This window comes from Dipodomys spectabilis, unplaced genomic scaffold (assembly GCF_019054845.1).
Source record: "Dipodomys spectabilis isolate Male_0828 unplaced genomic scaffold, ASM1905484v1 ptg000138l, whole genome shotgun sequence".
NCBI classification, from domain to species: Eukaryota; Metazoa; Chordata; class Mammalia; order Rodentia; family Heteromyidae; genus Dipodomys; species Dipodomys spectabilis.
This window is the reverse complement of record NW_024870815.1, coordinates 9,080,381-9,368,738: the sequence shown is the minus strand read 5'-3', so window position 1 is coordinate 9,368,738 and position 288,358 is coordinate 9,080,381. Positions and strand designations below refer to the sequence as shown.

At 37.1% G+C, this 288,358-nt stretch overlaps 1 protein-coding gene and 1 long non-coding RNA gene across 2 annotated transcripts; one reads left to right on the top strand and one right to left on the bottom strand.

The window, feature by feature from the left end:
- The first annotated feature begins 126,705 nt into the window (after window positions 1-126,705).
- Plcxd3 (phosphatidylinositol specific phospholipase C X domain containing 3) lies at window positions 126,706-268,898 on the top strand. Its single transcript, XM_042690614.1, has 3 exons — window positions 126,706-126,808; window positions 215,270-215,978; window positions 268,655-268,898. The coding sequence occupies exons 1-3, from the start codon at window positions 126,706-126,708 to the stop codon at window positions 268,806-268,808; spliced, it is 966 nt and encodes a 321-aa protein (XP_042546548.1). The 3' UTR covers window positions 268,809-268,898.
- On the bottom strand, window positions 150,733-156,684 carry LOC122117007. Its single transcript, XR_006149053.1, has 3 exons — window positions 156,533-156,684; window positions 153,412-153,417; window positions 150,733-150,746 (listed from the first exon to the last, which is right to left on the bottom strand). It is a non-coding gene; the product is annotated as an uncharacterized LOC122117007 (long non-coding RNA).
- Window positions 268,899-288,358: the final 19,460 nt, after the last annotated feature.

The window sequence follows — 288,358 nt, the reverse complement described above, 5'->3', positions numbered from 1 at the left end:
CACAGTGCCACTTCCAGCTTTATTTCCTTTTGAGTATTTTTTTGGAGGTAAGAGTCTCATGGACTTTCCTGCCTGGGCTGATTCCAAACCCCAGTCTTCAGATCTCACCCCTGAATAGCTAGCCACCAATAGCACGAGCCACCAATGCCCAGCTCTCTTTTCTTCTTGAGATATTTTCCTTTTTTGTTTTCTCTCATTCTATCTTATCCTGATTCTCTCCTTTCCTAATTGATGTACCTTCTCAGTTTATTTTATGAGATTCTTCTTTTCTTTCCAGTCATAATGAAGTGGAGAGGTTTATGGCTCAAACCTAGCTCTTCTTTTCTCTCTTCACATCTGTACCCGTATATTCCACAAAATAGTTCAATTTACCAAAGATCATCAATTCATCATTGATGCTCAGTTTAGAATCAGAGAGTCATCTTGACTTGTTTCTTTCCTCAATCCTCACATATATTCCATTAGCCTATTCTAATGATACTGCTTCCAAAAAGTTATCATAAGCATCTTTGCTTTCAGGGAAATCAAACCCCATACTAGCATAAGAAACTTTCAGATAGTCTTATCTTCTTTTTGTCAGATCTTACCAATAGTTGTCAACCCAACTTGAGATATGTAGGCCGGCCATAGCTCTAAGTTGTGATTCACTTGCTTTGGAATGGAGTTCATGTGGAAGATCCTCCAAGGGATTCAAATATGTCCAGCATGAAAAACCACTGCTCTCATTCAGTTTGTCAAACTATAATGTGCATATACTCATGTGGTAATTGCTTCTAATGTGATATGCTTGGCTTGAAGCCTATGATTCTACATTTCTAAAAAGCTCCTGAGTGGTGATCATGCTGTTAGTCCAAGTCTAGGTTCTTCTTTCTCTGTGCCCTGTGGTCAGAATGATCTTCTAATAAAGCAAATTGTGTCATGCCGCTGTCCTTAAAACATTTTGGTGCTTCTCATAGCACATTAATTTGTCATAGACCTTCATTCCTTTACCTATCTCACCAACATCACCTCTTTCCATTATCCCAAAGCCTTATATATCAGCCAGACTGCTATGTTCCAGTTCTGCAAACACTCCAAACATCCTGGTTATAAGTATGAGCATGACAGTCAGACTTCAGGAAATCAACCTCACCTCCACCATTTACTATATGGTCATGATGGAGGAACTCCTTTGCTTCTATTTCTCCTTCTGTAACATGGGATTAGTAGTGTCCTCTCCCTAGAGGGAAATTGTATAAGTATAAAAGAGATAATGCTGGCAAACACTTAGAATGGACTATGTGGGAAGTGTCTAGTATACACACTGTTATCATCTCTTATTCCTTTTTTATTATACTATTCTTATTTCAGTCTTTAATAGTGCTGTTCTTCCTGCCAAGAAAGCTCTTTCCGTTGTTATTTTTTGGCTTTGTTTTAACCTCTTAGATTTGATGCTACCTTCTCAAGAAGATGTATTGTTTTGTTTTTGTGCTGGTTCTGAGTCTTGAACTTTGCCAAGCTTTTGTGCTCAAAGCTAGCTCTAGCACTTGAGCCACAGCTCCACTTCCAGCTTTTTGATGGTTAATTGGAGATAAGAGTCTCAGAGATGTTCCTGCCTGGGTTGGCTTCCAATTGTAATCCTCAGAACTCAGCCTCTGCGTAGTGAGATTACAGACATCAGCATTCAGCTGAAAAGACATTTTGTTACTGCTTGTAGCAATTGTACATGCCTCCTTGCTTTATTTATTACACATACCATATTTTCTTTCAAGATTTTGTCTCCTATTTATTTTTGTATCACCTCCTATTATGAAGGCTTATTTACACTATAATGGTTGCATAAGAAAATCAGTAATACATGGCATTAGGCCAAAAGAATGGTTTCATCCTAAGATCATCCATCCTACTAGACTCCAAACAGTCATTTTAGCTTCATTTTGTTTCCCATCCATATCTTAGCATACAGTATTCTTAGTAGGCACTAGGTGCTCAATAATGTTATATTGATTGATTAAATTGGGTAAATGTAAATAAGCTCTTTCTTGCTGTAGAAGTGGAGCTTAGTAAAGGTAGGACCATGTTTTTTGCATCTGTGGTAGGAACCACATACATAATCAAAGGACTAGTTTATGGCCTTTCCGGTCATGTTTCTAAAATAAGATGATTGTCTGTGATCTGTCACAGCTCTCTTTAAAATTTCAACTTGTTTCTGATTTATAGAAACATTGGATGACAGTAGCTCAGGGCCTGATAATAAAATAGATAAGATTTGGTTGAATAGATGGTGATATAACAGCTAAGGGACAGCTGGGATATGGTTTACATGGTCCTTCAATCTTTTGAAATTTGTCAACTCACCACAGGTTAAAAAACTTGTTTTAAGGCTTAAAAAATATAAAGAGAATGTACTATATTACAAGACTTTTGACTAGAGTCTTTACCAGTGCTGGAGCTGAAACAAAATAGTAGCTACATATTTTTTCTTTCTCTCTCTCCTCTTCCTTCTTTCCTTCCTTCCTTCCTTCCTTCCTTCCTTCCCTCCTTCCTTCCTTCCTTCCTTCCTTCCTTCTTTCCTTCCTTCCTTCCTTCCTTCCTTCCTTTCCTTTTTTGGCTGATCCAGGTCCTGGCCACTCTCCCTGAGCTTTTCTTGCTCAAGGTGAGCACTCTACGATCTGAGCCACAGCATCACTTCTGGCATTTTTGAATAGGTTATTGGAGGTAAGAGCCTCAAGGGTGTTACTGACTAGGCTGGCTTTGAACTGTGATCCTCAGATCTCAACCTCCAGAGTAGCTACGATTAAAGGTGTGAGTCACTGGCACCCAGTCTTTTCCTTCTTCTAGATCTTTTTTGTTATATAGAAAGACAAGTTGGGGAACTAAACCAAGATGTTTCTTTTCAGTATTGGGTTCTATAAAGTTGCCCAGCTATACTCAGCTGCTCCAATTTCCAGTTACCTGTGATATCAGATGTTTCTTTGGAAGAAAAGACAAAATCTGTTTTTAGAGACATCTATTTGACAAGGAATTCAGGAAACCTATCCAGAAAGACTTAAAATCAGCTGTTTCTGACCAATTTCTAGGAGAATTTCTATCTGTTCAAGGTGACCTTAGGTATGACAATCCTACCAGATTCTCAACATCAGCTCAGAGTCTAGAGTCTCTTCTTCCTGCTGCTGCAGAGCATATGGCCATTCACCAAGGTTATGAAGACCAGAGAACTCGATATGTTTAAAACCATTCTCTTTGTTGGAAATTAGTGCCAACTGCAAGATCCATGACATTGACAAGAACTCTTGTGTTGAAGCTAAAAAATGACCAAATTTATATGATAATAGTTTAATGATGAGTCAACAATAATTCAATGATCAATGACAAATGACCTTGTATATTGATGAGCTAATAATGTTAAGGCTATTGCTTTTTTTTTTTGGTCCGGTCGTGGGGCCTGAACTCTGGGCCTGGGCGCTGTCCCTCAGCTCTTCAGCTCAAGGCTAGCGCTTTACCACTTGAGCCACAGCGCCACTTCTGGCTTTTTTCTTTTTGCTTATGTTGTGCTGAGGAATCGAACCCAGGGCCTCAGGCATGCAAGGTGAGCACTCTACCACTGAGCCACCTTCCCAGCCTGTTAAGGCTATTTCTAATGCAGAATCCTTTTCTAAGATTTTTCTTACTTTTAATCACAATCTGTCTGGTGAAACACATATATACATATATATATTTAAATTAATTAATGGATTTATTTTTGCTGGTCTTGGGGCTTGAACTCCAAACCTGGACACTATCTCTGAACTTCTTTTGTTCAAGGCTAGTGCTCTACCACTTTGAGCTACAGCATCACTTCCAGCATTTTCTGAGTAGTTTATGTGAGGTAAAAGTCTTATGGACTTTTCTGCCTGGGCTGGCTTTGAACTATGGTCATCAAATCTCAACCTCCTGAATAGCTAGGATTACAGGCATGCACCCAGCTTGAACTGTATTTTGTCAGAAACTATGCCATAAACAAATATGAATTAAAGACATTTCACCTGCCAAAATATTAGTACCCTTCCCTATTCTCTTGGTCATTTTAGTTTATGTAGAATTCACTGTGAAATAGGCAAAATATAACAGTTTTTTAAAGCCTGTCACCACCATCCAATGGACTTCTCAGTATCTATATATTCAGTTGGAGAGATTTATTTATATAGTCCATTTGACATACATTTTGAACTGTTTTATAAAAAATTCTATAAACTTTAGAGTATAGTTTTCCAGCTCATAGAATATTATTGGCAAGAGCAAGCCCATCATATGCTTCAAGAAGTCAGAGCTGATAGACATGCTGAGATATAAGATGCCATGAAATGAATAAAGGCAGACATTGCATCAAGTACTCTGTGGTCGTTTTGTATATGGACAAGTGACCTGGGCAAAAGCCTGCTCCATTCACATTAGAAGGAATTTCTGTATTACAATGTTACCAAGTAGTAAATAAGATGCTCATAGTGTTGACTCTGAATTGTTGTACAATATAAAGAGGCAATATCATGGCTGGTAACCTCTGTTTAAGAGTCATAGAAGGCTTCAGTGGGCTTTAGAAATATTTTCAAATAAAACATTTTAAGGCTCTCACGGACAAATTATGGTTACTCAAAAATTTACTTATTTGAAATACCTTATTTTGTGATAATGCCAAATAAATGAGATGTGTTGTATAATGGGCATTGAAGAGCACAAATAATACAACCAGGATTTCATCAACATTCCAAACTATTCATGAGACAGTTCCTCAAATAAAAAGTTATATTTTATAGTTTTTTAAACACCACTAGGATTAGAGATAGAGAGAGGGAGAAAGCACACACACAGGCTATCTATAAGACACTTTCTCCTCCTGTGCTATTGGATTTGTCTGCCATCTAAAGCTCTGTGGAGTCAAGTGGAATTACCCAGACAGCAGATATTATTTTGTTTCCAAAATACCTTAGTAAAAGATTTGAAATGATTATTTATGAGGTTGTCCATATTTAATGAAGCTTGGCAAACTGAGTATTCCCTTCAGATACACTGAATTAATACCATGGACCCAAAGACCCTGATAGTTTCTACCCATGAATGGTGAGAGATTATAGTTAAACATTGCAAATGGTAAAAGCAGTTAAGTGTTTTTTTTTAAAGACATCACAGTTTTCAAAGCACTTTTTTGTATTTGACCTGTTGTAAACTATAAGAGAATCTTGTGTCAGAATCAATAGTTTAAGGATGTTTTATCATCCTTATTTTAGAGATGAAGAAATAGACTTACCTGAAGACGTATATACAGAGATTGGCAGGAAGAAAATGGGTTGAGGCCTTCAGTGTTCAACTTTGGACTGCTGCCTCCCGTACTTATCTCAAAACATAACCTGTTGCTGTGGTATAACCATCACAACAACAAATCAATATGGACTCTGGTATGTGACGGTGGGATACTTACTATTAAAGGCTGGCATAAAGCCATCAATATTCTGGTCCATCATGTGACAAGGAAGAGCTTCCTTATCATTCGTGTAAGGTAGGTCTGTTTTGGGCTCCTGGGGAAGAATCAATTCTTAGAAGGAGATAAGAGTATCTGGTCTTCATGGCAATGAATCTTTGACCTGAGTAACATCAGATTTTATCTAATGAAGGGGAAAAATCATGTATATTGAATAAGTGAAGCTACTTTCATGAAAAGAGAAATTGCAAAAATGAGCTATACCACCATAAAAATGTGTTCATGTATCCTTCTTTACTTTAAATCTGATAACCTGAAGTTTTCCTCTAAAGCAGAAATTATAGCTTGAAACTTACCAGGGCAAGGTGCAGATGACTGAGGCTCTTGCCTCCCAGCTATCTACATGTTACAAGAACATTTCAAAGGAACCATAACTTCCGCACTCCTGTGGTCCTGCTAGCTCAATTAGAGGGGCCAGCCTGGTCTTTTTCATCATGCCCTGTAGGACTACCCTTTGATACTGGCGGGGATCCTGGAGCTGAATGAGAGAACAGAATGGAAAGCTGGCTCTAGAGGAGTATTTGATCTCTGAGTTAGGTCAGGGAGAGAGCAGATACCTGTCTGTGAGGATCATCTCATGCTAACTGAGACCATCAGTCTCCACCAAGCAAACTGCAGCCAAAATGCAAGCTAAATAAATCCTGAATGACTGGCTATATAACAGCAATAAACATATTCAGTGAGCCTGGGAGTCCAGCCAATCATAATGCTAGATCTGCTTTCAGAAAGAGGTTTTATTCAGGTTATATATTCAATTGGAAAGTGTTGTAGAAAACAAGATAACTTTTCTAACAGACTGCAGAATCTGAATCGGTGTGCAAAACAAACAGGCAGATGTCAACCTCAGCCATCTTTTCCCCTACTTCATCTTTAATCTTACTTAAATCCTGGGGGCACTGCCCCTGTGTCTTCCTGTGTCTTTTAACTTGGATGAGAAATAGAGAGGAAAATAAAGAAATAGGTATAAACTATGGTGCAGGTTGCAGAAGGAAGGATGGAAAATGAGGCAAGTTTCTGAGTGGCTTGTGTCCCTACAGCATAAAACAAAAGCAAAAGCAACCACTACTACCACCATCAAAAACAGAAAACAAAGCCAAACAAACAACAAAAAACCCACCCAAATTAAGACAAGGCCCTACGCAAAACTCTTATTTACTTTATACTTTCAAGCCCAAGCAAGCTTCCTTCAGTCCGGCTCTTGATTATAGTTTAGCATGTAAGCAATGCACAGTCTCATCGGTGTGCTACTCTGAGAAGTGTGATGGTAAAGCTTACTATATGGAGATTCTTTCTGTGTTTTCTGGTGGATTTGTTTTCTCTGCTTTATTTCTGTAAAGAAATCTATAGTTGGTTTTCTAGGTCAGCTCTGGGGAGTGCACCCACACTGAGACTCCACCTGTGGTTAGTGCTGGATTCTCCATTTGGAATCTGAGATTAAGAGTAAAGAAAACACACATCGTTAACCTCAAATTAACAAAAAAGACTCACACAGAAACATTTCTGTAACAATAAAAGATGCTTACCAAACTAAAGACAAAATAAAGGTAATCTTTGACAATGTAGAATGCCTTTTGACAGCAAAGATCAGATTGGAAACAGAAAAAAATCTCTTTTCTTTCAAGCTGGTTCTAGCTGAACGGTATTTGGTTATCTGTTGTATCATTTTATATAATGAAGTCATGATTCATAGCTGCTAGTCTATTATGGGAACTCTGCCAGAAATGTGGAAGAATTTATTTGAAGATTCTAATAATTAATAGCTTTTGACTTCAGCATCGTGTTTTACTCTAGCATATATATTATTTGTATAGATTTCTGGCAGAGTTTCATAGAGTGTCACTCTTGTACTTGAAAACAGTAGTTTTCAGCTTATGAGAGTTACTTATGAGAATTTTTCTTTGGTTAACACTTTAGGATCTTTTTTTATTGTAGGCTCATATCATCTGCAAACAGGGATAACTCAACTTCTGTGAATCCTTTTTACTTTTCTCTTGTCTTATTATTCTAAGAATTCAAGTGTAATAAAGATTGAGTGGGAGAGTAAAAGTAAAATAATGAAATCCATTAAAATTATAGAAAACAAAAAGGTAGGGGAGGCAGATAAGAAAGTAGAATGGAGAAGATTTTGATCTAGCACCTTATGCATATGAATGGACATATCACAGTGAAAATTCTTGTGCGATTAATAGATACTAGCAAAAAAGAGACTGCAGGGAAAAAAAATCACAGACTGAAGTCTATTTCATCATAAATTTGAAAAAGTATAGTGTTTAGTCTCTAAAAATGACAACTTTGGAATAATTTTTGGTTTGGGGACTTAGAGTTTTCCTCTAACCAGATGGCATTTGTAGTGGTCATCTTACAACGTTGGAAGCCCCTGTCAGGAGTGCAGGAAGGCCACCTGCACATGTGGCCTGCTTTCGTAGCAGCACATGCTCCTCTGTATGATCCGCATGGATTGCCTTAGTTTTCAAATGTGCTCTGCTGGGACAGCATTGAAGGAATACATTACTTCCCTTAGCTAATGCCTCAGGTAAGACACCTTCCTGAATTCAGCACTGGTTGCTGACAGGATTACTTAAAAGTATAGTGTATGACTCAGGAACACATATGGTGATGATATTTAAAATAAGCCTTGGGTGAGGAGCTCCATTTTTACCTCTTATGCCATTGGCACTAGTGAAGCCTTTATAAAATCATTAATTTAGTCTTGGAGGTTCTAGTCACACCAAAGGGAAGAACAAGACATCTATGAACAAGAAGTTATATTAGCTTTTCTTTACAAACATAGAAAAACTATGATATTCGCTTATTTTCAAATAGAGAAAAAAATCAGCTTTCTGTTGCCTACTGACCTGAATTCCTTTAGTCATTCTCTGCAAGATACCAGAAATCTTGGGGGATGTTATATAATGGGATCTGAATACAGCCTAGATTCAGAGGGGACCCTAAGTGCTGCGATCCAGACTCAAAAGGCCATGGGAATACATCCATTTTGGGAGAAAATGAAAAAGGATGCTCCATCGGAAGAGAAGGACAATTGCATGGAAATTCTTGAGGTTCTGCTTAAATACCCATAGAACAAATGTACTTCAATTTGGCTCCACAAATGGGACCATGAGCAGGAAGGACTCTTATTCTCTGAGGGAGTCCATTAACAAGATTATGAAGGGTCTTAGAGCCCCCCCCTTTCTCTCTCTCTTTCTTTTTTCTCTTCTCTGTGCCTCTCTTCTCTGTCTCTCCTCTCTCTTCTCTCTCTTTCCTCTCTTCTCTCGTCTCTGTCCTTTCTCTCTTTCTCTTTCTCTCTCTCTTTCTCTGTCTCTCTGGGTTTATTTTGTAACTATTCCATCCCATAAGAACAGGCACAATTCAATCTGAGATGGATGAGTCCTTCCAGTCTGAGGTGATATCATCTTAAGTGAAGAGTGCTGTACAAGTTGTGGGATTAGATTGTGGTTTTTCCTGTAAAGTTTTAGCCTTGTCTCCACCATGGATTTAGGTGAGTGCCTTACTCATCTCACCCAAGAATATGATTTTAACAGCAATAGCCCAAGTTTGTGTCATGGAGTGGTCATGAGATTTCAGAAGTCATGAGGACATCTGGTGAGGATAAACATTTCTTTCTGTCCCAGTCCCTGGAAGAGATGATCAAAGATCATCAAGCGTTCATAGGTTTGGTTTGTGGTGAGCATTGGCTATCTATCCATCCCCTCATGGGTATTTTTATACATACAGTTTAGGTAATGTAAGTATAACTTCTTTAAAAGAAACCAAGCACATTTATATTTCAGTTTAATACTGAAAATAAGTAAGAATCCATTGCTCTTGGGCTCAAAGGAATCCAGTTATTTTTTTTTATCATCCTCCACTGGTTTGGCAATGATAGTCTTTTTGAAACATAAACATGTAAGTGGCTCAAAATTAAGAATTATGGAATGAGTTTGTACCTAATAAGAGAAGTAAAATGGCAGCAAAGGATAGTCTTCTGTAAGGAAATCTACCCTGCAGGGAGGAAGTACACAAGATTTTTTTTTTTCTGTGAAGCTTATGTTCAGTCCCCTGTGGTCAACAGTCATCAGGTTTTTAAAGGGGTTTGTTGGGCCTAAGGACAAGGGGAACATAGCCAAGACTTTGGCAGTAATAATCCACCTTATCCATTTTACATATCTCTCCCTATAGAACTGTATCCTCAGTACCCAATCAACTCCAGCCAGCCAACTGGATTCCATGGGCTTTTCTTTTTTTTCATTTTTTAATTGTCAAGTTGGTGTACAGAGGGGTTTCAGTTACATAAGTAAGGTAATGAGTGCATTTCTTTTCAACCTTGTTACCCCTTCCCTTAATTTTCTCCTACTCTCTCTCTCACTCCCAGCTCCCCACTCCCAAGTTTTACAGATCGTTTCTAACATATTGTCTTGTGAATATAGTCATATGTAAATAGCTATTGAGCTATTCTGCTCATCTGCTAAGATTAGTCTAGATTATTCTATACTAATTATTGCAAATAAGAGAAAGCATGAGACCTATGTTTCTTTGGGTTTGGCTTATTTCATTTAATATGATTTTTTTCCAAGTCCTTCCATTTCCTTACAAATGGGGCAACACCATTCTTTCTGATGGGAGCCTAGGATCCATGGTGGGTATTTTTTCTTTACTCTCTTTTTCCTTTATCTTTCTGGGTTTCATATGGCTCTAGATAATGAACCCTTGATGGCATTGGCTCAGTGAAATATGAGTTTATTTTCTCATATTCAGAGTCAGGTATCCCAGGGCTTGTGCAAATTATTTTAATTTGGGCCCATTATTACTCTGAACAAAATTTATATTTGGAAGAGACTAATACATTTTTATTTAAAAGTTGTATGCCTTTTTGAATGCCCTATTAAAACTGGGAAGAAGGAAGGAAGAGAACACTGGGTAGAAGTTTGGAAGCTAAGCATAGATTCTAACATTGAAGGACTATACTGGATAGTCTTGAAGCCTGGTTAACTTCAGGCTTGCTATTCATTCTCCACATTGTATTTCTCTCTCTTTCTCCAAATGTTATTGGTTCTGCTTCTATGAAGAACTCTGAACATCCTGACTACTAATAAACTATGTTAATTCTTGAAGCTGTGTAATGCTTGAGACTATGTAATCCTCATAAGGCATGGTGAATTCTCCATTTACCAAAGCAATGATAACTATGCTGTAAGGTGAACAGGAACTTCACTAAGAAGCCTCCCATACTGCCACAGTAGGAGATGCCAATTAATTCCTTGATTTTACAATAGCAATAAACATGTTAAATTGCCAGATTCTGGGTGCAATGATTTTGATGAATTGTAACATGGAGGGATACGTAGAGGGACTGTGTTTTCAATGAGGAATAGAGACTGTTAATGGCAGTTCCCTTAGAGAAAAATATGTATGCATGTAACAAACATAATATATTTTTCTATTGAGCTCAAATCAAAGACAGATCAAGAAGTTGATGAAAGCTGCCGAAACACAAAGTCATGATTCCTTGCCTCGATTTTGATCCTGAGGCAGAAGACAATGTCTGAAGAAAACTCAAATCCCATCGACTAGCCAGGTACTATGGAATAGTCCTAGTACTTAAAAGGCAAATGTATCAGAATTACCTCAGCTCCAGGAGTTCAAGTCCAGCCTGGACAACTTAGCAAGACCCCTGTCAAAACCAAAACCAACAAAAGCAGAGACCTAAGGGGAAACAGGATTCTCTGGAGAGCAAACATTTCACTACTGTATTACATACATACAGGAATGAATTCTCTAGTTCTTGACCAAAGGGAACTACAGTAAATTTTAAAGATAACTGTATGTTGAGGAAAATGGAATACTCAATTTTTTAAGGCTGATTGGATATACATTATAAACAATTGACAATGATGCATTGGAAAAATGTGGTCTATTGGTACCCCATTAGATGAAGACAATAATGGGCAGATAATAAACATTATACTCAGGCATCTATCCGAGGTCTGGCTCATAATTTGCTGGGTGAATGGATCCATGTTCTCCAAAGGATTGATGATAATTTGTATCACCAATATTATATTGATGATTTTATATCTTCGATATTATATTATATTTGATCCTCGAGTGGTTCCTTGGCCTAGATGGTAAGAGCTATTGGAATGAGAAAGGTTTAGTTGACTTTCTGAAACTATCATTCCCTATAAAAGAATACATGTAAGTATCATTTCCAAGAAGTAAGGATAGAAACTTGTAGTATTCCTAAAATTTAAAGGATATGGGGATGGCTATCAATCATACATCTACCTCATTAGTTTTGTCCCTTTAAAGGCCAGATAGATTCTGTTGATAGTCCATTACTATACAATGGACTGGTCTTCAGCGGCTGTTTTCCAGTAAAGATACTGAAATCTCTTTGCTAGATGGCCTCAGGTTCATCCCATTTGGCCATTGGTGTGGTAACTACATTCTTTCCATATCTATCACAAAGGAGACTTGGAAACAGTTTGCATTCACTTGTATTGAGACAATAGTATTCATTTATAGTCTTACCATGATGGCCATATGACAATTTATGTTCTTGTTTTCAGATAATGTAGTTTCATCTTTTCTTTGGATTCTCTAGGTAGCCAAGTCTAGCCTTGAACTTGTGATTCTCCTGCCTCTGTATTCCAAGTCCTAGAATTATAGGTGTGTGTCACTATGCTTACATGGTAATTTTTTTAATGGACCAATTTCACTGTTATACTACTGTCCTTGCTAATGGAATCAATGACATTGATTTTTGTTGTGCAACTAGAGTCAGTTTCATTTGGTTGATTTGAACAACTGATCTCATTGGCAGCTTTTTCACTAAAGTATTTTATCAGAAGTACTTAAATATCAATCTTTATTCTTTTAATCTTTTTTCTCTACTTCCTAGCCATGGTGTTATCATAGTTGTTTCCCCCAGTGCACTTGTTTTTCTCTGTTTTAGTTTTCAGTTTCTTTTCCTTCCTTATCTTATACCCTCTATTCTATCCCTATCATAACCCACCAGACAAAACCCAGACAAAATCCAGCTAGCTGGCTATTTTCATTGGTTGGCCCTTTGACATGTCCTCCAATCTTACAATATACACCCACTTCACGTGCAACCTCAAGCCACTATCTTCAAATTACTTGCACAACTCCATGCCTTCCTTTTACTCTTGTTTGATGCTAAATAATTCAAGTCTTAAAAGCATATTGGCTTTTAAACCTTAACTTTTTAAATTTAAAGATAAGTTATATCATATATAATATTAAAAATAAATTTAAAGGGAAACAAAGAAGGAGGCTACAATGCTTGATAAGAAATGTATTCATTTTGATAAGAAATGTACTCATTATCTTCCCCATATAATTGTAACCTCTCTGTACAGTATTTTCACAATAAAAAATAAATTTAAGATATACACAGACCATATATATCATATATATGATGTGCATGATACATCAAAATGTATATTAATATATATCATATATATTCATATATATCATATATATTTATCTCTATATCATATTCCCAAGGATGTCTCCTTAAGGAATTGAAAACAGCTCTCTAAGCAGTAAGCCCTGGCCTTGCTCTAAAATACCAAAGACTTGAATATCTTTATGGATGTTGATGATTCTGAGTGGAATCTTATCGACTGATTATTTGGAAGAAAGCTTCTCATATCTTCCAAAAGTAGTTTAAGTGTATGTGGGCCAGAATCTGGGCATATTGTTATTACATTAGACGGCAGATGGCATGGCTTTTCTGATGATATAAAGAGACCACAACATGTCCCTCTAAAAGGAATTTATTGCCATTCTTCAGGTTAATGTTTTTAATATCTGAATATTTGTTATTGCCAGTGAGGTAATGTTTGCATAAATCAAACGTGTCATTTTATTATACTGTTGTAATAAAGTTGAGGCTTTCACATGTCCCTTGAGTTTAAGCTCCATTCTCTGAGGTGGCTTTGAACAATTTCACTGCTGTGCTCCTTTTCCAGATTGACTGGAGTAAATAGTCTTTGGTAGGAATGGCTGTCCTGGGATTTGCTTGCTTGTGTAATTATGCCCTCTTTACCACTGCTGGCTGGTCTTCCATATGCTTCTCAATATAATAACATCCCCAGTGTACTAGTCTCCTCAATACTTGCTTACAGAACATTGTTTAAGTAATCAAGACCTCCCAGCCAGATCAGGTTGAGAAGGACTTGAATGGCTCTCTTTTTTCCTCTTCCTTGGATATTGAAATCAACAAATACATTCCAGACATTCAAAGTGTGCTCCATTTGTCTGAAATTTTACATGAAGGCTAGAGAGTGTTTTCCAGGGTTGACCTGTATTAATCCTGCTGGGAGCGTGACAAAGGGCGAGAGGGATTTACATGGACAGAAGACACTGTGGGAAAGGAAATGCACTCATTACCTAACACATGTGAATTGTAATCCCTCTGTACATCGCCTCTATAATAACAATAAAGTAAATTAATTAAAAAGTTATAGATTAAAATTAAATCTAAGGATGTTTCGTGTATGAAGAGACAAGTAGTGTTCCCATGAAAACCAATATTCTATTTAAAAAACAATTAATCCACCTGCAAATCATTCTGAGCAAGCAGTCATAACCCTGAACTGAGGTGTAGTCACAGTTTAACGTATCTATTTCGAAACCATGGAATATAAGAATTAAAGGGAGAGACTGGACCCCTAGCACCATTTATTAGCTTTGGAATCTGCTGGGTACACTGGAGGTTAGAAAGATAGTGAAATAGAAATTTCCCCTCAATTCTGAGTACATTTAGGAAGAAATTTAGGAATAAATAGGCCTATCACTCCTGTTTCTGTGATAGTTGAAACCATCATAATTTCACCACTAATCCTTGTGTCAGTTAGCTTTTCTTGTTGCTGTGATAGAATATCTAACAAACACAGCTTACGGGAAGGATTCTAGTCCATCATCCAGAAAGGAGAAGGGCATGGTAGAACAAAGGTATTGGACTTATGGTTGCTAGGAAAAAGAGGGTGAGGGAAAAGGAGAAGGTGTGGAAAAGGAAGAGAAAGAGGAAGAGGAAGAGGAAAAAAGATAAGAAGAAGGAGAAGGGGAAGGAGAAGGGAAGAGAGAGGGTGAGGGAGCAGGGAAGGAGGAGGGGAAGGAGAAGGAGAAGGGGAGGGGAGGGAGAAGGAGAGGGGAGGAGATCAGACACCAGGTATAACCTTCAAAAACATACTCCTAGGGACAACATACTTTTTCTACCTAGGACCAACTTTCTGAAGTTGGTCACCTCCCCAAACAACACTTTTGATATGCATCTGAATTCCAGTGGGAAAGGCCTTAATTTTTGGAGCCTCTGCACAGCCCCTCCCATGTGTCATCCATGATCACTTCACAGGATCAGGTAGGATTGGGTTTGCTCTTCCTCCCCTGGCATCTCAAGGCCAGCACTTCCAGAACAAGTTAATGTCTATTAGCTTCCCACACAGAGTACACACCAATCAAAAACAGGCTCCGTCTTCTTGTTTTTAGTGTGCCTGTTTTGTATCTTCACTCAAACAGAAAAAGGAAAAATGAGTTACAAGGGAATTTGCATGTATCCATTTCTGGAAATCGTTGTCCACAGGGGCAGCTGCTTCAGCCTTGCCGGATAATTCACCAACTGTTGAAGATGCGAAGAGGAAAAGAGGCCTCAGTTTGGTATGGCCTGGGGCACTGAACAGCTCAAGAGGAACAAGGGAGCTCCTTTAAATTCTGGAGATGAGTAAACACTTGTCAGCTGCTAAAATAACAAACAAACAAATAGCGGGATGTCCAGCAGGGAGAACCTTCTGGTCTTTATGTCTATCTGTCCTTCTCCTATGTAAAGTTTCTCTCTATTGTCACATTAATAGACACAAACAAAGGATCAGCCATAAATAAGTAAAAATCAGCCAGCCTTTGTAGGGCACCTGAGCCTGCTCATCTGTTGTCTAAGGTGTTTCTAGCAATTGTCCATCCAGAATTACTCTTGAATGGCTTTCCATCCGTTTCCAGGAGAGCTGTTATCTCCCTCTCCTTCCCATTCCGTATGTAAGCTCTGGACACAAAGGCTTCCTGTGTTTACTTTATGAGGTTGTCCATCTCCCCATTCTGTGTCCTGCACTTACAGACATCATGATTACTTACAGTAAACATCATGTCGTTGCTGGGCAGTGAGGTAACAGCAGTGAGAACTATTCTTCTGTAGGCTCTGGGCATTTCTAAGAAAAACAACCTGATCACTCCTTTAAAATAGGCTCAGTATAACATCTTCCTAGATTATGGAAATGGGTTCTTCACATGGATTCATCCTAATTTCTTTCTTTCTTTCTTTTTTTTTTTTAACTAGAAATAGGGCTATGTTTCTCAATCATTTATTTTTACCTTTACTACCTACCACCTGGCCTCCCATCCACTTTATAGCCCAGGTGTTACCATAATTTCTAGCATGAAACATCATTTGGGATGCTTGATCAAACATCTGAAATCTCAGGACCTACCATTTCAATGTATGGAATAAGTCCAAGAATTCAGCATTTTAAAAAGAACTCATAGAATTTTGCTGTTTGCTGCTGGCATCCTCAATCCGTATTCTAAAAGCCCTATTTTCAATCTCTGCTACTTAAATGTAATGAGTTAAGGCTGGCTGTACCATAATATTTGAATCTATTCTCTATTCTGTTTCATTGCATGTATGCAATATATGTAATTTCAGAATTAAAAAAAAAACAAAGGCAAACTTGAGGAATATCAGAAAATCTTTTACTATCTACTTTGTATACTTCTGTTCCTCTGCATTTGCTCTTCTATTTTAATTGAGGAGAGGAAAAATTATTTGCTGTCATTGATTTTCAGATTATTATTATTATCAGTTTTTCATCATTCAAGGCATAAATGAGTCTCACCAAAGGACATTTCAGGGATATTTTGAAAATCGAGTTATTAGTTGCCAATATGTGAGAGGCGAAATTTACTTTTGAAAAATATTATCCTGGGTGAGAAACTGAGAGTATTCTAGAGAGTTAGATGTTGATTAGCCTTAACAATCAGACATGAAAATGCCAGTGTACCAGTCAGTGCATTTTAAACACTCAAGATTTTAGATATCTTGGGAGAATTTGTAACCAATCTACTGGTAAAATGAGCACCGATATGGTAACAAATAATTATTTCCTAGTTTAACTGATACATAAATTTGATCATCTGTATATTGTGCATTATTAAACTCAGGTGCATGTTCCCTATGTGGCTTATAATGGTCATAAGCAAATGAGACAAAAACAAGTATAGTTTGCCTGGAGATTAGGAAGGATGAACCTTCCTGGAATGGATAGGGAAGGAAAAGGACAAAAACATGTTGAATACTAAGTGTCTGCTATCGTCATTGATTATCAAAATCCTACCAGGCAAGTATTACTATCCCTGATTTAAGGGGGAAAATTGGGGGATCAAATTAACTTATCTAAAGTCACAGAGACAATAAGTAGCAGAGCTGGTATTTGGGTATAGACATGTTGCAGACCCCTGCTGTTTTCTTGCTGCTCATCCTATATGATAGATAAGATGTGATACGTTTCAAAGAAGTAGATCAAGTACTGTCATCTTGTCATGTGTTCAGGTTCGATGACTTTCTAATTAGAATAATGTGTAGCTGTGTTTCAACAACACTTCTCAGCAGATCTTCTCACTTCTGTCCAACAAATTATTTAGGCACTGGGTCATCTGGGCAAGAGAGACTTTGTGTGTTGACAAAGTTCCATGTAGTTCTCTGCCTTAAATCAGGTCTCTTAAAAATACTCATGGCATTAATGCAAATCACATACAGTCTATATTTATTTATAATGGTTTTTAAGGTACAAATGGTATCTAAGATACTTCATATATTTAATTTATGCAATATGAGTGTGAAGACACACAACACACCTACTTATTAATTTTCCTCATCATCAAGATAAATACCTCTATGTATCTTGTAACCAAGCATGGAGCTGTTTCCTGTTGGCATGATATTTTCTTCTGGAGCGAATTATGTACAAGGGAATCACATTACAAGTGGCCTATTTTATTTTATTTATTTATTTATTTTTTTGGTCCGGTTGTGGGGCCTGAACTCTGGGCCTGGGCACTGTTCCTCAGCTCTTCAGCTCAAGACTAGCGCTCTACCACTTGAGCCATAGCGCCACTTCCGGCTTTTTTCTTTTTGCTTATGTGGTGCTGAGGAATTGAACCCAGGGCCTCAGGCATACAAGGCAAGTGCTCTACCACTGAGCCACCTTCCCAGCCCCATGGCCTATTTTATTTGGAGTAAGTTTTTCATTTTCCTGCAAAGGACTGGTATATGTGCTCACACATACCATGCATTGTCCAGCTCCAGTGGGTGCCTTTCCTATTGTGGATACAAACTTTAAGAAAGGGGCATCTTTTTGTTTTGTTCAAAGGTATCATGTTTTGTGACTGTGCTGCAGAACCTGACCCTCCAGGGCTGGAGCACAGCAGCCCTTTTAGAGGTCAGCAATCAAATGCAAAAAGGAGGCCTTCTAATTATGCTTCTTTCATGTCTGTAGTGAAGTTCTACCATGCAGAATACAGATGTGATTATGGATAATAGCTCCCTAGGAGAGAGAAATACAGTCCAACCTGGATATTTTTTGGTACTAATGCTTTGGTAATTTTAGTTCTCTCTCTTTTTTTTTTAAGTTTCTCAAATCACCTGTTTTCTTTTCTCTCAAAAACTACAATAAAAGTTGATAGGATTTTAGGAAAGTAGGTGCAAGAAAGAATTCAAAACTGAATCTTTCTTTGTGTGGTGGCATGGTGCTGGATTAGAATTCAGTATGTTGGGCTGAATCTTGCTTGCTAGGCAGATGCGATACCATTTAAACCACACTCTTCTTCCTTTAGTTTACTTTTTAGATGCACTCTCACTTTTACTAGTGACTGGCCTCAGACTTTGATCTTACCTAGCCCTCCCATGTAGCTGGGATTACAAGTGTGTTCGAATATACTCAGTTTATTTGGGATCTCACTTTTTAGCTGGGATGGCTTCAAATTGATTCCTCCCCATTCTCTTAAGTGGCTGGTATTACAGTCATAAGCTTCTACAAAACCACATCTTCTTGAGAATATAATTTGGAACAGTTTAGCTTTGCATGAGAGTTTTTGTGAGATTTTGTTATAAGGTTACCAGGTTATCAAGGTAATATTTTTTTAATTTTTTCTTAGTTGTACCACAGCAGAAAATATGAGGACTTAAATGATTCCCCAAACAGAGGTTTAAAACAGCACAACTTGAGACCTGCCAATATTGCTCTAGGTGAATATAGGTTTATGAGGTTGTAGGAAATCTCTATGCCTGCTTCTCACTTCCGCCTAAGTCCTGGCCAAGCATAGAACAATTTTATCATATTAACAATTTTGAAGATAGTGATATATATATATATATATATATATATATATATATATTTAGTGTAACACATGCATTTATTTTTTACCCCACTACATCATACCAGAAAAAAAAACCCAAACATTTGTTCTGATAATTTAGCTCTGTCCTCATTTTCCTCCACTCCCTCCAAGGCTCTCAGTGTTCCATTTCATTTTGAAGGCAAAGTTTTGTTAAAGCCACACACACACACACACACACACAAAGCTGCAACCAAAAATGTGGCCCATTCTTGATTCCTATTTTCAGGGAAAAAAGTCGGTTCCTCTACTTCCTGCCTGACCTTGGCAAAGGTGGTGAGAGGTATTTTAAATATTAACACGTTTGAGGTTTTTATTAACATTTCCTATGTCTACATAATAGCCTTCTCCCAGAACCTCAAAAGCAATTCATAGCCATTATTAGTTAATATGCTCAATGTCCTCATGAGACAGGCATAGGGCAGGTGGTGTTATCTGCCTGTTCAAGTGAAAGAACTGGAAGTTAGTGTTATGTCTCCAGGCTGTTCTGAGGAGGACTGGGTGATTTGAGAGCAAATCTCAGTTGTTGACTTAAAGGCAGTTCTTCCACCTGTGCTATATATATATATTTTTTTTTTGTTTCAGGTTTATAAGATTTTTAAATATATTTTTATTATCTTTAAGTAGTTGTACAAAGGAGGTGCTTTTCAACAAAGCGATTTATGAATGCAATGTGTCTTGATGAATGTCACCACTTTTATCATTCTCACCCATCCCTCTCAACTCACCCCTTCTCTTGCTTTTTTTAAATTTTGTAGTATGCACATTGAACTTGCATTCTCCCCTGCTTCTTTTCTTCATGCATCCATCCCCATCTCCGCAACCTTACCCCTTTCAAGCACAGGTTTACCAGAAAGCTTCTATTCCAGAAGTATGAGTCCTCCAAGTTTATTCTTTTAAAAGAAATAACTGTTTATTGTGAAAATACTGTACGGAGGGGTTACAGTTACAGGAGCAAGGTAATGAGTACATTTCTTTTTTTTTTAATTTAATTTTATTTTATTTGAGAACATACTGTACGGAGGGGTTACAATTACATGGGCAGATAATGCATACATTTCTTACCAAGCATTGCAGCCTCCTCCTTTGTTGCTATATATATTTTTTAAGCTGGAAAAAATGATCTAGGCTTAGTTACAGAAGTGGCAGACTTACGTTGCAAAAATCCAAACAGATGATTTCTATTTGGGACTAATTCTTCCTTTTATCCAAACCAAGGCATTATCGATTTTAACCATTGTTTTACCAATGCATGCATACATCCAGTTATACATTTTCAACAAAGCATTTATAGGCACCATCTTAAATCCTAAAGCTACAAAGATGAGAAATATTTAATCCTTGCTCATGAGGTTCTTTCATTCTATTGGAAGATAAATATTAATTGGTAAGTTTAAAAAAATAAAGAAGATTCTGTGGCAGTTGAATGTACAATAACAATGAAAATGGGGAAGAAGCATTAGATCTTGTCTGGTGTCTGCTTGAGAGAGAAGATAAGTTGTATCTTGGAAATATAGCAATTCTATGAAGCTTAAGCCTCATTTGTTAGGAAATGGAAAGACTTGGAAAAAAATTATACTAAGTGAAGTAAGCCAGGCCCAAAGAAACATAGGTATCAGGCTTTCCCTTATTTGCAATAACTAGTATATGTCTGAGTCAAGCAGAAAAGGTCAGATAACTTGATGTTAGCTGAAATAAACATCAATATAACTATTCAAATGTTTTTTTTCTTTCATGCAATTGTTTCTAACATATTTATAAGATGATTTCTTTGTTGCTTTGTATGTCCCACCCCCATGGTATAACCACTGTTTTCACTGTATTTGATGTTGGTATAATTTATGGAGGGGAAGGAAAAAAACAAATTGTTTAAATAGGGATACAGGTGGACCCTTAGCAATAATGAGATGTACAAGATGTTATGTCGAAAAATGAACTTTATAACTTTGGCCGGGGGGCAGAGAGGGAAGGGTGGAGAAGGGGATGCTTGGGAGGGGGAGATGGGAAGGGATGGGAAGGGGAAACAAAGGAGGAGGCAACAATGCTTGATAAGAAATGTATTCATGGGCTGGGAAGGTGGCTCAGTGATAGAGCGCTTGCCTTGCATGCCTGAGGCCCTAGGTTCGATTCCTCAGCACCACATAAGCAAAAAGAAAAAAGCCAGAGTAGCGCTGTGGCTCCAGTGGTAGAGCGCTAGCCTTGAGCTGAAGAACTGAGGGACAGCACCCAGGTCTAGAGTTCAGGCCTCACAACCAGACACACACACACACACACACACACACACACACACACACACACACACAAAAGAAATGTATTCATTACCTTGCCCATGTAATTGTAACCCCTATGTGCAGTATTTTCACAATAAAAAAATGGAAAAAAGAAAAAAGAAGAAAAAAAACCCAAGCTGGTGTGAATGGATCAAGAAAATGTGATAATATATAATATATTATACATTTAATATATAAATTTAATATATTATATATAAGATAATTTATATAATATATAATATATATAATATGTAATATATTATTAATCTGCACAGGATAAATTCAGACCAAGGAAAAGATCCTTAAAGCTGTCAAGGAGAAAAGATCAATCACCTATAAAGGAAAACCAATTAGAATCACCTCAGATTTCTCAGCAGAGACAAAGCAAGAAGAGCCTGGAATGATGTATGCCATGCCCTAAAGACAAACAACTATCAACAAAGAATACTGTGCCCAGCTAAACTCTCCTTCATAACCGAAGGTCAAATAAAAACCTTCCATAGAAAGAAAAACAAATAATATATCTTCACTAAACCAGCCCTACAAAAGATACTTAAGGATGTCCTACACATAGAAAACCAACAAGACCACAATAAAGGCCAAGAAAACACACCCCAACTGAGAATCCAAGAACCTTAGGAAGAACCCAGTTGCCGCAGCCCCCAGGAAGGTGGATACAATCTCAGGAACTCCCAAATTCCTCTCAGTCCTATCTCTCAACATTAACGGACTTAACTCTCCAATTAAGGGACATAGACTGTCTAGTTGGATTAAAAACCAAGATCCTTCTATCTGCTGCCTTCAGGAGTCACACCTTGCCCATAAAAACAAACACATTTTGAAAGGGAAAGGCTGGAACAAAATCTACCAGGCAAATGGCCCCCATAAACAGGCAGGAGTTGCAATTCTAACATCAGATAAAATAGGCTTCAAATTAAAATTCGTGAGAAGAGATAAAGAAGGTCACTACATACTATTAAGGGATCTCTTCTTCAGGAGGATATTACAATTCTAACTATTCAGGAGGATATTACAATTCTATCTATTAGATATCTAACTACCTATTCTAATAGAGCACCCAAATTTATCCAAGAAACACAACTTTCCCTCAAATCTCACATAGCTCCAAAGACATTAATTGTTGGGGACTTTAACACACCACACTCCCCACTAGATAGATCAACTCGGCAAAAACTCAACAGAGAAACCGCAGATCTAAACAGCTGCATAGATCAACTAGATTTAACAGACATCTATCGAATATTTCACCCAGCAGCATCAGAATACACGTTCTTCTTAGCAGCACATGGAACATTTTCCAAAATAGACCACATTTTAGGTCACAAAGCCAACTTGTTCAAATTCAGAAATATTGAACTTATACCTTGCATTCTCTCAGACCACAAGGGAATAAACTTAGAACTCAACACCAAAAACCACCAAAGAAAGTCCTGTAACACATGGAGGCTGAACAACACAGTGTTGAATCACCAGTGGGTCATGGAAGAGATTAGAAAGGAAATTCAAATGTTCATGATATTCAACAAAAATGAACAAATTACCAGCTCCTCTGGGACACAGCAAAGGCAGTACTCAGAGGCAAGTTTATAGCTCTGAGTTCCTACATCAACAAATTGGAGAGATCTAAAAACAACAATTTGATGAGACATCTGAGCCTCCTTGAAAAACAGCAGCAAGATAAACCCCAATCCAGTAGACGGAAAGAAATAATTAAAATTAAATCAGAATTAAATGAAGTAGAATCCAAAAAAACCATAGAAAGAATCAACAAAACAAAGAGTTGGTTCTTTGAAAAAATTAACAGACCCTTAGCAAATCTTATCAGAAAAAGAAGAGAACACACCCAAATAAATAAACTCAGAGATGAGAATGGAAACATCGCCACAAAAACAACCAAGATTCAGAATATTATAAGGGAATACTTCTCAAAACTTTATGCTAATAAGTTTGAGAACTTGGCAAAAATGGACCTTTTCCTAGCAAATATCGACATGCCAAAACTAAACCAAGATGAATTAAACCATCTTAACAGGCCCATATCAAGCATTGAAATAGAAACAGCAATAAGAGACCTTCCATCTAAGAAAAGCCCAAGACCAGATGGTTTTACAGCGGAATTCTACAAGGCCTTCAAAGCAGAGCTCACACGAATACTCCTCCAACTCTTCAATGAAATTGAAAGAGAAAGTTCACTACCAAACTCTTTCTATGAAGCCATCATAACCCTCATCCCAAAACCAGGCAGGGACTCATCAAAGAAAGAGAACTATAGACCCATTTCTTTGATGAACATCGATGCAAAACTTCTCAACAAAATTTTGGCCAATTGACTTCAAAAATTCACCAAAAAATCATACACCACAATCAAACAGGATTAATTTCAGGGATGCAAAGCTGGTTCAATATATGCAAATCAATTAATATAATTCATCACATCAACAAGAGCAAGGATAAGAACCACATGGTTATCCAATAGATGCAGAAAAAGCATTTGACAAGATCCAACACCCCTTTATGATGAAGGTTCTGGAAAAATTAGGAATAAAGGCTGTATATATAGGTAAAGGCTCAATACAATAAAGGCTGTATATATAGGTAAACCTACAGCCAGCATTATACTTAATGGTGAAAAACTAAAGCCATTTCCTCTTAACTCAGGAACGAGACAAGGATGCCCACTCTCTCTACTTCTCTTCAATCTAGTATTAGAATGCCTAGCTACAGCAATAAGAACAGATGCAAACATAAAGGGGATCCAAATAGGGAAAGATGAGGTAAAACTCTCCCTCTTTGCAGATGACATGATCTTGTATTTAAAGAATCCCACGGACTCTACTCCCAAATTACTCAAGCTGATTCAAAACTTTGGCAAAGTAACAGGTTATAAAATTAACCCTCAAAAATCAATGGCTTTTCTGTATGCCAACAATGAGAAAAGCATGGCTGAAATTAGGAAAGCAACTCCATAATAGCCCCACAAAAAATAAAATACCTAGGAATTAACTTAACCAGAGAAGTGAAGGACCTCTATGATGAAAACTTTAAAAACTTGAAAAAGGAAATCAAAACAGAACTTAGAAAGTGGCAAAACCTCCCATGCTCCTGGATTGGAAGGATCAACATGGTGAAAATGGCAATACTTCCCAAGGCTATCTACAAATTCAATGTGATACCTATCAATATTCCAACCTCATTCTTCAAGGAAATAGAAGAAGCAATCCAAAAATTCATATGGAACAATAAAAGATCCCAAATAGCAAAAATGATCATTAACAGAAAGAACACTGCTGGAGGAATATCAATACCAAATTTCAAACTCTACTACAAAGCCATAGTAATCAAAACAGCATGGTACTGGCACAAGAACTGACCTCAGAACCAATGGAATAGAATTGAAAACCCAGAAATGAACCTACAGACCTATAGCCATCTAATCTTCGATAAGGGAGCTGAAAAAAATAGAATGGAAGAAAGACAGCCTCTTCAGTAAATGGTGCTGGCAAAACTGGTTAATCACTTGTAGAAAACTAAAGCTAGATCACCAGAATCAACAGCACCAGAATCAACTCTGAATGGATCAAAGACCTCGGAGTCAAAGCAGACACTCTGAAAACATTACAGGATGAAATAGGAGAAACCCTAGGTCTTGTTGGCACAGGCCCAAATTTTCTTAATAGAGACCCAGAAACACAACAAATCAAAGAAAGGTTGGACAAATGGGATTGCATAAGGTTGCAGAGCTTCTGCAGGGCAAATGACATAGCTAGCAAGATCAATAGAAAGCCCACGGATAGGGAGAAGATCTTCACTAGCCATACAACAGACAAGGGTCTCATATCTAAAATATACCTGGAACTCAAAAAATTAAATCCCCCAACAACAAATCCTCAAAGAAACAACTGCCCAATAAATAAGTGGGCTAAAGACTTGAAGAGAAACTTCTCTGAAGAAGAAAGAAGGATGGCCAATAGACACATGAAGAAATGCTCAACCTCCCTAGCCATAAAAGAAATGCAAATCAAAACAACATTGAGATTTCACCTCACCCCAGTTAGAATCGCTAAAATCAAGAACTCTAATAACAACGGATGCTGGAGGGGATGTGGACAGAAGGGAACCTTACTGCATTGTTGGCGGGAATGTAAACTTGTTCAACCACTTTAGAAAGCAGTATGGAGGTTCCTCAAAGGACTCCACATAGAGCTTCCCTATGACCCAGCAATGCCACTTTTGGGCATTTATCCAAATGATCACAAACAAGACCACACTAAAGCTACCAGCAGAACTATATTTATTGCAGCATTATTTACCATAGCTAAGATATGGAACCAACCTAGATGCCCTTCAGTAGATGAATGGATGAAAAAAATGTGGTATTCTATGCCTCTATCAGAAAGAATGACATTGCTCCTTTTGTTACAAAATGGAAAGACTTGGACAAAATTATATTAAGTGAAGTAAGGCAGGCGCAAAGAAACATAGGTCCCATGGTTTCCCTTATTTGCAAAAACTAGTATGTGTCTGAGACAAGCAGAAAAGGTCAGATAAGTTGATGTTAAGCGAAATGAACTCCAAGATAAGTATTCCAATGTTTTTTTCTTTCATGCATTTGTTTCTAACTCATTTATAAGATTATTTCTTTGTAGCTTTGTATGTCCCTCCCCCACGGTATAACCCCTGCTTTCACTGTATTTGATGTTGGTATAATTTGTGGAGGGGAAGGGAAAAAACAAATTGTTTAAATAGGGATACAGGTGGTACCATTGCAACAAAGAGATGTACAAGTTGTTATGTTGGAAAATGAACTTTACAACTTTGGCAGGGGGGAGACAGGGGGAGGAACGAAGGAAGACGGCAACAATGCTTGATAAGAAATGTACTCATTATCTTGCCCATGTAATTGTAACTTCTCTGTACAGTATTTTCACAATAAAAAAATTTAAAAAAGTAAATAAAACATATAATATATAATATAATATATAATGTATATATTATATACATAATGTAATATTATATATTATATATAATATTAAAAAAAGAGGTCCCAAGGTTTCCCTCATTTCTAATAATTAGTACGATAACCCTAGCATATGAGCAGAATAGCTCAATAGCTATGTACATATGACCATATAATATATAACATAATAAACCCGGAGACATGGACATAAGCAGTTTTTCTTTGTTGCTGTTATTTTTCATGCACTACATGATTTCTTTTTTTGTGTGTCTTTTTTCCCTATGATTTTTTTCCCTGTTGTCACTGAATTTGATTTTGGTGCCCTGGGTATTATGCATTTATCTGAATTAGGGAAGGGAAGGGGAACAACAAAATGGTGAGACAAAGGACAAAGGGAAACCCATGCAACAGCGATACTCACACAAAAAGATGTTGGAAATGACCTGTACACTGGGAGGCTGGGGAGGGGAGGGAAAGAGGGAGAAAAATGAGGGAGGGGCTAACATGTTGGACCAGAAATGTACTCACTACCTTACTTATGTAACTGTAATCCCTCTGTACATTACCTTGACAATAAATTTTTTGCAAAAAGAAAAAGAAAATAAACAAAGCTGGTATTTAAATTGCCATCAGCTTTTAGAGCTGTGTTCTCAGTTATCAAGATGTAAGAGAACCACCTGGGCAGCTTGTTGAACCATGGCTTCCTTGGTTCATGTTTCCAGGAACTTTGATTCCTAATTCTGGATGAGTAAATGTCTACAGTTCTCAGATGATGCTGTTGCCTGGACCATACTTTGAGAACCAATGCTTCAGAAGTGTACAGGACCTTTGAAATCACCATTTCAACCAGGCAATCCAATGGGTAATTTTTTCCAGGTCTTCATATACAGTCTAGGAACAGCATGGATCAATGATTAGAAACTCTACAAGAAGCAAGAATGATCCAGACATGTTTAGTGATCTGTTCTTGAAACAATGGTTTACAATAAATGTACTGCAGCCAGCAAGCTGCAAGCTCTTCTCAATCTTTAGTCACTGATTTTGGTTACCTTTACGAGCACTAAAGTGCTGAAAGAAAATAGCTTGTGAGGGGCTGTGGATGTCTTTGCATAGTTCAATGGAATAAAACACCAAGACAAAGACCAGGGGATACTCCTACAGCAACAACTTGCAGGGGTCCAGTTACCTCCAGTGTAGTGGCTTCACAAACAGTGCTACTCTGGCTTCTATTCCAGAAAATGATTACTGCTCATAATCCTTTATACTTACTAAGAAATTGATAGCTGGATGCAGGTGGCTCATGTTTGTAAATCTAGCTAGGCAGGAGACTGAGATCTGAGGGTTGTGGTTTGAAGCCAGCCTGAGCAGAAAAGTCTGTGAGATTCTTATGTGCAATTAACCACTACAAAGTCCAGAAGTGGAGCAGTAGTTCCAGTGGTAAAACACTAGCCATGCAATAAAAAGCTCAGGGACAGGGCCCAGGCTCTCAGTTCAAACCCCAATACTGGCACACAGAAAAAAGTTTATAGATGTAGTCACTGTTGTTCATATGCCCATCGGGATTGTCAGAGTGGGAAAGGCATCAGAGTAAGATGGAATGAACAGATTTCTGGGCATCTATCACCTTGGCATTAAGGCACTAATTTTGTTTGGCCCATCAGGCCAATTGTACAGGCAAACAACTTATCTTTGCTGGGAATGTAGCTCACACAATCCTCAGGCAATTTCTGATCTGAGGATTCTGTGAAGGCTGAGCCTTGCTCTATTTTTTAATTCCTGTGGCCTGCAATTGGGCTCTATAGTAGCACCTCAGGAAATGTTTGCTGAGTGAATGATTGAACTGTAAAAGTATGATGACTATCCTGCCGAACCCCAATATTTGGCTTCTTCACAAAGCAGCAAACCAAGCTTATGGCCTGAGATAAAACCATGAAATTGGTAGATTCTTCAGTATTTACAAACAACAGATCACTGAGAGACACTGCAGGCCTCCTTAACCCTTCTTGACCCTTCTAAACCCCTTCCCCGTAGCTCTGCTGCCCCTGCCCTGTCCACAAGGCATCTCTGGATGGAATGGAGCATGTCAACCACACTCTCTCAGAGTGCACATCTCTTATTACTTGTTTGTTAGTTTGCTTAATTGTAGTTAAAATGCATACCATAGAATTGGTCATCTTAGCTTTTTTTTTTTTTTGGTGTATAGTCCCATTGCATTGAATGTGTTTACTCTGTAGAGAAACAGATTTCCTCAACTTTTTGTCTCGCAAACCCATCTGGATCTCGGTACTCATTAAACAACAATTCTTCTTTTGCCTCTGTTCCCAGTCCTTTGCAACTCCATCCATCTCTTTTGCTTTATATTTCTGTGAACTTGACTGCTTTAAGAACCTCATAGAAATAGGATCGCATGGCATTTGTCCTCTGTGACTGTCTTACTTCACGTAATGTATGACTGTTGTGGTTCATCCGTGCTTCCTTTGTAAGCCTGTATATGTGCATTACATGCTTTCCCATTCAGATGTCAATTGTCAATTGGGTTACTTCCACCTTTTGGAATTGTGAATAGAGATACAATGAACAGGAATGTTCAAATCTCTCTCTTAAGGCTCTACTTTTATCTTTTTGAATATATACCTAGATGTGAGCTTCCCTCATCCTTTGGTTGTTCTACTTTTATTTTTTTTTCAAGGAGCCTCCATATTATTTTCCATAGAAATTTTTGCCATATTATGAATTACCTCCTCCCTCCAAGTACAGAAGTGATTCATTTCTTCATTGATTATCCAACACTCATTGCTTTCTTTATATGATAATAATCTTTCTGGTGGGTTTGAAGTGATATCTTGTGGGTTTGCTTTGAGTTTCTTCAATTGTTTGTGATGTAGAGTATTTTCATATGTTTGTTACTATTTTCAGATGATTTTTAGAGAAATATACACTCAAGTCCTTTGCTCAGTTAAAAGAAAATCAGATGGTTAGCTTTCTTTGGTTCTCAAGTTACAGTAGTTGTTCATTTAATCTGAATGTATGTATCTTCCAGATGTATTATTTTCTCCTACTCCACAAAATAAATTTTGTTGATAGTGTCCTCTAATACACAGAAGTTTTAAAGTTTGGTGCAGTGCCATTTATCTATTTTGTTGCATATTCTTTTGGTATTATATTTTTGTGTTAAATTATACCTCATATTATGCTTGCATATACTCACATATATTTGTAAACTAATGAAATCTGAACATCCAGCTTATGTATGGTTTTGTGGGCATGGTAAATATACAGTTTCTCCAAAGGGCTGTTCTAAGATCGTAAGTGGCATACAGTCTAATCATATAGTCAGTATTCACTGGTAGCAGCTCCTGAAGCTAGAAGGTCACAGGATAGGTACCTGTGGGCCAAATCACCTTTGATCATGGCAACACTCACTGGAAAAGATAAATATGATTTCCTAATGGATAGTAATATGTAATATTTGAAGATGGAAATACATTTGTCCTCCTTCATTGGGATTTTTTATTGTGTAGTTTCTATTAAGTTTCAGTTTATGAATTCTTATTCTAGCATTTCTACTATCATTTCTCATTCCCAAGTTTTACAAAATTACAGTTTCTTTTCTGTAGCTTGACCCATCCAGCATTTAATATAACTGATTTGCTTCACTCTCCTAGCTCCTAATGACTTGGAATATTCTAACCTTGTCTATTTCTTGTCCTATTTCTATGGTCTTGATGGCTGCCTTTAGACATTTTGAGCAAATTGGTGTTGTGGAAGCTTCACAGATTAATGCCGGTTTGTGAAGTAAGTATGGCAGCCCTGCTCTACCTCTCTGGTGTTTTTCATCTTGTCCTAACAGGCAGCTACAAATGTCTTCAAATGTGAGAAGATTTATTCCAAAACAACTCTACCCCAACTCCATCCCCAGTCATTCTGGTTAAATGAATCCAGTCTACCAGCAAGGTGGTGTTATCCACACCAATTTATGTTCCAGCTTCTAATTTCATGTAAGCATTTTCAAGACATGAATTTCCTGTTACAGGATAGGGAGTGAAACAGAACAGATTCAGTAAATGGTCCTGACTCATGAGAGATAGTCATAAATATTAGCTTGAAGTCTGCCGTTATAGGATAATTTGAATCACAGAAGAAGGCAAGCAGCGTAAGTTAGGGCATTTTATTCTCTCCTGAGGAGATGATTTTGGCAGTCTGTCCACTAAGTCCTGGACATGATAACTTGAGTTTATGTGTACTAGTCAGTCTGAGTGAGGGACAAGGGAAGAAAATTGGAGGGATGTATGATCTCTAATTTCCCAGAGGAGAAATCTTAAAAATAAGCCTTTCTAAGCTCACTACCGAACACATTCTATGAAGCCATCATCACCCTCATCCCAAAACCAGGCAGGGACTCATCAAAGAAAGAGAACTATAGACCCATTTCTTTGATGAACATTGATGCAAAACTTCTCAACAAAATTTTGGCAAATCGACTTCAACAATTCATCCAAAAAATCATACACCACGATCAAACAGGATTCATTTCAGGGATGCAAAGCTGGTTCAATATACGCAAATCAATTAATATTATTCATCACATCAACAGGAGCAAGAATAAGAACCACATGGTTATCTCAATAGATGCAGAAAAAGCATTCGACAAGATCCAACACCCCTTTATGATGAAGGTTTTGGAAAAACTAGGAATCCATGGAACATTCCTCAATACGATAAAGGCTGTATATGACAAACCTACAGCCAGCATTATACTCAATGGTGAAAAACTAAAGCCATTTCCTCTTAACTCAGGAACAAGACAAGGATGCCCACTCTCTCCACTTCTCTTCAATCTAGTATTAGAATGCCTAGCTACAGCAATAAGACAAGATGCAGGCATAAAGGGGATCCAAATAGGGAAAGAAGAAATAAAACTCTCCCTCTTTGCAGATGACATGATCTTGTATTTAAAGAATCCCATAGACTCCACTCCCAAATTACTCAAGCTGATTCAAAACTTCGGCAAAGTAGCAGGTTATAAAATTAACCCCCAAAAATCAATGGCTTTTCTGTATGCCAACAATGAGAAAAGTGTGGCTGAAATTAGGAAAGCAACTCCATTTGTAATAGCCCCACAAAAAATAAAATACCTAGGAATTAACTTAACTAAAGAAGTGAAGGACCTCTATGATGAAAACTTTAAAATCTTGAAAAAGGAAATCAACACAGAACTTAAAAAATGGCAAAACCTCCCATGCTCCTGGATTGGAAAGATTAACATCGTGAAAATGGCAATACTTCCCAAGGCTATCTACAAATTCAACGCAATACCTATCAAAATTCCACCCTCATTCTTCAAGGAAATAGAAGAGGCAATCCAAAAATTCATATGGAACAATAAAAGACCCCGAATAGCAAAAACGCTCCTGAATGGAAAGAACACTGCTGGAGGAATATCAATACCAAACTTCAAACTCTACTATAAAGCCATAGTAATCAAAACAGCTTGGTATTGGCATAAGAACAGACCTCAGGACCAATGGAATAGAATTGAAAACCCAGAAATGAACCCACAGACCTATAGCCATCTAATCTTCGATAAGGGAGCTAAAACAATAGAATGGAAGAAAGACAACCTCTTCAGTAAATGGTGCTGGCAAAATTGGTTAACTACATGTAGAAAACTTAAGCTAGATCCTTATATATCACCCTGCACCAGAATCAACTCCAAATGGATCAAAGACCTTGAACTCAAAGCAGACACTCTGAAAACATTACAGGATGGAATAGGAGAAACCCTAGGTCTCCTTGGCTCAGGCCGAAATTTTCTGAATAGAGACCTGGAAACACAACAAATCAAAGAAAGATTGGACAAATGGGATTGCATAAAGTTGCAGAGCTTCTGCAGGGCAAATGACATAGCTAGCAAGATCAATAGAAAGCCCACGGATTGGGAGAAGATCTTTACTAGCCATACAACGGACAAGGGTCTCATATCTAAAATATACTTGGAACTCAAAAAATTAAACCCCCCAACAACAAATCCTCAAAGAAACAACTGCCCAATAAATAAGTGGGCGAAAGACTTAAAGAGAAACTTCTCTGAAGAAGAAAGAAGGATGGCCAATAGACACATGAAGAAATGTTCAACATCCCTAGCCATAAAAGAAATGCAAATCAAAACAACATTGAGATATCACCTCACTCCAGTGAGAACGGCAAAAATCAAGAACTCTAACAACAACAGATGCTGGAGGGGATGTGGACAGAAAGGAACCTTAATTCATTGTTGGTGGGAATGTAAACTTGTTCAACCACTTTGGAAAGCAGTATGGAGGTTCCTCAAAAGACTCCACATAGAGCTCCCCTATGACCCAGCAATCCCACTTTTGGGCATTTACCCTAATGTTTACAAACAAGACCACACTAAAGCTACCAGCACAACTATGTTTATTGCAGCATTATTTACCATAGCTAAGATATGGAACCAACCCAGATGCCCCTCAGTAGATGAATGGATCAAGAAAATGTGGTATATATACACAATGGAATTCTATGCCTCCATCAGAAAGAATGACATTGCCCCATTTGTTAGGAAATGGAAAAACTTGGAAAAAATTATATTAAGTGAAGTAAGCCAGGCCCAAAGAAACGTAGGTCCCATGGTTTCCCTTATTTGTAATATCTAGTATATGTATGAGTCAAGCGGAAAAGGTCAGATAATGTGATGTCAGGAAAATGAACCCTTAGATGTGTATTTTAATGTTTTTTTCTTTCATGCATGTGTTTCTAACACATTTATAAGATTATCTCTTTGTTGCTTTGTATGTCCCTCCCCCACAGTATAACCCTTGCTTTCACTATATTTGATGTCAGTATAACTTGTGGAGGAGATGGGGAAAAACCAGTTGTTTAAGGATACAGGTGAACCTGTTGCAACAATGAGAAGTACAAGTTGTCATGTCCAAAACGAACTTTACAATGTTGGTGGGGGGGGGGGGGGCTGGGGGGAGGGAGGAAGGAGAAGGATTGGGATTAGGGGGGGAGGGGGGAGGCTGGGAAGGGATGTGAAGGATAAACAAAGGAGGAGGCTGCAATGCTTGGTAAGAAATGTACACATTATCCTGCCCATGTAACTGTAACTCCTCTGTACAGTATGTTCACAAATAAAATTAAATTAAATTAAAAAAAAAAAAAAATAAGCCTTTCTAAAGTGCCAAAGAATCAGTAATGCACATACTGAAACACTAGTCACAGATCAATTGAATCTTATAAAGTATACAAATGGAAAATCTTTAAGCAATGAAAATTAAAAATGCAACCGCTATCTTCTAGTGACCTGTTTTCTTATTTTTTTTTGAGGGGGGGGTCTGGTCATGGGGCCTGAACTCTGGGCCTGGGCGCTGTCCCTCAGCTCTTCAGCTCAAGGCTAGCGCTCCACCCCTTGAGCCACAGCGCCACTTCCAGCTTTTTTTTCTTTTTTCTTATGTGGTGCTGGGGAATCGAACCCAGGGCCTCATGCATGCAAGGCAAGTGCTCTACCACCGAGCCACCTTTCCAGCTCCCTGTTTTCTTATGTTTTTCCCCAAGACATAACAGACAAAACACGGAAGACTTTGAACTTGGTAAATAGGGCAGCTATTGGTGGGCTGAAAATATGTTCTGAAAACTAAATGGCTGTAATGCAAATCTGCAATAAGAGTACCCAGAAGATAGTCCAACTTTCCCTTACACAGTTATGGACCTCATTGAGTTGTAAGGTTTTATTGCACAAAATCAGGAGTGGATGGGAACTTCTCTTGACATCGATGAAATATTAATACTAATACTTCTCAGCTCAAAAAATTCATTCTCCAAAGTATTTCTCAAGGTTGCAGTCCCAGTGGTTTAACTTAAGTGTTGATATTTTTAAGTCTGTTGTGATATGAACTTCAACCTTTCTATTGCTTTGCCATCTCAGCAAAGTTGCCTTTCAATTATATTCCTCCCTGTGGCTTTTAGTATGTACAGCCTCTCTAGAGATTTTTGCTCTTATGCCTACAGACTTGGAAACTGAGATATCCTCAGTAAAAGACACCAAAAGATGAGCTTATTCATTTAAGCACAGCCTGATGCAAAAGTACTGCAAATAATAATTCACTAGATGCTTTAATGTCTAATACCCAACATGCTACCCTTCAAAACTACAAAACTATCTGGCCAGACTATTAAGAACAAAAGTAAAAGTAAATGTAATAGTTATAAATGTAAATCTCAAGCTACCAGCTCAAAATGTGCTCACAATTTAAAATTTAACATAAGCAAAAAAGGTAAATGTAAATAGAAGCTGAATCTCCATTGAAGTCCTGAATTTGTGCTTTCTCCTTACCTTACCACTTAAAAAATTAGGTTACCTACAATATTATCTTTTTTAAAGAACTAGAATTTGAATTTATTGTTAGGTTTGTAATTTTCTAACTACTTCATTAACTAATAATACTACATTTTTTCCTTTTTCTTCTAGTCAAGGTTGTTTTGTTGTGAGATATATGTTTTACCAATTATAGTCTTTTTTCATAAGCTTAAAGATTTCTGGAAATGTGTATTCATTTATGGATTGGTATTCTTTAACTTTTATTGATATTATTACTTTTAGGTATTCTGCTATTTTAGTTTTGATTTTCTTTGTCCTGAAAATAGCTTTACAATAACAAATGCCCCAATTTCCAGGTTGAACTTGAAAAGATAATTATAGATGATGTACAGTCAATGTTTCCTGCAGGTCAGACAATATGCTTAGTGCTTTGTATGCATTATTTCATGTAGCTTACACACCAACACTTTGAAATATGTGCCAATAAATACTTTCTTATACATTTATCTGTTCTCTAGAATTAAAAGTAGAGATTGAGGCTTAGAAAAGTCAAAGGCCTTGATCAAGATCACAAACCACATAAGTAGCAGAGCCAAGATTAAAACCATTACCGTGAGCGGAGAGCTGGGTTCTTGACCTTGCTGCAAGATGAGAGTGTCTGTTGCCTGATTCATCACATACAGAAATGGCTGTCTCCTTGATTGGGCCGACTCAACACTGCTGCTTGGGCTCAGCATCTGTGCTATGCTTCTTTCAGAAGTAAGCCACGTTCCAAATCAGTAGGAAGAAGGGAAGCTCCTTAATTCTTTTCACTCACATGATTTCCCACTTGGCTATATTAATCACCATCAGCCTGTGATTAGAAGATGCTCTGGCAAGTGTTATACAAAACTGTTAAGAAAGAAAGCATTGGTTTGGACAGCCTAGTTATCTGTATTTTTACCTAGTGGTACATTGATTACAATACTACTCAGCTTGAGAGAAAAGTATTACAAAGTATTGTGTAAACATCATCTTCTGCCAAAGATGATGTTTACACCGACCTTTGATTGCACCTTAAAATCATCTGTGGAACTTTGAAAAATAAGATCCAAACCTATTTCAGACCAATTAATGCGAGATCTCTAGAGGTAGGACTTAGGTGTCAGTTGATGTTTTAAAATTGTGATGTCTTTGATAATGATAGTGTCAACACTTTTGTTTTTGCATACAAATACTGACATTTGGCTTTTCAATCAATAAGTGTTTATTTATAAGCTAATTTCCCTCCTTTAGTCACAATGTACAAGTATGTCTCCTTACTGTATTGACTTTTGAAAAACAGCAGAAAGCCATAGTCTATCAAAATGTCAACTAGAAAGGTAATGATTAAGTGAAGTATAGGGATAGTTATTTTCTCAAGGTCTTCTTTATTAGGCCAATATTGACCACATAATTGCATCCACTTACAGTCCTTTACTGTGAAAAGAGCCCAAAAGGAAAACATTGAGAATTATTAGACTGTATAGCAGAAGAACCTTTCCATTTGGCATTCATGGTAATTTTCTCTAAAAACAAAAACAAAAGAAAACCATTTGATAGAAAAACTGAGATTCACCAGATGAAGACAGAGTAGGATTAAATTATCCACTGGCCTGGCCAGTGGGTAGCGAGGACAAAACTCTACCACTAAGGACCAGAGCATGGGCTATGGCAGAGACCAACTGCATGAACTACAAGGCATGCTAAATATTGGTCTTTGTTGAAAACACCCTTTGTACAACTACTTAAACATAATAAAAATTGTGTAATAAGAAAATGATAAAACCAAACTGGTCTTTGACTAGGAGCAATGGAGGTCATTGAAGGATTTTAGGCAGACAAAGGAATGAGGAATTCATACTTTGAGATCTTTGAATTTTCTATATGGTAAATACCTGGGAAAAAGAAAAAGAAAAAATGGTAAAATCAACTAGTACAGAGAGACTGAGATGTAGCAATGAATTGGAGTGAAAAGACAGAGCAGAAGAACACACATTAGATATGTAAGAAGTAGAATTGACAGTTACCCAAGTAGAATTGATCAGTTACCCAAGAGAATTCACAAAGGGAATGATATTCATAAAAACTACCTATTTTCTCAGAAAAGGAAGGGGTAAAAATGCCCAAGAAGTACTGTACTCATAACCTGACTTATAAAATTGTAACCCCTTTGCACAACTCCTTAAACAATAACTTTGAAAAAAAAAACCCTTAGGAAAAGTCATTGTGGTGAAAGAATAGATATAAAATTGGGTTAGAAAGGGGAAACAAAGGAGGAGGCTACAATGCTTGATAAGAAAGATACTCATTATCTTGCCCATGTAATTGTAACCCCTCTGTACAGTTTTTTCACAATAAAAAAAATTGGATTAGAGTGGTCCAAGGAGGAGTGGGTAGAAAGAGAGGAGAGAGACAGCAACAAGGAAGGAAAACTTTTTAAACGTTTAAAAAATTGAGCAGTGAAAGGGAAGACTGGTTGTGGGGTTCTATGGCCAAAGGCAGTATTTTCAGGTGGGATGGACTGGAGGACCTTTGAAAAGGACAAGTCATTAGTTGGAGAAAAGGTGGGAGGAAATGAGGGACTAGCGAAATGAAAAGGGGTTAGATTAGAGAGGAGGAGGTATATGCTATTGCATATAATTAGAAAAGTAATGAGAAAATGATGACAAGTAGAGTATGACTATCCATGCAGAAAGAAATGCAGACTTTTATAAAATGGTGTAGAAGACCTTCTTGTTTGTGAGTGTCATTGTTTTGATTTTGGTTTTAGTTTTGCAAAGTAGCAAACCGGGTGGTTGCTGTGGGGAGATAGTTGTGGGTTGTAAGGTGAATATGTAAAAATAGATTTGTGTTGTTGAGCGAATCAGAGCATTAAAGAGAACAGAGTTTTTAAACAGTCATCACTGGAGGGTGAGAGATTGAATTGATCAGATAAAAATGGTGGAAATGCCAGGTAATAGGAAGTGACAACAATTTATAACAGTACAAAGTATACTTGTATACTCATCATATTTACCTATTTGTTCAAGACATATTTGTCGAACTGTATCACTGTTCTAGGTATTGAGGATACAGAAGCAAATCAACAAATTCCATGTCATTGTGAAACTTATACTCCTACACTTGAGGATACACAAGGATCAGGTACATAAAATCGCCCAGGCTTGGACAGCTCAATATCCCAGAAGCCAGGTCTAGCAATCATATGTATTATTTTAGGTATCAATAGGTACTATAAGAAAAATAAATCATTGATCCATAGCAAGGTATCTATTGCTAGGGCAATCAGGGAATGCGACTAAAATGAGAGCCAGCTGGGAGGTGAGCATTCCAGGTCATGGAAACAAGAAACGTGAGCATCCTAATGCAAGAACATGTTACCATAGGCCAACTCACAGCATTATGCACAGAAAGCAATGTGCATTTTGACTACCATTGGGAGACAAGCCATGAGAGGACTTTGTCCGGGGGGCGGGGGGGGGGGGGGGCGGGGAGGGTGGCAGGGAGTGACATGAAAGTTTTTTTTTTCATATTGAACTTTGTCTCAAGCAAAACTGTACTCCTTGAGTTCAACCTTGAAGGAGTGAAGCCTTAAAATGAAAGCATAAAGAAAAGCCAAGGAGATGTTAAGCTTACTGACAATTCTGATTTGGCTAAAAGATGTACATGCAAGTTGAAACCAGTGGCTAGAGATGCCATAGAATTTTCAATGACTTTGAAGGGCAAAGAGTGGTCAAACCAAATAGTGAAAGGAAAAGGAGAGTATAGAGTGGAGATACATGCTCAACTTTCTTTAAATACAGTACACTTTCCTGATATGTGGGGATTCAAGCTATTGGAAAACATTGTTAAGCAGGTAGGTCAAAGAAAGAAGCAGCAGTGGTCACTGAATTGGATGTATTGTATTTTAATACGTATTTAAGCTGAAAATTTCCATTCGTTGTATGCTTTAAAAACGAATTCTAAAGAACACTGTTGACCTTGGCAAGCACATTATCGTAAGTAGGATAGAACTCTGAGTCCTCGTTAGAATTTTTTAAAAAGAGGATTCTCTTGAGTAGTACTCTTTTCAAACTGCATCAATGAGAGAGGCGCATCTGGTATAGGCAAAGTGTGTGTGGGCAAGTAGGTAGGTGGGCTCTAGGGTTTTTGGCATTGTGCAAATGTATCACATCTGGAAAAGTTTAAGAATTGCTAAATTATTGAAGCACACTCATCTAATAACTGAGTTCATTGAGACTGCTTAGTGAGTAAGATCTGGTGATGGATGAATTATCTATAGAGCCTTTTCAAAACACAAGCCTCTCTCTTGTTCTTATCCTGAATCTAGTGTTTCACAATGTTCAAGAGATATAGCCCAGATTCTCCAGGTATTTATATAAAGCCTCTGGGCTACAGTAGAGTTAGAACTGAAAAACTCCTGGAAAAATATCTAGTGAGCAGTTATTTTTCTCTGCCTACATATATACATACATACATACATATATATATATATATATATATATATATATATATCCTATTTTTGTGACCTAATTCTGGGGACTATCTCTAACCTACTCTAGGACTAGATGCCTTCAATAAAACTAATGCTAAACCTGACTTCTGGATTACTGAGTTGTCCAAGACTGGGTGATTTTAGAATCACATCTCTCTTCCTATAGTTATTGATTTAGAGATGACACAAGACCTAAGTTAAGGTGGTTTTTTTTTCATAAGCAGAGTTAATTCTAGGAATTTTGCTTCATGCTTTTGTGTGATTTTTTTTTCTGGGTTTTAGCTTCTAGAGGAGATCTCACCAAGGTGAGGAAAATCTTCTAGAAAGGGAACAACAGAGAGGAACACAGAAGCAATGTGAGCACTGTCTGTCCTGCTTAGTTCTTGCTCCTCTGGATTTAGCAGCTCTTAATTACTGACTACATGACCTTCTACTTGATTGGTAGAAGTCATTTGAGTTGGATTTCCTGTCATTTGTAACTGAAGAGTTGATACCTACAGGTTGGGTCCTGACTAGAGTGGTATTAAGCTGCTTCCCTTTCTAGTACTCCAGAATATATGGTTTCATCCTCATCCACCTTGCTAAAATGACTCTGGAGATTTACATTTTTTTAGAATCTAGGTTCCTCGACAGGAAGTCAAAGAAATCACATAAATAAAGATGAGCAAAGAATTAGTTACCTAAGTGATTATGGTCTCTAGTTATCATGCCTTGACTGCTAACTTTTATTTGTGCCTGATTAAATGTTCTAAAGATCAAGGAACACATGGCTTTAGTTTTTTAAAAAAGCTATTTGGGGTTGAGAAGGCTAGAAAGTCATTGAGTGGATCATTATGTTCTGTTTTAATTTTATTTTATTTTATTTTTTCCAGTTGTGGGGCCTGAACTCTGGGCCTGAGCGCTGTCCCTCAGCTCTTCAGCTCAAGGCTAATGCTCTACCACTTGAGCCACAGTGCCACTTCTGGCTAGATCATTATGTTCTGAATTTAAGTTTAAAATATGACAGACTCCAAGCATTTTTCTGTGTTTTCATGCTTCTCCTACCTTTCCCCAATAGATGGCCAGCTGCAGAAGGCTATTATTGTTTCTAAAATAAAATGCTAAGTACTCATTGTGGCTACAAGATGAAGAATCACTCTATTTCCTAGAGTAATTTTGAAGAAATCAAGTTTTCATTGCAAGGAATATTGAGCACCATTATAGTCTTAGCTACCACATTGAGCACCTGCTTTTAGTCTTTTCTTGAGTGCTTACCTTTGAAAATACCATCAGGATCTGATTAGAAGACAAGTTCTGCTTTAAGTTAGTCTCACATTATGTGTCCCCAGGGTAATTTAGTACAAGAGTGGTATTAGATTCTCTCATTCATCTACTACTTTGCTATTTATCAGGCAAATAGCTTTGCTTTTCCTTTCCTTAGACTGACACCCATGCTAACAGAAATTGTTAGCAGAAGAAATAGTGCTAACAATCTCTGTACTTGGGCACATAACTAGCTAACATTTCATAGCATACAATCTCTGTCTCAGAGATGGAAATTCTGGTTAATGGGTGAAATTTGGAAAATGTAAGGAAGTTTTGGTGTAATTAATGTCCTTTGAATTCTCTAGAAAATTGTATAATCGTATCACTTCTGATGAAAGTCTGTTTAACCGCTTTCCTCAAATGTCACAATTATTTCAGAATACTGCATAAATACCATTTTGGCATCATTTTTCTTCTACAAAAACTTCCCCTGATAACCTGAAACTCCCTCTGATGCCACCCTGTCAAGCTTTCTTTAATATTAACATCAAACTCAATTTTAGTGGAAAGAAATAGCATCATAAAGTTGACATTCATGTCTAATGCATTGTTCTTTTTCTTTCTCTTTTTTTTTGTCGGTCTTTTTTTGGGCCCGGGGTGGGGATGTGGGGTCAAGGGCTGTCCCTGAGGTCTTTTGCTTAAGTCTAGCATTTTACCTCTTGGAGCCATAGAACCACTTCTGATTCTGATGATTAATTGGAGATAAGAGTCTCACGGACTTTCTTGTCTGGGCTGGCTTTGAACCAAATTCCTCAGATGTCAGCTTCCTGACCAGCTAGGATTACAGGCATGAGCCACCAGGGCTCAGCTTTTCTCCTAGCCTAAAAGTACAACTGAAAACAATAACAAAAATCATTAAACATTTTGCTAATGGAAAAAGAAGTTCCTTTATTTCCTCACTCGGTGCTCCATGTGCTCCAGTAAAGATAGCCGGACAATCCACTGGTGTGGAGACCACTTTCATTTGTCGTTGTTAATGGAGACACATAGAATTGCAAGGAATTCTAAGAGTTTCTCTCAGCATGATTAAAACCATCCTGATTTATCCCTTGTCTGTGAGCAATGAAGCACTCCCGTCTGAAGGCTCAAGGTTATTTCTTGCATTTAAAACACGAGTTCAGGGAAAGAACGAAGGTATACGACAACATTTGAAATTCAAAATTCTGTTTAGCAAGTAACATTTCAAATTCAGTCCTTTCATCGCTTAGTGTGTTAGTCTTTTGGTCACTATGATAAGAGAAAAGGGTTTTTCTTTCTTTCTTTCTTTTCAATCAGGGCTTTAGAGGTTTCCATCTGTGTTTAGCTGGTTCCATTGTTTGTGGGTCTGTTGGGAGTCAGAACCATGGCAGAGGAGGCTTGAACAGCAAAGCTGCTCACCTAATGGTAGACACTAGGAAGCACAGAGTGAATTAGGAGGGAGTCAGGGATCAGAGATACCTTCCCAGGGCCTCAGTTTCCCATTTCCTCTAGCCCAGTCTTCTAACTTCTACCTCCTCTCAATAAGACTATTAGGTGATCCATCTGTCAACAGATTAATCCATTGATTATTGAACACTTATGACCCAATTACTTTTCAATGATTGTTTAAACAAAAACATTCAGCATAATTTCTCTCATACCTGAGGCTCCAACTGGAGCCTACAGAGTGTCTCTCTGGCCTTTTGTGTAGGTGACCTAACCTGGAACTCTGTGGGGGGATGGGTTGACAGATACCCATCTGTGCAAGGGACACAGGGAGCTCTTGGGCAAGTATCCATCCTGAGAAAATGGAGACTCAAACGATTATTTAAAACAAAACAAAACAAAATCTAAGTATTGAAGGGAAAAGGGTGACTTGAGTACAATTCAGGGTATCTCATCAAAATTCTTCTCCTCTTCCTCCTGCCCCAGCATAACTCATTCCGTGGTTTGGAATCATAGTCTTAAAATAGAGGGGACTTTGAGTTAAAGTTTTTCAAGCAGTTTGAATCATTTCAATAAACTGTCAAAAGATCACAAAGCTAAATCAGTATTATTTGGTAGCTTGTGTTACCAATGGGCCAAGCCTCCACGTAGACTGAAGAGGACAAGGCCTCTTCCTTCAGTGTCAGTGCAATGTCAGTAAGAGGAGAGAGGAAAACATGCAGAGGTCATCAGTGTATCCATAGATAGTGGGGAAATTTCATTGGTACAACTAGGGGAGGAAGAGTGATGGTTTCGTAACTACACCTGCTTTTCTTCCATGACTGAAGACACTTGGGAAAGTTGTCTAGCTCTTTATTTCAAAAGAATTCTCAGCTTTAATTAAAACAATGTTTATCTCCGAGTTATCTAGGACAGTGAAAGCACAATTGTCTTTTCCAAAAAGTTTGAATAAGAGACGTTCTTTTCTTCCTAGAACATATCTCCTTTGAAGAATAATGACCATCCATGGAAACAGAGATTAGAAACTAGTCAATGTTACTTGAAGAGCACTAAATGAAGTTGAAAATAACTTTTTTTTTTTTAATTTAATTTTATTTTATTTGAGAACATACTGTACAGAGGGGTTACAATTACATGGGCAGGATAATGCATACATTTCTTACCGAGCATTGCAGCCTCCTCCTTTGTTTACCCTTCACCTCCCTTCCCAGCCTCCCCCCTCCCTCCCACCCAATCATACCCCCCCCCCCCCACCGACATTGTAATGCTGATTTTGACATGACATTTTGTACTTCTCATTGTTGCAACAGGTCCACCTGAATCCTTAAAAGACTTGTTTGTCCCCATCTCCTCCACATGTTATACTGACATCAAATATAGTGAAAGCGGGGGTTACACTGTGGGGGAGGGACATACAAAGCAACAAAGAAATAATCTTATAAATGCGTTAGAAACACATGCATGAAAGAAACAAAAACATTAAAATACATACTTGAGGTTTCGTTTTCCTAACATCACATTATCTGACTTTTTCCGCTTGACTCATACCTATACTAGATATTGCAAATAAGGGAAACCATGGGACCTATGTTTCTTTGGGCCTGGCTTACTTCACTTAATATAATTTTTTCCAAGCCTTTCCGTTTCCTAACAAATGGGGAAATGTCATTCTTTCTGATGGAGGCATAGAATTCCATTGTGTATATATACCACATCTTCTTGATCCATTCATCTACTGAGGGGCATCTGGGTTGGTTCCATGTCTTAGCTATGGTAAATAATGCTGCAATAAACATAGTTGTGCTGGTAGCTTTAGTGTGGCCTTGTTTGTGATCATTTGGGTAAATGCCCAAAAGTGGGATTGCTGGGTCATTGGGGAGCTCTATGTGGAGTCTTTTGAGGAACCTCCATACTGCTTTCCAAAGTGGTTGAACAAGTTTACATTCCCACCAACAATGAAGTAAGGTTCCTTTCTGTCCACATCCCCTCCAGCATCTGTTGTTGTTAGAGTTCTTGATTTTTGCTGTTCTAACTGGAGTGAGGTGATATCTCAATGTTGTTTTGATTTGCATTTCTTTTATGGCTAGGGATGTTGAACATTTCTTCATGTGTCTATTGGCCATCCTTCTTTCTTCTTCAGAGAAGCTTCTCTTTAAGTCTTTTGCCCACTTACTTATTGGGCAGTTGTTTCTTTGAGGATTTGTTGTTGGGTGGTTTAGTTTTTTGAGTTCCAAGTATATTTTAGATATGAGACCCTTGTCCGTTGTATGGCTAGTAAAGATCTTCTCCCAGTCCGTGGGCTTTCTATTGATCTTGCTAGCTATGTCATTTGCCCTGCAGAAGCTCTGCAACCTTATACAATCCCATTTGTCCAGCCTTTCTTTGATTTGTTGTGTTTCCGGGTCTCTATTCAGAAAATTTCAGCCTGAGCCAAGGAGACCCAGGGTTTCTCCTATTCCATCCTGTAATGTTTTCAGAGTGTCTGCTTTGACTTCAAGGTCTTTGATCCATTTGGAGTTGATTCTGGTGCAGGGTGATATATAAGGATCTAGCTTTAGTTTTCTACATGTAGTTAACCAGTTTTGCCAGCACCATTTACTGAAGAGGCTGTCTGTCTTCCATTCTATTGTTTTAGCTCCCTTATCGAAGATTAGATGGCTATAGGTCTGTAGGTTCATTTCTGGGTTTTCAATTCTATTCCATTGGTCCTGAGGTCTGTTCTTATGCCAATACCAAGCTGTTTTGATTACTATGGCTTTATAGTAGAGTTTGAAATTTGGTATTGATATTCCTCCAGCAGTGTTCTTTCCGTTGAGGAGCGTTTTTGCTATTCGGGGTCTTTTATTGTTCCATATGAATTTTTGGATTGCCTCTTCTATTTCCTTGAAGAATGAGGGTGGAATTTTGATAGGTATTGCGTTGAATTTGTAGATAGCCTTGGGAAGTATTGCCATTTTCACGATGTTAATCTTTCCAATCCAGGAGCATGGGAGGTTTTGCCATTTTTTAAGTTCTGTGTTGATTTCCTTTTTCAAGATTTTAAAGTTTTCATCATAGAGGTCCTTCACTTCTTTAGTTAAGTTAATTCCGAGGTTTTTTATTTTTTGTTGGGCTATTACAAATGGAGTTGCTTTCCTAATTTCAGCCACAGTTTTCTCATTGTTGGCATACAGAAAAGCCATTGATTTTTGGGGGTTAATTTTATAACCTGCTACTTTGCCAAAGTTTTGAATCAGCTTGAGTAATTTGGGAGTGGAGTCTATGGGATTCTTTAAATACAAGATCATGTCATCTGCAAAGAGGGAGAGTTTTATTTCTTCTTTCCCTATTTGGATCCCCTTTATGTCTGCATCTTGTCTTATTGCTGTAGCTAGGCATTCTAATACTAGATTGAAGAGGAGTGGAGAGAGTGGGCATCCTTGTCTTGTTCCTGAGTTAAGAGGAAATGGCTTTAGTTTTTCACCATTGAGTATAATGCTGGCTGTAGGTTTGTCATATACAGACTTTATTGTATTGAGGAATGTTCCATGGATTCCTAATTTTTCCAAAACCTTCATCATAAAGGGGTGTTGGATCTTGTCGAATGCTTTTTCTGCGTCTATTGAGATAACCATGTGGTTCTTATTCTTGCTCCCGTTGATGTGATGAATAATATTAATTGATTTGCGTATATTGAACCAGCTTTGCATCCCTGAAATGAATCCTGTTTGATCGTGGTGTATGATTTTTTGGATGAATTGTTGAAGTCGGTTGGCCAAAATTTTGTTGAGAAGTTTTGCATCAATGTTCATCAAAGAAATGGGTCTATAGTTCTCTTTCTTTGATGAGTCCCTGCCTGGTTTTGGGATGAGGGTTATGATGGCTTCATAGAATGTGTTCGGTAGTGAGCTTTCTCTTTCAATTTCATTGAAGAATTGGAGGAGAATTGGTGTGAGCTCTGCTTTGAAGGCCTTGTAAAATTCCGCTGTGAAACCATCTGGTCCTGGACTTTTCTTAGCTGGGAGGTCTCTTATTGCTGTTTCTATTTCAATGCTTGATATGGGCCTGTTAAGATAGTTTGCCTCATCTTGGTTTAGTTTTGGCATGTCAATATTTGCTAGGAAGAGGTCTATTTCTGTCAAGTTCTCAAACTTATTAGCATAAAGTTTTGAGAAGTATTCCCTTATAATGTTCTGAATCTTGCTTGTTTCCGTGGTGATGTTTCCATTCTCATCTCTGAGTTTATTAATTTGGGTGTGTTCTCTTCTTTTTCTGATAAGATTTGCTAAGGGTCTGTCAATTTTGTTAAGTTTTTCGAAGAACCAACTCTTTGTTTTGTTGATTCTTTCTATAGTTTTTTTGGATTCTAATTCATTTAATTCTGATTTAATTTTGATTATTTCTTTCCGTCTACTGGATTGGGGTTTATCTTGCAGCTCTTTTTCAAGGAGGTTTAGATGTGTCATTAAATTGTTAGTTTCAGATCTCTCCAATTTGTTGATGTAGGAGCTCAGAGCTATAAACTTGCCTCTGAGTACTGCCTTTGCTGTGTCCCAGAGGAGCTGGTAATTTGTTTGTTCATTTTTGTTGAATAGCATGAACATTTGAATTTCTTTTCTAATCTCTTCCATGACCCACTCATGATTCAGAAGTGTGTTGTTCAGCCTCCATGTGATACCGGACTTTCTTTGGTGGCTTTTGGTGTTGAGTTCTAATTTTATTCCCTTGTGGTCAGAGAGAATGCAAGGTATAACTTCAATGTTTCTGAATTTAGACAAGTTTGCTTTGTGGCCTAAAATGTGGTCTATTTTAGAAAACGTTCCATGTGCTGCTGAGAAAAACGTGTATTCTGATGCTGCTGGGTGAAATGTTCGGTAAATGTCTGTTAAGTCTAGTTGATCTATGCAGCTGTTTAGATCTGCGGTTTCTCTGTTGAGTTTTTGCCGAGTTGATCTATCTAGTGGGGAGAGTGGTGTGTTAAAATCCCCAACAATTAATGTCTTTGGATCTATATGGGATTTGAGGGAAAGTAGTGTTTCTTTGATAAATTTGGGTGCTCCATTGTTTGGCGAATAGATATTTAGAATTGTAATATCCTCCTGAAGGAGAGATCCTTTAATTAGTATGTAGCGACCTTCTTTATCTCTTTTCACGAATTTTAATTTGAAGTCTATTTTATCTGATATTAGGATTGCAACTCCCGCCTGTTTATGGGGGCCGTTTGCTTGGTAGATTTTGTTCCAGCCTTTAACATTGAAAATGTGTTTGTTTTTACGGGCAAGATGTGACTCCTGCAGGCAGCAGATAGAAGGGTCTTGTTTTTTAATCCAACTAGACAGTCTATGTCGCTTAATTGGAGAGTTCAGTCCGTTAACATTAAGAGATAGGACTGAGAGGTATTTGGGAGTTCCTGCCATGTTATCTACCTTCTTGGGGGCTGCGAAAACTGGGTTCTTCCTATGGTTCTTGGATTCTCAGTTTGGGTGCAGTTTCTTGGCCTTTATTGCGGTCTTGTTGGTTTTCTATGTGTAGGACATCTTTAAGAATCTTTTGTAGGGCTGGTTTGGTGGAGATGTATTGTTTCAATTTTTCTTTGCTATGGAAGGTTTTTATTTGGCCTTCAGTTATGAAGGAGAGTTTAGCTGGGTACAGTATTCTTGGTTGATAGTTGTTTGTTTTTAGGGCATGGCATACATCATTCCAGGCTCTTCTTGCTTTGATTGTCTCTGCTGAGAAATCTGAGGTGATTCTAATTGGTTTCCCTTTATAAGTGATTACCCTTTTCTCTCTGACAGCTTTAAGGATCTTTTCCTTGTTCTGAGTTGATCCTGTGTGGATTATAATGTGGCGGTGGGATGTCCTATTCTGGTCTGGTCTATTTGGGGTTCTAAAGGCTTCTTGTATCTGGACAGGCCTATCTTTTTGCATGTTTGGGAAGTTCTCTGCTAGGATCCTGTTAAACAGATTTCCTAGACCATTAACTTCTGTTTCTAGGTGCTCCTCTACACCCATTATCCTTAGATTAGGCCTTCTGATGGTGTCTTCCAGGTGTTGGATAGATCTATCATATTTCTTGGACTTGTCTTGGATGGTTGTATGTTCTTTCTCTATAATATCTAGGCTGTCTTCAATCCCTGAGATTCGATCTTCTGCATGGTCTAACCTGCTGTCAAGACTCTCTACTTTGTTTTTTATCTCTTTTCCTTCTAGCTGGTCAGCTTTGATGGCTTCAAGTTCTTTGTTGAAGCTCTGTTTTAGGTCTTGTATGAATTTCTTTACTTCCTTAATTTGGTGTTCAGTGTTTGTCCTCAAATCACTTAGTTGATTGGTTATGGTTTCTTTGGGCTCCCATTCCTTCTGTTGGGTTCCATTCAGCATTCCCTTTGTGGTCTCCCTGACTTCCTTCAGCTCTTTGTTAATGGATTCCATGAATGCCTTTACTGATCTTTGTGTGTTCTCTACCTGGTCTCTCAATTCCTGTATTACTCTTTGATTAGTCCTCCCGTTCGTGGGATTCCTGCAGATCTCTTTGAGTGTTCTCAGCCTGCTCACGCCATTCCTCTCTTTCTCTTTGAGTATTCTCAAGTTGTTCACGCAAATCCTGTATCAGTTTTTGAGTAGCTTCCTCACCCTTATGATATTCCTGTATAAACTTCTGGGATGCCTCCTCTCTCTCCCTATCACGCTCATACAGAGTCCTTTGTACGTTGTCAAACTTTTCATTTATCATGTTTGCCAGCAGTGTTTGTAGAGCTGTTTGGGAACTCTCCTCTGGATTATTCATTATCTGTTCTAACCCCTGATTATCAGGATTGGGAATTGAGATACCCGAATTTGCCATTTTTCTTGTGTTTTTCCGGCTTACTCTGCCCATTTGAGATGAAGATAGCACCAGTTTTGTGCTAGAACACTATCTTAAGGCAACCATCAACCAAAGTTTGCATTTGTACAGTCAATAGTCTACAGATACAATCTAGTTCAACAGATACAATCTAGTTCAACAGATACATCTATTCGACATCAAACAACTATATGTTAAAGGACTTCAAACCGCAGAGAAGAATTTGGAAAACCAGAAATTATTAGGGTTAGGGAGAGATGTGGGTAAAAAATAGGAATAGATTGGTGTGGGGAGGCACAGGGAGAGTTAACTATGTCCTAATCACAATGCAGGAAATAGGTTGGGTAGGATGTAAGTAGAGAGAGAGAGAGAAAAAGAAGAAAGGGAAAGGGGAATGAAAAGAGACCAGAAAATAAAATAGAAACGTAAAAATTAATGTTATTTTAGAGATTAAAAGACCATCTATTTATAGAGGAATATGAACATGTTGAGAGAAAGGGAGGGACATAGAGGAGATGAGAAAAACTTTAAAAAAATGCTTAAAATATTATATAGGTATAAAGAGGTAGTACTGCTATTAATGAATTTAAGTCTCAGAGGTTTTGAATTGAGTAATAAGTTTGTGGATTAAGTGTGTACACAATGGGGGATAGGGTCTACTGGTTAACTACGGGTTTATCTGAGGATGTGCAGGACAAGAGTTAAGTCACATAAAGATGAACAAAGAGGAAAAGATGGAAAGGATAGGAAAGTGAGAAGAAAAGATCAGAAGTTCAGTAGAGCTAGAAAAAAAAACAAAAAGATAATTAAGAATGAAAGAAAAAGAGAAAGAAGACAAGAAAAGAAAAGAAAACACACATTCACGTATTCCTAAAATAAAAATTATAAGAGGAGAAAAAAAAAAGTTAATGGAAAACAATTATTTTTTCAGAAGAGGCAAAAATTAAAGATTAATAAAAGTTTTAGAAAAGCAAAAAAAAAATTTTATATATATATGGTAACAAAAAATGAAAAAAAACAAAACAAGAAAAAGAAAAAAAAGAAAAGAAGAAGAAGAAAAAAAAAGTTCTTTGATTTTTTTTTTGTTTGGGAGGGGTGGGAAGAGTCCTGTATCTCCCTTTTGTCTGTAATCAGAGTCTGGTTGGAGTCTCTGGTCAGCTTGAGGTCCTGTGGCTTGATTGGTTTCTTAAGTCAGTTTGTTGGAACAGGCAGAAAAATGCTCTGCTTTACCCAAGATTTTGAGATCCCCCTCCCAGGTTAGTTTACTGGGAGGGTGATCTGCTTTGAGAATCACAAAAGAGGGGGATGCAGTGATGAGGCTAGGTTCTGGGTAGAGTTGAGGCCTTTCAACGAACAGTAGCTTTTCCCTGGGGCTATTTTGTGAAAAAAAACTCACAGCACCCAGCCTGGAGCCATTCTCAGGGTTTCTGTTTTTCAATTGATTGTGGTGGCTGCTAGAGGGCAGGGCAGCCTCTGGCTCTGGTTACCCGGTGAGGAGAGCCACTCCAATGGCTGGTGCCTGAGCTGGGTGACTTTTCCCTGGATGGAACTGAGTCTGTGAGGTCACTTCGCCGTTAAGTTCTTGTGACCTGCTAAATGACTCGTTTTATTCCAAGGCCTGAGCTGGAGCTAGCAGCTCCTCCGAGCTTTGTCGGTATCCAAGATGGAGATCACCGGTGCTGGGGGGGGAGGGGTGGCCTTCCCTCCTCTGCTCCCAGAGAAGGAGTGAGGAAGCGGGGCTTCTACTCACGCGGAGTCTTGGATCCCGGGTCGTCTCTGGTCTGCAAAGTGCAGGATGAAGTTGTCCGCTCCTTGTCGGTTCTTGCTGGTGTTGAGTAGAATCCGCTCGTCCGCTGCGTCTGGCTCCTTCGTCCCGGACTGTGTCTCAGGTATGCCTCCGCGGCTGTGGTCGCCGCTGCGACCCTGCTGCCGCAGCGGCAGCTGCTCAGATGTGTCTGCTTGGCTTCCTCTCTCTTGACTAACTCTCTGTCCTGTGATGGCACACTTGGTGTGATTCTCTGGCTTGGGACTGTTCACTGGAACTCTGAAACTGTTTTCTATGCGAGAGCTTGTTCAGATTCCAGCTTCTCCTCCACCATCTTCCCGGAACTCCCGAAAATAACTTTTTTTGAAGACACACACACACACACACACACACACACACCTCTTCTCATATCTCAGAGTGCGCAGGAGGACCAACCCAAGTACCAGAACATGACTGGAACATGATTTCAAAATTTATATATTCAAACTTTTTATAGATTAAAAAAATCAATAAAACTCATGCATTGTTAAAAATAGCCTCACAATGTTTATAAAGTCATGAATACAGTGCATTAGACATTTCTTTATATATGGATTTTTGTTGACAGAGATTCAATTTATGTTTGATATCATTTGATAACTTTCTCATTATAAATTGAAGAGATTTTAGTAGTTTTTATTAAGTCATCTGGTCAGAGTTGCTTAAAGTAACAGCATATTATTTTTGTTCTTGAAAGGTACCTTTGTAATCCTGTTTAGTGCTATCAACTTTATGAAATTTAAAAAAAGTCAAATGGTTTAAAAGAGTGAGAAGATCCTGGCATGGTGGCTCATACCTATAAACCTAGCTACTTATGTGATTGATACCTGAAGCTAGTCTGGGCAGAGAGTTTGTGAGATATCCCTCCTCTTCCCCCATTTCAATGAATAGCTAAAGGATAGTGGTACATACCTGTCTCTCTAGCTGTATGGGAGGCTGAGGGAAGGAGAATTGCGTTTCCAGGACAACTTAGCCCCAGGTCCCCTCAAACATCAACAGAAAATCTGGACCTTATCTCAAATCTTTTCTTAATGGATAAATTGCAGATATGATGGGAATGTAAACAGAATTCTGGTCCTGGTCATCTGAGACAAAAAGAGACATTTTTATCTCAAAAACAATCAGAACTAAAAGAGCTGGAGGTGTGAAATGAGGGATAGAGTACTTAATAAGCAAGTGTGAAGTAGCGAGTTCAAAACAAAGTGCTGACACATTTTTTTAAAAATAAAGAAGTCCATCACTACATTGAGACTGAAGATTCTGATGTTGCCGTTTATCTTTCAGTTCTCCAACTCTGTCCCATCCTCATTTCCTGTCTTCTCTTGAATTGATTTTTTAAAAATAAAAATACTAGTTTTTAAATTCTGCTTCTTTGAGTGCCCTTTAGAAAGCCCCCAAAGATGACAATACACATCCTTAGTTTATAATAGTCTACATCGCATTATAATTCCACCAAGAGAACAGCATAATTCAATTATCTTCCTTCTAGCCTTTTGTGTTATAACTGTCATATATATATATATATATATATATATCTACAAATGTTAAAAACTACAAAATTCAGTTACTTTCTTCTAAATATTTAGTAGTCTTTTAAAAGAAAATTATATATTCATATGCATTTATGTATGTAAAAGCTATATGCATTTATATATGTTCCCAAACATTTAACTTTTCCTATGGCTAATGCTAATTATTTGGGGAGTATCAGAGGACCAATTTAATTCAGCAGTCAGTGGGAGAAGTTGCAATACTTTTTAAAAGTATGCTCCTTTTTACCTCTTTTTCTTAACAAAAGATATCTCAGAGTTACTTAGGACAATGAAAATATGATTGTCCACTAAAAGTTCAAATTAGAGACTTTCTTTAAACTTTTGGTTTTGCAGTAGTTTAAGATGCTCCCATGTGTATTTCCCTTATTGATCAGTAGGTTGATATTTTACCAGTTCTTAAAAATTCATTAAGGTGATCTATTTGAATATTTCACATGCCCCATTCCTTCTCTATTTGTATGTATATACCAAATGTGTGTAAAATGTATGTTTGTATGTAAATACATATAATAATTTTTATTTATTTCTCTTTGAGTTTACTGTCTTTCCTTCTGCTGATCTATCTGCTGTTGACTCCATCGAATAACTTATTTCTGGTGCATAATGGGTTTTTCAGTCTTAGGAATTTGCATTTGTTTCCTTAGGTTTGCTTTTTATTTCTCTGCTGAGATACTTCAACCTTCTCATGCATTATATCTCTATCATCATATCTATCTTTTTATCTTATTCCTGAAGAATATTTATAACAGTTGTGTGATTTGGATTCTTGTATTTTAATGTCTATATCTTGATTCCCTAGAAGCCTCCTTCAGTGAACAGTGTTTCTCCATTTTTTGAGAGTAATTTTCATTTTTCTGTTTTTGACTACAGGATACTTTTTATGATATGTCAGATACTGAGTCTCCATAAAGAGCAGAGACTTTAGTTCTAAGAACTAAGCATGGTTTTCTCTTTAGAAACTGATTTTTTTCTATTCATTAATTAATCTTCATCAGGACTGGGCTGCACTTATATTCAGTTTTAAAATGCCCTCAGGGCAAATCTAGGTCTTGTGTTTTTTTTTTTTACTTCTAGAAGGACTTGGGTTTTAAGCACTTTGGAACAATTTTTACTCAGCTTTTCTGCACAGATTGAGATATTTTGTTTCACAGAATGCAGCTGGTGGTGTCTGGCAAATGCTTACCAGATTATACTAAAGAGAAAAGTCTTCTTTAGAGTACTTGATGCTTTCCATAGAATAAATACTCCACCATGGGCAATTTTGAGCCAATGGCAGAGTTATTGAAGTCCAGCTCCAGTGAACTCATGTGGCACTTTGCTCTCTCTTCTACTGGTTCCTAAAAGCAGCCGTCCATGGAGTAAATCTCTTGGGGAGACAATCATTAAGAACTGTTTCTGCCAGAGCTCTCTAGATTCTAACGTTCAATATTGTCCCACAGGGTCCATGTTTTCTCCAGCTTCCAGTGAATTGTCTATGTGTTTAGAAGGCTCACCCCTGAGTCACTTCTCACTTCTGAACTGAAAGAAATCTTTCAAAATGTACCCACCTAGGAAGGAACTATATCTTTCTGGAGTTTGTAGATTCCTGTGTCTCTGGGCCAATATCTTTGTGATGGTTTCTAAAAACATGATCTGTAATTTATCCATCTTTCTTCAGTTAAACTTGTACAATTTAACAAGATCTTTTATATGTATATATGTGTGTTAGTTCAGGGGCTCGAACTCAGGGCTTGGGTGCTCTCCCTGAACATTTTTTTTTTTTTTTTTTTTTGCTTAAGGCTAGCATTCTACCACTTGAGCCACAGCTCTCTACTTCTGGCTTTTTGGTCATTTATTGGAGATAAGAGTTTCACAGACTTTCCTGCCTAGGCTGGCTTTGAACTATGATCCTTAGATCTCAGCCTCTTGAGTAGCTAGGATTACAGGCATGGGCCATGAGTACTGCACAGATCATTTCTTTTTGATGATGATAAGCCATAGATTTGACAGAAATTTTCAGCAAGCAGGCCAGATGTTTTTTAAATCAACTTGTGGTAATGAAGTGACCTTATGAAAGGATTTTATACTCAATGCTCAAAGAACATATTAACTTTCTTTATTACTTTATCTATTTTTTCTATAGATACTGAACTCCTGAACAGACATATACTCAAAAGATATGCAGACTTCAGAGTTATTAACACTTCTTTATTTTTCACAAGAGGTTAACTTACACATGCACACTGAAATGAAACAAAAGAGACTATGTGGAAGGTATCATAGGTTTGGTCAGAATCAAAGCACCTACCTTTAAAAACAAATTTAAAATGAAACTTATATTTGTAGAGAGTTTAAATATGAAAACGGTAGTTTTGTCACTCAAAGTTTCATATTAAAAATGGTAAATTTCATTGTTATCCTGACTTCTTGCTCCCTCCAGACAATTACTTTGAATTTCTTTATGTTTTCCCTTTACTTCCTTATTTCCATTCTCACAAGAACACACTTATATTAGTACTTTGTGGTTTTTTTGTTTGTTTTTTGTTTGTTTTGTCGGTTGTGGGGCCTGAACTCTGGGCCTGGGTGCTCTTCAGCTCAAGGCTAGCACTCTACCACTTGAGCCACAGCACCACTCTGGCTTTTTCTGTTTATGTAGTGCTGAGGAATTGAACCCAAGGTCTCATGCATGCAAGGCAAGCACTCTACCACTGAGCCACCTTCCCAGACCCTGTCATTTTTTTTTTTTTTTCATTCAGAAAATTATTATCTTTCCAATTGGAGAAAGACTTGTTCTTTCCAGACCGATGCTCACCGCATACATACAATAGGTCTTAGGATTTTTGTGTATCTTAAAATAAATCGACTTTGTTTTTATCTCTTGTATGTGTATATTTCTTTGTGTTTCAATGAGCAATGAACACACTTATATTTAGTGTGATCACATTCATCTGGCTTATGTCCTCTGCTTCATTTTGTTTTTCTATTCTATGTTTTGTTTTTGGGGGCGTATTGTACTGTCCCTCATTCTTTGTATTGAATTGGTTTTGTTTATTTGTTTTTTGTTTTGTTTGTTTGTTGCTTGCCTTATGCCAGGTCTCCGTCTTTTGTCTATGGAAGTATACACATATGATGTAGGCAATGCTTTGGTCAAGATTCGAGTTACGCTCCTTTTTTTCTGGCTACACAGTGATACCCTATTTCCCCATCTCTTTTTGAGTGCTACTGGGGAATTTTAGGCCCATAAATAAAATCTGTGTCTACTTCTTAGGAGTTACTGTCAATAATTTGAAGAAATACTCAAATTAAGATTCAATTTAATATATATATAAGCCTCCACAAAAATAGTTCAAGGAAATTTTCCTCTGCTCACCTTCTTTATTGATCACTTATTTCAGATGGTACTGCAACCTGCTGTTTTTAGTTTTAGCTTCTGGTTTGCCAACTGGAAAATTATTTTCTGCAAGTATTTCCTTATGTACTGGATATTTGTTTATATCCTCATCTGTTTACTGATAATCTTTCTTCCCCTCCCCACGAATGGTTACTTTTATGTGTCAACTTGACCATGCTAAATAATGCCCAGACATTTGGTCAAATATTCTGTGTGTTATTGTAAAGGTGTTTTTGGTTGATATTAACATTTCAACTGATAAACTGAAGAAATTAGATGACATTCCCTAATGAAGGAAGGTCTGATCATTGCCAGTCGAAGGTTTAAAGAATATGAAGAGATTGATACTCACCTCCCCCTCCAAAAAAAGCAAGAGGGGATTTCTCCTGTTAGAATCCTTGAGTAGAAACATTTTTATTTTTAGTTTATGTTTTTTAGCACCTATGAACTTTAACTGAAATTCCAGTTCTTTCTGGGTCTTGAGCCTGAAGGCTTTTGGACTGAAACTATACTGTAAACAGTCCAGAATCCATAATTGCACAATAACATGAACAGATCACTGTTCATTCACTTTTTTATTCTGTTTCTCTTTACCCTCTCAGTCTTCTTTCTCTTTCTCTTTTTCTTTGTCTGTCTGTCTGTCTGTGTTTCTACTGTGTCTCTAGATATCTCTTGAGTAACATACCTCTGTCACTCTGACTGTGATAAAACACATTTTGACTTTCCTTTTAAGATTGACTATTTGTAGTAAATTATTAGTTTACTTGAATATAGCTTTTGTAGTCTACTTTTTGAAAGATAGCATCACACTAATTCATGAAAGAGAGAATCCTGGGAAAGATTGTATCAACACAGACTTCTAGGTGGCTGAAATTTTAAGCTCCCGAGACATTATTTTAATGTCTTCTGGCTTTCTTTTTGCTTGTAAAATCAACTAATTACACTAATTGCCATTTAGCTTTCAGATAGTCTCTCTGGGGCTGCTCTTAAGATCTCTGGTTGTGGTGATTTTTATTTTCTTTGTAATATTTCTAGGTTTGAGGTTTTTTTTTTTAATTTGCTTCGAATTATTTGATTTACATTTTTTAAAGCAATTTGGAAAATTCTACCATGCTAACCCTTCTGATACTACCTTCATTGTTGTTGTTTTTTCTCAATAATTTTCTCCTGATGATATAGTCAAGATGTTAGACCTTGTTACTACAGTTTCTGTGTTTTCTTAGTGTCTTCTTATTTTATATGTGCTGCTTTCTTCAGATCTTCCTTTTGGTTCAATAGCTTTTCTTTAGCTATTGCCAATCTATATCCCAACAAATAATACTTCTATTCAAGTTATTGTATTATTTGCCTCCTAAAGTTCTTCGACTTTGTATTGTCCTTGTGTAGCCACTTCCTCATAGTTTCAAATCTCTTATTGTCTGTCCTGAGACTATTGTATGTGTGTGTGTGCACAGCATGCTTGCGCACATACATGTTACACATGGTATTTGATCATTTCAATAATTGATTCATTTTCTGGATAAACTTTGTTGTCTGTTATTTGTACCTTTAGATTATAAAGTATAATCTGTGAAAAATAATTTTGGGGAACTCTTTGAGAACTGAGTTGTAATTTCATTTTTAGTGAGACTTTTCATTTCTTCTTCTAGATGTCTTTGACTACGTTAAACTCCTTATTTAAATATATTATTACCTCCACCAGTTAAGATCCATACAGGACAAACGTGGCATAGAATCTTGTGGGCAAAACCTGTGTTCAGAAATTTTCAGAGTATATAATCCCTTTCTACTAGCCATCAGGATAAAGCTAGCTAAATTTCATTGCTGTCTTTTTCTGTATGAAGATGGGGTAACCCTTTAGCATCTCAGCAGGAGGTGTGCATGACTTACTAAAACAACTACCCTGAGTGGACCAGAGGATTCATTTCCTTTTCTCAGAATTCTTCTATTTGAAACAGAAGTTCAAGACTTCCTTTTACCAACAGATGCTATCAGAAAGCTGACTTTTCATGTACAGAGTTCTGTTTTCAGTTACCTTTTCTTTGTTAGTTCAATAACTTCAAAAAGTACTTTTGTCAGATTACAGTTCTTTTTTCATTTTCATTATTTAATCTCTGCCAGATATCTAGTAAATGGCAATGTGGTAAAATTTTTCACTGAAGCTAGTCAAGGGCTCTTAATTTGCCACAACCGGTTATGGTTTTTTTCAGCGTATTTTCTGCAAAATAAAATTGAAAAAAATATTTTCTTAAGCTAAAAAATGAACAACTTTTATCGTCCAGCAGAATTGCTTAGAGAAAGACTGGTAATCTGTAACAGATAAATATGCTATGTAGGTGTTTAATCTGACAAGAAAAGGACATGTTTCTGTTTTTGTTGTGGCTGTTTATTAACTGAAAGATTTAGTCTTTATGACCCTACTAAATTAAATGGATAGTCATTTTGTAAAGATGATGGTTGTGATACTATTATTGATGTTAACTAACTTTATTTATACCTTTTAATATTTTGAAACCTTTTGACTATATGTTTTTTCTTTGTAATTAGCTGAAGATCCAGATTGTATAAAGCAACTGAACATATATTTTAAAAGATGCATCTGGGGGAAAGTGAAGGAAGGAGTGACATTGTCTAAAAGAGAAATGTATGAACCACCTGAATTGCGGAATGATAACCCCTCTGCACAACACTGTAGTCACAACAATAAAATTATATTTAAAAAAGATGAATCTAGTAAACTTAGTATGAACCACCTGAATTGCGGAATGATAACCGCTCTGCACAACACTGTAGTCACAACAATAAAATTATATTTAAAAAAGATGAATCTGGTAAACTTAGTATCCTTTAACTGGCAAGACTGAATTTAAGTGGCACTAAAGTGAATCCCAGAGGATCTGATCTCTGATCTTTTATGGAAGTAAATGACTAAGCCTTTCCCATTCCTCCTAGCTGAAAACATCAACATTGTATTGTAAGGCATTTTTTACCATAGAAAAACAATAACAGTTATATTGATTTTATGTTATTCAGATGTTTTCTTGAATGAAAAGAGTAAAGAAAAACAAAAACTACCCATAGATGAAATTTTTCATCACTTTACTTGAATTTATTTGTAAGGCTTTTGATCAAAATAAATATTCTGTTGCAAGCTAGTCTATTTGATAACTCATATTTGATGTTAAAGACAACACAAAGTGTAATGTCTTCAAGTAAGACAGTTTATAGTAATGTTATTAATCCATATGATAGAATTCTATGATATTCTGTCAATCTTTAGGGAAGGGAAAATGGGTAGGAATGAAGAGCATAATTTTCAAGTGGATAGAAACACAAAGCTAAGGAGTTTGTTTGATGTCTTTCTCAATTTATCCTTGACTTTAAAAATATCTTGCTCTTCGACTAGAGAGGAGCTACTTGAAAGGAGAGTAACTGTAAATTACTAAACTTAGATTCAAGAATTCAAATTAAAAGAACCCAACCCACAATGACAAAAAGATGAAGAGATGGAATTTAAGGATCCAAGTGATTTGTTTTCTAAAGACACTAATGAAACATGATCTGCTGCTCTAATAAAAGCCTAAAATTCTGATGCTGGAATGTACTGATCTATCTTTCCTCTGCCCAGTTTATACCATGGCTGACTTGCTTTAGGTGTTTGCTTTTTTAAAAAATAGAAATCTTTATATTATGTTGTAATAGATTGATTTATTAATTAGATTTTGGTCAGTTGTAGGGCTTGAGCTCTGGGCTTGGGCGCTGTCCCTGCACTCTTCAGCTCAAGGCAAGCTCTCTACCACTTGAGCCACAGCACCACTTCTGGATTTTTGGTGATTAATTGGAGATAAGAGTCTCACAGACTTTCCTGCCTGGGCTGGCTTTGAACTGGGATCCTCAGATCTCAACCTCCTGAGTAGCTAGGATTATAGGCATGAGCCACTGGTGCCTGGCTTGTGAGAGATTTATTTACTTCACTTAGAGGAAGTGAGACATGGTCCTGAGATTGGGCAAATGTGTCTCATTGACATGAGGAGATAAGCAAGGATCATTTAAGCCAAAGAAACAAATGTTATACACAATGATTACACTAATTGCTCATTCCTTCTAATTTGCCATATACTTTATTATTGCTGACTTGTCATATAATTCTGTCTTTTGTCTTTGCTCAGTTTTTTTGGCTTCAAATACCACCCATATATAGGTAACTTTCTCTCTCTCTCTCTCTTTCTCTCTCTCTCTCTCTCTCTCTCTCTCTCTCTCTCTCTCTCTCTCTCACACACACACACACACACATCCACATCCACACAACATCATCATCACCACCACCACCAATTTTTGATATTTTCCAGGACTTTATAGAGAGATTGATACTAAACTATTTACCTGACATTTCTATAGTGGGCCTCCCAAATGTAATAACAAAATATTCCTTTTCTGACAGTCCTCAACACCTTTCCTTAAAACCTTTCTCTTTCCCCCATCTATGTTCATGACAACTCCATCCTTCATTTGCTTCAATCAAGACTAATGGAGTCCTACCTGACTCCACTGCTCCAAACTGGTCATTACAGAGGAGCCATGGTGCCTGAGAGAAAGGAAAGTGGAGGACATTCAGAGACACCGGAGGAGTCATTACCATCTCAGCATAGACTAGGAAGACAATTGGCAGTGAGGATTTATCCGTCCCTAGGTGTGCCTTTCATGAAGAGTGCCTGTAGTTCTGGACACCTGCTGCTCTTGTCAAGTTATCAGATGAGGGAGAGAAAAGCTTGATGAAAGTTGCATTTCTAAAATGAGTAGTCTCCTCCAGGAGAGGCTGTTCTAAGATGTTTGAGAGAGTCTGACAGCTATGAATACACTCAAGTGCTGGCAACTGTGCAGCATACAGTGATGCCTGTTTGGGGTGACACTGAGAACAAAGCTTTTTAATGATGGTGTCACCCACAGTCTGCAATGCAAAACTCAGCACCTGTGACTGTTCAGTTTTCTGTTATTGTGGAAGTAATTATAACTATTCATAGAATACAATCGTATGAAATATCTCTCAGAGGGAAAAGAACAAATTCTACCTCTCTTGGTTCAATTTTCAGAGCAAAATTCAACACCTTTACAGTTCTATAGAAAAATAAAACCTAAAGCAAAAGCACACGGACTTCAAAAATGAGCAGCTGATGGGCATAAATCTCACTGAATATGTTCATTTTTATTTCTCCCAAATTTATCTTTTGTATAGATGAAGTATATTATGAAAGCTGGTATTAACTTACAATAATTATTCAATGTTCCAGGCATAAAATATTAATTTTCCATCTATTAATGGTGTCTTTCTATTAGATATATTATAATACGTGGAACCAAACTGAGGTTTTCATTTTCCCTAAGATACAGAATTTAGAAATACAAGTTGTACCGAAGTTTGCTTAGCAAAAGAATATAAGTGATCCAAAAGTAGTGGTTCATGTTTGCAATCCTAGCTTCTTGGGAGGCAGAGATTGGGAGTATCATGGTCTGAGCCAGGTAGAAAGTAAGACTCTAATATATATATATATATATATATATATATACATATATATACATATATGTACATATATACATATATGTATATATAATATGTGTATTCAGAAACCCAAATATTTTTGTATTATTAGTTGTGAAAATTAACATTTCCAAATGGTACCCCATGCTGACTGTCTGGACCAGAAAGGTCCAAGAAGAACTTGTTTATTATCTACCTTTTCTAATCGAGTGGTTAGTAGCCATAGATAACTAGGGAGCACTTTAGATATAGCTAGTATAACTGAAAATTGACTTTGAAATAATTTAATTATATGAATTTAAACTTGAATATCCACCTGTGGCTAGTGTGTATCATATTGGACAATGGAGTTTTAGAGTCCAGTAAAACACCTTGATACGCTGTCTGTATTTCACATGCAACTCCATGCCTTGAAATCTAGGTCCAAGCTTCGATGAAGGAGCAGGGTAGCATTGTGAAGAGTATAGGAGGCTAGAGAATTTCTCCAAGAGTCAAACAGGGACTGGAGACTGAAGAATAAGTGAGAGCTGATAAACAAGCGAAAATGACATAGTCCAGGTTTCAGTGAAAAATGTGTTTTGATGAAGATAAGCTTCTTGAAAAATGTCTCATTTCCTATCTCGTATTACCTTTTTAGGAAATGCTTGCCTATTTAAATTATGATCCTTTCTTAATGGCATTTTGCTTTTTTTCTTTTGGTCAATTTCCTTTTTGCCCTTATAGGCATTCTTGGTGGAGAAGTCAGGATTTCCTATTCATCTCTTTGAGGACAGACAGGAATCCAACCTGATCTCATCAGAGACTTTGGGAGGTGATCAAGTCACTCTTATGTAGAGGCCGGAAGAAGCTCACCTACCTTTGTATCACATCCAACAGTACACTTCTATGAGGAACAGGCTCTTTGCAGACACAGTCTATCTGCTCACATTTTAACCTTGTGCTTCCCAGCCTCTAGAAAGATGAGAAATAAGTGTTTGCTATCTGCAGGCCATCCAATTTATAATATTTTTCTTACAGAACCCATGCAAACTAAATTGTAAGGGTAGACAGCTTTAGTCTTTTCTCTCAAATTCTGCCATTGTAATATGAAAGTCCTTGTAGACTATAATGAGCATAGCTGTTTCATAAAAAATATTCATAAAAATGTTTTACTCTATCTTGACCTGTAATCTTTTGGATAAATGTCCAAGATAAAATTGATAAGATTGATGACTGGTAATTTGTTGGCAGATTTTTTTTGGGGGGGGGGGTCCAGTTGTAGGGCCTGAACTCAGCCTGGGCGCTGTCCCTCAGCTCTTCAGCTCAAGGCTAGCGCTCTGCCACTTGAGCCACAGAGCAACTTGCAGCTTTTTTCTTTTTACTTATGTGGTGCTGAGGAATCAAACCCAGGGCCTCATGCATTCAAGGCAAGCACTCCACCACTGAGCCTTCCCAGCCCTTGTTGGCAGATTTCTTAGGCTGTTTTTGATATATATGAGGAAGAAAGTAAATATTCATTGACTAGATGAATGGAAAAGAAGTCAACTTGTAAATTTGGCACAGGCCTTTCCGATGGCTTTTACTTATTTCATTTATTAGTATAAGGTCAGCTATTGATAATGTAAAGAGTTTGAGATCAGTGGTGAAGTTCTGAAGTAATTGCTAGTTGGAAACCATGCTTGAATTCAATATCCAATTCTTATTCTCCATTTGTATGAATTTACTGGAAAGAAAAGAAAAGGAGATGAAGCATCCAGCACACTGTTTTTCAAGCTTTGAGGCTTTTTGGAACACTTAAATCATAATTGTCTGAGATGTTTGTTAAGATGTGTGGGTTTTTAGTCCCAGAACTTATGAATCAGAATCTTTGAATGCTTGGCAAGTTTTGTTGCTGTTATTTGTTTTTTGTTTTAGATCAAACCCCCTTTTAATTTTTTTATTATCTTTAAGTATTTGTACAAAGTGGTTACAATTCAACATGTCAGTTTGTGACTACAATGCACCTCAATCAATGTCAAGATAAAAGATCATTCTACCCCATCTCTCTCAACCTCACCCATCCCTTCAATTTACCTAATTTCATTTCATATATGTACATTGAGTATCATGACTGCATTCCCCCTGTCCTCTCTCCAGTTGTCTATTTCCCTCCCTATACCAATGCATATGCTAGTTTCCTGGTATTTATTTTGTTACACTGTAAGTTAGGTTAAAGGCGATACACCATTGGAATCCTCTTCTGTATATGCTATACTTTAGTAAATATGTTTGCATATATATGGATATGACCCTCTATATATTTATAATTTAGATCTAACTTCTCTATATGAGAGAAAACATCTATCCTCTGAGCCTGACTTACTTCACCTAATATAATTCTTTTCAGGTCCATCTATCTCTTTGCTAGTGATATAATATCATTCTTTCTGATGGGTGTGTAGAATTTCATTTTCTTGATCCATTTGTTCATTGAAGTGTATTTGTACTGTTTCCATAACTGAGCTATAGTGAATAGTGCAGCAATAAACATGAGTGTGCAAATGTTTGATTGTATCTTGACCTATAATCTTTTGGATAAATGCCCAAGAATGGTATTGCTAGATCCTAGAGCACTTCTATGTTTAATTTTTTTTTTTTTAGTATTCTCCAAACTGCCTTCCAAAGTGTTTACACCAGGTTACATTTCCACAACAGTATAATAGGATAACTTTCTCACAACATTTCTGCCAGCAACTGTTGCTGTTAGTGCTCTTAATGGGGGCCATTCTTAACTGGAGTGAGATGGAATCTCAGTGTTGTTTTGATTCGCGTACCCTTTTTGGACAGAGATGTTGAGCATCTCTGTCTTTTGACCATTTTTACTGCTTCTGCGAAGTCTCTATTTACCTCCTTTACCTATTTATTCTTCGTGTTGCTAATACTCTGAGAGATTAGTTTCTTGAGCTCTTTGTATATTCTGGATATTAAGCTTGACATAGATCTTCTTCCATTCTGTAGACTGTCCTTTTAGCTTAATAAGTATGTTCTTCACTGTGCAGAAAGTCTTTAGCTTGATGTAGTCCAATTTGTTAATTTTTTTCTCCAAGTTGCTAAATCTCTGAAACTCTACTCAGAAAGTTCCTACAATTCTTATGCTGATTAACATTCAGATCCACTAGCCCAGTCAGAATAAGAAACTTAAGCTTTATTAAATGGTCTTCATAACATATGAAATATACATTGACCCTGTTTTGCAGTTGGAGATACTTGAGTTTAGAGAAGTAAGAAGAATTGCCTAAAGAGAATTACCAATAGAATATATGAAAGTTTATTATTTCACAGCCATATTTGTCTGCATTAAAAGTCATACTTTCCCATGGTGTTATTCAACCTCATGAAGTACTAGAAGGAAAAAAAGGTGTGAATTAAATTCTAGAAGATTATCAAATTAACAACCACCTATAGAAAGCTGAAATACTATGGAAATGAAAATTCATAAGATAGACTATTTGGGACTGAGACTTCAGGAATTAAGGAAAAGGAATCACAGACTAATTTTGAAATCACTAGCACTGTGGATTTGGAATGAGAAAAATAACTTCTCTACAATCTGTATTATTTTTTTCTTTTCAACGACTTTCTACAATGGGAAGATGCTAGTAATACTTTTTGGAACTTTTGCTAGAAGCCATTTGATGTAATCTTAGATTTGTAAGTACATGCACTTAAATTCACTTGAGATCTGTGTTGGTGTCTTTTGGAGCATAACTTATGTTCACTTTCCAGGCTATTCCATTATTTCATTAATTGTGTGCAGTATATAGAGTGTTTTCAGTCCAAACAAGGTCACTTAACTGTTAGTTTTTCAACTATGGGTACCATTACTTTGAACTGAAACCTCTGCACCAGCCCCTCATTACAGGCAGCTGGAAACAACAAAGGCGTTACTGTGATTATTCCTCCATCCTTAACCTGAGTCCTGAAGGCAAAAGTAATGACTGTGCTTCTTTTGGAAATGAGACATATTTGGAGTCCTTCTGCTCTCTTACTGACTCATCAGTTTATAGACATTCTTGAGTTTTGCAAGTTTGCTGCCAGACCAATTTTATTCTAATATTTAAAAGACTACTGTTTGTTTTCAATACACAGAAATGCAAGTTACAGAATTCACACGTTCGGACATGCCTGGGAGCATCAGCAGAGCAATGTGATCATCACTAACTTCAAGAAAAACATGTTTATTTGAGTTGACTAAAAGTACATTAATATCCAAAGTATTAACTTGGTTGTCAAAAGTTAAGAAGGTTAAAGAGCAATTCTCACTGTGTGCAATTTGGGGGATGTGGGATAGTGTTTTGAAACTACCTTTCTGTAGGATGTGACTCTTCTGAAATATTTGATATGCACTGAAATGCGCTTTAATTAAGTTACCTTTGTTTCTGCATCTGAAACACATTCAGCTCTTTATCAACTACCTATTAGTTTCCTACCACCAAGCTGAAAGCCTGAGTCTGGTTTTTATACAATACCTCCTTGTTCCTCATAAAACTCACACAAGTATCTGTGTGCTCATTTACTACCAGCCTAGGAAAAACAGATGTTAAAAAATTCACATTATAATATTACCATCTAAATAGTTTATTGGGCACTGTGTACACCAAAGATAGGCTTCTTTTTGCTTAGAAAATTGAGAAAGGACTAGACAGCCCAAATTACAGTGTTTATAAAGACAACTTTATGAGCCAGAAAGAAAGTGTCCTAAATTTCTGCCAATGGCAAGAAAGAATATCTTCCTCCAAAGCCATAAGGCTCCATCTGCCAGGTGATATTGCAGTACCAAGAAGCAGATGACTCTACTGTCTGCCCTGATTCCCTCACTCTGCAGGTGTCTAATGTATAGGATGTAACAAGCGCTCAAGTTCTGGATAAAACCTGCCTGTCCGAAAATACTGCAGGGCCAATATCCTGCTGATAAGTGTCCTCCGAAAGAAGTAAGATACCTCAAAGTGACATAAGGGAACACCTAAAAGTGCTTCCGGATTTAGAGGGAAGAAAAAAACAACCCTGGTGACAGAAAGTAAGAATTGAAATTCCTCCTGAGCTTTTACCTCAATGAATATAGTTCCTATCTATAAACATCCAAGTAAGAACCATTCCACATGCAAGAGCAGGTGACTCATGCTAATAGGCAGGGAGTAAAGGGAATTCTCTGTAGTCAATTAGAAACACCATGAGCCAGATCAGAAGAGAGCCTGGAAACCACAGACTCCAATCAAGTAAAGAAAGGAATATCCACAATTTTCAGTGATGAGAAGTCAAGGACCTCAACAATGATGTTTTATATGAAGAGACAAGAGTTTACATGATCGGGTACCATACCGTAATCACTCAGTTTCATGGCAGGTCAGGAGTTCAGATTCCAGAGAACTGTGTGAAGAAAGATACAAAGCCCATTCCTAAGGGGGCAGGTGTACAGATTAGGCACAGGGAAATGAAACAGTAGCTTCCCAAGGGAAGAAATAACATCTTAATCACTTGGAGTACGGCTTCCTGCCCAGCATTTGGCATATAGGGAATATGATTACATTTCCAATTTCTTCTTCTTGAGCATTGGCTCTGTTTGGTTTCTTCTTCTTTTCAATTTTTTTTCTTTAACTCCTTTGGCAGTCTCTTTCTTAGCTCTCTGAAGGATCTTCTGAGCACATACAGAATATCCTCATGTGGATGTCTAGTTGGTTTCTCAAGCTGATTGTGTTCATAATACATCTGTATCTGGGCCTTCCCCAGTGTGGCTGGTTTCAATGGATGGGACCATCATCTTCCCAAATCTTAAACCACAGGCTTGCTGTGATCTTCCTTTCCATTCACACCAGTCCCCAAGTCAGATTGATTTGCTCTTCTAAATTATTTTTTAGCCATTTGTTTTTATACTATTATTACCAGAATTAGGCCATCACTATTTTTCACTTATATCATGAAACAATGTATTAAATATTCTCTTTGCTTCTGGCCTTGCTAACCATCCTAAGTCTTCTTATCACAGCTATAAAGATCTCTTAAAAACATACATATACCCTTGTATCTTTTATAAAAAATATTTTATTGTAAAGATGCTTTACAGAGGGCAGTTACATGAGTAAGGTGATGAGTATATTACTTGTCTAGCATTTTTACCTCTTCCCTTGTTGTTCTCCCACTATCCCTTCCCTCCTTCACCTCCCTCACTCCTCCCTCTCCGCCCAAAGTTCTAACGTTCATTTCCAATATACTGTCTGGTGGGTATTATTGCTGCATTGGGTCATCCTGTGTCCTTGTTTCAGAGTTTTGTTATTCCCCTTCAGCTCCCCAGATTAGACAAATGTATATACAAGATGCAGGGTACCAAACTCAAGTAGAGGGACAATAGAGGATATAGTATATAACCTTGTTCTTATCTGCTTTGCTTAAATCCTTGAGTTTTACATTATTCTTGCATTTCTACATTAAGAATAAAAGCTGATTCTTAAAATGATTATAAGACTCTTGTTTTGTTTCCTGATTAGATCTTCAGCCTCTTCCCTTGATTACATCTATTTTCATTTTCCATCTACCCATTTTCAAATTTATTTTATAACCAGATCCATACCATGCTGGTAAATCACCTTTTTAAAAAATTATAATTCACTCTTTATATGTTAGCTTTTATGGAACACATTACTACTCCTGAAACCCAAGCTTCCCTTTTCTTTCTTGTCCTTCCCTTCCCTTTATCCTCTCTTCCTTTACTTTCTTTCTTTTTCCTTTCCTCTTTTTCTTTCTTTCTTCATTTCTTCCTTTTTCTTTCCTTCCTTCCTGCTTTTCTTCTTTTCTTTCCCTCCTTCCCTCCCTCCCTCCCTTCCTTCCTTCCTTCCTTCCTTCCTTCCTTCCTTCCTTCCTTCCTTCCTTCCTTCCTTCCTTCCTTCCTTCCTTCCTTCCTTCCTTCCTTCCTTCCTTCTTTCCTTTTCTCTATATCTCTATTTCTTTATGTGTTTCTCTCTTGTTTTCTCTCTGTCTCTCTTCCCTTGGTGATATTGGGATTAGAACTCAGGGTTTGCACTAACTTGGTTTGCTTCCTCAGAAGGCCTGATACCACTTGATCATGCCTCCAGCCCCGATTTTTGCTGACATTTAGAGAGTTTAATAAACATTTCTGCCTTTGAACAACAATTCTCCAGATATCAGGCTACTGAGTATCTAAAATTATAGACATGAGCTACCAGTGCCTGCTCCTTCTTACCTTCTTATATTATCTATCTATATAATATGCCTTGGGCAAAAAGAATTCATCTGCTTTGCTCACCATTATATTCCCATAATGTGACACTATTTTTATCTATACATATATATCATATATATAACTGATATATATAGAGAGCTAGATACTGATATATATATATAGTGAGAGATAGATAAATAGATATATCTACATATATGTATTAGTGAATAGTAAATTAATAAGGGTATGTTGAACTCATGTGGAGAAATTTGTAAAACTAGAGTTTGAAAATAGAGTTTTACTATAAAAACAAGACAAGGTGACTCAGTGGTAGTGTGCTTGCCTTGCATGTGTGAGGCCCTGGGTTCGATTCCTTGGCACCACATAAGCAGAAAAAAACAGAAGTGGTATTGTGGCTCAAGATAGAGTGCTAGCCTGGAACTGAAGAGCTGAGAAACAGCACCCAGGCCCAGAGTTCTGGCCCCATGACTGGCAAAAACAAACAAACAAACAAATAAATAAGACAAGGTGCTTTATTTTTATAAATTTTAAAAATTTTATAAAAATAAGGCAAGGTGGCCCTTTGGAAAGTTCTGAAGTACTTGTGATAGAATAAGACTGGCTGCAGACTCTTGACACATTTCCATGAGATGGTAAGGGTCCATTTCCTCTCTCTTTGTGTCTGGCAACAGAATGTGATTCTGCCAGTCTGGGCCTAGCATTTGAAGAGACCAACATCTTCTACATTATCATCTTGGAATTTTGAGATTCGATGAAAAGAGCCTGCCTTCCTCTAGAGATTATATGGAGAGATGCTGAGATTTAATGGAAAAGAAGGGCCAGCTGAGCCCAGCCTTACAACCATTCTTTCCAAAAGCATATGAGAGCAGCTCTCCTATATCCTCTGTGGGTGTAGAACCAGGTTACCAATGACAAGGGACTCCAGGAGACTCCACATGAACAGAAGAGTTAGTTGTTCAACAAGCCCACCTAAAATTTCTTGACTCTCATAGTCATTAGAGAGAGCATGTTTTTTAAAATTAAGTTCCAAAAATTTAGGATGGTTTGTTACACAGTTATAGATAACCAGAACATTTGCTACTAGCTTTTCACTTGCTGTTAGAAATGCAAAGTAGGAAGTGATTTTCTCCATCCTCCCATGTTCTTTCTGAAGTTTCTATGTCTTCATCCATGAAGCCATGCATGATCAGAGTTCAGAGTCTCAAATCATAACACAGTTTCCTATGGCAACAATTTCCTTGTGGAAAATCAATTTCCCCCGCAATAAAGGGTGAAGATTCAGTTACTTCTATTTGGCAAAGGTTTATTCTTGACTTTCCTCCCAGAATCATGTATTACTTTCAACATTTCAGTTGTCACACACATACATTTTGTTTAATGAAAATGGGAAAATTACATTACTTTTTTATCTAACAGAAGAAATAAAGCTCTTCTCTCCTGACTCTGTGGAATTGTCTACAAGAAGATCTCTTGGTACTCTGGCCTGTACTTCATTCACGTTTGTTGGAAATAAAGCAATACAATTTAGGGCTGATACCTTTTTAATAGGAAAACAAAGGAGGAAGAGGAGTTTAATTTCCTGGTCTGATTTCATGTGCCCAAAGTGAAGCAAGTGTTGTATGGAACAGCACACAACGCTGCAGACTGGATTGTCTGCCAGCCCTGTCTTTAGAAGAGTGTTTGTTACCCAGGAAGGGCTGTATATGGACCTGGTTTCAGAGGCTAGAGCATGAGATAAAGAATGACCCAATTTATACTTGCAATTTTGCCTGATTCTCTGTATGGAGTGATCTTTGGAAGTACCAGTGGGAGACGTGGTGGAATGCTAACAGAACATGGGTGGAAATAAATAGCCTGTGGATCTGTTCAGTCTAGGTCAAGTATTGAAGATTCTCCTAAAAATGCTCTAGATTTTTTACCAGAGCTGTTATCTGAATGTGTTCTGTCAAAATCCATATGAATTTAGAGATAATTGAGTAGGCTATGGAAGTGTAGGTCCTTTCTGCCATGTGAGGAAATAGAAAGAAAAGTAGTCTTTGAGCCAGGTAATGGGCCCTCCCCAGATAATTCCTCTTTGGCTTCTCAAACCAAGAGAAATATGGTTTTGTTATTAATAAACCACTCTATTCATGGCATTTTGTGAAACAAGTAGAACAAATAAACCAAAACAACCAGAGGGTCATTCATGGAGATTTATTGATACTGAAATAACAAAAAAAAGTATTTGGGGATTAGATGAACTTGGAGTTAAGCTATTTGCTGCTGATTCTAAACCTATTTCTTGCAGGTGGCTCTATTTCTTTAAAAATCGTGTTTCTTTAGCAATGTTGCAACCCAAGAATAATAGCCAGGCTTCATGTGAGTTGTCAGTGGACACAGGAAGGAGGGATATGACCTAAAATAGGATATAAATGAAGCTGAATATAATTTTATCTCCTAAACTTAGCTCAAGAAATGACAGATTATTTTAAAATAACTTGTGAAATAATGAAGGCAAACAGTTTAAAAATACAGTCTTCTTTGAAGAAGGAAATGAAATATTTTGAATGGATGGCCTAATTAACACTATTTAAGAATGCTTTTTAAACTAATAAAATAAAATGAATGTATTTAAGACAATTAGGAGCTGACAAGCTGCAAAAATGTCTACAAAAAGCAAAAGCAAAGATACCATAATTTCTAATATATTAGGAAACTACATATTTTGTTGGATAATTTCTGGGTCCGATTGCTGAAAACTGAATAGCATGTTCTTATCATACTATTGACTAAAGCTTAAGTGTCTTTATTGGTAAGATGATTGATTTCAGAAATTACCTATTAAATCTTAGAACTGTTTGAATGTATTGAGAAAGGTATATATCTTAGAAGTTTCTTAGAAAATCTAGGCTGGTGTTTACTGAATGCCCTCTTATGTTTAGGACAAATTTTATTTCTGAGTCCTGTAGTTCTACTGAGCATACTTATTCATATTAGACTATGTGTATGGGTTTAAGATTCAGAGAACACAGATTATACTTAGCAAGAGCTGTTTAGGTTTCTTTCTTTCTTTCTCTCTCTTTCTTTCTTTTTCTCTCTCTTTCTCTCCTTCCTTCCTTCCTTCCTTCCTTCCTTTTCCTTCCTTCCTTCCTTCCTTCCTTCCTTCCTTCCTTCCTTCCTTCCTTCCTTCCTTCCTTTCTTCCTTCCTTCCTTTCTTTCTTTTATTTTTGTTTTTTATTTTGGTCAGCCATGGGGTCTGAACTCTGGGCCTAGGTGCTGTCCCTCAGCTCTTCAGCTCAAAGCTAGTGCCCTACCACTTGAGCCATATCCTCACTTCCAGCTTTTTCTGCTTATGTGGTATTGAGGAATTGAACCCAGGGCAAGGCAATCAGTCTACCACTGAGCCACCTTCCCAGCCCTCCCTCCCTCCCTCTCTCTCTCTCTCTCTCCCTCCCTCCCTCCTTTCTTTCTTCTTTCTTTCCTTTCTTTCTTCCTTCCTTCCTTCCTTCTTTCTTTCCTTCCTTCCTTCCTTCCTTCCTTCCTTCCTTCCTTCCTTCCTTCCTTTCTTCTTTCTTTCTTTCTTTCTTTCTTTCTTTCTTTCTTTCTTTCTTTCTTTCTTTCTTTCTTTCTTTCTTTCTTTCTTTCTTTCTTTCTTTCTTTCTTTCTTTCTTTCTTTCTTTCTTTCTTTTTCCTGATACCAAATAGTATCAGGAGCAAGTTTAAATCAACATGGCCACTAGTTCCTGAGCCACATCTAGGATTCAACATAGTAGAATGCAGATTGGACTAGACTGGACCACTTTCTAGTCAATCTGTGTCTTCAATCTGCCTCTGGAGATGCAGAGTGAAAAGTAATTTGAGATATTCGTAAGTGCCCTAGAAATTATGCATGTGAAGATAGGCTCATGAAAACAGTCAAGGGAAGTCAATAAGCAGAAAATGTGTCTGAGCTCTGTATGAAGAGGCTTTCTCTCTGTGAGACTGTCAGGGACACCAGTTTCTGAGATCAAACTGTCATGATGCAAAGCCACCTCATGAAGTAAGCCAACGGTGCCTATAATTAGCACTGATCGATCATGGGCCTCCTTTTTTCCATGGATCTGATTGTGTGAAGGTATATTGAGTGAACTAATAAGTACCTCTCTTCCTCTAGATTTCATATCTAACCGGAATGTGACCTGACTTAGAAATATTATATTTTGTAGATAAATCAATTAATAATTTTGAAATAAAGACATCCTAGATTTAGAGCAGGCCTCACAGGCAATGCCAGGCATCACATCCTTATTCAGAAGAGAACAAGATCTAAGGAAGAGGCCCTGGAAAGACAGAGACAGAGATGGAAATGAAGCTGCTACAGAGGAGCATAAGGAGCCACTAAAAGCTAGAAGGACCAATGAAGTATTCTTCCCTAGAGCTTTCAGAGCCAATTTTGTCCATGCTATCACTTTGATTTCATACTTCTAGCCTCTCGTTTAGGAAAAAATACAATACTATGATTATGAGACTCAAAGGTTGTAGTAATTTGCTGTATCATCTCTAGAGAACTAATATAAGGAGGGAGCAGCTCTGTAAAACTGCTTGAAACAATAGCAAATTCTCCATAGGCCAAAGCATCTGACTCCAAGTAGGCAGACTTTCTTAGATTCGTGGAAGTCACTTAATTTGTCAATAGAGAGACCGAGATAGAGCAGATAGATATTCACTGCATGAGAGGTGTAACTCTAGTCAAGTGAAAATTTCATTAGACACAGCTCATTAAAAAAAATTGCCTTTATGTGGGGGGCAGTATTTAGGAAACATCAAATGTTACTAATGTATGAATTCTTTAACTGATAACTGACTCCTAGTGGGTTTGCTCTCCAAGCAAATCCTGGTGTAGGTTTTTTGTTGTTGTTGTTTGTTAAATGTGACCTCTCTCTGATTCCTCTGACTTTATGTGAGAAGACGGCATTGGGTCTAACATGACAGCAAACAAAATTGGTACAATGGGAAAACTTACTGGCACTTAGAGGTTCCCAAGAGATGACAGCTTTGAAAGCAAGATGCAGGTACCCAGTATGGATCTTTAAAAACATGACTAATATGTCAAACAAGAGCATGAAAAATGATATATATGATAGATATTAAATAAGTATAAATTCTCATCCTGGTTTTATTCCCATATTGTTAAGAATGAATCATATACTTATAAACTGCTTTGTTAAGTGACAACGCCTTAGTGCAGCTACTTAAAAATAAAAGAGTACCTCAACACTGCTTTTGTTATGGATTACTTTTGGAGCAATGTCATATCTGAACAAGTAAAGTTCAAAGAAAATGCTAATCTTTCTCAGAAACTAAGATCTAAATGTATATTTCAGGCAATTCTATTAAAAATATCCTACCTCTTCACCCTGGACTCCAAACTTTGAGTCTCTCACTTTTGTACCCAAGGAACACTGACATTCATGATGCACAGGCTCTGTTATTTTAGTTTTAAAAACTAGCCTTTTCTGTCTATGTATCTGTAGCCTCATGACATACTTGTAATACTTCAACTTGCCCAGAGGTGGTCCAGCCTCTGGAGAAGTGTTTCCTTCTGTCCTATTTCCTCAAGAAAGACCATAGGAGAATATTATCATTTTATTCCTTGAAGAAGAAGAAAAGAGGGAAATAATCAAGGAAAGGAGGCAGGAAAAGATTCACACCTTTCCACATGAATTATATGTATTTATATGCAATCACATGAAGTATATTGGAAAGTAGACTTCTATCTTTCCATCTCATCTCAAATTAAGTGAATAGTAAACTTACATCTGTAACCAAAATTACTTGGAGGTATATAGCAGGTGACATATGCTGTGGATGGGGAAACAAGACTAAAATGAAAAGCTTACCTATAAAACTGAAAAAAAAAATGAAAATGTGGTTACATTACTCTTTCCCCCAAGACTCCACTGTTCTTATGATTTCAGTTGGTTCTTTATGCTTTCCTGATTTCAGCCACACTCTTCTCATTGTTGGCATACAGAAAAGCTATTGATTTTTGAGAGTTAATTTTATACCTTGCTACTTCGCAAAGTTTCGAATCAGCTCAAGTAATTTGGGAGTGGAGTTCTTGTGATTCTTTAAATACAAGATCATGTCATCTGCAAAGAGGAGAGTTTTACTTCACCTTTCCCTATTTGGATCCCCCTTATGTTTGCATTTTTTCTTATTGCTGTAGCTAAGCATTCTAATACTAAATTGAAGAGAAGTGAAGAGAGTGAACATTGTTGTTTCATTCCTGAGTTTAGAGGAAATAGCTTTAGTTTTTCATTAGTAAGTATAATGCTCGTTGTAGGTTTGTCATATACAGCCTTTATTGTATTGAGGAATGTTCCATGGATTCCTAATTTTTCCAGAGCCCTCATCATAAGGGGTGTTGGATGTTGTCAAATGCTTTTTCTGCATCTACTGAGATAACCATGTGGTTCTTATCCTTGCTCTTGTTGATGTGATGAATTACATTAATTGATTTGTGTATATTGAACCAGATTTACATCCCTGAAATGAATTTTATTTGATAGTGGTGTATGATTTTTTGGATGAATTGTTGAAGTCGATTGGCCAAAATTTTGTTGAGAAGTTTTGCATCGATGTTCATCAAAGAACTGGGTCTATAGTTCTCTTTCTTTGATGAGTCTCTGCCTGTTTTGGGGATGATGGCTTCATAGAAAGAATTCAGTAGTGAACTTTCTCTTTCAATTTCATTGAAGTGTTGGAGGAGTTCTGCTTTGAAGGTCTTGTAGAATTCTGCTGTAAAACCATCTGGTCTGGGGCTTTTCTTAGATGGAAGGTTTCTTATTGCTGTTTCTATTTCAATGCTTGATATGGGCCTGTTAAGTTGGTTTAAATCATCTTGGTTTAGTTTCAGCACGTCGATATTTGCTAGGAAATTGTCCATTCCTTCCAGGTCCTCAAACTTATTAGCATAAAGGTTTGAGAAGTATTCCCTTATAATGTTCTGAATCGTGGTTGTTTCTGTGGTGATGTTTCTATTATCATCTCTGAGTTTGTTTATTGGATGTGTTCTCTTCTTTTTCTGATAAGATTTGCTAAGGGTCTGTCAATTTTGTTAATTTTTTTTTGAAGAACCAACTCTTTGTTTTGTTGATTCTTTCTGTGGCTTTTTTTTTAAGATTCTAATTCGTTTAAGTCTGATTTAATTTTAATTCTTTCCATCAACTGGATTGGGGTTTATCTTACTGCTCCTTTTCAAGGAGGTTCATATGTCTCAGATCTCTTCTATTTGTTGATGTAGGAACTCAGAGCTGTAAACTTGCCTCTGAGTACTGCCTTTGCTGTGTCCCAGAGGAGCTGGTAATTTGTGTATTCATTTTTGTTGAATATCATGATCATTTGAATTTCATTTCTAATATCTTCCATGATCCACTGGTGATTCAACAGTGTGTTGTTCAACCTCCATGTGTTATAGAACTTTCTTTAGTGGTTTATGGTGTTGAGTTCTAATTTTATTCTCTTGTGGTCTGAGAGAATGCAGGGCATAACTTCAATGTTTCTGAATTTGGACAAGTTTTCTTTGTAACCTAAAATGTGGTTTATTTTGGAAAATGTTCTTTGTACTGTTGAGAAAAACGCGTATTCTGATGCTGCTGGGTGAAATATTTGGTAGATGTCTGTTAAAGCTAGTTGATCTATGCAGTTGTTCAGCTCTGCGGTTTCTCTGTTGAGTTTTTGCCGAGTTAATCTATCTAGTGGGAATAGTGGTGTGTTAAAGTCCCCAACAATTCATGTCTTTGGATCTATGTGAGATTTGAGGGAAAGTAGTGTTTCTTGGATAAATTTGAGTGTTCCATTATTTGGTGAATAGATATTTAGAATTTTAATATCCTCCTGAAGGAGAGATCCATTAATTAGTATGTAGTGACCTTCTTCTTTTTTCTTGGGGAGGGGGTCAGGTTGTGGGGCCTTAGCTCTGGGCCTGGGCTTGTCCCTCAGCTCTTCAGCTCAAGGCTAGCGCTCTACCACTTGAGCCACAGCGCCACTTCCAGCTTTCTTTCTTTTTGCTTATGTGGTACTGAGGAATCAATCCCAGGGCCTCATGAATGCAAGTCAAGCTCTCTACCACTGAGCCACCTTTCCAGCCCCTGTAGTGACCTTCTTTATCTCTTCTCACTAATTTTAATTTGAAGTGTATTTTATCTGATATTAGAATTGCAACTCCCGCCTGTTTATGGGGGCTGTTTGCTTGGTAGATTTTATTCATGCCTTTCGCTTTCAGAATATGTTTGTTTTTATGGGCAAGGTGTGACTCTTGAAGGCAGTAGATAGAAGGATCTTGCTTTTTAATCCAACTAGACAGTCTATGTCGCTTAATTGGAGAGTTAAGTCCATTGATGTTGAGAGTTAGGACTGAGAAGTGTTTGGTAGTTCCTGCCATGTTATCCACCTTCTTGGGGGCTGCGACAACTGGGTTCTTCCTCTGGTTCTTGGATTCTCAGTTTGGGTGCGGTTTCTTGGCCTTTATTGTGGTCTTGTTGGTTTTCTATATGTAGGACATCTTTAAGTATCTTTTGTAGGGCTGGTTTGGTGGAGATATATTGTTTCAGTTTTTTCTTTGCTGTGGAAAGTTTTTATTTGACCTTCAGTTATGAAAGAGAGTTTAGCAGGGTACAGTATTCTTGGTTGATAGTTGTTTGTCCTTAGGATACATCATTCCACACTCTTCTTGCTTTAATTATCTGTGCTGAGAAATCTGAGGTTATTCTAATTGTTTTTACTTTATAGGTGATTCATCTTTTCTCCTTAACAGCTTTAAGGGTCCTTTCCTTGGTGTGAATAGATCCTGTGTGGATTATAATGTGACGGTGGGATATCCTGTTATGGTCTGGTCTATTGGGGTTCTAAAAGCTTCTTGTGTCTGAATAGACCTATCTTTTTGCATGTTTGGGAAATTCTCTGCTAGGATCCTGTTGAATAAATTTCCTACCATTAGCTTCTGTCTCTAGTTGCTCTGCTACACCCATTATCCTAAAATTAGGCCTTCTGATAGTGTTTTCCAAATTGAATAGATCTATCATATTCCTTGGATTTGCTTTGGATAGTTGTATGTTCTTTCTCTATAATATCTAGGCTGTTTTCAATATTCATGATTCGATTTTCTGCATGGTCTAACCTACCGTCAAGACTTTCTACTTTGTTTTTTTAAATTTTCTTTCCTTCTACATGGTTGGCTTTGATGGCTTCAAATTCTTTGTTAGAGCTTTATTTTAGATCTTGTATGAACTTCTTTAGTTCCTTAATTTGGTGTTCGGTGTTTGTTCTCAAATCCCTTAGTTGATTGGGTATGGTTTCCTTGGACTCCTTTTCCTTCTGACGGGCTCCATTGAGCACTTCCTTTGTGGTCTTCCAGGATTCCTTCAGCTGTCTGTTTATGGATTTCATGAATGCCTCTATTGATTTTTGTGTATTCTCATCCTACTCACGAAATTCCTGTATTACTCTTTGATTAGCTTTCTCAAGCTCACGCAATTCCTATATTTCTCTTTGACTGTTCTGAGCCTGCTCACGCAATTCCTGTATTTCTCTTTGACTATTCTCAGCCGCCACCACCGCTGCCACTGCCGCTACTAGCAAGTGCTCAGATCTGTCTCCTTGCCCAAGCTGCCTGGATTTTCCTTCTCTGGCCAAACTCTCTATACTGTGATGGCACACTTGGTGTGATTCTCTAGGCTAGGACTGTTCACTGGAACACTAAAACTGCTTTCTATGCTTGTTTAGCCTCCAGCTTCTCCTCAGCCATTTTCCTCTAGACCCTTCTATGATCTCTATCCTGTATCTTTTTAATATCTTTGTTATGATTCTAATTATAACACAGTTGTTTTGTGCTAATGTTTTGTAAACTGTTGATCTATCTCTCTGTTGAACCTTTATGAATGAAGACTTTTATCCTATAGTACATACAGAAAACATGTGTGACTGTTCAATGCAATTATCTAATGAATCAGACTCGCATTATTTAGGTAAATGTCTGCAGTTAATAGTGGCTTCCCTCAGAAAATAAGAGAAGCTCATGGCAGAGAAGTAAATGGCAGAGAACATGCATTCAGTGAGACCATGGGAATACATGAGGAAGGCAATGAGTACACTTCTTGTCAAGCATTGTTACCCCTTCCCTTGTTGTTCTCCCACTACCTCGTCCCTCCCCACCTCCCTCACTGCTCCCCCCCCACCCGCCCCAGCCTGAAGTTGTAAAGTTCATTCCCAATATACTGTCTTGTGGGTATCATTGTTGCAATGGGTATTCTCAAAGAAACAACCATCTCATTAATAAGTGGGCTAAAGACTTAAAGAAGAAATAAGAATAGCTAATAGACACATGAAGACACGCAACTTAACTAGACATAAAAGACATGCAAATCAAGGCAACATTGAGATTACACCTCACCCCAGTTAGAATGGCTATAACTGCATCTTGTATATACACTTCTCTAATTTGGGGAGGGGGAGGGAAAAAAACAAAATGCTTAAATAAGGATACAGGTCGACCCATTGTAACAATGAGATATATAAGACACTGTTGAAAAATGAACTTTCCAGTTTAGGTGGAGGGAGGGAGAGGCAAGGAGTGTAGTTGTGGAGGTGGGAGGGAATGGATGATAGGGGAAAAACAAAGGAGGAGGCCACAATGCTTGATAAGAAATGTACTCATTACCTTGCTCATGTAACTGTAACCCCTCTGTACAATATTTTTACAATAAAAAATGTACAAAAAAAGAAATCTAATAACAACAAATGCTGGAGGGGATGTGGCTAAAAGGAAACCCTACTGCATTGTTAGTGGGAGTGTAAACTTGTTAAAACACTTTGGAAAGTAGTATGGAGGTTCATCAAATGACTCCACATAGAGCATCCCTATGACCCAGCAATCCCATTTTGGGGCATTTACACAAATGATAACAAACAGGGCCAGACTAAAGCTACCAGCACAACTATATTTATTGTAGCATTATTCACCACAGCTAAGATATAGAACCAACCCAAATGCCCCTCAGTAGATGAGTGGATCAATAAAATATGATATATACGTGCTTGTGTGTGTGTGTGTGTGTGTGTGTGTGTGTGTGTGTATACAATGGAATTTTATGCTTCCAGCAGAAAGAATGACACTGCCCCATTTGTTAGGAACGGAAAGACTTGGGGAAAAAATCATATTAAGTGAGTTAAGCCAGACCCAAAGAAATATAAGTCCCATGATTTCTCTCATTCACAATAATTTTATCAGATGAGCAGAAAAAACCAGAAGCTATGTACATATGACTAAATGAGATGATGCTAAGTGAAATGCTGAAATGAGATTTTTTTATTTTTTACTCTAGAAGATTATGAGCTACATGAGGGCAATATGGAGGAGGATTGAACATGATGAAATAGAAAGTCTAGCAGACTTTGAAACTGGACAACCAGTGTTAAAATAGAGAAATGTAGAGATGGCTATGTTTTGTTGCTGGTCAAAATGTTCATTTGTTAATGCATACCCTATGGACATGACTTAATATTTTATTGAGAGTTTCTGATCTTGCCTCAAGCTGCATTTTCTTCTGTAACAAATACTAAGTTGTTATTGACTTATGTGAGGGCAATTCAAGCCTGTTGGTATACAGGTTTGAATGATGTAACCTATGGGCCTCAGACAGACACTTCCTGACTGCTTTTAGAATTGTTACTCTACAGATGTTTGTTTGTTTGTTTTTAAAAACATACTAACAGGTTCTAAAATTTTAGTATTTTTCAGGTGGCAGAATAGTTGCTACGTGATAGTCATCATGATAATAGCAACAGTTGTTGCTCTTCAAAACAGGAATCCTAGAAGTCTAAGAGAATTATAAAAAATAAAATATATTGGAAGCTAAAATTGCTGGAAGAAAACTCAGGCACATTATCATTTGTTTCCCCAATAATCCTCCTTTGGAGTGGATAGAGGGGCAGAAAGTCCCTTTTATCAGCTGTGGTTACACAGAAAGTGCATCCAATGACTTCCTTACCTTTCCTGTGAGCTGTAAGTCATGGTGAAGCTTTTTTGGACATTTTATCTCTTGAAAAGATGAGGTTCTCTATTGCTTACTAAGAACCTTTGGAATGCACAGCTTTGTAGAAGAGATTAGCTTAAAAGAAAACATTATTATCTGGCTTTACAGAGACGTCCAGCTTTGCTTCAAGTCATATGGGTTCTTTTTCCCCCCTCATGAAAAATAAACACAAAGGACAGAAAGGCAGACATTTAGAAGGTCAAATGCACTGCAAAGCAAAACGGGTAAACTTTTTCAGTCTAACTTAAAAATTCCCCTCTAGGGTCCTCAGTTTGCTCCTGTAGCTGGTAGATTAGACATCTGAGCAGGAGTTCTACGGGAGATGATTATCAGAAGCATGGGATAAAATGGTACCTGGTGTGGAGGGAGCTATTCCTGTCCAGAAACCAACCTTCCCTGAAGGGACACTATGCAAGAAAAGACCTGAATAAAGGTTCCCAAACAGAGGACTAGATGTGTATTTATTTAGGCAGGAATTCAGAAAGAAAACTCACTTTGGGAGAGAGATGAGCTAATTGCATAATGAGGTAAGTCAGCCTTGAAGGGACTTGGAAGTGCTTTGAACTTTGTCCAATGATAACAGAAAATGATTGAAGGCTTCACAATAGCTGTTACCTAGAGTCTATCTTGCCAGGAAGTCCTCTGGATTTCAAACTTGCCATCTTCCAGTCATGTAAGCCATTGCTTTAAAATCTCTCTGTCTCTGTCTCTGTCTACATCTCTCTCTTCCTTTTTCTCTCTATCCTTTCATTTCCATTTGTTTTCTGTCAGTATATGAGAAATTAGTTCCAGGACCCCTTTCAGATACCAAAATCTGATACTAAACACTTATGTAAATAATGGAGTCTTTATATAAATAATGAAGCCCTTATAAAAATAATCAAGTCCTATGTATTCCCCCATATACTTCAAATCATCACTGTATCATTACTTATACCAAAATACAATATAATTGGTATGTAAGTAGTTGTCATATTGTACTGTTTAGGGAATAATGACCAAAAAATGCCTGTACATGTTCAGCACAGATGCATTCTTCGTCAAGTACTTTTTATCTGAGTAAAGGTGAATCTTAGAAAAACAGAATCCACAGATATAAAGGGCCAACTGCACATGCACATAGTGTTTATAATAGAAATAATATACATTGCATATATTACTTACCTTCAAATAGTACAAATTAAAATGTAATATTAGGTAGATATAAAGAAATGTAATAAAGTATCAATTGTAAAATGTAAGTATAAAATGTATACATGTTCTTTATGCATTCTAAAATTTCCTTTCAGATTTTTATAAATAATACAAGTTAGTAACACAGAGGATGCATATTTTGGAGTAAGAAAGAATGAAGCAGTCAGGAAATCATAATGTAATTGTTCATATGAGACCTGGTATATAAACTCTGGAGGTTGAAGGAGAAAGGATTTGGCAAATTTGATCACTATCTGGCTTATAGAGTAGAAAAGACAATGTAAGTATGAGATGATTATTTGAACTTGTTCCTGGTACCTTTTAGGTGCTTAATTACCTCAAAGAATGAAATAATGTATTCATTTTATGGAACTAAGTAAGAAACCAGACTAAGCATGCTTTCTTTTAGCAACCAAGACTATTAATTTAAGGGGAAAAACATTTCCCTTTTTGAAGGGAAATGGCATGGATAGGATAAGGTTAAGGTTTTGTATAAATCATCAAAATGGAAGGGTAAAATTGGAATCAATTTTCTTAGAGAATTCTTAACAAGTATTTCATAATTGTCAACCAATAAAATGAAGCTTTTGTAGCAGAAAACAATTGCCAAGGAAAATTTTATAAAATGAGTATTGAAGGAAAATGGTCCAGGATATTGCCTAAGATATTACCATTCAGTTTGTGAGTTGAGTATGGATGTTAACTAAGAAGACATAAAAGAGTTAGAGAAAAATTGAGAGGGAGAAAGTGAGAGAGAGAGAAAGAGAGGAAAACAAGGAATTCCAAAGAATACATTGAAGAAGGAAGTAGTGATCAACAGTGTCAGATGCTATTAAAAGTCAAGCAAGGAAGCATTCACATGAAAACAATGGCCTATAAGTCTTCAGTTGTTGTTCAGACATGAAAGCAGACATTAGACCGCACTGGATTAGAAAGTTCAGAGAGGGGTGGAGAGGCGAGAAAAGATGCTGCCAGCTCTTTTGCGAAGTTGAACTGTGAGAGACGAAACATAGACCTGAATTAGGGAAAATACATGATTTATTTTTAAAGATAGAAGACACTGAGGTAGATAAAAATGACAAGTGTAGAGAAAAATAAAGTGTAGAGACAAAACCGAAGTTGCAATACAGGTAGGTGAGGGTTGAGGAGATACTTCCTAAAATTGTAAGAGGATACTTGCTAAAAATGGAAGGTTTACAGCAAATATAAGAAGTTTGAGGTAACCAGTGCAGAAAAGAAGAAAGACTGAGCTGTTTGGAGAAATAGTGCAACCTCTGGACATTGTTAATTGTCTAGTGAGTGGGAGGACAATGAGCCTAGATTTCCATCTGTATTTTGTTCTTGAAATGCTTTTTTTTCTAGTTTGTCTCTGCCCTACAGATACAGCAGATGGTCGCGTTTATTCAGGTTTGAAGTTTTCCCAGCAAGATGCAGGTATAGGATGGAGGACAATGGAAAGGACCATTGATGTGCTTGTCCTGAACCCTAAGCATGGGAGAGAAATGCAATTGTAAGAAGAGACTCTCAGAGAGGGGAAAATAGAGTCAAAAAGTGAGAATTTGCATAATTATATAAAAAAGATGAAATTGAAGCCAAAGAGAGAGTGATCATGGGTACATTACCCAACCAAGATTTTATAGGAAAATGAAAGGATCAATTGAAAATTTCTTTCATGGATCTTTCTAGCTCTAGCAATATGTCTTTATTTCTGAGTATCTGGAGTAAGATGAAGGACTTACAAGATGGATGCTGTTAGCTATCACTAGTATATGGAGGTCACAAGCCATCAAAAGTCAGGATCAGGAATGGCAGATTTGAGGCAACATGACATGGTTCTTATTTCTATAGGGATGAAGTGACTGATTGGACACCATGAATATCACAGTAAATCCTGGAGTGCTCATGGATACGATTCCCATCTGAGCAAGGCAGGAAGAAACAAACCAGTTTTGTGTGTTTATCCATGGTTAGGCTTGTAACTGTCAAATCTTTAAAGCCACTTTGAATACTTTTTCTCCCAGCTACCTCTGGAATTTACCATAATTTCCTTTTAGAAATACTCTCATAGGTAACTTTTGGTCCTCCCAAACATGTTTTTGAACTATGCAATAACTTTGTTTCAGATACATACACACACACACACACACACACACACACACACACACACACACACACACACACACACACACAGAGTGATATGAAATCATCACCACTACCCATCTCCAGGACTTTCCATCTTCTTGAACTGAAGCTGGACTTAATAAACTATGTCTCTCCGTCATCCCTGTTTTAAAGATAAGGAAGCAAGGCTTATAGATATTTTCCAACACATAAAGCCATACTATTTTGGGCCTAACATCTCTCTGTCTAGAAGTGCTGAATTTGAAGTGAATAAGAATTACCAGGCAGAGTTGCCAGTCTATGCCTGAAGTTCCTACATGCAATGATGGATTGCATTGAGAGTAGGAGAAGGCCTGAGATCGGGAATACCTGGGTCCTGGATAAAACACTGTGTCAGTCTTGCTGTTTTAGTGAGTTTACCATTTTAGTCTTTCTCACTGATGATCAGTACTTTAGTGCTTTGTGATTATTTTTTACATGCCAAAGAAAATTCCTTTTGATTACCATCAAGCCAAAACTTTCTAGAATGACTCTTTAGGCTAGAATGGCTACCTATAGCAGAGTCAAATAAATTATGTCACTTAACTTCAAACCTAGTTCCCTCCTAAATTAGTGATGAGGATGAAGGTAATGGAATGACCATTTTTTACTTTTCCAAATTGAAAAAAAGAAAGAAAAGAACATTGACAAACAATACTCCTTTTCCTTGTGATTTTATTTTGCTTTTTTAGTTCATTCTATTCTCTCTCTCTTTCTCTCAACTTCTCTTTGCAAAGTCAAGCTTATCTAGAGGCTATACGTACATCCATTGGCAGCATGTTTTAATACGTTGCTTGGTTACAGATGTTTGGAAATATAGGAGCACAATTTCTACCTGATTTGGTTGCTAGGGAAACTTTGGGATTTTCCTTGGGGAATTATAACTTCAAATTGGAAAAAAAAATTAGATTAGGAGTTTTAGTAGAAGAAAAATGTGTCAAACGTGGTCTAATTGTATTCCGACACTGAGAAGTTAATATTCATAAGCTTCTTCAGTCCTTTACTGCCTGTGGCATAAATATCACTTTCTATGATGTCTTTTTCAGAAAGTTTGATCACATTACATGGCATGTGGGCATGGTCAGCATATTGGGAAATAAACAAAAACCACACTGGTACAACATTTCAGAAGGCAGGCTACAAAAGCAATCACTGGTGCTTTGAAGGGTAACACTTCAAGGATTTTAAGTGTTCATAATCAGAACATAGGATTTGCAGGTATAATTCTTGGCTTCTTTTTTTCTATTGGAAAATCATCCCCAGGGAAATAAAAAACCAACAAGAAGTTAATTTTCATAATCTACTTTATCTCTCCCATCACCAAGAAACATTATGCCTGTGTAATATTTCCGGAAAGCCAAATGCTGACAGGCATTCTTAATAAATTATGTGGCTGACAGGATGAGTGGTAAGTTTAAGACCATAAGAAAAACACTCCTCACCAGGCTTGCCGAATGAACCTTTTAACAGGGATATAGCATGGTGTGCTGAAACATGGAAGTAGAACATTCTCTTCCAGACAGTCTTTAATGGAGCTCGGCGTTCTCGTTATAGCTCATCGTCTTCTAAAAACTGCTGCAGGCTGACTGTAGGAAGTACTTTGCCTCTTGTCTCTGTACACAGAGCCCAAACAGTGCTAAAAAGGGAAATAGAACATATGGTAATAAACTCTCCGAAGCCTTTGGTGCCTTGGTTGTAATCAGCTGCCAGGGTAAGAGAGGCATTGGCAACCACGAACTCCCCCCCCAAGGGCCTCATTAACAAGGCCAACGATGCTGCAGTGAGGAAAAACAGTATTGAATACTTGAGGTAGATTGCAGCCTTTAGCATGAACCCTAGATTTTCCTTAGGCCGGAAGGAGGGTGAATTGGAAAGAAAAAAAAAATGGAAACAAGTTGGAAGAAAATGACTGCCTGGTAGAAGTGGCAGACACCTCTATTAGAAAGCATCTTTGGATCACTTGGAAATAATATTGAAGGGCTTTTGAAAAAAAAGTCCACTTAGATTGAGTGTGGTAGGGAGAGCATGGGCTATTGGATATGAAGAGTCACTCTTTGGTTACTCTGAGCTCTGATTATATAGTGGAGGGAGTATTACTTTCCTTCGACTTTCTCTTTATGGAATGTGGATCTTCGTGCTTGGTGCAGGGAGTAAGCGTGTGTCGCTACAGTGTTATGGAAGATCCTCCTACATCCTCCCCTAAGAGCTTCCCATGTGAGAGAACACTGGTTTACTGACATTATTTTTCTCAAGAGAATATGAAGACCGAAGTTCAGTTTTATGGACACTACCAAGAAAGTGTTTCTATATTTAATTTTAAATGTCAAACATTGTTGAACATTGTTCAACAAGAAATGTACTCACTTCCTTCTGTATGTAACAGTAACTCCTCTGTACATCACTTTGACAATAAAATTAAATTTAGTAAGCTAGGCCCAAAGAAACATAGGTCCCATAGTTTCCCTTATTTGCAATAACTAGTATATGTCTGCGACAAGTAGAGAAAGTCAAAAGCTATGTACATATGACCAGATAAGATGAAGTTAAGCAAAATGAACCCCAAGATAGTTATTGTTTCTAATGTATTGTATTGATAAGGTATACTATGTGATTTTTTTGTTGCTTTATCTGCTCCTCCCCATGATATAACCCCTGTTTCACTGTATTTGATGTTGGTATAATTTGGGGAAGGGAAAAACAAAATGGTTAAATAGTGATACAGGTTGACCCATTGTGACAATGAGATGTTGAAAAATGAACTTTACTACAATTTGGGGGGGATGTAGTTGTGGAGGTGAGAGGGAAGGGATGGTAGGGGAAAAACAAAGGAGGAGACAATAATGCTTGATAACAATGCTTGATAAGCTAAAAAAGGTTACCTTTCATATGAGTTATGAGGACACATGTTCTCCATGAGCCTTTTGCTTATCTCTTGTTCCTGCTTGTCTTCCTCATACTTTAATTTATATTTTCCAAATTTCTTGAAAGCCTATGTTAAAGATAACCAACCAAATAAGATTGTATAATAGTCTTGTTTCTTCTAATTATGGCCCAATCATTATCATTTATACATACCTATTTATATTTGGGACTTTTTTACTTTATTTTATTTTTTATTGTGAAAATACCGTACAGAGGGGTTACATGAGCAAGGTAATGAACACATTCTTATCAAGCATTGTTGCCTCCTACTTTGTTTTTCCCCTACCACCCCTTCCGATCTCCTGCCGCCCCCCAACCCCTCACCAAAGTTGTAAAGTTTGTTTTTTGACACAACGACTTGTACATCTCATTGCTGCAATGGGTCCACCTGTATCCCTATTTAAACAATTTGTTTTTCCCTTCCCCTCCCCAAATTATACCAACATCAAATGCAGTGAAAACAGGGGTTATACCATGGGGGAGGGATATGCAAAGCAACAAAGAAATCATCTTATAAATATGTTAGAAACAATAGCAAGAAAGAAAAACCATTTGAGTCCTTATCTTGGGGTTCATTTTGCCTAACATTAACTTATCTGATCATTTCTGCTTGTCTCAGACATATACTAGTTATTGCAAATAAGGGAAACCATGGGACCTATGTTTCTTTGGGCTTGACTTATTTCACTTAATATAATGTTTCCAAGTCTTTCCATTTCCTAACAAATGGGGCAATATCATTCTTTCTGATGGAGGCTAGAATTCCATTGTGTATATATACCACATTTTCTTGATCCATTCATCTAGTGAGGGGCATCTGGGTTGGTTTCATATCTAAGCTATGGTAAATAATGCTGCAATAAACATAGTTGTGCTGGTAGCTTTAATATGGTCTTTTGGGTAAATGCCCAAAAGTGGGATTGCTGGGTCATAGGATAGGGGAGCTCTATATGGCGTCTTTTGAGGAACCTCCATACTGCTTTCCAAAGTGGTTGGACAAGTTTACACTTCTACCAACAATGCGGTAGGGTTCCCTTTTGGCCACATCCCCTCCAGCATCTGTTGTTATTAGATTTCTTGATTATAGCCATTCTAACTGGGGTGAGGTACTATCTCAATGTCGTTTTGATTTGCATTTCTTTTATGGCTAGGGAGGTTGAGCATTTCTTCATGTGTCTATTGGCCATTCTTATTGCCTCTTCACAGAAGTTTTTCTGTAACTCTTTAGCCCACTTATTTATTGGGCAGTTGTTTCTTTAAGGATTTGTTGTTGGGGGATTTAATTTTTTGAGTTCCAAGTATATTTTAGATATGAGACCCTTGTCTGTTGTATGGCTAGTGAGAAGATCTTCTCCCAATCTGTGGGCTTTTTATTGATCTTGCTAACTATGTCCTTTGCCATGCAGAAGCTCTGCAATTTCATGCAATCCCATTTGTCCAACCTTTCTTTGACTTCTTGTGTTTCTGGGTCTCTATTAAGAAAATTTCGGCCTGTTCCAAGGAAATTAGAGTTTTTCCTATTCCATCCTGTAATGTTTTCAGGATGTCTGCCTTGACTACGGGGTCTTTGATCCATTTGGAGTTGATCCTGGTACAGCGTGATATATAAGGATCTAGCTTTAGTTTTCTACATGTAGTTTACCAATTTTGCCAACACCATTTACTGAAGAGGCTGTCTTTTTTCCATTCTATTTTTTCAGCTCCCTTATCGAAGATTAGATGGCTATAGGTCTGTGGGTCCATTTCTGGGTTTTCAATTCTATTCCTTTTGTCCTGAGGTCTGTTCTTGTGCCAAGCTGTTTTGTTTACTATGGCTTTGCAGTAGAGTTTGAAATTTGGTATTGATATTTGGGACTTTTAAAATCTCTTAGTATATAACTATACATTGCTTCTTTGTCAATTTCAATAATGCTTCACTTTTCAGCTGCCTTTGACAATAATTAATAACCACTATTAGTCAGGAGTTGTCATTTATTTCATATTTGCTCTCTCTAATAACTTATTGTAATTAGTTGTCAACACAATTTTCCTATACCACTGGAAAGTTTTTCTGTTTTAATGCCATCAGCCTGATGTTTTTTAAATTATAATTGATTTATAATATATCTTAAAGTCAAAGTATATAAGGAATGCCCTCTGCATATTATTTGGATTAGAGAACTTTGGAGTTTTGTTGTGGTGCCATGTAATTTAAGTACTGTATTTTCTATCTTTTGTAGAAAATGACATTAAAGTTTTGATAGGAATAGCACTGGATCTGTAGATTGCTTTGGGAAGCATTGACCTTTTAACAAAAGGACATTAGCTATCTTTCTATATTTTCTTTATTCAATTTCTTTTGCAAGTGTCCAATAATGTTGTTTCTAGCACCTTCATTTCCTTTTTTAGATGTACATATAAGTGTTTTAATTTTCTTTGGTTTCTATTGCAAATGGGATTTAAAAAATTGTTAATGGTTCATGAGTGGTAGATAGAAATTCTACTGATCTCTGTTTGCTGATTTTGTATTGTGTAACATTACTGGATTAATCAGTAATTTACTGAATTAATCAGTAATGCTGAATTAATGAGCATTTCTTGATGTCTTTATGGATGTATCTGTATCTCTATATCTATCTATGTATAATGTATCTATAGATATAAATAAATATAGATATCTATATCATGTATCATATATCTACATCTACAAAAGATAAGTCTTTAGGAAAATGTACATAAATGTAATCTTTTGAGGAAATATAAGTCTTATGGTGTAGAAAAACATGGATATCTATGCACAATATTAAAATTGAATCCACATTTCATGCATATACAAAAGCAACCAGAAACTAGATTAAAGATTTGCATGTAAGTCTTGAAATTGTAAGAATACTAAAAGAAAACATAGGAGAAAAACTCTAAAACATTGACTTGCTCTATGTTGTTTTGGATATAATTCCAAGAATGTAGGCAACAAAAGCATATCAGATAAATGCAGTTCATCAAGCTACAAAACAAAAGTCAACAACAACAAACCCATCTTTGTATAGCAAAGAAACAGCATAGTGAAGATAAAGCCTACTAATGAGAGAAAATATGTTTATTCTTTGTTATAATATATTAATTTTTTTCAAAAAAACAGCAACCCAAGCTGGGCGCCGGTGGCTCTCACCTATAATCCTAGCTAGTTAGGAAGCTGAGTTCTGAGCATCACAGTTCAAAGCCAGCCCAGGCAAGAAACTCTGTGAGACTCTTATCTCCAATAAACCACTTAGAAAACTGGAAGTGGCACTATGGTTCAAGTGGTAGAGCTCTAGCCTTGAGCTGAAGAGCTCAGGGACAGTGCCCAGGCTCGGAGTTCAACTCCATGACTGACAAACACACACACACACACACACACACCCAATGGCAACAAAATAACTGAATTTTAAAAAGGGCAAAGGATTTAAGATATACATTTCACAAATGAAGAAATTCAGTATATGAAAAAATGCTTAGCATCATTAGTCCTTAGGGAAATACAAATTAAAGTCATAATTAGATTATCACCTCACAACTGTTAGAATGGCTTTTATCAAAAAGAAAGAAGATAAGTGTTGGTATGGAATGTCTTCTGTTGTTGAGAACATAAATCAGTGTATCTACTAGGAAAATGGTGTGGAAGTCCTTCAAAACATAGCATATAAAGATATAAAGTATATATACATATATATATATATGAAAAAGTTGAAATCAATATGCTGAAGGCTTTTTATCCTGTGTTCATTGCAACACTATTCACAATAGTTATCCATCAATAGATGAATATATAAACAAAATGTTATATTTATACTCTATGTATTGAGTCTCAGCAAAGAACCCTGACATTTATGATGATTATACTTGAATTGATGTCCACTATGCAAAGTGAATTTAAACAAGCACAGAAAGACAAACATTGCCTGATCTCACTTGTGTGTGAAACCTAAAAACCTTTAGCTCATAGAACTAGATAGTGGAAAAATAACTGAGGGAGTTGAGTGTGGAAGCTACTGTAATCCTAGTACTTGGGAGGCTGTGGAAGGAAGATTATGACTTCCAGGCTAACATGAGTTAAATAACGAGATTTTGACTCAAGATAGAGAGAGAAAGAGAGACAGAGAGAAGGATCTGGGTGGGTATGGAGACGTGAGGAAGGAAGGAATGGGGTAAGTCATTGATAAAAGGTACAAAGGTTCATCTAGATGGGGGAAATGTGTAATCGTTTGCACAGCAGAATAACTATATTCAATAATGACATATATATCAAAATAATTAACACTAAATTTCAAGTGTCAACTATGGTGAGACAATATGGTAGATGAGCAAGGTGATGGGAAAATTAATCAGATTAATTTAATTGTTCTATATTTATACATGTAGTAAAACATTGTGTCTCATTATATTCACTTATGGTTTGTTAATTTAGAATAATGTTCATGTAAAAATTCAAGTTTCTGGTGTAGTATCATTGTCAGGTTTATACATGAGGAAGCTGAGGCTTTTAGAAGGAGCAGTTGCTCTAAGTCAGAGAGTTAGTGAAAGACAACCTATACATTTAGATAGAGGCCTCACACTGAAATTTGTGGTGATTCCATTATATCAAGCTACCATTCTTCTGGCTTATAGAAAACCTTTAATATCCTAAGGAATTTAATTATAATTTGCCAGCTATAAATTGATACCAAAAGTCTAACAAATATTAAAAATTCTGGTCGCCATAATATTAGGAGTCCATTGAATAGGATATGAATAAGTGCTTTAAAAATCAAGTGCTTTGGATTTTACACCTATTAACATAACGAAAGAGGAAATCACTAAGCATTTTTTTATTCCTTTGTTTAAGTGACCAGTAAACTTTCTACAGACTGATTCCATGACTACTCTAAAGGAGAAATAAAAAGCTTCCATTAAATCGTAGCATGGAAGAGTTAACTAAGATCTATGTAACATTTTTCATTTTTTAAAGGCACTTGAACTTTTACAGAATCTTTTAACAACCCAGATGTGTGTAGCAGAGAAGATATATATCTAGGCAAGCACTCTACCACTGATCTACATTCCCAGCCGAGAAGATATATATCTATACTGAATTATTTTCCTGTTTCCTTGTTACGGAAATAAAGGTTGAATTGAGAGAGATGAAAGAGAAACTAAAGATAAAAAATGCTTCTGGACTCCAACCTTGGACTTCAAGATCAAGCCTTTCTCTTCTAGTATTTTAAGAGAAGCCTGCAAAATCACTGAATACTTTTTCTGGCATAGATGCTTGAATTCAGCTCTCTTCTACAGTCCTACAAACATATGCTTCTGTGTTCATTTCCTGCAGAATGCATATGTGTTCATTAGTGCTGCTGAGCCTTAGAACACTTACTCTTGTTAGAGAACATGCATTGGTAGGCATGTCTTCTTTTGTGCAGAAAGCTGTTGTCCCCTGAGCCCAGGCAAAAACAGAAATGTGATGTGGGTGTGTTGGATACCATTCTCTGGCAAAATCCATGGCAGACATGTTTCCTTGGAAGACATAAAGGTCAGCCTCCTACTGCCACTTCCATCCTCTGCCATGAATATGTGGACTCGTCTGCTTTTATCTTCTAACTAGATCATTTCGCTAATCTATAATTTCTTAATTATGATCCCAAGATCCTTCAGGATAAATAGCAAAATTTGAACTCTCACCCTTTGGAAGTCTTTTTAACATATCCTTCTATAACTGCTAGATGAAAAAGTTAATTTATTGAATAAATGAAGGAAGTTCCATCAGGAGAAAGCATTATCATTCCTCCAGTTTTCCTCTGGGATAAGCCAATAAAACTTACTCTTTTCTTCAGACTCATGATGACATTGAAACATAGGCTAGTTCTGCAGGACCGCCAACCAAGGTAAGGCTCAGAGGAGGTGAGTTTATTCACACATTCCAAGTCATATGTCTAACTCCTCACTGGAACTTTCCACTATGTCTCAAAAAACAAATCTGAAATTTAGTATGTGCAATGGTTTTCAACTTCCTCTTAAGTAGCTACTAAATTTACATTCATCTTGTTTATTAACACCATCTTTTTAAAATTACTATAGCTAGAACCTTGTATCATTCTTGACCCATGTTTCTGTTGTGCCCTGCATCCAATTTATCAATTAATTATCTCCACCTTCAAAAGTTAACCTGCAATTAATTACTTATTACTATCGTCACTAACCAACTACTGGTATCTCTTACCATTTAGGTTGGCTGGCAAAGAGGTCTTGTTAAGATCGAAGTCCAAACAGGCACCATTGGGGATGAGAGTGGGTAACAGCAGCAGGAGAGAAGGATAAAGCAGCGGGGGATTGTGGTTGATCAAAGTTGTTAAACTGGTTCCTTTGAATGTATAAAAATAGAGAAATGAAACAATTGACATTGTTCTAAGAAGGGGAGAGGGAAAAAAGGAGCGAAAGAGGGGTAAAGATGATTGAGATACATTGTACGCACACAGGTAATGTAACAATAACCTCCCCCTTGTACATCTAACCTACGATAAGTTAAGAAAAAGATGTAAGTCAGTCATGTTACACTTTGTTCAAAATCTTCTGAGGGTTTCCATCTCTTGCAATAAAGTCTAGTGTCTTTACAGTTTGACTCTCCTGGTTCTTCTTAGAACAGCTCATCCTTTCTTCACTTGAATTCAGCTCCTTGCTGGTCTTTGACTCTGTCCTATATCTTTCACAGAACCTTTCATCTGTTCCTGTTCGGTCAGCCTCAGACAAACTCCCATCTTTAATTTTTACATAAATGTCTTTGTTTCATTCAGTTCTTGTGGCTACTCATTTCGTACCACACATGACTTCCCTGAATCTTACCTGCCCACACTTCCTATTGAGTTTCCTGCTTAATTTTTTTTCTCATGGCATATGTTATGGGTAGAATTGTGTCCCCTAAAGTGATATGTTGAAGTTTAAACCTCTATTGCCTATGAATGGGATTTTTATTTGGAGACAGGGTTTTGTTGATTTAATCAAGCTATGTTGAGGTTGTTAGTGTGGTTCTCTAATCCAATGATTTGTGTCTTTATGAGAAGAGGAAAACACAGGTGCAGACACAGACACGTGGGAGCACATTATGTACTGACAGAAGCTGAGAGAACAGTAAAGCTGTACAGGAAGGAACCGGAAGCATGTGCAGACACCACCAGAAGCCCTGAAGAGAAGGAAGGATTCTCCCTAGGCTCTAGAGGGTGCACAGAGGTGCACCCTGACTAGGGACTTCTAGCTTCCATACCATGAAAGAATAACTTTTGCGATATTTTGTTATAGAGATCTATGAAACGAATACAGCATAAATCGCACTGTCTGGTAAACCACATATCTGCCTTATTTATTGTGATGGTTGTCTGTCTGTCTAACACTGTAGTGTAAGATCCAGGGAGGATATACTGGTTCTGGCCGTTTGTCCCACATTGCTATAAATTCTGTTGGAATCTATTCAGTCTGACTTCTGCTTTAAATTGATTTGTCCTAATGAGTTCCTACAAGATAACTGAACTCAACTAAACTGAACTCAAAACAAAAACCAGAAATTTCAAGGATAGTGGTATTAGGTTGAACCATAGAGACTATATAGACTGTCCTTTTACTACACAGGAAGTTGTCCTTTGGGGTTCATGTAATGTTGATCACATGCCTGGGCATGTAGGGAAAGGAGTTAGAAAGGTAACTGCATATTGTCTGAAGAAAATAATGATAGATCTGTTGGGCATGGGAATACATACGCCACAGAGATCAGGAGAGTGATCATGATATCTTGTCAAAACTTTGCCCATCTTCTTTCTTATACTGTCATTTTTAATACCTTCTAATTTTTTTACAATACTCAAAATGTCTTAAAAAACACTATGCCCCCAAGGAAAATGTGTTATCTTTATTACACAATGTCCTTTGTCGTATTGAATTCTGAGGCTAACCATGTCAGAAAAGGAATGTACACTGTATAGAAATTTTTCTAGAATCCTTTAAAGTATTTAAAATTACATCAAAGCAAAAGCCCTCTATCTTGTTTCGAGTCTGGAAAATGTTAGGGGAGAAGAAATGAACAAGTAAGAAAATGTGGAATCCTAACAACATAGTGTAATTGCTGGCGGCATAGACATTTGAGTTAGCACTGATTTTGAATTAGAATTCTCAGACTCAGGAGCTGTGCATGGTCATCCTAAACTTTCCAACATTCATAGCTACCTCAAAATGTTGTTGAAGACATAATAACAAAATAGACATGGAAAATAGCTCAGTGCTCAGCAAATGATACTCATTATTGATATGTCTTCCAAGGCAATTGTTCTATGTAAAATAAGACTTAATTTAAACACATTGTCAAAGAATATCCAGCAAGGAAAAGACTCAGCTCATTGCTCTAGAGATGTTCAGAGTTTCCTTTCAGGCAATGATCTGAGTATTATTGTAGGAATCATCCACACCCTTCCTGATTGATGACTGCATCACTTCTCATCATTATCTTCTTCATCTTACTTGGCTATAAATATATAATCTAATGATCTTTTCACTGAAATAGCTCTTTTGATGATAGAATTTTTAAAGTTCTCTTTAGTCATTTTTTAATTAGGCATATCCACACATTTTTTTCTACAGCTTATTATGGAACCGCTTGAGGAATTAGAATGCTTGCAGTCAGGTATCTTGGCGTACTGGCTGTAATTCGAGCACTCTAGAGGCTGAAGCATGAAGAGGCTGAATTTCAGGTCATCTTAAGTTACCTAGTAAAACCGTATCTCAGAAACAAAACAGGACAAAAGGGAAAAATTCTACATGAGTCAGGAATTCATAGAGGATACAGAGGCAAACTCAAAATTTCTATGATTATGTAAGGAAGAAAAAGTTAATTCCAGAAGTTAAACTTATTACTGTTGTCTTCCTCTTTTTGTTCCTTTGCAAGTTCCCTTGAAAAACTTTCATAGAATTCCTACATGACCAGACATGGCATGACTCTTGATTCCACCTTGGAAACGGAATTACCTTCTTAGAAGTTTTGTAAACTCTTGCTTCCCTGAATTACCTCATTTTTTTTTCTATATCATATCATGGTGAATAATGATCCCACTGCACATTCATTTTCCCCTTAACTTTCTAAGATTTAGCTATTGAATAAGTACCTGGCTAAAACTGTTGGGCATGGTGGAGCATATCTATTCCCAGAATTTGGGAGGAAGAGTCAGGATGATCATAAATTTGAAAGCAGCTCAAAGAACATAAGATTCAGTAGATAGGTAAATAGATGGAGGCGGGGGTGGGGTGGGGATCTATCTGGCTAAAGACCATTAACTTATAAATAAAATTAGAAATTAATTGGATCTGAGCCTAAGCTGGCAGTTCGAATATGGAGACTGGCTATAACCTACTGAGACACATTTAAGAATGTTGGTACATCTTTGTAAAGCATATGGCAATAAGTTTCTGGAGATTGTATGCTAGTTAGGTAGTTAAGTAGGCTCTCCTGATGAGAGGCTCTTAGTAGAATTTGACCTTGCCATTCTGGAAGGTGATGGGAAAGAAATAGTGTTATCTTCCTTGGTTTGAAACAAAATTCCTTAAAAATTTTGAAAAAAAAATATATGCCTTCAGAGAGAGATAGAAAGATGAGATCATTGCTATGCCCTCTACATCACCAACCTCCTCATTTTAAATGTCTTCTCACAATCAGAAGTCAGTGCTTCATGCCACCAACTACTCAGTTACTCAGGAGGTTGAAATCTGAGGATCATGGTTCAAAACCAGCCCAGAGAGGAAAGTCATGAGATTCTTATCTCCAGTGAATTATCAAAAAAATAAAAGTGTACTTGTGGTTTCAATGGTAGAGAGCCAGCCTTGAGTACAAACGCTCAGGAATAGCATCCAAGCCCTACATTCAAGCCCCAGAACCAGCACAAAATAAAAAGAAAAGACAAAAATGACTCAAATGTTCTTTTAGGGCAAGTAGCATAGCCTTCTTATTAAACAGTGTGTATTTTAGAGTATTCATTGCCTAGTTCTTCTACTAGATCATCAACACTATGAAAGAATTTGAAAGTGAAAAAATAGAAGTTGAGTAAGGGATTATTAGAATGTAAAACATAAAACACATGGTGTAATGAGATGAAACACATATGAGTAGCTGGTCTGAGAATTATTGAGCTTAGCATCGGAGAGGTTTATAAAACGCAGGCATTAACAGTCTAGTCTCTGCCAACACTGCAATGAGAAAGAAGAATAGTTTTAATTTACTAATAGTCCTACTATCTTCTTAAACTTGATAGTTTATTTTCTTTGCAAGAGTAAGCTACTCTCTATCATCTGCATTATTTACTTCTCACTCCTGCATGAGAGAGAAGAGCAGAGACGTGAACATCAAGAAGTAAGGGAAGGATGAGACTGGGTGTTGTGACTGACAGGGTCATAGGGTGAGTGCTAGATGTTGAGAATTTCATTGCTTCTTACTGTGGCTACAACCAGTATCCTAAGTGAACTGCTCTTCTCTTTATTTCATATGCCTATCTCCTTTCTTACTTCTTAACCTGGACTTCATCCCTCACTTGCCTCCTTAAGTATCTTTCCATCACGCCTCAGGACAATAGCAGATGACACAGGATCCCTCTTTCTTTTTTTCTTTTTTGTCAATTGTGGGGCTTGAATTCAGGGCCTGGGTGCTGTCCCTGAGCTCTTTTGCACAAGGCTAATCTCTACCATATTGAGCCACAGGCCACTTCTGGTTTTCTGGTGGTTAATTGGAGATCAGAGTCCTTCGAACTTTCCTGCCTGGGCTGGCTTTGAACTGTGATCCTCAGATCTCAGCCTCCTGAGTAAGTAGGTGTAAGTAACAGGAGATAGCCACCAGTGTCCAGCTCAGGATCCTTCTTGTAGGAGTCAAAACATAATATCTGGAGCTAAGGACCAGGAAAATGATTTATTTTTCAGTTGTAGGCCGAGGTATTTGAGCTCAGCTATTGAGGAGTTGGATGTAAACCATCCTCTATTCCAGTTCATTTTTTCTAGAGGCAGTTAAGAATGAAAAAAGTTTTAAATGCAATGTTTCAAAGTATATGTATACTCTCTCTCTATGAAATTTCATTAATTTGTTGCTTGCTGTTAGCTTTATTTAAAAAAAAATCAGATGGGGCTGATCATGGCACTAATGATGACAGCCACCATGTTTGAATGTAGAAGTTGAGACACATTACTAAGTGCTTTGTATGCATTGTTTAGTTAGTAGTCTCAACAATGATGGTAGGCATTAGTATTACCCCCACGGTACAGCCAAGAGAACTGAAATTTAATTTAAGGAAATAGCTTGAAATCAATTGCTAATATAATGCAAAGTTAATGGGCTCAACATGTGAAAAATGGATCAATATAATATACTACTTTAACAGAATGAAGTATAGAGGCACATTATTATTTCAACTGATACAGTAAAAACATTTTTAAAAATTCAACTCCCTGCTATAAAAAGTAAGAAGCTGAACAATGTAGGAAAAATTCAACAATTTAGGAATAGAAGGAAACTGTTGTGATTCAACAAAGATCACTCATGAAAATTTGTCACATCATACTCAGTGGCAAAATGCTAAAATGATTTTCCTCTAAGATCAGCAATAAGGCAAAATAAGCACTTTTGTCATTTCGGTTCAAAAAAGTACTGAATGCCCTAATCAGAACAATTAGAAAAAAAAGAAAGAAGAGTCAACTAAAGCAGAAAGGAAGCTCTTTCTTAATAACAACTTCTATGCAGAAATCTTTAAACCATATATTTATGCAGGTTTGCATGTGCCCACATATATACACCAAAACAAAAACAAGCATGAAATGATGCTCCATGCCACTAGATTAATCCACAATGAGCTACCACTACAACCATTGGTATGACTATTATCCAGAAAAGAAAAATTAGTAAATACTCCTGAGAAGGCACAATAATTGCAATTCATGCATTGCTGGTATGAACATAAAATGGTGCAATGACTGTGGGAAATATTATAAGTGTTCTAATAAAAAACAAATTACCACATGAGCTAGCCACTCTACCTCTGAGTATATCTGCACACTCCTGTTTGGAAAACCCAGTCTCCAGTGTAACAGTATAGTAACAAGAAGCCCTTGTAGAGGTGTTTAGGTTAAGAGGGCTGCCCGAGACAAGGGCCTGTGGGGCAGGATGTTCTTTGGTTTGCCATTATCCCTTCCATCATATGACAGAGTAGTGAGAAGACTCATGCCCCATGTTGCTGCTTCGAACTTGGACTTCCCAGCTTCCAAGACTGTGAGGGAATAAGTCCCTGTTCTTTACAAATGATTCCCTTCCAGCTTTTCTGTTACAGTAGCACACCCAGAGTAAGACACATTCCCCAAAATTGTAAATGAGGACTTGAACAGCCATTACACAGCCATATGTGTGTGTGTATGTGTGTGTGTTATTCATCATAGAGACAAGATGGGAGTAACTCATATGGATTGATGACTTTATAAAGAAAATATAATACATGCATACTACAGAATATTTTTGGGCCTGAGAAAGGAAATTCAGATATAGTGCTACACCATAATGAACCTTGAAGATATTATTTTAAGTGAAATATGCTACTCTTAAAAGGACAATAATTATTTTTATTAATATATATTTTATTGTAAAGATACTGTACAGAGGGGTTACAGTTACTTGAGTAAGGTAATGAGTACATTTCCTACTGAGCATTGTAACCCCTCCTTTGTTTTTCCCCTACTATTCCTTCCCTTCCCACCTTCCCAATTCTCCCCTCTCCTCCCCCCAAAGTTGTAAAATTTGTTTTCAACTTAGTGTCTTGTATATCTCATTGTAACATTGGGTCAACTTGTATCCTTATTTCAGCATTTTGTTATTACCCTTCCCCAAATTAGAAAAATGTATATACAAGATTCAGGGCACCAGAACCAAATACAATGAAAACAGGGGTTATACCATGGGTGAAGAACATAAAACAAACAAAAAAAATCACACAGTACATTTTAAGTACATTAAAAACAACAGCAAGAATGATAAAACCACTTGTGTCCCTATCTTGGGGTTCATTTTGCTTAGCATCATCAAAAGAACAATAATTCTAAGATTCCTCTTCCACAAGGTGAATAACAGAACAGTTGCATTCATAGAAATAAAAATCAGAGCCTGAGTGTGGTGGTATACACCTGTAATTGTAGCACATGAAGTAAGGACAAGAAACTGAGAAGTTCAATGTCAACATTAGTTCCTATTGATTTCAATGCCAGTCTAAGCTACGCATCGAGACTCTGTGTCATATAAATGAGGGCTTTGAAATCTCTTTGTATATCTACTTAAAGATAAAAAAAACTTTTTAAGAACAAGGGCTAGGAGATATAGCTCAGTGGCAAAATACTTGCTTTGGAAGTAAAGATTCTGAATTTGGCTCCAAAAACTGCAGAGGAAAAAAACACAATTTTGGCTGGTGAAGGGGCAAAATGAGGAGTTACTATTTAATAGGGATTTAATAGGGATTTCAGTTGTGGAAAATGAAAAATGTTCTGAAGATGGATGGAACTAACTGCTGTGTGTACACGTGCACATGTGTGTATGAGTACCCTCAACACACACAACAAAGGGTCAAAATGGTGCCTTTTGCATTATATATTTTATCATCATTTTGAGAAGCAAAGTTTGGTCCTATACTAAATTATTTTTAAAATTGATAATCCAATTTATTTGAATCACTGGAAGAATTCCACTTAACAGTTCTGCTGTTGAACTCCTGAATTCTGAATGTCAGCCTTTTGAACCAAGATGTCTTGACCACTATGATACAGAAGTAGTCATTTAAAAATGGGGAAGATGGCTTCTGGCGTCAGCCTGTTTAAATCTGAGGTCATGTCCTTCATTAGCTATGTGTCATCCTTCTCATGTAACTCTGCTGGTAATCATCCAGGAGCTCATTCAGTAGGAGCTTTTCGGAGACAATTAGCACTTTCATTATTTAGATATGGTTCAAGAGAGTCTATTCAGGTGCAGTGTACAGTACAGTATGTACATTGTACAGTGTGATTTTATTTGTTCTTCTTCTTGTTGTTGCTTCCTTTGTATGTTCTTTCCCTGATGGCATATCCCCTGTTGTCGCTATACTCGATTTTGATACCCTGTATCTTGTATATATTTATGTCTAATCTGGGGAAGGGAAGGAGAATAACGAAACGCTGAAACAAGGACACAGGATGACCCATTACAACAAGGATACCCACAGGACAGTATATTGGAAATGAACTTTACAACTTTGGGCTGGGTAAGAGGAGTGGGGGGGTAATGGGGTGTGGGAAAAGGAGTGTGGGAGGTGGGGGAGGGAAGGGATAGTGGGACAACAACAAGGAAGGGAAGGGGTAACAATGATCGGCAAGAAATGTACTCATTGCCTGACTCATGTAACTGTAACCCCCCTGTACAGCAGCCTTACTCATGTAACTGTAACCCCTCTATACAGCAGCCTGACTCATGTAACTGTAACCCCTCTATACAGCAGCCTGACTCATGTAACTGTCACCCCTCTGTACAGCATCTTTACAAAAATTAAAAAAAGAAATAAACTTCATTTCAAATTAAATATTCTAAAATGATCTTGGGATTAACAGATGGAACATATAGATTGATATGGGAAAGATAGAAATATAAAACATCAATAAGAAAGTAGAAGAGTATTTTTATGACTTTACATGTGGTTTTCTGCAACAAGGTACCTAAAACACTAACCATAAAAACAAGCAAACAAAAAAAGTATTGGAAAATAAAATTGGTATTTTAAATTAATTGAAAGATACTAATCCTTAGGAGAATAAAAAAGGCAAGCTATCTGCTGGAAGATGATATTTGTAATTTATGTATGGACAAGAGATTGGCATCATCAACCTTTAGAGAGTGTGCAAATGGATGATTGAAACAAGCTGGGTGAAATTTTAAAATTCAGACATTGGGTAGATAAGATGGCCAAAAAAACAGACATTCATATCAAAAGACAGTATGATTAATCATTAAGATAATGTAAATTAAAACCAAGATAATATTATTTACTATGCAAAATGGCAACAAATGAAAAGATTTACTGTGTAAATGCTTATTTTTAATACATTACTAAGGGGTGATATGAAATATGAAACACTGGTAGAAATACTTTGAAAAGTTGATATTATCTACTGATAGTGCCCCTATAATTCAGGAAATTTATAGAAATGCATATCAAGAGACTTGTACAAGGATCTGAACAGAATTATCATGAGTGAAAAACACATAAAATCCATCTATTTTAGAAATAAATTGAAATCTTGTGAAATTTGTTGTGAATGTATAATTATTGGTCATAGATGCTTGTAATATTCCATTCTGTGAGTCCAGTGGTATTTATGCAGAAATATGCATATCTAAAAATATATGCCTAGCTGCATTGTGAACATTCATGAGCTTTGTGCACCTATTTGAGACATATATATATATATATATATATATGTATATATATACATATACATATATTACTTCCATTAAAAAATAAGCAAAATTATGGAAGTGGTACTGTGGCTTTACAAATAAGCAAAATTAGTCAGGTACCACTGGCTCACACCTTAGCTACTGAGGAGCCTGAGGTCCAGAGGATGATGATTCAAAGCCTGCCTGGGCAGAAAAGTCCATGAGATTCTATTTCCAAAAATAACCATGGCTGGAGGCATGGTTCAGGTTGTAGAACACTAAACAAGCAAGCCATGCAAGCATGAAGCTCTAAGTACAAACACTGGTACTGGAAAAACAAACAACAAACAAAAACACAACAGATTCTAGTGAAAGTAAAAGCTAATGATTAAAAAAACAACATCCAGACAGGATAAAATTTGGTATCTGTTAAATCCCAAATTCTCTCCTCTCAAGAAGAGGTCCAGATTACAGAGATGGGCTGAAGTCACAGGCAGCATGTACTGGCATGTGCAGGATCTCAGTTCTCTACAAGGTCAGATAAACACCCTGAGCCACAGGCTTCAGAAGCAAAAGCCTATTAGCTCCTGTGGAAGGCTGAGCAGACACCAAAGGGGCATTAATACTTCAAAGAAGAGAGCACCATGCAGCCTCAGGCAGACCAGATGAACTCTGAGGTCCAGAAACCACTACCAACCAGAAAAGAGCTTTTGGCACTTAGATTTCCTTTTTGTTTTCCCCACCACTAGACCTCCAGAGGATGCCTTGTGGCATAGACTGACACATGCCATTCTGGGAAGATATCCTTTTGGGGATGATTTTTCAGGTCATGGCTGATAAACTACAAGTAGGTAATCTGCTTAAGGACACTAGGAAACTATTTGCAATCAATTCTGATGGAACAACTTGTTCTAGAACTGAAAGAATATTTTAAAACTGGTGCTTGGACTCTTTAGCGATAGATCCTCAAGCTTTGCCATATAAAATGGATGAAGTTAACAACCAAAGAGCCCTGTCCTTATCCTTGCTTTCTGCTGCCCTATGCTGTTTTGCTGTGGATAGTGAGGCAAATCAAGAGCACCATCATAAACTTCTAGCCCTTGGTGTTATAAACTATCAGGATTAAAATAATAGCCTGGTTTGATGGTGGCAATCCTGGTTGCTTGTTTATCTCAAGATGAATAAAAGAAGCATATAAATATTTGTGTTTATATGTGGATTTGTTACAAAACAAAAAACACCTGATTGTTTTCCAAAGCAAGATAAAACGTGATTTTATGGGAAGTGCAAAAAAAAAAAAGCAACAGAGAATTCTAATTGTATATCTTTTCCTTGCACATAACCACACTCACTCATATTCTTATCCTGGCATGGGGCTTGATGGTTTCGACATGCATTTGTATGCCTGATCACATTTGATCCTCCACAAATTTCCATAAAGCAGGTACCCTATTCCACAGAGGCCCAACCAAGGTCACCTAGTAAATGGAAAAACTGGGACTAGACCCAAGCTAGAACCTACTGCCTGACAACTTGTGTGGTGGGTAAGACAGAAATTTCACAAGTGAAATCTGCTACTGTTGAGCTTTTTAAGCAAGTGTTCTTTTCTCCTTTTCTTCCAGAATTGTGCAACTACCAAACAGAATTGTACAGGAACTCTTCATTGCATTGTTTCATAATGTAGGTCACTGAAGGAAAGTAAATTGCTCGCAGGTCTTGTTAAATGTCCCAATTATTAGACATCTGTGAGCTAAGTAGGGAGCCTGTAATAAAGAAAGTAAGGATGTTCTACATTTTGCTTTAGGTTTAGAGTGTGTCTGAAAATATTTTCTTAACCATAGCCGCCATCAGAAAAAAGCCTGGGAAATGACACCATCTTTATAAAATTTAAACTAGAGGACCTAGTTCTAAGAAGGAAATGAGTGAAAAGCTAAGTCCTCCGTAGATTTATTCAGAATCCAAAGTGATTAATAATAGAATTCATATCGCATCACTTTTTTCTACACTCTTTGTGCATCTTTCTCCATCCTTTCAGGAAGACGTGATTTATCCTCAGCAGTTTCTCTCCTCTAGTCATCAGTTTTGCAAGTGTTGGCCAGTATGCACAGTTGTGTAAGGGCTGTTGTAACTAAGGTGTGGAACAGCCTCAGTCATTTCCCAAATCCTAAAACATTTGCTTTACAACTTTCTACAATTACCTAGAATATGTCCACGGTCATGACAACCACAAGCATCAAAGTGTGTCTATATCTTTGTGTATATTTGTGCATTATTTGCTCTCAATGTACAGATTAGGAAACAGAGGCCCAGGGAAGTTGTGATGGTCTAAAAGTTTTGAGTTCCCCAAACTTCAGAAGTTGAAGCCCCGAATCCCCAATGCAATATTAATTGGAAATGAATAGGTCCTAAGGTAGAATTCTTAGGAATAGTATTGGTATGTTTATAAAAGAAGCTACAGAGACCTTCTCCTTTCTCTTCCGCATTTTAAGAAGGTGCCATCTCTGAACCACAAAGTGGTCCTTCTCTGAATAACAAGTATGCTTAAAATTCCTCTAGAATTGTGAAAAGTATATTTTGTTGCTTTTAAATTGTCTTCTCTATGGTGTTTTGCCATAGTAGGTAAATGATGGGTGGATCCCAGGTTGAAACTCTCTGTGTTGGGCTCCCCAATTTTTACCATTGCCCTGGGTGTACACTCCCATATCTAGATAGTAAAGAATATGCTTGTTTACATAGATGAAGCAAGAGAGTCTCTCCAGACAGAGATGTGAGTCCTGCTGCAGACAGAACTTGGCTCCTCTTTTTCTTTGACAATACAAACACTTGATTATTAATAATTTTTTAACATTAGCCCACTGAGACTTTTCTTTACTACTCTGATCTTCAGCAGAAATTTGTTGAGAGCAGAATTTACAGAACTGTGCTGAAGACATAAACACAATTAATTCCCCAATGCTATGATTTTTAGCAGCAAGTTGACCATAATGTAAGGGATACCTCATTTCATCAGTGGGCAAGCTACTTTGGATCAAAACCCCACAGAGGAAGAAGGAATGATTAATCAGACAAGTAAAAAATGGTATGCGCTTTACATACCATTGTCCAGATGAGCATATGGCAAGTATTATTATATTTTAACATTCTGGGAACAGTTGTCTTGATTGAATGATAGTCAGTAAAAATTCCAGAAGCTGAAAAGACATGTTGATAATTCAAAGAAAATATACTGTGAAATATTTTTATTTTTATTGTGCCAGTTGAGGGGCATGAACTCAGGACCTGGGTGTTAACCCTGAGCCTCTTTGTGCTCAAGGCTAGTGCTCTACCACTTGAGCCATAGTATCACTTTCCAGTTTTTGAGTGGTTAATTGGAGCCAAGTCTCACAGGGACTTTTTGGCCCAAGCTGGCTTTGAACTGAGATCCTCAGATCTCAGCCTCCTGAGTAGCTAGGATTACAGGCATGAGCCACCAGCACCTGGCTTTATACTGTGAAATAAATAAAGTGCTATAAAGTATAAAAAGTGCAGTCCCTTGTCAATTAAACAATATAGAACATTTTTCTGAAAATTAGATTTAGTATTGTGTGCTTTTACTCTGTTGAAATCATACATTACTTAAATGTTCTCATCAGATCTACAGTAGATTGACAGGATTAAAAAATAATTAAATGAAAGAGAAAATGGAAATAGAAAGATTTATAATGAAAATAAAACTCAAAGGAATTCAAACTAATTCCATTCGCAATTAAAACACACATTTAAGTCACTGAGTTAGTCAGCCTTGGCAGACTAGCTAAGTCAATTTATAGGTAACTAACTCCATAGGGTGAAATCCTCTGTTGTTTTGTGAATACAATGTTTATATTGATAATTGCAAAACTAATTTAAAATATTAAAGGAGATCTAAGTAATATGGCAAAGCCCACTCTCCTTTAGATTTCAAATGGTCCTTATAAGGTTGGAAAACAAGATAAAGTAAAATCTTTACTCCAGACCTTTAGACCTTTAGTGGTACGGGAGCATGTGTGAAGAAGTAAATAAAGCAGTATTCTTTCCTTTTCATGGTGAGCAGCTATAGGTGTGATCTAGAGAGGTTCTTGTTTCAGCTTCATTCATGGCTGGAAGCAACATAGGACTCACCACAGGAAATCTCTCTCTCTTTCTCTCTCTCTCTCTCTCTCTCTCTCTCTCTCTCTCTCTCTCTCTCTCTTTCTCTCTCTCTCTCCACTCCCTCTCTCTTTTTCTCTCTCCCTTTCCATCTCTCTCTCCTTCTCCGCCCCTCTCTCTCCAGCTGACCACTTACAGAAAGATTGGACACATTCAGTGTAGTATGACTGAAGACTAGACCACTTACGAATCTGTCTCAAACCTTTAATTACATTTATTCAATATATTTTTTGAACTTCTCCTTTCCCCCAATCCCTATTGAGGCACATTTTTCTCAAATATAAAAGCCATCACATTACCGTGTTTTTATTATTATTATTGTGAAAATACCTTACAGAGGGGTTACAATTACATGGGCAAGATAAGGAGTACATTTCAAGCATTGTTGCCTCTCCTTTGTTTCCCTTCCCATCTCTTCCCATAACCCCTCCCCCCACCTACCTGATCTGTAAGAACTGACAGCATTCTAGAGTTTTCCCAAGAATCAGCCTACTCAAGATACACAATTTGGGATTATTTGAATGCTTGTGTTATTTCAACACCAAAGAAAAGCACAGCTGAGCTTAGTGGAAGAATTCTTTGATTAAAAAAAATACTTCAACCTAATCTTGGCACAATGTCTTAAACCTGTACCGCTAGCTACTTCAGGAAGCAGAGATGGAGGGATCATGGTTGGTGGCTGACCAAGGCAAAGTTTATGGCACTCCATTTCAACCAATGATTGGATGCAGTGGCCTCTGCTTGGCAAGGTGGGAAAATGTAAATAAGACGATTACAGTTTAGGCCACCAGAGGAAGGCAGGCAGGCAGGCAGGCAGAGAGAGAGAGTAAGAAACAGAGGGAAAGAGAGAACAAGGATAAAGGGAAAAGAAATCTAACCTAAATACCCATCAACTGATGAATGAACATTAAAACAGGATACATATATGCAATAGAATACTATTCAAGTATAAAATGAACAAAAATCTGTCATTTGCAATAACACAGATGGAACTATGGATCATTATATTAAGTGAAATCAGTGAGGGAAAGAATGATAAGTACTGCAAAATTCCATACATATATGGAACTCTAAAAATGTTGTAACAAGTAGGAGTAGAATAGGTTACCAGGGATGGAAGAAAGTCAGTGTAGGGAGAAAGAGGAGCAAGGCTTGATGTACCATTTCTCAATGGGATGTCTGTAGACAAGAATGGTGTATTTCATAGTTCGAAGACCTGGAAGAAATGATTTTGGATACTTCTCTACAGAGAAAGGAGAAATGCTTTAAAAAGGCATGTTTAATCTGATCTACATAATGCACAATGTGTACATGTATCAAAACATCACATGGAACTTCAACAATGTATGCACTTTTTTGCATTTATGACTAAGTTAAAATTGAATTTTACAAGAAGATACATTGAACTTAGACTTCTTAGGCAAAACATTTGGAATAGAGAAAGAAATATTAGTTAATTAGTTAATTAGAATATTTACTGAGTATGTGATGAACAGAGCATGATGTTCATACAATGCATTGTAAGTTTCATTCTGCCTGTATTTGAAGAGTGGGTAGTGTTCCTTCTTATATTGAGTTAAAGCTGTTAGGAATATCAAAAGCACTAGAGAAACTGTCAGTAGGGTATATGCTTTTAAAGAAATAAAAAATTTTACTACTCAGAAGTGTGTACTTGAAGTCTGACACTATCACTAGCTAGTATGGAAGCAAAATCACAGAGTAAAGCTCACAAGCCTCTTCCAGTAGTTTATAGGCAATTCTTTATTTAAAAGTAAGTTTCTTAGCCTGAAACCTATCCAAATCTCAGTGTACTTTTCCAATCTTATTTTCGTCTTTCTGAGAAAACAGATGAAGATGAACCTGTTCTTTGAGAAAAATAAAAATATGAGATACCATTGAAGAAGGAAGTTGGTTGTTTTAAATGGATAATTCTGAAGTAATTACTTCATTTTGTTTTTTTGTTTTGGCAAAGTATGTTCCAAAGTATACTTACATGATGTTCACTGTAGTGGTTGGAGGTTAAAGGTCATTGGTTAGGCTTATCAAGCTAATCTGATTGTCCTAACCTAATCACATTTTTCTCACTTTGTTTTTAACAACATAAAGATCATCAACCTTTAGTTTTCTGATACTGTTAATCCAAAGAACAAGCTGCCTGTAAACTAGCAAGTACATATAGTAGAGGTACTCCAGAATGCTATGCTATCAACTCATTGTGCCATTATAATAATTATTTGAAATATTCAGTGTGTAGGCTGGAATATTAAGTTGAATACAAATTGTTCTATGCCCTAAATTTCTTTGATTTAGCCTTATCATTTCGCTTATATAAAGTGGATCAATTCTGTACATACTACATACACACACACATTAATTATAAAAGTTCCCTAGACAGTATTACTGGTAATTCTTAAAGAACTGAAGCTTTTGTTCTTAAAATATATTGCCCAGCACATGTGTATAAATGATTAAAAAATTATTCTGATACTTGCTAAAATGGTATTAAGACTTTATTCAAGACTTGCAATAAGGGAGCAATATTGGGCTCCATTTTGAATATAGCAAAAGCAGTTGGGGATTCCTGGCAAATGAACAAATAAGGGACTGGGGTAAAAATAATTCTAGGAGTTGCCAACCAAAAGTTTGAGAATTCTTGTCAAATTGACTTAATGAAATTCTTGCCAAGAAGGATTTGTTGGGGATCAGTAGATGATAAAATTCTGAACTTACATTCTGATGTCTATATTTTGTTCCTTCGTTCTGTTGGTTTTAAATTCAATACCATGATGTGTTAACTAGTACATTTTGAAGTCAGGTAGTTGTGATTCGTGCAGATTTACCATTTTTGCTTAGTATTGCTTTGTCTCAACCTTGGTATGACTTTTACCATCTGAACTCGGGCTAGCAGTAGTCAGCCAGCATGCCTTAACTCCTGACCCCCTTTCTATTTCCAAACCAAAAATATAATATCTTTAAGTCAACCTCCCTTCTGTAGATTGATGAGCTCAAACACCTGTATAACATGTATGCTACATGTTGATGTATAACAATCACTCAGATTTAAATAAGGTAGAACATTCCCATTATCTCAGAAGATTCCCTTAGGATTTTTTAGAGATTATCTAACCCCAGTGACAGTGTCTGACATTTTTCCTTTAAATTTTATTCGCTGTGTTTAACTGACATTTGCTAGCTTTTGCCAACATCCTCCCAATCTTCCCCCATCCCATCCCACCCCCATCAAACATGTTTTTACTCCATTTCTATATGTTTGACATTTTTAGATACAGTATATGAATGAACTCAAATGGTATTTGTCTCTGGGTTTATTCATTATTCATCTTGGTTCATTCCATTTTTTGCAAATGGAAGTATTTCTACCTTTTTTATAGCTGATTAGTGCATGCAATGTACTAATGTACATGCAAACACCACATTTTCTTCACCTGTTTATCTATTAGGTTGATCTTATGCCTTGACTATTGTGAATAATGCTTCAGTGAACTTAGAAAAGTATAGATATCTCTTGAACATACTATAATATTGATATATTAATATAAATTAATATAAATATTAACAAATATTATACTAAAACACATAATCTCTATAAAAATATTAATTTAGCAATTGATATAGCAAAATATAAATATATAATTATACATATAATTATGTTATCCATGTAATTTAATATTATGTAATTTTATATGTTAGTATATAATATATGCTACCATATAGTGTATATATAGTAATATATAATACACAGATATATATATATATATGTAATTTATATATATATGTCGCTGTGTTTTCTGGTAAATCTAGTTTCATTTATTTATTTAATTATTATTGTGGAAGATCCATGTTAATTTTTCACGAAAGTATTCATTTACACACCCCCAGCACATCTCTTCTCTACATTCTCTTCAACACTTGTTATCTTCTGTCTTCTTAATAATAGCTGGTTTAACAAGCTATTATTGTCCCTCCATGGGGGAGGGACATACAACTCAACAAAGAAATATCTTATAAATATTTTAGAAACGATAGCAGGAAAGAAAAAAAAAAACATTTGAATCCTTTAAGTCAACCTTGTTTACTACATCTGCAAAGACTTTTTCTATATCAGTGAATATATTTATAGTTTTCAAGGATTTGAATGTGAACATTCTTAGGAACACTATTACACTATGGAACACACATGCCGGCAGCATTCTTCTGTAATTCTGACTTAGGGTAATGGAACTCTGTAAACTATATTTTTGCTCTAGTAGCTGGTTCTCTGTTGAGTTCTGCCGGTAGGGTCCATTAAATGCTGCCAGAATGTAGGAAGAAAAAGAAAAGGCTCCATTCATTCTATTTCAATTGACAGTCTTATTGACCTTACTTCAGCCATGTCTCCCTTGGCAGTAGCAAAGGATGCAAATGCCAACTTTTGTCCAGATTCCCAGAAACCCATCCAGAATGACTTCAATTACCCTGTAAGTATCCACACAAGATGAGCAGCACCTGCCCAGTGGTCTGGGTTTCTACTCCTCTGGGCCACTGTTCAACATCTGGGTTCTCATTACAACAAGTTATTGCCTTTACTACCCCTTCCCCAGACTTGCCAGTAGGCTCTGGAGATAATTCTCATCATGGCTCTTTTCAGAGATTTTTTTTCAGTTCTCTAACATCTTTTTTTTTTTTTTAACAATTTCTCTTTCTTTATTAAAATCTCTAGATTGAAATACCTAGTGGACTTTTTTTCTGGTACTTTTGTGCTATAATTAATTATTAAACTCTACCGTACATGGGAATAATAGCTCAAGAAGAAGTTGATAATAAGTAGCTACGAGGGAAGGGAAATTACTTGACACCTGCCCCATGTTTTTAGTTTTCATAATATAGAAAGACACATCTATCTTCCCCACGAAATTATTTCAGAAGACGATGGAAGGGCAAAGTTTTTCTAAGGTCAATTTTTCTTAATACACAGCAATCAAATTATAAAACATCATTTGTATTTGTTTTGCTATATATATTTTGAAACATAAAAATCATTTAAAGGAGTATGATACAAGATTATTAGAAAATTCCTTCCAATGTTAGGTTAAAACTGTGCTGAAACTGATTTTCAGTGGCCATACTTCACACCTCAGTGATGATCCTAATGAAATCTCATGCACATACACAGTGCATGCACAGGAAAGAGAAAATGATATAGAAATATTTATGGATTATATAGTCTTATAGATAAACATGCTGCCAAAATAAATGATCTCTTTGAATTTCTTACATATGGGCTGTAGTGAAACCACACTCAAAATTTATGAGTTCATTTGTGATGTTTGAACATCCTTAAGATGACACTCTTTCCAGAGACAAATGCCCTGGACATAAAATAATAATGATTTGATCAGGGAGATGTGATCTCAATCATAATTTACTTCTGCTTACTATACTTTGATGGTAATTACCAATCCCATCCCAATCTTTGAAGAGATTATGTGGCAGATATGAATAATGCTTGTTTAGGAGTTCACTTCACTTAATGGACTTAATGAAATTATCTTTTAAATGTCCAGATCTTTATTCTCTTCTCTTTCTCCTGATCAAATTTAATAGCTTCTATAGCTCTTTAGGTCATTGAGACACAAGGAAGAGGTGATATAATATAAATCTACTAGATTTCAAGGTAAACAAACACAATGTATTAAAAATAAGCTCTTAGGGGATTGGAGAAAATTTGGCAATATAAAGTAAGTCACACAGAAGGTGATCATTTATATGACGTTGGATTAAAACAAATGATGGTGATTTAAAGGGAAAAAGTAAATACTAACGTGTGTGTGTAAGTAATAGAATATGGAGGGCATTTTTGTATTCCAATAATGAAGTTTGATACTAGTAATAAAGATTCCAATGAAGCCGGGCACTGGTGGCTCACGCCTGTAATCTTAGCTACTCAGGAGGCTGAGATCTGAGGATCATGGTTCAAAGCCAGCCCTGGCAGGAAAGTCTGTGGGACTCCTATCTCCAATAAGCCACTAAGAAAACTGGAAGTGGCACTGTAGCTTAAGCGGTAGAGCACTCACCTTGAGCTGAAGACCTGAGGGACAGCGCCCAAGCCCAGAGTTCAAGCCCCACGACCGACCAAAAAAAACCAAAAAAAAACAAAAAAACAAAGATTCCAATGAAAGCCAACAATTGGTGGCTCACACCTGAAATTCTAACTACGTAGGTGGCTAAGATCTGAGAATCACAGTTCAGAGCCAGCCTGGGTAGAAGAGTGGGTGGGATTCTTATCTCCAATTAACTATCAAAAAGCAAGAAGTAGAGCTATGGCTCAAGGGATGGAGTGCCAGCCTTGAGTGAAAAAGCTAAAGAATAGTGCCCAGACTCTGACATCAAGGCCCAGGACCACCACAAAAACAAGGAAACAAATAAATAAAGATCCCAAACAGTGAAATGGACTCGAGTGAGATCTGAGGCACAAGCCATTCTTCCTCTTCCCCCATGCACTGCATTCTGTGCTATACCCCTTTCCTCAAAGCACAGAGTCCCTTGGGTTTCCATTGACCCTTTCCATACACTAGGAGAGGCTTGTTTGTGCAGAACTTAAAGAGGCTTATGATGGAAAGTCATCTATTGTATCATATGTTGACCAATCACAGAAATGACATTAACAATATGAAATATTTCATCATACAAAAGATTCACAATGTAGCCAGTGAGAAAAGAAGGAGGTTTTATAGGGAAGAAGAATGCAGAGGTGAGAAAAGAAGGAAGTTCTGTAGGAAAAAGAGTGCAAAGGTGAACTTGATATATCCAGAACTTGTCATGGGAGTTTAAATTCTATAGGAAACATATCAGCGTTTTAGATACACAGTTCAAAAGGAAGAATCAAACGTAAACAAGTATAAATCTTAGCTGGGCGCCGGTGGCTCATGCCTGTAATCCTAGCTAATCAGGAGGCTGAGATCTGAGGATCACGGTTCACAGCCAGCCCAGGTAGGAAAGTGGAAAGTCCGTGAGTTTCCAATAAACCACCAGACAACTGGAAGTGGAGCAGTGGCTCAAGCAGTGGAGCACTCACCTTGAGCCGAAGAGCTGAGGGACAGTGCCCAGGCCCAGAGTTCAAGCCCCATGACCGACCAAAAATAATAAAAAGTATAAATCTTACCTGTGAATTAATTTCAGTTCTAGGTACCAAACTCATGATTTAAAATATAGGCAGAAAGCTAACTGAAAACCCTGGCATGATGCCCAACCTTCCAAGACATCTTTTCCAATCATCAAAGATGGCGAACACTGGAGAAATGAAGTGATTGAGCAAACATGTTAAGGGATGCCAAGATCAATGATCGCAGAGGAAAGATTTGCGGATATTTAGTGAATCATGGCCACTGTGAGCTCCATGGCCAATAACTTCGAGTAGATACTTATTTAATCTCTGTGACTTGTATGTGTCTCTGATAACTCAAATATAATTTTAAGCCTGGCAGGATGTTTTGTTAATATAGCCTGATTCTCATATGAAGACAGAGAAGAATCATGTATATAAGGTGTTTCTTATTCTGGTACCTAAGGTATATACTACAGATTCAGTAACATTATCCAATGTTATGCATAGTTCTGATTTCTTCCTCGGTGGTAATATTTTTTTGGATGTGAGTCTGCAACTGAGTGAAATATGGCTGATTACTTTCTGTCTTAATTATTATGTCAGATGATGGTGAATTTTCAGATGCTATTTTAACAATATTTGAAGTTATCTTTTTAGGAAGAGCTATTTTAATTTTCCACTAAGCATTTTTCTAAATCATTATTTTTACCTAATGCCTCACTGAGTTGTAAGAAATAACATCAAAAAGAGAAGAAAGATAAATGTAGATAGATTATATGAAAAAGGAAATTTGTGTCAAAGAACTGAAAGCTTTATAAATTCAAATTTATTGGGATGGCAACTTAAAACTATGATTCTCAATGAAATCACTATTTCTTTAATTCTTTTTAACAAAAGCAATTATGATTTTAGTGCTGTTTTTTTTCAAGGAGATTTATTTTTTTAATCCCATGTTCAACTACTGATTTTCAACTAAGCTCTGATCATATTTTTTCATTTTTATTCATAAAGGAAATTTTTATGATTGCACAAAATATAAGATTGAAAACTTTTGTGCTTTCTTTTTCTTTTCTTTGTTTAAAATCCTGACAGAATTTTTAAGAAATTTAGTTAATGAGGATTAAGCCATGTATCTGACAGCAATTTTTGGTCAGTTTATTAGCATTCTCCTTCTTCCCTAGTTTTCTGAGGGAAAATTCTTACATTGAATCTTGCACAGAACACTCTTCAACTTAGGAAAATGAGAGTATTTGTTCATGTGGCTTTTAAATTTGATTGTTCCTAACTTCAATCTGAAATCTGGATTTATCCAAAAGTACAATTGTTGTATTAACTTTGTGATGCACAGTTGTGGGCAATTCCTGAAACTCTGTTCATCCAGAATTGCAGAAAAACAGAATTGGCTACAGTCATTTAAAACAGAACTCTCAAACACTGTTCGCTGATATGTAGTTTCAGTCTAAGTTCTCACTATGAGAAATATGAGCATATGTCTACATATCCCATCTTTAAAAAATGTTTTCTAAGCCGAGTGTCCAAGGCTCGCTCCTGAAATCCTAGCTATTCAGGAGGCTAAGATCTGAGGATCAAGGTTCAAAGCCAGCCCGAGCAGGAAAGTCTGTGAGATTCTTATGTCCAATTAACCACCAGGAAACCGTAAGTGGAGCTGAGACTCAGCTGGTAGAGTGCTAGCTTCGAGCTGAAGAACTGAGGGACAGCGCCCAGGCCCAGTCAAGCCCCATGGCTGACAAAAAAGAAAAATATGTTTTCTAAACTCAATGACAACAGAGGATAAACCATACACTGGAGGACAAAATACACAAAAGAAAAAAGAAATCATCTGGTACATTAAAAGCAACAAGGGAACAAAAAAGGGTAAGACAAAGGACAAAGCGGGAACTTGCAATACTGATACTCACAAGACAATGGGGGGGGGGGTTGGGAGGAAGGAAACATGGGAGGAAAGTGGGGGAGGGGGTAACAATTTACAAGAAATGCACTCACTACCTTACTCATGTGACTGTAACCCCTCTGTACATCACCTTGACGATAGAATTAAAACTTTTTAAAATGTTTTCTATCTGGTCATGTGAGATGAGGTCTTGCTGTGCGGCCCAGACTGTCCTAGAAGTCATGACGTTGTCCAAGGTAACCTTCAGCTCTTGATTGTTCTACCTCAGCCTTCCCAGGGCTGGGATTATGGCTTGTGCCACCACATGCCAATTTTGATCTATCTTATCTTGATTTTCAGAAAGTTACCAAAAGGAATCCTTCACAGCTTAGCATTCCCCAGCCAAAGCTCAGGATCTTGGGACTTTATAACTAGACCCATGTTTCCAGGCATTTGCCAATGGGTGCTCATAACACCAGTCTTCCCATCTGACAGCCATTGTGGTGTGACTAGCCTTTTTAGGAAGCAGGGGCCCTTTGCTGTTCCTCATGTTCACCAGCCAGGTGGCTTCTGTTCTTCCAGAGACAGGCCTCAAGTTCACAAAGGGTTCTACTTCCTCTTTGATGTTTTATTTAGCACATATTATTTGCACAAACAGATTTCATTGTGATATTTCATACATTCTTGCAGCACACAGATCAAATTCATTCCCTTTTATTCTTTTTAAATTTTCAACTTTTAGAAAAAGGGGGTGCCCTTGCCCAAGAAGAAATATACTCATCACGTGGCTTATGAAATTGTAAATCCCTTGTATAACTCCTTAATAACAATAAAACTTTATTTTAAAAAACAACAATGTAATGGGTTTTGCAATTCTATTTCATACCTGTGCATGTGTATGAAACATTTTGATCATAGTTACCTGTCCTTCTCATTCTCCTTCTACTCTGCACCTCACACGGCCCTGCTTTACATTCTTGTGGTACTGTTAAGGAGTAGCTTCTGCACATTGGAGAGAAGAGTCTCAGTCTGACATATTTCACTTAGTGTGACCTCGAGTTTTATCCAAACTCCTTAAGGAAAAGATTTGTCTGTCACCTGGAGAGCTGATTGGAGCAGCTTCAGTTTGAGAAGTTCTGAAACCATAGGCAGTTTCAGGAGAATCCATCTTGTCTATGGTTAAACCCTCAGCTTCTCCAAGGTCTACATTAGATTGAGAGCAACATTTGCACCAGAAACTTGCCTCTTTTTTTTTTAATGACTCTTCTCAATTACCAGCCTAAAAATAAGTTTATTTTTATGGTTTTCTTTTTTTGACTGGAGATTGAACTAAAGTTTTTACACTTTCCAGGCAGGCTCTTCACTACATAAGCCATGGCTTCAGCCCTGGCTGTTTTGAGATGGAGTTTCACATTATTTTCCTCCAGCTAACCTAGGCCTCTATCCTACCTATGACTTCTTTTTTGTGTAACCAAGGCAATCATTGCACAACACCAGTCCTAGCTTTTTTGTTGAAAAGACATCTCATTAAATTTTTGTCCAGGCTGGTCTCAAACCACAATACTCTTGATATTTGCTGAGTAGCTGGGATTATAGACATGAGCTACCATGTCTAGCTCCAAAATTATTTTAAATATATTATTTCCATCACCATAGACTTGACATATCAGCTAGGTGAAACAAAAGTAATGTACTATTTGGATCTGATTTCTGCTGAAATGTTGGTTACTGACAGGGAAAAATAAAATAGACTTTACCAATAGTCTAGACCTAGCATGCATAATTAAATGAATCACACCCTTTTCATTACGTGTTTTTGCTACATTCATACAACAGAAAATGAAATGAAGAGGAACAAAACTAATTAGCGTTGTCAAATTGTTTGAGAGATGCCTAATAATGGTATCTGGGTCCAAATTCATCAGCTAATTTTTAATAATTGTATTAGCTGAATGATTTCCAAATTCCTATTTTTCTTGTTTACAGGATGTTTAGTGAACAATGGGGTAAACATTATGATAAAAATAGAAAGCTAAAAATACAAACAGTTCAACCATTTAAAAAGGGAAAGACTTTAAATCATTCAGAATATACACAATGATTAAAACCTTATGCACAGATACACAGGAACTGATCGTTTTTCTCATAGCATTTTCCCAAAGTAAACATACCAGGCTTTCACTAGAGTGCATGAATCCTCTGAATGTTGAGTGGTCTATAAAGTTTTAGCTTACATTTACAGTTTCCTTATGAGAAACATTGCATGTATTTTCCCTACATTTAGGGAAGGTGCGCTCACCTTCATATTGTATTTAGATGATCAGTTTTTCAAATCAGAATAATTTCAGCCAATTTATTGTGGAGATTTTAAAAGTTTGAATAACGATAAGCTTAAAATATGAAAGGTTATGGATTGATTACTATAATATACATGACATTTATTTCTACAGAATCTACTTTAGAATATAAATATGTGAAAATAAATATTTCCCACAAGTAATTATTGTCTGGATGTTGACATGTTGAAGTTTATGAACCATTCTTTCCTCTTTGGGGTTTGAAAAATGAATAAAAGATTCTTTTAAAAACCACAAAATCAAAAAGCTGTGGCTGTGAACTATAATGTGAGTACTGACATAATAATAGTATAGTCATAGGCTTATAATCACAGGCCTTGATAAACACACCCAAGGCAAATTAAGAAACTGTTTGTGCTCAGCACTAGAGTTGTGGACAGCAACTCAGAGTATCTGGAGTATATAACTTAGCTATCATAGCCCCAAATTTTATTTCTTACTAAACAATCACCTGGGCAGTTTATTATTATTGTTCTTTATTTTTGATGTGATTGGAAAATATTAATAATTTCCTTTTATGTAACTTTATTCATAGACTGAATGAAAATTAAATCTACTTTATTTTACTCTCTTCAACTCTTACCCCTAAAATCTCATTAAAAAATCACTTTAACAGGTTCTATGGTCCTATAAGACCATGTAGATGAACAAATGTAAGGATATTACCAATGTTGTGACATTAACCCTTTCAAATAAAAGGGATGTGGTAGCTTTTGCACATTACCTGTTTACATTTGTGCTGTTGAGTGCAAGTGTGAAAAGGACAAACTTCAATTTTTAATCGGTTTTATGATTAAAACAACATGAAGAAAAGCATATGCAAGAATTACATGGTTATAGTGTTTTCAATAAAGACGTAGCACAGAATGAAAATGACAGTCCAGTATTTAGAGTCAAAACATTGTGAAATCTATAGTCTTCAAGTGACGCGAGACAAATAGCTAGAAAACAAGCACAAAAAAGTTAAAATCCTATTTCTTCTTTGTTTATCTGTGCTGAACACTGCTCTGAGTTCCCTGCACAGCTAGACACCTGCCCTGCTTTTTCCAACATCCCTGTATTTCTGACACATTCTTCCAACTGGCTGATCCGCAGTTCTAGGACTAAGGCTAAACTGAGAGCTCATTATCTGACTTTTCCTCTCAGAACCCCTTCCTCTTACTTAAGGTTTTGTAATGTCCCCAACATTACCTGTGCCTGTCAGACAGTTGTAGATATAGATGATTGCCTCTGGGATTTTCAAGAAAAGACTGAAAATGAAAATTGAGTGAGTTACTCTGCAGCAGAGATTAGAATTGTTTTGGTGTAGCTGTGAGATGATTTGAGAGTACAGGGACGACACCAAAGGTTTTGCATGGCATACCTGTACAAGAAGATACATGAGTTTGTATACAGAATCACATTACTTCATTGCAGCAACTTTTTGTGCCATAAAGGACACATGAAATCATCACTGAATGGAAATACATGTTCAGGTCACCAATGACACTAGCCTAGGACTCTTGGAAACGCTATAAATCAGATCTGTGTCATTCTACGCACAGATGAGAAAGAGAAATATTACCCTTGACATGTGGGAGCCCTTCGGCATGTATAGTCAGCTGGGTATTGGTATACACCTGTTTCAAATAAATATTTTCTGGAACATCAATATCATACTGTTCCACTTATTGAATTAAAAATGACATAACCCTTTCTAATCATGTCAGATAAAACATGAATGTAGTCCATTCTATGGAAATAGCTCACTCTTCTAATCTATGAAGTGACTCGCTTCTTTTCCAAATAAAGAATTAATCTAGTCTTTCCTCCTTCTATATGACATTTGTGATAACTCAAGTATAGAATTGTTCTCTTGTCACTTTCTGACAGCATCTAAATCAGGAAAAATCCCTACTACTTTAAGCATTCTTCCAAGTCAACTAGCATAAGGTATGTCCTTGTTAGTTATTGGCTAAAAGATAGATTACTCATAAATGAGATATTTATAGCTGACAAAACAAGTCCATCAGTCCATTAGAGTCAACGATCCTTTTTATTTAATGAAAAATAATATAACTAACCAGGTGCTGGTAGCTCTCACCTGTAATCCGAGCTACTCAGGAGGGTGAGATCTCTGAGGATCATGGTTTCAAGCCAGCCTAGGGCGGAAAATCCATGAGATGCTTATCTTCAAATAACCATCAAAAAGCCAGCAGTGGAGATATAGCTCAAGTGGTAGAACAAGTCTTTAGCAACAAAACAAAACAACAAAAAACCCACCACCACCATCAATAACAAAACAAACAAAAAACCTGTCAGAGACAGTAACCAGGCCCTGAGCTCAAGCCTGCGGACTGGCACACAAGAATAAATAAATAAGCAAAACATATAATAGACTTACCTTGGTCTTTGATTTTATTTTTGAGATAGCATACATTTTTAAAATGAGGCAGTTTCACTGTGATACAAAGTGAGATCGTTTCATTATGATATTTACATGCACTTTGAACAAATTCATCCTCTTTGCCATTTTTGTGTCATTGAATGGTAATAAGTATAGTAACATGGTTGTGCAGCCACCAAGCAATATATCTCCCTCCAGAACATCTTAATAATCTAAAATGAAGCTTTACCCATTAAATAAGTTCTCATTACTCCTTGACCTAACCTCAGATAACCACTACTATAATTAGTCTCTATAAATTTGACTATTTTAAGTATGTCACTTATGTGGAATCATACAATGTTTATCCTTTGTTATCTGACTTATTTTTATATAAATAAACACCAGTATGATTAGTATGCTCATTTGGCATCCTCTCGCTATGATTTATGTGTAACTACAAAGTATTCCTTTCTTTTTCTTTTGCCTATCCTGAGGCTTGAACTGAGGGCCTGGGTACTGTTCCTGAGCCACAGCTCCACTTCCAGCTTTTTCTGTTTATGTGATACTGAGGAATCAAACCTAGGGCAAGCACTCTACCACTAAGCCACATTCCCAGCCCACACAGTATTCTTAATATGATTATTTAACATGCTCTCTTTAAGATTCCAAGGCATTAATATTAGACTCTTTGATAAAGCTGGATATCACATTAATTAATGCATATGTCAATGTATATTTGAGTTGTTTCCCCCTTGTGGTGATTTGGAATAATGTTATTATGAGTGTTAGAACACAATAGTACAAGTTTTCAGTAGCAATGAGTAAAATAGTTATAGTATTTTTTGACTCTACACATATGGACATAAAAGTTGGTCTCTGGTAGGAACAGAGAACAGAGGACGATGGCTACCCCATCCCTACCAAGTCTTTGCTCTGAAGAGCCAAATGTTTTATTGTCGTAATGGCTGGAGGTCTGTAAGGGTATATAATTTTAGTTCCAAATGTTACTACCACTGCTGCCTTTACCATTCTCGTATAGCAACAGGAAAGAGAAGGAATAGAGGAAAGAGATACCTTTCTTTTTAATTTTGTGAGTAAGGTTTCTGTCAAAATGTATTGCCAACACTAAGACATTAGTTGTTGGTGATTTGCTACCCAGTGAAGTGCTAAAAATAGACACACTAAAGGAAGGTTTTCCTATTGAGAGATGCAGAGATGTGGACATGTTGTTCATTTATTCAACCATTAAGCAACCATTTGGTGCTTTCTTCCTGGAACATAAACTCACAGTTCAGGGACTTGCTGCCCCTCCTCTCTCTATAGGAAAGACCATGTAATAGACACTCAATAAATATGTATGAAATAAATAAGTAAAATAAATCGCTAGAATGCACCTTTAGTATGTCTTAAGCACTAGGAGAGAGGTATCTTAGAGTATCAAATAACGCCATCTCTGCTTACATCATACTTTGAGGCATGATAGCAATAAACTTCAACGAGTGTGCAGAAGAAAGAAATTTTGCTTCCACTCATGGAAGGTAAGAGAAGGTGCAAAAAGTAGTTGGGGTTAGTATAGGAAGCCTTTTGACAGATGAAAAGCTGACACTCACCCACACAAAAGTGTATGAACAAGGCCTGAAGCAGTAAGAAGTATGACTACAGATGATAGTGTTTTGAGTAAACACATCCTCTTAAATAAACTTCAGAGCATTTCCATTTCCCTACAACCATGAGGGAAAAAAAACAATTTCTTTAAAACATTTATCTATGTATTTCTTTACTTATTTATTATTTATTCACTTCTTTTTTTAAGCACTGAAGTGAAGCTTGCAGTCAGGATCTTGAGCTTGCTAGGCAAACACTCAGTAACTTGAGTCATACCCCTAGCTCTTTTACTTCAGCTGTTTTTGTGAGTGGAGTCTTGTGTTTCTATCCAGGCTGGTCTGGATGAAGATTCTGCAGTATATACTTGCCAGGTAGTTTGAGCAGTGAACGTGTACCATCATGCCCAGCTTTCTGTTGTTGTGTTGTTGTTGAGATGGGGTCTCACAAACTTTTTGCCCCAGGTTGACTTGGAGCCATGATCCTCCCAATTTCTGTCTCCTTAGTAGCTAAGATTATAGGCATAAGCCACTATGCTTATGCTTAGATGAAACAATCTAAGCATAATCATACTTTACATGAGAACCAAGAAACAAAGTAATTTATTCAAAGAGCCTGAATTAGAGTGAACACCTTCAGATATCATAGTTGGTGATTCAAGTCATGGATTATAATAGTTAGCTTATTTTGGGCTGACATAAAGGTGCTGTCATCCAGAAAAGAGAACCTATAAAACTTAGTTCAAGTAGAGAATTATGTAGTATCAGCTTCAGACTTTATGTACAAAAATATTTTTGTTTAATATACTGAAAAGTATTATCATGGAATATATAAATGGAGTTCTTAACTAGGGAAGTTCCTAGGGAATAGTAAATCAGCACTGATTATTTGTAGTTAATTTTTTTTTATCAGAATTCTTCATTTTCCTTTGTATGTATTTTCTTTAAGTTTGACACAAAAGGTTATATTTCTGAGCTTTGTGTTTTATAAAGCTTTATTGTTGTTATAGAGGTGATGTACAGAGGGATTACAATTTCATGAGTCAGGTAATGAGTACATTTCCTTTCGTACAGTGTTATCTGCTCCCTCATTGTCTCTCAGTTCCTCCCTCCCATTTCCACCCATGAGTTCTCCAGTGAGCTCTACTCCTGCACTTTTTCCTTTCTCCCTTGAGTTTTGTGCCCTCCCCTTACCTTCCTGAAGAGATACATGTGAATATACCATACATAAGAGAAAAATGAGGGACATTGTTCAAAAGAAATGTACACAATACTGATTCATGTTATTGTATCCCCTCTGTACATCATCATTATAATAAAAACAGAAGAAAGCATGCAGAACTTCTATCAATTGAAAATATATCTTATACTTCTAGGTATATAACTGTATTAATGTTGTAAGGGAAAAATAAAGGCAAATATTAATGTACCATGGGAAAAAAAAGAAGACAGAATTATCAAAAACTGAAAAAAAACTTTTGTTTCCATATCTTGGCATTTTTTGTTGGTGGTGGTGATGGTTGTGGGGCTTGAACTCTGGGCCTGGGCTCTATCCTTGTGTTCTTCAGCTCAAAGCAAGTGTTCTACCTCTTGAGCCACAGCACCACTTCCAGTTTTCTAGTGGTTTATTGGAGATCTGAGTCTCGTGGACTTTTCTGCCTGGACTGGCTTTGAACTGTGATCCTCAGATCTCAGCCTCCTGAGTAGCTAGGATTACAGGCGTGATCCACCCGCGACCGGTGAACTTCATGTTTTTAAAAACAAATTGGTTAAATTATTCCAAAGAGTTCGTAATCTAAAATGTTATCTAACTGCAATGTGTACTCTTTTCTGTCCTTTATGAACTCTTATTTTCCCTAACACAATTCCAAATCCATTTGGCTGCAAAAATATCTTCAACAATCCAGAAAGATTATGAACACATAGCAAAGAGGCATCATGTTTTTAGGGGTGGAAGAGGATTACAAAGGAAGGAAGCATATTTTAAAGATTTGTAGCAGAGTGTATATATTCTGTGGACTATGCATTTGGTGAACAACAGAAGATTATATGGAGACGTTTTAATGGGCACATAAATCAACTACAAAAAGCCATTTTCTTCTTTTCATTTATGCTTAAAAGAGTTTGACTTTTAGAGGCAGGCTATGATGAACATCACTGTGAAAAATCATCAGTATTTCTCATGTTGTGGAGATAAAAAATGATGATCTATATCTTGAATTGTCTTCATGGAGTAAAAACATAAGGTAAATATTGCTTTCTTTATTTTCAAAAGCTATTTGTATTAAATAAATATAAAAGCAGTAGAATTACAGAATAATAGAGTTCAAAGAGTACTCCAAGATTGGTAGCAACTTCTATTGTATCTTGCCAGTAGCTATGATGGTTTATTTTATATGACAACTTGATTATGGTGCAGTGCCCGACTGTTTAAACACTACAGTATATATTGGTAGGAAGATATTTGACAATGAGAGTCATTTGCAAGTGTTTACTTGGGGCAAAGTAGACTGTGAGCTCTGGTACAGGAAAGTCTTATTCAATCACTTGAAAGTCTTCAGAGAAAAATGCTGAAGATTCTGGAAGAAAAGATTGTACTTCAGGACTGTAACACAGAAATTCTTTCCAAGTTCCCAGCCTGCTGTCCTTCATGCAGATTTCAGATTTGCCAGTTCTCAGTCACTTGAGAACTTCTTAAATTTTTTGTGTGTACATACATGATGCAGTCAACACATATGATATGTATGATATATACATATGTATGATACATGCTTTACCAAAAGGTATTGTATGATTCCTTATTTATGCATACACATATGCACATATGATATATATGACGTGTAACAGATCATATACATAGAATGTTCTGCCTTCCTGGATATCACTAATACAGTGGTTGGTTAAATCAAATTCCACAGATACCATGTGATATTGTAAATATTATTTAGTAAATGGTGGTAGAACTGGTGGCAGAAGAATGGGATTTAAGTCATAAAATATTCTGTAAAATATTGATTACAAGGCCAGGAAAGAAATGGAAAACATCAACTGTCAGTTATGTCTTTCCTAGGTAATGGTTTATGCTAATCTAATATATTTTAAAATTCTGCAATTCAAAGTTGATAAGGCAGAGAAGGGATTTTGTGTGTGTGCTTTACCAAAAGGTAGTATATGATTCATTACAGAAGTAACTTTTCTTAATACTTTAGGTGTTTTCACATTGTTAAGAGAAAACAAAACATGCCACACTGTAATCTTTTGGGGCCACATATTCAACATACTTAAATGGGATAATGGGTTTGTTTGTTTGTTTGTTTAACTAAAAATAACTCCCATATTCTATAAGTATTTCATGCTTTTGAAAAATAATACTTTAAGAGGCTAGAGAGGCCTAGGAAAAACATAAAGAAGTAAATGAATGTCTCCTGTTACTTTTGTGGGCCTGTGTACACTCTCTTCCAGAAGCTTTACCACAGGTCTTTGAATCAATAATGACTCAAAAATTTTCCTAGGCTACTGAGATAGAGCAGCTAAACTCCAAGATTTGAACCTTCCTTGAGGCTGGACTTTCCTGAGAACACCAGTATTACACAGGACCATGGTGATTATAGGTCTCTTCACAAACAGCCTTGTAATAAAGAAGTTCTCATTTTAACTAAAAGGATAGGTGGGCCTGTAGAACACACATATTATTCAGATTTATTTGAAGGAAAAACAAAAACACCTAGTACACCCATCCTCACCCCCTAAAGGTAGACCTACCATTTCCTCTTGAACCTGTATTTGCCTAAAAGGAGAATGGAAAATTTGGTGGAAAGTCATTATCTCTCCCTTTGTCATCCTTTCCACAGTGCTCCCCAATCGATGGTACAATTTCTTTGGTCTCAGTACCCTTGAGATCCCTGAGTAAGTAGGCACTAATTTTTGTTTTTGATTTTAAGAAAATGCTAAATGAGATTGCTGAGCTGCAGTCATTATAGTCATGTTTCCTATTTCCCCAACCTACTAGCATTTCCTTTAGGAAAGGAAGAATTTACACACCATTGGATAACATAATGAAGACACCTATGTTGCATCTCTGCATTTGCAACGGGCCAGCACACTTTCAGTTCATCTTCTAAACTCTTATTCAGGTCATTGCTGGTCTCATTATATTTCTAAGACTCGATGTCTCTTTTCTCTCCTTTGAGAGCAGGTGGACCCAGACAGTTGTTTGGAGTGATTTCTCTTGAGAGAGGCACATCTCTCTCGTCTGCCAAACCACCGCACAGATCACTTCCAAGGGTGCCAAACACATTCCACCAGACACTGCTGGCAGTAATCACCCGTTGGTAGATGCGGTGGTTGGCTTCCACCACCAGGCTTCCACAAACCCGAGACAGGACACAGGCAGCTTTCTCTTGACTGATTTCTGACCGATTTCCCGTGACCTAGTGTTTCTGAGCTACGAAATGTCTGGATTAGGGTGCCAGGAATTAAGGAGTGACCCCCTAGAATTCACTACCCTCCTCTGTCTCCACATTTACCAGCTGTTGAAAAAAAAATTAGGCGAAGAGGTGAATAAAGACCACCATTTTGTGTGCACAGGTCTGTGGGCTCTGGCATAACCTGTTGTAGCCTCCAAATAATAAATAAATAAATAAATACATAAATAAATACATAAATACATAAATACATAAATACATAAATAAATACATAAATACATAAATAAATAAATAAACACAAACGCTCTTTGGGAAGAATGGAAAGTCCTGGAACCAGAGCCCAGATGGAAAGTCTGCTCTTCAGGGGGCATCTCAAAATCTAGCAGGTTTTGTTTTTTTTTTTTTTCTTTTTTGCCTTGACAGCAAAGACGGTCTTTTCCCATCCTCGGGACCTTGAAGTCCACGCGCAAGGACAGAGCAAGACCGGTAAGGACAAAGCCGCTGTGGGCGAAAGCAAGCGCGAGACACACAAAATACCAAGATTCGAACAAGAAAGCCGCAGAGCCGCCCGGCGAGGCAGAGGACTGAGGGCGGCGGGCGGGGAGGGAGGGAAGGCGGGAGAGGAGGGAGAGCGTGGCGCGCGAGCCGAGCTCCGGGGACGTCGGGAACAAAAGCTTCGGCGGAGTCTGGCAGAGGCGCTGAGGGGGGGGCGGGGGGGGGAGCCGGGGAGTGAGGAGGAGGGGGGGGGGTGTTTGGAATAATTATTAAAATGAGCATGTGTCTGCGCCATCCTGTGGGTGTGGCGCTGAGCGGAGTGTAAACTCCAGCGGGGCCCGGAGCGAACACCGGCTTCGCGGCCGCAGATCGCCCAGCCCAGCCCAGCCTTCGCCCGGCCCGGCGCCAGGGACCCCTACGGCGCACGGCCGCACGCACGCCGACCCCGCACCATGGCCTCGTCTCAGGGGAAACACGAGCTGAAATTCGCCGACTGGATGGCAACTCTGCCCGACAGCATCCACGGCATCCCGCTCACCAATTTAGCCATCCCAGGTAGGCTGGCTGGGGCAGCTCGCCCGCCCGGGGGTGCCTGGCTCCCGGGCCACCTGCCCCGCCCGGCTTCGTCCGACACCAAGTGGGAACTTGCCCCCGGGAGGGAGGGAGGGAAGCAGGGAAACTTGTCCTGGGGGGTCGGGGGTGGGGCGGGGAGGGTCTCCGCTTCCGGCCACCGCGGTGCCCGGGGCGCCCCGGGCTGCCAGGCGCGTTCCAGCCCCTCTGGGGAGCGTGGTGCAGGGAGTCAAGGTGACTGCTTCTGCGTCCCGGGCTCTAGATTGGGGCGGGGGGACACCCCTACCACGGCTTTCCCTGCAGATCTGGGAACTGGGGTGTAGGCTTGGGAGGGGGGGTTCGATGTCGGAGTCTATAGGGTGATCTTGCGTGACGAGTTGTGAGCTGGTGTCTCCAGGGTTCGGCTCCACCGCGTGGGACTCTGAGTCCATCCATCCCTGGCATCCGATTGATGGAGCAGGTTGGAGAGAAATACTCCCTCGGAACCGGCCTCCTTCCGAGACACAAAGCGCTTTCCCCGAGAGTGAGGAAAGTTCGGGGACACGCGGCTGGCCCTGGCCGGGGAGCGCCAGGCCGGGCACAGTGGGGTGCCGATGCGCAAGGGCCCTGGGAGGGCCCGGGTCTGGAGTCCCAGAGCATGTTAACCGCTTGGAGCTCCAGGGTCGGGAACTGCTGGGGACGCGAAGCCGGGAAGGGCGTCCAAGGCGCGGGAGTGTGGATGATCACGCCAATGGGGAGGGCAAGGTGGCGGAGCTGGTGTCCAGAAAACACTGAAGGAAGGAAGCATGCACAAAGGGAGGAAAAGACGCGAGGTATCCAGAGATCTGCGTGTCTTGGAGCAGAGGACCTGGCAGGTGTTTGGGGTTTTTTGGGGGGGAAGGGGGAGCGCATGAATGCATTCCAGAGCTCAGGTATCCAGGAGCGAGGGTCGTTTGAGGACAGTTTACAACGTGAGAGCAGAGGATACAGGGACACCATTCATGACCAATTTGTCTATGCACGTGGACTGAGAGAGGGCACACCTGATTCTTCTAAGATTCGCGGGAGGGCAAATTACTGATGGGTGCTCCACTTCCTGTCCAGAGCAAGTTCAACCTTCTGGTCTACCTCCTCTCCATCAATCCTATACGGTGTCCCTTCCTAGCAACTGCAGAGAGACAAGAAAGAAAGAAAAACAGAGAAGAAAGAGGAAAAGGAAGGCGGGGGGGGGGGGGGGGGGGCGGGGGGAGGGCTAGTCAAGAGATTTCTTGAAAATCCCAAGAGGCTACAACCAACAGTGCTGGAATGATTAGTAATTCCAGTGAGTGTGACTCAAGTGGCTGGTTTGACAGGCTGAAGCTGTCCAATGCTGTCCCCTCCAAAAGATGGTCATCTTTTGCCCTCCCTCGACAAATAATGTCCCCTGAACCAGAGATCGCCAAGGAAAAAGAACCACCTGGGCTCCCCACTCTGCCCTTATTCTGCTCCCTAGGTGAGTTTGGGGATTGTTTTGTTCGAAGGAGACAGTAGAAAATACACAACTTTGTTGGCAGAATTCCACTCTCCCTTCCACAGGAGTTCCTTCATTTTCATGTTATTTATTTATTTTGGACAAATGCTTCCCCATGGTCTCCCCTGAGCAAGGACTGAGAGCCCACGTGTCTGACAGGGGACTTGAGGGATGCAGGAAGTTAAAAGCCCAGGACAGCAGAGCTAGTATTGTGGGATGGCATGACGTCACATTTGAATCCACCTTACATTTCTGTATTCTGGCACTTTTCAAAGTCCTGCTCTGTTCACCTGCACGTAAGCAGTCAGCACTGTCTTCATTTCACAGATATCCTGGAACTCGGTGTAGGCAAATGACTTGCAGTCAGTTCAGTGGTATGACCCCCAAACTAGATTTTAGAGAACGATCTCCTCGGAGTTTTGGAGGAGAAAACCTTGGGATTTGCATCAAGATTATTCAACAAGTGGTAACCAAGGTGAGAAGACAATGAACTAGGCACTAACAGGATGTGGGTCATTTGTCATTTGTACTTCTCTCTGTGGGACAAAGTAGAAACTTGAAATCAGAGCATTCAATATTCTAGTGACCTTCTTGCAGAGATATGAGGATGTGGCATTGGGATAGCATAGGATTTCCCCTTGTTTCTCAAGCCATATGTTGTGATACAACATATCATTCCAAGTATATTCCCTGCAGAGTCTCCCATCCTTACCCTAATACTTCTGAGAAATTTGCACATGAAGTTTACAAAGAAATTTAACACAATACATTTCACCAAATCTATACTCTTGAACATTCCCTATGATTGTGTAGTTTTAGTACACACACACAGTTTATACCTCTGCATTATTCAACAATGATAATTTTTGAAGGAAAAAAAAGACATTCAAACTTTGATAGTCAAAGAAGACTAATTGGAGACTATTAAACACTAATGGAATAATTGCCTTAAAATCATGCTAATAGCTTCCTGGCTGCTACATGTTTACTTGGCCAGTTGCTACAGCTTGAATTAAGCAATTATCTCCACCATTTAAAACCACGCCTGTGCAACACAGAAGTGTTTTTCTGGAGGGGAATTGCTGTTCAGTCTTCTCCAGAGCTTCAGGTATTCTTAGGTGAATCAGCTAGAGAGTGAACAGTTACCTGATTATGAGACTACCTGCGTGGACAGTGAACCTAAGTCACCGAGGTCTGGAGCATAGGGCATTCTGATGGTGTGTGCAATTCTGGTATCTTTATTTTTTTTCTTTTTTTATTGTGAAAATACCGTCCAGACAGGTTACAATTACATGGGCAAGGTAATGAGTACATTCCTTTTTTTTTTTTGGGTCCAGTCGTGGGGCCTGAACTCTGGGCCTGGGCGCTGTCCCTCAGCTCTTCAGCTCAAGGCTAGTGCTCTACCACTTGAGCCACAGCGCCACCTCCGGCTTTTCTCTTTTTGCTTATGTTGTGCTGAGGAATCGAACCCAGGGCCTCGAGCATGCAAGGCAAGTGCTCTACCACTGAGCCACCTTCCCAGCCCCATGAGTACATTTCTTATCCAGCATTGTTGCCTCCTCCTTTGTTTCCCCTTACAAGTGTCTGCATCTTGAATGTTTTCAGGACCAAATCTCTCAGTGCTGTTTTGCATGTAAATCTCCTCAAGATTTGGTATTGACTAGGCCGAGAAAGTTAGAAATTGGCATTAGTCATTTTACTTTCTTTTTTTTTTCAAAGGAATTAAGTACTGCCAGAACATACTGACAGTTACTCAAATTTCAATCTTGTTTATCATTGCCTTCTCTCCCTGATGGCACTAAATTTTCATTCATGTTCATTTGCTTAATAATGGCATTGTGAATGATGCTTCCCTTTACTACAAGCAGGTGAGAGAGAATGAACAGACACAGAAACAAGGAAAAATGTATAAAAATTCAGGTAAAGGTGAATCAGATGCGTGTTTGTCATCTTTGAAGCACATATCTAACTCTATAACTCTATGGCCATGATAATGTGGGTCCCTGACAGGGAGTCATTCTATCCAAAGTCTCAATGATTGGGAAGGATTTAGCTTATAGAAGAAATTGGCTATGGATTGTCAGATAAAAATCTTTGTACATATGGTGCAGTCAACTGAGTGTGCAAAAAAATATGGAAAAAATGTCATGGGGCTGGGACCTCAGGAGGAATGTGTGCTTTAACAACTAATTGTGTAATATACTTTCTGTAATTATAATAAAATAGATTAGGAGTGCAGAAATGCTTCATAAAAATGAATGATTTAGGGCTGTGAAGGTGGCTCAGTGGTGGAGTGCTTGCCTTGCATGAATGAGGTCCTGGGTTCAATTCCTCAGCACCACATAAGCAGAAAAAGCCGGAAGTGGCACTGTGGCTCAAGTGGTAGAACACTGGCCTTGAGCTGAAGAGGTGAGGGACAATATCCAGGCCCAGAGTTCAGGCCCCATGATTGACAGAAAAAAAAGAGAATGATTTATAAACTGATATGCCTGTGAGTTTTATTTATCTTTTTAATAAAATGCCAGTATCAGTGACGGGAAAGCATGCACTTCTGCAAATGTGATTTTTTTGTCTGCTGTCATTCATGGCTTTTGTTTTGTTTTATTTGTGATACTGGGGATTGAACAAAGAGCCTCACACATTGTAGACTAACCCTCCAGTATTGAGCTACACCCACTATCTTTGTTAGTTTTTAATTTCTTGCATTGTAGTACTTTCTTTTTGTTATTTCTGGTATTCCTGGAGACAGGAATAGTCTCCATCCTCTTTGTAACATATTATTTCCATTTTAATTGGGATGTGATTGTTTATAGGAAAAACCTGGGGCTGGTCTAATTAGGTAATTTCCAAAGAGCTTTTTTCTATTTTCAGTTAGGACAGCCGTATGGAAGGTAAACTTTCAAATCAATCAAAACACAATAAATTCATGTTGCCTCTCTGTTTCCAATGTTGTTAGATTTTCAAAAAGAAAAAAGGAAGCAAGCTGGACACTTGTGGCTCATACCTGTAATCCTAGCTACTCAAAAGGATGATATCTGAGGATTAGGATTGGAAGCCAACATGGAGAGAAAAACCCATGAGGCTCTTATCTTCAATTAACCAGAAATAGCTAGAAGTGGAGGACGATGTCTAAAGTGGGAGAATGCCAGCCTTGAGTGAAAAAAACTAAGCAAGATCATGAAGCCCTGAGTTCAAGCCCCAGTACTGGCAAATACACACTCACTCCCACACATACACACACATACACACACAAATAGAGAGAAACAGAGAGAGAGAGGACTAATTTAGGAATTTGGCCTCTTTAATATTTATGCTTAATTGATACATAAAAATTGTACATTTTAGTGGGTACATATAGTGTTTTGATGCATCAACACATTACATTGAAAATGTAATTTGTTCTACTACAACTTTTTTTGATGATTTGAATTGTATCCCCAACCACTATCAAAAGTGTAAAATGATATACATTAGCATTTATACAGTACTTTTCTCTGTGTAAGTATGATTTTTCACATATTCTATCAATGATCCTGTAAGTCTTTGCTATTCAAGTTTGGTCCAGATAATTCTACATCAGAATGCATGGATGATGGTGATGGTAGTAATGCTGATTCCACCTTTAAGATTTATTTAGCAAGGTGATTCATATACAAGTTTGAGCGTAAGAACTCTGCTTTAATGTATTCCTACAAATGTCTTTTACAAGAGTGTCAGGAACAAATCTAAAACATGCATCTTTACGTTTTCTGTTGGGCTGTCCATTTTTCCATAAAAGTTCAATCAGGCTTCAAGTCAAAACTCCAAATTTGCCTCAAAGCTAATGGCCCAAGCCAAGAACACTTCTGATAACTGACATTAGAGTTGATCATGCACCTTGAGCAATAAATGTTATTTAATTGCTACTTAAGTGTTCAAATTAGATCAGTATGATAAATGTAAAACCTTTCCCTTCATTTCCTTAAAGTCCTCCTGATAGCAGCTTATAATGGCACTTAAAGTCTCTCAACCCTGGTGATCCTGGTGAATAATAATGTCAATTTAGGAAATATCCCTATATTGTTTTTCTCTCCATTTAGTTTTATTTTTATTACACAGACCCAAGTACTTTTGCTGTATTTATAAGGTACAGGATGATTCATTTGATCCATAACCTAGAGCTTCTCAATATTACTCCTGAGTAAAAGTGGCATTGTGAATATAAAATGTGCTAATAATCATTAGGGGACTATTACAAGAAAATGTAAATAGTAAACTGGCTTTTGATAGAAAGAAAATCATCAAGATATGGAAAGCATACCTTATACTTGGAATGGAAATATGTATGTATAGATGTGGTATCACTCACTAGTATTCCAGCTGTTTGATAAGATATTCTAAAAGAGCTTGATACCATGCACATAGACCTATTTCCTCAATTGCTAAAATGGATATCAAAGTGTATCTATGGAAAAGGTTACATACTTTAGTATATGAAGTGTTTAATACCCTTACTTAGAGTTTGTTTCAAGACAGGTCTCACCATGTAGACTAGGCTGGCCTGGAACTCACTATTCTGTCTTAGATTTCTGAGAGCTCAGATTTCAATTACACACTATATCTGCTGTCTCTTAACTATAATCCCACCTAATCTGAATAGAAGAAAAGATAATTACAAAGAAGGTAACTATTGGGTGCCATGTATCAACAAATAACATCTAGGAGATAATTGTGAGGGTAGACTAATAATAAAGACCAACCTGACACACACAAAAAAATAGTGTTTCCTAAACCTCACAGCCCTCAAAATAAAATCAGACTTATAATATTTGTCCATTTCAATTCATTCCAAGTACTCCCTTACCAGATTACCAAGTAGTTCCAAATCTCTGAATAGATTTTAAAGGATTGTCTATAAGCCAGTACTTTGGCCTACATGGTCTATCAGATGATTTCTCCATTTTCATTCCTGTTTGTGGAACCTTTTGAATGTCATTATCTTTGCTAATTTGTGTGTGTGTGTGTGTGTGTGTGTGTGTGTGTGTGTGTGTGTGTGCTGGTACTGGAGCTTGAATCAAGTCCAGGAGGATCCGGCTTAGCTTTTTTGCTCAAAGCTGGTACTCTACCACTCTACCACACCTCTATCTCTGGCTTTTTGCTTAGTTAATTGGAGATAAGAACTTTCTGCCTGGGTTGACTTCAATTCTTAGAACTCATTCTTTTGATTAGCTAGGATTCCAGGTGTGAACCACTGGCACCTGACCGACCTTTGCTGATTTGATATACAGAGGAACTGTGCTTTCATTGTTTTTTTTTTCTTTCTCAAATCAACACTGCCACTGGTGGTCCAGCTTTCTAAAAATGATTAAGACAAAATAGGCATACATGAATGCACTTAAAGACATACAACTGTATCCACACATATGTGTTTATATACACATACACCTATAAAGCCCATTGTGAGATTCTGAATAATGCATAGTAGAGAAGAAAATCTAGCCCAAATGTTGTCTCTGGCTATCTCTCCTAAACCTACACTTGAGTCACTGGTCCTACGGTCTTAAGAGAATCTTGTTTTTAGAAAGCTTTTTTCTTCCCTTTTCTGTTTCTGTTGTTGTTGGGGGGGGGGGGTGTGGTTGTTGGGTTTTTTTTTTGACACCTGGTCTAACTATGCAGACAAGGTTGGCCTCATGATCCACCTACCTCAGCTTCCCAAGTGCTAGGGTTGTAGGTTTGTACCTAGGAAGTTACTTTGTTTCTACCCATTTGTGCTATTTCATTTATACAGATAAGTTTTCAGTGAAAATAACAAGAGAATATTTTTTCCCATCAAGCAGCCCTAGGCAATGTAAATCAAGTCCAATAATCTAATATACCTAAAATAAGCCCTCAGGCCCCACTGAATTAAAGCACAGAGTAATTGACATGGTCTGACTCAAAGTTAGATTTCGCTTTTTCTCCAACACACACACACACACACACACACACACAAACACACACACACTTTATCACCATTACTTAAGAGAATGAACTTTGTTTCCTGAATAATGTACTTATTGTCACAATTGAGAATGTCTCTGATCCCTAAGTGTTAGCTTTTGCAAACCAGGGAACAGGCTACCATGAAGGTCACTCAGGAATCTCCTAGTTACAATCACTGGGATATAATCGACTCAAGAAGCTAGAGTGAGAATCAGTGTGTTAAAAAAAAAAAAAAAATGTGTACATCAGAAGGAGAGAAATCTACCATGGTTCGGATAGAATTCTCCTGCCAAAAGCTTTCTAAAGCACCATATGCTTTTATTATGCTCTATTAAAAGAGGAAGATGGGTCAGAAGAGAGAGGCAGGAGGAAATGGTTAAACATTCTTGAGAAGCTACGAGGATTAGTCACCTCCAGAGATCAGGTACTGAAACAGATGGCCCATGGATTTATTAGATGTACTCTTGTTATATTTCTATGTTTCATTAAACATCCTGCGAGCGGATAGCTCTTCCAACACTGTTTTAAACGCCCATTAATACTGTGTATTAACCAAAGAAATCTTTCTGTGTGTTAACTTTTATGAAACAGTCGTGCTTGCTCTTAGTTTGGATAAACGGGCATTTGGCTGCTCAATTCATCTGGGTAATTTTTATTTCAAGAAGAATAGTGGTCTATGATGAAACTTAGTTTTCTGTAGAGCTTCCCTGGAGCTGTCCTCTGACATGCGTGCTGGTAAAGAGAAAGATGCACTTTGTGGAGTCCTGCCAGGAAAATCAGAACCTATCAATGTGTGACTTTGGTCTCTATGATAAACTGAAAAGAGGACCAGAGCAGCCTCAGTGAAGTTAGACCTGCATACAGTCCCACATCATCTACCCTGAGCCTTTCTCAAGAAAGAGAACAAAGATCCTGAGATATGGGATGTGAAGTTTTGTCTAGTATTTTTCACCCCTGTGTGTCCTCCTTTCTCTTCTCATCAGGTCAAATTCCTTGCTCAGCGTTGCCCCTGGGCCCTAGGGGATAGCCTTATTTCTCCTGTCTCAACCTCGTTTTTCTTTGCTTGGAAAATGTCAACTCTGTTACACTCAACTTTCCATCTAGTCTGGTGCCAGAGAACTTCAGTGGGTAGATATTGGAGAAAAATTACACAGATTGAATAGCACAACTCCCTAGCAATTTATGACCATGAATTTTAAACGAGTAGTCAACATTTCCAGACAGCATTATTACACTTGTCTAGTACATTTGTTTTCCTTTACTCTGAGATGACAGTGTCATCATGCTTCTCCTTTCTCAAACCAACATTTCCTTCCCATCCCATCTAATTGATTATCTCACCATTTTTGTAGAAAAAATATAGATGCAAACAGCTGAGAACTTTTGTGGTTTCCAACTATAAAATCTGCAAATGAACATGCACCTACTTCTATATACACGGGATTATATTAGATAATTGCAAGACATGAACCACTCCTATTGGCCAATAGAACCCAATCATATAGATCAGAAGAATAGAATGCTTATCTCAGAAAACAATTCATGCATAACTGATAATTACATTTGACTCAATTGCAAATAGTACCCAATAAGGAAATTATACTGTTATTAATAATGTTTGGAAGACTGGACATCCACATGCAAAAAAATGAAATTTGACTTTTTATCCTGTTAACATAAATCAGCTCAGAATAGATTTGAGATTTAAATCTTAGAACTGAAATATGAAGGTTATAGATAAAAACATGAGGAAAATGCTTCACCTAATTGGGTTTGGGCATCTATTATTTTTATTACTTTAACAGTATATTTTTGAAATCAGGAATGGTGAGACCTCTAGCTTTGTTATCCTTTCTTATGATAACTTGGCTCTTTGGAGGGTAGTTCCATATCAGTTCGAACTTTTTTTCTTTTTTTTTGATTCTGGGGCTTGAACTCAGAGACTGGGTGCTGTCCCTGAGCTCTTATCCAAAAGGCTAGGGCTCTACCACTTGAACCACAGTTTTGCTTCCATATTTTTTTGAGGAGGGTAGCTAATTGTAAGCAAGAGTCTCATGGACTTTCCTGCCCTGGGTGGCTTCAAACAATGATACTCAGATCTCAGCCTCCTGAGTAGCTAGATTTACAGCCATGATCCCACTAGCACATATCTAAGCTTTTTTATTTCTGCAAAAATATCAAGAACTTTTGATAGGGGTTGCATTGAATCTGTAGACATACTTGAGTAGTATAGACATTTGAGAAATATTAAGTCTTCCCATCAATGAACATACAATGTCATACCATGAGTTCACGTCCTTAACATCTTTCTTCAACACATTTCACTGTATAAGTCTTTTTGGTTAATTTTTTTTCTAAGCATTTTAAGTAGAATTATTGTCTCAATTTCCTCAATTTTGTATCCCACGTCTTTATTGATTTGTTATTCCTCATGGGCTTATTTTGTGGATCTTTGGATATTTTACATAAAAATTTCTGTATTCTGGGGCTGGGAAAGTGGCTCAGTGGTAGACTGCTTGCCTTGCATGCATGAGGCCCTGGGTTTGATTCCTCAGCACCACATAAGCAAAAAGAAAAAAAGCCGGAAGTGGCACTGTGGTTCAAGTGGTAGAGCACTAGCCTTGAGCTGAAGAGCTGGGGACAGCGCCCAGGCCCAGACTTCAGGCCCCACGACCGGACCCCCCCCCCAAAAAAAAAACAAAAAATTTTCTGTATTCTACAGATACAATTCAACTTATACTTTAAAAATGGGTGCTTTTTATTTATTTCTTATCTAATTTCTTTGTCTAACACTGATGGAACTGTGTTGAATACTGGTTGAATACATCTTTTAACTTCTTACTAATCTCAGGGAAAAGTTTCAATTTAGGAATGACTATAGATTTGTCATATGATGCTTTTATTTTCTGAGAACATAGTCCTTCTATATGTAATTTGTTGAGAATTGTTTTTTTGAGTCACAAAAGATGTTATATTTTGCCAAATGCTTTTATTGCATCATTAGATATGATCATGAAGTAATATCTTTTGTTATGTTGACGTGGCACATCACAAATTAATTTTCACATTTTTAATATCCTTAATTTTCAGGATTAAATGCTATTTCATAATGTAGAGTTCTTTAATTGCTATTGAGTTGGCTTCCTAGAATTTGTTAAAAATTTACGTATATTCAGCAGCATACTGATAGTTTTCTTTCTTGTAGTGTCTTGTCTATCCTTGAAATCATGATGATGATATTCTCATAAGTTTGGAAGCATTCATTTCTCTTCAGTGTTTTGGAAGAGTTTAAGAAGGATTAGTATTCATTCCAACTTAAATATTTTGTAAAATGAAACTGTGAAGCCATCTGGTTTGGGAATTTTCTTTGTTGAAAGGTTTTTAATTACTGAATCAATCTCCTTATTTACTCCCTATAGGAGTATTCAGACTTTATGTATTTTTTCATCATTCAGCCTTAACAGGTTGTGTGTTTTTAAGAAATGTATTCCTTCTAGATTGATCGCATATATCTTTCACATTAGTCTCACAATCCTTTCTATTTCTGTGCCTCTAGTTGGCCTGTCTTCTCTTTCATTTCCCACAGCATTTATTTGAGTCTTCTATGTTTTTTTAGCTTTGCTAAATGTCAATTTTGTCTTTTCCAAAACAATGAACTTAATTTTATTGACTTATATTTTGTTCTCCTTTTATTTATTTCTGCCCTAATATTTACCATGTCTTTGCCTGTATTAACTGGGGGTTTAGTTTGAGCATCTTTTTCTAGTTTCCTTAGGTGTAGAATTAGATGATTTAAGTTTTTTCTTTTTTGGTAGAAAAATTTCAGGCTTTTTATCTCTACAAACTTACATACTTGTGCTGATTTTACTACAATCAGGGAGTTTTAATATGTTATACTGTCATTTCATTTATTATTTAATTGCCTAGAATGAGCCATTTTTAACAGGTGAGATATGAACTAAAAATTAAATACAACAGGAACAAATATAAATTTATGATCTGAGTGTTATTTTCAAAAGCAGTTAGATTAAGGACAATACTTTAGCATGCCAGTAGATGAAATTAAATTTTCTCTATGCCAATATAGTTATTGAGAAGGACCCATTAAATAGCACTGTAATAAACAATACAGACTTTGGACTGTTTTTGTTTTATTATCCATATATAGCTTGGGATCTCTGGTCTACACCTGATGCCAAAATGCCAGGATACCTTTCAAAGCTTGCACTTAAGCATAGTTCTTGGGGAAAGCAAGAATTGGAAAATTATATAAATGTTCCTGTCCAAAGTCAATTGACCTTTTCAGACATTTTATGTTAATGAACAATCCACTTAAGAGCCATTTAAACACTTAGTAGGGCATACAGTAATATTTACTTATTAAATGCTGGTAAATGAAAAATAGGAAATAGGAAAAAATTGCAGAACCTAAAGTCTAGAAATATAAGAACAAATATTTTCCAAAAACTTTTCTCAAAGATATGAGACTCATACAGACAATAACTTAAAAGATGGCTCATTTATTTCCATCTAAACTGTTCAAGGAATGTATATGTAAATACTTCAGAACACAGCTTTGTGTGTGTATCGTGTATGTAAGTGTCTATGTATCTATGTCTGTGTATTCCAGGTTGTTAGATAGCATACTTTAAAAATATTGTTATAGGTATTTTAAAGGTGATGTACGGAGGGCTTACAGTTACATAAGTCAGTTAAAGGGCGCATTTCTTTTGGAACAATGTTACCTCTTCCTTTGCTTTCTCCTAGTTTTTCTTTCTCACCCCACCCACAAATTGTATAGTTCATTTTCATCATAGTGACTAGTGAGTATTACTGTTGCATTTACTTACCCTTTGTCCCTCCATTTCTGTATCTCCCTTCCTTCCCCAAAGACAGATAAATGAACAATCAAGATAAAAATAAAATAGAAGAACAATAAAGAAAAAACCCTCTAGTTTCCATTTCCTGGAGCTCATTTTGATAAATATTATTTTATCTGATGATATGCAGATAGGCATTTTGCCTTTGTGCTCCTCTCCTAAGAATATCCTCCTTTGGTCTCACTATGTGTGCATGCTTAGAGTCCTGTATAATTAATCATGTTCTGGTGTGTTTTAGACCTAACTTCCTCTTGAGAAAACATAGGCTGTTTGTCTCTCTGAGCTTGGCTTACCTCACTTAAACTTGATTTGTTCTAGGTCCATCCATTTTCCTGCAAATGACATAACATTATTCTTTCTAATGGCTGTGTAAAATTCCATTGTTTATACATATCACATACTTTAGAACCATTCTTCTATTGTGAAGCATCTGGGCTGTTTCTACAACCCTATTGTGACTAGTGCAGCAGTAAACATGGATGTGCAAGAGTCTTTATGGTATCCTGTTTGTGATGTTCTAGGTAGATGTCTAGAAGCAGTATGGCTGGGCTGTACGGAAGATCTATGTCGAGTCTTTTTGTGTGTGTATATATTTTTATTGTAAAAATACTATACAGAGGGGTTTATAGTTTACATAAGTAAGGTAATGAGTACATTTCCTATCAAGCACTGTTACCCCCTCCTTTGTTTTTCCCCTACCATCCCTTCCCTCCCCACATCCCAAACTCCTCCACCCCCACCCCCGACATTGTGAAGTTCATTTTCAACATAGTGTCTTGCACATCTCATTTTTAAAATGGGTCAACCTTATTTATCAACCTTATTTATCGTTATTTTAGCATTTTGTTATTTCCTTTCCCCTCCCCAAATTAGAAAAGTGTTGAGCTTTTGAGGAACCTCAAGACTGTTATCCAGAGTGGTTGTACTAGTTTACATTCCCACAGGCAATGTACCTGGGGTCCCCTGCCTCCCGCCTCATCCCTGCCATTTATTGTTGTAACTAACAGACTTTGTAAGTAATATAAATTTGTAAGTCAACGTAAGTACTGGAAATCAACCAAATAGACTCAACCTCTGACTTTTCCCATGTAAATGTTAAGCATTACTTTGGGGGAGGGGATATAACTGGAAGTCTAGGCTCCTAGGTTAAAACATGTCACTAAACACCTATATACTTCTGTTTTCCCACCTATTGGATGGTAATATTAAGGATTGCTTTCTCAAAAGAAGATAGATCCCATTTAAAGTCACTTAGAGCCTTTAAAATATGGATGATAAATCCAAATTCTGTAAAACTAGGCCATGTAATTTTGTGTATATTTGTGGTTATATGCATTTTCACTAGGCTATTACTTTGTATAAGAAGTTAATGTGAATTTCAACATCTAAAATATATCATCAGACTCAGCAGTCACTTTCCAGCAGTTAAATAGTTTTGTGTGTATACAATCATTAAGTAATTGTGGTAAAACATACATAACCCAAAACTTACCACTTCAGCCACTGTTTTTTAAAATTTATTTTTATTATAAGGGTGATGTACAGAGGTGTTACAGTTACATAGGTCAGGTAATGAGTACATTCTTTTTGAGCAGTGTCACCTCTTCTTTTGTTTTCTACCACATTTTTCCTCCCGATCCCTTCCCTTGTAAGTTGTACAGTTCATTTTCAACATAGTGTCTAGTGAGTATCACTGCTGAATTAGTTGACCCTTTGTCCCACCATTTCTGGGCTTTCTTATCCTCCCCAAATAAGATAAATTTACATACAAGACAAAAGGTGCAGAAATAAAAAACAATAGCAAAAGGAAATAATAGAAAAAGAAGAAAACCTCACAAAAAGTAAATTTAAAAAAACCTCTTGTTTCCATTTCTTGGAATTCATTTTGATAAGCATCATTTTATATGCTCATATGCACATATCTATTGAGCCTTTGTGATCCTCTCCTAAGAATATCCTTTTTTGGTCTCTCACTGTGTAAATGTTCAGAGTCCTGTTTAATTTATCATTCCCAAGTATAACTTTTTTGTCCTTTACTATCCATTGGGTTTACTTGTAGATTTATAGGCACATTCTAATGATTACAAGTGAGGGGAACCATGCAATCTATGTTTCTTTAGGTCTGGCTTACTTCACTTAATATAAATTTTTCTAAGTCTCTCAATTTCCTTATGAATGGCCAGCAATTGTTAAGTGTACAATTAACTAATGAAATTTACTAATTTCACATTCTTATTCAATCACCTCTACAAAGATGAAGTTTTCATCTTGCGAAATTGAAAATATAACCATTAAAGAACACTTAAATATCACTTTAAAAAATAATTTTAGCGGGGCTGGGAAGGTGGCTCAGTGGTAGAGCACTTGCCTTGCATGCCTGAGGCCCTGGGCTTGATTCCTCAGCACCACATAAGCAAAAAGAAAAAAGCCAGAAGTGGCGCTGTGGCTCAAGTGGTAGAGCGCTAGCCTTGAGCTGAAGAGCTGAGGGACAGTGCCCAGGCCTAGAGTTCAGGCCTCACAACCAGACCCCACCCCTCCCCAAAATAATAATTTTATCCAGGTTTCAGTGGTTCATGTTTATAATCCTAGTTATTCAGGATGCAGCTCAAGCAGGAAAGTACATGAGACTTATTTCCAATTAACCATAAAAAATAAACAGCCAAAAGTGGAGCTGTGGCTCAAATGGTAGAGTACTAGCCTTGATCAAAAGAACTTAAGAACAGCACCTAGGCTCTGGGTTCAATCCAAAATAACTACCCCGCCCCCCACTGCCCTTGCCCCCCCCACACACATACACACAATTTATTTTGCCTGTGAAATATTTTTATGTTACAAAACAGCACAATTATTTGTGAATCAAAAATCTTTTAAGAACAATGGAGAATCAAGGCTTAGAGCATTACAGTAGGTTGCTAACTCTTACTCCTCCGCTTAACTAGAGACTCTAAACATGTCATTCCAGGGTCCTTACTGCTTATTTCCATAGGTGATACAAAACTAACCCATTCTCCATTTCACTTGATCTCTAAAGTAACTCAGTGTTTTTGTTTGTTTGTTTGTTTGTTTGTACTAAACTATAGTAAAGTATCTTTCCAGGCTCTGTTTTACTACTAAGTATTTGATTTATCTGTCCCGTTACCCCAGAGGAGATCAAATCAGGCTCATTTTGATTAAGATAAGCAGTACTTTTAATACTATAGAGACTGACCTTCAACTTGCCTAATGGATAAGCATTATGCTAAGTAACATAAGCTAGTCACAAAAAGGTACATTCTATGTTACTCAATTTATATGAGACACCTAAAGTAGTTCTTAAATTCAAAATATAATGGTGTTTATCTAGGCCAGGTGGAACAAGAAATGGGGAGATGTTTAATATGCACAATTTCAGTTTCATAAAGTGAAAATACTGAACAATATACTTGGCACAGCAGTGGTTAAAGTAACAAGTTTTTACATGGCATAGTTTTTCTTTTTACTGCAATTGAAGGAAAAAATCTTATCGAGTCATATTAATTTTCATGACTTTTGACATAAACACCCAGAGGCCCCCTTCCCCCACCATGGTAGTAATTCTTTCAGGCACTAGCATTAAGAAAGTCTCCAGCTTTGCTTCTAGCTTTAAGGTGAATGCCATTGTTTTCTTCCTCTTTATTTGCAATTTCACTGATTGAAGATTGTCAAACCAAATTACCTTCTCAGGTTTCTGTTTCTTTAGTGTTATATCAGACTAATATAATTTTGTCTTCTGAAGTGTCCTAATAGTAAGGGTTAGGAAAATAATATATGAGAAGCTTTCAAATTCTTTACATTGAAAACATCTACTGGATTCTATTAGCATGGTAAACTTCATATTGTACAACTATAGACCCTTTGCCCCAAGACAATTTTTCTTCTTAGGTTGTAACTGGTATCATAATACAAGTTGGATTTAAGACTGATCCGTTCAAAAATAACACATAAAATGTGCAGTATGTTGCAGCCTGTGCTGATGTGTGGAAGTGGAAGTAAGAAAGCTACATTTAGCATTTCCATTCTGCTGATAAGGAACAGGCTGCTTAAAAAGAAAACCCTACCAAGAGAAATATATATATATATATATATATATGAGAACAAATCACAGAAATTGTGTTAATTTTCAATGAAATACCAAAGTTGCAGGCCCCAAAGAAAGTGCTCTTGGAGGGCTTCATTTGTATTTTTACATTACAATGTAGAATAAGGGTAATAGTGATGATTCCCTGCCATAAGTCTCCTCCCCACAAACACTCGTAGGTTGTTTTCCACATGACTTGGACTCTAATTATTCAACTAAATAGTAAAAAATCCTGTGGTTTTTTTTTTTTAGTACTTTTTCATAGGATAGTTCTGTAGGCTTGTTTCTTGTTCTTCATACCAAAAAGAGAAGGAAAGGAGCCCGTGTAAAGGATGTTCATCCTGGAGGATAAAACCAGGACCAGGAACCTCTCTCTCTCCCTCTTCCTCTCCCTCTCCTCCTCTCCCCCTCTCCCCCTCTCCCCCTCCTCTCCCTCTCCCTCTCCCTCCCTCCCTTACCCTCTCTCTCTCTCCTGTGCTATTACTACTTCAGTTTCTATCACGGTCTGCCTTCAGGCCTTGTGGCAGCTGTTTTAATCATACTTTATATTTATTGTACCCTAACTTTAAATTTTTGATCCTGATCAATTAATACTGAAAGAATGCATCTCTGCTCTAATTTACACTGTCCCTTTCAGAAGTTCTTGATTAAGTAGGAGAGAGCTTATTGAGTTTTAGGGTCACCCTGTAGAGTCTGAAGAAAGTTGTGTCAGTGGTGATGATGAACAATAGTGGGTCTGGCAGCACATGTGTACTCCCATAGTATATTCTAAATTACCTTTAGTAGTTCTGAGAGCTTTCATGTAAGCAGAAGTCCAGTTTAGGAGCTCTAGATAAATGTCTTGGAGCATAACGTTTAAGGGATAGCTACCATTTATCAATGACCAGCCTTCTGACAACCACATACATATATTTATTATGTCTAATCTTCATAATAAGTCATTTTACAGATGTAAGAAAAAAAATTGAAAATGTAGGCTAATAGAAATATTAAATGATAGAGACCTCTCAAGTTTCTAAGTCAGAATGTTTTTGAAAATTAGGTTCCATTATTTTTCCAGAATTCTCTCCATATGTAGTTCTGATTTAAGTAGCTAAGTGTTGATATAAGACTCTTGAGAAACAAGTAGCATTTGTATATTTTAATGGCTTAACTTGCCTTTCCATTATGCTATGCTTCTAAAATGGACCTGTATATTTTCATAAATTGTCTCTCAAAGAGCCAAAATTAATAAGGGTAGTAAATTTCAGGAAGCATGAGAATACAAGTTTGCTTAACTGTTAAAACTTTAAGAAGTATTTACAGATCTAAATTCCTAAACATAAATATGAGGAGACAGTTGGAGGTGGAAGGAAGAGAAAGAAGAGGAGAAGAAGATCAAAACACATTATATGTATGTATGAAATTGCCATAATGGAACCCATACAAAAATTTGCAAGAATGTTTTTTAACAGGTTTGGGTAAGGCAGATAAGAAAGAGCAATAGAATGAGTAAAAGTAACCAAGGTATATTATATATGATATGAAAATATGTCAATGAAATCCCTCACTTTGAATTATTCCCCAAATGTCAATTTTAAAGTTTATTTTATACCTTCAGTCCAAAATTATGTTTTTTTTAATACCCTACCCCTGGTTGCAAAATGTTATACCAATTTTAATGAGATGAGCAAAAGGCAAATATAACTTTTTAAAAAAATTCTGTCAAGCTACATAAACTTCACAAGTATCTCAAAGGAACTTTAAAATTCAATGTCAGATTCATGAAGATGTAGTTATATCATGTAGCATGGACCGCATTAACACAACTGATTGGTTCTGGAAATGCCATTTTGATGTTGATTGCTTTTCTTATAAAGAGTTTAGACCTTTCTCAAAATACTGCTTTCAGGGTATTTTTTTTGGCTAATGTTTGGGGAAATCAATTTTATTTTTACTAAAAGGAATATTTTTAACAGAATTCATAACATAATATGGCAAAACATTGTCTCATATCTCCTAAAATAGTTTGCTTTCAATACAATATTTACCAGCAATCATAAGGAATGTATTTTCAGAAAATATTTTAATAGAAAATGAAATAAAGAAAATTTACTAGACTCCTTTTTCCTGATAAAGAACAGCAAATAAATCCAACATTTTTTATTGTCTGCATTCTAGATGCTTTGGTAACTGTTGGATAACACTTATACATAATGACTCTGGCGTATAGAATTTACTCCTTTAAGTGGCACATAGCATCATTAATTTAATTTCAACTATTTCCTATACATTTTGTAAACAGATTTTTTTCTCTCCCTCACGCTCTCCTACCTTCCCCTCCCCCCAACAAAAACCCCACAGCGCTAAGAACCAATATAATTACTTGAATTATGTCTTTTGTAAATAATGATGCTTAAGAACACAGATGAACAAATATCTGGTTTAAGCTCTTGATTTATTTTTGGGTATATTTCTTGGAGCAGAATTACAGTAATTCTGTCTAACCTTTTTTTAAAATAAGTTTTTTATTGTGAAAATACTGTACAGAGGGGTTATAGTTACATGGGCAAGGTAATGTGTACATTTCTTATTAAGCATTCTTGCCTACTACTTTGTTTTTCCCCTACCATCCTTTCCCTCCCTCCTCAACTACACTCCCCCCTCCTCCCCCCTTTGCCTAAATTGTAAAATTCGTTTTTTCGACATAACGTCTTGTACATCTCATATTGCAATGGGTCCACCTGTATCCCTATTTAAACAATTTGTTTTTTCCCTTCCTCTTCCCCAAATTATACCAACATCAAATACAATGAAAACGGGTTATACCATGGAGGAGGGACATACAAAGCAACAAAAAATCACATGGTACATTGTAAATACATTAGAAACCATAACAAGCAAGAAAAAACCACTCGTGTCCCTATCTTGGGGTTCATTTCGCTTAACATCATCTTATCTGACCTTATATGCTTGTCTCAGACATATATATACTAGTTATTGCAAATAAAGGATACCATGGGACCTATGTTTCTTTGTGCCTAGATTACTTCACTTAATATAATTTTGTCCAAGTCTTTCCATTTCCTAACAAAAGGGGCAATGTCATTCTTTCTGATGGAGGCATAGAATTCCATTATATATATATATATATATATATATATATATACACCACATATATGTGTGTGTATATATATATATATATATACCACATAAGCAATCTGAATCTTACATTTTGGCCTTTCTTTGCTGCCATTTCTTTATATTGATAGTGCAGCTACCTTCATCAGAATCTCCTTACCTAATTATATTGCTGTTTATTTGTTTTTAGCTGATGTAATTTAGCTAAATGATTTGCAATTGTACTTAATATAGTAGCAAATGGGCTCTAATGGATATTTACTTAAACGAAGTATATCAGCTTCAGTAAATGTACTTTGTGACATTTGTATTAACCACTTAAAAGTGTCACTGTATTATATACTTTTATTACTGGTATTTTAGGTAATAAGTATTGTAGGAATGGTACCTCATAGAAAAGGAAAATATTGTAGTTACTTGTATTAAGATTGCTTAATCTCAAAAAGTGTGGCATTATGTTTTGGTAATGTGCCCAACATTAGATAATACTCAGAAATATTTTTGACAACAAATGTATTATTATTATTATTATCTATAGATGTTTCATTTAGAGTTATGATAGACTGTAAGCACATACTTATATTAGTGTATGGAAATACTGAGTGATCTAAATCTAAGCTATCACATTCAAATAGAGGCTTTTCCACCTTTGCCAAAACACAGAACAAAGCATAATTGACTGATGGCACAAATGGCTTCAATAATAGCCAAGGATTGTACTCAGAATAAATTCTCATGAACAGCAAAGCCAAGCAGATAAAGAATTTAATAATTGATTTGTTATGATAATTAAATCTTAGATCTTTATCCATAATAGATGAAAATAATCTCTCTTACCTGTCAGCTATGCCCAACAGCCAAGAGTTGTTTATAGTGAATGACTTCACTCCATCTCTCTAAGTTCCTAACCTATTAGAAGGTTAAATTATAGTATATGTGGTCTACTATTGTGCAGAAAAAAATGTCCCATCTCATTAGTTGTCATTTAACTTTTCTGATACTCCTATTTCTTGTCCTCAAAGATTGAAGGTTTCCTAAGTAATCTGTAGCATTCTGGAGCAGGGTGTCCTCTTATGACTCTTTAGAAGATTAAAAGAGTGCCCTAAATCCTTCACATACACCACCTGCATCCATGTGTCATGAACAGAGAATACTTCCTCACCCTTTGACTTTAGAATGGTCCATGAGACTTGCTGAGAAGCTTCTTTAGACTTTATACTTCATTATACTTATTTGTTTCTGTATACTTACGCCATTATTATGAGATGAGGTTTCCTTAGGCAAGCTAGTCTCCAAGAAGAGGATCAAAAGGTGTCCACACAGAGCCACTACAGCCATTGCTGCCTGAGATTGAGCCTTCTTAACCACATCGAAATAGTATATGTGTTCACTCAGTGAGTATGCACTGAGACTCTGACGCTGATAGAATTATGGGGTGATTAACTGATATATAGAATTATGGGAATATTTAACTGAATATTGAAATACAGCCTCTGTAGTTTTTCTGTTTTCCCTATAGTAGACTTGATAAATACATATTAATTTGATTCTGTGATTGAAAGCTGCTTTATTTATGCCTTTTTGCCTGGAGGATGATGATCAAAATAAAATGTCTTCGGTATTGAGGCTTCTTGATCAGATCAGAAGGCCAATAACTACGGTTTCTGAACGCTTGGTTGTAAAGGGAGTGGAGTCATAGCTATTGCTGCATTTGGTCAGACATTTAAGACTCATACTCTGAGAAAAACTTTCAAACCCTCCCCACTTTTCAGTATATGACTGTCACTGGCTCTTAGAGATTCCATCTATTCAGAAGGTTTTTGAGTGGCTTTGTAATTCTCACCAGTGTTTTGTATTGGGCCATCCTGACCTAGATCATTTGAAGGAGGAAAGAGAATCTGCTGAAAGATGAAGTCTTCTAATGAGCTTTATTTTTTTTTTCTGCCAGAGCTTTTACAAATTAGGTCAGTTTCAATCTGATAAAAAGCAAAGGATAATCTGTTAGTGGATAAGTAGGAAATTGCACAGAAATATAAAAGAGTCTCTTCAAAATGACTTCTAATGCCTAGATACTATATCTTTTAAAAGCATACTGTGATGACAGTGAGAAATTCAGTTTAGAAGTTACTCTGGTACACGGAGGTTTGGACCTTTGGATCATGAAAGATGTACGCTATAGGAAATGAGCTGAGAAGATGTACCTAGCTTTTTCTTTTTTCTTTCAAATTAAAATCAGGCAAATATCATTGGCCTATTGGCAATGAAGATGCTGATACTCAGGAAAAGTATAAAATTGGCTCAAATTTTCTGAACAGGTATGGGAATTGGATCTAAGTTTTCTGATTCAAGAATTCTGGTTACTCTGATACTAGGCTAGTACAATACAGGTATGGATTTGATGTTGGTATAATTTGTGGAGGGGAAGGGAAAAAACAAATTGTTTAAATAGGGATACAGGTGGACCCACTGCACCAATGAGATGTACAAGTCGTTATGTCAAAAATGAACTTTACAACTTTGGCGGGTGGGGGGAGGGGGAGAAGGGTGGGGGAGTGGGGAGAGGGAGGAGGAGGATGGGAAGGGATGGGAAGGGGAAACAAAGGAGGAGGCAACAATGCTTGATAAGAAATGCACTCATTACCTTACCCATGTAATTGTAACCCCTCTGTAAGGTATTTTCACAATAAAAATAATAATAAATACAAGTATGACTTGCACCCCAAATGTTCCCTAAAGGCTCATGTATGAAAGCTTTCTTTGCCTGATTACCAGAGCTGGTTGGCTGGTGAAAACTCTAATCAGTGAATTCATCCATGGATGATTCAAATATTAATGATATTATTGAGAGATGGTGAGAACTAGAATGTAGAACCTGGTAGAAAGAATTGGTCACAAGGTGCTTGGCATGTTCACATTCCTTCCCTCTCTGTACATCCTAGCCACCAACTCTGTTCTATCACACTTTCTCCAGTGATCTTCTACATCCCCTCTAAGAAGAAGAGTGAAAACCATGGAGTGAAACCTCTGACCATAGCTTATTTTTCTGCTCAGGCTGACTTCAAACCACAGTCCTCAGAATCTAAGCTTCCTCAGTAGCTAGGATTACAGGTGTGAGTTACTGGCTCCCCATATCACAGTGACAGAAAGCTAGCTAACACAAACACATTTATTTTTCTTTCTTTTTTTTAATTGTGAAAATACCATACAGAGGGGTTACAATTACATGGGCAAGATAGTGAGTACATTTCTTATCAAGCATTGCTGCCTCCTCCTGTTTCCCCTTCCCATCCCTTCCCCTCTCCACCCCCAAATCCCCAAACCTCGCTACGGCCCCCCATCCCCCCACCCCACACCCAGCGAAAGTTGTAAAGTTTGTTTTTTGCCAAAGTTGTAAAGTTCGTTTTTCAACATAACATCTTATACATCTCATTGTTGTAATGGGTCCACCTGTAACCCTACTTAAACAGTTTGTTTTTCCCCTTCCCCTCCACAAAGTATATCAACATCAAATACAGTGAAAGCAGGGTTTATACCCTGGGGGAGGTACATACAAAGCAACAAAGAAATCATCTTATAAATATGTTGGAAACAATCGCCAGAAAGAAAAAAACATTTGAATCCTTATCTTGCCTAACATCAACTTGTCTGACAGTTTCTGTTTGTCTCAGACATATACTGGTTATTGCAAATAAGGGAAACCATGGGACCTATATTTCTTTGGGTGTGGCTTACTTCACTTAATATAATTTTTTCTTAGGTTTGAACATTTGTTCAAAATGTTTTAGCTAATGTAATGGTCTTTAAAATACAGCAAAATTTAATTTAAATTAATTTTTAATAATTGTTTATGATAAGTTTACACAGAAGATAACACACTCTGAAAAGTCAAGCTGAGAAAGATAAGAATTACATGTTCTTCACATATGAACAATCTAGACATAGTACTATTACTAACATAGTACTATTACTAACTAATAAGGCAAAAGAAGGAATATTGAAAGAAAACTAATGAGAAGAGAAAAGGAAAAGAAGAGGGTGATAAGGAGCGACTATTATTGAAACAAATTATATGAATTGATTAAAAATAGCAAAACCCAACAAAAGCTGTAAAATAAATGAGGGAAACAAGAGGGAGATGTGAAAGAGTAATAGAGGAGATAATTTGATTGAAGAACTTCATGTGCATGTATGAAAATATCACCGTTTGACATCTTTGTGTAGTTAATATATGCCAATCATTTAAAAATCATATAAGAACTAAAGTTAGCACACAATCTGCCAATTTCTGATGAGTGTATAAAACTATCACAATTTGACATCTCTGTACATTTACTATGTACTAATAATGTACTAAATGTACTAATAATGTACTATGTACTAAAAATTAGATACCAATTAAATTTTGCATACAATTTGCCAATTTCTGGCTAGTGTGGGGCAAAAGAGCACACATACACATGTATAATGATGTTAATCTATCATCTATTTATCTATATATACATACATGCATGCATGCATGTATATCATTATATAAAATGATACATTCTGGATATATACCCAGAATTTATTTATAGTAGCATGTAGATGTAGTAGCAAATGGGACGAGTTTGTTATGAACAATTAGACTTATATTAAGCTACATTTGTAACATCTCTAAAGCAGTAGAAGTTTAATGTGTGATGCATTATGTCCCCTTGGTTAATTTTTTTACCTTTACTGTAAACCTTGATGATAACTTTGAGATATCTTTGACCTTTCTGTGCTTCAGTTTTCTTCTCTGCAAATGTGAGTAATAAGAGGACTTACTCTCTTGTGTTGGGGTCTCTAGGAATAATGTCATGTTCAATGATATGCAGAGAAATCGCAGGAGTCATGGTGTCAGTGGCTCACATCTGTAATACTAGCCACTCAGGAAGCTGAGGTATGAGGATTGATGTTTGAAGCCAGCCCAGGCAGAAAAAATCTGTAAGACTCTTATTTCCAATTCACTAGCAAAAAGCTGAAAGTGGAGTTGTGGCTCAAGTGGTAGCGTGCCAGCCTTGAGCAAAAACAGCCAACTAAGAGCTTAAAGCCCTGAGTTCAAGCCCAGTATTGGACTCAATAATTGGTCATGCATTTGTGATTTACCACAGCAAAGAATACTGAGCTAATCAATAAAGAGAAATGATGCTCAGAACGAAGTAATGGCAACACCACACAAACAAAACAGCTGTAAGTGTTCAACAGTGCCTTTCCAGTGGGTCACACAGGATGTGTTAAATCCTCTCAGCAGGCAGTTGTGTGACAGCACAATGTAAAATGCTGTCAACCTAAGAAAGCTCACCAAACTCATAGAACTTAGAGTAAATCTCCATTTGGCATGAATTGAACTGCAGACATCCTGAAAGTAAGCAGGCATTGAACATAAATCATACTATTTGTACAAATGATTTGTGCACAGTGAAATGTTAAACTTACATAAAGGCGGGAGTCCAACCAAGTTCCTTGAAGTCAGCTCAGGATGAACCTTGTTAAGTAGATCTTTATAGGGATAGTGGTCAGATCTGCAAGAATAACCTGTTTTCTGTATACATTCCCAACAGGGTGAGTATGGAATGATATAATGTATGTCTAAAGGTAGTTTTGTTGAAAATTTAAGTACACAATTCTGACCCTTATGTTTTTATTCAGCATTTATATAGTACTTAAAGTCAAAGTTTTATTCAATTTCAATGTTGTTTAGAGATTACCTACACTTGAGAAAATTAAAAGACTCTATGAATGTTAGTTGTGTATGAGGGAGTTTGGGGAGAGTCTTTTGAGGGTTGTTAAGGAGATCTAGACAGAGGAAGATTGAAGAAATGTATTCCCTTTTGTGTTTGCACAAAGATAGCTGACAAAAAAATTTTAAAGACTTAATTAGGAATTCCACTGTTCAAGATTTTGTCTCTCTGGTTAGGAAAACTTAGCATTTAAAAACTCTGGACCAGTATATACATTTTTATAATTTGGGGAGGGGAAGGGAAATAACGAAGTGCTTTAATAAGGATACAGGTTGACCCATTGTAACAATGAGATGTACAAGACACTATGTTGAAAATGAACTTTACAATTTCCCGGGGAGGGGATGGAGGAGGAGTGGGAGGGAGAGAGGGAAGGGATGGTAGGGGAAAAACAAAGGAGAGGGTAGCAATGCTCGATAGGAAATGTACTCATTACCTGACTCGTGTAACTGTAACCCCTCTGTACAATATCTTTACAATAAAAATATATATTAAAAAAACTCTGGGCCAAACTCTTGGCAGAAATATATTTTCAAATTGAACTGAGGGAAAAAGTTAGCAAAGAGCACCATCAGGAAAGGTGAACCGCAGCTTTTCCCTCGGGCTATTTCAAAACTTAGAACAGAGCTAAAAATAGGTGTTTGTAATGGGCAGTCAGATTTCAGATGACAGATATATGCTTCTTGGCCGCTAGTGCACATATTATCATCTCAGAATATCAATCAGTGCAGTAGCTGGCTATCTTTAAGGGACTCAAAGTTCCTTTTCTATTCAATCTCATTTTTATAAAAAAAAAATCCATGTTTCATAGCTCCAATTAAAATAAAATTGAGACATGAGTCAAGGAAAGGCTTTTGATTCAAGATTCTGTATTGAGAATTAAGCACATGTTGAATCTTCTCTCATTTGCTCCAAACTCATGGGAAAAAACTCTGCAAGTACTTAAATAAATATACAAACATGTGAACTATGATGTGGCTCAAGGAGCAGAGCACCTGCCTAGCCAGCCCAAGGCTCTGAATTCAAAACCCAGAACTGACTCACATGAAATTAACAAGTAATTGTTTTTAAGTTCTAAAGAGAACACCAGATAGGGGCTACAAATAGAAATGAAAGACACCGCCCCTACCATCACACCCCATAAGGCAAGTAGGGACTGAAAGTGAAAACCATTAAATGATATTATTCAACTAAATTTCTCTGAACAGGGCTGAGTTCTGAGTCCTGTACAGTCGATGCTGGGTCCTTCCAGTACTCCATAGATTTACACAGAAAATGACAACACACTCTAAAAAAGTTAAAAAAATATATAAAGATAGCTTGCCATCCATTTAGTGATCCATAAAATATGGATAATTGAACAATGTCAAACAATGTAAAAATAAATACACAACATTTTTTAATGTGAAGAATAGAATTTTAAGAGTTAAAAATATATTCAGGGATAATAAAATAAGAGCAAGTGATAATGAAACAAGAAGGAGATGTTTTGACTTTTACAGTTCCTATAACACAGTATTAAAATATAAAAAAAAATCCATTGATTAGGAAACCAAAAAACCATAGAAGAGAGAATAATGATCTGGACTAAGAATGAAGGAAGGTTGAGATCCAATGTTTAACCAGATAATAGTCGAGAACTCCTCTGAGCACTAGACATAAATCTTCATATATTTGCACCTTCTATCTATTAGCTAAGATAAACAGTGACCCGGATAGGTTAAAATGACTTTTAGAAGTCAAGACTGGAAATTATATATGTATGTATATTTCTCATTTATTTTATCACATCATCTTATTTTTATTTTCAGCATAGGCATTGTATTGTTCATAGAATATAAGGCAGAAGGACATGTAAGTGATTTTTTTCTATTGATAGTGATACAAAGTCAAAAAAAGTTTGGTACTTACTGAGATTTATTTCTTAAGTACATTCTTAGGAGGGTTTTAGTAAGTAAATCATTGAATTCAATAAAATATTTGGGATCTTAGTAAATGCCTCTTCATATCCTGGAAGTATAGATCACAGAACTTTCAGTTAAAACCAACTGATAAGGACCATTTTGTGATTAGCCCTAAATATGATGCTGGACTGATTCTTAAGTTGCAATTGGACATGTGGGCAGTAAGTGCCTGACTCCAAGTGTCTAGGGAATTGCCTATAGCATAATTGCTAGCAAAATGTGTCCGTTAAGAATTGTTGTTACAGCTAAAAGCTGGTGGCTCATGCCTGTAATCCTAGCTACTCAGGAGGCTGAGATCTGAGGATCACGATTCAAAGTCAGCCCAGGCAGGACAGTCTGTGAGATTCTTACCTCCAATTAACTACCAAAAAAGCCAAAAGTGGAGCTGTGGTAGAGCACTAGCCTTGAGCAAAAGAAGCTCAGGGACAGCACCCAGGCCCTGAATTCAAGGACCTGCACACAAAAAAATAAATTACTGATTTTGTTGAGATGCCAAGGGTTTCGGAGGCCAGGTTCTCTAGTGAGGTTCACCTTTCCAAGTAAATTCTACAATTGGAAGAAAAGAAAGAGACAAGAAAAACTATGATTAATAATAGTCAATGACATTGAACAACCCAGAGAATTCTAGAGCTAATAGTACAGAAGCAGTATTTGGGCACTTGCTACAGTCGGGAACACATGGCTTTATATTGCAGTAATTCAGCCCCCAGGAAAACACAGATCCTTTGCACCCACTTAGGAAGGTCTGGGAAAATCACTAAGTGTAAACATGAATTAGAGATGGAAAGCAAGCAAAGATTAGAAATCCAGATCTCTTTCCACTAGATGCAAGTAAAACCTGACAAATTCTTTTTAAAGTTGTGTTTGGGATTGGATGTTTGTTTCTTCTTCAAATGACTAGGTAGGAGTTCTCACCCACAATGTGATGGTATCAGAAGAAGACCCTAGCCTTTGGGAAGCAGCTAGATCATGCAAATGGAATCCTGGTTGATGTCCCTTCTTATGAAAAGGATCTCAGCGAGTCCGTTTGCCTCCTTGATGCACAATAAGAAGCTGTCAGTCTGTAACTCAGAAGAGACCTCTCATTTGAACTCAGCTTCAGCTTCAGAATGATCAGAAATAATTTTTGGTTGTTTATACAGTGATCAGTATATGGTATTTTGTCACAAAAGCAACAATGACAAAAGACAATTGGGGCCAGTGGTTGAGTGAGAACATAACTATTCCGTGTGGTTGTAAACAACACAGACAATAAGCTTTCCTAAAAGACAAGTTTTCAAGCCAGGCGCTGGTGACTTATGCCTGTAACCCTGATACTTAGGAGGATTAGAAGATCACAGTTCCAACCAGCTCAAGCAGGAAGGTCTACAAGGCTCCATTTCCAGTTACAGGCAAATGCTTGACTGAAAGTGTGGCTTAAGTGGTAGAGGGCCAGTCTTGATCATACCAAGGTTACTGGGGATGTGAGGCCCTGACTTCAAGCCACAGTACTAGCCACACAAAGTCACTAGTAACTCCAGGTTGGTCAATCTAATGAACAATTCAATCCTTGTTTCAACATCACTTCACGCAGTTGAGCACATCCTTTAGCTTTAAGAAGACACTATGGAAGCATAGAATTCCACAGCATTCCACATTTTCTTGATCTATTTATTAACTGCAGGACATCTGGGTTGGTTACATAGTTAGCTATGGTAAACAATGCTGCGATGAACATAGTTGTGCTGGTAATTTTAGTGTGCCCTTGTTTGTGGTCATTTGAGTGAATGCCCAAAAGTGGGATTGCTGGGTCATAGGGAAGCTCTATGTGGAGTCTTTTAGGAACCTCCATACTACTTTCCAAAGTGGTTGAACAAGTTTACACTCCCACTAACAATGCAGTAGGGTTCCTTTTGACCACATCCCCTCCAGCATCTGTTATTAGATTTCTTGATTATAGCCACTCTAACTGGGGTGAAGTGGAATCTTAATGTTGTTTTGATTTGCATTTCTTTTATGGCCAGAAAAGTTGAACATTTCTTCATGTGTCTATTAGCCATTCTTATTTCCTCTTCAGAGAAGTCTCTCTTTAAGTCTTTAGCCCACTTACTAATGGGGTGGTTGTTTCTTTGAGGATTTGTTTTTGGGGAATTTGATTTTTTGAGTTCTAAGTATATTTTAGATATGAGGCTTCCATCAGAAAGAATGATACCACCAAATTTGTAAGAAAATGGAAGGACTTGGGGAAAAAAATCATATTAAATGAAGTAAGCCAGACCCAAAGAAACATAGGTCCCATGGTCTCCATTATTTGTAATAATTAGTATACATCTAGGATAACCTTAGCAGATAAGCAGAATAGCTCAATAGCTATGCATCTATGACCATAAAAGATGATGCTAAGTGAAATGAACTCCAAGACATGGACACAAGAAATTTTCCTTTGTTGTGGTTGTACTCTCTTTTTCTTTTGCATTTCCCCCCTTATGGTTTATCCCCTGTTGTCACTGAGTTCGATTTTGGTACCCTTGGTGTTATATATATGGTTATCTGAAGTAGAGAAAGGAAGAGGAACAACAAAATGGTGAGACAAAGGAAAAAGGGGGAAACCTATGCAATGGTGATACTCACAAAACAATATGTTGGAAATGATCTGTACAACTGGGAGCGGGGAGGATTGGGCCAAGGGAAAGAGGGATAAAAATGAAGGAAAGGGTAGCAAGTTAGAGAAGAAATGTAATCACTACCTTACTTATGTAACTGTAACCCCTCTGTATGTCACCTTGGCCATAAAAATTAAAAATTTAAAAAAGAAGACACTATATTCTAAAGGCTTCTGCTACAGGACATTCTTGTGGGTATTGGCCATTATTCATTACCCAATTTTCTCTGGTCTTCTTCTACTTCAGATTTCTAAACAATAGTCTTCAGCTTTGTCCCAGATCCTCGTCTTTTCTCACTCTAGAACAGATTGTCATTCTTAGAGTATTGAACCACATATATGTACATAAATACTACATTTATCTTCCCATCTATGATTCAACGTGTCGGATCCAGAGCTCCTCTGTTGCTCATGAAGTATCTCCATTGAATTTTCTTACAGTTGTTGAAAAGCCTTAAACTGCATTTTTGATCATACCCCAGTTTGCCCTCCATCAGAAGCTGATCTTTGGCTAAACGAGTTCTTTTAGTCTGGTAACTGGATAAATGTAAATTTTCAACTGTATCTTTAGGGAAAATTGCTTCTGATAAAATGATGCTTGATTTCTAAACCAAATCTCCTCCAGCACACACTATTATCCCTCTGAGAATATCTTAATCTTGGACTTTCTTACATATGATGACTCTTGAAACTGTCTATGTATTTTATGAGGGTATGACCTCTCCTGTTTGGATGAGAAATCTTACCAAAACTAATGTGACTGCACACCTGATCTCCAGGCTCTCATGGGCTACTGGGAGGGTGTGTTGCTGCTGTTGTTTATTAGTACCAATTAGTTGCACAAGGGGTTTCATTTTAACATGTCCATGTATGTATACAGTATATCCTGACGGACTAAATTATTCTTGCTTCTTCAAACATTATTTTCCAAGATCAGTCTCAGCAAGTTTCATTGTTCCATTTTTGCTCATGTACATAAAGCACTTTTGATTGTATTTATCCTCCTTCACTCTCCCTTCCTTGCCTGATCCTTCCAACTAACATATCCAAGACAGGACATGTTTCAACTTCCTAATAATCATTTAGTTTCGATCCCAATGGTATCTTGAAGAGGTTTCAATAATTTGTTCAAGACTGTAGATAGAACAAAGTCATCAATTATGATACAATTGTTTCGCGAATAGATTTGCTACCTAAATTGAAATTGATTCTGTTAATGGAAAACATACATATATAGGCCTAAATGATCCCAACTCCATTTCTAATGAGTTGTGACTATTATACAAGTAGGAAGTGTTGGAGCGGAGCACAGTGAGGTTCTGACCTCCACAGTGCACTGATCTACTGCGATAATTTGGAAACACAAATCACTTTCCTTTTTCTCATTTTTCATTTTCCCATGTGTAAGTAATTCTGGCAGTGCCTTATATAGTAGTATCATTTCTGTGTTGTTCTTGATTGCCTTCTCACTTAATCATCTGAAAGATGATCGAACACTTCTGTGATAGGCTGTAAAAACAAGGATATAAGCAGAAATATCATTGTAAGTTAAAAAGTGAGCAATGATGACAAATGCTCTGGTAACTTCGTATCTTATAAAGAAAGAAACAACCATGGCCTGGCAGCATACATTAATAGAGAAAAGAAAAATCAATGTTCAAGTCTATTAGAAACAGAATGCTGTGACTCAGTGAAGAGTTATTTATTAGTCTATATTATTTCTATATTATTTTCTTGCATTATTCTAAATTCTCTTTTAAAACATTTGAAGTAGGAGGGATAATTTTCTGATCTCTAGTAGGATAGCAAAGAGAAAAAAAGAGAAGAAAAAGAGGAAAAGAAAAAAGGGAAAGAATTATTTTAGTGAAGAGTTGTAGTACTCCTTTCTACTTCTTTTGAATTTCATATATGTTTATAATCTACTTTGATCTACTTTGACTATATTCTAAGATTCGCTTCATTTCATTTTTTGTCATGGGGCTGGAACTCAGGGCTTGTGTGCTGTCCTGTGCTGGCTTTGGAGCCACAATCTTCAGATCTCAGCCTCCTGTGTAACTAGGATTACAGGCATGAACCACTGATGCCTGACTATCCTTCACTTCATTCTTAAAGTTGTTCTCTTTAAGCTTCCTCTGCTGAGTCAATTTAAGAAGTTTTCCCAACACAAAATATTTAACTTTATTTAATGTTCCAATTAGTCAATTTAATGTCAAAATGAATTATATAATTTTATTATTCAGTTTATTCTCAAGATATAATCCAGATAGAGTCCAGATTGGTGCTTTCAGAAAACAACACACCGTACCACAGGACAAAGATTAAGCAGTGCAGAGAGTATTCTGAATGTATTTGCGGCTAAAATAAATTTTTAATTTGAATTTTATTGTAAAGGTGATGCACAAAGTTACGAAGTCAGGTAATGAGTACATTTCTTTTTGAAGTGTTACCTTTTCCCTCCTTTTCTCCCACTTTTTTCCCTCCCAACATCCCTCCCTACCAACTTAGCGTCTAATCATTGTTGATTTGGTTTCCACTTTGTCCCACCTTTTCAGTGATTCTCCTTTCCTTCCCCAAATCAGATAAACTTATATACAATACGAAAGGTACCAAAATCAGGAACAATAACCATAAGGAATAAACCAGAGGAGAAAAAAAGAAAAGATAAAAGAAATAACTACAGTACATTAAAATAAAAATCCTCGTGTTTCCATTTCTCGGAGTTCATTTTGATAAGCATCATTTTATATTGTCATATGCACCTAGCTATTGAGGTATTGTGATCCTCTCCTAAGAATATACTAGACATACTTTAGTTATTACAAATGAAGGAAAATATTGCAGCCTATGTTTCTTTGGGTCTGGCTTACTTTGCTTAATATATTTTTTTTCCCAAGTATTTCCATTTCCTAACAAATGGGGCAATGTCATTCATTCTGATGGAGTCATAGAATTCCATACTATATCAAACTTTCTTGATCCATTCATCCACTGAGGGGCATTTAGGTTGGCTCCATATCTTAGCTATGGTAAATAATGCTGCAATAAACATAGTTGTGCTGGTAGCTTTAGTATGGCCTTGTTTGTGATCGTTTGGGTAAATGCCCAGAAGTGGGATTGCTGGGTCATAGGGGAGCTCCATCTGAGGAACCTCCATACTGCTTTCCAGAGTGGTTGAACAAGTTAACATACCCACCAACAGTGTAGTAGCGTTCCCTTTTGGCCATATCCCTAACACCATCTGTTATTATAGTTTTCTTTTTTTAATTAAGTTTTTTATTGTGAAAATACTGTACAAAGGGGTTACAGTTACAAGAGCAAGGTAATGGTTACATTTCTTATCCAGCTTTGTTGCCTCTTCCTTTATTTTTCCCCTACCATCCCTTCCCTCCCACCTCCTCAGCTACCTCCCCCCCCCACCTAAATTGTTGTTTTTCAACACAGCATCTTGTATATCTCATTGTTGTAGTGGGTCCACCTGTATCCCTATTTAAACAATTTGTTTTTTCCTTTCCTCTCCCCAAATTATACAACATCGAATACTTGATGTTGTGAAAACTTGATAATGATCATTCTAACTAGGGTGAGGTGGAATCTCAATGTGGTTTTGATTTGCATTTCTTTTATGGCCAGAGATATTGGACATTTTTTCATGTGTCTATTGGTGGTTCTTCTTTCTTCTTTGGAGAAGTCTCTAAGTTTTTAGCCCACTTATTAATGAGGTTAGGGTTGTTGTTTCTTTGAGCATTTGTTTTGGGGGGGATATTAATTCTTTGAGCTATAAGTATATTTTAGATATGAGGTCCTTGTCTGATCATAACTAGTAGAGATCTGCAATTCTGTGGGCTTTCTATTTATATTGCTAGCTGTATTCTTTGACATGCAGGAACTCTTCAGTTTGATGCAATCTCATTTATCCAATGCAGCTAAAATATTAAAAATTAGCCTGCCTTGCAAGCCTAAAACCCTGAGTTAAAACCTTAGCACCAATGAAGAAAGAAATTATACATATTTCAAAATTAAGCTTATACCATATTTGGAAGCCAGCACTTGTTACAGGATCTTAAAAACAGCAACAAAAAGATCCAAACAGTCAAAATATATTTCTAATAACTGTGCATGTTCATAAACAAGAATTTAAAAATACTTACAGAATGCAAACTATAAGCCAGTTTGTGATAATACATGAAATCTATCTAATATTTCGAATTAAATTACCCATTAAACCTGCAGAAAATCCCTGTTGTAAATATGGCAATAAATCTTTTTAATGCTTTCAGAGTAATGAGGACTTAAATGGTAAAATTATTTTTGTGGAAACACACCTAATTACCTGGTCACTAAGAGCATAGAGGCATTAAAGTAGAAGTTATACCTAAGCAGCCAGGCATTCTGCTGTAAATGGTGGGGAGCAACAATACCACTATTTGAGAGCACTCACTCTGCAGTCTCTTTAACTGAAAAAAAGTATACTTGCTTATGCACATATACTTTCAGAAGATGAGGAGCACATTTGTGCTAATTGCACGTATCAAGATGTGACTTACATTTGAACAACTCTATTCATTCTCATTTTGAAAGGTTTAAGTTCAGTTCAACAGGGACAGAGGTGAAGTGCATTAATATTCAGCCAACATTATTGAAAATTAATCACATCATCACCAGCATGCCAGACACCAGTACATAAGACATGAAAATTCTCTGACTAAAACGTTACAACACAAATAGAAAGACAAAGCACCTATAGTGGAATGGAGTTTGAGGCTCTTCCGTTATTCTGGGAAACGTGAAGTCTTCCCAGTTCTTGCTCATTTTCTCTCTGTAAAGCTCAAGTCAGCCCCTTCTTACATGTAACCCAATCTAGGGCTATTTCTTGGAAATATATCTTGAATGGCACCATTAGCTTCTTGCAAGATTTATATTTGTGTATGTAATAATTATGTTTTCCCTTTATTTCCATGAGAATTTGGCTCAATGTAGGCACAGAATACATGTTCACTGAATACTTCACCTGTTCTTGATTTTTTACTTAATAGGATTAAGTCCTAGACAGATATAATGTTGGTATACTTTGTGGAGGAGAAGGGCAAAAACAAATTGCTTAAATAGGGATACAGGTGGATCCATTGCAACAATGAGATATACATGAGGTTATGTCGAAAAATGAACTTTACAACTTTGGCCTAGGGAGAGGTTGAGGGGGTGGGGTGGGAAATGGGAAGGGATGGGAAGGGGAAACAAAGAGGAGGCAACAATGCTTGATAAGAAATGTACTCATTACCTTGCCTGTGTAATTGTAACCCCTTTGTAAGGTATTTTCACCAAAAAAAAAAAAGAAGAAAATTAGTGACAGGAAGACCAACAGTCTTGACTGAAATGTTGGCAGAGGAGGAACATGATGGAAGACAGAAATCACTGTAGGGAATGTTTCTGGTGGAATATAGCAGAACATGGTAGAAAAACAGTAAGAGAAAACTGTATACCCAGTGAGCGGTCTTGAAGCCAAGTCTAGGAAATTTTGCTACTGATTTTACAAATGTGTCATTTTAAGAGTATTAATTTGACACTGATATGTTAATGGTACTTGAGCAGTGAAATGCTAGTTTGATACATTCATGAGTTTTATCCCTATGAAATGACCAGTCTTTTAAAATTAGCAAGATTAAACTGGACTTGCAATGTGGAGCTTGCACTGTTGTTCTATTTTTGGTTCCAGGTTATGCTATTGATTCTTCACTTCCATTTATAGCAATGACATTTAGACTTTAAAAACAGGTTACTCTGCCATTATATGGGTAATTTTTTTAACAGCAATTCTGAAATCCTAGAGACTATTCCTTTTGTCTATTTTGAATGTCATTTTAAATTCAGAAAACTCAAACTATATAATCCTTCTAACCTGTTTAAACGAAAAATGGACTGGCAACACATCTTTTAATATTTGCTTTCTTAAGCCAAATAGTCTCTGTAGCCTTGCACCCAGACGGAGAGACCCAAGGGAAATAATATTTAACTTACAACTTCAGTGTTCTTCTGATTAGACACCTGAAGGAATTGATAACACTGGAAGAAAAAATACGATTCTCAGGAAATACAGGGAAGAAAAAAAAAACCAAACCAAGTTCCAGGGGAATATTTTAGCAACTAGCTTTTTTAAAAACAAGGAACTAAGCTATAACCGCAGATTTGCTGGGAAAATATTAACATATTTTAAAATTTGTAAATATGTGGCTGAAATGTAGCATATGTTACAGATGTGTGTGTGTAACACTATTTAGTGTTTCTGCATAAATTATTTCACAAGCTCTGATAGGAAGTTTTTTCCTGTTAAATGTGTTTATAGCTCTAGAAATAAGTGCAATATATTTAAAGCAGATGCCTTTGAGATTTTCCTTCTGAACTGTTGGTTTTAATTTCAGCGCTTACTTTCTGCTTCAGTTTAACAATGGAAAAAAAACAGTATTTGGATGTCTAGAAGTGTTTAGCATTAGTATGAAATGATGCAACCCTCGGTCAAAACTATGATGACCATTTGATTTCTCCACATGACCCAGCACTGACACATAATCAACATTCAATGAACACTGAACCAAAAATATTAAACTTAGTAATTTTTCTCCAACATTACTTGTCAGTGGCAGATGTTTGGTGATCAATGTAAATCAGCTTTTACATCACTGTTCATGCTAGTTACATTTCCTCTCCCTATGACTCCTAGAAATATGGTTTCATTAATTCTGATTTTACTTTTAGCTTTTCATTCTTTATTGCTACTCTTTATTTTCATTGGAGAGTGTGTAGGCTGTTCTTTCTTCCTTCTATGCTCAGTTCTTTGATACTGAATTCCAAAAGGGGATTTAAGTCAGCTGAATCTAAAGTATGATATTGCCCATTTCGAAGCCTTTCTCACCTAGTTAATGTTCATTGCTACTGACATTATCAAGCAGAGAAGCGAAAAAGAGTCTGCATGCTACTTAAACACCAATCTGATGATGATTTCCATCTAGTTCCTCTTCCTTACATGATTGTGTATCAACACACTGTAGGTAGTGGTTAATTATCCTCTAAGTTGAATTTGCTACTTCTATTTATTTTCTTTTCTTTAAATCTGTCATTTCCCTTTTATCCATCAATAGCAGCTTTGTGTTTCTGTGACACATGACTGTTTTTTTCCCCTAGAACTACAAAGCATTATTTAGGGGATGAATGAGATGAATCACTATGGTATGAGAAACTAGGAAATACCCAGTCTTCTCACACATACTCACAGCCCATCTCCTTCCATGTCCTGGTTCCATGGCTCACCTCTTATACTAGAAGCTTTTCTGTGTCTCCCAAGCTTTAAGAGCCCTAGTTCCACAAGAAATTATGAAAACAAAACCAGGTATAAGGAAAATACATGAAAGACTTTCAAAGCAACTTCTCTGGGAAAAGAGATTGAATTAATTAAATCAGCTTGAGTGTGAAAGACTTTGCAGTATACCTTTGTCTTGTAAGTTAAAGTTCTGCAGGAATGGGTCATGCTCCCATGGCTAGACCATTGTGTGGAGGAAGTCTATTCCTGGGCTTCACTAATTGGAGCAGACATTGCAAACTCGCTTCACCAAGACTGAGATCCCTGTATCTTTTTCTTTTCTTTTGTTTTCCACAGAAGCTTGAACTTGGGGCCTGGGAACTGTCCCTGAACTCCTTTGTGCAAGGCTAGCCCTTTACCTCTACTTCTGGCTTTTTTGTTGTTATTTTTGGTGGTTAATTAGAGGTAAAAGTCTCACAGACTTTCCTTCCCGGGATGGCTTTGAACCATGATCTAGTTCTCCTGACTAGCTAGGATTATAGGTAACTACTGGCCCTTGGCCTGTGTCTTTTTCACTGTGTGAACTGCCATCTTAGATTCAAATAGACAACTGATTGTATTCTTTACCATCATTTAAATGTGTATCTGCCTTTATCATTAGCATGATATATTTACAATTTACAAAGGAAATTATAGAGTTCTTAGAGATAGACAGCTGTTTAATGGGAAGATGATTAGATACCATCCCCATGCAGATATCAATACCTCCTTTATGTGGTTATCCAATGAAATTGAATTACGTATTTAAATGCTTACATTGATTGGACTTTTTCCAGGTTTACAAAATGGGAAAGATGTTCTCAAATGTATTTTTACACAAACTTCTTGGTCTTCATCTATTCATATAGATAGGAGTGCATTTACTCATTGGTGCTAATGTATCCTCATATCACTCTCATAAACTGCCATCCTGCTAAAAAGATAAGAATATAATAGAAAATGATTTTCCTTGGTTGTCTTAAATCATTTAGACACACAAATGACCATGAACAGAGTTCTCAGAGTTTTAGAATCTGGGAAATCCAAGACGAAGACACTGGCAGATTTTGGTGTCTGGTGAGGCTCTGGTTTCTAGCTTGTAGAGGGTTGTCATTTGGCTGTGTTCTCATGTAGTGGAATCGGCAGGTGACTCTCCAGGACTGCTTTTATAAAAGCCTAAATCTCACTCATGAGGACTTTGCTCTCTAATCTCCTTCCTCCTATAGATCTCTCCTACAAATAGCCTTAATAGTGAGGTATTTGTTTCTAACATATGAATGTTGGAAACAAAATCGCTTTCTTTAAATGGTTCACAGCAGAGCACTATAGCTAGTGATATTCAACATATATCTATTAGCTGTTGGTGCTTTTTCTGAGAACTAATTTGGGTTTTTTTTGCTGTATATATAAGACGTTGAGAGAGAAACAAACCCTATACTTCCTTCACATATCTTTGCAGGACAACATGTGATTAACGCCACTCTCATTACTCTGGCTACCTTGACTATTCCAGTTGCAACTGAACCAGTACCTCAGAATTACCAATCCCAATTAGCCTCCTCTAGATCAAGTTAGTGTTCAGTAGAATGGTAGTTACAAGGAGATGGACAACTTAATGGTATTGGGGAAATATTGGTCAGAGAATACAAAGTTCCATTCAGACAGGAGGAATAAGTACAAGAGTATAGAAGATCTATTGTCTAATATGGTTTTAAATTTTATAAAAATGCATAATTTACAGAGACTCTTTTCTTACCTATCATAGTTCAACTTATCATTCCTCAGCTTCATGAAAAATGATGTGAAAGTGATACACATTAAGTGGAATCCATATTTCTCATTGTGAATATTGATTTCCCATGGGCTGATACTATCTGGTGCCTGAGCAAGGATGATAATGTATATCTCAAGCCTATTAAAAATCAACCTGCAGCAACCTGCTGGTCCTCCAGCAAGGGATGGAAGTAACCAACACTCTTCAGTGTACTGTGTTTTTAAGCCATGGTGTTTGGCAATTCAGATGTATCAAATGCATTTCTGTACTTACTCTGCTTATTCTGGAATAATTCCCTGTGGCCCATCAATGTAGTCTCTTCTATCTCTCGTTCACTCTTTATTAATGGCCATCTAAGGAAGAAGAGGTAGGAAAGGTTATAAAAGACCGCAAGGACCCTTTTGGAGATGATCAGTGTGTTCATTATCCCGATTGAATAAGTTCGTGTAGTGTGTGTGTGTGTGTGTGTGTGTGTGTGTGTGTGTGTGTGTGTGTGTGTGTGCACTCATTCCAAACATATGTAATAAGTAGTATGTCAAGTGTACCTCACTAACGCTGTTTTTAAAAATAACAGAATAAAAAGTCATTCTTGGTTTATATTTTAAACAGATGATTGATTTATCAGAACTCATCCCCATTGTAATTTAGAGTATTTACAGTTGAAAAAGTGCTACAACAATGGCTTTTAAGTATCCTCTGCACAAATAATTAATTATATGCAGGGTAATGCATGATCGTGATCATGGTATAGTCATTCTAAAAATACATGTATTTATTCCATAAATATACCATGGGCAATTTTGTCAATTAAAAATAAAGAAAAAAAAAAGAAGAGAGGAAAACGGAATGGAGTTTCTTTTAATTTTTAAAAAATTGTTCTTCTAAAGGCGATGCACAGAGTGGTCACAATTATGTAAGTGAGGTAAAGAGCACACTTCTTTTTGGACAGTGTCACCTCTTTCCTTACACTCTCCCAATTTTTTTCATCCCATCCCCACCCCAAGTTGTGTAGCTCATTTTTCAATCCAGTGTCTAGTGAGTATCATTGCTGCATTTGTTCACCCTTTGTTCCTCCATTTCTGTGTCCTCCTTCCTTCCCCAAAGACAGATAAGTGAACAAACAAGTTAAAAAAAGAAAAAAGAGCACCAGAGGATGGGGGAAACACTTCTACTTTCCATTTGCTGAGTTCATTTCGATAAATATTATTTTATATGATGAGATGCACACAGACATTTTGCCTTTGTGTTCTCCTAAGGATATCCTCCTTTGGTCTCACTATGTGTGTATGCATAGAGTCCTGTATAATTTATCATGTTCTGGTGTATTTTAGACCTAGCTTCCTCATAGGACAGAAAACATATCATTGGTCTCTCTGAGCTTGGCTTACCTCACTTAACATGATTTGCACTAGGTTCATCCATTTTCCTGCAAATGTCTTAATGCTTTGAATGACTGTGTAAAATTCCATTCTGTATAGGTACCACAGCTTTTGGATTGTAGGACAATTAGGCTGTTTTTACAATCTGGCTATTGTGAATAGTGCAGCAATGAACATGGATGTGCAAGTGTCTTTATGATATTTTGGCTCACGGCGTTCTGGGTAGATGGCCAGGATTGGTATGGCTGGGTTGTAGAGAAGATCTATGTTTAGTTTTTTGAGGAATCTCCAGATGCTGCCCAGAGTGATTATACTAATTTAAATTCCCACTGAAAATGCAATAGGGCTCCTTTTGTCCCCACCAGCACTTTTTGTTGGAATTCATGATGTTGGCCAGTCTAACTGGGGTGAAATGGAATCTCAGAGTTGTTTTCTTTTAAATTTCCTTTATAACCCAGGGATGATGATCATTTCCTTATGTGTTTAAACCCTCACTTAGCTGGTGCAGGCTGAGATCTATGTGATCTCTAGGTCTCTATGTGGTTCTCAGAATTTTGTCTCTTGTTTATGCTCCCCAACCTCCCTATATCCCACACCTGCTTCTGAGCCAGGGTTGAATTCCTTCATGAATAGCGTTTTTGAGGCTGGAGACAGGTATGAGAGTCTGAAAATTGTGTTCTTTTAGGTGTAAATACTTTCAAGTTTCTGGTACTAGGTGTACTTGCCAGAATTCCTAACAAAAGCCATTAACTATTGAAGTAGCTTGAAGTAGACTGTCTATCAGAGATACTCTTGGGGCTGGTGGGAGGATGGGAGCTTATGTGAAACATTGCTTTTGTGCCTACTTCTGTGATGTATTTTCATTACTTGTTGTGTTTTCTCTATAGTCTATAGCAGCTACAGTAGCCGACAGGTACCTACTTCTGTGATGTATTTTCATTACTTGTGTTTTCTCTGTAGTCTACAGCAGTTACATAGGTAGCCCACACTCATTTAAGTCTGCCCTAGTTGTAAGTTATAGCCTCAATTAATAAAGCTTAGACTATTTCAAACGTAGCTTCAGGATTTGATGGAAAGCCAACTTATAGCTCTCCCCTTTGTGCTTCCTTGGACTTTAACAAGGGTTTTCAATTTAGACAGCCTTACAGTATAGAATGAAAGGACAAAAAGGAAAGGTGGTACAAATTTGGACAAGGAATTTAATGGGAAATAAGATTCGAAAAATTAAAAAGACAGAACAGTGAGGGAAGAATAACCTTGGATGACAAAATCAGGACTTCCTAGTTGGCTGTCTTCCTCAGGTCCCTTCTTGCATCTTGGGTGGATGGTCTTGGTCTTATTTCAATTAGGAAAGCAATTCCTTTGAGCGGGAAGCAAGACTTAGCTGATGGTATGGCAATCAAGCTTTCACTGGTCAACAGAAAAATTTTCCTCCTATAAGAGGTTGAGTAAATATCTCCAAGGGCCAAGGAAGGGCTGGGGAAGTCTCCAGACCAACAAGCGAACTATATTTTACCCTACTGTCCAGTGAATTAGTTGATTATATTGTTGAAAGAAAATTACTATCTGAAAGCTATAGAAGAGAGTTCTACCTGTAAAAAGAGGAAGAGTCCCGTGGAGAGCGGTTCTTGAGTTGATGCTTCTCTCCAGTGACTTTCATTTAAAGAAGAAGAGGTTGCTTTATTTGATGATTCCCCTCAAGTTAGGGATTGTTGCCAATATAAAATAAAATTTTTAAAAATCATCTCTACCAGATAAAACAATTATTTTATTTCTCTTACAAGGTATTTGTCAAATGCTCTTGGCAGTGCAGTTTCTTGTCTCTTTGTATAAACATGTGAACATATCATCTTTCTTATCACAGTCATCTCTGCTCATCTTCTTTTTTTCTTTCTCTTTCTCTTCCTCTTCCTCTTTTTCTTTCACTTTTTCTTTTCCTTCCTTCCTTCCTTCCTTCCTTCCTTCCTTCCTTCCTTCCTTCCTTCCTTCCTTCCTTCCTTTCTTCCTTCCTTCCTTCCTTCCTTCCTTCCTTCCTTCCTTCCTTCCTTCCTTCCTTCCTTCCTTTCATCCTTTCTTTTTTTTTGTTGGTAGTGTTACCTTGTTAATATCCAACACATTTCTGTGCTCACTCTGTAATAATGGCACTTAGCTATCTGTCACATTGAACTGTAAATAGAAACCCACCATCTTAGCCAGGTCCTGGTAGCACATGCCTGTAATCCTAGCTACACAGGAGGTTTAGATCTGAGGATAATGGTCAAAGCCAGCCCAGGCAGAAAAGTCCCCATGAGCTTCTTATCTTCAATTAACCACTCAAAACCTGGAAGTGAGCACTTGCCTTAAACAGAAGAGCTCAGGGACAGCACCCAGACCTTGAGTTCAAGCCTCACACAAAGAGAAAAGAAAAAAGAGAGAGGGAAACCCACCACCTTGCACCCTCAAGAGCTTTAATAAAATTGTACAAAGCCTGTGGCAGCCATACTGCACATTTACAATGTGTATTGGCTGACAAAAGAAAATTCTCCATATATATAGATATAGATATAGATATAGATATAGATATAGATATATAGATATAGATTCAGGAGCCAAGAAATAATAAAACAAATTTTTATGTTCAATTCTACATTTTGCATGTATGTGTGTATGTGTGTGTGAGAGGGAGGGGGTGGGGGAGAGAGAAAACAAAAGAAAGAACAAAAGAGAGACATGGGGTTTGGATTAAGGGCTTTGTATTTACTTGCTAGGTAGGCAGTCACTCTAACACTTAAACCATATCTCTAGCCCTTTTTCCACTGGTTATTTGTGAGGTAAGACCTTGGTTTTTGCCCAGATCAGCCTGTACCATGATCTTTCTATTTATGCTTACAATTGTAGCTGGAAGAGCAAATGTGCCGCCTACCACATCTAGCTTTTTCTTTTGAGATGAGGGTGTTACAAACATTTTGTTTTGTTTTATGTTTTTGCATAGGCTGGCCTTGAACTGCAATCAGGATGGTTGAGATCCAGATGCTGATTTCTACCTCTTACGTAGTTTAGATTTCATACGAGCCACTGCAGCCTGGTTCTATAGTATCTTATTAATTTGACATACAGATAGCAAAGGACTTTACCACTAGCTTTGCTAACCATCCTTCTATTCCCCTTCTCTTTATTCTGCTTTCAACCTTCTCAGGGTCTACACTGCCACCCATATCCTCCTTTTTCCTTTGCCAACATCTCAGCTCCGTTCATCTCTACCTTGGAATCCCCATAATGGGGAGAAGAGGATGACTTGATGCTTTCTTCTTCTCTCCAAGTCTCTAATAGAGGAGGATCTGCATGAAGGTGTCATATGTCACCAAAGGACTTAGGAGGTCTACATTTAGAAAATGTGTCATTGGTGAGGAGCATAGATAGATAGTTTTAACAAGTGGAGTATTCAAGGAAGATAAAAGAAATGGAAGCACAGGAAACTGATCTCTCTTGGCTGTTGGAAAGATCTAAAATTTATGTATCTTTAAGAGAAACTTCTATCTTGCCTCTATCAAGAGTTCATAAGATACATAAACTGCACACTTTTCTACTAACTGCTACCTTCCACATTCACGACTCAGGGTACTTTGTCTTTAAACTATTGATGAATCGAAGGTTAAATTTCAATTCTCTGTCATTGAGACTTGCTAATTAAAACTGTGTTCTGTATCTTGGAGACCTTTGGAAAAAAAACAGAGCATGGAAGCTTGTTTAGAGATGATATCACAGCTGCCTGGCTGGATCTTTTTGTGCCTAAGAGGCTATAAATGTTAATGTTCTATCAATTCAGGTTTGAAGAAAATCAACAGGTTTTCTATTCTTATATAAGACTTAAAAAAAAATCTAGGGCCTTGCTCATGTCTGCTGCTTGTCCTCTCCTTCATCAGGCTCCTCAATATCTTGATCCTGAGGAAACTAACCTAAAAGCAAGAGCATATTGAGACAGACATACTCTATAGCATTCCCTACATGACCCTAGTGCCACAGAGCACTGGTCTCAAAACCCAATTCACTCACTGTGTAGCTTCCACTGGCTTCTATTTTTTTTTTATTTTTTTTATTGTAAAAATACTGTACAGAGGGGTTACAGTTATATGAGCAAGGTAATGAGTACATTTCCAATCGAGCATTGTTACCCTGTCCTTTGTTTTCCCCCTACCATCCCTCCCCTCCGATCTCCACAATTACATTCCTCGCCCCACCCCCCAGCCTAAATTGTAAAGTTCATTTTTCAACATAGTGTCTTGTGCATCTCATTGTTACAATGGGTCAACCTGTATCCCCTTTAAGCATTTTGTTTTTTTCCTTCCCCTCCTCGAATTAGAAAAGTGCATATACAAGATGCAGGGCATTGATGTCAAATACAGCGAAAACAGGGGTTATACCATGTGGGAGGAACATACAAAGAAACAAAAAAAATCACATGGTTCATTATAAATATGTTAGAAACAATAGCAAGAAAGAATAAAACCACTTGTGCCCCTATCTTGGGGTTCATTTCACTTAACATCATCTTATCTGGTCATATGTACATAACTTTTTACCTTTTCTGCTTGTCCCAGACATATACTAGTTATTGCAAATAAGGGAAACCATGGGACCTATGTTTCTTTGGGCCTGGCTTACTTCACTTAATATAATTTTTTCCAAGTCTTTCCATTTCCTAACAAATGGGGCAATGTCATTCTTTCTGATGGAGGCATAGAATTCCATTGTGTATATATACCACATTTTCTTGACCCATTCATCTACTGAGGTGCATCTGGGTTCATTCCATATCTTAGCTATGGTAAATAAGGCTGCAATAAACATAGTTGTGCTGGTAGCTTTAGTATGGTCCTGTTTGTGATAATTTGGGTAAATGTCCAAAAGTGGGATTGCTGGGTCATAGGGAAGCTCTATGTGAAGTCTTTTGAGTAACCTCCATACTGCTTTCCAAGTGATTGAACAAATTTACATTCCCACCAACAATGCATTAAGGTTCCCTTCTGTCCACATCCCCTTCAGCATGAGCTGTTGTTAGAGTTCTTGATTATAGCCATTCTAACTGGGGTGAGTTGGAATCTCAATGTTGTTTTGATTTGCATTTATTTTATGGCTAGAGAGGTTGAGCATTTCTTTTTTTTTTACATGAGCAAGTTTATGGGTACATTTCTTATCAAGCATTGTTGCTTCCTCCTTTGTTTTCCCCCTACCATCCCTGCCCTCCCATCTCTACAACTACACTCTGCCTTCCCCTCAACACAGGCCTAAATTGTAAAGTTCGTTTTTTTGACATAGCATCTTGTACATCTCATTGTTGCAGTGGGTCAACCTGTATTTCTATTTAAACAATTTTTTCCCTTCCCCTCCCCAAATTATACCAACACCACATACAGTGAAAACAGGGGTTAGCATTTCTTCATGTGTCTATTGGCCATTCTTATTTCCCCTTCAGAGAAGTTTCTCTGTAAGTCTTTAGCCCACTTATTTATCAGGCAGTTGTTTCTTTGAGAATTTGTTGTTGAGGGATTTAATCTTTTGAGTTCCAAGTATACTTTAGATATGAGACCATTGTCTGTTTTATGGCTAGTGAAGATCTCCCAATCCGTGGGCTTTCAATTAACCTTGCTAGCCATGTCCTTTGTCATGCAGACGCTCTGGAGCTTCATGCCATCCCATTTGTCCAACCTTTCTTTGATTTGTTGTGTTTCTGGGTCTCTATTAAAGAAATTTCAGGCTGTGCCAAGGAGACCTAGGGTTTTTCCTATTTTTTCCTGTAATGTTTTCAGGGAGTCTGCTTTGCCTTCAAGGTCTTTGATCAATTTGGAGTTGATTCTGGTGCAGGGTGATATATACGGATCTAGCTCTAGTTTTCTACAGGTATTTAACCAATTTTGCCATTTACTGAAGAGGCTCTTTCTTCCATTCTATTTTTTTAGCTCCCTTATCGAAGATTAGGTGGCTATAGGTCTGTGGGTTTATTTCTGGGTTTTTGATTCTATTCCATTGATCCTGAAGTCTGTTCTTGTGCCAGTTCCAAGCTGTTTTGATTACTATGGCTTTGTAGTAGAGTTTGAAATTTGGTATTCATGTTCCTCTAGCACTATTCTTTCTGCAAGGTTATCTACAAATTCAATGTGATACCTATCAATATTCCAACCTCATTTTTCAATGAAATAGAAGAAACAATCCCAAAATTCATATGGAATAATAAAAGACCCTGAATAGCAAAAAAACAATCCACTGGCTTCTTTTACTGTCTCCTTTTTCCCTGGTACCCAGGCATCGCATTCTAAATCAACTACTCACACTAAAATCTTCGTGTTAATATCTGTTTTTAGATCATTGAAACAAAGCTAAAAATCTATGATACCACCAATAAGACTAGAAAAGACTGTATATAATTTAGAAAATTGGAGGGTTGTATGAAAATTTGATCAGGACTCCTGCTGTAAGATTTCTGCTTTTCAATCCCAGCATACTTATTCTGGTTTAGTCACTTATTTAAAAAAAAACAAAAAAACCTCTTTTTTTGAGATCTGATAGAAAAGTCATTAATGAAAATTTCTATGAGGTGTCAGTAGATGGAATATCTTTTTCTATTTATACAAGAATATGATTGCACTATTGATGGGAATGAGAACATCCAGGAAAAAAGTTAACTCACAATAGAGAACATAATATGCAGGATGCTAAGGAATCAATGATAAAAATGTAACAGAAAGCAAACAGAATGTCCTGTAACAGTTCAGAGAGGAAGACAGAGATATTAAAAACAAAAACAAAAAACTAGCCTGCCAGTATCATGCAAAGGGATTCCTGCAGGAACAGTGTAAAGGAAGTTTGAAGGTGTACAAATAAGAATCTGGAAGATTATTTAAGGGATGACTAAAGTTAAAAAAAGTACCAAAGTTTTTTATTGTGAAAATACTGTACAGAGGGGTAACAGTTACATGGGCAAGGTAATGAGTACATTTCTTATCAAGCGTTGTTGCCTCCTCCTTTTTTTCCCCTCTCATCCTTTCCCTCCCAACTCCACGACTACACTCCCCACTTCCCTGCCTAAATTGTAAAGTTTGTTTTTTGACATAGTGTCTTGTACATCTCATTGTTGCAATGGGTCAACCTGTATCCCTATTTAAACAATTTGTTTTCTTTCTGCTCCCCAAATTATACCAGCATCAAATACAGTGAAAACAGGGGTTATACCGTGGGGGAGGGACATACAAAGCAACAAAAAAATCATGTGGTACCTTATAAATACGTTAGAAACAATAGCAAGAAAGAAAAAACCACTTCAGATTTCTCAGCAGAGACTACTTAAGCTTTTGCTCTATTTAAAGGTTTGCACTAATTTTTGTTACCTGGTAAAAGAAGAAGTAAAAGGAAATAACAGTGACTTCAAATCTGGATGATTGAAAAGTTAAGAAAATAAAGGGGGAGGATGAAATTTAATTTTGAACAAGTCGTGTACTTACTTCTTCACTAACTTTTCCAGAAAGAGTCAAGGCAAGCCACATGGAACCCATAAAACTAGTTCTGTATGTTTTTGCAATGTGGCAGTTGTAAAACATATATCTCACTCTCAGTCTCCATCTATGTTTCTCCTTTTTTTGCTGGTTCTGGGGCTTGAACTCTGGGCCTGGGAGCTATCCATGAGCTTCTTTTTGCTCAAGGCTAACGACCTACAACTTTGAGCTAAAGTGCCCCTTCCAGCATTTTCTGTGTAGTTTATTGGACTGTCACAGACTTTCCTGCCTGAACTGATTTTGAGTCATGATCCTAAGATCTCAGCCTCCTGAGTAACTAGGATTACAGACATGAGCCACAGTGCCCAGGTGTCTCCAATACTTTTGGAAAGCCTAATTAACACCTTTTCCCCAAGGACTTGGCAGTGGATCCTAACATCGGCAGTGGCCAGTTGCTTGTTAGAAGGCTCAGAGAGATGAAGTAAACGTGTTCTGAGCTTGTCCTCAGTCCTATCCTGTTCAAGGACAGTTAGCTTTCTCTCCCTTTTTTGCTTGTCAAAGTCACAAGTGTTCCAGACCTGAATCAACTCTGCACACGCAAGTAACAATGGAATAAATGGGCTTTGTGAGTCAGTGAAGAGCTCCTTGTGTGCTACATCCATTCCACAAAAACTTTGATGTCTGACTTGGTCTGGGAAAAATGTGACTAACACAAATGATATTACAATGATGCTGATGGCATTTGAAGAGCTATTATAGAGCACTCTCGTCTAGCTGCGTGAGGGCCTGAGGACAGGCCTCTCTTGGTATTCCTTATTTGTCCCCTATAATTTGGGTCCATGAATGATTGGTGATATTTGTGCTGTTTTACTGCATGTCAACCAACAACAGGCAGAATGCTTCAGAATCTGCATTTAATTTATTCAGAGCACAGTATGCAGCCAGATGAGGATGGGAAGTTAATGGGCTTTGCCTTAATGAGATAACTGTTTTGCCTCCTAGGTTTTGGAGGTTTGTGCTGGTTTTGTCAGTCTTACCTAAATGAAAGCAAGAAGAAATCTGAGCTCCGTGCTAACATATTGTCTGATCCATTTGCAGAAAGAGAGACAGATGTCCTCTTCCTGCTCTGATCTTTGAGCTATTTCCAGTGTTTTTGTTTGTTTGTGTGTTTACATCTCCCCTCTTATCTTGGCAATTAAATATAACTACCCCTGAGGCAAACTCAGGGAAGACTATTCAAATTGTCTGTGTTCCATTGAGTTGCACCAATCTGCTATTATTAAACAGTCTTTCAATACACCCACTCGCTCTGCACTGTATAAATCTCAGACTCCTAGACTTTTTCTCCCACCTTTCTCCTCCAGTGTATAGCATAGTGGAGTATTCCCTGAAAACCTGACACTTTCCCCAACCCCTTAGACCCTCCCCACAAAAACCCCCAAAACATTGTCAAGATGCTTAGCCTTAGTCTTTTATATATTTTGACCTTATCTTTTTCTTTTTTCCTCAATTACTTTTTTTCACCATTTACTTCAATTGCCACTGAATCTTTAACCCTAGCTAACAACCATCTCTTCCCTGCCTGCCTTTCTGATAACTTATTAATGCTTAGCAATGAGTAGAAAAGGGCAATGGCACTATTAACACAACCAAATTGATTCATAATGACACAAACCAGGAACTGGATCAGAGCTTTACAAGCACTAAAGGTTAATGGAACCATTCTCCAGCTTAATTTCCAAGTCAATCTGCACAAGGTTTTCTGACCTCCTCTACCCACCGACAACTGTTTGGTGAGAGCTTTTGATATGAGTAGCATGTAGGTGAAATTTATTTCTGACTGGTAATACCTTTTCAACTAGTGAACAACAATTACAAGTCTCTCTCTCCTCCCACAACATGTTTATCTCCAGAAAGGGTTAGAATAAAATATTTACATAGTTAATTTAGCATTTATCTGGAAGATTAGTTCCCAATGAAAAAACTTGTTCAGTTGAAACAACTGAACTTATTCGTTTCATGAGGATTTTTATATAGACTCCATTGGCTAGAGTAAAATACCCACAAGAAACTCTTTTTTGGAGTTGACTAGTTGAGTCAGATCACACTTCTCTTAGTTTTAGAATGAGCATCCAACTGTGTGAAGGACATCGTTTCTATTACTGGTTAAATGCTTTCATGTGAATGTGATTGGATAATTCACTTTCCAAAGCTAGAGGCTTTAAAATAGCCCGTAGTTCATAATTTCCTGGTGAAGACAACCTAAACCCATCCACCATTATCTGGTTGTCTTGAATTGTGATTTTACTTCCTTTTTTCTCCCTTTGCTATTCTTTGTGTTGTACATGCCTTTCTGGAGACTTTGTTTCATTAATCCCTTCCTCAAAAAAAGCTCTGACATCCTCTTTAAGATAGGTAGTTGAGGAAAACCTTGTATTATGGTCCTATGCCCAAGAAGCTTTGAACACTTGAACCATTCTTTGTCTTCTGAATAGCCCACTTGCTGTCACATTAGAGGTGTGATCTTAATTTTCTTCTGGCTCACTGGGTAAAAGGTGGCAGAAGGACATTACAATCAGCATAACTCCTGTTATAGAAACCAGGATGACCTGATTTTATGTCCTCCTTATGAACACTGGATATAATAAATTGGTACTTGAAAATAGTCAGTCACCAGGAATTACTTCATGAAATGCAATAAACCAGCTCTGTTATAAATTCAGTCTGATGGATCCTCAAAGTCACAAATCAAAACTGACCTTCCCTGCCTTGTTGACTGTGCTTAGCTCTTTGATATTAAAAAAATCAGGTTTCTGCTCAGGGATGTAGATTTAGTCTCATTAATAGAGAATTGTTTTCCATAGAGAGCATGTTGCATATGTACACATTATTACTAGCTGCCTATCTTTAAAAAAGTATATCAAATAAACTCTAACGCTTCAAAAATATGAAGGGATTAGTAGTTCCTTTCCCTAATTTCCTTTCTTAAACTAGTATACCCAGAAATACCCTAAATATTAATGGCCAAAATAAGCTTACATTAATAGTAAACCCTTTGATAGAACCTACTATATACGGCCAGAGTCACAAGCCTAGCAGATGCTAATAAACCAAACTTGGCACAGATTCTCGTGCTTTGATTCACAGAGAATTAACGAGCTTCAGCCTATGGTTTCTATTTAAAGCAATTGATTGTTTGATCATTTGTTTTAATTAATATTATTGTCTATAGCTATGAAGATACTGATTAAAATGTTTTCTGTTATTAATTCGTGTGTGATAGCTATCCAGTATGTATTGCAGTTTATCAAATATGATAGGACCTGAGTCATTTGTTCAAATAGTAAGGACAAAAAGGAATTACTCTTACTTTTTTAACAAGAGGAATTTAGCTCAAGTATAAATAGGCTTTTCTTGTCATACCAACTTGGTGTTACTACCCAGGTAGAACATATTGGCTGATGTTATCTGTGTACACTGAATAAAACCCTGCAATCCAAACCAAAAATCTCATTCCATCTATTTCTTTTGGTACCTAACATGCAACCATTCTGGGTTCTCCCCTTTGACTTTTAGCTCTCATCCTCAGGCAGAATTGGTTACAAAATCAGTCCTGGTAAGAAAGGAATCTTAGGGACCTTTGTGAAGAAACTATAATGTGAGGAACATACTCATTGTTGGTCTAGGAAGTGTGTTTATAATACCAGAAGAAGAATCTAATGAATGTCCTATGAGAATGTATTTCTCATCACTTCTCATCATACATTCTTATCACTATTCATTTCCAATTAAAGTTGCCAATGATAAGGGGAAACAGTGAAAAATATTGTTCAGGAAATGAGTAAGACAACTTAAAAGTATATGCACAGGCTAACTTCCTCACCATTAATCTTCCCATTTATAGAATACATAAATTAGAGGGAAGAAAGCTGATTCTTGAGGCTTGGAACCAGTTTAGGAAGCTGTGAGCTAGAAGTTCATGTCTGTAATCATAGCTACTCAAGAGGCTGAGGTCTGAGGACTGCAGTTTAAAGTCAGCCCAAGCAGGAAAGTCTGTGAGACTCAACTCCAGTTAACCACCAAAAACCCAGAAGTGAAGCTGTGGCTCAAAGTAGTAGAGTATTAGACTTGAGAACAAAAGCTCAGGGACAGCCTTCAGGCTCCTGAGTTCAAGCCCCAGGATCTTTCTCTTTCTCTTCTTTTTCTCTTTCTCTCTTCTTTCTCTCTCACACACAGCTTAGATGTATTGAGACAGAAAAGGTTTAAAAGAAAAATTAAAATAATAATTGTCATAGATTTTCAGTTGAATTTATATTTAGCACATGGGTCTGGTCTGTCTGTACTTTCTCTAACGTTCTCTGCAATTCTTGTCAAGAAAAGTAATCATTTTGTTTTATCAACACATTCAAAATCTCCTTAATGGGAAGACACAGTTCCAATATCTTTCCTCACCCATGAAAGTTTCCCAGTGTTCTTGCACAAGTCTGTGCAGTGTTCTTACCTCCTTACTGTGCAGTCTGAAGTCTCAGATCCTGCATATGTAATATTACAGGTTGAGCATCACCAGTCCAAAATGTCTGAAGGCCCTAAATGCTCTTAAATCTAAAAATTCAAGCACCAATTTAGTACTACAGGAGGAAGATTTCATGAAACTCTGTTTCTTGTACAAAATTATTTTAAATGAATAAATTATATCCAGCATGCATATAATATCATATTGGAAGGCTGCAACTCTCTTGTTTCGGTGATATTGGGGCTTGAACTCAGGATCTCATGCTTTCTAAGCAAATGTCCTATCACGGAGCTTCATCCCCTGCCCTTTTCAATTCAATATGTTTCAATTCCATATGTCTATTTATAAGGACAATACATTTCAATCCATGTCACCACTTCCATCATTTTCCCCATGTGTCCTAACCCTATCCATCCCCTGCTTCTATTTTCACATATATACACTGGTTATGATGGTGGTATTAGATATTGAGATAGCATCAAACTTTGCGTTCAGACATGTGCCTGGATTGTGATCTGTCTATTTCAGAGTTTCCTTCTTAGCAAGGACACAACACATACAACTAAGCCCAGCTTCTTCTATTCACATAGAATCTCATTGACTTCTTCTGTCTGGACTAGGCTGGAACCTCAATACTCCTCTCAGGCTCCCTTGGTTAGGATGACAGGTGTGCTCTACTGCATCCAGCTATGGATTGATAAGAGGTTTTGAAATCTTCTGCCTGATCTGACCTTAAACCATGCTCCTCTTGTTTTTGGTCTCCTAGGTAGCTAGAATTGTAGGCATGAACCACAGATACTGGACTGGAATTTCTTAAATAAAATTTCTGCTGGCATTACTAACTATAGCTAAGGTATAGAACCAATCCAGATGACCCTCAGTAGATGGATGGATCAAGAAAATATGATATATTGGGACTGGGAATGTGGCTTAGCGGTAGAGCGCTTGCCTTACATGCCTGAGGCCCTGGGTTTGATTCCTCAGCACCACATAAGCAAAAAGAAAAAAGCCGGAAGTGGCGCTGTGGCTCAAGTGGTAGAGCGCTAGCCTTGAGCTGAAGAGCTGAGGGACAGAGCCCAGGCCCAGAGTTCAGGCCCCACGACCGGACCCCTCCCCCAAAAAAGAAAATATGACATGTATATATATGATGGAATTCTGTGCCTCCATCAGAATGACATTACCTCATTGGTTAGGAAATGGAAAGACTTGGAAAAAATCATATTAAGTGAAGTAAGCCAGGCCCAAAAAACATAGGCTGCCCATTTTCCTGCATTTGTAATAAACAGTATATGTCTAAGATAGTCCCATCAGTGGATCAAAATAACCCAATAGCTGTGTACATAAGACCATATAAAATGATGCTAATTGAAATGAACTCCAAGATATAGAAACAAGAGGAATTTTTTTGTTTTTTTAAAAATGTACTGTGTGAAGTTATTTCCTTTTTCTTTCATTTCTTTTTTCTTTGGTTTATCCCCTGTTCTCACTTTTTGAGTTTGATACCCCGTGTCATATGTGTGTGTGTGTGTGTGTGTGTGTGTGTGTGTGTGTGTGTATTTATTTATTTATTTATTTATGTATACATATGTGTATATATCTGCATATACATGTTTATCTGATTTGGGGAAGGGAAAGGGAATAACAAAATGGTGAGACAAAGGACAAAGTGTGAACCAATGCAACAGCGATACTCACAAGACATTCGCTATGTTGGAAATGAACTTTACCACTTGGGGTGGGGGAGAGCAGAGTAGAAGGGGAGGGAGAGTGGGAGAAAACAAAGGAGATATAACAGGGTTCAAAAAGCAATGTTCACTAAATAAAATAGTAAAAACATTTCTGCTGATGTAATTATAGAGACAAAATAAGAATTCACATAACTTGTGAGCAGTAACAGGTAAGGCTTCTCTTTTTACACACTCATCCCCACTTTTTGCCTTCTATCTGTTTTTATAGATAAAGAATTTCAAAGTCAGAGAGGCCAGAAGACTTTTTCAAGATAACTAAGGGCAACAAATGAGATTTGAACTACAAATCTCATCATCTAGCCTAGTTCTTTGTTCACTACATTCCTAGACTTGCACTCTAGGGCTAACCAGCTAATGGCCATGTGCAGGTACCCAATGAACCACAAGTTTTTTGTTGTTGTTGTTGTTGTTGTTGTTGTCAGTTGGGGGGCCTGAACTCTGGGCCTGGGCGCTGTCCCTCAGCTCTTCAGTTCAAAGCTAGCACTCTCCCACTTGAGCCACAGTGCCACATCTGGCTTTTTCTGCTTATGTGGTGCTGAGGAATCAAACCCAGGTCCTCACACACAAAAGGCAAGCACTCTACCACTGAGCCACATTCCCAGCCCCAACCACAAGTATTTTTAACAGAAGTTTACTTGTTATAACAAAAGACTTAGAAAATTTTCACCAATCTTGCACTGGTTATATGTAAATTGTGACACAATCATACAGTGGTATATATTATCATCATCAAGATAATAATAGAGTTGTGCATTTATTTAAACTAGAGAGATTCCTATGGCATATGAAAAGTGATCAAAGCAGGTTAAAAGTAGTATTCCCAGTGTAATATCATTTAAAAAATCTCTCTCTCACACACACACATACACCTGTCTTTACCTGTGGATATGCATATGTATACAGAACAAAAGCTAGAATCCATGAGTCTTTTGAATGACGGTATTTCATGTAATTTAAAATTTTTATTATACTTTTTGTTAGTGTGTGCAGCATAAAATTTAAGGGAAAAATCCATGCAGCTATTTTCAGTTTGTAAAGGTAGACCCTTTTCCATCGCTGTGTGTCAATATCATCCCACTTTGGTTTTTATTGGTCCTCTGTCAATCAAGCATAGGAGCCTTCTATAAACTCAGGGCCCTATTTGCACAAGGATTTCTTTTTACCAGGATGTTAATCTGTCTCCAAATTTGTCATAAAATGCAGTTCTCTATGCCCATGTGCCCTGCATAAAAGCCAAAACATCCTTCAGAGTTAGCACAAGAATTCTATGTCCATCCACACACAAAAAAAGAAAGAAATAGAGAATAGGAGAAAAACAAGAGGAGGTAATAATGCTCGACAAGAAATGTACTCATTACCTTACTCATGTAACTGTAAACCCTCTGTACAGCATCTTTTTTGTTTTTTATTGTAGAAATTCTATGCAGTTACATGAATAAGGTAATGAGTACATTTACTATTGAGCATTGTTACCTCCTCCTTTGTTTTTCCCCTACCATCCCTTCCCTCCTCACCTCCTTAACTTCCCCCCCTAAGTTGTAAAGTTCGTTTTCAACATAGTGTCTTGTACATGTCATTGCTACAATAGGTCAATCTGTATCCTTATTCAGCATTTTTGTACAACATCTTTACAGTAAAATATAAAAAGAAATAGTAAATAATTTTTTACACTCTCTCATCTGTCAAGATTCTCTAACTGAAGTAGAAGAGAAAGCTGTTCTAATGAATTCACTCCTGTTACTGCTGTTACTAAAACTACTTAATGAATGTCATCCTTACATCCCAATGCACTTTTTAAAAAAGTTATATATATATATATACATATATACATATATATTAAAGATACTGTACAGAGGGGTTACAGTTATATGAGTAAGGTAATGAGTACATTTCCTACCGAGCATTGTTACCCCCTCTTTTGTTTTTCCCCTACCATCCCTTCCCTCCCACCTCCCCAACTCCTCCCTCCCCCTACTCGAAGCTGTAAAGTTCGTTTTCAACATAGTGTCTTGTTCATCTCATTGTTACAATGGGTCAACCTGTATCCTTATTTCAGCACTTTTTGTTTCCTTCCCCTCCTCAGATTAGAAAAATGTATATACAAGCTGAAGGGCACCAGAATCAACTACAGTGAAAACAGGGGTTATACGATGGGGGAAGAACATACAAAAGAAACAAAAAAAAAAAAATCACATTGTACACTATTAGTACAGTAAAAACTACACATAGAGCTCCCCTAAAAAAGTTTTATTATGGCTTAGTGTTTGATTTTTTATGATTTTACTAGTGTTTTATGATTTTATTAGCATATATCAATTGCACCAAAAGGGTTCCATTGTGACATTTCCATACACACATCCAATGTACTTTGACCCACGTCTCTCCAACAGCTCTCTCCTTCATTGCTCCCCATTACTCTCTCCTCACAACAATTTCAACAGGTTTTATTGTTTTAGTTTCCTGAATGTATGTGCAGTACTTTGACGTATGCATATCCCATGTATATAGAGAATGTGTATGGGGAATGATTTGACATGCATGTTCTCTCTTACTCTTCACTTAAAATAATTAAACAATTTCAAAATAAAAAAAAAGAATTCCATGTCCATCTGAAAGAATAAGCGGAGGGTAAAAGGCAAGCTCCAATCTGACCACCAGCTCAGATCCTTGATGATCACATCCTTCTGTTACTATTACTCATTATTTAAGTTGCAGTTACCTATTTTCAATCTTATCTTTGCATTTCCTGCCAAGGAAATGGAACAGGTCTTCTTTCGATTGGCATCACATGCCTGCCCTCTGGTCCAGTGCTTATCCCATGGAAGGCACTCAAGACATATCAGCATATAGTGTAAGAACTATAATAGTTTTCAGGGTTGGGCACATGACCCTCAGGATCTCCATCATCTGTGACCCGAGCATCTCCTACTGGTTCTCTGTGCAGTGGACTGAGAGCAGATGGCTCTGACTCCGCAAGCTGAGCCTGATCTCGATGTGCATGCCACTCTCCTCAAGTACTATCAGATGAGATCACATCACAGCCGCTCAAGTGACCCATTCTTTTCCCCTGTACATTCCTAGGCTTTCAAAGGAAGAAGATCAGAGGAGGAAAGAAAAAAGAAATCCTATTATCTCAAGAGAGAAGAGCAATTTTATGTTTTTGTTTCTGTGCATTTAAGGAATTGATTCACAGAGTTTTAATGTATTACTTGATATTACGGCAATTTTCTCTCCCTACTGTGAGTGTTGATTAGATCAGCAAGGCTGGATTTGTACCACTTTAACTGTTCTGAGGATGAGCATTTGTCTCCTGGCTTCTACTGTCATCTTTGTGAGTCGGTAATAGAAGAAATACTTCTTTGGCACCAAGGGCTCAGGTCTCGTTTCTCTTGTGCTTGAACAAACATGGAAAAATCTATAAAATTGCTCTCAGAGGTTACTGAGAAATTAATGTGGCTGCTTCCATCACCAGACTGGAGTAAAAAGTGTTTTGTCAATGACTGAGTGGGGTGCCTTATTTGAGGAGCCAAAGTCAGTGGGGCTTTTTGTCTGGCTTTTTATTCGGCAGCACTGAGGTATCTAATAGATATGGGGGGGGAGGGGCACAGGGAAAAAAGGGATAACATAAGGATCATTTAATGTGCATGGACTACATAGAAAATTTGTTAGTGTCATTCACTGTGTTAACAGATACAAAAGAAAACAAAACTTTGATCATCTCTCAAATACAGAAAAGCAATCTGATAAAATTCAACTCCCAACATTTTTAGCATATAAGAAAATTGATACCTCTAATGTGGTAAATTATAAAATGAATCCTGTCATCCTATTGAACAATGAAAGACTTTCTTTAAATTAAAAAAAATCCAAGAGAGTTGTTATAATTAATGCTATCAGCACAATTTTGTAGACATAGGTAACCTATTATGAAGATAGGAATAAAATTGACATTTTCCAAACCAAATCAAGCTATAAAGTACCTGGATAGATATCTTTATTTTTTTAACATAGAATCAGAACTTCTATTATTCTAATAGAAGTATGTGTACTTTTTTCAAGTATATAAACTTCTTGAATATTTTTTTATTGTAAAGATACTGTACAGAGGGGTTACACTTACATGAAGAAGGTAATGAGTACATTTCCTATCAAGCATTGTTACCTCCTCCTTTGTTTTTCTCCTACCATCCTTTCCTCCTCACCTCCGCAACTCCTCCAGCCTCCTCCCCCAAAGTTGTAAAGTTCATTTTCAACATATTGTCTTGTACATCTCATGGTTACAATGGGTCAACCTGTACCCTTATTTAAGCATTTTGTTATTTCCCTTCCCCTCCACAAATTAGAATATATCTACAAGATGCAGGGCACTGACATCAAATACAGTGATAACAGGGGTTATACCATGAGGATAGAACATAAAAAAGAAACGAAAAATCAAATAGTATATTATAAGTACATTAAAAACAACAGCAAGAAAGATAAAACCTCTTGTGTCCTTATCTTGGGGTTCATTTTGCTTAGCATCATCTTATATGGTCATATGTACATAGTTTTTTTACTTTTTCTGCTTGTCCTAGACACTAATCTTTATTTTTTGGGGGGAGGAGGTCCAGTCATGGGGTCTGAACTCTGGGCCTGGGCACTGTCCCTCAGCTCTTCAGCTCAAAGCTAGTGCTCTACCACTTGAGCCACAGCGTCACTTCCGGCTTTTTTCTCTTTGCTTATGTGGTGCTAAGGAATCGAACCCAGGGCCTCATGCATGCAAGGCAAGCGCTCTACCACTGAGCCACTTTCCCAGCCCCAACACAAATCTTTAAAAGGAACTTTATAAGTGCGAGAAAAAGTTTTATTGAAGGACATAAAATATTTAAACAAATGAAGACTGTATGATGTTAGAAGGGTAGAAGAATTAGTCTCATAAAGATAACATTTCCAATATTATTCTACCTATATCAATAAAAATTCAGTAAGAATAGTACATTCTAATGTGCATGTGAAAGAGTGAAACTCCAAAATTACCCCAGGTATTATTACACAAGAAAGAGAAAAGCAAGAGTAAAACAATAACCCAATCTATGCATGTAAACAAAAACACTGGTTGATAAACTTCCCAAAACCTATGAGCCAATTAAAAGTCAAAGGTGGGAGTCAACTCCAGTTCCTACTGCTGTCAAGTCTACCTTCCCTACTCCCCACCAAGATCCTCGTGGAGATTTAAGTCATACTTTGAAGCCATCTCCAGGATAAATTAAAAATGAAAAAGATGCATGTGTAAGAACAGTTGGGGGTAAGAAGTTATTTATAGAAAAGGTCAAGCTGATTAATTTGGAGTTCTAAAAGCATTTAAATATTAATAGATATATTCTGTTATTTCTAAAGGCACAGAATATGGATGAGAAATACAATGAAACATTAAAATAAATCATATATTATACATGACTGATACCTTCTATGCACCAGAAAAAAACAACGCATTTGGAAAAAGCTGTTTCTTTTCCCTTCATACTGAGAACAGTAGCAAACAGATAAAGAAAAAGCATGTTTTTCTATCAAACTTGTTTTATTAGTGAGTAGTTAGAGCATGAGGATGAGCATTTGTCTCCTGATTTCTACTATTTTTTTTGTGAGTCAGTAAAAAAATAAAATTGAGTTGACTCAAAGCTGACTTTTTCAATCAGTTGGAATTAGACATATATATATATATATTTATATATATATATATAAACACTTTTCATTCATGGGCTTTTAACCAACTAATATTTTAAGTATCTGTAAAACATCCAAACAGTAAAACACTAGACTATTGTAAGGAAAAAAAAATCAATGTTTCTTATGTGCTGATTAGAAATGTTTTAAATGTTTTAAAAGAATTTCAGGAATTAGTGGTATAGATAAAAAATAACTTTTATGAAAGAGATACCTAAGCAGGAATACAAATGGGGGGAAGATTCAACATATTCTCTAATATTTGGAGACCTAATATGAAGCACATTTGCCATTGGTACTGGAACACAACTCTTGAGCTTCAGATATTGTTGACAGGAGTATATTCTGCTCACCCACCACAAAAATGTAAAAAGGCACCAAGGGTCTACTTGATGGGTAAGATTAAACTGACACAATACTGGGAACACAACAAAAACATCCCAATCTGTGAACATAATGAAAAGGATTTTTTTGTTTGTTTGTTTTACCTGTAGCTTCACATTGTGAAGCCACATCTGGTTGAGAGACAAATTGTTTGAGTTACCACAGTGAGCATAACCAGACAATGCAAAGGAATTGTGACAAAATTAGAGAGTGGGAAATCACTAAAAATGCAGAAGCAAAGTCATTCTGTATCTCTTTCCCACAGTGAAAAAAGATAGTTATCCCCTTACATACTGGAGGTGTCGCTTGCCCAGAGAAGTTGAAAGATCTAGATTTCTAGACATGGAAGGTTTGGCTGAAGCCTGCACTAAGAGGCATAACCCATTTGACTGCTCCCAGGAGAAGCTTGTTTCCTTCACTAATTTTTTGCACTTTCTACTTTTCAAAAGAAAATGTGAGCGGGGAAAGGATGGGAAGGGATGGGAAGGGGAAACAAAGGAGGAGGCTACAATGCTTGATAAGAACTGTACTCATTATCTTGCCCATGTAATTGTAACTCCTCTGTACAGTATTTTCACAATAAAAAAAGAAAATGTGATTGCCTTAAACATGTTTCATGTAGCATATGAAGCTGGCTATTTTAGAATGGTAGAAAACACTATTTTTGCCATTGTGTCATTACATTGTTGTCTAACTTGGACTAAGATTTTAATGACCATCTGACTCTAAATGATGTACATTTCTGGAGTGAGAAAGAGTTAAGTAGACCTAATAGATTCATTTCAAATGAGTCCAGTTGAGTAACGTGTATGAATTTTCTTCTATTTCTTCTATTCTTCTATTTACTCTTCTTCTGTACATGTAAAACTACATGTAAACATTAGTCTATGAGTTCTTTGATATTTATATAATCCTGGTCTTAAAAAATTGAACATGTACTCCATGTGTCTTTTGAAAAGACTTGAAACAAGTTATGGCAATAAGAACACAAATGATAAAATAACAAAGAAAAGAAAATTATGGAAGAGAGAAAAGGGGGGAAATATATAACTAACATGAAATTGTTTAGCTACTCAAGATGCTGGCTGTAAAAGCTCAGGAAAATATTTTTCTAATAATAATCATAACCATGGTCATTAATTATGGATGCTTCAACGCTGCACTATGCTTTCCATGTATTACCTCATTTAAAATGAGTATGGCTGGTCTGCAGCCCTTACCTTATTTTACAGCTGAAGAAACTAAAGCACAAAGAGATTACATAATTTATCATGTCATCACATACCTAAGAATTAATAAACTAGGTAACTGATTTCTAGAATTTCTGTGAAAGTTACACTGCAGTTATTGAGTAGAACAATTCGAAGGATGATAGAATTATACTACCCTAAGAAATAAAGTGACTTTGCCTTGCTATATTTAACAATCTGTTTTTGTTTTTTCGGTCATAGGGCTTGAACTCAGGGCCTCGGTGCTGACCTTTATTGATCAAGGCTAGCACTAGGCCACTTTGAGTCACAACTCCACTTCTGGTTTTACTGGAAGTTATTTGGAGATAAGAATCTCATGGACTTTCCTGATCAGATTGGCATTGAACCAGAATGCTCAGCTCTCAGCCTCCTGAGTAGCTAGGATTACAGTCATAAGCCACCAGTGCCCAGCAACAATCTCTAATTACACATTTCATGCTGAGCATGGATCAAAAATACCATCATCTTCCCCCGACCCCTGAATATTCAAGTACGTCTTGACATCATGAAGATTCCCAATGGAACACATTTCTTCCACTGGAAAGAAAATATATCTTAGGAACTCTCTCAATTTGTCCCTTAAGTCTTTGAGTCTTAGGAAACCTCTTAATTATCCTTTGATTCTAATATTCTGGAACATTATTCTTAATCACATAATGTTTTATGATATCCTCTTTATGATCATGAATCTTTGGAATTGATAGTAGAGAGTTTTGCCTGACTCGAGGGAGATGATGCTCCTAAGGCAGCAGAAGTAGAAATTGAAGAATTTTTCCCCTTATTTTTCCAATTTGGCTTTCCATTTTGTAAAAACCCCCAAAAAGGTATTCTCCTTCAATATGATTACCTCTCCCCACCCACTGCCTACTCCAAACTTCTAGTTTTTATGTTTCTAATTTATACAGAGTGAAGAAGAAATTAATTCGCATACAGTAAAAGCCATTGGCTACCTACCACAGGCTATAGCCTTGAACACTTGAAGATGACAGAGTAAAAACTGTTCTTTCTATATTACTTCCTGCTTTCTGTTTACAAAACTACTTGTGTCATCAATTATATAAACTTTTAGAGTGCAATGGTTCACCATTTGATTGTGAATCATAGGAAATAGCAAAATATTTGGGGGGAATAGCAAACAGTTAACTAATTTACCAACAAATGGGCAAGGGGAGATGGTAGGGCAAGAAGAGAGTAAGCCAAGAAGCAGATATTAATTACTTCCATTTTAAGAATACTTAATCCAATTTGATTCATAAACTGGAGCACTTACCAGTGAGGTTATGTACTACTGAGCTCTTGTTTGTCTTAAGATCTCAGATACTGCCAGACTCATGCTAAATATTTAGTAAAGTGTACTCCCCTTCCAATTAAATTTTTTGTTTGTTTTGTCTTCAGTTTCTGGTTTGGAAAAGATCTTAAGCTCTTTCTATTTCCTTTCCCTCTGTTTCCATCTAGGGGTGCACATCATAAGAGTTGTTTAGAATGAGATATTAGGATTAGAATGAACCAAGTAATTCTAGTGGTTGTGTGTAGTGGAGAGATGGTCTCTCTACTATTAAACACATTTTGTCAAAAGTCTAGAAGACAAAAATATTTTCTTAATGCAGTTATGTGTATGTGTATGTATGAGAGAAGAAAGGAAGAAACAGAGTGATAGAAGGAGAATCTCATCACCCTACACCACTTTTTTCCCTATGAAAAGGGGCAATTATACTTGCATTGGATTATTTGATAGAATTTCATTTTAGACACCTCAATATCTCATTTGATCTCTGAGAACCAATGTATAGCTCATTCATTCCATCCTATCAATACATTCTGAGATAAAAACACATAGAATACATTTTGTTTTCCTGAACCATGTCTCTTTTTTGTTGTTGGTTGTGATGCTTGAACCCAGGGCCTGGGTGCTGTCCCAGAGCTCTTCTTGATCAAGGCTCTATCTCTACCACTTTGAGCCACATGACCACTTCCAACATTTTCTTTTCTTTAGCCTGTGAGTCATCATTTCCATAAACCTGCTCAGCCCCACTGTAGGTAAGGTTCCCTGGTCACCTTCCAGAAGTTTCCATGGTCACCTTGCTGAAAGTGTCCCTGGCTCCTTGGAGAAGTTCCATCTTTACAGGTTTGTGCAAAACACAAACACTCACAGCCCTGTGACAGCAATACTCTCCTAATTTGTCAGGGAAAAGGTCGATAAACTTATTTGTGGCAATTAGCTGCTAATCAGAAAGTAGTTAATATTAATGTGCTATTCTGTTTCAGGATTTGTATTCCTCTCTTGGGATTTCTCCAAGGACTTCTCAGAAACCTGATTGCCCCCCTCCTGTTGATCCTTAAGTTACTGGCTCTATCTTTGTCTCACTGAGTAGAACAGGAGGCTAGGGAGTGAATTTTCAGCACTCTCCTCTCCTGATGCTGAGCCAAGTCCCCTCATCTGCTTCCAGTTCCTAGTTCCTGGGGTGAGAAAGATGTAGCAGATTCAGCAAGTCAACAGGGGCTCCTTGAAAGACCACGAAATCATCACGTCTGAGGGTGTGGAGAAACTCTGTGAGGTATGCTTCAGCCCCAGAATCAGCCTCCAAGAGTGAGGGCTTCCAAAGAGACACTTTGGTCCTGGCAGTTAGGCCCCAAAGGATACCTTAGTGATGGTCACATACAGAGGGCCCTACACTGTTCAAAGTGCTATCTCATCTTTACAGTTGATTGTCATAGTCCAGTGAGCTATGTCCATAGGGATAATAATCAAGTGAGTTTTGGTCCCTGTTTTGAAGCAAAAGAAGAGAGAGAGCTACTAGATCATCTCGAAATGTCCCCAGATTTGCTCTTTTCATAGTCCATGAATGTCTCTGTGTTCTCTGGCTGAAAACTGGTTCAGAGACGTAGCCTAAGAATCTCTGATCATATTAGATTCTTTTTATTATGAGATATTTAGCCCAAATGAATGTGAATACCTCATCTTATAAACACACTGGAGATTGCTACAGTAGCATTTCAGGAGAGCTAGCTATCTTCAAATGTAGAAATAGGTGTGCAAGACGTTATGTCGAAAAACAAACTTTACAACTTTGGTGTGGGGGTGGGGGAGTGGGCGGGGGTGGGAGGAGATGGGAAGGGATGGGAAGGGGAAACAAAGGAGGCAACAATACTTGATAAAAAATGTACTCATTACCTTGCTCATGTAATTGAAACCCCTCTGCATGGTATTTTCACAATAATAAAAAAAAAAAGAAATAGGTATGCATGAACTCCTGCCTTCCACTATGACTGGATCAGTGGTCTAAGGCCTGGGCAAATAGTTATCATGGTGCTAGAGTTTTTTCAACCTGTGAGATCTCTTCTCCATGGAAATATACTTCACAGAATGAACTCCTAAATTCTGAAAAGCAGCATGTCTCTTCTACACCAGGCTAGATCTATCTTTGGCTGCAGTCCTACATTTCACAGTGTCCAGCCTTCCATATGCTTGGTTGATATCACTGTTTAGCAAAAGAGGATGTTGTGTGGGCCTGGGTGTTTAGAACATTCTACTCACTTGGCCCTGGACCCCTACACTGATTTCCATCTGTTTCTGGAGTACAGCTCCTGGGTATGATTCCAATTCTGAAAGTCAGAGGTGTTCTAGGTCCATTCTCATTAGGCTTGGACTCAACATTTGCTGCCCAGCTTTTCTTTCTTACTTGGAAGTACTGATGCAGTCAAATGCAATAAAAGTATTAGATTATTTTTCCCTTCTCTTTTCCTATTTTTTCCTTTCTATTCTTTTTTTAAATAAGTTTTTTATTGTGAGAATTCTGTACAGAGGAGGGGTTACAGTTACATGATCAAGGTAATGAGTATATTTTTTATCAAGCATTGTTGTCTCCTCCTTTGTTTTTCCCTACCATCTCTTCCCTCCCATCCCAACTACACTCCCCCTTTCTTTCTTCCTTCCTTCCCTCCCTCACTCCCTCCCTCTCTCCCTCCCTCCCTCCCTCCCTCCCTTCCTTCCTTCCTTCCTTCCTTCCTTCCTTCCTTCCTTCCTTCCTTCCTTCCTTCCTTCTTTCCTTCCTTTTCCCTCCCTTCTTTGGTCTCTCCCTCCTCTCCGTCCCTCCTTATCTCTCTCTACCTATCTATCTTTCTGTTTTTCTCTTTGAGAAATTGCAGAATTATGTCCTGTCTGAAGGTGAATGAATCTACCCTCCCTTCTTCCCTCCCTTCCTTCCTTCCTTCCTTCCTTCCTTCCTTCCTTCCTTCCTTCCTTCCTTCCTTCCTTCCTTCCTTCCTTCCTTCCTTCCTTCCTTCCTTCCTTCCTTCCTTTCTTCCTTCCTATCTCTTCTTCTAAGAGAAATTAGGGAACTTCTATTGCATCTAAAGATTTGAGACCCAGTATCATCTCTTTTTCCTTCTAGATGTCTTCACCCTCTTTCCCTTTGTCTTTAGTTCTACAAGGCTGACTATAACATGACTGCTGCTGATACAGAATTTTTTTGTTTTCAAATCTACAGATGTGCTTTGCTCATTAAAGATTCCTCAAGTGGATATTAGACAGTGCGAATGGGGTATTTATTTCTCCTGATCTTTCTCTGTGAATTGGTTGGAGGGTTGTTGAATCACTTCATTGCAAGTCCTGTCCCTCACAAGGCATGCTCACTGGTCCATCCCTTCTAGTTGCTAATAATATATATTTTCTCCTTTACTACTTACTAGCCTTTGTGGCACTACATTACAATCTGTGGTTTTCCTATACCCTACCCACATGATCTCATTATAAATAAACTCTTTTTGAATTATTCTAATAGAATTATGCTGTCTGCTTCCTGCTTGTACTATGACAGATACACTGTAATTTTGTGCAAATTCCTTTACAGAATCAGTCACCTGAAATGTAATAAGTCAAAATTTGAGCAGATGATAATAATATCTCTCTGCTCTAAATTTCCTTGGCAATAGAGTGACTATAAAATGAATCCTACCTCTAAATAATTGTAAAATTTAAAATAAGACTCAATATCCAAGTGAGCAAGATGCATAATAAATACTCTTAGAATTCAGAAAGGTAAAGTCATTGTGAATCAAGTGGTCAAATGAAACATATGCCTTTGCAAGTAAATTCCACCTCACTATCAAAGAAGTATTTGTTGGTGGATTTTTCTCATCTAAATCCAGGCTGGATGTTGTATTCATGGCTCTACCAAAGCAGATGGCTGATCATGGCGCTATTCCAAAGAGAATACACAGTATTGGTCAATCTCATGCAAGTCTCCTGGAAATTAGTTATTCTTGAGACTAAATTCAGAATCCCTCACAATAAAATACATAGAATTTCTTGAATCGAAATATTCTTTTTAAAAAGTAAAGGATTTGAGGTTAAAAGGCTGACATTTTCATCTTCATTGTCACTAATCAGTTATACTTCAAATGTTTTATCTCTGATAATAATATCTATCGTTACTTTTACTTGTTATGGTCTACTTTAAATATTCCCTTTTGTTCAAAGATATTTGAGCCAGATGCAATGACATAAAAATTAAACAATAATTTTCATATTCACCATACAGGTTAAGAAACGCAATATTCCCATACAATGAAGTCCACAGTGCATCATTTTCCTACTGGGAACTTCTTTATTTCTATCAAAGGTAGTGCCTAATTTTCCTCTCTTCATCCATTTCAATCTAAAGCAAAGCCCAGTTGCTTTGCTAACTCTCCTTGTAGTTGGAAAGCTTCACTTTTGCTTAGCTATGGTACAATGTGAGACTCTGAGGGTCCAAGATTTATGTGAATTCTGTACACTCAAATTAAGGCATTTCTCCTATGTATCTGTAAAGTCTTCACATCCCAGGGGTTTGAATCAGTAGAGTCTTCAGGGAAGCTGTTCTATGTTGCAGGAATGACTTATCCTACTGGGTTCTTATACCTTGTTTGATCTTTCACCTTTGGAGATTTTTCCTTATTGCATATTTAGCAATGCTGTTTATTTTAAAATGAAATATTTAAAAGTTTTCACATTCCCCCTGCAGCAGGATACTTAAAAAAGTAAATCTAGGGGCTGGGAAGGTGGCTCAGGGCACTTGCCTTGAATGCATGAGACCCTGGATTCGATTCCTCAGCACCATATAAGCAAAAAGCCAGAAGTGGCACTGTGGCTCAAGTGGTAGAGCTCTAGCCTTGAGCTGAAGAGCTGAGGGACAGCGTCCAGACCCAGAGTTCAGGCCCCACGACTGGACCCCCCCCCCCAAAAAAAGTAAATCTAGTTTGCTATATGGTAAAGTACGTAAACACCCCTTTTCTGCATATTGAGAAACAAAGTGGATATTTGAAAGACCTTTTTCTTTCATAATTTACAGTCATGATAAGCATGGCCCAAACTGAACAAGTATACAAAAAAAACCCAGAGCAACTTTAATTAGAGACACAGAAAGCTACTTTCTTACAGTTTCTTTGATAGCATTTATCAGAACTTTTACATGAAGTTCATTAATGATAAGGACCATTCTGTTGACAAGCAAAAATTTTACTGTATTTGGGTTTACTTGGGCTGGAAATTGTCTTATTTACTTTTACATCTTTTACACAGTCTAGCATATTTCCTTTTACATTGCAGGTATTCATTTGGTTTGAATTGACTCCTTCAAGTTCAGTGCAAAAACCAAATGGCACTACTGTTCCCTCTGGCTTTACCTATCCTGATATGGAGATTGAGCCGTCTCCTAGTACACTCAGCCTTAGGTTCCACACAATTTGTCACTTTTGTAATATAAACTCAGGCTTGTTTCCTTTAAAACCTATCTGTTTGGTTTAAAAATAAATACTTTATAGCTAAGCAGTTTAAAAAACATATTTTCAACTTGTGTAGAGAAATATTATCTCCCAAATGAAGTATAAACTCTAAGCCAGGCACTGGTGGCTCATGACTATAAACCTAGCTACTCAGGAAACTGAGATCTGAGGATTGTGGCTCAAAACCATTCAGGACAGGAAAATTCATGCAAGTCTTATCTCTGATTAACTCCCCCAAAGCTGAAAGTAGAGCTGTGGCTCTAGTGATAGAGCATTACCTTTGAGCCCAAAAGCTCAGCACCTGGCCCTGAATTCAAGCCAGAGAATTGGCAAACAAAATCAAAACAACACAACACCGTTAACTCTAAACAAGTATAATTTAGTAATCTAATAGATTTATTATTGTTATTATTATTAATTATTTCTGCTTTGTTTGGTTTTTATACTACTTTTCAAAAGTGTGAGAACAAAGTATACATATTTGGCCCTAATGTAAATCCTGAACAGTTCCTATAAGAAGACAATGTAAATACTTTAGCCAAATAAAAGGGCTTTTCAAAATAAGATAGCAAACAGAGAGAGAGAGAAAGAGAGAGAGAGAGAGAGAATGACAATTCTAAAAAAGAAATGTACTGTTTATTTGACTTATGTAAATATAAGCCCTCTGTGCATCACCATTATAACAACAGTTTCAAAAATTAAAAGAAACCCAGTTGCTTGCTATGTGCTTGTTTTTTTGTGCTGTACACAGCCCACTGTTAAGTCATGTCACTACCAAGCTCTTTGACACTGGGAAATCTTTGAGATGAGACCTTGAGCGAATAGATATATACACAATGGAATTCTCTGCATCCATCAGAAAGAATGACATTGCCCTATTTGTTGGGAAATGGAAAGGCTTGGAAAAAATTATATTAAGTGAAGTAAGCCAGGCCCAAAGAAACATAGGTCCCTTGGTTTCCCTTATTTGTAATAACTAGTATATGTCTGGGTCAAACAGAAAAGGTCAAAAGCTACGTACAGATGACCAGATAAGATGATGTTAAGCGAAATGAACCCCAAGATAGGGACACAAGTGTTTTTTTTCTTTCTTGGTATTGTTTGTAACATATTTATAATGTACCATGTGATATTTTTGTTGCTTTGTATGTTCCTCCCCCATGGTATAAACCCTGTTTTCACTGTATCTGATGTTGGTCTAATTTGAGGAGGGGAAGGGAAAAACAAAATGTTTAAATAGGAATACAGGTTGACCCATTGTAACAATGAGATGCATAAGACACTATGTTGAAAAATGAACTTTACCATTTAGGCGGGAGGGGAGGGAGAAGAGTGTAGTTGTGGAGGTGGGAGGGAAGGGATGGAGGGGAAAAACAAAGGAGGAGGCAACAATGCTTGGGAAATGTACTCATTAACTCATGTAACTGTAACCCCTCTGTACAGTATTTTTACAATAAAAAACTTATTAAAAAAGAGATAAGATAAAACTAAAAGAAGATAATCTATTACAGATATGGTGCATCAAGGCTGAATTAGGGAATGTTTGCATTTTAGAGGAGAGGAAACTCAAAAAAAGGCATGTGGTTGAAAAGTGTTCTTTAGGAAAAACCAGTTGTGGACCTGTTGCAACAATGAGAAATACAAGTTGTCATGTCCAAAACGAGCTTTACAACGTCGGTGCGGGGGGGGGGGGGGGGGAGGTGGGGAAGGGGGGGAAGGAGAAGGATTGGGATTGGGGGGAGGCTGGGAAGGGATGTGAAGGGTAAACAAAGGAGGAGGCTGCAATGCTTGGTAAGAAATGTACGCATTATCCTGCCCATGTAATTGTAACCCCTCTGTACAGTATGTTCACAAATAAAATAAAATAAAATTTTTTTAAAAAAGCGTTCTTTAGGAGCAAGTGGCAAAGAAGCCCATTGCACCATCTTTTTCCCACTCAGCTTTCCTCAGTCAGACCCTTCTGTCCTTTACCCAAGGTAGTCACACAACTCTAAAGATAAGCAGGAAAAAAAAGCAGCAATAGGGGTTAACATTTCTTAAGCCATCTTGTAACAAACAAGAAAATTGAAAATGTGTTTTATGAAAGTATGACAGACAGGGCAATGAGCATGCCAAGTTCAAGTCCCAATCTCAGACCCCACCCCCCAGAAAAAGGGAAGCGATTCTTCATTTCAACAGAATACATATGTGAGGAAACTTGGATGGGCATAATAATAGAGTAGTTGTTAAAGTATTTATTAGAATTCCTAAACAATGCAAAGAACCTTTGAGATCCTTGTAACATTAAAGAGAAGCATTGCTGATACAACCCACTAGATTTGATGTGCATGTGTACGTGTGTTTGCATGTAAACCCATAATTAAGACCTTATATAACTGTTACTACTATAAAACAATGCCGTATAGTAAATGCTTATTTGAGAGTGAGTGGTTTGGGACATGCCGTGTAATACTTATTGGAAAAAAGTACTATGTGGAATCCAGATGATGCTCTTCATAATCCTCTATGACAAACCCAATTCTGGTACCTAGATTTGAGCTTTTCGAAGCAGTTTGTATGTGTGTGCTCACTCTACAAGCATTATCCTCCTACCTGCTGTGATGCTAGAAAGCAAGAGGAATTATGATGTCCATTACACGTCCAAATCTCAAATCCCAAGGACAGAGGGGAAAAAAAGAAATTGGAAGGAAGACCAAAGAAATTATCCCTAAACCTCAAACATTTCTTTGATAAGAAGAAAAATCAGCTGTTGGCAAGAAGTGGTATTTTGTGAGGTCATAACAGAATCAAAGGCTTGTATTTCAAGCAGTTGTTTTTTCTGTAGCACAAAGATGATTAACGGTAACGTGCGTTGTTTTAGATTTTCATTATTCATAAAAGGAAAACAAAAAGCACCAATCATGCAAGAACAAAGCTAAATAGTTGGGCTTCAGTGGCCTTCTGCCTCTAAAGTCTAAGAGAATTTAATAATTGGATTGTTTATATGCCATGTTTCGTATTTGTTTTCTTCTTAGAGGAAAAAGCAGAGTAGAGGTCTTTTCTTTAAGAATATTTTGTTTTAGTTATACAGATTTGTTTTATCTAACCTGCCTCCTTCCTTCTCAGACTGCTCCTATGATTGTAGATAGTCAAAGCTGCCCTAACTCTATAGCGGGCTGCAATCAAAAGGCTCTAGTGGAGAAACAAGGGAGGAAAAATGACATTAAATGATGGCAGCATCTTGGGCTAGAAATGTGGTTCCAGGTAAAGCGCCTGCCTTGTAAACACAAGTTCTTCAGTTCATACCTCAGAATTGAAAAAGAAAACCATCACCATTTAAAGTTAGCTCCTAAAGCATTATGAGGAAAACCAGCCTGACCAGCAACTTCATTTCCCTTCCCAATCTTCTTTACCTTGCCATACATATTCTCTGAATGGGACACCAACTCTCCTTTGTTCCTTAGTGAGTTAGTGATGCTTGGTTTTAAGTACCTGTCATAAGGATGAAACTGTTGGAGGAAGGGATACTCTAATGTAAGCTGCCTAGTATTTGAGCCACCTACAGGAATCCTGGAGAGAAAGGAAAGCTGATGGAGCTTTCTAGATTTCTCAAGAACCACTCCTCCTGATTTGAACCTAGAGTATTGCATAAAGGGCCCATCTGGTGGGGCTTGGCATTGCTGCATATGTTATAGAAAATGGAAATTATAATCCAGAGAATCAAAACGGGAAAGGACGTTTAATATCTATTAAACTACACAAAACTAGGGACTATGTACTGGAGGCAGTGGGAATGGCAAGAACAGAGGCAAAGTTGGAGTGAGTGTAGTGTGCTAATCAGCAGACAGAAGCCTGGTGTAGCTGAAACCCAGCGAGCACCCATTGTATGTGGCCTCAGGATTCTGTAGTAATCACCAGCAAAAGCTGTTGGGATTCTGATTTCCTTTGACTTCCTGAAGCTACTATGGGAGCCAGTGAATGGGAAGTAGCGAGACAGTTTCCTGTCCAGAACAGATTCTCTCACATGTTCTAGGTCCAGACTACCTTGTGATTCTTGGGCTTCCCAGGAGCTTTGGAGGCTGAAACAAAACACAAGGAACAAAGTGTTCTGGCTCTTTTCCAAATTATTCTGCAACAGACAGGTCCTTTTTGAATTCTTCTCTGAGCTCTGCTAAAACCAGCCAAGGCCAATTATTGATTAAATATCTTACTTTTTCTACCTTATCACACTTTTTTTCATGTACTTTCCCTCACCCCTTCCTATTAGTCAGTCATCTTTGATTAATCTTTGTTGAGAAGGTTTATCATTATGAATCTTGAAATAAAGACATTTGAAAGAGCCCAGCCTGGTGTACACGGGATAAAAGGAATAGGTTTACTTGGTTCTAGATGTGCTACACCTTTTTCTTAGATGTTTAGTTTATCAATTGGGATGTACAGATTGGCTTCCAGAGTTCAGATGAATATTCATAAGTGATATCAAACCCAGAAATTCCACTGCTGGGCATTATTCAATAAAACACAAACAAGGTTACAGTAAAGCCATCAACACAACAATGTTCATAGCAACAGTGTTTATCATAGTCAAGAATGGAATCAGCCTGATGCCCCCCCAATGGACATATAGATCAAGAAAATGTCATATATATATATATATAATATATATATATATATAATAGAATGATACTATACTATTTTAAGGAAATAGAAAGACTTGAAAAAATGAGAAATAAAGCCAGGTCCAGAGAAACAGAGGTTGCACGATTTACTTCATTTGTGGTAAATAGAATGGACCTATAAATCTAGAGGTAAGCACACTGGGTGGTAGGCAAGTAGTTACAAATGAATTAACTGAAGTATAAAAGACTCTTTGGAGACTTCAAATAGAAACACTAGGTCAAAGCCCAACCGATTCAACACCAAAAACTGTGTACTTCCAAGAAGAGGCGTGGAGATAAGGAGAAAGGAGTAGATGAATAAATTGGGGGAATGGAAGTGAATGCAGTCAAGAATTGTATAGACAACAATATTTTTAAAAATGAGGGAAGGGGTGAGTAGAAGGGGGGGTGAGAATGTTGAAGGGGTGACATTGATCAAGATGCGCTTTTTAATTCACAAACTGTTTTGTTATATGACATTTCCTTTGTATAACTACTTACAGATAATAATTTGAAAAATAAGTGATGTCAAAAAGTTTATCAAAATAAATTTTCAGGGCTGGGAAGGTTGCTCAGTGGTAGAGCGCTTGCCTTGCATGCATGAGGCCCTGGGTTCGATTCCTCAGCACCACATAAGCAAAAAGAAGCCAGAAGTGGCGCTGTGGCTCAAGTGGTAGAGCGCTAGCCTTGAGCTAAAGAGCTGAGGGACAGCACCCAGGCCCAGAGTTCAGGCCCCATGACTGGACCCCCCCCAAAAATAAAAATAAATTAATTAACTAATTAATTAATTTTAACATAAAATTTACCAATAAATGTTTTATCTATAGATAAAAGAAAGAGATCAGCTATGATTTTTTTTCCTTAGGACACAGCACACTATTTAATTAGTAACCCACAAAATGGGCATTACACTACCTCCTCAAATTTAGAAGGTCCTCATATAACCATAACTCAGATCATATAAGTAAAAAAGTGTATACCAACATGTATGTGTATGTACATGTGTATGAAGATATCTGTGTCCATATTTATGTCCATGTGTGTATCCCTGTGCATTTTTTTGTGTCTATGTATGTATTTAAGATAGGACCTGAGACTGGAAAAACTCAGGAGTCAGGACTTGGGCGGAGGTAGTATCACAGGTAATTGAAGAGCAAGAAGAGCAACACTTTGTTATTCAAAGTGTGACCCATGAGGCAGTGGCATTCATTGTATTTGAGAGTTGTTAGAACTTTCATGCACACAGAGTTTCATGCTTCACCCTATATCAGGTCAGTGAGCTTTTAACAAGATCCCAAGTGATCCATATGCACATGATCATTGAGAAATACAGTCTTAAAGGTTGTATGTGTTTGGGAGTGACCCATTAGTTTGATTACTAATTATTACTAAAAGATTACTTGCCCATCCAGGGCTGAACTACTATTTAACCAAAAAGGCATTACCTGTAGTTTATTATACTTCCTGATAACAGTGGCTTTTCTGATTATGAATTGTAAGAGGACAGACCCCCAAGTAAATCTTGAATCCTGTTTTATTTCTGTATCCCTGACCTAACACATTGCATATAATAAATTCTCAACAATTACCTATTAAATATTTAATATTACACAGCAGGAAATAAGGCATAAGCCTCTTTCCCTTACTCCACAGTGCTGTTATTTACATGTTTCTCTCAATTTCTGCCATGTTTGGCCACACACAAAACCCCAATCACAGCGTCTCCACACAAGTGCTTAACTGATTTAATAATTTTAAAAAGGGTAAGACAAACATTTTTTTTGCACAAAGTCAGGACCACACAGAAGCTTCTAGAGTGGAGACTGAGAACAATGACTTCATTTTAGCCTGAAAGATTCATTATCTTGAGAACTTCCACATACAATTAAAAAGAAACTTCAAAGTGAAAATAAAGCGATTAGTTCTAAAGCCACATATTTATTGAATCCCAGGCAGTCGCTTATGTGTTGTAGTTCCAGTTGCTGTGGACCCGTGGAGCATCTTCAAAGTAGGATGGCAAAATGAAAGGCATGTGAGGCCTAACTCATGGGTGGGGGAAGTGTTATAACAGGTTAGGGAGAACAATTCACAGTGTTTGGTTTCTGTCTATGGAGATGACTTAGCCTGAATGTTATGGCTCTGGTTAGTACTGATATATTGGGTCAGATCATTCTTTGTAGCATGGACTGTCTACTATGTTGTAGGGGGTGTCAGAGTTGTCTATTGACTAGATGCTAGAAGCAGACCTCTTCTATGGAATAGCTTCATATATCTCTATGTATTGTTCAATACTCCTAATTAATTGACATTGCTTTCAGATTATCAGTGACTCAAGGGCAACTAGATCTATTGCTGACCAATAATGTTCCTCAGCCAATATTCAAATATAGAACTTTCCAACTCCCAGGAAATCCCCATATTGAAAGCTATGCTACCGCAGGACTGTGGAACTAGAAGATTGTGAAGCTGTTATTGTTGGGTTAACAGCAACCTGTGCCCAGCAGAACTTCAGGTTAGGAGTCCCTTCAACTTCATGCTCACCATGTCCAGCAGTGGACACACTGTAAACAAAGGAAGCATAGTTGACTGAGCTGCTTTACAGAAAGTTTGGGAGTAATTTAGGTTTGCTCTGGTTCTTAAGGTCTCTTTCAGTCAATTATTTTTCTAGTAGCTCTACTGATGATCGTTTCAAAGAAATTCATACAAAAAGGAACCTTAATTGTTTCACCAAGGGTGACAATGGAAGAGGCCTCCTTTTTCTGCCCCACTGATGGGACTACTGCTGGCATCCACCATCAGCTCATCTGTTGTTGTAAGGAAATGACCTAGCAAGTTCATAGAAACTGTGGTGACTATTGAGTTTCTGTACTGCTGGGAGGTATGATGTAATGGAGGTTTTCAAACTTAGCATCTAGGACCCTGCATCAAAAAGAAAACCAGCCTCCTTTGTGCCAGCTTATTCTCCCTGGGCTGGGCTGAGGGAGGAGTTACTGCATGTAGTTAATACATGAAAGAAGTAAATTTACCCAAAGAAAAATTAAACCATAGTGATTTCAATTTTTCTATTACAAAAAGATTGATCTCAGTGTTCTACCAACTATGTCGTTTAATTTAATATCCCCAAGTGCAATTCCTCTACCCTTCTTATGTCAAGTGAGAGACACACATGAAGTTACAAGTACATGGTTTTTAATGATTGGTTCACTTTTAGAGATATTTTCATCTGTAATACGTAGGCATTATCTTTATTGACAAAAAGACAAACAAAATACCCTTATTTTGTCCACAAGAACCTGGTGATAGCCTGAAGAAAAGAAACATGATTTTGTGTGCCAAAAATAAGAAGAGTTCCTTTATATTTAAGGTTTTCTCTTTGTTTAAAAAATTCAAGCAACTTATCCATTTAATCAGTGAGTTAAATGGAAATTAATGAGATTAATTGCAGGCTGTCAAGTAGCAACCAAGTGATTAATTTTGAAGTCCCCCCTTTAGATTGACATCATGTAGTACTAATTGGAGAGATCTGATTGACTTCTAAACCATGTAAAAGTGGTTGAGTATTGATATTGTCTTCATAATGTGTGCATTTTCTCTGTTGCTTTGCAGTTAGAAACCATGAGTGGATTTCATTCACTTAAAATATGGTCGGGAATGGGATTGTAGAGTCACCTGAAGAGAGAGCCATGCACTGGTCTGTCCTCTCTACCCTCAGTTCAGTGCATGGCCTCACAAAGGGTGGTGTCTAGGGACTTATCTCAAGGTTACAGGGGATAGGATCTGCTAATTTGGAGCCTGCTGATTAATACATGGACATGATAGTACTGAAGGAACAATAGCAGGGAGATGGATCAGCAGATGACCAGCCTCTTGTTATCAGTTTTTATTTAGTAATGGCGCTTCAGTCTTCTGTGTGGTAGGGAGTAGTACAAGTAAGTTGTTCACTTAGAGGAGTAACATACTAGGTAAGAAGAACAATTAAAAGGTCTGCCAATGAAAAGGAGACACAAAGCAAGAGGAACTTGTTAATGAATGTCCAGCAATTGGCTAGAATCATGTATTTTTTTTCTTCTAAGACTAAATTCATCTTAGAAGCTAAGGCAAGATACTGCCTATTGAAAAAAAGGTTAAATAATGACAGCTCAGATAAAGGAAAAAAAGTGTGACTCAAACCAATAAATTAAAATCTACTTTAGTGATCACCACCGGAAACCAAGCCATTAAGAATGGAATTGAGCGTGGATTTCGAGAAACAATTTAGACCATGACTCGCTTGATTTGAAGATTGATTGAATGTGGCTTGAGGTGTAAGGGTTAAAGAGAACCCCAAAGATGAGAGAAGATAATGAAATAATTTAATATGCAGGTGGACACAAGAAGAAGTAGGTTAGAAAGTGAAGATACTGAGACTCATTTTGGGCCATTCGAGTTCTAGATACTCATGAAGCAATGACATTTGCTGGCATAGTAGGCAGATAATGGGGTTTGGAATGCAGATGGTGGGCTGCTGCTTTGACTGTAAAGTGGCATTTTTTTAATGCATCCATAAAAAGGCAAAAGAGAGTAATAAATAGTTGAGATCACTTGTAACAATGGGGCAACTTGAGGTTTCAAATGGTATTTTGGACACATCTTTAGGAATTACAAGAGCAAGAGGAAACAGTGAAGGAGACTGAGAAGGAACAAAAAAAAATAAATAGAAAAGCTAGAGAAAAGTTGTGTTCAAAAGTCAAACCAGCTGGGCGCCCGTGGCTCACACCTTGTAATCCTAACTACTCAGGAAGCTGAGATCTGAGGATCATGGTTCAAAGACAGCCAGGGAAAGACAGTCCATGAGACTTTTTTTTTTCTCATGGGGGCTGAACTCTGGGCGCTGTTTCTCGGCTCTTCAGCTCAAAGCTAGCACTCTACCACTTGAGCCACAGCGCCACTTTGGTTTTTTTTCTGCTTATATGGTGCTGAAGAATTGAACCTAAGGCCTCATGCATGCAACTGAGCCAACTTCCCAGCCTCCAATAAACCACTCCAAAAACCAGAAGTGGTGCTCAAGTGGTAGAGTGTTTGTCTTGAGCTAAAAGACAACAGCGCAGGCCCAGAGTTCAAGCCAAACCAGGAAATGTTATATGTAGGAAGTTCAATCATACCAAATGGTGTGTAAAGGCTAAGTAGTATTCACTCATATGTTCATATAGTACATACTACATATGGTATAGTGTATATAGTGTATACAAAATATATAATATATATAAACATAATATACATATATTATACCTACCATGTATACCTGTGATTATGATTAGGGACTAACAGAAATGATTGGTAGGTTTTCTTTAATAGTCACCAGTGATATTTCATGGAACTTTCCATGATATACTGATAGCTCCATTGCAATAGGGTGAGGATGGAACCCCAGTTGGGGAATAGAGCCTCAGAATGTATAGACTAATCTAATAGAGTTGAGCATAAATGGTTAAGAGAAAGAGAGCCAATGGTGACACTGTGTAAAATCGCCAGTTCTGGTAGGTAAAAATGGTTATTAGTGTTATTCACTATTTTACTTTGTTCTATGTCCATGTTAACAGTTTTGACTTACTGAGTTGAACCAAATATTTTTATGTTTACACAGCTATGTATTGTGTTGTGTTCATATGAGCACAAGGATTTAAAAAATATAGGATTTTTTTCCTAATGAAAGCAGAAGTCCAGTCTAAAATCAAGTGTGTGTATATGGGGAGTTATAGGGAATGAACAACAGAAAAAATTCAACAAACAGGACAAAGGTCACTAACAACATCCAATGGCAATTGCTACTCATTGCAGAATAGATGAACTGTGAATTCAAAGTAAGGAAAGACAACCAGAGTGGAGAAAGCTTTCAGCAAACAGAGAAAATATGTGCGGGCCACAAAAATAGAAGGTTAAGACTTTCATAAGGGAAAAACAAGAGGAAAAGCTTGACTCTAGAATTCCATCTCTTCTCTTGTGGAATAGAAATATTGCTACCTACCTTTCTTCAGCCCAATTAGAGGGACTCAAAAATAAATCTACTCGAGCCTGGTGCTAATGGCTCATGCCTAATATCCTAGCTACACAGAAGGCTGAGATCTAAGCAGTGCACTTCTTTTTTATTATTAATAAATTTTTATTGTGAAAATACCATACAGAAGAGTTATAATTACATGAGCAAGGTAATGAGTACATTTCTTTTTACTTTTTTTTTTTTGGGTCCAGTTGTGGGGCTTGTACTCTGGGCCTGGGCACTGTCCCTCAGCTCTTCAGCTCAAGACTAGCGTTCTACCACTTGAGCCATACCACTTGAGCCACAGCACCACTTCCGGCTTTTTTCATTTTGCTTATGTGGTGCTGAGGAATCGAACCCAGGGCCTCAGGCATACAAGGCAAGCGCTCTACCACTAAGCCACCTTCCCAGCCCTAATGAGTACATTTCTTACCAAGCATTGTTGCCTCCTCTTTTGTTTCCCCTTACCATCCCTGCTGTTCCTCCCATCTCTTAAGAAGTGTGCTACTAGACCAGCAGGAAAGTCCATGAGACTCTGAATTCTAATTAGCCACCAGAAAACCAGAAGTGGTACTGTGTCTCAAGTGGTGAGAACTAGCCTTGAGCAAAAAGGCTCAGGGATAGCACTAAGGCCAGAGTTCAAGCCTTATGACTGACAAAAAAAACCCCAACAAACCAGCAAACAAATATATAAGTAAGTAAACAAACAAATCCACTCTTTTGCATTCTTATACAGAAGTGTTCTTAGGTGGAAGATAGTCATGCTTCCCTGTGATCCATGAGAACCACTATCAGATATATAAGAAACCTCTTGCTGAAGAGCAGGAGTCTTAAAAGCCGCTGCCTGAAACAGTAGAAGGCAAAGTAAGAGAAGCCCAACACTGGCTGTCACAAGTAAGCTCAGTGCTCTGCAGGACAAGAGAAAAGCAGTTACTACTTTGACCCATCAGAGAGCCTTAAATTCGAACCTGAAGACACAGATATTGAAGTTGCAAAGGCTGGGAATGTGGCTTCGTGGTAAAGTGCTTGCCTAGCATGCACAAAGCCCTGGATTCACACACTTATATACCTCTCAATTCTTAGCTTCCCAAGCCTTTCCGCCTGGAGGTCCACAGATGAAATTGACTTGATACATTTTCTTCAATGTTTATTAAATCCATAATTTGGTAGAATTTAAAATTAAACTGGTCAAACTGAGAGACAATTGTGGCTACATATTTTTAAACTTCTCTCTCAGTAACTAACAGACAAAAAGATTAATAAGAATATGGAATACTTGAGTATTATCAAACAAATCAACCTAATGTTTGTAGAACACTTCCCCCAACAACAGCAGAATTCTTTTCTAGTATGAATGGAAATTTTGCTAAATAAAATAAATTTCAATAAATTAGAAAATACTGAAGCTTGTTGCCAGTGGCTCACGCTGTAATCCTAGCTACTCGGAAGGCTGGGATCTGAGGATTGTGGTTCAAAGCCAGACTGAGCAGGAAAGTCCGTGAGGTTCTTATCTCTAATTAACCACCAGAATACTGGAAGTGACACTGTGACTTCATGTGGTAGAGTGCTAGCCTAGCAAAAAAGCTCAGAGACAGTGCCCAGGCTCAAAATTCAAATCCCATGACTAACAAAAAGCCAGGTGTGGTAGTACATTCCTGTAACCTCAACCCTTGGGCAGATGAGACAGAGAATCTTCAGTTTGAGGTCAGCTTAAGCTAGATATTTGAAGCCAGCCTGAGTCACATAGTGGGATCTTTACCTCAAAAAAAGAGGTAGGTAGCTCAGTGGTAGAATGCTGGCCTCTCCTGCATGAGGCCTGGGTTCGATTTCTCAGTGCCACATAAGCAGAAAAAGCCAGAAGTGGCGCTGTGGCTAGCTAGAGCTCTAGCCTTGAGCTGAAGAGCTGGGGGACAGTGCCCAGGCCCAAAGTTCAGGCCCCATGACTGACAAAAAGAGAGTAAGAGACAGAGAGGGGTAGGGGAGGGAAGAAGGGAGGGAGAGAAAGAGGAGAGAGGGATAGAGAGAGAGAGAGAGAAACCAAAGAAAGAAAGATGAAATTATATCAAATATGTTCTTCTGAGACAAAAAATAAAGTTAAAGAAGAAATGAAAACAAAGAACTGTTTGATAATACATAAGTCTTTAGAAAACAGCATATTTAGTAAACTAAATAAATGCCAAAGAATAAATTCCAGGGAAATCATAAAATAATTTAATTGAGCAAAAGTTAAATTCCTAAGATGTAGCTGAAGGCTCACTTAGAGGAGAAACTCTGGTTTTAAATGCCTCTATTTGAAAAGAACAAGGCCTACAGATTTAAGATCTAAATTGCAACCACTAAAGCAGGATAAGAAGAAAAGAAGAAGACTCAAGTGGCAAGTGGTAGAGCACTTACCTAGCAAGCATGAGGATCTGAATTTTTTTAATGTACCAATAAAAAATGAATAAAAAAAGCTAATAAGGAGAGAGTAAATTAAAGCAAAGGCAATTCAAAATAAAGCAATGAAAAGCAGAGGACAATGAAGGAGAAACTAAGCAGGAGAAAAGTAGAAACAACTGGGTTTTGGAAAAGGTCAATAAAGTTAACTATTTCAGGTTGGCTTTTAAAGGATCGGGAGTCTAAGTATGGTTTAACTGGATCGTATGTGTTTTTTATGGGGACTGCAATTAAAATCCACAGGGATGGGCTCTGCTTCCAAGCATAAATGATGAGTGTTGACAGATTCAGTTCCTTGGACTGAAAGCTTCAGTTCCTAGCTGTCTATTGGCTGGGGGCCATTCCCAGTTATTTACCACACAGGCTTCTGCAATATGGCACCTCCAAGCAAGGAGGAAATCTCATGTCTTTTGTAACATAGTTTTAGAAGTAGCATCCTATCATGTTTGCCTTACTTTATACATTAGAAACAAGTCACTGGGTTCAGTCCATACCCAGAGGAAAGGGTATGAAAGCCAAGAGGATAGAGATTATTAGGAGCTATTTTAGAAATACTTCTACCACACTGCCTGAATAGAGGAACCACTTATCAGACTGAGAGGGACAAATGAAAGTGCCTGTTCCCAAACAAGGAATGACAATAGCTTTTCTGATTGTAGTCACTATTCAAAGCCAAAGCATAAGGACTTGATGGGACTGGCTTTGTAATGGGCCCTTGTTTGAGGACTAAAGGCAAAATTTAGATTCAGAGGTGCAACATTAACTACCAGACCCAAGTTCTGAATGTGATACTGTGGATGAGAAGAGGGTTAAGAGATCAGGATCCAGAAATAATGCCAAGACAACACAGAAGCAAAATTAACCAGATATAGAAAGATTTGTAGAGTCGTCTGCAACAAAAACAAAACCAAGGTTAGACAAAAACTTTTCTCTCATTTACTGAAAAGTCATAATCTGCTGCTATATTTTTTCTTTTTTTATTGTGAAAATACCGTACAAAGGGGTTACAATTACATGAGCAAAGTAATGATACATTTCTTTTTCTTTCTTTCTTATTTATTTATTATTGTGAAAATACCGTACAGAGGGGTTACAATTACATGGGCAAGATAATGAGTACATTTCTTATCAAGCATTGTAGCCTCCTCCTTTGTTTTTCCCTTCCAATCTCCCACCTCCTCATCCCCTCCCCGCCAAAGTTGTAAAGTTCGGTTTTTGACATAACGACTTGTACATCTCATTGTTGCAATGGGTCCACGGGATTCCTATTTCAACCATTTGTTTTTGCCCTTCCCCGCCACAGATTATACCAACATCAAATACAGTGAAAGCAGGGCTTATCCCACGGGGGAGGGACATACAAAGCAACAAAGAAATCATCTTATAAATATGTTAGAAACAATGGCAAGAAAGAAAAAACATTTGAATCCTTATCATTTCACCTAACATCAACTTATCTGACCGTTTCTGCTTGTCTCAGACATATACTAGTTATTGCAAATAAAGGAAACCATGGGACCGAAGTTTCTTTGGGCCTGGCTTACTTCACTTAATATAATTTTTTTCCAAGTCTTTCCATTAACTAACAAATGGGGCAATGTCATTCTTTCTGATGGAGGCATAGAATTCTATTGTGTATATATATCACATTTTCTTGAACCATTCATCTACTGAGGGGCATCTGGGTTGGTTCCATATCTTAGCTATGATAAATAATGCTACAATAAACATAGTTGTGCTGGTAGCTTTAGTGTGGTCTTGTTTGTGAACATTTGGGTAAATGCCCAAAAGTGGGATTGCTGGGTCATAGGGGAGCTCTATGTGAGTCTTTTGAGGAACCTCCATACTGCTTTCCAAAGTGGTTGAACAAGTTTACACTCCCATCAACAGTGCGGTAAGGTTCCCTTCTGTCCACATCCCCTCAAGCATCTGTTGTTATTAGACTTCTTGATTATAGCCATTCTAACTGGGGTGAGGTGGTATCTCAATGTTGTTTTGATTTGCATTTCTTTTATGGCTGGAGAGGTTGAGCATTTCTTTTTTATATAATCTTCCTTAATCTTTTATTTATTTTTATTGTGAAAATACTGTACAGAGGGGTTACAATTACATGGGCAAGATAATGAGTACATTTCTTATCAAGCATTGTAGCCTCCTTTGTTTCCCCTTCCCGTCCCTTCCCATCCTCCTCCTCCTCACCCCCCCCCCCCCCCGCACCAAAGTTGTAAAGTTCGTTTTCGACATAAGGACTTGTACACTCATTGTTGCAATAGATCCATCTGTATCCCTATTTAAACGATTTGTTTTTCCCCCTCCTCTCCACAAATTATATACACAATGGAATTTTATGCCTCCATCAAAAAGAATGACATTGCCCCATTTGTTAGGAAATGGAAAGGCTTGGAAAAAATTATATTAAGTGAAGTAAGCCAGGCCCAAAGAAACATAGGTCCCATGGTTTCCCTTATTTGCAATAACTAGTATATGTCTGAGTCAAGCAGAAAAGGTCAGATAAGTTGATGTTAGGGAAATGAACCCTAAGAGATGTATTCAAATGTTTTTTTTTCTTTCATGCAATTGTTTCTAACACATTTATAAGATTATTTCTTTGTTGCTTTGTATGTCCCTCTCCCACAGTATAACCCCTGCTTTCACTGTATTTGATGTCGGTGTAATTTGTGGAGGGGAAGGGAAAAAGCATTTCTTCATGTGTATATTGGCCATCCTTTTTTCCTCTTTAGAGAAGTTTCTCTGTAAGTCGTTAGCCCACTTATGTATTGGGCAGTTGTTTCTTTGAGGATTTGTTGTTGGGAGATTCAATTTTTTAGTCCCAGGTATATTTTAGATATTATTTCTCCATCTAATTCATTTAGTTTTTATTTTTAACATTCCTTTATTCACATCTTCATAACAAGGTCAATGAATATCATAACCATTTTCAAAACTGATTATTTCCATGCCTTTTTACACAAAAAAATGATCACATGACTTCATGAGAGAAAGGCGAAATGAAAGCCATATTGAAGCAAGGAACTACCCTTCCAGTAAAAGTAATCTGTGTGCTTGCTCTTAACTATGTCTTCTACTTTCTCTGATGACTTTCTCAATACTTCTTGAACCCTGGTGAAAAGTATATGGGGCTCATTTTTCTAGTCTGTCTATAATTGTTTATGTTTGAAATTTTCCTTAATATAAAACTTTCTTTTTCGACATACCACTTGTACATCTCATTGTTGCAATGGGTCCATCTGTATCCCTAGTTAAACGATTTGTGTCGAAAAACGAACTTTAAAACTTTGGGGAGGGGGAGGATCGGGTAGGAGGATGTGGGGGAAGGATGGGAAGGATGGGAAGGGGAAACAAAGAGGAGACAACAATGTTTGATAAGAAATGTACTCATTCATTATCTTGCCCATATAATTGTAACTCCTCTATATGGTATTCTCACAATAAAAAAAAAGAAACTTAAAAAAAACTTTCTTTTAAAAAAGTTTAAAAAATGACTTTTACCTCTCTTTTCGTCACATGTAAACTTTTTAACCTTTTTTTTATAGTGAAAATACTGCACAGAGGGGTTACAATTACATGAACAAGGTAATGAGTAAATTTCTTATCAAACATTGTTGCTTCCTCCTTTGTTTCCCCTTAACATCCCTGTCCCCCTGCCAAAGTTGTAAAGTTCTTTTTTTTTTATTGTGAAAATACTGTATAGAGGGGTTACAATTACATGGGCAAGATAATGAGTACATTTCTTACCAAGCATTGTAACCTCCTCCTTTGTTTCCCCTTCCCATCCCTTCCATCCTCCCCCCCCAACTCTCCACCCTCCTCCCTCCTCCCCATCAAAGTTGTAAAGTTCGTTTTTTCCACATAACTTGTATATCTCATTGTTGCAATGGGTCCGCCTGTATCCCTATTTAAACGATTTGTTTTTTCCCTTCCCCTCCACAAATTATAACAACATCAAATACAGTGAAAGCAGGGGTTATACTGTGGGGGAGGGACATACAAAGCAACAAAGAAATAATCTTATAAATGTGTTAGAAACAATTGCATGAAAGAAAAAAAAAAACATTTGAATACAGATCTTAGGGCTCATTTCCCTAACATCAACTTATCTGACCTTTTCTGCTTGACTCAGACATATACTAGTTATTGCAAATAAGGGAAACCATGGGACCTATGTTTCTTTGGGCCTGGCTTACTTCACTTAATATAATTTTTTCCAAGCCTTTCCATTTCCTAACAAATGGGGCAATGTCATTCTTTCTGATGGAGGCATAGAATTCCATTGTGTATATATACCACATTTTCTGCCCAATAAATAAGTGGGCTAAAAACTTAAAGAGAAACTTCTTTGAAGAGGAAAGAAGGATGGCCAATAGACACATGAAGAAATGCTCAACCTCCCTAGCCATAAAAGAAATGCAAATCAAAACAACATTGAGATACCACCTCACCCCAGTTAGAATGGCTATAATCAAGAACTTTAATAACAACAGATGCTGGAGGGGATGTGGACAGAGGAGAACTTTACTGCATTGTTGGTGGGAGTGTAAATTTGTTCAACCACTTTAAAGCAGTATGGAGGTTACTCAAAAGACTCCACATAGAACTCTCCTATGACCCAGCAATCCCACTTTTGGGCATTTACCCAAATGTTCACAAACAAGACCACACTAATACTACCAGCACAACTATGTTTATTGCAGCATTATTTACCATAGCTAAGATATGGAACCAACCCAGATGCCCCTCATTTTTCGATATAACATCTGTACATCTCATTGTTGCAATGGGTCCCCAATTTGTTTTTTCCCTTCCTCTCCACAAATTATACCAACATCAAATACAGTGAAAACAGGGGTTATACCATGGGGGAGGTACATACAAAGCAACAAAGAAATCATCTTATAAATATAGAAAACTTATTTTGAGGGCTTATTTGTTACCTGTTGTAATCTTAGCTTGCATATTTATAATTCTTCTTAAACTCATTCACTATCTCTTACTTTAGATACATTTCTCCATGTATAGTGATCTATAACACAATTTCTTTAGTGTATTCATCTATATTAGCAATAAGCTAAGTAGCAACTAGTAAATCAATATATAATAATTTTAAAATTAAAAATGTCCATGTCAGATTCAAACCACTAGTTTTGCTCATTCACAAAGTGCCATTTTCTTCTCATTACCGCTGACTAAAGAGAATGGATTATATTGTTTTCAAACGAAAATTGTCACTAGGTATATTTCAATTACCTTTCATTGTTTAAAAAGTCCAAAAACTTTACGCAGTTATATATTCTATAATCCCCACAGACTGAGGCATGAAAATTATGATTTTGAGGAATGCTTGGGTTACATAGCCAGTTCCAGGCCTCCAAAGTTGCCTAGTAAGATCTCATCTCACAAACAAAACAAAACAAAAACAGTGTAAAACCAAACCAAAACAAAGTGTTTTGAAAAATTATTTTTCTACCAATCTATCATGACTTATAAGATCCATATGCTGTGATTTCTATGGGCTATTAAATCTGTACAGAGCTTTAGAAATATACATATAGATGGAGAGATAGATACAATTATGGAATAGCATTATGTAAAAATACTTTGTCCCTAGTTGCTATTTGCATCAAATAGCTTCTATTTTGAGAGGTTGACTGAATAAACTTGGAGGGTTTTGTGTGTGTGTGTGTGTGTGTGTGTGTGTGTGTGTGTTTTGCGTGTGTATGCGTGCATGCATGTGTATGTGAGTTTTAGGTAGTAGAATTGAAAGATATAGGTCATAAGACCACTGTCAGGATTCAGACAGCAAGCTATTTTCAAGGAAAGTCTGGCTAACAGAGATGATGATACTGGGACAAGGTCATGATAGTGGAAGGAAAAGTTGTCAAAATTTGAAGTATATCTGTCCTTTCCAATGTACACAGCATCAGGGATATATTGTTGTTATTTCTGCACTAAGGATTGAACTGAAGAACTCTCAAGCACTCCTTCACTAAAGCTGTACTCATAATCCTTCTGTTTCAAATTTGTATCTTCAGATAAGGTCTTTACCTTTGCCTTATCAGGCCTAGTACCAAAATTCTCCTACTTTACCTTACACATAGATATAATTATGTACAAATGCCACCACAACTGGTTTATTTTTATTAATTTTAATTTTTATTGTCAAGGTGTTACAGTTACATCAGTAAGGTAGTGAGTATATTTCTTGTTGAACTTGTTACTCCAGATCCCTCTTTTTTTTATAATGGGATCTCATTAACTTTTTGCCAAGGATGAAATTAAATTGTGGCCTACTTTCTCCATCCTAAGTAACTTGGATTGTAGGTGAATACTATGTCCACCTCATGGTACTCTGCACTTAGAGGCAAACCTTGCACATATCACTATTTTTATGCCAAGCATAAGTAATTAAATAATCTATATTCTGTTAAATAAGTAATTCTAAATCTAGAAGTCAACTCCTAAGAGCTTTTCATTGAGAGAGAATATCTGTAAAAAAGAAGAGTCTGTGACTTAAATTTGAAGTGCTGTCAGTTCTGTTGACTTGCAGGAAAAATTAATTTGCTGTGTAGGAAGTACTTAGTCTCATCTAAGTTCAGGAATAAAGTTAAATTTATTAGAAGTGTGCTATTTTCTTATTTCTTTCTTCCTCTATCCCCTTGACCTCATGTGCTTTCTACAATGTGTCAGAAAACAATTCATGCAGTGATTTTCTGCCTGGGGACAGGGCTTCTTCATTCACTAACACAATTCCTGTGAGCATAACATTAACTCAGAATGAAGGGTAACATGTTAGACAAAGTATGTGAGAGCTGATGAGTCTCTATAAATCCTGCTTTATGAATCAGCACTTACACTACCTATATGAAAAGTATATTAAATCCTTGCCTCACAAAAGTAGATGATGAAAACATTGATAGGAAGGGATCTTTCTTATTGTTTTATGATCGATAAGATCTGGGTCCTACAGTAAGTTGTAATAAAGTTTCTTCCTAAGAGATGAGATTTAACTATCTACTGCTTAGTATTTCCTTTGACTCACATTGCAAGTCAGAAAGAAATCAGAAAGGTTGAAGGACTAGAAATTAATCAAATTATGTCTTTTTATTTGCCCTAGGGTCCCATGATTCTTTCAGCTTCTACATTGATGAAGCCTCTCCAGTAGGTCCTGAGCAACCGGAAACTGTCCAGAATTTTGTCTCTGTATTTGGAACTGTAGCCAAGAAACTGATGCGGAAATGGTTGGCCACTCAAACAATGAACTTCACTGGTCAGCTAGGAGCCGGAATCCGATATTTTGATCTTCGGATTTCCACCAAGCCCAGAGACCCTGACAATGAACTTTATTTTGCTCATGGCTTGTTCAGTGCCAAAGTCAACGAGGGTCTGGAGGAGATCAATGCATTCCTCACAGATCACCGTAAAGAAGTCGTATTCTTGGACTTCAACCATTTTTATGGGATGCAGAAATATCACCATGAAAAACTGGTCCAAATGCTGAAAGACATCTATGGAAACAAAATGTGTCCAGCGATTTTTGCCCAGGAAGTGAGCTTAAAGTACCTGTGGGAGAAAGACTATCAAGTGCTGGTGTTCTACCACAGTCCAGTGGCTCTGGAAGTGCCCTTTCTCTGGCCTGGGCAGATGATGCCAGCACCCTGGGCAAACACCACAGACCCTGAAAAACTGATCCAGTTTCTTCAGGCATCCATCACTGAAAGAAGAAAGAAGGGTTCGTTTTTTATCTCTCAGGTGGTGCTGACCCCCAAAGCTAGCACGGTGGTCAAAGGTGTAGCCAGTGGCCTCAGAGAAACGATCACAGAAAGGTAAGTATGCCTAAACTGTGAGAGAAAGCTTCCACAACATAGCTCAAATCTGCCTGTGGAAAGGGCTTCTTCATTCTTAACACAATCCCGGTGAGCTAGTAAGTGATAGAACTAACATTTAAAAACCTGCAAGTATTTGTTTCCTAAGGTCGCCAGAATACAGTACTACAAACAAACTGGGTGCATTTGAGCAATAGAAATGTGCTATCTCACAGAAAGGGAGATCAAGGGCTTGGCTATCTGTGATTTCCCTCTAAAAACCTTTACAAGAATCCATTCTATGACTGTCTTTTAGGTTCTGGTGATGGCTTCAAATCCTTGGCTTGTAGATGCATCTTCTTATCTTCCTTATCTTCTTCTCATAGTGTTCTTGTGAATCTTTTTCTGTAAGAACAATTGTGACACTGGTTTAGGGCCTACACCAATGGCTACATCATAACCTCATTACATAGGTACAGACCTTTTTCCTAAATAAGTTCACACAAAGACAAAAGTGTGCTGTTCACATAGGAGACAGATCACCCCTTAACATCACCAATTTAAATTAATGTCTAGCTGTCTTTTACAAAACTCCTTTTCACCGTTGTGTAGCTTTTTCCTCTATCACATGCAGTCTTTTTTTTTTTTACATACCTACTGCCATGTAATACATACCACAATCACAGGAAGTAGATATTGTCTTATGGATTAAAAAATAATAACCTTCAGATAAACAGGATACTTTGCCTAAGTTCCATTCAACGGTGAATGTTTGAAATAGTCATTCCCAAGCCATATCATCGGCCACATACATTATATAGACTGCTGTATTAGGAGGGGTTACTCTCTTCTTATCAAGTCCAGTCATCCATGATTGACTACCTTCAAGGTGTACATGAAGTCATCACCAAAGATCTCTATAACTATTTTCTAAGAGCCTGATATACGCAGAATTATGCAGACAATTTATTCTCTTGAGTTCTGATTTCATATATGTATATGCAGTACTTTGACCATCTTCATTTTCAGTCACTCTCTGTCTGCCTTTACCACCCCCTTCCTTCTGGTGTCCACTCTTCCTTAACAGCACCTGTTTCGTATTTCTGACAATCACCATTTTAGTGTATATAAATTGTACAAAGTGATTTGGTCATGGTTTTTCATTTATTCATATATTTTAATCAGATTAATCCCTTTATTGCCCTATTCCTCAATCCTCTTAACTTCTATCATTTTTTCATTTTCTGGTATTTGATATACTTCTATAGTTTGAAAGTCATATTTAAACTGTGTCTTAGTTATACATGGTCTAATATACTAGACCATGTAAGTTAGGTTTGTGGGGGGAAAATAAAATAAGTTAGGAAAGTGCTGAAAAGTGTGTTTTACAATTCTTCCAGAAAAGTTACAGTGTTTGTTTTTGCTTTGAGTTTTTTTCTTGGGGGGGACAAAATGGGGGCATAGAAAGGGAGGGGGGAGAGTGAACAAGTATTATACACTATTTATTATACACTATGTAGTAAATGATCTATGCAACTTGTGGTCAGAGATAGGAGTAGGAAACTAGGGTAAAGTAAAGGAAGGATGACGTTGTCCAAGAAAATAAACGTACTCATTACCTGACTTACGAAATGGTGACACTTCTGAAATACATCTGAATAATAACAATACTTTAAAATATTTTTAAAGCGTCACAATGCATATTAGCCTACAAAAGATGCCAGCGAACATCTTAGTGAAGAATCCCATTTAATCAATACAGTATTTTCCAAACTTAAAAAAATCATATAACACTTATTAACAGCCCATGGAATTAACTTTGAAGGACTGTCCTTAATTATCTGTTCTAATTCAAAACTTCTCACTTGCCTGAGGACTCATATATCTAAAATAGTAGAGTTGTATCTTGGAAGAGTAGGATGGGAGGGGAATTTTGAGAGAAGAAAAAAAACCCTATACATAGAAACGACTTTTATGCTCTAGGATTATGCAAATTACTTACCAAAGGTTTGCACATATATCTGTGTGTTGCTATTATCCTTGTGCTATAAGCATCCTTCAGTGAAGAATGATTTGTCTCTCATACACTGACCCTAACTTTATCTCTCATACACTGCCCCACCCCTTGAAGTATGAATGCTTTTTAAGGTAAAGATTACAAAAGCGATTCAAGTTGAAAAGTCAACATTGGCAGTTGCATTGGCAACAGGGCCGAATAGGTTGAAAAAGCCAAAAGCTCATTGTTTTCATGGGCTGTGACTTCCAATTTGGAATGAGAAAGGCCTGAAGAGGCCAGTGTGACAGTTACATAACCGTGCAACTATGCTTTGGGTCATTAAAATGTGCATTTTAAATTGGTGAAAATAGTACACTTTGAGGGGTATATTTTATCACACTGAAAAATGAAACAATGAAACACTAAGACATTTTAGAAAGACACCTCTGCCTTTGTCATTCACATAGCTAAGCAGTGGTGTTAGTGTGTGTGTGTGCTCAGGTTTTTTGTTTAATTACTAATTTTTTAGACCATTTTAGTCTTCTGGATGAGGGTTGCCTTGCAAAGACAATTTGCTTAGCTCTGAAAAAGAAAGGGAGGAATGCTTTACTCCATGGTATTTGTTCTTTTTCTTCGTACAAGGTTGGTCTGGTTATGTCACTGTCTTCTTGAACTTTGTACCAGAAACATCCATTCAAAAATCATATGCTGGCATTGAAAGGTGCAAAGAGCTATTCTATGTCACTGAAAACCGTCACTAGGCAATTATAAGAAATATCTGGGCCTGAAGTATTTTCATCTGTAAAATTAGGAGCTTGTTTCTCTAGGATTTTAAAAATCATTTCTAATATTTGGGTTAACAAAAATTCTGAGCATGTGCATTTAGAAAGTCGTGTTTGAAGTTCTGGGTGGCTTTCAGGAAAACTAAATTCAGGCTGGATTTAGGTACGGTAGCTTTCAATCTGGCCCTAGGTTCCAAATACTGCAGATGTGTTTTCTATATTTTACCAATGCCAAAAGATACAGATTTTTAGTTCTCAAAGACCTATTTTTACTATATTTTTCAAACACCAGCTTTTACACCACACACCCACAAAATTCACACATCCTGAAAAAAAAAGAAGGTATGCAGTTTGAGTCAAGTCCTTTACCAAGTCATGGATAGTTTATTAATTTATAGTCCTTTTTCCATTTTAAAAATATAGTCATGTCGCCTATAAGAATATTTAGGAAGTAAGGCATCTTTGCAAGTAAGTTAGTGATTTCAGTTAATTCTACAGGTCAACAGTCTTATAATGATAATAGCATTGTCAGAGTCTTCTTATTTTCTTATAAAATATTATTATTTAAATATTCACCAGTATTAAAACACTATCAGATGTTATACCAATTGCTTTATATATTGTTTTATTTAATATTCACACAATCTTCCAATTATAGTTGCTACTCTCATCCCATCTTAAAAGGTGAAGGAGCAGATGCATTGATCCAAAAACTGTGGTACTTACACATGATGGAATTTTACATAGCTATTAGGAAGAATAATACAGTATTATGTCACTTGCAAGGAAGTGGATGGCCTAGAATGAATCATGTTAAGTGAGGTAAGCCAAGCTCAGAGACACAAACGGTTCATGTTTTCTCTCATATGCAAAAGCTAAATCTAAAATACGCTGGACATGATAAATTATATACGACTCCAGGGATATAGGGAAACAAATGCAGCAGTGGGACTAAGTAGAAACTACGTTGAAAAGGAACTATACAATTTGTGGATGGGGACGGGAAGGACAAACTGGGAGGGAATTAAGGAAGGGGTGACATTGTCCCTTTAAACTCATTACCTGACTCATGAAACTATAACCCTGTTGTATACCACCTTTTTAGTAACAAGTTTTTTTATTTTTTAAATTTTTTTCTTTTCTTTTATTTATTTTTTTATTGTGAAAATACTGTACAGAGGGGTTACAATTGCATGGGCAAGATAATGAGTACATTTCTTATCAAGCATGGTAGCCTCCTCCTTTGTTTCCCCTTCCCATCCCTTCCCAGCCTCCCCCCTCCCCCCTCCACCCAATCCTCCCGCCCCCCCACCAAAATTGTAAAGTTCGTTTTCGACATAAGGTGGAGGAGAATTTTCTTAGAAATGTTGGGCAACTTACTGGATAACACAGTTAAAGTAAAGGTAGATTCCAGCTCTCAACAAAGGTTCCACTATTTGCTTCGTAATTCCTACTTGAATTCATATGCTGTTCTAAACATTGTGCATATCATGTGCATCCTCAGATTCAGAATCTTAAAGTGGTCACATCATGTTACCTCTTTATTTATAAGGCCTCAACGAGGTCACTGCATCTTTGTTTTCACCCCCTTGAAAAGCAATATCTACATCAAATTCCTCCTTATATTCAAGTGGATTCAGAGGAATTGCTTAGTACTTCTTGAACAGTTACCATGAACAAGGTTCTGAATGAAGTACTCTGAGCTATTTTAACATTGGTAAGCTTCCATTGTGCCCATTAAGTATAAAGTAAAGTTTGAAAAGACAAGAGCATACATGACCTAAATACAAATGAGAGAAAATGAAGATCAAAGCCTGTGGTGATTAAGACAATAGAGATGCTTGGAAAGATTTGGATTGGCTTTGTGATAGGCAAAAATAGGCAGAGGTAGCTTCCCAGGTTGAATTAATAATAGGAAGGGCGGGAGGTAGAGAATCTTGAAGACAAGAGAAGTTAGGGTTGGTTACCATGGAGTGATGCTTTAAAAAAAACACCATGGAAGATGGGCATAGGAAAAGTGAAAAGGCAGATTATGAAGTTAGAGGTGACTTAATTACAATATTGAAGAGGTACTGTCAGACCTGGACCTCAGTAAATGAAACTGATCCAATTTTATAAGTCAGATAAATAAGGGAGATGCTGTTGACAGAGCCACCAGTTCAAAGGGGAAACGACTGGTTAGGAAGGCAGAGAAATAAAAGATACTGACATAGTATGACAAGGGCTGACAGTGCAGTCCTTTGAATGATGAGGACATCAATCCCAATATGAGAATGGTAACTCCTTAGAGCTGGACAATACCTACTTTATTTTAGGATCGTAGTCCTTGCTTTGAGGGGAAATTAGAATATTCAGGTTGAGTTTGTATGTTTGTTTTTGTTTGTACATTACCCATCTGGGAAAAGACAGGGAAGGACTTCAGAGATGTTGAGATCCCTACAATGTCAGGTGCTGTGTTGAGTATTTTATATGAATTGTATCTATTTAATCCACTCTCTAAAATAGTTCATTACAAAGTAGGTATTATTATGTCCATTAAAAGTGGAACATTGTTGGGGCTGGGAAGGTGTCTCAGTGGTAGAGCGCTTGCCTTGCATGCCTGAGACCCTGGGTCCGATTCCTCAGCACCACATAAGCAAAAAGAAAAAAGCTGGAAGTGGCACTGTGGCTCAAGTGGTAGAGCGCTAGCCTTGAGCTGAAGAGCTGAGGGACAGCGCCCAGGCCCAGAGTTCAGGCCCCACGACCAGACCCCCCCAAAAATATGTCTCATTTAAATAATCCCACAATTAGCAAGCTATTATTGTTATATGAGTCTGTTTGACTCTAAGGCCCATGTTTACTTATGAAAATTATGCAAAATGATGTTACTTAAAATGATGTTACTTAAAACTGAATGAATGCAATATACTCTCTGTGCATCTTCTAAGGCAGAGCCTGGTTTAAGGGTTAGGCACGGTTAAATTATGCTCAAGAAGAGGTGGATAAAGTTATGGGAAAAGAAAGTCTGAAGTGTGAAGCTTTGCATCAAGAAAGCAAATCCAGGTAGAATTCTGGTATGCTCTACCCCCATCCCTTCCCCCACCCGCCTTCCCCGGGAAGCATTGATAGAGAATAGCAGGATAGGAAAGAAAGTTAGAGGTGACTGGATTCCATTCTCTTTGCTTTGTACCTATTGCCAATTTGGCTTTTTTTCATTTAGCAAAAAAAAAAAAAATTAAAGATGGCTATTTGATGAGTGATAAGTACTTCTCAAGGCCACATTGTCAACTAGTAGAAGAGCAAGGATTAAAATCCATGGCTTGGCCATGGATAGTGTTTTCTTCCATATCTCAAGGAGAGGTAATGTTGGAGGATGGCCAAGGAGGTGGAAAAAGCATCATTCAGAGACCAATGTGGGAAGGTAAGCCAGCTTCCAGTCTCCACGGTGCTTGATGCAACATGGGGTCCTAGATCATTGATCTTTGTGTCAGGTCTAACATGGTAGTCTACAGACAAGGTTATAGATTTTGTAACATATCTATTTCCTTAGGTTATACCTTCCCATGTAATGACACAAATTTTCTCTATATTTTTTTTCCTGATGTCCCATTTACCCTTCACTGCCTATAAGTTCTCCAACTGTGGTACCAGTCATCTTAGTTTTGGGAGCCATGAAATAGCCTGACCAAGAGGCCAAGGCTCAGAATGACTCCAAGTCAGCAACTGACATGATACAGTATTGGCCTTCATCTCATTCCTTCTACCTCAGGCCATACCCCCAGATAGGTCAGCAACCTAGTAGACTAGCTAAGAAAGGATTTTCTCTGCAGCAGAAGATGAAGATTATCTTCTCATATTTCATATGCATAATGAACCACTGTTTTTAATAGTCATCTCATATATATATAATAATGAATATGTATGATCAGTTTAAGTCCCAATTTGCAACTTAAGAATTAAAGGTCAGAAATGATATAAAAAAAAAACTTGCCTACTTGGTGTGGAGGGTCAGTGCTGGGATCAGTTTAGAATCTAGGTTTTCTGAAGCACTAGAAAAGGAAGCTGACTTATGAATTGACAGAAAGCCCCAGAAAGGTGAGCTTCTTCCAGCGCAGGCCTTGACCAACTGGAATGTGCCACATTGAAAATTTCTGCAAGTGCGAATTCCTGGATGCCACCTCATTGATTATGATTAAATTGTCGATAATTCAAAGTGGTTCATTTTTAACAGACATCAGAGAACATCAACTTAAGTAGCACAGCTCATGTCTACAAGTAACTGCACAACCTGATTTTAGTCAGTCTAGAAAATGTCAACCACAAGATTTTTCTATGGCCCTCTTCCTCAGTTAGTTCTTTCTTAAATCAAAGTATGACTCCTCTACCTATACAGCCTGTCAGAGTAATGTTCATATTTGTTGTTTTATCAATCAGGCACACAGCCAGAAGAGTTCCTTGCTGGGATTCTTTGTTACCTGAAGCTAAATTCCCATGCAAAAGGGCTCAGTAACTTCCAGATTCAGTGTCTCTCACCAAAACTGATTAACGTTTACATCCCAGATGATTTCAGACAGTATGAAGGAGGAAGAGAAGGAGATGATGATGGTAATGATTATGCAACAACTTAATGCCAAGAGGCAATGTGGCAGAAGAATGAATTCAGCTTGCATCTCTCTGGGATATGGCAGAAGGAAGCATACTCTTTGTGATTTTCATCATTTTAACATTTTGTCCCAGGGCTTTTCAAAAGAAGCACTCAATAAACATTCTCTTTCTCTTCCAATCTGTTGATGTGATATATGCAAAAACAAATCTCCACCCTCTTATGATAGTCAGGAGAGTCAAAAACTGAAAGCAGTAATATGCATTCAGGGCATGGTGGGTACGCGCGTGCGCGCATGTGTGTGTGGGTATGTCTGTCTGTCTGTCTGTCTGTCTGTTCTTGTCTGTCTGTCTTTATGAGAATGAGAGGGAAAGCATGCACTTATTTAAAGCAGCATAGGAAGAGTTAGAGTCACCTACTTAGTAAACTGCTCTGGATCTCAGTTTTCTTATGCAGGATTGCTGGACCAATTAAATTCAATGCCTGAAAGGAAGTAAACAAGTGTATAGCTCTAATATATATAGCTAGCATACTAAACACTGAGAGGAAATAAATTAATGGGAAATAGAGAAAATAAAGGTAAGGGGTAAGGGTAATAACTATCCAGAAAGCAGAGATATTTAGTTAGGCAGTTGGTAACACAATAGTTTGGTCACCTATGAGGACAGCAGTTTGTTGAAGATTTGAACCATAACATGAATTACCATGAGCCATGAAGACGTGTCTGAGTCAGGAAATCAGATGAACCAGATCTGGGCAACTTGAGTCACATTCTAGGGACATTCATTGAGCTTTACATTCATCCAAGGAATAATATTTCCAGTCTGGAGGAAATTTTAAATGTAAAGCTGTGGAGAGAAATAGAAAGAGTAAGATTTCTGTGAAGATCCCTTAAATAAAGATCCCCAGGTGCATCTATATGGTTTAACATGCTGAGAATATTGTCTTATTGGGAACTGCAAGACATCCAATAAAGCAATGCTAGAAAGGACTTTCAAGATGGGGCTTGGATTAGCCAATCTGGGAGACATTTAAGGAACCAGGGACTTTCTTTAGATTGGATGCCATTAGAAAGCAGGGACATTCTATCTCTGAGCATTACATATATATAGGCTAGAATGAACCTTAAGCTCTGCTTTATAAAGAAGTCAGGGTCATTCATATTCATTTGGGTCAGATGTTTGGTTATTTGTGGGTAACACAGAGATTTTTTTTTTGCTTAAATAAAATTAATCATAGATTCTTTTCCTCTTCCTTTTGCAATCTCAGAGTGACCTTGTCTGAATTTGGTATTGTGAGAGGTTATTTATATCCAAAAGGAGAATAACATGACCTATTCATGAAGGTCAGGCCATCTTGCCTTGTCAGTGGCTGCTGCCATGGCTGTTTTTGTTTACCTGGAAAGCTCCTACTGGCAGTTTGGTTTCTGAGATGTTTATTTTTTATTACTCTTTTTTTTTCATGGAAACAACTGCAGATAGGGTGTATGTAAAAACCTATGCCAATTTTATAGTGAAGGAAGTCAAAGAGTTAATGATGCTCTACCCTTGGATTGCCCACTGAAAATGTAAACTTCAAATTGAGCCATAATGACTGTCAACTTGACTGTCTTTCTCTGTGATCCTCTTTCTCCCTAATCACTGGAAAACCACTGGAACTGATTGAAAAGTAGAAAGAATCATAGGTAGTGGAGATAGAAGAATAGGGATGGGGAAAAAATTGGAAGGAGAACTTTCTGTAAAAGCAACTTGTGATTTTTATTTATTTTTATTTTTTGGCATTTGTGGAGTGTAATTCTTTTTCAGTGACTCTTGCAATTCATTTAAGGCATAAAGAAATAGATGAAATGGCAGTTGAAGTTTTATGAGACAAGGACTACCTGCTATATTGATATTATGATAATGAGATAACTTTTTCACAGAATTGTTTTGTTATCCTATTTGCCAGGTAGAGATATGTTTTTCTTGAGCTTGGTTCAATGAGTGCCCTGAAGAGTCATCTCTGCTAAATGGTAGGAGGAGTAAATGTTACTATAAGCATGTCTGATGTAACCAAATTGTCACATAACTTACTAACCGCAACTCACTAACAAGCCTACACAATGACAGTTCGGCTTTTAACTTGTCACATTTGGTTGAGAAAAACCTTTTCTTGAATAATTTCAATAGCAAAACAACGATAAAATGCCGATAGCATAATTTTCTCAAAATATCTGACCTTGAAATCCCTTAGAAGAAAATACCACTTGTGTTGTCTGTGAACATTAATATTTGGGATCATTGATTAGAAAACACACCTTTTGGATGTTGCTTTGTGTGTCTGGGATTGTAGCCTATTGCTAATGAACTTACTTTAAAATGCTAAAAATAATTAGGCAAGAATAGCTAGAGATTCACTTGTCACAATTGATTTTTTTTTTGCAGAAATCGTGAGTGTAGCTTGAATTTTTTTACCCTAAAATATTCTTTTCTCCCACCCCCTTACCATTTATTTTCCCTGTGGTCTCAGCTGTTACAAGAAGAAAAGCTTACAAGTTGTTTCAGAGATGGTGACACTCTATCTGAAAAGAGCTGCATGTGGCAGTAAGATTGCAATGTGTGATTTCATTAGTGAATGCTAAAAGCACAAGATGCCCTTTGGAAAGGGATGTGCGAGCAGGCCTGTATGAAGCGGAGCAAATGGGCTCTGTCGCTGCTAGTTGTCTGAATGCTAAGCAGAAAAAGCTTTTGCCTATGTTTCTTCACTCTGGTCCAAAACATGAAGTAGTAAAGAAAATAAACAATCCCATGATGCTAGCACCAACTGTTTATGAATGTAGCTCTTTCCATTTTTGTGGTTCATTTTTGTGTGTGTGGTGGTGGGGAGGAGATTTAATTTCAGTTATTGTTTTCCCAAATATGATATAGTATATAACTTGTAATGAATGGATTTTATGGAAATTTGGTGGAGTACATAATTCAGCCTAAATTTAATTTTTTTAGGAGAGGCCATACAGGGATTTAGAAGAAATGGATTGGATCTCTTCATAAGTAGCCTGGAAATTTTGTTTTATTCTTGTCTCATATTTACATTTATGGGCTAATAAGTCAAAGGTTAGGTAATGGATTTAACTTTATTGCTATTCACAAACAGAGCAGACTGCCATGGGGATCTGTCTGGCTTTATATGAGAGAAGAATAATTTCATGTCCTCGCACACACGAGTGCGTGCACACACACAGACACACACACACACACACATTGTGGCTGTATGCTCACACTTCAATACTTTATATACCCATAAGCAAGTTACGCTCAAATAAGATGTGGTCAAATCTCTCTTTTATCGTGGGGCTTGAACTCTGGGCCTGGGTGTTTCAGCTCAAGGTAAGCACTCTACCACTTGAGCCACAGTGCCACTTCCGGTTTTCTGGTGGTTAATTGGAGATAAGAGTCTCAGAGACTTTCCTGCCTGGGCTGGCTTGAACTGCCATCCTCAGATCTCAGCTTCCTAAGTGAGTAGCTAGGATTACAGGCATGAGCCACCGGCACCCAGTTTCTTCTATATTTTAAAACCAGAGGTGCTCCTTAATTTCATGAATCAGGAACAGTGACATCAAAATATCTTCATATGGCCTCTGCATAAAAATGCTGATTCAGTAGTCAGCTAAAACATGGTAGTTGATTGAATATGCATGTTTGTGTGTATATGTGTGTACATATGTTGAAAATAATGAGAGAGAAACAATAAAAGTGTTAACCTATCCTTTTTCATCATATTTAGAATCACATTTTTTCTTCCTGCTCATAAAGAAAAGATGAATTCCACATGAATTGTGCCCTTACCTCCCAGTTGAAATGAGCATATATGCATTATGGTACTTTTTCACCTAAGTTCATAATCATCCTACAAGATCCATTAGCCTTTAGCAAAAAGAGGCTCAGGAGCAGCACCCAGGCCTTGAGTACAAGCCCTCCAATGGACAAAACAAAAGATGAACTTGTATTTTCTGTTCAGTATTGGGATTTAAACTCAGAGCCTTATGCTTACATGGCAGGTTGTCTGCAGTTGGAGCCATGCCCCGGCTCCCTCCTGCTGTTTTTCTTGTTTCTTTAGTATTTTTCAGGTTAGGTTCTCACACTTTAACCTGAGGCCAGCCCCATACCGTTTCCTCTTACTTATTTCCTCCCACATAACTGGGACCACAGGTGTGTACCATTGCTCCTGGTTTGTTGATTAAAATTCGATCTGCCCAGGATCTCCCCAAATTGCAACCCTCCCAATCTTTATAACCTTTCTACCTGTAATTTCTCTTTTGCAAAGAAGACAAAAGTCTTTCTAAGAGTCTCTGCACCCTTCAGCACATCCAAGGATAGAAGTCTATCTACTTATTGAGTAGTATCAGCCCATCTCAATCAACAAGATCACGTTAAAGTTGTACTGTTGACTTACTGCAGAAACAACAGGTATCATACAAATTCTGTCTGAGAACCCTGTCCTTAAGTTAGAAGAAAAGCTCTTGGAAATGTGAGGTTTCTTCAAGAGGCATGATTAAAGAATGATGCCAGGCATAAGTTGCAATAGAGAACAACAATTTCCACCTGTAGGTGATAGAAGCCGTAGGGACTCAAAGAAAAGGCAGATGACAAAAGCGACTTTCGCAAAATCTGAAGACCATAGCACACGAGCCCTTTCTTCTTTACTTTCTTCTTGTAGCACAACTGTTATCCACTCAAATGCAATCTACTCTTGGGATTGTCTAATCATTGTCTATCAAAAATGATTGCTTTTTAAAAAAACATGTTCTCTCTGGTGGAGAATTGTGCTTAATTTTGAGAACATTTTTGAAAATAAAGTTCAGACTAGACCAACATGCAAGAGTGATGTGAATGTAAGCCCCAGACTCAGACATGCGACCGACGTTTTCTGTGAATGTTGGTGTTAGTGACAGCATACTTAAGGGAGGGAAAACAAATACTTTGTGCCAAGTATTGTCCATCAACCATGAAATTCATCAAGCTCCCTGAGAAAAGTTGATAACTCAATGCTGCATATTTCATTTTTACAACTTGAGATCCAAAACATAAGATTTACTGGTGAGATAATTTTTTATTAGCATCAACTGATTATAGGAAGGGATTTCATTTTCACAATGTGTACAATGTACCTTGATCAGGCTCACTCCCGGCACTCTCTCTGGTCTCCATTTTCCCCTGAGTCACCTTGTCTTAAGAGAATGAGTAAGTTTTGACTAATTTTTTAATGAGGTAGTGAGGAATCGAACCCAGGGCTTCATGCATGATGGTCAAGCACTCTACCACTAAGCCACATTCCCAGCCCTTGACTAAGTTTTAAACAATGAAGGTTTTTGTTACTCCATGACTGAGACTACCAGTATGATTGCTAATATCCATAAAATACTAACTATGTACCAGCTTTTCCTAGTAAATGGCATGACTAAGAAGTAAATTACTCTATTGGCCTACAGAACTTATAACAGAACTTGGTGCTCTTGTTGTTTAAAAACATGATTTTTTGGAGTCAATATTCTACCCTACATAATTCATCAGCCAAGCTATAATCCTTGCTTATCAAAAATATGCATCAAATTAATTTTTTATGGTGAAAATACCATACAGAGGGGTTACAGTTACATGAGCAAGGTAATGAGTACAGTTCTTATCAAGCATTGTTGCCTCCTCCTTTGTTTCCCCTTCCCATCTCCCCCTCTCCTTCCCTCCCCCCACCTCCCCCTCCACCAAAGTTGTAAAGTTTGTTTTTCGACATAACGTCTTGTACATCTCATTGTTGCAATGGGTCCACCCGTATCCCTAGTTAAACAATTTGTTTTTCCCCTTCCTCACCACAAATTATACCAACATCAAATAGAGTGAAAACAGGGGTTATACCATCGGGAGGGACATACAAAGCAACAAAGAAATAATCTTATAAATATGTTAGAAACAATAGTAAGAAAGAAAAAAATTTGAGTCCTTATCTTGGGATTCATTTCGCCTAACATTAACTTATCTGACCGTTTCTGCTTGTCTCAGACAGATACTAGTTATTGCAAATAAGGGAAAGCATGTGACCTATGTTTCTTTGGGCCTGTCTTACTTCATTTAATATAATTTTTTCCAAGTCTTTCCATTTCCTAACAAATGGGGCAATGTCATTCTTTCTAGTCTTTCCCTTTTTGAGTTAACTTGACAAGAAAGCCATGGTGAGGACTTGTAAAAGACTATTGCCAAGCATCTTCTGACAAGTATGGCTAGCCCCTGTGCTGTATTTTCACCCTCTTCCTTCTCAATTTGCTGGTGAGAAGGAATAATTTATAGCAACTTGGTAAAAAAGATAGGGCAGGAAGTCCCAGCTGTTCTGGTCCCAGCTGTCTCTGAGATCTGATAATATAGGGTGAGAATAGCACCTCTCTCTACAGAGCACACACATTTTAACTTGCTTTAATTTTCCTGCCAATTAGACTTTTAAGATGTCAAGTGTATCTCCAGGCAACCTCTGTGAGAATTTAGGATCCTTTGGTAAAGAAGCCTGGGGCAAAGGGAGATTTTTTTAAGGGAAAAAAGAATGATACTCTTTTACTATCAGAGGAAAAAAAATCCACGTACACTTTGGCTAATGGCAACATGAGACACAATTTAATATTGACAATGATTGTAGGAAAGGGTACTAAAGAGATCAGGTGTCAGAATTCTTACCTTAGGTTTCCCAGCCTTAGTAATACTACATGGGACAAGGTAATTCTTCATTGTGGGAAGCTGTCTGTGCCTTGTAGGTCTTTAAGCAGCATCCTTGGCTTCTATTTAAGTGGACTCCTCTGTAACACCATCCCTCAGGCAAGACTGTGAAAAATGTCTTCAGACAGTGCCAAATGCTTTTCCACCCAGGGGGAGGTACACTGGCTTCGAGTTGCTGCTGAACAAAAGATCTTATGACATTTAATATTGCTTGATTCAATTTTTCTTTTTTTTACATGTTAAACAGATGAGAATAGCCCAGGGGTTGTGGAGACATTAGTTATATAGCTTGTGTTTTGCTTACACAAGTATGACAAAACTCATACATTTTGTCTGCTGACACCTTCATATTAGTCATCTGGAATTTACTCATCTACCTAGGTGATGGTGAAAGAATTTTAGGGATGATTTTAGCGGGGGAAGGGAAAGATAAGCCTTTGTCTTTTCAGGGTGAATTGGTCCTGGAAACAACTAAGACTCATTCAGGGCCAAGTATAGGAATCTGGCCAAGCAAGGTAGATGAGTAAATTGAGGGTGAAGTTCAAAATTCAAATGAAACAGTGAGTTCAACTTTTCTTGTGGGCTCCACGAGCAGACTAAAGTGAATGACAATAGAGGAGTCAGAAAAACAAATTTGAGTCATCCTGTTTTCGGGGGATAAGTGAACAGCCAAGTGAGTAACAATCCAAATGAGAGCTAGCTGACTTTCAGCTGATAAATTTGGGGTGTTAGTTATGCCTCACGGAAATAAACAAACAAAAAAATAGAAGAGAAAATAATGTTGGTTCTTCCTTTGTATATGTTTACTATAATTTATGCTACTTGGATGATCAAATGGGAATTTAGAGAGATTTTATTGTCTGTACAAGTGTCTGCCCTTCAATATGACAAGTCTTGGTGATCAAGGTTGTTGCTCCCTAATGGAAGAGCCAATTCATGAACAGTTTATTTAAACATAGTGGGTTGCTGTGGCAACTCATAATCAGCCATTTACTTAGAATTCCAACCCCACACTGCCATATAGTAGCTAGCTGTAGAAGCTGAAGAAGTTACTTAATTTCATGTGCATTCAGTTTCCTGATCTGCACAACCTTCACTAATATCTTCTACCATCTATATTCTGAGTTTATGATAACATTGGTAGTTTATTTGAATATACGTAGTATGATAGTTTGTAATAGAAGTTGAATCATAGGAGATTGAAATACTAAACATTACTTTCATCTGAATCATTACCAGAAGAAGAAGAAATACTTAATTATTTATTTTATGGATGGTTTGCAATCTGATTTACTATGGGCATTTCATTATTAAAGAATAATCACTCATTTTTTCTTCCTGAATTATGAGAGTTATAATGACCTACATGCACCCTTTACTGAGCAGAAGTTGCTTATCCTAAAAATATGGGGTAATGTAAACAAATGTAAAATATCTACATTCAAAACTTAATTCATAAATCCTTTGCAACTTAAATTATTACACTATTTTAACAATAAATGAGAGATATTCATAAACACAGGTTAAAATTTGTATAGCTCTCAGGGTGCGTTCTATATTCTCATTTGATAAATAGATTGGAATTGGAAGTCATAACTTGCGATTGGCTAAACAGACAATTATGGATGTTTTTAAGTATTTTCATTATCTTTAAATAGTAATACAAAGGAGCTGCCATTCAACAAAGGAGTTCATGACTACAGCGCTTCTTGATCAATGCCACCATCTACAACATTCTCACCCAGCCTTCCCAACCCAACCTAATTTCCTTAATTCTTTTTAGAATACACATTGAAAATTCTTTCCATTTAACAAAGCAGTTTATGTATATAATGCATCTTGATCTGTGTCCTTTTAACAACTGATACAGATATTTTTGTTTCCATATTTTTACGTATAGAAAATGATGGTGACAAATCCCTGTATCTCAGCTATGTGGGAAGTCATAGGTAAGAAGCTTGTAGCCTAAAATCTGCCCTGGTCTTGTGGTTTCAGAAATAGTTGTAAAATAACTATAGCAAAAAGAAAATGTCTGTTGGAGTGACTCAAGCGATACAGTACTTACCTAGAAAGGTTCAAACTACAGAATTTCCTACATAAATAGATAGGTATGCAGGTAGGTAAATAGACAGATGATTGATTCTTGCTTCCTCTCATATAGTACCTATGGCATAGCTGGGATTCAGACACCTGTATCTATCTTATTTCAGTTTGTACATCATTACATTTTTGAGTTGACTATGGAGAAGATTTGAAATTATATGCTTATTTTCACAATTAAACTGAAATAGTAATATGAAAGTACCACATATTTGCTAGCTGCAAAAAAAAAACATTGTACCTATTTTCAATTTAGGAGGTGGTGTGTGTGTGTGGATATGTGTGCACCAGGCCTCAGCCTTGGACTCAGGGCTGGGCACTGTCCCTGCAGGCTCCATCTGACTGCCACTTGTCATTGTGTGATCTTAGGAAAGTGTCTTAAACCCTCTGAGCTTCAGTTGTTCCTTTCTAAAATGGAGATAGATATGCACCTGTCTCAATAGACATTGGAAAGCACAAAGCAAAAATCATACACGGTGCTTTGCTCTATGCCTGGTACAGTTGAGTGCTCAATAGGTGACATTCATCACTGCTATTAACACCATACTTTGAGAGAAACACTGAATGGTCCTCTGCTAAATTAAAAGAGTACATAATTGTCATTGAATTTACTTTAAATAAAATTTTATTGTAATCTAACATATTAAGATGATTTGCATTTTCAGTAGATATGAGAACACAATAACTCCATATATTATTTGTCAGATGTTATGTGAATATCACAACATAGATCTTGGGTTTTGTATTTCCCTAACATTAATATTACAGACTCTTCTACTATATTTATCATTGTCTCTATTGGGTTATGATTTTGTTAATGAAGCATAAATCTGTTAGAGTGACGCGTGCACTGGAATTACCAGTGAGACTTTATGATCTACCTGTGCTATGATCTACAGTTGGCATGGGTCACATTGCTATTTTATTTTATCATTTTATTTATGTTGGGTCATATTTGAGAGTTTCTCTTTGACTATCTCCTGAAGACAAGAAGGACCACTTCAGGTTTGTATCTCCCCAAAAGATTCTACTAGCTGTTTTAATAATTGTAAAATTGGCTGAGCACCAGTGGCTCACACCTTTAATCCTAGCTACTCAGAGGCTGAGATCTGAGGACCAGCCCAGGCAGGAAAGTCCATGAGACTCTTATCTTCAAGAAATCACTAGAAAACTGGAAGTGGTGCTGTGGTTCAAGTGGTAGAGTGCTCACCTTGAGCTGAAGAACACAGGGACAGCACCCAGGCCCGGAGTTCAAGCCCTACGACTGACAAAAATAATAATAATTATTATTAGTATTATAAAATGGTGCCAGACACCAGTGGCTCACACCTGCAATCCTAGCTACCCAGAAGGCTAAGATCTGAGGACCATGGTTCAAAGCCAGCTTGGGCAGGAAAGTCTGTGAGACTCTTATCTCCAAATAACTTACAGAAAACCAGAATTGAAGCCATGGCTCCAAGTGCCAGACCTCTAGCCTTGAGTAGAAAAGCTCAGGGACAGCACCCAGGCTCTAAGTTCAAGCCCCACCCCTGACAAACTAAACAAATAAATAATAAGTAAATACTAATTATTATGGCAATGAGTTATCATAGGCAATAATAAAGTAAAGTTCAGTTATATATTCTAAACAGATGCCAAATCTTATTAATATTTTACTGATTTGTAATTGACTGATATTTTAAATTATGAAAATATCCATTTTTAAATTAATTTTTCTCAATTTAACCTCTAGCATTTTTTCTGACAGCTATGCTGCTTTATTTTAAGGATCAAAGACTAGCCAACACAAACAAATAGTTTAAATACCTGCCTATAAAAGCTGTTGACAGGCTGAGCTAACTGGATTGGTTTGACAAAGCAGTGTTCTGAGAAAGATGAGTTATTGTCATTAATCACATTTCTATCATTAAAATACATCAGCAACTCAGCCGATTCTATTGCAACTAAGTATATGTCCATCTCAGAGTTAGGTCAAGCTTGTCTGCATATGTGTGGTTGTTATAGAAAAACTGAAAATGATTCATTAAATTGCTGCTGAGATCTCTGTCACCCTAGGTAACAATTTGGTATGACTTGGGTAATTGTGCAGCTAATTCTAGCAGCTAATGGCAGGCCCCTGGGATGTATGAGTTTTCCACACCCCTGTGTAGCCCTTCCTGTTTGCCACAAAATTTGTGATTTAAAAAAAACAACATATAACCCACCAGATGGCACAGACTGGCAAGTGTTTCCCATTTCAGCCCCATCAACGGAGACATGGGAAGAAGAAATCTTAGAAACGCTGAGAAGATTGAGGGAGGAAAAACAAGTCACTTCTAATCTGAGTGGTTTGTGGGCCATGCTGGTCCTGCTGATTGTAAGGCATCCTAGATGGAAAGGTCCAATTCCTTAGGAATCAGAAACAGGTCTAGGCTATAAAAATAATTCACAAGATGTAACATCATACATGAGGCTGTGGAAATAATGAGGCCGTTGAGAGAGAATTCCAAAAGAAACAGATAAAACTGTGTCAATCACCAGTATTTTAGACTTGAGCAGAAGAAAACTGGAGGCAAATAAAAGAGAGGCACATGCTAAGAAGAAATGGTAAAAAGCCTGGAAGGACACTGGTTTCTCACAAATCAAAGAAGGTTATTTAAAGAAGGGGCACATATTTCAGATACTGAACTGACCATGGATAAAAGAAACACAGTCAATCTCTGGGAAAGTCTGAATTCCAATGAGAGAGGAGAACATTCAGTAGGTAATTCAGAGCCAGTAACATCCACCCACAACAGAATAATAAGGTTGTTGGGGCCACGAGGAGGAGTGTAAGAGCCTTTGTCACTCCCTCGACTTCTAAGACCCCCACTAGAGCCCTCAGAAATAGATGATTTGAAGAGTTGTCTGGCCAGGGAGTAGTTCTATAATGTAGTGTAACTTCATATCTTACCTGATCATTTGTCTATTACCTGTTTCTTTTCAGTAAAATCAAAGCTCCACAAAAGCCCATTGAAAGACTGAATTTTTGTCTCCCTCGCTGACTCTTGTATACCCAAGGCTGAAAACAAAGTCTGGCATATAGCAGGTGGTCAATTAATATTTCTTGCTTGAGTAAAATATCAATCCTATAACTGGTATTGATCATAGCTTAGGGGAGTGTTCTTATAGACATATAAATTCCTGACAGGAAATTACTTTGTTTTTCTTGGTGGCTTTTTCCTTTAAAAAATGAATGTTCAAAATACTGATTTGGGCTCAGAGTTCCATGACACACTATTTTCATTACCCAAGGGCTCGCTGTATGGTGAGGGTTATTCAGTATCTCCAAAACCTCTTCTCACCTATGCTGTGCAGTATCCTTAAATCATATGATGAAAATCTGTATATTGTCTTGCTCTTTAAAATTTTTGCCAACTGCTGCTCCCTCAGACAAATTCAACTCTAGGAAGAATCCTATAGCTACTTATTGTATGATGGCAATTTCTTCTAATTAAATCTAACAATTTAGAAAATTATGTGAGACTTAAAAACAATCCTCTACTCCAAAGAATGTGACTTTAATTTTTTTTAAATTATATTAACATTTGTCTCATTTAAAGCTTGGTTAAAAAAATAGAATGCCTTTTCCAACTCTCAAGAATTGTGATATATGCTTGTTTTTCACTTGGATAGCTCAAAGACAACTGTGTTTTAATTTTTTCAGATTTAATTAGAGAAGAACTCCAAATAGAGATAAGTAGTTTGTGTAAGGCACTGTTATCTTTATTACAAACAAATACATTAAGGAAAATGGCCAAGACTTAAGTCCTGACTAATTACCATTCATTCATTTCTCAGAAAACATGTGCCTCTGCCAGAAAATGCTAGATGTTGCCAATTGATTTGAAGTTAAGTAAGATGCTGTTCCTGTTTCCAAGAACCCAAGGATTTCCAGGAAATTTTCACAGAGAAAGTGATTTGTAATCTGAGATTTTTCCAGATGAATGGGCCAAGGCAAGACCTTGTATAGCAGAAGTAATACTATCTGCAAGTCATAGAAATTGTGAAACAGGAAAAGATGGTCATCCTCAAGATGGTTAGTAGATCTGGGGGAAAATAAGATTATAAGATAGATCAGGAAATGTAGTCCCTTGAATGCGAGCCTTTCTATGAACAAGGAGTCATGGTTCCTTATTCCATATCTCTCAAGTATGTGAACATAAGAAAAGAATATTTATGGCTGTTATGCGTACTGGGACCAATTTTTGTCATGAACCAAGTTCACTGATTGAAATTCTCAGGATCTGGCCAGTATTTGCTAGGCAGCTTTCTGTCACATAAATTGATATAAACAATCAATTTATATGGAATAGTTTTATTCTGACTCAAAGTTCTGGAGGTCTGATTCCATAGTCAAGCAGGCTCTATTGCTTTTGTCCCTATGTTCAGGCCAAACATCAAGAAAAGGAACATGAGTTGGAAGAAAGATATTTACCTTGTTGGGTTGGAAAGCAAATCCAAGAAGAAAGGGCCAATCTTCCCTTCAGGTGTGTGCCACAGTGTCTATCTTTCTTTCACTAGACCCCACCTCTCAGTGGTTCCAACAGCTTTACCGGTACCAAGCTGCAGGTGAAACAGTTTCACATACCAGCCTGTGGAGTTCATTCCAGATCCATCCTAGAGCAGCTGGTGATAGGCCATGTCTGGCCTCGTCACCTCACATAGTAGTGCTACAGTAGATTTTGTTTTTAAAAGGGAAAATGGTCTAGTTCTGAAATGAAATAGTTGCTGGGACATATAATGTCTACTTTGGCGCAACTGCCATGATTTTGTTTCTTTGTTTCACTGCTTCCTTTTTTGTTTTTTAAAAAAAAGCACGTGTAAATGTTTCTCAAGTATTTAGAAGCAGAAAAGTAAAGCTGGAAAGGTGAGATATATAAATTAATAGGAAGATAATTCACTTCCTTGAAAGCATTCATTTTGTTGGAAGTGGTACTATTATTAAAGTTACTGTGTACTAAATGAGTAAATATGTGACAATTGTCCCAATGAATGGACAAGCTATTGACTACCCTGGTGCCAGAGAGAATCGTGGGAGTTGAGTACTGGAATGTAATGTGATAGTTCTCCTTATAGCACTTTCATTGAGGGCTATGAGCCAAAGAGTAATTTAGAGGATTAGGCTTAAAGTACAGGCTCTTGTACTCTCCTTTCCACTATTGACTCCTCTCATGACTGAGTTTGAACTTACTCTCCCAAGAGCCCAAAGTGGAGACTGCAGGAAGAACCGCACATCTGTATACCCATTGAATCTATGGAAGACTGAGAATGTGTGCAAGGTCTGTGAACACAATAATGGGCAAAAAGAAACACAATCCTCACTAGCCTGAAGCTCACCAGTGGAACATCTCGTAGTATAATACTAATAGCTACACCAATATGAAATGACAAATCTTGGGGAGTAGTTAAGTGGGAGACTTGTGGTCCAAGCACATATTAGAGAACTCGAGAGAGTACTGGAGTCTTCTGGATTTTTTTTTTTTTTTTTGGCCTTAAAGTCTGAAAGAAATCCTGCCTGGGTGTCAGTGGCTCATACCTGTAATCCTACTTCCTGAGGAGGCTGGAGAATTGTGTTAGAGAGCCAACCCAAGCAGAAGAGTACTTGAAACTCTGTCTCAAACATAACCAGCAAAAAGCCAGGCTCATTGCAGTGTCTCAAGTGATAAATCGCCAGCTAAGCAAGCAGCTTAGCAACCCCTGAGTTCAAAATCTGGCACTTAAGGGAAAAAAATCAAACATTAGATAAAGTTTTCTACAAAAAAAATCTGTTCTGAGAACATCGAGTTTCTTTGATAATTTATGAAACACAGCATCACTCAATTTAATGCATTTTCAAATCCCTGCCATGAACAGTATTTAGTAATTATGGTTTGATAAACTTTTCCCATTATAATAGCAAATTTTTTATTTATGGTAGAGCATTTTATTCAAGCTGGTGGCATAAAGTTGTCAAAGCTAGACAAAAAAACAGCTTGTATTATCAGTCTCAAACCCCAAAAAGAAACAAAAAATAAAAAAAATTAACAACTGAGAAATTTTGTGTTTTTATTTGTGTAATGTATTAGATTTTCAGGGGCAATTATCTGAGAAGAATAATATTGTCTCTAATTGTCTACTTTAAAGAGCACTTGACACTAAGTGTTCTAGCATAGATACCCAGGGAATTTTTCTTCATCTTATCTTTGGACAGAATTACACCTGATTTTTCTAATTCAGGTTATATGATGATGTCATCATTATTTCTCTTTCAAGTGAGAGTTAAGGAAGATGAAATTTACATCTAAGTACTCTATCTTCTGGCTCCCCAAATGCTTCTTCCTAAATGAATACATAGAAGCTCTAAAAGGGAAGAAAACAATAAAAATCCTCCATAGGATGGAAGTAGCTAATATTCTAGGATTGTTTTTCTTGCTGTTTTGGTTTCAAATGGAGAGAAAGGCAAAAAAAAGCAAAACTCCCCAGTGAGGAGAAGGATAGGAAAAGTGGGAAGGGGAATGCAGTAGACATGCTCAGATGGAGCAGGAGCCCAGCAGGGTTGCTCAGGACCTTCCATATAAAGTGTACTACAGATTAGGCTAAAACTATAAAAAAAAAAAAAAACTTCATTTGTATTCTATGAGTAAACAAAAAGGACAATAAAAGAATGGAAGAATGGTCAGGCTCTGATAGTTATAAGCCTGGAATCCTAGTTACTCAGGAGACTGATATCTGAGGATCGCAGCTAAAAGCCAGCTCAGGCAGAAAAGTCTGTGAAGCTCAACAACCAAAAGCCAGACGTGGAGCTGTGGTTCCAGTAGTAGAGTGCTAGACTTGAGCACAGAAAGTCATGGAAAGTGCCCAAGCCCCAAGCTTCAGGACTGGCAAAGAAATAGAAGAGAAGAGAGAGAGACAGAGAAGAGACAGAGACAGAGAGACAGACAGAGACAGACACAAAGACACAGAGACACAGAGACAGAAACAGAGAGGAAAGAAAGAAAGAGAGAGAGAGAAAGAAAGAAAGAGAGAGAGAGAGAAAGAGAGAGAGAGAGGAAGGAAGGAAGGAAGGAAGGAAGACAGAGGGAGGGAGGAAGGAGGGAGGGAAGAAGGAAGGAAAGGGAAGGAAGGGGAGGGGAAGAGAAGGGAGGGGAAGGAAGGAAAGGAAGGGAGGCAGGAAGAAGGAAGGAACAAAGAATTAGGTTCATAAAGAAAGGAGAGGAGAGGGTGCCTAAACCAGGCTTAGAGTGGATCAAGCCTGTCCTTTCCAAGACTCTCACTGTGAAAATGCCCTTGACTATTCCAAAGCAAGAGTACCAACCAGCATGCCACAAACCTGCACACAGAGCTGCCAAACTTAATAAAAGTGTAGAATTTATTTGTGGTTTGTTTTGAAAACAAAGAAAGCAGAATGCTCCTTTATGTTCAATACTAATCTACAATGAAGAAGAGAACACACAACAGATATCCCACAGAAAAATGATTTCAAGTCCCTTAGTCCTTTGAAGTTAAAAATGTTCTTTCTGAAAGGATTTCAAAATGTGAGCAGGAGGGAATATATGTGACTTATGGTATCTTGTCACCTCTAAGGCAATGGAAATTTCCAGCACAGGAATGCAAGTAGAGTCTTCATTATCTCTAAGTGTTGTGGAATGATCCATAGAGAAGATACTAGCTCAGCCGAGCAGGTTGGAAAACACAGCAGAGAGTTTGGAAAACTCTGCAACAAAATATTGCAGAGCGCCAGTGGGGGGAAATCACTGCATGTTTACAGAGATATTCTTGAAATGACCTTGGTAGTTTATGGTCCCAGAGAGTATCCAGAGAGTTAAAGAACAACCCAAGGGCTGCACTCATGCTCTGCAGCTTCAGTATGGTTTATAGATGCCGTCAAACAAACAGGTCATTGTGTTCTGGTAACTGATGACTCCTTTAGTACTTTTTGGAGCCTGAGTCTTTGAGTGTACAGGGCGGGAGGGAGGAGGGGGAGGGCGTCTACCTTTTGAGTTGTTATGGAAATATCCCAAGCACAAAAACTGATGATTTAATCTCTTGGATCATTTTAAGGTGGAAAAGTGTGAGATGTTTTCTCAAGCCCCTCCCCCTCCCTTGTAGGAAGTGGGATCTGCTGAAGTTACTGCCATTCAAAGGCATGAAGGCTTCATTGGGATAATGTCTTCTTTTTTAAAAACACATTCTGTGGCAGAAGTTAGTATAATAAAAGATGAATAAGCTCTGTACTTTTTTAAAAAAAAAAGCACTAACAAGAACACAAGACCATCTTGGAATCTGAGAGGTTATTCCTCAGAGTAGAAGTACTTAGACGCCACTTGATAATGACTTTTTCACCCTGACACAACATTTTGAACTTTTATTTGCCTTTTTTTAACTTATAAAGCCATGTTTAGCATCTTAATAAGTATTAAAGAATCAACCATTAAAAAATAAATGTTGCCTTAAAAATAAGATAACAAACATAAGGACAATTTTCTGACCACTTAAACTACTGAGTGGATCTGTGTAACTTAGCTGGAATATGCAAAACAGGTGGCATACAGATAGCTGGAACCACTCTAATATGTTTGCATTAACAGTCATTGCTTGGTGGCAGTCAATAAATTATGAAAAGGATGAATAATTGCATTGTAATCACCTAGGAATTTTGGATTAAATAGACTAGATCTAGCTACTGGATAATTAGAGCAGGTTTTTGGATATGTAGTCTATACAGACTCTGAAACTTATGCCCTGTGATCATATTTTTCAAGAAAAGTTTCTCTTTTATATTCATGGAGTTATTGCAGGCCTAATCTCCATCGATTCCTTATTACTTACTACATCTGCATTTTATAGACTATTCAGCACCTAATAAATTCATTGTCACATCTGGGGGGCGGGGTCTGGTGACAGAATTCCTAGAAAAATGGGAGAAAAGTTTCTATTCAAAGTTAGAAGCCCCTTTGTTATTACATTTGGAATGAAACACTTTGCCATATAAATTAACTAAACTTAAGTAACGCATACCAACAATGCAAAAAAAACTACCAAGTTTTTAAAAAATGATTTTTCCATATGAACTTGAAATGTTGTTCTCATTTATATTCCATCAAATATAAAGAGAAGAAAGGAGATAAAATAATGAAGGAAAAGAGGAAAGAGAGGAAAGGAGAGAATGAAGAAGAAAAAGAGAAAAAGAAAAAAGAAGGAAGGGAGGGAGGGAGAGAAGGAAGGAAGGAAAAACTAAAAACAGAAAATGACTCTATAGGAATTCTTGACCATATGCTTTGTGATTACTTCTCTTTATCTTCCTACTTTGTCTGTTTACTACTTTGAGATGTTGGTACTCTGGGATTCATTCAACCTCTATTAGACCATTACACAAAGTAATCATGCCTTTTTGGTGAAATTAGCTTCCAGAGTAGCTGCTTCCATAACTCATTTAGGAAATGAATAATACTATTAACTTACCTGACAGAGTGAGAGCTGTTTTACAATAGAGAATCTTATGAGGTGCTAAGTAGTCATTTGGAAGAAGTTTTTTTTTCTTTCCTCCAAACACTAACAATTGATAGAACATATCTCAAAAAAAATTGCACAAAGCTGGGAATTTTGTTGTTGTTTATTGCTTCTGGCTTCCTTCCTTGGCTAATCTGTATCATAGTTAGAAACAACTACAGGCTGCCAACCATAAGTATGGCCACTTTGCTTGGTATAGGGACACAAATGCAACTACATCAAGCTTTCTATCTTTAGGACCTCAACATCCAGTGAGAGAGACTGGCATTACAATAAATGAATGACTTACAGAACAGTATAATAAGCAAGATATATGTACACAATGGCTGAGGTGCTCAGAGAGTTAAGAAGGGAAAATTCATTTTTCTTTTGTGTATGAGTGAGAGGGAAGGGATGGGAAGGAGAAACAAAGGAGGAGGCTACAATGCTTGATAAGGAATGTACTCATTACCTTGCCCATGTAATTGTAACCCCTCTGTATGGTATTTTCACAATAAAAAAAGAACTATAAAATTAATTCAATAAATGTCCAAAGCAGTCAGAGTCTACTGGGTGACAAACTTTGTCAAATAATGAAACAATAACCACATTGATAGATGAAGTATTCTTTTCTAACTCCTTTTTGTTGTTCTGAGGAATCTCTTCATCATTTTCATTTACAAAGCTCTAAAATGTCTACTTATTCAAACAAGTTATCATAGGTCAGAACACTCAAAATCTAAAGCATTGAAAATGACAAATGTTCTACCAAAATGGAACAACCAGAACTCTTACTCATTCCTGCTGCAAATGCAAAATAGAACAACTATTTTGAAAGGCAGTTTAGCAATTTTATAAACCTAAAAGTAGCTTTACCATATGTTCTGGCAATGGTGCTCTTAAGTATTTACCAAAAGTTATGTCTGTACAAAAAAGTAGTATATGAATGGATAAACAAACTGTTATACCCACAGAGTGGAATATTATACAGCAATAAAAATAAATACATCATAAAAAAGGCACAAAGAAACTCCATATGTGCCAAAAAGAAGGGGAAAAAAAAAGAAGAAATAAGAAACAAAGGGATAACAATGCTTGATAGGAAGTGTACTCATTCCCCTCTGTACAGTAACCCCTCTGTACAGTATCTTTACAATAAAAATATATTTTAAAAAAGAAAAGAAGAAATAACCAACCCTGTGGCTCAGATGGTAGAGGACTACCCAATGAGCAAAAGCATCAAATACTGAGTTTGAGTCCCTATCTTGGACCACCAAAAAAAAGAGAAAGAGAAAAAAGAAAAGAAAACTTGAAATTCATATTAATAAGGGAAAGAAGATGTAATTCTAACATGATGCTCTGGAAAAGGCACAATGACAAAGTTGGAGAGTGGTGAGGTTGTATGGAAGTTTGAAAATACCTAATACCGTTGAACTACACTGGGCATGATTAATTGGTAAGGTTTATCTTATGCATATTTACAGATATACACAACTAAAGACAAAGTAAGAGACTGGGGATTATCAAAACTAAAGGAATGGATTAAGAGATAAACAGGTAGAGAACCCAGTACTTTTAGGGAAGTGAAAGAAACTAGGGATAAGTAATGATGGGTAGAGGACACGATGAATTTTTCAATAGCACTGTCAACACAAAGTGTGCCATGATGTAAACATGGGCTTCAGTGGCTGATAATGCATCACTATTGATTTATCAATGTAACAAAGCTACTGTAGTAATGCAAGATGTAAGAACAGAAAAACCTATGTGCAGAGGCAAGAGAGATGAGGATCACATATGGAAACTTGTGTAATTTTTCTCTAAACTTAAAACTACCTTAAAATGAAAATCTATTTTAGAATTCCATTTTACAGAGAGTCAAATAAGTATAGCACAACATTTAAATACAAAATTGGCATAAGCTCAAGTCAGAACTTACTATATATATGGCATATATGTGACATATATATATATATATATATATATATATATGCCACACATGCCACATATACCACATATCCAGTATATTGCATATGTAATATATGCATACAAGCTTTGGAGTAAAAAGCGAACCATGATGGGCTCATGTCTGCAGTCCTAGGTACCCAGAAGGCTGAGATCTGAGGATCACAGATCAAAGCTAGCCTAGGCAGAAAAGTCCCCGAAACTCTTTCTCTGATTAACTACTCAAAAGCCAGAAGTGGAGCTGTGGATCGAATGGTGGGGGACTAGCCTTGAACAAAAAAGCTCCAAGAACAGAGTCTAAGCCCTGAGTTCAACCTCAGGACTTTCTCTCTGTCTCTGTCTCTCTCTGTCTCTCTCTCCCCCCCACCTCCCTCCTTCTTTTTCCCTCCCCCCCCCACACACACATACATACACACACACATATAACAAATACATAAATAATACAACAAAAACAACAATGGTTTGGAATATGAAACTTTTGGTGAAGCACACTAGAAGGTTGAGTTAAATGAAAGGTTATGCCAGACATAATTATTTCCTTGTGACTATTCTCACTCTCTAGGCTCTACTATACTGCTATTCCGGTAATCACCCTAGTCCCTCAGATTAGATAAACCAGCCCCAGAATGCTCTCTGAATGGGAGTTTAGCATACAGTGACACAATTTTGTCTTTACCCTGAGTAAACATAACACAATCATTTCTCATGCCTATTCTGTAAGAGTCTGATGAAATGCTCTTACAATTCCATTCTGGGTCTCAAGTTTGAGTATTTAATTTAGTTATAGTTACACAACACATAATTTCAAAACTCTCAAGGAAAAGCAGAATCATTTCATGTTGAGACAAACATAATATTGATCTACCCCATCAGTTACTATTTATATTTATAAAAAGACAATTAGTGGCCCATATATTCCTACTGGGTTAAGGTCACCATAGTATCTGTCTTTATAGAGCCATTTACCTTCCTTTCATACATCTCACAACAGTTTGTAATAATTATCTTAGTTTTAAGATTACCTTGTTAACTCCTGCAAACAAACATTGTATACTGTGAGTTACATAAGAGCAGGGAACAATCTAATTTTATTTTAAATTAGATCCCTGTTGACTAGTGACCAGAGTAGGTGGGCAAATATATATATGTACTGAATAAATGAATGCATCACTATACTGGTTTAATGTAATACAAATATATTTTAATTATATGAACTGAAAGAGAACAATGATTTTTGAAACATGGCTTACTCTGATTAGGAAACTTGGTATAAATGGTTGAGATCTGAGCAGAAAATTTTCCCGTAGGAATATAGTAATCTAATTTTTATATAACTGTTTAAATACAAGACCGTTTCTGTAAATGACAAATGGAGACGGATCTTTCATTGTAAATTGAAATGTTTTGTTAATTGATGACTCAATTATTTGGGGTTCAGATTTTTATTTTACTGTGGAAAAATGTGACTGAAAAAATGTTTTTAAAACTACCTTTTATTTGAATAAGGGCTGACACTGTCAGAAACCTTAATTACTGAATTTACTCTTTCTAAAAATAAGTTGCACTTGTAATGGCTGATTTGGTACTTAGTCTTTTGGTCAAATGCATCAATAAAATACCTGGTCTACCTTTTGTCTTTTATCTTTTGTTCACAGAGATGATTGTGAATGCCAGCTTAATGTTGGCTCTTTATGACCAATTTATTATTCATGTTTTAAAAATCCATTCCTTTTAAATACGCCCATTAATTCAGAACAGCATGTTAAAAAGATTACTTCTTCAGTACAAGACAGTGTTTTATGGCAAATGGGGAATCATAGAGTCCATTTAAAACTTAGAACAAACACAGGTGGTAAAAGGGGGGGTTAATATAGCTTTTTGTTACTTCTTTGAAAGTGACATGGTTGTCTGAAGTCTTAAGAAAATTATTTTCAAACAGATTGTCCAAGTCAGTAAGAAGGTAAACAGTACAGTTCAAGGAAATTTTTATCTTATATATAAAATATAATGGTTGAGCTTTAGGGGAAAATATTTTGATATGACCATGAATTGACACAGAAAGAACAACATTTTCATTAAGATCAGAAAAATGTCAGAAGTCACCACTAGCTGACACCATACTTTATTTTGTCCAGGTTTAAAAATATTGAATTTTTGTTGTGACCAAAAATGTTCTCAGTCTAGACATTATGTTATGGTTTTAAATTGTTTTGGTCCAAAGCTCAGGTTTGGAACAAATTTTTGGTGATTTTTGTGATATTATATAAAACTATCCCATTGGGGCTATAAACTTGACTTAACTTCAGAATTAAATTGGTCATTTATTTTAGCCAAAAGAAAGAGACTTAATTTGCATGTAAACAACCTAAAATTTCCTTTTGCCTAATAGTAATTTATTTTCAAAATATTCATTGGGGTACATGGAAATGTTTTACTCAAGATTTAAATTTTTATTTATTTAGAAAATATTATTGAAAAAAGCAACTGAGTTCAAGCAATCATAAATCCTTACATTGCATAAAAAGGACAGTGCATCCATTTGAAGGGAAATGTATGTTTTTATCATCTGTAGCCTGATTTCCTTATAAACACAGAAAATGAGTAAGAACCTGAGATCAGGAAAGGTAAACCTGTTTGATTTTAGAAGATCATAATAGTCTGAGAATATATGCACCTGAGAATATTATATAAAATATCTATATATATTCATATATCTATGTATTTTATATATACTCTACAGAGAATTGTATAGTTTGTCTGAAGTTATGCCAGCATTGGTGATACAAGAATAGTAATGCACAGTTCATTGTCCTTTTATGTTCTTCTAATGGAAAAAATACTCATTTTATACTTACATTTGGGTAAATATAGATTTTTGAAGCTGTTGGTTTTCTAGTTTTGAAAACATGAAGATTTCTGGGGTTCATTCATTTTGTCAAATCAGCCTGTCTAGTTTTTGTCAGAAAAGAAAGTGCCAAGGGCTGGGAAGTTGGCTCAGTGGTAGAGTACTTGCCTTGCATGCATGAGGCCCTGGGTTCAATTCCTTAGCACCACATAAGCAGAAAAAGCCGGAAGTGGCACTGTGGCTCAAATGGTAGAGTGCTAGCCTTGAACTGAAGAGCTGAGGGACAGCGCCCAGGCCCAGAGTTCAGGCCCCATGACCGACAAAAGAAAAAAGAAAAAAGAAAGAAAGAAAGTGTCATTGGTTGTGTTTTTCTCTATTTCAAGCAAGAATTGGCTTATTGAATTAACCAAGTATATTACAACTTCTTATATACTTTAAAATTTCTATTAATTTGTATTTGTACTCAAGCTGCTTTTGGAGGTTTTACTTCTTTTTTCAATTTTTTTCCCATAATAGTTTTAATAACTTGATATGTCGAAACACTAAACCAAGGTAAAGAATGAAATCATGAAGCTGGTAATAGAATATCCATATTAAATTTGCAACATGTACCAGACATGCTATTTTAGTTTGGAAGGGGCTAAGCAACACAGTTTTGCATATCCAAGAAGACATATTTTGTGAGCATTTATGTTGATTATCAAACTGCCTTGTGACTCCAACTGCTTTGGAGACCAATTTTTCTTAACAATTTTTAACAAGCTTAGTGAATAGTGTCAATAAAACCTAATTGCAGTGCAAATAGTGAAAACAACACTATTTCCTGAGTACAGCTCAGGATTTCTGGTTTAAAATAGAAATGTTCCATCTCATTTTCACATTATCTTCAGAGCTCACTCTTCAGCACCTAGAATAGAACTTCCAATTTCTTAACACCTTATCTGATTGCTCCAGTGTCTAGCACGGCATGAGTTAAACCCTTGGTTCAACTGGATTGAATATAAATTACGCCATCATTAACCACCAGTAACCTTTTCTAGTTCAAGATCTGCTTATGTTGCTTGACTGATGGCATGATGCGGTGGTACTCATTTCCAGACATAGATACTCTCCGGATTTTTCCAGATTTTTCTTCAACAGACAGATGAAAAGGATCACTCCAGTTAGAATGACTGAAATCAAGAACTCTAATAACAACAGATGCTGGAGGGGATGTGGACAGAAGGAAACCTTACTGCATTGTTGGTGGGAGTGTAAACTTGTTCAACCACTTTGGAAAGTAGTATGGAGGTTCCTCAAAACACTCCACATAGAGCTCCCTATGACCCAGCAATCCCACTTTTGGGCATTTACCCAAATGTTTACAAACAAGACCACACTAAAGCTACCAACACGACTATGTTTATTGCAGCACTATTTACTATAGGTAAGATATGGAACCAACCCAGATGCCCCTCAGTAGAAAGCATGACATTGCCCCATTTGTTAGGAAATGGAAAGACTTGGAAAAAATTATATTAAGTGAAGTAAGCCAGGCTCTTATTTGCAATATCTAGTATATGTCTGAATCAAGCAGAAAAGATCAGATAAGGTGATGTTAGGGAAATGAACCCTAAGATATGTATTCAAATTTTTTTTCTTTCATGCGATTGTTTCTAACACATTTATAAGATTATTTCTTTGTTGCTTTGTATGTCCCTCCCCCACAGTATAACCCCTGCTTTCATTGTATTTGATGTCGGTATAATTTGTGGAGGGGAAGGGGAAAAACAAATCGTTTAAATAGGGATACAGGTGGACCCATTGCAACAATGAGATGTACAACTCGTTATGTTGAAACATACTTTATACCTTTGGTGCGGGAGAGGGAGTTGAGAGGGGGGCGGGAGATGGGAAGGGATGGGAAGGGGAAACAAAGGAGGAGGCTACAATGCTTGATAAGAAATGTACTCATTATCTTGCCCATGTAATTGTAGCCCCTCTGTACAGTATTTCACAATAAAAAAAGAAGAAAAGGCTCACTGGACCAATAATTTAGTCTCATTTATTACAACTGTAGGAACAAAACTTTCTTGAGGATTGTGAATCTTCCAATTGAGGAAAACTGGTAGACCATATCTTAACAAAAAAAATGTAATGAGAAAAGGAGACCCTTTCAATGCAGTTAATTATTTGGGACCTAGGAAACAGGCTGGAAGTTTAAACCTACAGATTTATACTAACATGATTCTGACTTCCTTTTGGCTTCAAGATGCAATTAGCAATAAGAGATTCTAAGAAATGCAAAAAAAAAAATATGCAGAAAACTCTTCTGCTATGACCTTGACTAGTTTTACACTATCACAAGGTAAGAGGAATGATGTGTAACCAAGACAGGTTGAGTAAGAAAACATCAAAACCCAACTTCAATCCAACCCATGTACAGATCATAGGGGAAGGTAAAGGTTAGGAGCATTTCTCACTGACATAATCCCAAGTATTTCACCTAATTGAAACAAATTTGCAGGCACATTGCTATCTTCAAGCAGGGTTACCATTGTAATTATATCTTAGCTTCCTAATGAGCCCATATGTAGGGTGATTTTTTTCATACTGTGCATTGTAGAGAGGGCCAGTGATTCTCAGACAAGTTCAAGTAGATGCATAGTCTTGCTTCAAAGAATGACTTTGCAGAGCCAGGAAAGGCATCATATAGCCTTGACATTATGTAAAGAAATGATGATGGTGGTGGTGGTGATGATGATGTGGTCTTAGTTATGTAGCCTGTCAAAGGTAGAACCAGGCTTAAAATCAAATGCTGTGGCTCAAGTGGTAGAATGCTGGCCTTGAGCTGAACTGATGAGGGGCAGCACTCAGGCCCGGAGTTCAAGCCCCACGACCAACAACAGAAAAACAAAATGTTCATAATTCTTACAGTGATTTTGTATCTCTGATTGTGAGGTCATTTGATGAGTATATATAGTAGTCTTATGTAGCAAAAGGAAGTAAATCAACATTATAAAGCATCATTTCTTATCTGGAATATTAATAGTAACTTTCTTTGTCACTAACAGCTTTGCATTTTGTTAGAATACCTTACTTAGGTGAGATCTTTGCAAAGACTGGGGTATATTTTTCTTCAAAACCTTTTTATCCTCTAAAGTGGAATCAAATGCCCCATATATTCTATTTTTAGTAGCAAAGAAAGCCACATATTTGAAATCATTTCAAATGATTTCTACTTAATGAATTCCAGTGGGACATGAGTTCTTAATAAAATTAGCAATAAAATGATTAGGGCTCTCTCCTGCAGATTTTGACTTTTAGTTGAAAAGAATTTTTTAAATTCTTTTACTTTAGAAGAGCACTGTCCTTTGCAACATTTCCCTGTCAAAGAGATTTTAACACTTTGGGAGAATATCCTTCCCTGGCCTGGGGGAGGTCCTAATAAAAGTAATGAACTACTACTGACCCCACCATCAGTGGAGATGGTGTCTGTCACTAGCACTACTGTCTAGAATGCCAACAACTTCTCTTGGTGAATACCTTTCAAATTTGCACATCAGTTCTTAAGAGTTTTAGCCTGGAGTAGTGAAGAATACATGCCATTCAAGTTATTAATAAGAGCTTGGTTAACTGATAAAAAAAAAAACCGATTCTTTTAATGGATAATACCAATACTGGTTGGTTAAGGTAATCTTGCTTTCATCTTTCATTAGTTACTGTATCGAGTTCTTTCATAAAGGCCTATCATCTGATCTTAGGGACACAATATGCCCCCAGGTTCAAAGTATAGTTGAGGGGAAATATACTGCTGTATGCCTGACTGTGGAAGAGCTCTAACCTCATTCTCTGAATAAGATAGCTCCTGCTTGTCTCACAAAGGTGCTTCTGGGAGTGCAGCACACATGTCTCTCCAGTTATCACTTCATAGAACTTAAGAAGTTAATAGAAGCCGGGCACTGGTGGCTCATACCTATACTCCTAGCTGCTTAGGAGGCCAAGATCTAAGGATCATGGTTCAAAGCCAGCCTGGGCAGGAAAGGCTGTGAGACTCTTATCTCCAATAAACCACTCAGAAAACCAGAAATGGCACTGTGGCTCAAGTGGTAGAACACTAGGCTTGAGCTGAAGAGCTGGGGAACAGTGCTCAGGCCCAGAGATCAATCCCCAGGACCGACAAAAAAAGAAGTTAATAGAAGCTCTCAACCCCCCAAACCACCCGTAGATACCACACACACACCACATAGACAACAAACATGCATGCATATACACACACATGTGCATGTGCACATATACATACATACACATACATACACACACACATACCAGAGCTCCCTACTGAATATGCAGCAGCTGTCACTCCATGGCTTTCTTTCTTGCTTTACAACCAGTACTTTTATTTTTATCCCAACCTCAATCGATGCTCAAACAACGTTTAAAGATACCTTTGCAAATTGCTCCTGAAATAACTCTGGATTTGGTATAGTCTGCTACAAAAAAAGTATTTTATCTTTTGGGAATCATTTTTATAGCATAATAGATTAATTTGAAGGAAGATTCAATTAAGGAGATTGCATAGCAGGAGTTCTTTTAGGACCACATTCTCAAACACTTCTCTAAACTACAGTAGAGAGTTAACAATGCTTCTCTTTCGTACAGCATATTCTTTGCTCGATGACTCTTAGAATCAACAGCTAGTTAATTAATGACTTCATTAAGACTAATATGATCACCTGCCCTGAGGAAGGGCAGTAGTATTGTCCTTATGTCATCTTGCAAATCTTATTTTGTATTTGATAAATGAAGACTCTGGTGGTTGGATAATTGCATGGTTAAATATTCTTTTGTGTTTGTGATTCTAAATTTTCTACATTCATTGGCATCTGTACTCTGAAGCAACTCAGAGACTTACCTAGGTAGTGGTCATTACCAAATAATCCTATTACTACCCACCAGAAGCCACTTGCTATGGGTTACAAACTTTCATATTCCTAAGCTGCTTCTATTCTTTGTCAGCCATTGTTAGCCTTGGACTTTTAAGAGATTTTCTTACAATTCCACTGAGATATCAGGTCTCACATAGTTTATATTTTCTTTAGAAGCAGATAGGAAATTCTCTAAGCTAAAGAGAGAAGAATGTATACGCTAGTAAGTTTATGCTGACTTTTCTAGACGTGGAGCTCCTCCTTCTCCGTGCTTCCCTCCAGTCCTGCCTAACATCTGCTTGCTTTTTCCCTTCAGTAGAAACTGCTAAACAATTTCTGGAGAAGAGTAATCATGGAATGACTGGCCAATGATTATAGAGAAATAGTAAAAAAAAAAATTGGCTATAATGAGATAAAGGAAGGAAGATTAAATTAAGGAAATCATGCAGCAAGAGTTCTTTTAGGACCACATTCTCAAACACTTCTCTAAACTACATTATACTCTACATCCAAATTAGAAATTTGCATTCATTCTCAAGTACCTTCTGTCAGAACAGTATACAATTATAGAGGAATAATTAGAAAAGATTGATGAGAAAGGATCTAAGAATTACCTATGGAGGAAATGGAGATGTTTTAAGAAGAAATGAAGGTAATGTGTTTTGATATAGGAGAAGGCTGATACTTTTCTAACATTTGCAGGAATCATTGCACTGAGAAGGGAAAGACTTTTTCTGGATAAACTTAAGCAGGAATAGTTGGTGTTTAAAAAGAACTTTCTAATAGTTTGCACAGTCCAAAAATGAGAAGGTCATAATGAGTAGATTGTCAGCATTTCAAGATTGTGAAATATACGGCAGACTCAGGCTGTTGAAAAGACCTGTCCTGCAATAATTTCAGAACAGCACTCCACTGAACTTTTGATCAAAAGTCCACAAGTTGTACATTGGTGGTTGGTTTGTGGTTCTGTGTCTCTGTGGATATGTTGTGTGTGTGAAAATAGTAGCAATGTTCTTGAATCATGTCAATTTGGAGAATACTAGTGTAAAACTAGGAAGATAAATTCCTTAGTAGTAGGATGTATACTTGCTAGTAAAGTGTTCCACCTCTTGGAAGCCAACTCCAAACCTTAACTAGCTGTTTTAGAAGATGATCTCTATCATTTTCTTTTCTTTTTCAGTCTGGGTCAGTTTTGAATGATAACCCTCCCTCCAGCCTCCTTTTTAGCTAGTACCAGTAGTGTGTAGTACTATAGGAGTGCTACCTCATGGGGCTTTTTTTCCCCTCAGGGGCTTTTAGAAATGAAACTTTGCTAACTTTTCCATGAAGTTATCTCAGTCTGTGATCTTCCTGATCTCCGCCTCCTAAGTAGTTGATATTATAGGTGGGGACCACAAAGCCCAGCCAGGAGGTAAGATCTAAACCTCAGGATATCTAAAGAGCTCTGATATGAAAGCAGACACAATATGCCATGTGAACGGCAAACATTAGAGAGTGCCAATAGTCCCTAAAATTATTTGCCCAAGTAAATATTTTGTCTCAGGAATATCTTTTAATGTCTCATGAAGCATTTTGCCATGGAATTCAAGGTAGCATGTTTCCTAGAGAATGTATTCACTATTTATAAATGCTTTAAGGGCATCTCCAAATCTGGTAGTCTCTGTCACTTTTCTAAATGTGGAATGGAGAAAGATATAGAAAGAGAAGAAAGGCACATATATAGCATGTGTGCCGTTTGGCAATGTGTATCCTATGTTGTTACATGCTTAGAAATTTCCCCTGTTGCTCAAAATACAAAAGTTGTCAAGTAATTTTAAAAGCACTCAGTAACATGATCTCCCAAGCTATATAAGCCACAAATGATGGGATGGAAAATAGTCTTCTAACGCAGATCAACTGAGTTAAAAGTTTGCTCTGTACCAGTACTGTAGGAGAACCCCAAGTTTAAGACTCCTGGCAGGAGAAAATTATAGAATTTTCAACATAATGGATATTATTTTCTTGCAGAACAGGTGACGCATTCTTCTATTTTTTGCACCTGCAGATGTCACTGATTAAAGGAGAAAAGGCAAAAAAAAATCATCCTTGGTAATTGTACATGATTACACAGGCCTCGTGTATACTTCCACACTGACACCTGGGATATTATGATCCAATTGCATTTGGCTTGCATTCATTTCTACCTATTAACATTTTCTCTAAGGAATTGTGAAATTTCAGAAAAACAGTCAAATCTCTGACTTAGTTTTTATAGTCACACTCATCTTTAAACTGATGAGGTTAGGAACAGGAGTTATGTAGAGTACTGAGTACAGAAAGCTATGATGACATGACAGTTATCCTTCAGCTCCTACTGGGGCGCCGAGAGTGGAGGGAGCATGATGGGTATTTCTTTTAGAGAGAGATTTGGATTTTCTGAGCCTTTGATATATTATTCATCACTTAATGGTATGCCAAGGATGTTTCTGACAGAAGACTGAGCTAAGGTTCTCCGGCCATTGCCAACAAAAGTCTACTTTTGGCAGCCTTTCTGCTTTGTCAAAGGAAGCAGTGAGACCACCAAACTCAGGCATTCCACTGAACTGAGTGTATACGCAGCTTTTCTCAGCTAACCCTTCCCCTTAAACTAGCTGAAGAGCCTCCTTAGTTGCGCTGTGGAAATTTGACCCAATTTACCAAACGACACACTCGATTCTATATGGGAGGAGAGATTTCATGATCATAGAACCTCCAGTAGTGTAAATTGGAGAATTGTAGTTTGGGTTTTAGAAAACAGACTCTGAGATGCTGAGACTTGTAGGTGGAAGGTGTATTTTAGAGTCTGGTTAGGATCAACATCTATGGAGTGTGAGGGAAATCCAACTGTGAGGCCCACAGAAGCATGAGCTGACCATCTAAGGTGGATCTTCCAAATTATCCCACGTGGAACCAAGTGTATTGACACACCCCTTCCCAGTGGAAGTCAATCACTGGATGCAGGTGATCCCAGGGAAGTGTGTGTGTGACCTTGAGTGAAATGACTCTCTTAGATGGGGGACAACTCTTAGACAGAAGGTCAACTGGGAGCTGACAACCACCAGCACTCTCAGATGCGAGGTCAATAAATACTGTCCATGTAGAAGTGAGGATCTGGATGACTCATCCAGCAAATGCTATGTATCTTAGTTATAAAGGATTTTTTCCTTTTTTTTCTCTTTCTCCTTTTTTTTTAAATTTTATTTTATTGTAAAGAGGCTGTACAGAGGCGCTACGGTTACATAAGTAAGGAAATGAGTACATTTCTTGTTGATCATTGCTACCCCCTCCTTTGTTTTTTTCCTACTATCCCTTCCCTCCCCCACCTCCTCCACTCCCTGACCCCCCACCGAAGTTGTAAACATCATTTCCAACATAGTTTTTTGTGAGTCTCATTGTTGCAATGGGTCATCCTGTGTCCTTGTTTCAGCATTTTATTATTCCCCTTCCCTTCCCCAAATTAGATAAATGTATATACAAGATGCAGGGTACCAAAATCAAATACAGTTGACAACAGGGATACACCATAGGGGGAAGAACACACAAAAGAAACAAAAAAATCACATAGTACATTAAAAACAACAACAACGAAGAAAAAAACCTTTTGTGTCCATATCTTGGGGTTCATTTCACTTAGCATCATCTTATATGGGCATATGTACATAGCTTGTGAGCTTTTCTGCTCATCTTATAAGGTTATCCTAGACTTATACTAGTTATTACAAATAAGAGAAACCATGGGACCTATATTTCTTTTTGTCTGGCTTACTTCACTTAATATGATTTTTTCCAATCTTTTCATTTCCTAAGAAATGGGGCAGTGTGATTCTTTCTGATGCACGCATAGAATTCCATTTTTAATATATATTACATATATATATATACATACATATATATATATATATATATATATATACAAATGTACCACACTTCCTTGATCCATTCATCTATTGAGTGGCATCTGGGTTGGTTCCATATCCTAGCTATGGTGAATAATGCTGTGTTAAACATAGTTGTGCTGGTAGCTTTGGTATGGCCTTGTTTGTGATCATTTGGGTAAATGCCCAGAAGTGGGATTGCTGGATGATAGGGGAGCTCTATCAATCACCTGCCTAAAAGTCATCTGAAGTAGGACTATGAAGCCATCACATTTATTTACTGCCCAATATGAGCTAGGAAGTTTAAACATTGACACTAATAATGGTGAACAATTGAGTTGTATGCCTCAGGTATTATGCCACTTTTTATGTACATGTACTTTCACTTCCTCTTCATAATTCATTCTTATGCTTCTGTACATAAATGAGGTAAGTGATGCAAATAAACTCAAGTCACTTGCCTAAAGGAACAAAAGCACGCAGGAAAGACCCAGGATTTGAATCCAGAGACTGTCTATTTCAGAGTGCTTGTTTGTAACCTGTAAGCTATTCCACCTCTCTGCATTGTATTGTTTTATTATAGTCTTTTTAAATGCTGTGTGAGTCTTAATTCCATTTGGCAATGGGGAAAGCATGCATGTGAAGATTAGGTCATCTTCCTGAGTTCACATGCTATTGTAATATAGTTCTGATTCCCAAGCGCTGACTCTTTCTGTGGTTCCTATGTCAGATGTGTCACAATTGTGTCTGTTGCTCCTGTGTCATTCAACAAACACCACAGTCTTTGCAGAGTTTTCCTATGTATCATCAGCAACTTACTGAGGAACATGGAATTGGGATGTACGGCATTTCAGTGGATAAGGATATGGAAATAAATACCTAAATTTTTTAGGGTCTCCATGCAAGGTTATGGGGAAAAAATTAAGTAATTTCTACTTGCAGGTAATTCTGGAAGGACCATATTTCCCCATCTGATTCATGTCTGTATCCTCTGTGACAACCATCCAGATAAGCACTCAATTATTTTTTGACAGTATGAGAGATTATGAATGCCATACAGACCAGAAGGTCTAAGAATGCACCATCAAGGGCCTTTTTCATTACCTTCCCTTATAGAAAGAACCCTCTCCTCTTAATGAATGAAAAATTTTATTGGTAATATTTTCTCATCATTAAAATTAAAGGCATATGAAATGCACTAGCAGTTTACATAGACAGTATATAGTCATTAGTAAAACTGAATTGCAACACTGGCACTCTGAAGTTTATGATGCCATTCTTCATAACATCTAATATATATATATGTATATATATGTATATACATATATATACAAAATCAATCTGAGGGATTGACAAATGAATGGATACAGAAAATGTTTATGCACATGGAATGTTACTCAGCTACTAAAAATGAAAGAAAAACTGATGAAACTGGAGAGCATGCTGTTAATTAAAACAAACAAGGCCCCCCAAAACTAATTTGTATGTGCTCATACAAATGAGCTAAAATGTTGCTTTCAACATTTCTATTCTCTTTTAAGAGAATAGAATAGTATTTCTAGTAGCTAGAAAGAGAGAGAGAGAGAGGGTGAGGTTAGATACAAAAAAAACAGAGTTAGAGAAATAAGTTCTGGAGTTTTACAGCACTATGAAGAGACTACAGTTCATGATAACATTATTATATATATATGATATTCATTATATATTTAAGAAAGAAGGAGCACAAAGCCTTCACATGTAAAGAAATGACAATGAGATGGAAATGACAAGATGGAAATAGCTGATTTGATCAGTGTCCATTGCATGCATGCTTTGAAATATCACTCTCTACCCCCGAAATAGGTCTAAGTGCTACATTTTAATTAAAAAGAAAAACTAAATAAAATTATCCAGCCAACAACAAAAAAGTAAATAAACATTTTAGTTAACACGTATCAGGACAGATCATAGATTCCCAATTTCTGGGTAGCTTTCCAACTTACTGCCTCTGGGACTTCTTTGTCTGGAGTCTTGAAGTTACAAACTACTAAGACCCAAGAGATAAACTCAGATAGTGCTTTTTCCTTGGTCCTAGGGATTGAATTCAAGACTTTGTACTCAATAGGAAAGTACTCCTATCATTGGATTGACAATCCAGTCCTAGATAATCATTGAGATGTTTGTTTCAGGTTCAAGGAAAACCAGTGTAAGTTTGGCCTCTGCTTTTTCTTAGCAAAGAGGATTCTTTCCAAAGAGATCAGAAAGTCATGTTGGCAGATAGAGGCATCATATGCACTGAGTAGGGCAAAGGCCTCTGTTCTTTGAGTTCCCAAATTCCTGATTATTTGTGGGGCTGCAGGTACCAAGGAAGAGATGATAATGTGAAAACCCACAACCACCCTCTGCCTGCCCCAGCAAGTTCATTATATTGAGGTTCTGCTCTTGGGGGCGAGGGGGAACATTTTCTGCTCCTGGCCATCTAAATCTTACTATATTAAAGGATGATGTTTATATCCACCAAGCTTTCTTTCCTCTTGAATTCCCCTAGAAAGCCAGAAGATAGACTAGTAGTTCTAACACACCGGGAGACCTCCATTAGAGAGCTGGCTGGCTTCACATTCTGTCTCCTAGAAGAGTGACTCATTCTGAAACCCTACCTTAGAGCAAACAATGAGCCTGAGGACACAGAACATTTTCTGAACTCTCAACACTATTTTTCTTGTACTGTATATAGTCTCATTTTAATTGAAAATGGAATTGTAACAGTTTTCCTAGTCACAACATAATCATCAAAGGAAACAGCGTCTTTTGCTTTGCTTTGATTTCATTGCTTTTTGTTTAAGCAAACAACACAAAAGCTAAACAAAACTTACAACCTCCCAGGCATGAAAATGAAGTGAGCTATGTCTCATGGATTTCTAAGGGTTTGGAATTTTCCTTTGGAAAACTTAAACCACTGACTGATAAGTTACAGAGTGGGTGAGGCGGCTGTGTCTGTCCCTGTGTCCCTCTATTCTCAGGGTTGCTGCTGCTTTGTGGCCACAGCCTTTGTGTTTAACACACATCTGCAGTCACAGCTGTAACTAGTTCTGGACACAGCCAGACTACACTTAGATAATGCCACCATTGATTTCATTACCTGGGTGAGGAGGTATGTAGGAGAGTCCGGTTTGGTCTTCATAACCACAAGGTATTATTATTCCTAATTTTACATGCGGAGAAAATTAAAATAGAGAGGATTCACACAAGGTATGCAAGATCATAAACCAAACACATTCAATGGGGACTAGAACTCAAAATTTCTTTTTATTATTTTTAAACCCCAGTCAGCTAATTTTCTTTGTTCATTAGTTTTTAAAATAAATTTCTTTTCTTTCCACTAAGCTGTCTATAACAAGAGGGCAAGAACTGAGTTTGTTTCTTATCCACATATCCTAAGTACAACACTAAATAAAATGTTCAGCACGTAAGAAATACCTTATATATGCAGATGTCCTTCTGTGTCCATGGGGGACTGTGGACACCCAAATCTGTGGGTGCTCAAGTCTCTTATATAAAATGGCATAGTATTTGCCTGTGATATATGCTTATCTTTTCATATGCTTTAATAATGTCCGGTACAATATCAGTGCTATGCAAATGGTGTTAGACTTTACAGGCTAAGGAATACGACAAGAAAGAAAGGCTCACACATGCTCTGTAGAGAAGCTATTTTCTTCTCAAATACTGTCCATCTCAGTTGACTGACTCCTCAGCTGAGGGTCTATCAGTTGTCACAGAGGGATAACTGTATTAGTTGAACAGATATGCCTTTATCAAGCTACAAATGGAGTTTAAATTTGGCTTGAAGGGAACTTGAAAATTTGAAGAACAGGGAACTTTAGTCATTCATAGCTACAGCAGAGAGCATTCTGATTAATGATATACTTAAGAGCATCTTTAACCCTTTCTAGTTTCTGCCTAAATAATCACAGTAATTCAATTCTGAATGTACATAGGTGCATAAAAAGCCTTAGGAAACTTTAACTTATTCAGGAATGCTGCCCAAGTCACTTGAAATCTCTAGAATGCTTATTTAGGGCATTGTTTTTGTAACTAATTCATATGATCTGATTATTTCTCTGAGTATAATTTCAGGAAAAAGGTATTTTCAAAAATGAGAGGTTTCATTAGGTATAAATCAGATTTTGTGTGTGTTTATGCTGATACTAGAGCTTGAACTCACTGTCTGAACTTAGCTGTATCTTAGTTGTTTTGTTCAAGGCTTGTGTTCTCTTACTGGAACCACAGCTCCACTTCTGTATTTTCCGTGTTAATTCGTGATGAGGATCTTATAGTCTTTACTGCTTGGGGTAGCTTCAAACAACCATCCTTCAACCTCAGCCTCTTGAGTAGCTAGGATTATAGATGTGAGCCACTGATGCCTGGTCATGAATCAGATATTGATGTTCACAGTAAAAAATATAGGATAAGGCTTGTACTTATGGGCTTTATGTATGATTTATGAGATGCACCTGTCTACCTGACGTTATTTTGAAGCTACCACCACTGTTTGAATGTAGCAGCATAGAACCCACATCCTTTATTACTGCATGCCTTCCTGCACAAAATGCAAAGCTTTTGGCAAGAGATTCTTTCTGTTTTGTCTTTTTCCTCTCTACATTTTGAAGTAAAATTTTCAAACTTTTGGAAATAGGTGGATTGAAAGGGCATCACATTTTATCTGTCAGATTTGATTTTAATTGATTGGTCTTAGGTGGCTCAGTTGCTTGGGGTAAGAAAGCCTGACCTGAAATTCTGCTGGACCAGGAGGGCTCCAGTTGTTGGGAGGCTGGGTTTGGGATGACAGTGACAAGACACTCATATTCTCATAGAGTTTCTCATCTTTAAGTACATCAGGGAATTTTATAAAAAGTAATGAATTGATTTTGGAAATTCCATTTCATTTAATAAAAGACATACTTCTGGAGGTAGAGGTATGGTTCACTAGTAGAGTTCCTGCCTAGCAAGTATAGGCTCTGAGTTCAAACCTCAATACTACCAAAAATTAAACATTAAAAAAAATTTCTTTGAAAATTTTGATAAATTCAAACAACATTCACTAAAAGACACAACTCTCTTATTACCCACACTTGTTTAGCCATAAGTATAAATGCAACTCTTTAGAGGAGTAATAAATGTACCAAATATAAAATACAGTTGTAAAAAGTATTATAAACACACATACACTTGAATTTGAAATTTACATGGATTTATAATAAATTTCTAAAGAGTTTGATTCTAATTAACTAAAGAAGAACTGTTTATAGCTAATAATTAGAATTAATAAGCAACAAATACATTAAGAAATCTGATTAAATAAATTTAATTCTGACATTTTTTTCTTATTTTGAAGATTTTAAAGGCATTTATGAATTAGCACACATTAATAACACAAAGAAGTTTCATTGTGTCGATTCATACATGCATAAGGGTACTTTCTGCACTTTTACCCTTTCTTTATATTTCTATTCCCCTCCTTTCTGTCCTTTCTTAAACTGTTCTGGTGTTTCATTATGCTATCTTTATACATACATGTATTTAGGAAAATACACACACACAGATGGTGATGGCTCCACTATCATTATCACTCATATAGAATCACATGATATTCAATGTATAATATAGGGAAACACAGGGCTGAGGACTGAACCCAGGGCCTTGTGTGCGCCGGGTGGGAACCCTTCCGCTGGGCTAAACCCTCAGCCCCAAAGGGAACGCATTTTTCAATGTAAGGAACTGGCAATTTGAAAACTCACAGGCAAGACCTGACACGTATTGAAAATGTAAAAGTTCCTCACAACAACAACTATAATAAATTCCTTTCCTCAAAAGAGTAGTGAATTCACCAGCTAAAATCTATAGCCACAAGATAGCATCCTCGTGAATTATGTCTGTACTTTTAAAAGTAGATTTTTTTTCTCCTCAAAGCAAAATGTTTTGGCTTGTACAACACATTGTATTGAGTTCTTAGTCTAACTTATTGGCCTTGTGCCAAGCATTGAAAATAGAGAAGCAAGGAAGACAGATAGTTTGTCCTCAAAATATTTGTAATTTAGATGGAGAGATAGCCGCTGATGATACACATGAGTACAATTACTATTTGAACCACTGTTGGGAAGAAAGGTCAGTCACCTGGAAGACTAGTGAGTTGGCTAAGTAAAGGAGCAGGGAAGGAAATGAGTTCTTGGTCACATGCACTCCTATGTGTGCATACAGGGGTGTGCATACACACACACATACACACACACACACACACACACACACACACACACACCAGAGCAACAGCTTCCACCACCACAAAAACAACAATAAAGTATAAAGGTATCAAGGGAAAATCAGACCCATCAGGACTTGCAAGACTAATAATATGGCTAGAATTCAGTGAGGAGCAGAGTGACAAGAGACAAACCCAGAGGAGCCTCCAGTGCCATGGTTTGGGGCCCATAAACAGATTATTGCTTTTCTTCCTCAGAGTTCTAGGAGGTAGTTGACATGTCCTAAGAAGGACTTGACATTAAGCAGCACATCAATATCAGCACATTCTTCTGAAGGAATGAGTTTGGTTATGGAAGGAACTCAATAGTGATAGTTGGAAAAAGGCTTCTCTCTGTATTTGTAAGTCCTAAATCTTTTCCAAACCAAGTCTCAAAGCCAGATCCTAAGAAAACTTTGGTCCTCAAGAGCCAAGATTCCTATGCACTTTTTTGTATATCTTCTAAGAACTCTACAAGTTCTTAGAAGATGCATCTTGGAGAAGATCTATGAGCCTTCTTGTACAAAGTTTGGAAACTATCTTACCAGCTGAATTTACTTAACTTGTAAGGGGAATCTGCCACCAATATGCACTCTCCCTCTGTTTTCTCTACCTTCAACCAGCCTTTCTACCTTCATGCCTCCCACTCTGGCCAATCACTCATTTTTCCTATTTGTATCTTATCTTTCATGCACTTCTGCAAATGCTGTTCCCTTTTCTTGAACTCCTTCACTTAGCTTTCATTGGAATGCTTTACTTCTTTATCTAGAGTGCCTGGTCAGAATTAAGTCCCAAAGTCCTAAATCTTCATCATCCAGTCTTGTTTGAGAACACCAGGACACATTTCCTCTCATTTCTTTCTTTGGAATGATGAAAGTCTAAAACAATCCTGCATCCTCACTTTTATATCACCATTATATTATACCTAGTAATGAGTCCCAGCTCTCAGAACACCTTGCTGTTATACTGCCTTCAGATTGCAGCCTCTGGGGCAGGGAATTGCAAAGGCTGTCACGGATGGATATTCAGTATAAAAACCAGGACAGAAAGACATGAACTTTACATGACACTCTTACATGATAATTTTATGGAGTGTAAAAGTGAGGCTGAAGAGAAAACTAGCCTGATTATTGTCATAAAGGATGGAAATGAAATGTGAAGAAAGTAGTCTTGCTTCAGAACGACAATGGTGTTATGACATTTTTTTCTTTTTCAAAAACTTTTTATTGTTATTCTACAGGTAATGCATGGGGTAGTTACAGTTATGTAAGTGAAGTAATTATTACATTTTTTTTTGGACACTGTTACTCCTTCCCTTGCTCTCTCCAAATTTTTTAGTATTATGTTTGTTAAAATGCAAACTTATCTTGAAGTGATTATCCTAGCATTCAATTGACATTTTCCAGATAAATAAAATCTAAATGACCTTATAAATTCAGCATGTTATGGAAAGTGTTAAATGTGAGGAGGCATTGTGTTTGTCTAGTTGTATATTTTTATGTCAAAGTAGACCATTCTGTAAATAAAGGATAGTATACAAATTCAAAGGAATTTAATAATGTCTTAAGATTATGTAACTTCATTTAGAAATATTTTCCTTCATGATACCAGTGACTGTTACTTGAATGTTTACTAATAACTTCTGGCTACCAAGAAATATAGAAATAGTATGACTATATGAAGGCTTTTGTGGATCTCACAGAACTCTAAGAAGTTTCAAAGGGAAACAAAGAGCAAAGAACAAATTTATTACCATTAAATGGAAGACTTTTGATGGATGTAATGTTACAGCCATCTTTGTATGAAAAATTCCTCTCTAACTGGAACAAAAGCAACGACACACAAAATTAAGTTGAATGAAGCTCAGACACTATGTATGTGAAAGAAAGCTCTTAATCCAGACCATCTCCATTTCCTGTTTCCCCCACTTTCAACCAGTCTTTCTACCTTCATGTTCCTACTCTCCGGCCAATCAATCATCTTTCCTATCTGTATCATATCTTTCATGCCCATGCACTTGCAAATGCTGGACCCTTTTCTTGAACTCCTTCACTTAGCTTTCACTGAGATGCTTTGCTTCTTTATCTAGAGTGCCTGGTCAAGATTAAGTTCAAAAGTCCCCTATTTTGTGAAGTGTTCCTTAAATTCTTCCAAGAAAAAGAAATTCTTTTATCTATGTCCCATAGTGTGTGTGTGTGTGTGTGTGTGTGTGTGTGTGTGTGTGTGTGTGTGTGTGTATATATGTAAACATATATATAGTTTCTTTTTCTTTGGAATATCTGAGCCCAAGATTTATAGTTACACTTGAATTCAATTAATGTATTGTATTCTTTTTGAGTTTCAGACAATTCTGTAGATACCATGAATATATTGATAGACATGGAATGATTTTTGTTTGTGTTTGAAAGTGTTTTGAAAAGTCTACAGGCACTAATAACAATAGGCCTGGAAATTAGTAATGTCAATGAAGCATTCTAGATATACTTAAATATCAAAGTTTAAAAGCTATAAAGCTTTTAAAGAAAAGGGCTCATCACCCAGGGATGGGAAAAGCCAAATCTTAAAGGGTAAGCAAAAACTAGTCAAAGAAAATTCGGCAAGAATAACATTTTATATAATGGAGAGTTGTGAAAAAATAAGAATTAAACTTCAAGCCAGGCATGGTTGCATGCAGCTATAATCCCGGCAACTCAGGAAGTGGAGACAGGGGTATTATGAGCTTGAGGCTGATATGAGCAAAGGTGGTGCGGCCCTATCTTAAAAAATAATAGCAATGGGGAGGAAAGGGCTGAGGTATAGTTGAAGGAAGTCTCTTGCCTAGCAAGCATAAGATGTGGATTCAATCCCCAGTACCAATAAAGAAAAAAAGGAAAGGAGGGGGGGAGGAAGGAGGGACAGAGGAAAGAAGGAAAGAGGGAAGGAAGGGAAAAAGCAAAACAAAAGCTTAATGAATTTGACTTAACCACTCTCTGAAGATTTATATCCATCAACTATTCAGGTGCTACAATTCTAAACTCTAAGATGCTCTAAGGTTAGTAGGTGAGGCATTAAGGAGAGCAGAAGTCTCGTGCAGGAAATGAATATTCTTGTAGAAGAGGTCAAGGGAGCTTGAGTACATTTCCATATACAAGTACCATCTATAAATCGCCAGACACTGAATCTTTCCAGTGTCTTCATCTTATATTTTCAATCCCCAGATCTGTAAGAAATAAATGTCTTTTGTTTCTAAACATACTAGGTTTTGTTACACCAGTCCTGAATAGATTAAGCCATAAATATTTGATATATTTTGTATAGTTGATATATTTGTATATTTTATTGCCACCAAAACAGACTTGTCAACTCATTATGTTTCTTTGTTCCATACTAAATAAACTGAGAACTTGCCAATTAGCTGTAAATCCTAAATTTTCGATTGCACTGTTGTGCCCAAGTGGGGAAAATTGCACACATACATACATATACACATACACAAACACTCACAATATGCACACTATAGATAGACAGAGATATACATAGACAAAGATGTGTATTACAGATATCCAAATGATATAAACACAGTTATATAGATATGCAGTCTTTCTGTAATATTCAAATACCATGAAGGCGTAAAGTAAACAGGAAAAAAGATGTTTTAGAAGGCTCCTTGAGGTCCAATGGTGAAAAGGGGTTAAGAAAAGCTACTCTAAATAGATGTTCAGCATATTTACAGGAAAATAAAATAAAAATAGATGTTCAGTAGTGCTTATTTGCTAGTTTTAATCCAGTATAGCGTGTCTTTTGTTTAATATAATTCTACTTAGGACTGTCTGAGTATTTGAGAGTCATTCTGGCATCATTGCTTGTTTTGTCTTTGGTATCATATTGACTTTAGTAAAGAATGTCTGCACAGAAAATAAAAATATTCCCATGACTCAGAGAAATGATATTTTAAGTGTAATGCTCATGTTTCATCTGAGGACTACAAGCTATTCCAGAAGAATGTTTCATCAATCTTCAAAGCAATCTACTTTATAGAGAAACAGAAAAGAGCACACTGGTGTTTTTCTAAGTCCTCTCCATGGGGATGACAATTAGTTCTAAATTCAGACTCTGGAATTTCAGTCTCAGATGCTGTTTCTGTGATAGTCATGGTTCCAGGATGAAGGGCTGGATGTTCAGAGACCTATGAGGACCTAGTACCCAAGGGACCAGGGACCAAGTGAACAAGCTACTCGGTTAAGGTGAATGCACAATAGATACAGGCCTCCGTATCACTCTACTTATTCTGCCTTTGACCTCAAGGTGAGCCACCTGTTGAAAAAACATCCCTCCCAGGAAATACACTTTGTGGCATTTTTCCAAAGAGCGTCTATCTTTTCTCACATGCAAGATGATGTTGTGTCCATAACAGAGCTACTTCATTTGCGACAGCAAGCTCAGAAGAAAGAGTAGTAAGGGATTCCAGCATGAGTAAAGGCGTATGCGTAGCCACAACACCTGTGTTCCAATTGATACACCTGTGTCTGTTTCAGATTTTTCTTTTCTTTTCACTTTTTTCTTTTTTGCCAGTCCTGAGGCTTGAACTCAGGGCCTGGGCTCTGTCCCTGAGCTTCTCTATGCTGAAGGCTAGTGTTCCACCACTTGAGCCACAGTACCACTTCTGGTTTTTTCAGAGAGTAGTTTACTTTAGAGATAAGAGTCTTACAGACTTTCCTGCCCAGGCTGGCTTTGAAATGCAATCCTCAGATCTCAGCCTCCTGAGTACTATGTGTGTGAGTGTGTGTGTGTGTGTGTGTGTGTGTGTGTGTGCGTGTGTGTGTGTGTGTGTGTGCGTGCACACGCACGTGCACATTTATGCATAATCTCAATTTATTTTGCCTATTTTTATAGTTTTTATTAGAGAAATCCCTTGTTTAAAATTATTCCTATGTATTTTAGGCTATTGGACACATGATTTTTCTATTTCTTCCTTTCAGAGTTGAAAAAGTATTTGTTAATTCTGTACAGCAATAATACCAAGTATTTGGTCAATTTGTGTTCTGCAACTTTTACTGAATTTATTAGTTTAATATTTTTGTTTCATCTTTGGGATTTTCTATATGCACAATTATGTCATCTGAAAACATGACAATTTACCTTTCTCTTTTCCAATTCAGATATCTTCTATTTCTTTCTTTTGCTTGATAGTTCTAATTTCTCTAATGGTTATTCCTGTCCCAAGACTTACACTCTTCTATTTATTTATCTACAGTGAAAGAAAGCTATAGTCTCTATGTCACAAATCTAATTATAACCCTTAGTTAACAGCTTTCAGTTGCTAGACATTTCTCTGGGCCCTTTAGGACCTGATTCTCTGCTTTCTCCAATACCTTTCAACAATTCCTTAAATTTCCTTACAACTTGCTTGAGGTCATCAAACTCATCATTCTCTTTTGCCCCTTCTTATCTCTCCCTTTCTTCATGTCTTTCTGAAGGGTCAGGTTCACATATGTTTATATAACCTTATTAATACACTGCCATCTCCTTGGTCTTATTTATACTTTTTACCATAGAATCCTTTCTTCCTTCCCCACTCAGATCAAAGTAACTTTTGCTCCATTGTGCATCATCATCCATATTATCTACTTATCTGCAGCTCTACTTTAAGCACACAGTAGGGTGTGTCAATGAATAGGAAGTGATATTTTCTCTATCCCCGTCCCCCACTCCCACTTTTTCTCAGATAAATATTTCACCTACTAGTCCCTTCATATCTAGCTCAGAGATCATTCTTCTGAAACATTATTTTTGTCATTCTAAACTATGCTGGGTAATCTTTTCTCCATACTCATTTCAATGAATGAGCTTTTATAAAGAAAATCAGTCATACCACTTCCTCTGCTCAAGATTCTCAGAGTCCCCACATTTTACTTATTGTGTCTCAAAACCCTCATGGTAGCCTACCAGGCCTCAGGTGCCACCCATGTTTTTAATTGTCTTTCTGACTTCATCTTTTAGTCCTCTCCTGTTCCTTTCTCTAAGCTAAGGTATGTTGCACCTTTAGTCCATTACAATAGCTGGGATGCTTGCTCTGAATGGCCAGATGACTAACTCCTTCTTTTGTTCAAGCCTTTAAACTTAAAGACTTCATAACCAGCAACACACACAGACCCACTTTTCTTTACTCCATTTACTCTTTTCGTTGTCCAGCTATAAAATTTACTTATGATGACCACATGTTACAAAAGGAGATACTTTTTATTATCTGTAAGTAATTTTACAAAGGGGTTTCTATTCAACATGTCAATTTAGGAGTACAATGCATCTTGGTCATCCTATCATTCTCCCACCACCTATTCTAATCCTACCATTTCACACATGTACATTGAATGTCATGACTGTATTAGCCCACCTTTTATCTCTCTATTTGCTTTCCTCCCACTCTTGGATCTCCAGCTTGCTCTGACAAAACATATTTCTGCTTCCTGGTATTGGTTTTGTTAAACTGTAACAGTTGTTTAAAGGAGGTACAGCATTGGAATCCTCCTCCTGTATAGGCTTTTAGTCAATTTCCTTGTGTACATATGCATAGATAAAGGAAATAATTTTATCTTTTTCACTTTTGAAATGTGCTTATAGGGGGAATTGTATCTTGATAGATGACCACTTAAGTGGGAATGAAAGAATGCGCTCTGGTTTTGCCGTATTATAATTTTATTCTTTGTCTACCTGCCTATCATCAAACCATGAACCTTTTGAACATTTACTGTTCTCAATATCTTACCACATTTCCTGGCAATAGTGGATTCATAATAAATGTTTGTTAAGTGTACACATTCATTTCTCACTTTACCACCTCCATAGCTTTGTAGGTTGTAAAGTTATATATACTAGAATACAAAAGCAAGTTTCATTTTAGACAATCACAGTTTCTGAGATCTCCAAAGATGAAGAGTCCAAATGGACCAATATGGAAACTCCCTGTAAGGTATTTGTAGGGTTGCTGAGAAGAATTCACCACAGTCCATTGATTCTTTTTTGTCTCCATTCATATTTATGTTGGGGCATTTATTTTAATGAATTGGAAACCCAAATGGAAATTTGAGAATTATAGAATGTGAAGAACATACCTTGCCTCTCATGATGGGTCTGTTTCCTTTCTTTCTCAGAGCGCTTCCTGCCATGATGCAGTGGGTCCGCACGCAGAAGCCGGGGGAGAGCGGCATCAATATTGTCACTGCTGATTTTGTAGAACTTGGTGATTTTATCAGCACTGTCATAAAGCTCAACTATGTCTTTGATGAAGGAGAAGCCAATACCTGATGTCACTATTGGGAGTGTCCATGAGTAAGATAGAGAAGAATCATTGTATTAGGCATATTCTCTGTAAACGTTCTGATCCCCCTATTCCACCGAGTCTCTGTGGGGATTAGGGCTAGAAGTGGGTGGGAATAGGGGGGAAATTGCTTCTTCAGTGATTATAATTATACTCTACATTGCTATAAATATTTCATTTCCCATTTGGTGAGCAAAAGCTACTTCTAGTGTTAGGGATAATGGAGAACAGTAAATCTGTTTTCCAAACTTAGTCTGTATTGTATAATTCACAAGTGATTATTGGATTGTGTTTTCTTATTTCGACTTAGGGCTCCTCAGCTGTCCATGCCCTCTAACCTTTCTGCTCATTCTCTTGCTCGCTTGCTCTTTCTAATCAGATGCTGTGGTGTGGGTCTCAAAACAGTTGAATGCCCAGCTTCCTGTGTGTTACATTGTTGTACTGAAATTTACTTGTTTTGTGGGACTTGGTGTAATATACTGTAGTCACTTGCAATTGGCATCATAGATAATCTTTGGTGATAGAAAATATGCATCAAATCAGCTTTCCTGCATCAGTCATATTGGAAGTCATAATCAGTGATTTTTGTGTTATTTGAAAACAATAGTGTTTCCAAGTATTTCTATGTAAGGCAGCTATAACCATAGTGTAAAAACTTTTTTAGAAGAAATATGAGTGCCACTTCCATATCAAAAAATAAGGAGATAGGGGCAGGTCAACACACTGTTAATTCAATAGCAATGTCCTGCCACTTCCAGTCATTGACAAGCTAAAAGAAGTGTATTTAAGTAAAAAAAAATTAAAAAAACATTTCCAAAAGCCCTATTCACAATTTTTATTTTTAAAAGGAAAAGGAAAAATAAATTTGCTTTCATGCCAGATTGAAATTTCCAAATACGAAGTTATAAACCCCAGATTTTGAGAAAAAAATATTCTGCAGGAAACTTCGAGTTTGGAAGGGAAGACAAGTGAAAAGAGTTAGAGCAATGTTTTTGAAGCTATGTCTGTAAAAATCACACGGATCCATAAAATGATTGAAGAAAATTCTTGAAATATGTGTGATATGAACCGACTTGTTTAAAATTGGCACTATCTTACCATATCTGGGTTCCAGCCTATTTCAAAGGTAAGATTAAGGCAGAGGGCAGAAATACAATAACAAAGTATATCTGCCTAACTCTCAGTAATTCAGATATAGAGGGAAGAGGAATGAAAACATACTACACACTCTTAAGTGTTAAATCAACCTTAGTGTCTTCATATTTGATAACTCATTGTACTTACAAAGTGTCATGTTGAATGGTAGCCCTTTCATAACAGCTACTTAAAGATAACAGAGCTATACCTAATAAAATGTATTAATATTTGACATCTTAAAACACCCTGTTAGCAGAGCACACTGCCCTTCTTTATGCATACCACAGGATTATTTAGGAATCATTTGTAATACTCTAGCAAATTTTCTGACATTCTTACACTTACTCTTACCATTTTGTCTTCATGTTTAGATACAGTCATACCCAAATAGGCTCTTGGGACAATTCAGTTCCATTACACGTGGCCCATAGCATGCTTTCAACCCGTTAATTATATTTGAATGGAGACCAAAGACTTGATTTCTTAGACTTGGGTAGGAAGTTAATTTCAAGATGCTCAATGTAAGGATTACAAATAAATAAGAGTAATTTTGAGAATATAAGTACTCTATCAGATACCGCAGAAAGGGAACAAAAACTGTTTATACTGAAGAAACTGTTTATGAAAATATCATATGTGTAGATCAAGTAACATGCATATGCTCACAACACATATGTTTACTCATTCCAGTTTTGTGTGTATATATATACATATATAAAGAGAGAAATACATGGTATACAATAGATATCCATTTCTGTGCAGGTAGACAGATGCATAGATACAAAAGCACACAGATTATAGACAAGCAGTAAAATTATTTTCAAGTAAAAATAGTGATCATATTACATAATTTAATTTTAAGCCTGAGCTCCTTAACAATGTATGAAAAAGAGCAATTAAATCTTTCAATATAGAATAGCTAATCATATTGAAATATTTTTTGTAATTATATTATAACTTGATCCTCCTCAGTACTTTGGTAGACAAAACTATAGCTTGTTATTTAAATATTTATAAAATACAGTTTTTTTCCTTCTTTTCATTTTCTCTTCCCTAGCACTGATAGCCTTTCTTTCTTTTATCTCCTTCTATCTTTTTTATCTTCATGGGGACTGAATGTGAATCCTTTTATAAGATTATTGCTGACTGAAACTTATTCTCCGTAAATTAGTCCATTGGGAAGATTTTCTGATTATTCATTATTTACCCCTTGGGAGCATCTTTAGCCAAGCTCATCTGCATTGACACAAGAATTTAACTTGTAAGTATGACATGAAACACATCCTTCAACCTATGAATGAAAATGAATTCAGCATAGGAGTAACTATGTTGTGTTTTCTTGATTTTAGATGCTTTTTTATAGTGTTTGCATAGAATAAACTTTGAAATATTTATCATTTGGGTGCTGGAAAGAATAAACATGAATGAAGCATTAGACTGTAGAGTTTTTTAACTGAGGAAATCCTTTCCTCATTATTACTGATGTGCACCCAGAAATCTTGCTAGGCATAAGGTACTTTAAATCCAATGTTACAGTTTCCATGTGTTCCCAAGCACTAATGTAGCAGGCAGAGGGTAAACAGACTTGCCTTAATTTCTAAAGGACAGAGGTAGAAGTAAGTCATGAGAGAATTTACTGAAAGAGATTCCCTGGAAAGGGGAATGGTGAGAATGTACCTCTGATGGTGTTCTGCTCATTGACCCTGCCCTGTACACACTTAGGGAGCGAGCTGTGAGAAATGATTATATATAATTAAAGTTTGATATCAGAAGTGATGATATGCAATTAAAGTTTGCTCTCAGCCTGTGCTCTTGTGTCTTAGCTGGTCATTGTCTTTCCAGAGATCCTGAAGTACAAGGGCTACAAATAAGCCCCAAGATGGTAGTAAAATACCTCTTGGTTTACTTTTCGTTTTGCTTGTTTATTAAGACTTTATGTTACAAGTCCTACAAAGCAAAAAAACAAAAATCCAACTTTTACCCAATCAAAAGAGTGGGTAAAATGAGGGAAAATAAGCAAATGATAATCATTTTTACATTTGCTTCCCTGTCAGCAATTTTGAAGGAGAAAAAGAATACTTCTGCCATCATCATTTGTGTCTCCCATCTTACTACATAGTCATGTGAACACAGAGAATGAGGAGGCATGCTTTAAAAGCCTTAGGATATTCTATAAGATGACCTCAATGTTCACTTGCAGCCATACTGGGAAAACACATATCATAGAGGGCCACCTAACAGTGAATGTATTAGGGCCTACATGTTTGGCACAATGCACCTGTGTATACATACATACATACACACACACACACACACACACACACACACAAATACAACACACATTTCAAATTAGGTGAAGCTTCACCTAATCATCCAACCTGTTTTCTCTAGCAGTCTTTAACTCTTGAAATCAATTATTTCAGTTTTAGTAGGTATACACATAGGTTAACTATTTAAATACTTAATGGGACAAAAATCATGAAAAAAGAGAAATGTTAGAGATAGGAAATGCCTGGCAGTAATAGTCTATTGATATTGTGCTTTAGAATTTAAGCTAGAGAATCTGATGTAGACTAATATAATTTACAAATGAGTACATATCTTCCCTTAAAAATATTTTAAGTCCTTAGAGGTTCTAATATGTCTGTAGGCAGAATCCCCATTCAGCATCTCCCCTGCTAGGATTCCAGATTAGGAAGTTGAAAGTCTCAGGAAATGCATGTCTTCATTAGGTGTCTGATTGGTTTTACAAATAGGAACTCCATTGGTATTGTCATTGTTGAATTGCTAAGAGAAAATCATGCACGGTGCCCCTCAGGATATGCTAAACAAGATTTTCAAAGCATTTGATTTTTACAACACTTTAGTCTTTCTAGCTAGGTTTTGGTGACACTGTGGTGTAAATGCTGTATTTGCCATAACTTACTGGTGGTTCCTGTGTGTCATATGGTTTTCAATAATGCTCCAAATTGTTTGTTTTCCTAATGACAATGATAAAATATTCTGTAGAATTTGTAAAAGGTGTTGATTGAATCTGTTGAAACTTGTGTAATTTTTATCTCACTGGTGATACTATTTCATAGTTATTAGTTCTAAATGTATATTTGTGTGAGTCAAAACTATGTGCTTGTCAGTGATTAAGTATAAGTATATTATTATATCTTATAAAAAATTATCCTAAAGAAAAAGGGCACATTATTACCAGCCTTAATTCATTGTTATTTTTTGTTTCATTGCTACAAGTCAAATTTAAAAGTTAATCAGAAATTGGGTTTATGATAAAATTTAAACAAATCTTATTGGGTATATGCTTTAAAATTTCTCTGAGGTTCCATGAACATTGATGTTATCAAACACAATTGACTTACGAAATTCACATTTATTTCCATCAGCTACCAAAACAACTCACCACTAATACTGTTTCTTCCAAGCATACTCTGTAATGATTGATTTTTTTATATTGATAGGTTTTCCTTAAAAATTATTTGTTCAGGTCATCAATTTTGAAGTTGGATCTTTTGAAATAAGATAAACCACCTAGGCTCTGTCTGATGAAGTTCCATAAACATGGTTTCCTTCCCATAAAGACAAGTGGATAGCATTCATACTTCTGTACAAGTAGTCTACCAGGACAAAACTAGAGCCAGATCAAGTCAGACACAAAGCATAAAGCCCTGAAAATCTTATTCAGGCTTAGCAATTTGATATGGGATATCAGTTTACTTTCTCTTTTTTCCATCCTCAATTATTTCTTTTTAATTTTTAACATAGTCAAGTAAAATATAGGACATCAGTGAAATTCAAATTTCAATAATACATTTAATGTATTGCTATCTTAAAAATTGTTTTCATATAAAAATTCTGACATAAATGGATATGCCCTGTGTTTTCCCCCTAAATCAGGCAACCCTATCTATCTCACAAAAAAATCTGCAGTCTCAGTACCCATTGTGAAGAAAAATATTGGCCCCTGCTAGATATGTAAGTGCTTTATGAAGAAATCAACTCACAAACAGATGGAATGATTACAGCAAGTGTCTTCATTTGATTAATGCCACAACATCCAATTTTTCTCTACCGTGGCCTGTCTTGAATCACAGAATCTACCCATTAATTCTGATGCAACATTCCCCAGTAATTAGAATAATCAAAAACATATACTCAGATACTTAAAATTCTTAGAAAGTAGCAGTGTCCTCTAACTTAGTAACAAGGTCTGTTTTATTTTTTTTTTTATTTCAGAAAGGTAACAAATTAACTCATTATCCTCTCTCCCTACATAAATATCTTAAAAATTAGTTTCATCAGCCTAGGACCAGTCATCTATGTAACTGTAGAAAATGTTGACATAGAAATGAATTTCACTGTGGAGAGGGGATGCCTAAAGTATAGCCACCATTCTGTTGTATGCCCTCACAACAGTAGGGGAGCTAGGTAGCAAGTGGGAAGCAAACTGTGGTACTTTCTGAGAAATTAGCATCTGAAGAAAGACTTGCTAAAGCAAATTATAATAGTTCATTTTATAGAATGAACTTGAAAACCCAAGACTCCCCAGAATAAAACAGTTTTCTACAATAGTTTTCAGAGATTGGAACCATGTTGAAATTCTTTTTAAAATGCTTTCAAAACACTACTGCTTCCAATATTGAATCTTTGAGTCTGTAGATTTTTTTTAACATTTTTGGTAGCTTTCTCCTCTCTTAAAATTCCTGAGTGGTACAGGAAAACCCATATTCCTTAGTTTAATGTTCCCCATCTCATATTCTTGCCTGCATATAATGGTGTTGATTTGCTTCATTTCTAAAGGATGGGAATTTGAAAAGCTGGTGACATTTCCTTCATTAGACACCAGAAATTCACTGGAGGGAGACAGATCTGTGCCTTCTTTTCTTAGGATCTATTCATTGATACTTTAACGTGGTGTAAAGAAAATTCATGCCTACAGTCTGAATAGTACATGTGAATTTTTTGATAAAGTTGTGTTCTTAATGTAAAAAAAAGTTTATTAGTATCCAGTGAAATGCCTAATAAAGTCCTGGTACCAGTTAATCTTTTTGTTTTATCAATTCATATTCATTATGAACCCCTAAATAAGTTTCTTAAATAGGCATGACAAAGAAAAACAAAATATTTGTTTTAAAACTATAAATTATCCTATTAATATTCTACCATAAAAATACCTTCTCAACAATAAGGGAAATGCCATAAGGTCTTTGATTATATCAAAGTTGAATGTGATACTCTAAGCTTCTAATATCACAAAGAAGGCCACTATAGACATAGAAATGTTAATACATTTTATAAATATTACAAAACATCACTTTATGTTGAATTTTAGGATGAAAGAAACTTTTTACTGCTTGCCAATTGAGACTAAAACATAAGATATTATTTCATAACAGATTGCCTTTGTGCTCATATCCATGATGTGAGGCTCAAATCATGCTTCAATACAAGCAAATTAAGCAGTGTAATAGTCTTTTAAAAAAAACAATCTGGTGAATAAATTCAGTCCAGGATAGTCTTTGGGTTTGAACTTGAACATTATCTTTCAGAAGTCTCTACTTTTTATATATGCTAGTAGGTTCATTAAAGGATTTATATTTACAAAGCTGTCATGATTTATACCTTTAGGAAATACTGAATGACTGAAAATAATCCTTGATATGATCATATCTGTGTGTTCTAGGTGTACTTCTGTAACTTGGTGTGACAAACATTTGTCTGCTATGTGATGACCTCCCTACTAAGCACATCAAAACATGTTTTTCGAAAGTGGATAAAGTATGTTTTCTGTATAGTTTCTTACTAGAGCTAATGCTAACACTATTTTAAAAATTAATTCTCAAAGGCATTAACAAAATACTATGTCCACATCATAACATAGTTCAAATGTAGATAATCTTGAGTATTCGAGGGGAAGGGGACCATTGCTGACTAAGTATAATTCTGGCAACAGGCAGTGAGGAGTGGATTCCTGCTCACTCTGCCAGACTCATTCCTTCAGACTTCCTGCTCATTCCTTCGGACTCTGCCACGGTGCACAGGGCACATGTGCAAGATGAGCGCCTCTTCCGGTTCATAGCACTGTGGCAACGAAGTCAGGGCCTCCAGCCCTTTCCTTTCCTCCCCTCCTCTCTAGGCTTCAGATGAAACGCCTTCACTCACAGAAGTGTTTGACAACCGATGAGATGTCACTGGGCCACTGCTACACTGCAGGTAAGCAGACTCTCGCCAAGTCTACAGAGTGTAAAAGGAGTGATCCGGCCTGGGTTAAGGCAGTGAAAACGCCAACTGAAACTGAAGAGACCTTTCCTTTTGTCGAAGTACTACAGTAGAACAGAATATTTCTGCATTGACTACCAACATGAACGATGAATGTATGTCCTTAATAATGAACCAAAATAATTGCTATATTGGAGATAGATCACATGAAATGAACCTATATATAACAGGCACCTGCAATCCCATGCATAAATTTTTCCTGGACACATCTAGAGTTATTAGGCAAGAGTGAACTATATTAAATTCTAATGAGAGGCAGAATTGAATGTCTAGGCAGCAGAAAGAGGAGAGTGACCAAGCACTCTAATGTTTGCTGTCTGTGTGTGTGTGTGTGTGTGTGTGTGTGTGTGCGTGCGTGTGTGTGTGTGTGTGTGTGTGTGCGTGTGTGTGTGTGTGTGTGTGCTGGTGCTTGAAATCAGAGCCTGGGTGCTATCCTTTAGTTTTTTCACTCAAAGCTGGTACTTCATCACTTGAGCTATACCTCCATTTCCAGCTTTTGTTTTACTGGTTAATTAGAGAGAAGAGTCATACAGACTTTCCTACCAAGGCTAGCTTCAAACATTGATCCTCAGATCTCAGCCTCCTTGAACACCTAGAATTACTGCAGGTACCTGGATTTGCTGAGCGCTCTTATGCACACTTTAAAGAACTCTAATTCTCTATGCATGTGTTTTATCTCATAGGAATATGAACTTTGATCTGAGGTTTCCTGAGAAATAATTACAAAAACATCTGTGACCTCAACATAACTTCTCAGATGTTATTAAATTGTACTCTTTCATTTTGAACAACAACAACAAAAAAAAAAAACCTTGATTTAAGCATTCCAGGTGAGAAGCACATCTTAGCTACCTTTGTGTTCTGGGAGCATGTTAGGTATTAAAGCTGAGATGAAATTGTGCCTGGTTGTGACTCAATCGAGTCATGTACATGTGCCTGATAAAGTTCTTGTACATATGAAGAAGGGCTGAATGCAGATGAGGGACAAACAGATAAGACCATATTCCTTGCGTCTTGTTCGGTAAGGGAGTTTGAACTGAAAACAGGAAAGTGGTATTTCATGGATTTGTTATTGTTGTTTCGGGAGTACTAGAGTGCTTACTAGACAAGCACTTTACGACTTGAACTAGATCTCTAGCACTTCTTAGAGTTGTTTTTTTTTTAATAAGGCCCTGTGGATTTGGGGTTTTTTGCCCAGATTCACCTCTGACTACCATCCAACTCTCTATACCTCCCAAGCAGTAGGGATTACAGATGTGAGATATCTTGCTCAGTGAGATTCTCTTGCTTTTAAAGGAAAATTCAATATGTTTCCTAACAGTGTTTAAAGGTTTTTTAGCCAGACACATAGAGCAGATGCCCACTAAATAACTTCCAGTGCCACTGAAACCATGTCACCTAATCCTGATTTACTTTGATTGCTTTTTCTTTCTTTCTAAACTCCAGATACCATGAAAACAAAAATCTATCATTTAGTAAACACATACATTTTTTACTTTTAAAATTTTTCAAATGTAGAAAAGTTGTAAACTTGTTAGAGAAAACTTACACATACACTTTTATTAGTTATTTGAAACTCATATGTGTACAGTATTAATTTCATCTTCTGGAAAATTATGTTTTTCAAATATTATGTATGTTGCATATCACATTTTCTTAGTAAGATGCTAGAATCGAAAACTATAAAATTCTTTTTGTGTGTATGTGTGCAGGTCTTATAGCTTGAACTCATGGCCTGGGCACTATGCCTTAGTTCTTTTACCTCAAGCTGACACTCCATTAATTGAGCCACAGTTATACTTCTGGCTTGTTGGTAGTTAATTGGAGATTAGTTTCATAGACTTTCCTTCGTGGTCTGGCTTTGAACTGTGATCCCCAGATCTCAGTCTCCTCAGTAGCTAGGACTATCAACATGAGGCACAAGTGCCCAGCCAAAAACTATAAAATTCTATATCCCTTAGTCATTTTTATACTAAAAGAAGTCAAGTTAACATTCACGTTATCCTAAAGCACCACTGAGCACTGAACAAATAAAGCCAATAGTTCATATGACAAAAGAAGAAATAAAACCTAATGTTTTAGACAAGAATCTTACGTAGAACAATGTTAGGTGTACTGGTTAGTCTGCATAAGATTCAGGCTAGAAGTCTTATTGTGAGGGAAGCACCAAGCAGTTCTAAGAATATTTCCAGAATTTGCTGATATGGCCAAAGTAATGGTTAGACAATAGAGGACATGGCAACCTTGGTGTCACCATATAATTTCTTTCTAATCAATGACACTTGCAAGAGATGCAGAAGTCACTAGCTGAGTTCTTATTACTGACTCTATGGGGTATTCTTTGAATATGATATGTTCCCACAGGCTCATGTATGAAAGCCTACAACCCAGCTGCTAGAAACATTTTCAAAGACTCAGGAAACTGGGAGATGGGGGGTCTAGCTGGAAGAAGTAGGTAACTGAAGGTAGACCTCAGGGGTTTCTTGTCCTTGGCCACGTCCCCACTCGGCCCCATGTCTACTGTGAGACAAACAGCTCTTCTCTGTGATGTTTCTTATGCCTCCATATAGAGTCCAAACACATGCATCCATGTAACCATGGACTGCACCTGCTGAAACTGTGAACCAAAGTAAGCCTTTCCTCCTTTGATATGTCAAAGAAATGAGAGAGGTCACTAATACACATTGGCTGAACCAACATTATCTGACAACTGAAACAGGTTGTTTCTGAGTTAGGGCAGTGAGAGAGGTGCAAAGCATGGATATGATACGCATGTTTGGGAGTCCCATAGGATTTTTCTGTATGACGTCCTGTCTTTGAGGTGGTTAAATATCCTCCCCATTCCATTACAGCAGCTGCCATTACAGCAGCTGCAATTTATAAGATTAGTAGAAGAAAATAGTCTTCCAATCCAAAAATACAGCTTGTAGCAATGAGTTTTTAAAGTAACTCTGAAAAATATCACAAGGTGACCAGCAGCCCTATGGACACAGGAGTGGTTCTGTCTTCCTTACAAGGGAATTCTCGATACCAAGTTCAGCAACTGCCTACTCATTGCCTGGGGCTGTTGAAACTCTGGGGAGATCAAGACAACAGAAATGGATCTTTTTAACGGTTCTGGAGACTGGAACTTGGAGATCAAGGTGTTATAGTTTCAATAGGAAATCCTGTACAGACTCATGTGTTAAAAAGCTTGATCCTCAACTTGTGGGCACTATTCTGGGTGGTAGTAAAATACGTAGGATTTGGGGGCCTAGCTACAAGAAGTAGGTTACTGGAGGCATGCTCTAGAAGGATATCTTGTCCTTCCCCTCCTTCCTCCTATTTTTTCTCCTCCTCCTCTTCCTTCTCTTTCTCTTCCTCCTATTCCTCTTCCTGCTCCTCCTTCCTCCTCCTCCTCCTTCTTTCATTATTTCTCTCTCTCTCCTTCTTCCCCTTCTCTCTCATTCTTAGCTATCATGAGGTGAGCATGGTGCTCCACCTTTCCCTTATACCATAATGTTTGCCTCAGTACAGTTCCAGAAACTGGAGCCAACTAGGAACTGTAACTTCAGAATCCATGACCCCAAACAAATACTTGTTTTCTCAAGTATTTTGTCACACTGATTAAATATGATCAACATCCATGCTGGCAGGATTCCTTCATCAGATTCTGAGGAAGAAATTGCCACTAAGTTCTCAACACTCTATCTCTGCCTCTACCTTCACATCATATATTTCTCCATGTTTACTTTGTGTCCACTCCTTTTATAAGCCTTGGATATAGGATCCACTCTACTGTAGCATCACTTCAACTTGACTATATCTGCATCTGCAAAGAGCCTGTGTCCATATTAGGCTACACTCTGGGATCTAGCTGTGGGCATGCATTCAGGGGAAGGGTGGGATGATATTCATTCTATTTAAAAAGTGATACATGTTAGAATAGGAATCACGTGTTACAAAATAATATAAAACTCATATGTTTGGATAGATTTCTGTGTCTTTCAATAGGCTAATTATTTACTGTACTTGTCAAAAAAGTAAATTCAAGTGACTAATTAGCAAAATCCTATCTAAAGCACTTTAAAAAATACTGATAATGTAACAAAGAAATACAACTTTAAAGAACAATTATTTTAGCACAATCTGTTCAAATAGTATGTATTTGACCCTGAAACTTCATTACTTCTCTGAAAGGCTTCTCAGAAGAATAATTACATGATTAATATCTTTTTTATTTATTTGCTTTTCCAGTTTTTGAAATGTCTGATTTTGAAAGAGATAGTAGAAACCATAGGTTAATAAGTTCACAGAATGACTTCTAGACAGAACAGATTCATTGTTTTAGTCCCTCATGTAGATAATAAAAGACTAGTAATTATCAAGATTAAATTCAGAGACAGAAACTATGCAGTAATTTGAATGAAAAATTTAAATATATTAAGAATAATTAATATACTATACTATATTAATAAATAAGATAATCCTAGTTGAATCCAGGAAGTCAGTATTGGCTAGCATGAAGTGAGGATGAGTAGAACTGCCAACAACTGAGAAGTAAGAGAAACAAGGATCAGCCTTTAGCCTTCAGACGGCTTTGTAGCATCCAGAGAAGAGGTTATCTCAGGGCTGAAGTTCACACTTCATTTACAGCTGCACAGCAGAGACTCACTGCATATAAGATGCTTTGCCAATAGGATTTGATGGCAGTCTACCATCTGTATAAAACCATCCAGACCATGACTTAATTTTCATTGTACATTGCACAAAAGGGATCAGGGGAACCTTGCTCAGGGATTGAGTCTACCACCTCACCCCAGGTGACCTCTGCCGCAAAGCAGAGCACAGAACCCTTTGAGTTTCTTGAGGATTTTGCTGGCCAAATGGGCGCTTCTGGACACCCTGCACTATAAGACCCAAGTATTGTAAAAGGAAAGCATTGAGAAACCTGTCACTAAATAAGCCTGTTGTTGGAACCTAGTAAGGGAAGTATATGGGCCAGGAGGGCGATGATTCTTATTTCCTCTTATTTTTTTCTCCTGAAGTCCATTGTACCAAATGACAACGGAAATCTACTTAAAAAGGCAGCCATGTTTTCATAAAGAAGGCAATGAAATGTGATGTGGAACACAAATGTGGCAATAAGTTGATAATTACCACATCTGACTACCAGTTTCTTTAGTTTTCCAACTGAGTTTCATTAATGACGTGCTACACAGCTAGAATTTGGAGAATCAGCTAAATTTTGGAGAAGAGAAAATTTATCTAGACTATGTAAGAACTAAAAGCAAGCTAAGCAAACACGTGCCAGAAGACTGGAAGCTAAGTATGTCATCTGATGTTCTGCTGACCTTTCACCTCAACATAGTGATTTTGAATGCTTATACACAATGTTTATATACAGTTGTTTTATGAGCTTCTTCCTCCAACTAGACCCCATTTCTTTTCATTTGAATTTATTTTATTTATGTGGCACTGAGGAATCGAACCCAGGGCCTTATGCATGCTACTCTACCAAGCACTCTACCACTAAACCACATTCCCAGCCAGACCCCATTTCATAGTTTCTACCATTTCTCAATAATACCACCAAATTTTATATCCAGCAATGGTCAACCCATTTTTATATTTTTATATATATATACTTATATATATTTATTATATATTACATTTATATATATTTATAGAGAGAGAGAGAGAGAAAGAGAGATATATAACTATATAACACTCACATATATACACATATATATATACACACATACATATATATATGCACAGCATATATACATGTGCATACATAATGCACATACATGTGCACACATGCACACATAACACACTTAAGCAACACTTAAGCAAAAGAATGGGATCTGACTTTCCAATGATATGCCAATCTAATACAATTTCAGAATTCCAAGACCATTTCTTTTCTTGAGTGACCTTTGGAGCATCCTATGACCTTCCTGTATATACTGTTTTCAAGGATGAAGAGCTTATTAGTAAGGCAAATCATATATTAGTTAGACACCACTATTCACTATTTGTTTTTTATCCTATAGCTACAAAGGTCAATGATATATAAATGCATTTGCAAGTTGGGATCTGGCTAGAAGATGGATGAACTAGCTTGGTTAAAAGACAGAGATAGCAACAGTGAGATGTACAAGATGCTATGTCGAAAAACAAACTTTACAATTTAGGCAGGGTGGGGGGATTGGGGGATGTAGTTGTGGAGGTGGGTGGGACGGGATGGTGGGGAGAAAACAAAGGAGAAGGGAACAATGCTGGATAAGAAATGTACTCATCACCTTGCTCATGTAACTCTGATCCCTCTGTACAGTATTTTCACAATAAAAAACTTACTTTCAAAAAGACAGGTAGGCTGTTCTCATATAAGGAGACATTTCTAGCACTTAAGCATGGGGCTATTATAATCATATTGATACTTTAGAATATTGCAAATGGAGTTTGGTAAAAAAATATATGGAGTGGATATATATGTCATGAACAGGGATCATTAGAAAAACATTCATTTACAAAAGATCAAGAATGAGATTGCTGAAAATGAGTTGTATAACTTGTGGGTGGGAAGGGAGGGAAAATAAAGAGACTGCTAATAACGTGCCTACTTAAGTGTGTAGTGGTCTGGCCACTACATGAAACATACCGGAGTAACTCAGAAAGCATTTTTCAAGTTCATTGTCAGGGCAACTAGAAATTAGTTTGACAGTGGAAAATGGGAAAGGGACTCCACTTTGGAGAGGAGATCTAGACTCACTCAGCACCACATTATTTATCAGTAAAAGAAAGTTCAATGAATTTCTACATCCATCAATTCTAGAAGTTCCTGGACATCACTTTGTTATTGGAAAACAATATAATAAAATCTATTCTGTGAGCTCATACTTAGGTAAGAATCAATTGCAAAATTTGCAAAGATCCTCAAAAATCCATTATCTCCTCATACCAGCAAAATATGAACCCTTCTCAAAAGTGTTAGACATTTCACATAGGATTTTGTGTCATGGGTTGGTAGAAAGAACCTAAACATTTTAACCAAATATTAACTAAATGTCTGATGAAAATTACCTTGCAATTGGAAAAGATGACCATTTGTAAAGACAAAATGATATGATACAAGATGGGGCTTAAGGATCTGCTTTCTGAACTGCAGTTGTTTTAACCTAAACATCCTGCAGGCTAGTCTCTGATTTTTAATTATTCCATTGACGTCAGATAGTGTCTAGTGCCACCAGCTATTTTTATAAATCAATTGAATGTGCAACAGCTGTCTATATCTGAATTAGATCATGGAGCAGCAATAAAGTGCATGGCTTGGCCATGTGGTAAATGAACAGGCACTTCTGGGTGATATTAGGGAGAATATTAGGTTTCCCCAGTATTCCCTGGAGTCATGGTTGCAGGTGTCAATTGTACAAATCACTGGGTGCTTTGGCTTGCAGTATATTTGTAAGAAAAATAAAGAAAGCACCATTTTTTCTTTGTTGATCTGGGAGTAATTACAAGAACACTGATCATAGTATATAGGAGAGGAACAGATTTTTCAGTGCCAGACAAGAAAAGAATTCAATGTAAAACAACTGCCAATGCCTGTTCCATTGCTCAATTATATGCTGATTTCCCTGAGGAAAAGTGAAATAGATGATCAGAAGTAGGGCCAAGATGCCACCTGAGCCCCAGTACTCAAGTGGGCATCCTCGGTGACTTTTGAGATTGCAGGATGTGAAGAATGCCTGCCATTGGATACATGGATGCAAATTTTGCTGAAAAGACCTAATAGAAGTCCGTGAAAATAAAACCTCACGCAGAAGTATATGAAGGCATCATGATTATTACTGATACCCTGAGCAGAATCCCCAGAGAAACAATGGGCCTCTTTTCATGTAGCATTGTTTGTTCATGTTTCAATATTTTATTTTCTATTATTTTTCATTTTTACTGTTCGTTTGTTTTCTAACTGATAAATTAAAAATGCAAAAAAGTTATCCTTATTAATGGGATTCCATGGGATATTTCAATACACACAAACACACACGTGTCTTACATAATGTGCAAATCATTATAAACATTCCTGTCTCATCAATGATCTGTCATTTCTTCTTTTGAAAAAAAAGTCACTATTCGTTCTTCTAAAGTTTTGAAATATGTGTAATCCCATACTGTGAAATATCACAGTAGTTCCTTACTCTTAGCTAAATATAACTTAGTGCCCACTGATCACTGTTATTCCCACTGTTCTTCATTCCTTCTTTCTACATTTTTATTAAAAATAAAACAAGCACACAATCAAGAAATGTCCCGTGATACATATTCAAGATAGATCTCCTAGCTATAATGGAAAGGTCATATAGTATAATTTTTTGATTCTCCAATAGAAAGTCAGTTTCTTGTACAAACAGTTTTATTTGTGCAGACAGTAGAAACTCATTATTTTATAATATTTCAGTATAAAATGGGAAGGGGTAAATAAATGTTAAATTCAACACTGTCAACTTGCTATAACTCTGTGCTCTTTTCCCAGTAAAGACCTTTGATTGTGCTTTATCATTTCTAGATTTTAAATTTGCAAATGATAATATCAGCTTCAAAATGTCAGCTATCGTGATGATTTGGCTTTTCACCTTTTTGAGCCATTTGCTTTACTTGATTCTAAAATGTCAAATGTAAAGTCTCCCAATAACAAAGCTATGCAAAGCTTTTTCCCACAGCAACAATAGTAGTTAGTGGATAATATTTTTGAAACCTGTTTCCCATGTAAAGATCTGTGCTCTTTGCTTAATCTTCTAACTGTGCAGTTTGAACCATCATTTAAACAAATTAGTCAATAAAATACATATTGCACATTGGAAATGACTGATTTTTTAAAAAGCACATCTATATTGGTAAAGAAATAGAATAAATATTTCCACATTGTCTAGACATAGACTATCTCTGGAATGATACACAAGAATTAGGTGATATTGGTTGTTTCTGGGATTGGGATTTGGTGATTGAGAGAAATATATTACTGCATGTCTTTATGAGATGTTTAAATATTTGAAAAATAACCTACTTCAATGACTAACAACTTCAGACGTTGTGGCACCTGCCTGTACTTCCAACTACTTAGGAAAGTGAAGTAGGAAGATGTGGCTAAAGTCGAGTCAAGGTAAAAGCAAGAGACCCTGTCTAAAAACAAAATAAAAGCACAAGGACCTAGATATAGCTCAAGTGGTAGGACATTTGCCTAGCAAGCACAAGGCCCTGAATTTAATCCCTCCTACTGCAACCCCCCCCACTCTCTCTCTCTCTCTCTCTCTCTCTCACACACACACACACACACACACTCATATGCATTTAAGTTGGAAACTTCTAAAGCCTATTCAACAGTTTTTTCTAATTAGTATCAAGCCCCCTCATTAAGCTAGCTCTCCCCTGAGCAGAAAGCCCATATTCTGAATTGCTTTCCTACCCAGTCAAGACAGTCTCCTCTTCCTTGTACCATTTCCTTTTACTGCCCCATTGTTCTCAATATGCCAGATACCTGTAATCTTCTACTGTCCATCCAGCAGGGCCCCACTTTAACCTCTCTTTCTTTGTGCTTGAGGTAAATTGGGCAGTAGCCTTTCCAAGAGGAACACTGGGGCTGAGAACTTCCAGTGCTAGCCGAGCAATGACTTCTACCTCATACTTCTGACTCTGAAATTCTATATAGAAAGAAATTGGTTTCGTAGGAAACAAATTAAAAGCCAAGTGGATATTCAAAATGTAAAAAAATCTTCCAATTCTTATCTAGATATCACGTGGGATCTCAGTGAGGGTAACAGATCTGTGTGCAGAGATGACTCAAAAACGGCACGCCTATGTTTATTGCAGCCTTATTTACCATAGCTAAGATATGGAACCAACCCAGATGCCCCTCAGTAGATGAACGGCTCCAGAAAATGTGGTATATATACACAATGGAATTCTATGCCTCCATCAGAAAGAATGACATTGCCCCATTTGTTAGGAAATGGAAAGACTTGGAAAAAATTTTATTAAGTGAAGTAAGCCAGGCCTAAAGAAACGTAGGTCCCATGGTTTCCCTTATTTGCAGTAACTAGTATATGTCTGAGACAAACAAAAAAAGGTCAGATAAGTTGATGTTAGGTGAAATGAACCCCAAGATAAGTATTCCAATGTTTTTTTCTTTCTTGCGATTGTTTCTAACATATTTATAAGATGATTTCTTTGTTGTTTTGTACGTCCCTCCCCCACGGTATAACCCCTGCTTTCATTGTCTTTGATGTTGGTATAATTTGTGGAGGGGAAGGGCAAAAACAAACCGTTTCAATAGGGATACAGGTGGACCCATTGCAACATGAGATGTACAAGACATTATGTTGAAAAATGAACTTTACAACTTTGGATGGGCAGGGGCGGGGTGGGGGGGGGGGCAGATGGGAAGGGATGGGAAGGAGAAACAAAGGAGGAGGCAACAATGCTTGATAAGAAATGTGCTCATTATCTTGCCCATGTAATTGTAACCCCTCTGTACGGTATTTTCACAATAAAAAAAAAGAAGTGGCTGGGAAGGTGGCTCAGTGGTAGAGCGCCTGCCTTGCATGCATGAGGCCCTGGGTTCGATTCCTCAGCACCACATAAGCAAAAAGAAAAAAGCCGGAAGTGGTGCTGTGGCTCAAGTGGTAGAGTGCTAGCCTTGAGCTGAAGAGCTGAGGGACAGCGCCCAGGCCCAGAGATCAGGCCCCACGACCCGACCCCCCCCCCAAAAAGGGAGGGGGGATACGCCATCTGGATGGTGAAGGAGATTCCTCGCCCCCCTGGTGGCCCCGTCCTCCCCCCATTTATCTGTCCCCAAGATCCTGATAAGGGAGATGCTTTTTCCTCCTGGTTAAGGAATTCCTAAGGCTGTATAATTCATTTCCCATCCTAGACAACCAATGAGTAACTACACAAAAAGTGTAGCTATTTTTTGCTGCTTTCATTTCCTTTTCTGGCGAACTCTGCTCCCTTTGATTACGTCCAGAGATTTGACTATTACCTACAAAACGGTATTTTTAAATGAAGCAGTAGTCATCTATATCAGAAAAGAAATGCCTTTCTTTGAAGTGATACTCTATTTGGAGTGACTGCCAGAGACAGTGAACCTAGGATATGGGGCATAAAGCTAGAATAATAATCTTCAAATAACTGAGAAAAAAGTTGACTGCTTAATGGGATTTTAAGATCCATCACCTCTATGGATCTCATTCTAGTAGAAAGTGAAAGTACAGTTGCCTTCCTTTTTAAAAGCATTCCAGGATGCTCTTATCAGAGCTTAGTCTAATGCTAAGAAATTAGGGATAATATAATTGTATCACTGAGCTGGGTTCACTGTATTCTTTTAAATCTCTTAACAGCACATAGAACATGGAGTTCATGTGTTTTCAAACATTGTTTAAAATAATTTGCTGCAAATTTTATGTCCTTGTCTTTCCAAATATACTACATGCTCCTTGAGGAAGGGAACCAAATCTTATTTAATCCACAGCATCTGTCTCAGTGTCTGACATACAATAAATCTTTAAAAATAGCTGTTGAATGATTTGAGACACCATAAGGATGTAGCAACATACAACTGGGAGGAAAACATCTGGGCTGATAATATGAATAACTCATTTCAATTAAGGTTCTGTTTCCCAGCAAGGAAAATCTAATTTAGGGTAAAAATAAAAAGATAAAATACTGAGTCCACCTGCTTATAAAAGTAAAATGTGATCATTAAATATGTGTCACAAACTTTAAGGAACAATGAATTAATACAATTCTCAAATTGTCATCAATTGAAGTAACAGATCTAGAAAGGTAGAATTCCAAAAATGTGGGGGAAAAAGAACAGGTTGAGGGAGACATGAATGAAAGGAGTAAAAGGTAGAGTGCAAAGCAAAGATGAACAAAGGAGGAAGAGATTTCAAGACATTGGTGTTTGTACATTTTATTTTATTTTTTTAAATTTTTTATTGTGAAAATACTGTTCAGAGGGGTTACAATTACATGGGCAAGGTAATGAGTACATTTCTTATCAAGCATTGTTGCCTCCTCCTTTGTTTCTCCTTCCCATCCCTTCCCATCTGCCCCCCACCCCGTCCCTGCC

Coding starts and splice junctions, on each gene's coding strand:
- Plcxd3 (XM_042690614.1), top strand. CDS start 126,706: ATGGCCTCGTCTCAGGGGAAACACGAGCTGAAATTCGCCGACTGGATG. Junction 126,809..215,269: donor CACCAATTTAGCCATCCCAG/GTAGGCTGGCTG, acceptor TATTTGCCCTAG/GGTCCCATGATTCTTTCAGC. Junction 215,979..268,654: donor AGAGAAACGATCACAGAAAG/GTAAGTATGCCT, acceptor TTTCTTTCTCAG/AGCGCTTCCTGCCATGATGC.